General features: G+C 32.4%; 1 protein-coding gene across 2 annotated transcripts; it reads right to left on the minus strand.

Annotated features, from left to right (window-relative positions):
* Window positions 1-48,019: 48,019 nt before the first annotated feature.
* LOC129975759 (palmitoleoyl-protein carboxylesterase notum1-like) lies at window positions 48,020-172,674 on the minus strand. 2 transcript variants are annotated; one of them, XM_056088959.1, is made up of 14 exons: window positions 172,413-172,674; window positions 105,309-105,547; window positions 73,723-73,775; window positions 71,525-71,620; window positions 69,519-69,579; window positions 69,039-69,097; window positions 66,866-66,968; window positions 61,692-61,880; window positions 59,174-59,274; window positions 57,975-58,113; window positions 55,075-55,122; window positions 53,716-53,871; window positions 51,354-51,562; window positions 48,020-49,352 (listed from the first exon to the last, which is right to left on the minus strand). In XM_056088959.1, exons 2-14 carry the CDS (start codon window positions 105,527-105,529, stop codon window positions 49,084-49,086), a joined length of 1,704 nt encoding a protein of 567 aa, XP_055944934.1. In that variant the 5' UTR covers window positions 105,530-105,547; window positions 172,413-172,674; the 3' UTR covers window positions 48,020-49,083. The 2 variants fall into 2 exon arrangements, with proteins under 2 accessions (XP_055944934.1, XP_055944933.1); XM_056088958.1 differs by having other exon boundaries at window positions 48,020-49,388; window positions 172,413-172,673.
* Window positions 172,675-235,183: the final 62,509 nt, after the last annotated feature.

Raw genomic sequence — 235,183 nt, forward strand, 5'->3', positions numbered from 1 at the left:
TCTGTATGGAATAGCGCATCATCAAATACGAATATCGGTCACTCCCGTAAGTGGAGCGGTGACTTCGCACTTTCCAGTGAAGCCTCGCACTTTCCGGTGAAATCACCGCTTCGATAAATTTCAGTGATATGCAATTCAATGATACGATACGATAATTCCAATAACCGGTCCGTTCACTTTTCAATCCAATCAGAGATTTCTTTCGAGAGCTTCCATTGGACAAATCGTATCGATTCTTACTTTCCAGTAAAGTCACCGCTCCGGCAAATTTAAGTGATATCGTATCGATTGTTACTTTCTATCGTGTTCCAAAACCTGTAATCGAAATATCATCAGTAAGATCATATCAAGTATTTGAATCACACCCCTCTTTGAAAAGTATTGATCACTTGTATTTGTGACTTTTTGATATTGGTTATGTAATAACCGCTCTGAAAATATTCGTCATCCCTATCCTTGATACGATCTTACTGGTGATATTTCGATTACAGGTTTTGGATCACGATAGAAAGTAACAATCGATACGATCTGTCCAATGGAAGCTCTCGAACAAAAAAGAAAAGGAGAAATCTGTGAATGGTTGAAAAGTGAACGGACCGGCAATTGGAATTATCATATCATTGAATTGTATATCACTGAAATTTATCGGAACGGTGACTTCACTGGAAAGTGTGAATGCGCCGCTCCTCTTCATGAGAGTAACCTTGACTTCCGATATTCGCATTTGATGATGCACTATTCCATAAAAGTCCTTTTTTATTGCTTGTGACTTGACTTCGCATATATTTCGTTTACTGCTGGCGCCATCTATTGGTAGAATATAGAATTAAAGTAAACAATTTAAAGAAATGACATATATATTTAATTCAAATTTTTCTGAAAATGATTTACTCCAATAAAGAAATTAAATACATAGTTTTGAAAAAAAATCAAATTTAAGAAGGAAGCTGAAATAGATAAATTAATTCAATCACACGTTACTTAAATTAGTAAATTATGTATTAATTACAATTAATAAAGTTTTAATTTAATATTAAGTAATAATTTTCAATTAATAATGTGATTGAAATAACAGATATTTGGAACAAATATTTAAAAATAACAATAGCAAAATTATCTGTTATTCAAAAAATCGTGGATTATGCATCTCTATGATACGATCTTACTGGTGATATTCCGATTACAGATATTGGATCACGATAGAAAGTAACAATCTATACTGGTAAATATCGATTCGAGAGCTTCCATTGGACAGATCGAAAGTAATATGATCTGTCCAATGGAAGCTCTCGAACCAGAGTTCTATCACGCATAGGGAAAATCCCTTACCCACTGAAGTGATCGGACCGATTATTTTTGGAATTATCGTATCATTGAATTGCATATTACTGAAATTTATCGGAGCGGTAACTTCACTGGAAAATGCGAAGTCGCCTCTCTACTTCAAGGTAGTGACCTTGACTTTCCGATATTCGCATTTGACAATGCACTATTTCGAAAAGATCATAAGGTTGCATATATTCTGTTTACTACAGGCGCCATCTATTCATAGAATAAAGAACTAAAGTAAACATTTTTAAAAAGTAACATATATATGTAGTTCAAATTTTTTAGAAAATGGTTTGCTCCAAAAAAAAAAATTAAATACATAGTTTTAAAAAAAATCCAATTTAAGAAGTAAGTTGAAATAGATAAATTAATTCAATCAAGCGTTACGTAAATTAGTAAATTAAATATTAATTACAATTCATAAATTTTAGATTTAATACTAATTAATAATTTTTAATTAATAATATGATTGAAATAACGGATATTTGGAAGAAATATTTAAAAATAATAATAGCAAAATTATTTATTATTCAAAAACTCGTGGATTATGCATCAACTCAGAAACCCAAATAGTCAGACTTCCTCTGAATTACTTTTGTTCAGAATTTGATAGAAGTTCACAAATTTGGTGCGACGCCATATACTACATTTTATCTGTCTAGTTTAAAAAACTTTTCAGTTATCGTGCGCACAGACAATTAGGCATTATTTCAAAAATGTGTCTTTCAGACTCCGGGAGATTTGTGAAACACTCGAGTTCGATATTTTTGACAATTCCAATATTTTCTATCTGAATATTCCGTATGCGAGAAAGTGAAAAGTCAATAAAACTGATATTTTTGGACACAATGAGGTCTGTAATTTGTTACTTCAATTCTTTTTGTATGTATCTTGCCCTGTAGTAAACCATAAAAAATAGTATTTTTAGAATAAAGTACAGGGTGGTTATAGTTAAAGTTTCGCTTTGAAATGGTCAAAAAAGGAAAACTATTGCACCAAATGTTATCAAACTTGGTAATAGTTTGAAGGAAATCATGGAAAATTCTTTTCCACCTAAAAAAAAGTTCAAAAACTCACCACCAGGGGGAAGTGGCGCTGTATGTCATATTATTAAGCAAAATAGGACATGAAGACATCGTTTTAAAATGTGTTTAATCGTTTCTGAAACGTTAAAAAGCTTGCTCCATGTGTCATCCACTATTTTCTGAAAGCAAGTTAAATCGCCTTACAGCATCCTCAACAGTAGCTCTTAGCATATCAGGAGGAATGTCGATGTATCACACCTTTCTGTTCTGCCAAATTGTTTAAATTATCACCATAAACAGTGCTTTTGAGATAACACACATTGAATATGCTTTGTAACATGTTTCAGAAACGATTAAACACATTTTAAACCCACAGAGAAGGAGAAGAAAGAGGTTTCACTTGAGCTTTTGGTTAACGATCGCAGCGCCATCTCAACCAGCAATTCTAAAAGAGCTACAAAAGAGAACACAATGACGTCACGTGGGTGACATATTGGTCGTGTTGGTTATTCTGGGTTATTCTATAGTTCTTTTTCTCGTCCCTCTGACCCTGAGTTCTCATTGCTCCTGAGATTATCTTTTATTTTTGCCTAAATATAATTTTGTATATGTACTCTTTTCTCTGTGTGTGTTTTATATTTTTCAGGATTGCTATGGATCTGAACGCCGATGATGCCTATCCGAAAATTAGAACCTTCTTTATGTGAAACTTCTGGACAAGTTTTATTCGGAATTCCTCCAGATGAGGACAGTCATGATTTCTTAGGCAATTTGTATAGTTGCATGATATGTATATGCGAGGTAACTTTCGTTTGACATAACTTTCGTTTGACATAACTTTCGTTTTTGCTTTTTCACAGCCAATACATACTGTTCATATGTATTAATATCTTACCTCATATAACTGTACTTTAAAATTTGGTGAAATGTGATTTGTGTTGATTATAAATTTTTTATGTTATATTTTCGAAATACAAATATGGCTATCAGCCCTAAAATGGAACATACTATCAGAAAAATTAAACTACATCTTAAGGAATGCCAACTGTGTAACAAACATTTCTCTGATTCCTCTTTGCTCCATGTTAAAAATTATTAGTATATAAAGTAAAAGTTTTAGATAACCACTTTTTTTTTTTTTTTTTTTTTTGCATTTGAAAGAATAGGATTTTTTTACACCTGGGTTAAACTGGCCAGTAAATGATGTACTTCAATATTTTGTAAAACTACATGAATTTTTTATGACTAATTTCCACTTATTTTATGAAAAAGAATGTATAAACAAAAAATTTGCTGGTCTCTTATGCAAACTAAACATGGACTTTTTTGATAATCATGAAGTTCAATTTTTTTTTATTATTATTATTTCTTCTTTTGCTAGGATGATTATAAAATATAAAGTAAAAATGATGAACTGTGATTTGAAACCCAATTTTAATTATGAAAAAAAGGTGAAATATTTGTGACATTTTTTGGAATGTTCCTTATTTGTAATATTTTATTATGTATGTTCAATAAATTTGTTTTATAACATTTTAAGTCTGTCATTTATTATAACAGTTTGGTGCAAAGCTAAATAACATTTTTTCTCTATGGTTACAAAAACTGATAATTAATTTTACAAATAAATTTTCTTTACCCTAATTACATTCCATAAATTTTTATATCTTTAAAAAATGCATGAGAAATTAGGAAAAATGAATTTATTACTTCAACATATTCTCAACAGATAGCAAGAAGTTAAATTAATCTCCCGGGGTTAATTTGTTAAAAATTATATTTTAACAAAAAAAAGTTGAGAAAAGAATAAAAAGGAATTAATTTGAAAAATACTTTACACTTCTTAAATTTTTTTATCCTCGTATTTTAAAATATTCATACACTACGAAAGGGATAATTATTTTCTGTTCATCTTTAAAAGAATAAATATGATTTTATTTAAAAAAAAACTTAATACTTTCAAAATGAAATTTCTACATGTTGTAAATTATAAATTCTCTACAAAAAGTTAATCTCAAATAGTGTGGAAAACGTGCTGGATTAGAATTTTTTCAGAATAGTCCTGGAGTGGATTATTCACACAGATGAATGAGAAGCAAAACAAGCTTAAAACTTCTAACGGTACCTTGCTGTTAACGTGACACACACCATTGGTCGGCGAGCATACATATCTACAGAGTGAAGGCGGTTTCGGACAGTTTGTGCCGAAACTGAGGTGCCAGTTGCGGAGCGAAGGTGTTGTTGAAGAAGAGTGGCATTCATATTTCGGTATCTCCGAACCGTTAGCATTAAATAACGGTCTTCTTTGGGCATTGTTGAACGTTTACACTCTTTTCCTTATCTTCGGTCTGCTTTTTCAGTCTCCAAAAAGCGGTAGAAGATCCTGGAAATCACACTTTGTGAAACTCCAGTGGCTTTTACTACTTTGGCTTGTGCTTGCCCCCCCCCCCTCCAACCGGCCAACAAATCTCTAAGCTTCTGATTCGGTTTAATGACTTCGTTGAGGCATCGCACTTATCGAAACAACGCGCTTACTGATTGTCGATCATACTTTTCCGCTTTGTCTTACATTAAGTTGAAAGCCAAATCAAATTCGCTGCCTCTAAAGCGTCGTCTTCAACGTCAATCTCGAAATTTGCATAGTGCAAACTTTGAAAATAAAAAAAAAATGTGCATTTGTGACTATCTTCTTCCATTTTATTCGAAAAAAATTTACTTATACCGTTATTTTATACAAGGCTTACAATATCCTTTTATTGTTTTGAGTAGTGTATTACCGAGGCCGTGCGCGAAAAAGACAAGAGCGCTACCTAGAGGAGGCCATTAACATGAGAAATTTAGCTGCTGTGACGTCACAGCGTAAAGCCTTCGTTTGAGTGCTTGCGATTGGAATGCGCGCGTGATTTAAAGAAATACATATCGAAATTCCGGTGTATTCTTGGATTAACTCATTCTAAAGTAAGTTTTTTAAATTTATGTTAGTTCCATACAAAAATATAATCTAGTTATATTTTAGAGTTAACTTTGATTGCAATATTTTTAGATATAAAGTTGTACTTGTATTTACTCACGTGGTGACAAGTCTAATTTGATGCTTTAATTGCTGATTATATTACCTCTACATTATCGTTTATTTAATTATGTAATTTAAGCATTTCTTAGGTTCTTCTAAAGCTTAGAAATTTCAATAGCTTCTTTTAAATGTAAGTATTTCATAATGGTTAGAAATCCGAGATCGGCTAAGCCTAAAGTACGGAAAAAATCAACTCGCTTGTGCGGGCCGAGCAAAACGAAATTGTTCGGCTGAAAATTAACGGACTTTTTCTCTTTATGTAAAGTATACATAATTTTTTAAATTCAATTGTGGACAAAAGAAAATAATAGGTTTTTGGAGGAAATCGCTAGAAAATTATTCAGAAACGCAGTTATTTTTTATATACAGAATGACGAATTTTAATTTGAAATAGTTTAATGAAATATTTCCTATATTATTTTTATTAAAGGTAATAATTTAAATTTGTCGAGATCCTTGAACTTAATGCTAATTTAGCTTTTTTAATTTTAGTTAGCTTTAATCTTACATTTTTTGTAGAATCTGTGCCCCATTATTAAGAATGACCAGCTTAGAGCTAAAAATTTGAAAAGAAAACTGTCAACTTTTTCTTAGTAGGATAAACTTTAGGATATTAATCTTTTAGCAAACGAAGGAAATAGACCTACTGGGGAACCCACCTTCGCTTAATATTTCTGAAAAGGGGTAGTGCATCTAGAAACAGTACCCCCAGGGTGATGTGGAAAGCTGTTTCTAACAATTTAATTAGAAATTTATGTAAATAAAATTAAATAATTTATCGTTTTTGTATATTTTTTCTCAAAACACTGGATTATCCAACATCAGAATTTCCTGCTTTGAATTAATCTTTTTAAAATTGATTTTTTAATGAAATATCAGTTTTTTGCATATGCTATTTTATGAATATGAAAAAAAAAAATGTTTTTTGGTTTCTGGTACTTTTTCTCTAAACAATGGGTGATCTTCTATCAAAATTCATTTCTTGCAATTGAAATTTGTGTCAAAGCCTCTTTAAAAGTTTTTTATTTTACTTGTACTATTTTTTTTCAAATATTTATTTTAATTAATCGTCGATGTTAAAAATTCATTCAGTAATAAGTAAATGCCAAAAACTTTGTACTTCTGTTGTGTTTCTGTAAATGCGATTTGATTTGAAAGGAAACTTATGGATTTAAAGATACAAATCCCCTATTTATTTCAAAGGTCTTCTTAATCCGCAAGAAAATAAATGTTTAATTAAAGAGGTTTTATGAATTCTTAGTTTTTATTGGCTATTCATTCCGAGGTTAGTTTGAATCCGTAAAAAAAGATAGAAAAATTTCTATCAAAAGACGAAATAGTTAGTTTCTGCATAGGAATAGCGTTTCCTACATCGCCAACAGAGCTAAGCAGAGGCTTTCGACTGTGACGTCACGAATTCAACCTTTCGGCCTCCTGCATAGCTACTTCTGTTTATCTTTTTCGCGCACGGCCTCGGTATTACCAAGTTTGATAACATTTGGACATGTAGTTTTCATTTTATGACCATTTCATTTGGTCATGCAGTTTTCATTTTCTTTCCATTTTTACCATGTATTTTGGCCGTCTCTTTGGCAGTCGATTGATTCCAAAATGTGACACAAAACCAAAGTTGTAGTCACAAGATAATATACCCAATTTCATGGATTTAAGTCATTGAACTTTGCGAGTTATGTTCTTTACATGTACGCGAAAATACAGAAAAACGGGGAGTCAACTGTCTGACAGCTTTGGTTCAAAATATAATAAGTGTCTGCATTTTTGATTCTAAATCTGTATATGAAATTTTATTTGCATAGTTCTTTGCGTTTTGTAGATATTAAGTTCACTTGGTTCTCTAACAGCCAGACAGACAGACTTTCCATTTAATGGATGTCGTTCAAAATTTGATAGAAATCTTCAAATTTAGTCATCATTCCATATATCGAATTTCAGCCGTCTAGCTCAAAGCGCTTTTAAATCATCGTGTTCGTGGAAAGACAGATATTGTGCAAAAAAAAAAAAAAAAAATGTGTTTTTCGCATGGAAATTTAAAAAAAATTCCGATTTCGAATTTTTTTCGACAATTACAAAACTTTATTTTGTGAGAAAGTAAAAAGGTACAAAACTCTCATGTACGGAACACTAAAATTAAAAATATGCGCACTTTTGGCCCGTCCAAGGTTTATAATTTTATTCGAGAGATGGACACGGACATCACCTTTGTTATCGAGCATAGACGACAGTATGAGAGAAACCACTCTTCCATATCAGCCTCGAGTTATTAAATTTGAAACTGCAACCAGGGACTTTTTTTAAATTTAGTTTGATTTGTTTTATATTTGTAAGGTTGGAATTTAAAAATAGATTTTTTTTTCCTGATGTGCAAAAATTCTAAAATTTTGTAAAATAAAAAAAAAAATTCAATGAAATATTCCTTAACACTATGTTTGCGGACATTTCTTATATACCTATCTCTACAACACGCGTCAATTAGATGTGTGAATGACTACATATAATGACTTAAAGAAAAAAAATCACTTAGAAGGCAATATAATTTTACCTTATTTAAGTAAAAAATTAAAAAAAAAAAAATATGAGATATCTATTTATGGAAATTTTTATTTAAAAATTTTAGTATGCATTATCCATTCATTTCGTGCATCTTCTACAAAAATACTCAATTGTGTTTGTACACTTTCCGGAAACAATCTTTTCACATATTTTATAAGTGTTATTGCTTCTGTTTCTTTTACAAAAGCCAATTTGATAACCCTTGCTTTCTTGCGAAATACTAGGAAGATTATAATCTATACTTTTATATATATTTTTTTTTATTTCCGTCTGCAAGTTTATTGGACAACTGAAATAGAAAATACTTTAGAATAGTTTTGATGTAGTACATTCTTGTATGAGATCTATGCGTTTATTGCCACTAAATCTCAAAAGTCGAAATCCAGCTTGTGAGGCCATCGAAAAGATGCTACCTTGATGGTATTTTTGCGCGCTATTTGGTATACTATCTCGACTCCCAACTTTGTCCCAACTGTCTTTTAACACTAGGTTTACGATCGCGTCAAATTGACACACATTCGTAAATATAGGTATATCCATAAAGAATTATAATATTTCAACACGTTTGAAGAAAATAGACACCAACATATATTTACCTCGTTCAACAGATAAAAGTCAGTGCAAGAGATAAAATAGAAATGCGAACATTGTAATTTTTCTTATAATATTTGAAATTTGTCAAAATGACGCTCTTCCGTAAACCTAGTGTTCAACAACACTTAAGTTTGCATAAAGTACAATTTTTATTTTCTCGTTACTATGCAATAACTATTTCACTTTATAAGATTGTTTAATTGGGATGACAAAAATACTTATTGCAATGCGGAAGAAATTTATTAATAATGTTCATGATTGATTAATGTTTCTTGCTTCCAGCGAAAATAAAATCAAGCTTAAACGTGTTTAGAGCCATTTCCTTTATCGTTAGTACTTTCTAAAACACAATTTCTTATTGGTATTTGTTTAAAATTTTTATTTAACTTTTTTCGTATTTGTAACGATGCAATCGAATATCAATTCATTTTTCTAATACTATAGAGTTCTAAAATTTGGCCTCTTTGCATATTCCTCTTAACAATATATTTTTAGACCTTGATTGTTAATTCAATTAATTTAAATTTAAAAAGTTTAATACTGTTAAAAGATAATTACAAAGCGCATAGTATATTCTTACTTGCTCATATACGAACAATTGTCAAAAAAAAAAAAAAAGTCAAATTTCGAAAAATTGCACGTTTTTATCTGAATATTCCACTAAGTTCGAAAAATAGATTTTTCGAAGACATCTTTCTAATAAAAAAGAACCTAAACAAGTTGAGTAAGATGGACGAAATTTGGTATATTGTCTTTATACTAAATTTATAAATTTCTATAAAATTTTAAGTACATTCAGAAGAACTCTGTCCGTCCGGGTGTTCGAATATAAATTAACCGTTAATATATATATATATATTCTAAAGATTGACCAATTCAATGATATCCAAAAATTACGCCGTTTTCAAAGTCAGACACAGCTGAATTTCGTGGCTAATGTCACTGCTGGATCCTGCACGATATTTAAGAACAGAAGATGTGACGTCGTCATGATCTCATCAACATTTACATGGGAGTCCAAATACTTTTTGGTAGATAGTGTATAATCTCAAGTTCTGTTGTTTAAAATTGCCTTCTGGATTGTGATTTGTGTTATTAGGTATTTAGTATTTGTTTATTATTAAATTTAGTATTTAACTCATCTTTTTGTTGATTTCAAAATTCTTTTTTAAATTCAAAAAAAGTTACAAACATAATAATAGAATATTGTTCTATCCTGGAGTTCTTTACCAGGGCTTCAAATACTTTTTACAAATGTAGCTTCATTTGAGTTCATATTATTGACGTTCTCATGTGTATTCATAATCAAGGAAATTAAAAAAAAATAATAATAATAGATCTTCAATAAAAGAATTTAAAAAGAAATATAGTTTATAGTGCTTATTTGTAAAACTGGAATGAAATTCTGAGAATTAAATGGAGTTATTTATCGTAACTTAATAAATAAAAAAAAAAATCCTTATTGCAAAGGTTGACGAAATTTTAATAGCATAAAAAGTTTTCAAACAATCATGATTAGAACCTGGGCCTATAGTTTAAGGAATTATGCTCTAGTCAATTGATTTGAAGTGAAGTAGATTATAGTTTGCAAAGATTTTTGGTATAGTGATATCTCACTTCGTCTGAGAAGGGAGTTCCCGACTGCCTTAGGATTGAGACAGACTTTTTTTAATCTGAAAAAGGTAATTTTCTCGTGCTTCTATCGCAAGTTGTTTATTATATTAGGTAAATATAAATATCATTACAATGCGGATGTTTTCTGGTACTTTGCTTTAGGTTATAAACTGATAATTATAGACTATCGCCGTTCTGAATTTTTTGCAACCTAATTTTTCTGAGAAGTCAATTTTTTCATAACCCTGTAAGTATTTTGCTACAAATGAAAGTGAATAATGTTTGACGCTAGTTTCTAATGTTTCTGTAGTTAGTTATCTATGGAATATTCATTCTCAGCCAGCGTATAAAATGTATCCTCGTTTGTAACGTCTTGTTACGCAATTTTATTGAATGCCAAGTTGGTAATTGGGAACCATTGTTCGGAAAATTAATTTAGTCTCATTTTCGACACTTTTTGGACGTCTTTTTAGCATTTACTCTTCTTACTTAAGCGAAATATGTGGATTAAGCTCCAATTATTGGCTTATAACAATTGCTTTATTGTTGAAGAATTTTTAACTGAAGTTCGAAAAAGAAATTTATCAATTAAAAGTTTCAACGGCATATCCCAACAAACAATTTGCTTGTCCATTTGGGTCCCAACCTTTAAGTTCAAAATCTTTATGGCTAGATCAGTATGTGCAATATTTAATTCGCAAATGCAAAACAGTAACTTTCTAACTGCATTTTATCCCTACACTATGAATTCTGAAACTATAGAATTACGAGAATTTGAAAAATCGAATACATATTCCGACCAATTTTTTAATGAAACTTCTAATCTCTCAAAGTATATTTCAATTCAAACTGTTTATTTGTTACTTTTTATCTCGGCTGGTTTTCTCTTGAACTGTGAAATCTATACTTAAAAAGGAAGTCTATATATTTGTGCCGCAAGTTTACTGGACAGCCATTAAAACTATCAAATTCGGCACAGGTATACTTTATAAGATGAAAATGTTTATTTCTAAGCGATTTTATGAAACTTTAATTGCATACTAAATGAAACCTGAATTTTCTTGGGTCATTATTTCCTAGAACATCGAAGCAAAAATTTAGTTTCTGCGTCTTTTTAAAATTTAAAAAATTGTCTAAGGAAATCTTATTACCATGCAATTTATCTGAATTTTGACAATTTTTAGCTATTAGTTTTTCGTACATTCCATTATTGTAATGATATTCAAACCATTTGTATTGTTTCATCAAATAGCAATCGCATAACTTTTTCCCATTTCTGGAAGTTTCAGGAAAAAACGCTTCTGCTAATCCTGGAACCAACTGTAATTACATTACCTTAAAAAATAACTTGAAATTAGATGTAGAATACTCGGAAATTCAATTTTGTGAAACTTAATAAGCATTTAAACGATGTCACGGAATTATGCTACATTAAGAACATGTTTCAGTTCAGGAGAGAATCGTGAGCGTTAAGTTGTGTTTACGAGATTCAGCATAAAACGAAAGCAATATTCCCAGCAAATCAATGAGTGGTTAGTCTGCAATACTCTCCAACCTGAAAGCGCCTGTATTCGTCATTGAGAATTGCAAGTTGCGATCCTTTGGGCATCTGAAGCTGGAATGTTGCAGATATTGTTTTAACTTTAAAAATTCGCCTAAAACTATAATGTGAGCTTAGTAGCTTCTCTAATGCGTTGAATGCAAGGATTTTATATGCAAGCGTAGTGTTAATCTTTGAAGATAAACGGACCAAAACTAGGCACTCTGATGTCGAAAATGCAACGTATGGTTACAAGGGTAAAATACCGCTAATTTTGTTGATTGCTCAATTATTTATGTAGAAATTTTTTGTGGAGTTCACATTTCAAAATTATACACGTTGCAATTATCCATTGCATTTTTTTCCTGAAAAATTTCAGTCTTAAATGAAATTTCATCTAGGGGCAGTTGAATGATTCGATTATGTCGCATCTAATTAGTTATGCTTTGCGTTTTGAAGGGTTTTAATTTATCATGCCATTTCTCCTAACTTATTATAATCGCTAAAATTCGAACTCGAGTTTTTGATGAAGTGTCATGTTTCAGTTCTCCAAGAGTTCGGAAACTGTCTTTAGAGATGTCTGTATATGGCTATAATCGAAACTCGTTGAGCTACAACAATGAAACGCCCCACAAAATTTTAAGATCTCGATTAAATTTTGGACCAAAACCATTCACAGAACATCTGTCCGAGTACAACACAATAGCTATGAAGTATAAAAAGGTAGACGCTTGATATTTGGTACAATTTTAACATTTAAATTATCTGTGCCAAATCTTGAAACTAATCAGTCAATGGGTTGACTGTCGGCAAGTACATCTGCCTCTATGCATGTGATAAAAAGTCAACATTTTAGTAAGACGAAATCTCGCATGTGATTTTCGTACAAAATTTGAGTTTCTAACAATTTTAATTTCGATCGACAAAAAATGCTTACCTTCTCGGTTTACTATAATATTGAAGTACAAAACGGTCATATGCGGACCTGAAATAAAAGAATTCGTGTTGGGCAAGGCCTTAACAATGGTTCACAATTTCAATGCTAGGGCAGGAGGATAACATCTGTATTGGGGAATTCCTTGAAGACACTTCGGCATGTTTTGTCAAGCATTTGTTTCACATCAAAAAAACAAACCGATTATCCAGCATCAGCTCAACACCAGTATACTGTCTATTAATTCTTAAGTTTCGCAAACGATGATGAGTAACTCGTGCATCGAATTACTGAATCTTTAATCTGCTATTAAGTAAAAATATAAATTTAAAAGGCAAATCACTACAACGCTTTACTACCCAAATGCCCTTTTCATAGAAATTAAAATAATGCCCCAAATAAGTTGCGTCATCTGATTAGCAAAATAAATCACCGTCCATGGCTTTATAAACTGAGACCACTTTAAGGATCATGTCATCTTAATATATATAAATTACGTGTCACGTTGTTTGTCCGCGATGGACTCCTAAACTACTTAACCGATTTTAATCAAATTTGCACACCGTGTGCAGTTTGATCTAACTTAAAAGATAGGATAGCCCTTTTTTTGAATTTTTAATTAGAATTTTAATTATTAATTAAAAACTAACTTTCCCGCCAAAAAAATCGTTTCATTTTCCCCACCGCCAATCTTATCTTAATATATATAAATTACGTGTCACGTTGTTTGTCCGCGATGGACTCCTAAACTACTTAACCGATTTTAATCAAATTTGCACACCGTGTGCAGTTTGATCTAACTTAAAAGATAGGATAGCCCTTTTTTGAATTTTTAATTAGAATTTTAATTATTAATTAAAAACTAACTTTCCCGCCAAAAAAATCGTTTCATTTTCCCCACCGCCAAATGAGTACGGCTTCAGTTTTTTTCTCCTAACAATCATGAGGCTAGGCTTAAGATTTTTCGGCTGATTATTTAAAACGATTCTATTTATTTTTTTAATGTTTGATGCATTTAAAATTAAACATTGTTAATGAATCGATCTTTCAGATTCATTCTTAAGTACTTTTGAATTAAAATAAAACAGAATAAAGGAAATTAAAAATTTCTAATCTGCATAGCGTTACCCCAACTGGCGTAGAAAAACTCACGCATTTGCGTTACGTTTCGAATCCGAATGTTCGAATTATTTATGATCCTATCCGAAAACGTTTCTCAGGAATATTATATCATTTTCCACAATTATTTTTTAATGCATACAATAAATTTGATACGTTGCAACGGATAAAGTATCACGATCTTATGTTTGAATTTAGTATTACTGTGCACGGTGGGAATTCTCAGAAATAAGATATTTTATTTGAAAATGATTAATTACAAACGTTTTAACGGATCACTGATTAATATAACATACTAAAATTCTGCTTCTTTTTTTTTTAATTATAAAGAAGTTTGGAAAAATACTTGGAGGTGCACACGGATAATTATTACTTTTCGTTTTGAATGAATTCCGATTCTTTATTTGACTGTTTACTAAGAAAAATGTTTACGGCAATAACATTTGTTACCTTCATTGAATTTTCAATTAAATGATTTTATTTCTTTTGTTAAGCATATCGTAAAAAAGGTAAGTGAACGAGCCAATAATAAGTTCCTCTAATCGGATAATAAAAAAATATTAACTCATTTGTATGCTAAATGAAATTTAATCTTTTTTATATAAATTATTGAAGATATGATAATAAAAAATGGTTACAATAATCGTTTCAGTTTTTCATTTCTTTACTAATAAACTGCATGTACGTATCAAGTTATGTCAGCTATCATCAACTCAGTTATCAATCACTTCAGCTACAATGCTTATCATTATTTAATAAATGTTTCTGAAACTGATTTCATTTTGTAAATGAATTCTGAATTATTGCAACAGACAAATGTATCAATGACGGAATAAATCTCATGGCAACTTCATGTGTGGAATATAGAACTTTTTTTTTTTTTTAAATCTTTCCTTTAAGCTGAGGAAGCCAGAATCGGTATCACTCAAGTTAGAGGATTTATTATACATCATAAAGGGTTTATACTAAGAAGGAAGGTTTTAAGAAGGAAAAAATTATTTGTTCATTATTTGACAGTCACAATTATCTGTTAGCTCCAAGCGATTCTAACAGATGGCGGTATCTGTTGACTGGATTGAGTAAATATTCTAACAGATGGCGCTGTGTTAAAAGTACCAACGTTTCACATAAGCTACAATTTAATGGCATAACCACCACGCGTTGCTGAGGCTAAAGTATAAGTTAAATTTATTTCGTAGTAAACGCAATACAATGAAATTCAATTGTTCTTACTTTTTCAATTTTTGGTATTAGCATAGCCGACCACGTGTTATTTACACTGAAGTATAAATTGAATTCATATTATAGTAAAAGTAATACAGTGCAATTCTTCTTGCTTTTTAATTATTAGTGCTTCATTGTTCAACAATCTTTAATAAAAATGCAGGGCAGATTTCGAGAGGTTTTGGCATGTTTAACCGTTCACTTTTTGGTGAATTTCATACTTAATACTATTGCAGAAATATAAACGTGGATAAGTAGTATAAGTTTAGTATGCTGAGAAATAGAAGATACATTATTCTATAAATATTTCAGGGGAACTCTGAATACAGCTAACATAGCCGAGTTGAACGCATAAGTGATACATGTAGATACTAACGCATTAGCAGAAGGCATCTAGCTCTGTAAAGAACACAACAATGTTCAGAGTAAAACTGAAGAGCGCGCTCTGCGTTTAACTTTAAAATTAGCTTTTAAAGTTTTGTATAAATTTTCTTACAAAGCTTGCAATTACCAAGGGAACACTTTTTGGATCCCCGTTCTTGAAAAGTTTAAATCTCTAAGTTGACCTATCCCCGTTTTTTCATTCGTATAAAGCATTTCGCTAGAGTTCCGCTATTCAAAATGATCCATTTTAAAATTGACCATCGGTTAAATTTAAAAATAGCTTCTTGGTTATATACAAGTTAGAACAGTTTCAGTTTATTAAAACGCGAGTCGATTCTTTCAATAGATTTCTATAACAAAAAATTCAAGGGTAGTCTGAAATAAATACTGTTCCGTTGGTAAAAGAATCGAATTACTCCCAATATACTTCAGGATCTTCGAAAATTATACCGAAATACATTACTTTACATCAGTTAAGTAAAATCTTCATTAAATTAAAAATATTAGTCCAGCCCTTTAAATTTCTTTAGATTTAAGAACCATAAGAACGAAGGATCTTAATCTAATGAGGAATTTTTAATAAGAATGCAATATGTAGAAATAACTTGGTTTCATGTTTCTTCCCCTTTCAATCGTCAAATTCTAGTGCTAAAAAATCGAAAACGTAATGGTTTGTAAGGGATAAGAGGGTCGGGAAAGGGAAGGCTTAAGAGGACTTGTCGTCATCTGGCATGGATGAAAGGTTAATAGGTCCGTCTTTCAATATCCCTTACGACATGAAAACGAGACGAATTTTACCGATCCCAGCAAGGTCTAACATAAATTCAATGTTTAATTTCAGTCCTGTGCGATTCCTCTACGTGCATTTTTATGTTTAGGAATTGCTGAAGGTTGCAAAGAATGAAAGATTACATTAATTTGTACTTCTGTGACATTCTCAGGATAATCTGATGTCGTAAAAGTCATATTTTTGAAAAATTAGGATATGGTAAAACAATTACGGTTCCTCCGAAACTGAAGTACCTTTACACAAGCCAGGCTGTCATGCATTGGTGCTCCACCAGTCTGCTCACTTCATGCTTTATAACTGCGAATTACCCGAGTGGCTGTCATCGTCACCAATAATCAACATGCTCGATGATTCTCTGTAGTGCTTCTTGTAGCATACAGTGCACCCACGAATTTGGACAAGGCTCTCTGCATTGGAAAACGTACTTTATGAAAGTACTCCAGAAGTGACCGAGCAAGGAATCTCTTCTAAATTCTAATGTCATTTTTTCAAATGTGATTGTAGGAAGATCATGAACAGTTTGGCAACTTTTGTAATAACAATTTCTCAAATATGGGCTAGAAATTGCATTTTTCATGACAACCTGAAATAAAACTGAATTGTTTACTTCTGTTAATTTTATTCGTTGTCAATGCAATCATAAACTCATTAGCATAACATTTCCTATTGCAACGTTACCATGTAGACTATCTTATACGAATTCTATATTTCACATCAAGGCAAGAGATAGCTAACAAAGGAAATAGCGACGCTTCTTTGCTTAACGCAATTCTCCCTTCTCTACAAAATGCTTAATTGTATTTATTCAACACAATTCATCCGGGAATTATCCACAATATCAAAGGTCTCTTGGGGAGGAGATTCCTTCTATTAAACTAATTTAAGCGTATTACTTTGTGGCGTTAACGATTCCTAATTTGAGAACTCGTTTGAATCCTTCTCTGTGAATAACCTCTTTATTGAAAGTAAAATTCTAAATCTTTCCCCCCCGAGTGTGTCTGTGTTTTCTCCAACCGAGTGTGTCTGTGTTTTCTCCAACCGAGTGTGTCTGTGTTTTCTCCAACCGAGTGTGTCTGTGTTTTCTCCCCCCCGAGTGTGTCTGCGTTTTCTCCCCCCCCCGAGTGTGTCTGTGTTTTCTCCCCCCCCCCGAGTGTGTCTGTGTTTTCTCCCCCCCCCCGAGTGTGTCTGTGTTTTCTCCCCCCCGAGTGTGTCTGTGTTTTCTCCCCCCCGAGTGTGTCTGTGTTTTCTCCCCCCCGAGTGTCTGTGTTTTCTCCCCCCCGAGTGTCTGTGTTTTCTCCCCCCCGAGTGTGTCTGTGTTTTCTCCCCCCCGAGTGTGTCTGTGTTTTCTCCCCCCCCCCGAGTGTGTCTGTGTTTTCTCCCCCCCCCGAGTGTGTCTGTGTTTTCTCCCCCCCCCGAGTGTGTCTGTGTTTTCTCCCCCCCCCCGAGTGTGTCTGTGTTTTCTCCCCCCCCCGAGTGTGTCTGTGTTTTCTCCCCCCCCCGAGTGTGTCTGTGTTTTCTCCCCCCCCCCCGAGTGTGTCTGTGTTGCCCAACCATAAGAGCCTTCTACAGTAAGACCCGTTATTGAAGAGAGCATAAGTTCGAGGTCGGTTCATGGGTTCGTTTAAGGGATTTATGAACGAATGGAGAATTGAGCATCTTGCAGAGAAAGGAAAGTTACATTAAGCAGAAAAGTATCGTCTTCATTTTATGTTGCCATCTCTTCCATGTCTCTATGGAATGCAGAGTTTTTAAAGGTTATCTACATAGTATCGTTGTTTGGAAAAGCTATATTAATGAATTTAGTGTTGTTCAAATCGATTAACAGAAATTCTGATCTTGAGGCATTTTGGTGAACACGTTGAGGAATTGCCTGAAATGTAATCGTCATCTGGCCATGATGCCAGACACGTCCTTCTTAAGCTGACCTTTATTCGTAAATGTTCATAAGTAGGAAACGTTACTCATCTGTAATCCATACTATCCATCTGTAATCCATTTTTTGGACCTACCAAACTCAAAATTAAGTTCAAGCAAAAACAATTATTCTAAAATCTCTAAATTTTGTGCAGTCTAGTTAAAAATCGTAAACAATTCTGAAAATTAAATGTATAATAGAAAATGCAATTTGAAAATGGGAACGTAGATTATAGGTAAGATGGTAAATAAAAAAACTTTCAGATATATTTATTCTTTTAGTTCAAACTAGACGCCAAACGGTTAATATAACCACCTTCCACCTAATGTATTAATCCAAAATTCCCCATTAGAAATAAAATATGCGACTGCATGATAGGTTAATTTTTCGTTGCGATATCTAAAACATTGATTTTTGTGGTTTGTTCCATTAATTCGAAATCATTGTTTTCCTAATGGCTTCTTATTCTAACACCTTAATTTTAAGCCTAAGTCTTCAAAAGCAAATTTTGAGTTTTCGTCGAGGGAAAATTCTCGTATATAGTAGTTCGAAAATGCAACGAACATTTCAAGTAAAATTTTCTGTTGTGCTAAAAGTAAAAACTAATTTGTGTATCAGTTTTTATTTAATCCGATAAAGTAAATTCTCCTATTTACTGCAAAACTTAAAAATAAACAATCCGTGCTAGTTAGATGCATGCATTCTTCAGAGAAAAAATTGGACACTCCCTTTAGCTTATAGGAAACTGCATATAAAAAAATATGAACTATAGTATTTCAACATTGACTGAAATGAGAGCAAAAAGCATTAATCGACCCATTTCTCGATTCAGAATCTTGGATAACGAGTTTTCTGAAAACGGGTTGTCGGCTGTATGCTTAACACAATGCCTCCATATTCATTTCTAACTTTGTCATAGATATGACTGTCCACACATTTAATAACAAAATGCAATTTTGAACTCAAACACAGCTGCAGTTGATTTTCAGTTGGCTGCAATATACAAAAGGGCTCTCAAAATGGACAAATGCATGAAAATGACTCCCAATTCCAATCGTGGTTCGTAATTTGATTCTTGGTCTATGAAATGGTTCTCCTGTACTTGTCAGACTTCCATCATTAGGTTCCAAAGATTCTTTTTGTGCAGCTATAGTTCTGTACTTTAATAGTGTCTTCCTTGGTTGTTTGTTTAAAGGCTTGTCAGTTATTTTGTTCACTCTTTATTCGATATATGCTTTTGTCCGTATAACCTTCATGCTGGAATGCTTCAGAAGCATTGCTGTTATACATTTTCTATTAAACTGTTTTTGTGCGTTGTTTTATTCCTAAAAGTTACCAATTATACGTCGAAATCCCAATTTGATATGGGAAATATCTACTCTTGGATGAAATACATAACACAAACTACAAGTTGGGTCCTGGAGTCATCTTGTGTATACATGTCAATGTAAAACAGCAAAATGCCAGTCTCCAAGTGAGGTTTGTTCTTGGCCGAGCTATCTTAAGGAGTTTTCTGTCCAATTTGAGACTTTTTATTATATAGACTTAATGTCTACAGTCTTAATCTGCAGAGGCTGGTCATTCTATTTCTCATTTCTTGAGATTAGTCAACCTATAAATGAAATGGTGCTATCTATAATCTAATCGTGGATATTGTCCTACAAGCGCTTGAATTGCTGAATTTTCTGCCTATCTCTCTGCTAGGTTCAATATTATACGTGTAAGCCAAGGGGAAACCATCCGGTTTTATTTCGCCTGCCTTATGGAGATGACCCACTTGATAATCTTGTAAAAATGACTGATTGGTTGGTGGTTGTAGATAATGTCTCAATTGAATCTTTTCCATGTATATGGACACTCGGGTGATTGATTGCTTACATCCTGCTACTTGTAAATACATTGTTTTCTGACTGATAAAATCGAGTTTACTAAAGGATTTTAGGTAGAAACTGTTTACTCATTTTCAGTAATATAGTTGGATTGGACGACTATTGGATTTTCCTTTTCAAGATGGGTTTGGTCTTGCCGAGTCGTTTACATAAGTTTGTATTGTGATCTTGACTCCAATAACCATGACTTAATCATTGTATTATGCTGCTTTGAGATAATGGTTGACTCATTCCTTGTGTTGAAAATATGGCATATGAAGTTGGTTATTTATGGATGGAAACGGAAAGAAATGTTAAGGGATTCTTCGTTTAATTCATTTTTGTAATTGTCTGGATAAAGCTTCTCAGATTGAGTATGGAATCCGTAAGTAACCAGTAATTTAAAATGTCTTCATCCAATTAACTAGGCAGTGCCGAAGGTTAAAATAAAAGGTTAGCGTTGAAAGTATTCCAGTTAGCTTGCATCTCTGAATTTTTGTTTTTCACTATCTAAGGCAGCTACTTTCCAATTGTCTGTACAATCGCAATTTTTTTAATGTTGGATACCATATTGTCATTCGTTGTGGGAAAGTGGGAGGGAATTGCATCTTTTAAAAAATACATATTATTTCAGTACTTGCTCTTGAGTTTCTAGTTTAATATTTCAACTTGAATAGTATACTATATTTAAATATCAAATGAAAATTCTAGAAGCCAATGGCTTGTTTGACTTCAGCAATAACAGCCATGGTTATGGGCATATATTGATCAATTCTTTGAACATATTCTGTCCTAAATATTTAGGAATTCAATTTGACTGAGCGAAAAGAAGGACTGCGTAAACTTTTAATGCCTTCTGGTAAGCTACTTAATTTTCACTGATCTTCAGAAATTTATCTCGAGACTGATAAATCCCAGGAGACGAAAAAATGCTTTACTTCCTGTTAAAAAAATTTTTTCTAATGAAATACTTAACCTATTCAGCCAAGGTGCCTTTCTGGGTTTTTAATAATATTTAGAATTTAATTAAAAACTTCAAATGCCATTTTGATCCAAAAACTGCCTGAAATCCAAGTCGCACGTGTTCTATGGAAGTGTTCGTCTCCAGAATTAAATTGTATCATTGGATAGACTCGAACACTGTCGCTTAGGAATCTGATTTATTCCATTTCGTAATGAAGATAAATACTGTATATTTGAGGTTTGGCAAATCCTTATAAATTATACTTCTAAATACTTAAAGAACCCGATCTTTGATTCTTCTGACTTTCATAAGAAGGTGAAGAAACTGGCTTTCTCGGTCTCCATTTGCTCTCGTCCATAAGTACTTTTGTCTTAATATCTAGTTGGAGCTTATCTGGTCTTCTATATTCGTAAAAAGCTTTTTCACTTTCTCTTTGCATTCATGCATGGAAAGCATAGTATATCGTGGTTACTTTAAAATCTTCTAAGAATAACTGGTTATTGCAATAGTCTAGTTATCTACTACTTTAGTCTAATTCGCCATAGGTAGAATTGTGATCGTTTAAATTTCAATCTATTTTGTTTAGATTACTTCAAATTTCAAATTTATTAGCTTTTCACATAGTCAAAGTATAATATTGTAATTGAATTGTGTATGCATATATATCTAAAGAAAAAAAACAATGTATTCAATTAGGAAATGCCCTAATCAGCTTTAAAAGTAAAAAAAAAATATCTGAAAACTCTCCCTTAGCTTTTGTATTATTCATGTCATATGTTTCATGTATATGTAAACTGTATCCATTTTTAGTGTGTGTAAACTGTATCCATTTTTAGTGTGTGTAAACTGTATCCATTTTTAGTGTGTGTAAACTGTATCCATTTTTAGTGCGTGTAAACTGTGTCCATTTTTAGTGCGTGTAAACTGTGTCCATTTTTAGTGCGTGTAAACTGTGTCCATTTTTAGTGCGTGTAAACTGTGTCCATTTTTAGTGCGTGTAAACTGTGTCCATTTTTAGTGCGTGTAAACTGTGTCCATTTTTAGTGCGTGTAAAGTGTGTCCATTTTTAGTGCGTGTAAAGTGTGTCCATTTTTAGTGCGTGTAAAGTGTGTCCATTTTTAGTGCGTGTAAAGTGTGTCCATTTTTAGTGCGTGTAAAGTGTGTCCAGTTTCTAGTGCGTGTAAAGTGTGTCCAGTTTCTAGTGCGTGTAAAGTGTGTCCAGTTTCTAGTGCGTGTAAAGTGTGTCCAGTTTCTAGTGCGTGTAAAGTGTGTCCAGTTTCTAGTGCGTGTAAAGTGTGTCCAGTTTCTAGTGCGTGTAAAGTGTGTCCAGTTTCTAGTGCGTGTAAAGTGTGTCCAGTTTCTAGTGCGTGTAAAGTGTTATAAATGGCGCCATTTAAAACGAGATATCTATAAATGTAAGTGTGTAATCTCAGTTTTATGTATTACAATTGGTTGTATGCAATTTCTAATAATCCTTTATACTTGTATAATCCGTAATTTTTCTAAAATTCTAATTTATAGAAGACTGACTGTAAATAACTTCGACTGTGTGTAATAAAGTTGTTTTGTTCAAATTTGTCATTTGTTAATTTATATCAATCGTAAGATCTCTATTCTTTGCCGGCTATGTAAAATCATTACGGAAACAAAGTTCGAACTAAAGATTTTAGCGTGTTGACTATGTATTTTAATTGCATCCAAATCTGAAATTAGCTTGTGAACCAAATTTCGCGTGTAAATTTATTTTATTTTAAAAATATTTAGAAGTTTTGAAGATCTATCTTAAACTAAATGTTTTTGTACACAAGTATTTTGAAAGAATGCAATACCCTCTACTAATCTAACAAAATACTGAAAAGTATCTTATTCTAGATAATAAAACTCTGTAAATCTCGGAAATCCCCAATTAATCGAGTGTTAAATTTAATGTGTGTACAGTTCTCAAATTATCAAGAGATTATAATTGCAAAAAAATCCTTGTAAATTTGTTGCTATCGCATCTACTGGAAATTGATATCGATGGAAATTACTCAAGGCAAGTTTATGGAGTTTCGGTTTTTATGATCTCCGTATTTAATGTAGGCATTAGCTTCTTAAAAAATGTCCAATTCATTATAAGCAATTAACTTGTGTTTAGGAAACATGTTTTAATTGCGTTTCCCATCGTCTTAACTATAACAAACCATTTCTAAATCAATGGTCGAAAAACACGGTACGTAAGAAAATGCAAGCGAAGCTGGAGAAGTAAAACGTTCTATATTAATCAGTTAAGTTGATGTTTAAAAATACAAATGTCTTAAAATAAAAAAAATAATACAGACGATTCTTCAATTTTGTTGCTGCCAATCCGCTACAAGTTTATTTAGATAGAAAAGATCATTCACAGAGTTAAATAGAATTTCGGAATTTTTTGATTCCGAAAATCCGGCTTTTTGATCATTCGATCCAGTGTTTTTTATATGCATAAAATTTCATTCCAAAATTCGTATTGCGAGGTAATTAATTTTGGATCCTTTTGGGTAGTTTTAAGCAATCCATTATGGGCCACATATTAAATAAATCTGAGTGCTAAAAGCAAAATAAATGCATTAATTTTAATTTCACTTGGATTCCAAAGAATTGACTAAACTTGAATCTGACGGATCGTTAGATTAAAACTCGTTTCCAGATTCCAATTAATATATTTTTAAAAATTTCAGGATTTCATTACCTCAATTTATCAGAATCCTCCAGTGGTTTATCCCTCTCTAGCTATTTTTATATCATGAAATTTTTGTTATTGAAATTCGCTTCTAATACTTCTATGTGAAATTTTACTTTATGAAGGAACTAATTAGTTGAATGACATTTTAAGCCAATGACTTTATTAACGTTTAAATAAAGGTGGATTTAAACTCAGCCAATCATAAATTTCAGTAAGTCGCACATCAGCAGAAATTAGATTGCTATTGTCTGTTCTTTCAGCTTGTACACAAAATCTTATTCTGGACAAATACGTACTTGCAACTGTACAGTAGGGTGGAACGAAAAAACGAACTTTTGATTTTTAATTTGGAATAGCGCGGAAAAATTGCCTTTTTATGTAGATAAAATAAACTATAAATATGAGCAATATTGGAGTACGTCTTGAGGTATCGCAAGAGCGTTAAAATGTCATAAAATTGAAATTTTTGCTATATTTTAGTTTTTTATGAAATATTCAGCTTTTGATTTTTATTTTGTAATAGCGTGGAAAAGATGTCTTTTGGTATAGATAAGATAAATAAAAATTATTAGAAAACATCTTGTGGTATCACAAGGACGTTGAATTTTCATAACAGACTTTTTGCATCTTTTTAAAGATTTTTTGCAAGTCTCGATTAGGAAATAGCTTTAAATAGGCGTTTTAATATAAATAGAAAAATATAAATTTTACTCTCGCATTGGTATGGCATCCAGGAAGGCAAGTCATCACTAAAGTAGATGTTATTGAGGGGAGACTGAGTTATGTCTGCGTTTGGTGATGAGATCAGAGCTGGTGCCGAGTTCAGTTGAGTTGAGGGATGACGAATATTTTACGAGCGGTTATTATGTAACCAATATCGAAAAGTCAAATACTAGTCATCAATACTTTTAAAAGAGGGGTGTGATTCAAATCCGTGATACGATCTTACTGGCGATATTCCGATTACAGGTTTTGGATCACGATAGAAAGTAACATTGATACGATCTGTCCAATGGAAGCTCTCAAACAAGAGTTCAATCATGCATAGGGAAATTCCGTTACCCACTGAAGTGAACGGACCGATTATTTTCGGAATTATCGTCTCTTTGAATTGCATATCACTGAAATTTATCGAAGAGGTGACTTCACTGGAAAGTGTGAGGCTTCACTGCAAAGTGCGAAGTCACGGCTCCACTTCATGGGAGTGACCTTGACTTTCCGACAGAGGCGGCGGCAGAGATTTGCCGACGGGGAGGCAGGACAAATCCGACAGGGGGGCAAACAAAATATCTCTAATCTGGCTTCAAAATAACTCACAATAATTAATTTTGCATTTGATTAAAGAAAATAAAGAATTAACTTTTTTTTATCCAGATATTGACCCATTCTTTCATTGTTAAAAATTTGCAAAGATATTTGTAAAAAAAATGTTATCGGTTTCTTTTACTGACTGTCACAATATCGCTAATATTTGAGCATATTTTTTGAGACTCCTGAGATTTAATTGCACTGAGATCTAATTTTAGAAAAAAATAAGGCTTTATTTTATTCTAGGTTGTAGTATATAGATAGGAACACAGATTGAGCCAAAATAGCATTCTACGTTCCTGCAAGCAAATGCATAAGGACATTCTAACAAATGCATAAGAAAATGCATTTGTTCATTCTAAATGAACAAATGTATGTTCTTATCTTGGAATCTATATGAAATGTATGTTGAAAGAAAAAAAGTTTTGTAAAAGAAACTTTTTCAGAAATCCAAAATAATAATTAAGAAATATTCGATGTTTTCACCAAAACATTGATTTTTCAGCGCAGTTCCCTACTTAAAATATTTGTTAAATACGGATTGCGACAACGAGCAGAGGCGTTTCGAATCTGAGAAGAATCGGTGTGCGTACTCAACAAAAATTGACTCTAGTTCGGACACGAACAATATAGAATGCTCAAAAGATGCAATGTTGTTGTTTCTTAAGAAGGATGGAGAAAATATTTTCTAAATTTATGTATAAACTTACTATTTTATATAAGATATGAAAAACATTCTTATGAAAATTTTGACTGTTTAATCCCCCATGTATTTTTTTTAAATATATATTTAGGCTTAAAAAACCAACGCATTTCTATTTAAAAACAATTAGATTTTGAATATGAACTTCTCTATCTTCATTTTTAGGCACGCGTTCTTGTGATTAAGTACTTTTTTAATTCGAAGTTATTGCAAACTAACATTCCACCCAAAAACGCGAGTTTTATCCCCTCAGTTGCATGCATAGTTTTTCTTAACCCCTTTGTATACAATGGCGAATCTGACTCGCTTATGGAATTATTGAATTTTAAATATGAAATTAGGTGAAAGCATTAAGTAATTTAAAATGCTAAAATCACTTGAAAATGATTACCTCAAATGCCCTTATGTTTTTCTAAGGATTAAAATAACAATAATTGTCCCAAATAAGATCTGTTGTCTAATTAAGAAATTAAGTAAATCCGTATGTCAAGGGGTTATTGCGTTATTTATTATTATTCTAAGAATAACTATTTTAATCCTCTTTATCAAGGCATCTTTATTCAAAGTCTATTAAAAATTTAGAAGCATCTGAAATTATATAATTTTTACCACAAATAGTAATTGAAAGAAAAAATATATATAAACGATACATTCCCCGATTACATAGTCATAATATTGAATGGCGAGTTTGAAGCTCGGTATTAATTTATTTAACAAATTGAATGCATATTTAGGTAAACTCTTTCAGTGTAGCTAAAAGGCCAAAAATATTTTTTTTTGTCGCCAACTGTAGTCGGGAATATTTCATTAGTGCATTAATTGTAGCCTGATAAATGAGATTGCGAAAGGAAACGGATATTTTACTGTTAAATAAATTTAATTTACAATTATACAATTTACTTGCTTTATTTAGTGATTTATAATGAATTCACATATGACTTCAGGAAAATAATTTTTTTAGCGTGCATTTTCACAAGAATGTCAAAAGAAAAGAGCGTTTTATTAAATTTAGTTTAACCTTTAAGCAGATTTTAGTCGGACCATTCTCATAGTGAAATGAATAAAATAAATTTACCAGTTCGTTACTGCGGAAGTAACAATTTTATAAATAAGATGACGATTCATTTTAGAACTTGAATTTGAAGGATGAATTATAGAAAACAATTCTATCGTCTTATTCATGAATAATATAAAAGCATCCATTTCTCTAATAGTTCCACTAAAGATAATCAGTGATGAAAAAAAATTTTTCCCATAATCTATGATAAAATCTTACCCGAAGGACAAATATGAGTCAGAAAAAAATGTGACGTTTTCATTTGCCATCTTATTAATTATTCTACTAAATTTAGTATAAATTAAATACTGACTGAACATTATGATATTTAAATAAAATGACTGAGAATTTGGACTCGTTGACATCCATTCGCATTGAATTTTTAGTCGACCGATCAAACTGTTTTGATAAAATGTGGCATATGTCTTATTCACATGTCGTCTTGTCGGTTATATTGCCAAAAGTAGTACAAATTATAAGCTTAATGAACGACATTTGAATCAGATGTCTGAAAATCTGTGAATTTAACATCTTCGACATCCATTGCATTCAATTCTTAATTCGGTCTCTCAAAAATTATCCGCAAAATACTGTAAATTATTGGCCTACCACCCTATTGATTATTTTGCCGAATAGAGTCAAAATACTTTAACCGTTACTTAGGATACTTCGACTGTTTACAGTATATTAACTAAAGTGAATTTTAAATAATCAGATTCGATAATGTGCAACTCCCTACAACCATCCTGAAATGATGAACACTTTTGCCGACGAAACTCTCAATCTCTCGCAAGAGGCTGCCGACAGGGGGACAATTGCCCCTCTGCTACAGCCGCCTCTGCTTTCCGATGTTCGCATTTCACGATGCACTATTCCATAAAGATCATTTTTAATTCCTACTGTGATTGCATATATTCTGTTTACTACTGGCGCCATCTATTGGTAGAATAGAGAACTAAAGTAAACATTTTAAAGAAATGACATATATATTTAATTCAAATTTTTCAGAAAATGGTTTACTCCAATAAAGAAATTAAATAGTTTTGAAAATAGCAAATTTAAGAAGTAAGCTGAAATAGATGAAATAATTCAATCACACGTTACTTAAATTAGTAAATTAAGTATTAATTACAATTTATAAATTTTATTTTTTACACTAATTAATAATTTTTAATTAATAATATGATTGAAATAACAGATATTTAGAAGAAATATTTAAAAATAATAATAGCAAAATTATTTGTTATTCAAAATATCGTTTATTATGCATCTCTACTTGCTGTACTTTAGTACATTCATGTGGTTCAAATTGACTATCGAGTCAGCTTCATCAGTGATGCATATATTTGCAGTTTTTTAATATTGAGTACAAAACAATTTCCCAAAATACTTGTCATTTTTGTTCTGGAAGTTGTTTTTCATTTATAAATTATCAGGTGATAAAGATTTTGATAAAGAAAATTTAATTTATATTCTTTCAATCTATAATTGCTGATATCTAATAACGAACGATTAAAAAGTGTGTGAATGTACAGTGGCTCAAAAATTGAGAGTACACCTTACTTTTATTTGATAAATCCCACTTTCAATACAATTAACACATTACCCTGAAGTGCAAACATGTTTTTATTTTTACACATAACAAATGGTTTAATTTAGAGTAAAAATAAAGAAAAATCAACGGGAAAGTTTCAGAAGCATTTTAAATAAACATACGCAGAATTTTGCCTCAAAAAATTGAGAATACACCAATGAAATTCTTGTAATATCTCGCATAGAAAGAACGTGTCAGTATTTAGTTGCATGACTTTTGGCTTTTATAATGGCCTCTAAATGTCGTGGTACCGATTTGACTAATTTTTGGTGGTATCTGAAGATATTTTATCCCATTCTTCTTGCACCACTTGTTTTAAATGGGTTTTGTTTCTAATTTTGTGTTTTTGGACCACTACTTCGAGTGTGGCCCACAGATATTCAATGGTAACTGTGGTTTACAATGAAAAAGACGCCATATTTTGACGTTACGTGCATTATATTTGGAGTCTTTGTTCTACTGGAAAATGAAATTTTCATCTAAATCCAAATTTTTAGCACTTTTCTTTAGATTGCTGCGAAGTATATCCAAGTAAACCATATAGTTCATAATGCCATATATAAAAATTAAATTTCCTACCATTCAACCTCAAATCATGAAGGAGTCACCATCATGTTTAACTGTACGACGTAAATTATTTGAATCCAAAGCAGTATAAGGCTTTCTCCATACAGTACGATTGCTGTCACTGCCAAAAATGTTGAGTTTTCTTTTATTACTAAATATAGCTTTCTTCCAAAGGTTATTGGTCTTTAACAAATGAGTTTTTGCAAATTCAGATGCTTTTTCTGAATTTGAAAGCTGATGAACGGTTTCTCTCTAACAATGCTGCTTTTATATCCAGCTTGTCTAATGGCGTTTCGCATAGTTTCAGCACTTGCACTTCTGCCTATGATTTGAAAAGTTTCTGAAACAAATTGGATGAACCATATGGTCACAATAATCTGAAGGAAAGTGTTAAAAATTTGTGTTTAGATGGAAATTCCATTTTTCAGCAGAACAACGATCCCAAACAGAATGCACGTAACGTCAAAGTATGGTGCCTTTTTCATTGTAAACAGCAGTTAAACACACACTCACAGTACCCCTACTTCAATGCCATTAAATATTCTTGGGCCATACTCGAAAAAGTGGTTCAAAAACATAAAATTAGAAACAAGACCCATTTAAAACAAGTGTTGCAAGAAGAATGGTGTAAAATATATCAGATACCATCAAAAATGGGTCGAATCGGTACCACGACGTTTAGAGACAATTATAAGAGCCAAAGGACATGCAACTTAATAGTAACACTTTGTTTCTATACATGATATTGCAAAAATTTCATTGGTTATTCTCAATTTTTTGAGGCAAAATTCTGCGTATGTTTATTTAAAATCCTTCTGAAACTTTTCAATTTAGAAGTTTTTCGTTGATTTTTCTTTATTTTTACTCTAAATTAAACCATTTGTCTTGTGTAAAAATAAAAACATGTTTGCACTTTTCGTTAATGTGTTATTTATATAGAAAGACAGATTTATTAAGTAAAAGTAAGATGTACTCTCAATTTTTTGAGCCACTGTATATGTATGTTGGCGCTTTACAAGGGAGATAGTTGGTCGTATAGCTATTAAATTGTCGTAATTGTACTTTCGAAGGTGTACTTCAAGCGTTTTTTTTATTTAAGTTATTTAAATATTAAGCGACAGTTTTGAAAGTTCTTTTTGCTAGAATTGCACAAAGCTAACTTTTCGGACAATTTAAAAACTTTAAAATTTTTCTTTTTACATGATATAAATTTAGTTTTCGTGAAACTGAAATTGTGATAATAACTTTACTTTTTAGAAGCGAAACTGCGACTTTACTAAAATGTATCAATATAAAACTTCACATTTTGCCTACTTTTTAATTATTTAAATTTATAAAAAATTCCAATGGGAGCATTCTAACTTTACATAATATGTTTCATAGGTTCAAATGTCTGCCATGTAGAACACTAAAATACAAACATATTTACGTACGTTGTCCTTTATTCTGCATACAAATACATGATAAGAAGCAAGATATTAAGACAACACTTGTGTTTCGTGTCAGAAGGCGTGACATAAAAAAATGAAATCCTGCTGTACCAAGTTCATTATTCCACATGTCTCAATTGTAACTCATTCATTTAGTACAAAGTTTTTGTTTAAATTCATTTATTTAAGGTAAATGATATTTGTTTTTATAGAAATCTACACTTTTTATTCAATTTTGTTGAAATTTATCACATATGTTCCTCAAAACAAAAGGAAAACCATCATTCACTTCCAAAAGATAAGATTTTTTTTAATTAACTGAGAATTTATTTAAGATTTTGACATTTTTCTGTGATACTTTCCAGAAATATTTTTGCACCATTTTAAATTTCAAATTTTAAATGATATGATTGAAGTTAATCTCTTCACGTTATTAAAAATAATAATTTTTTTTCATTGTTGTAGTAAAAATCAAACTATTTGCTATATTTATCATGTCGCTCAATCACATTACCTTTCTTCATTGTTCTAACTACAAATTAACATCCATTGCGCTAGCTTCTAATTAACAAAGTTTAAATGTTTTATTTGCTACAGACAAAAACATTAATCCAAATTGCAGGGTGTTTATAATTAAAGTTCCACTTTGAAATGGTCATAAAGATAACTACAGGACATAATGTTATCAATCTTGGTAATAGTTGAAAAAAAAAAAAATCACAAAAATTTCTTTTCTGGCGGAAAAAAAAAAAAAGTTAAAAAACTCAACATCAGAGGGTGTTTTATACAACATCGTTAAGCAAAGTAGGGCATGAAGACATTGGTTTAAAATGTGTTTAATCATTTCTAAAACGTGTTGCAAAGCATGTTCAATGTGGCGTCCACCATTTTGTGAAAGCAAATTAAATTGCATTCTCAACAGTTGCTCTTAGCATATTAAGAGGAATGTTACGCACATATCGGTGTATCGCATCTTTCAGTTCCACCAAATTGTTTTGATTATTACCATAAACAGTGCTTTTTGAGATAATATACATTTAATAGGCTTTTTAACACGTTTCAGAAACGATTAAACGCGTTTTAAACAGATATCTTCATGTCCTACTTTATACAACAATAATGCATATAGGGCCCTTTCCCCCTGGTGGTAAGGTTTTGAACTTTTTTTTTTTTTTTTTCAGAAAAGAAATTCCCATCACCTCCTTTAAATTATTCCCAAGTTTGATAACATTTTGTCCAGTAGTTTTCTCTTTATGATCATTTCGAAGTGGAACTTTAATTATAACCACCTGTATATCTTCATTTACACACCGTTAGATGCAACATAGTGTTTAGAGTATGTTTTTCAAATCACACTGATTGCAAGAATTGATTTACATTTCATTTGATAGATTTTATTCCGTGAAATATTTTCTCTCGCCAACAAACTCAACTTCTGTAATGAGACAATGGATATTTGACTTTTGTTTCGCGTTCTAATTAATCAGTTTCATATTAATTTTACAATTATAACAGTTCTGTTTCCTCTTCCTCACTAAGAATATTTTTTTAAAAAAATTTCTATGTATTATTTAAAAATTTTGCTGGCTTACTATTTTAACAGACATTTTCAGCATTGGTCAGTTTTTGGAAATTTAATTTCTATTTCAGATTATTTCGACTAGCTTTTCAAAACATTGTACATACTTTCATCCAAAATGTAATATGATCTATTGCAATGTTCTAACCTATTAAATTTTACTTTCTCGTATAGAAAGTATGGAGAAAGTCTTATAATTCTGAAGAAATTCGAACTCGAGATTTTGACGCGTCTCCACATTTTAGACCTCCCTGAGTTCGAAAAACACATTTTTGGAAAATGTCTGTCTGTGACAAAGATAGCTCAAAAACGCTTTGAGCTGAAAGAAGAAATTTCAGAAGGCTGAAATTTGGTTATATTTACCAAATTTGTAGATTTCCATCCATTTTTGAATGAAGTCCATTCAAAGGAAGTCTGTCTGTTTAGCCGTTCGAATATAAGTGAAATCGATAATTATAAAACGTAAAGAATTGGTAAACGGCTTAGCATTTAAAATATAGATACTTTTCAAATTTTAAACCAAATTTCTCAAAAGGTGGTCTATTTGTCGACCTGTACTTTCGCATGCATGAATGCGTAACAACTCAAAAAAGCGATAACTGAAAATCGGTGTGCTATCTTGCGGTTACTATTGTAGGTCCGTGTGAAATTTCGGTGTCAATCCGCGGGCAAAAAGAAACCCAAAATACATATTCTAACAATAGATTCAGGAAAAATACTAGATTCACGCCAAAAATCTATATCGTGCACCAATGCCATGCAAGTTATTTTCTGCCTTACCCAAGGGGCATGCAGAGGAAGGTGAATAAGACTTTTAATTGAGAGTATGAGAGAAAGTTTCTGGGAGCCCACTTCTGTTGGTTTGTAACTTATTTTAGTCACACAATTAACAAATGCAGTGTAAAACACTCTGTATTAAATGGATTCATTTGCAAGTCTGCAAAGAAAAAGAGGTAAGCCAATTTTTATAAATTAAAATTTTAATTTAATTTATATTTTTTAGTTCTGTCTGAAACTAAAGGCTGATTTGATTTGATAGAATATGTTGGCGTAAAACCATTTTTCATTATGCTGCGACAAACATGTGAAGTGAGCAAACTTTATGTCCATAAGAAACGCATGATCCTAAAAGATGGATTACTAATCCCGTTCGATGTTATAAATAGTCAACTAGTTCAATCTACATGTACAGGCTTTAAAGTTTATGAAAAGAATAATATTCATATACAAGAAGGGGGAAAAAAAATTCTTAATCATTTTTAAATATGTGAAAAGATGAGGATAAAGAACTTACTGGAAGATGTCTTTTAAAATACTACAAGAATGAAAGCGATGGATACGATGAGAATTCACCCTCTGTTCCCGGATGTCTTCTCACTGGCATCATTTTGACGTTTTTTTATTATTTTTTTTATTTTCGATTGTTAAAATTACTTACAAAGTAATGCGTAGATTAAAAATGCGTAGATTAATTTTTCGGGCAAATTCGACTTAAAACATTTATATTCATTTATTTTTCGGAGCAACAAAAAGTCTATGTATTAGGTAAATAATTATGCATCGAATTACTTTCCCGAGTGCTAGGAGTAAAATATAGGCTGTAACGTTTCCCCATTTCTCTCACATGGTAATTGGAACTCTGGACAGATGTAACGTCATACATAACTAAGTACCTACGGACCGCCAGATGTGGATCCTTTTCACTACTAGAGTCATTGTATCTGGTCATTTATTGTATTCAGATAAAGGGTCACAGTTGTATGTCTTGTCATTTCAAATGTATCCAACATGTTTTCAATGGAGAAGAATGTTAAAACATCCAGATATTAAACTTTTTTTTCCTTCTGAAGAGACCAAATCTTCAAGAAACGACCAATCACCAGCAAACATTACCATTAAATACTGCAGTCACGTGGACTTCAGCTGGTGTTAGTCCACGAACCTGCGAATGTATTATATTTATCATGTGGCCCGGAGGGGTCAGCTACAAAGATGGATCATTATAACATTCCCACGATCGACTGGAGACCACTGAGGAAGCATTGCTGAGGAGCTATTGAGTGATATGTAACTCGATTTCACCAATCAGAAACTCAGAGACGGAGATCTGACGGAAATAAAATGCGGTATTTTTTGTTTGTTTGGAAAGTAGAGCAGTGAGAAGCGTCGAATTGGAATTCGGGGAGACGTCGGTGTTCGAAGAAGGTGTTTCTAATTTTGTGAGAAGCTCCGTGTAATTCGGGTTTTTGTGTTAGGGTCCACCCGATAAAGATCGCTGGGTTTCTGGAGCGGCCCCTAGAGTAGCCGTTTTGAGCTAACAGCCTGTTTGCGGTTTTTTTGTTTTTTTGTGTGACTTATTCGCAGTTTTGATCGAGGAACTATTTGGTGATTGAACTATTATTTGATATTTGTAAATAATATTAACCTAGATGAGAACAAGTTTTTTTCTTTTCTTTTTTTTGCACATATATAAGACTGTGAATAAAGGAATAGTTTCGTTACGCTAATCTCTTATTTTATTCTCTGGATGTTACAAGGCATTATATTAAAACGTGTCATACTGACATTGTACATTGGCATTCTGCATTTCGAGGATCGGATATATATTTTACAAAAATAAATAAAATTTGTGAATTTATCCCCCCCCCCCCTATTTTTTACGATTTACATGTAATAATAATCTGGAACACATACATATACAGCAAAAAAAATCAAATCCTGAAATCTAAATTCATGAAATATGAAAATTACAATCTATTAAAAATATTTTTGTGTGTGTTTCTTCTTAATATTATTTTGATATAACTAAAAAAAATTAGCTACGAAATCACATATTCCATTAAATCTTACATATTTATACGTTTTGGGCATTAAGTAATCATCTCCCCATATGTAGTTGATGGGAAAATAACGAACGTTCAGCAACAAGTTTCAATGACTGCATAAATTAACTAATAAAGGCACGAAAATCATATAAAAATAAGAATTAATGAAATAAGAATAAGAATTAAGAATGCTGCATCATATGTTGAGTAATTACTTTCATTTAATTTTTATACTTATATGCATAAACAATATTAGTTACTTGTATTACTAGTATTATTAGTAATATTTATTATTATTATTAATAATTAGTATTAGTAGTATTACTAGTAATATTTAGAGAAAACAATTATATTAATAAAAATTAGATCGTGTTGATATTCACTCGTATCTTCCATAAAGCTAATGAAAGGTCCAAGGTTTGAGCCAAATAAGCGAAAACTATACTATTATGAGTGCAAAACATTGCCAAAAAGATGCCAAGGTTTAAACCAATCAGAGCACGTCGGTATCCTTTGCCATAGACTTAGTCTGTACAATTTGCGAACTCGCATTTCAAATCTCTCAAACGCACGTAAATCAACAAACCAGAGTTGAGTTTTCACACAACTTCTAAATTCAATAACAAATTATTTTAAGTTGCGTGTGAGTTTATTTTTGTTTCTTCGTTGCACCACAACACAAAATAGAATTGATCTTGGGAGAAGAGGGGAGTTTCTAGTTTAATATCAGTAACTTTTCAATTTTATCAACCGCTAATTCATAGAAAATGTTAAAAGCACATGCTTTAAGTTATTTATTTTTCTTCTAAAATGCAGAGCAATCTTATACACATTTCGTAGGAAACGGTTCAATCTCAGGTATAAAGTTTAAATTAACCAGTGGGAGTGGTTTTCCCAAAATTTTCTCGCATAAAGATGCTATCCCCCCTCCCACAAAAATTCGGGGAACTTGTGTAAGACAGAGAAAGTCTTCCATAAAATGGGTGTACATTATTTATGAAATATTAACTTTTGGCATGAATTTGATATTTTTACTCAATATATACTTGATTCTTGGGGAATTTTTTGCCATTAGTTTTGGACGTGAGTTTATAATATCCGGAAAGCGAGTTTTTGTTTTAGACGAGTTTTTTCCACTCGATTGAAACCAAAATATGATACTAAACTACGATTGTGGTCATGAAATCACATATCAACTTGGATATATTTAAACCATTGCGTACTTGCTTTTTTGGGTTTACATGCTTGTGAAAGTATAGTTCAACAGACAGTCACTTGTAACGTTTCCTGGTTTCCCTCATATGGTAATTGGAATTCCAGCTAGATGTAACGTCACCCTTTTCCCCACACATAGTTAAGTGTCTACGGACTGCCAGATGGGAATCCTCTTCTCTAGTAGAGTCATTGTGTCAGGTCATATGTTGTATCCAAATAAAGGACCACAGATGTGTTTTGTTGTTTCAAAGAGATCCATCATATCTCAAAGGGATGAGAACGTCAAAACATCCAGATGCTTAACTTTTTTCCCATTATGAAGGGACTCCTCAAATCTGCGAGAAACAATCAATCACTAACAACCGTTGTCATTAAGTGTCGAAGTCAGGTGGAGTTTAGCTGGTGTTACCTGTGAATCAGTTATAATTAACACGTGTTCAGGAAGGGTGAGCTACAATGATGGATCATGAAATGACATTCTTTGTTGTCTACTGGAGATCATTGAGGAAGCTTGTTGAGCAGCTATTGAGTGATAAGGAACTGAAGTTCAACTATGAGAAAGTCAGAGGCGGAAAATAAAATGCGTTTTTTTTTTCTTTGGAGAGAAGTTCGGAGAGCAGTGAGAGGCGTGGAAGGAGAAGTTCTGAGAGACGTCAGTGTTCGAAGGTGTTCCTGATTTTGTGAGAATCTCCGTGTGATTCGATAAAGATCGGTTGATTTCTGGAGCGGCCCCTGGAGTAGCCGTTTTGGGCTGTCTCCGAATTGATCGAGGAACTATTTCAAGATTAAACTTTCAATTGTTGTGTGAATTTTGTAAATCATATTAACCTAGATAAGAACAAGTTGTTTTTGTGTACATATATAAGGCTGTAAATAAAAGAATTGTTTTGTTAAGCTACTCTCTTATTTGATTGGTCAGGATCAAGATATTACACAACCCCTTCTTTGGATCTGACTCGAAATTTGATAGGCATCTGCAATGTAGATGTTAAATTTGTGTATCGGATTTTATCAATCTCGCTCACTTTGTTTTACAGTTATCGTGCCAACTTATATTTAAACAGCCGGACAGACAGACATCCTCTGAATAAATTTTATACAAAATTTGATAGGTATCTGCAATGTAGATGTTAAATTTGTGTATCGGATTTTATCAACCTCGCTCACTTTGTTTTACAGTTATCGTGCCAACTTATATTTAAACAGCCGGACAGACAGACATCCTCTGAATAAATTTTATTCAAAATTTGATAGAAATCTGCAAATTTGATGTAAATGCCATATACTAAATTGCATTGCATCCGAGTCGTATAAGCGTTTTTAAGTTTTCTTGGTCACGAATACACCTAGTAGATAAATATAATGCCAAAAATGCGTTTTCCCAACTCAGGTAGGTCTGAAACGTGAGTATTAGTCAAAATCTCGAGTTCTAATTTTTAAGCGTTTACCATACTTTCTCTGTACTTCATACACGGGAAAACTAAGAAGTGTTCGGTAATTCTCTATTGTATCAGACTGAATTCTGGATACGGTGCATTTAGAACAGATGATTCACACTATCTGCATTAAGAATGGGGGAATGTGCGTGCTTGCAATTACCAGGAAGATTTTGAATGAATTACTTAGTGATTCCATCTGACTCGGGACTCTTATTGTTAGACTTATGAATGGCATTTTGAAGTTTTTCAAAAATAAAAGGTAGATCATATTTGTTGAATTTGTCACAGGAGGAATGATCTCGTTGATATTTTTTGTAAATTGATTACGTATGCTGGAGATAGCTGAAGATCGTTTGATGATGGCACAATCAACAGGGAAATGGTTTCTATTAAAGATATCTAAAAGATTTTAGAAATTCTTCCTGGACAATTCTTTTATACCTTCATTCACAAGTTATGCTCCAATGATGTGAATATATTTTCAAAAAGAGATTTAGCAATCCGCTGTATAGGCTTTTTTTAAATATTGAATTCAAAAAGGATCTGAAAAACGGCTAAGTGTTGAAATTTTCTGTTTTGATTAAAGGAAATTACAACGGTCGTTCCACCAAAAAGAACTTGATTGAAGTTAATTTGGTACTTTTCCATTTCTGAGGGTCGTAAAAAAATCACCAAACTGTTGGCGATTATTTTTAAGAATTTTTTTTTTTTTTTTTTTTTTTTGTTGGCTATTTGGCGAAAATAATTAACTGTCGCCAACGGCCCTCGGTTACGGAAAAGTGTCGTTAGTTTTTTTTTAATTTGAGGTATATGAACAAAGAGCTGAACTCCAAGAGAATTGCAAAAGGAAAGACCCATAGATGAAAGTTGGTGTTGTTGAAGCATACTTTGAATTTCCATCCAATTATTTTTTTTCTTGAAATTATATGCATTGTTTCTTGAATTCAAAAAAAATTTTAATCGAAGGACGATCGCTGTCAAAAGGAACGGAGGGAACAGAAAAAGCGATGAACGGATTAATATCTGAGTTGGTTACAGATTTCGTAAGAATGATGAGGTGGCTGCGATGTCATTTTCTAAATCCCCGGAAAGAAAGTCATTAGTGCCGGCGTTGAATTTTTGGTTGAAACAGAAGGTAGACAGCATGGAATATGTGATGTTGAAGTTCTATCTATAATTTGTTTGATTTGGCTGTCGAACCAAATGGTCGAGAAAAAAGTTGATGAGAGTTTTTAAATAATCTATCGCATTGCTTTTGTTCCCAGGTTTTTAATTATTGTCTTTTACATTCGGTTTTTATCATCGCTTGTTTTCTTTTGTTAAACTAGTTAGTATGAATTGGAATTGTTGTATAACAGTTTTGACTGAAGACCGAAACGCTTGTTTTTGCTCGTTGATAGCCCATATAATAAAGTTTTGAACCTCTTTGATGCGTTGCACATGCCAGAGAATTCATTTATTTTTCAGAATGATAAGTTTCGCTTGATGGTGTGCAGTACGTTATTCGGCTCATAATCTTCCAGTTTCTATAAAAGTTAAATTATTAATACATTTGCTTTATCTTCTTTCGATTTATGGACATTCAGAGCCACTTGCTTCATAATTGCATCGTTACAAGTGTCGGTCGAATCGTTTTCACTGCATTTGGCGCAAATAATACTGGAATTTTCCCATTGTTAGGTGGGAAGATAGAAAGAAAAATTATTTTGGCATTGGGTTGTTGATGAAAAGGGTTATTATTTTTTTTTAATCGAATGAACTATATTTTAACACTATGCCGCCCGAATGTCTTATCGGGACTCTTTTGTTTACGCCGGCGGGACTAGTTTCAGATCATTAACGTGGTGTCGCCGAACAGCCAAGGAACAACAAGTTCGAGTTAGTTGATATTTGAGAATTTAATGAGTGACACTATGGTTACATTAATAATAATGTCCAAATGGAAGATGACAAATTTACAGAATGAGACTACGATAATCAGGTTCAGAGTTAGCATAAAAGTTCATCTTTTAAACAACACTTCGTAATATTTTGTCTTCACTTCGTCGCTTTTTGGTGTCAACTGACAGCAACTCTCGTTTCCTCCGACAGAAGCGCTGCTCAATGGCGCGTTCAGTTTTGTTATATTAGCGTCCCATTTTAAAGCACCACTATGGTTAATTTGGGACGGATCACGTAATTTCGAACCGCGATCAGAAGACGAAGACAACGACTGAGCTGACAGCCCCCTCTCCAAACTTCCACACTACACCAGCGGGAGAACGTTTGCTCCCAACGGATTTAAAGTGCACCAGATACGCTTACACGATGGCTCTTTGGAGGAATCGGATCTCGAACCTGAAATCTTCTGGTTCCGAAACCGAGACCTTACCACCAGGCCACTATGGCCCGCACAATAGTGGGAAGCGAGGTCAGAGAAGCTGCTCAATGGCGGGAAGTGAGGTACCTGGTACCACACTAATGAAATCGGGAATTCTTGTGTCATTTTCTGAATGCTACTTACAGAAAATCGTATTTCTAGAATATTAAGTTCTTCTAAGTAAGTTTTTAAGTACGGTGTAAAAAGCGAACTTAAATGTTCCCAGTGTTTAATTGCCAACAAATAGGCATCCCAAGGACGTACGGTGTTAAAGAAGCCCATTTCATTTGCGGTTTTGGAAAATCAATACAAGTTTTCCCTCAGATTGATTGCATATGATCGAAGCTTTTAATACTTTAATCTTCGATGCAATGTTTTCGCGGAAACGATTTAGATAAGAACTAGCCAGATTGCCTGCAACTTCCTAGAAAAAGACAATGATATTTCGACCTCCGTGTTAACGATGTCGATTTAGGTAAAAGATTCAATGACGGATCGGTGTGAAATTTTAGAATGAAAATCAGTACCCGTGTTTGATAGACGAGCATCCATCGGTAATTGGAAGAAAAATATTGCAAACTCGAAGTAAGCATTATTACGTTTTCCAATCCGAGTTCATATTTCGAAGAAAGATTTGGAAAAATAAAAAAAGGTTTCTCTACATTTTGAAAAAAGATAAAAATAATATTATTTTTTTTCAAAAAAAAAAAAAAAAAACCCTTGAAAAACCTGCTTCTTTTGGTTCTACAGTAACAATGTTCAAATTATAATATATATACATTTTTTTAAAAGGTTGCGATTTGGAAACTCACCAGAATTCGATTTGCTGACTTGCTCGACTTTTCCATAAACTCGATTTTATTCCCATACGCCAAAATGTATATATGTATAATATGGCAAAAGACTGTTGCCATCGCTAAAACATAAACTAAATGAAATATAAAATCAAGCCCAAAATCAAGCATTGTTATATAGAAGCCTACAGTGAGTCGCTGTAAGCTCATCGGTATCATTACCATTTATGTTCTGTGATGGCTGTCTCTTATTTCCTTCAACTGTAGTATGAATTTTCAAATCAGTTTCTAACATCGTTGTTTGAAAAGAAGGGACGAATTTTGGATTGTGTTGTATTGTAAAATTGGAATTATTCGAAGCAGAAGATAATACGGAATTCAGCAACTCAGTTTCATGTAAGTCGAAGTATCATAACTCGCAGCATCACAGACAAAGAATAATATTTACTTTTATTAGGTTTAACATTGACTGCCACGTAACTCATCTGTGATTCACATCTAATGTACCGAACCATCTTTCTAATTAGACAATCCCTCTTAACTATTTCTTAAAGCGGCGTTCACACGAGGCCAACTATTAGCGCCTAATAGTTGGCCTCGTGTGAAAGCTGTTTTGAGAGATAGTAAAGAAGGGATTGTTTATTAGATAGATGATCCGATTATCAAACGAGTGCCGTGGCAGTAAACGTGTTAAAGGGAAACTGAACTCGGTTTGCTTATCCGAGAGGATAAACCAAAATCGTGCAATAATATCTAAACGCACTCACAAACCACAGACCAAACTTTTGTGAAGCAGATTATTAGGTTAAATTTATTGTTGAATTCAAAGCTGTTTTAAATAATAACCAGAAAAAAGAAAAGAAAAGAAAAAGTGAAAAATAAAGAGAATTCGAACTGAAAAACACCATAATATGACAATGTTTTAGACTTGATTCGTCTGGCTCGATTGCGTTAGCCGTTATGTTCTGCCCTTAATGCGTTTTTCTTTGGATTATTGATATTTACTCAAGGAATTCGTCCAAATTACAGCAGAAAAGAATAACAGTGCTAAAAAAATGAACGAATTTTAAAAAGTATCAGTAATTATGTCACTTTAATAGTAGGAAAGAAACGTAAGTGAAAGATTTAATGAAACAATAGAATGAGTTTAAAATTTATTATAACAATAAAAGCATTGCTTTAAATAGTCCTTAAAATTAATGTTGAAATCTTAATTAAAAATGAAATAAACTATATATCATTGTAAACTACTTTCTTAAAATTCCTGATAACACAAAAACAAATTTGAGGTTAAATATTTTTCTACGCCAAACAGTCGTAATTTTGCTTTATTTATAAATAATTACAATTTAAAAAATTACTCCGAATTTCATATTTTCCCCCTACACATTTAAAATTTGTCGCTCTTGGTCAAAGGTCTATTGCATTGAATGTAAGCATAATGGATCTAATCTAAAAATATAATTACGTTAGAAGAAAATGTTGAGGTATTTTCGAATCAAATTTTCATGATAGAGTCGAAAAATTATTTGAATTACCAACGTTCTGCCAAAAGATATTTTTACGGATTAGAAGTAAAATATTGAAAGGAAAATCGAACCTTTTGCGGATATATCATGGTATAATAATATTTTTGGTATGATTTTTGTCTTTTAAATTTTTTTTTAATTCATGCTTAATCACAGCAACTGAAACGAATCAACAACAAAAAAGAAAATGTATCTAATACCGGCGCAACGTGCTGCTATAATTAAAGCAATGGGAAATATTTTTATAAAATATACCTAAATATATTTTTTAAAATTTATTAAAATTAGAGAAAGAATTGTGCAAAAAAAATTTATATTACTTTTTGTATTTAAAAATGATGTAAAAACGGTTTTAGTTTTTGCACTATGCTCTGAAATTTTTCAGGGAAAAAATTAACATTCAAATAACTTTTTAATTAGTTAAAAATAATGCATGAAAGATCCACCCCCATTATTCCCGGCGTATCAACAGGTAGCCTTAGTATATAATAACTGCATGCCTCATGCTCCATTTTCCCTATCCGTTTCAATGAAAAAAGAGTTAAAGAATATAAATCCGACGAAGGGTCAAGTATCGTTTGTTGGACGAGAAAGAAGCAATCTTAATTTAAATAAAATTCATCGTGGCTATGTACGCCTAGACATTCTATATCTCCTTCTAAACAACTGGGCCGTGTTCAAAAAATTTTTGAAAATTATTATAAAAGACATGAGAAAAAAATATTGTTAGCTTTTCAAAACACAAAAATTAACTAAACACGCAGTTAGAAATTGACAAAATTTTTGTCTTTTATTAATTCTTTGAACTACTCTAGAATTATTTTTTAAATTTCTCTTTTGTTTTAAAGTATTTTTTGACAATGCTTATATTGACCATTTAGAGGAATGATTTAAATATGATTAAAACGAAGCTTAAACACTGAAACGAAGACAATCTTTTTTTATATTACCGCATTTGTGAAGAAAAAAATGCAGTACTAATTACTAAATATTAATAACTTTAAAAAATAGTCTATTCCAAATGATAATCTAATTAAAATCAGACGATAAAAGGATTTTGCACAATACTTTATGCAATAGTAGTTTATAAATCAAAAATCTTATACATGAAGGGACTTTAATCCCGAGTATTTAAAATGGTTTCTTGAATCAATAACCGTAGATCACCATCTTCAGTTGTCCTTTTGTAATAGCAAAAAAGGTGTTTCAGCAAATCATCATTTGAAACTACAATCAGGCAAAAGAGTTTTTAGCAGCATTCACACCTTCTATTTTTATTCTGTAGAGCGACATCTGCGTACTGCTGAAGTTAACCATACATGAGAGATAACTTGATTCTCAGCTGAGAATTTCGAACTGATCAGTTATTAAATCTGTCTCTGATGAATGTCATTTTGCAGCCATCAGGTGGAATTGAAATTGGCACATGTATGTAGCTTGTAGATGCAAAAGTAAATGTAATTGTGTCTATTACTGATAGATAAATTATGTAAAATAATCATTTTACATATTTATTGTCTAATTTTAAACAATAAATTTGCTTACGAAAATTTGGGTACTTTTATTATTAAAATTTTCAGATGCTACATTTGCTTTGCAATGTTGCTGTATATCTAAACAATATTTTTTATAATGAACAAATTGCATAAACAACGATTAGAATATAATTTCCTGAGGAAAATTTTTTTTCAGTGATCCAGACATTTTCTAGAGCAAACAATATTTTTAACAGAGATCTAGCTTTTTTTTAGAATTGTAAGAATTTGTTACTTATGAAACGGAGATACTTGGCATAACTGGGACTAAGTCAGCTATTTTTTTAAATAATATTTATTATAATTTAAGTCAAGACGAGTTTTTTAAATGAATTTTTTACAACACCATTTGATTGTAACGTGCGCCTAATAATAATTTTTTAAAAACTAATTTACAAAGGTGTTGTGGAAAAGAAGGGTCGACATTCTTTGAGGAAAGTGAGTTGTAACTCATTTTGAAACATTTGCTCATCATATTGTTAAAATATTGCCATAAAGTGTAGATGAAATAAAAACCACAGACTATTCTTGATAAATCAGTTTTTTTTATCATACTTATGTACAGTAACAAACAGAACTATAGATTATATAAGAACAAATCTAAAATAGTTATGTACAAAACATGAAAAATGACAAATATTTACACAAACACACAAAATCACAACATAAAAAGTGTTTGAACATTGCATTTTTTATTCTTTGGATTTATTTTGAAAGAGAAAAAGTGCCAAACTGTCAGAAGGTAAGATTTCAGTAAGCCCTTTTAAAAAATCACAAATGTACAATATTTCTAGGGTAATCTACTCATAAATTAATTTAATTTTATGAATAAATAACCGTAAAATAACCACACATTTCATGTGAACTTTACCAGACTGAAATAAATGAAAGCTCAATGGAACAAAAGAATCAAAATTCTCACATTACGTTTAATGCATGTGGATTGATTTCATTTCATTGTCTGAAAACAAGATCAATAATAATACTAAACAAATATAATTAAAATATAAATGAAACCTTTATCAACGATGTTATTTAAGTATTCTTAATGTAAATGTTGCTAAACTTTTTAATAAAAAATTCTTAAAAAAAGGATTCACATCCCCCCCACACAATTTTTATTTAGTTATGAAATTGTGAAAAATAAAAACAGATATAATTACTTCATAAGATAAAGCTTTAAAATTATTTTTTCGGTATAACATTACAGTGCCAAATGTTTTTAATCTATTTTTGTTATTGTTTTTCAAATCCGATTAATTATTATTTTTAAATACTACACTAGCTTAAAAATTGGTAAAAATGTATAACTCAAATAAAAAAAAGCATCATATTCAGTCATCTTTATTTAAAAGCATAATAAGTTGTAAATGAGATTCCTCTCGACAGATAAGACATAAATCCATAGAATAAGTAAATGCACTTATGAAAATAAGACACGTAAAAAATATTTTGTGCAATAGCGATTCAGAGGTAGAAGTTGGAGTTTCTTAAAAAAAATCATTCATTTAAAAACATTCATATCTTTTATGATGTAACAAAGGCTTACTCAAAGTACAACAAAAGCTCCCTGGCTATAAAAATGAAACATTAAAATGATAATTGGGGATCAAGAGTTGTAAGGACCTAAACTTTGGTAAAAAAAAAAAAATGTATGTTTTGAAGCAACATAATTATGAGATGTTTCATTCGAGTGAAGAAATCAAACTTGCGATCACGTATTATAAAACATTTGTGAATGGATAACTGTAACAAATATGTTAATAAATATGTTTGTACATTTAAAGATTTGTTCATTTAATCTTCTATTTGGAAATGATTCTAAAAAATCTTAAACTTGATCTCTAAGCTATTTCAGACAAAATAATAATCATTTCAAAACAGAGTGAATCTTTTTTTTAAATGCATCAACCGATTCAATGCTAATCCATGAGAGAAGTATGAAAATTCTTAAAATGAAAATGATGAATCTATAAAGTTTTTAGAAATAATTATGAAACTGAAAAAAAGCTGAAACTCAAATCTTAGGCAACCACAAAGTAATCATGAAATTTTATTTGTGAATTCTTGAAAAATTCATCTAAGCGTGCAGTTGCATTTTTGATTTGAAAAAGTACTGCTAATACAAATATAAAGTGCTGATAGTTCATTCTACGCATTCTACAGCGTCGCTATGTAAACACTATCGAAAGTTTACAGTGCGAGGGATAAAAATAAGAGACTCTATGGATGGTTGAGAAATGACGCAGTTCAAAAATTTTAGAGCCTTTCTATTTTTTCGCCCTTTTATAAGCACACTATTGGGACATGATAAGTTTCCTCTCATTCGATGGCCACAGGAGTCAAATTGTCTCTTATTCCAGATGCCATATTGTAGGAAAAGAAATAACAGGCAATAATGAATGAAATAATAGTAAATTAAAGTACATAATTATTATTCGTTTTTAATTTGTAACTGATTTAATTTGTAAATAATTTATAATTTGTAGTTAAAATATATATATTCTCTTTTCTATTTATATATATATCTAATATAACTGATACATTTTAATTGTAAAAGCATATATTTTTAAAAAAACGTTCTTTCTTCTGATTCTGATTTCAAACTTTGTAGAGGCATGATTGACTTTAATTGACAATATGTACAAAAATAATAGATGTTGAAAAGTTATCGCAGTTTCCTCATATAGTCTGATAAATTAGCGTAAGTTAATTCATAAACTAATAAGGGACCGGGGTTAAAGGGTGCTGCTGTCGCCAACCTTCGGGGGCGCCAAGGAGTGGGAGCATTAGTGCGTTTATACAGTTTTCAAAATCGAAAACGATAAGAAAAAAAAATATTAGTGACGTCATCCCTGACGCCAATTATCTTATCCCAGCCAAAGATGACGGTAAAGGGCTGCTACTTTCTTTCCAGTGTCCCAATAATGCTCCATTCTTTTAAAATCAATCTTTTTCGGTGATTCTGAGTTTTAAACTGTGTACAAACAAAATCTCACCATTTTCTGTGACAAGTCAACATGGATGAAATTCCAAACATTTCGTTCAAAATATGTTGTATTAAACGAACCAACATCTCTTAGAAACTGACTCATTTTTGCCTCTAAGATTTCCTTTTACAGTCACTGATTTGTCCATCTATTAGCAGAAAAAAAGTCTGTGGAAAAGAATTCTGCAATAGTGTTTTTTTATTTGCTGACAACTATTTTCCCAGAACAACAAATAAAATTTATAAACGACGTACCCGTAATAAATTTTTGTATTAATTTTGTACTACATGATTGCATCCTATCAAATGTGCTTTCTCGTGATTTTTCGGGAAAAAAATGGGCCACATTGTTAATGTTTCTTTTAAAATCACGTTTGAAAATAAATACTTAACAAAAATGAAGGAGGTATAGAGTAGTTTCAGCTTCTTCTTGATAGCAATGACTACCTAAAAGTAGTCTTAATATTGATAGAGACAGCATTTTTCTTTTGTATTTTTTTATATAATATACAAAATATCGAAATAAGATTTCAATATTACCAGCTGAATAACAAATTTCATTTTACCAGCTGAATAACACACTTCTTATATTATAGCTTTAATAATCATGTATAATAGCTTTCATTCATTTTTTAGCCCTTTTCAAACAATTGCTTTCAATTGCCATTTTTCGAATTTCCCTTTAAATTTGAAATATTTTTTTTAAATAACGGTTTTAAAAAATTATGTTCTTTAATTTTGAGCAAAAAATGGTTAAATGGATTCGCAACTGATTTTAGCGACTGATGTACCTTTAAGTATTGTAATGCTTTCATCTGGCATAATGTTTTCATAATAGGAAACAAAAATCATAGAAAAATCTATGCAGCGCCTGAAAATTTACTTCTTTTTTGTTTGATTTTGATTATTAAACTCTCGGCTTTTTGTGCAAGCCTGTTTAAACAATTGCTTTGAAATTACACTGTTAAATCTTACGGTAGTTTCTTTTTTGCTGATTTAGGCTAAAAGGCAGAAATGAACAGCAACTACTGAGCCAAAATAGACTGGAATATGCATTGTATCTTAAAAAATTATTGCTTAAGTCATCCACGGGATATAAAAACAATAAATGCCAAAAAAACAAAAACAAAACAACATGAAAAAGAAAATGAGTTCAAAAGAAACAATGCCTTTCTTTCCTTCTTTTATATTTCTTGAACAAATTTCTTGAGGGCTACAGATGGAAATGAATTAAGTTGGATTTACTTTTGAATAAAAGATGATTACAATGGAATTCACTCGATTCTTTTGCTATCACAAGACTTTTAACTGCACCCAGAAAAGGCTCCAAAGTGAAGAATTTGTAGTTTCACCATCACATACGAGGAAGAAATGCACTATTTAATTCCTAATATATATATATATATATATATATATATATATATATATATATATATATTGGAGTTGTCAAGAACAATGAAGACAATTCAAGTTTAAATTCGCGAATGCTAATTATTTTCAGCCTTTACTGAAATTTTCTGTCTTATTCAGATATAGTCAACTGTATCTTTTAAATGCGCATCGAAACAAAATAGAACTTTAGCAAAGACATGTTTGCACTTTTATTCGTAACAATTTTTATAAAGTTGTTCAGTTCTTCGTTGCATCCTATTCAGGATTTTACTCTTTTACTTCTTGCTGATGTTTCTCACGAGAAATATTGCAATAATAATTCTGTCTAAATGGGTCGATGTTTTAATTGCTTTGAATACCGATACTGTTTACATGAGAAATAACAAAAAAATGAAGGAATCAATGAACTTGAAATCTCATAAGAACCTGAGAAAACTCACCAAAATTCACAATATCCAGGAAATAATCCAAATCATTCGTTTTCGATTGTAAATGTCAGTCTTAATTCCTTTTGCTGTCATAGAAACCTTGAGATGTGCAAAGTGTTTCTCATTTATTTGAGGTCCTTATTCAGACTATGAACGAAAAAATAAGAGAGACATTCAGTTTTTATACAAGCAGCTGTAGCAGCATGTCGTACATCAGTAGAATCATTCAATGGCAAGTATAAAACTTGGCAGGTGGAAGTGCTGTGTTGATCAGTTTCAGAATTCAAGTTTCTACGATATGTGTTGAAGTTGCCAAGCACAATGAAAGGAGATTAATGATCGAATTCTAACTATGCTAAGTAATTTAAGTCTTTTGTCTGGTATTTAATTCAAGCTTCAAAGACGACGATATTCTTTAAGCGTTTTAAGATAGCACTATATTATATAGAAGGCAAACGACACTTCATGATGGATTGATGAATGGGTGACGCAAAGTGCAAGGAAGATCGAGAGACTTGTGGATGAAAATCATGCAGAGTCGAAATAGCAACTAGGGTATGTAGAACTCCTTTCAATGGGGCGGATCGGGAAGCAGTTGTGGAAGTGTTATAAATAGCTGCCTTTGAATATCCCATCTGACAAGGAGACGGTAAGTCATACTGGCGCTCAGGAACACGAGAGGGTGGAAATTCTTACTTGTTGGTTTGTTGAGTGAGCAACTGCAGCAGCGTGTCGTGGTCCATGTCGTTCAGAGTGACCAGGTCTATGCCCAGCGCGTTGGCGACGCTGCTCATGTCTAACCCGAAGGACTTGAGCAGCTCGATGAAATCCAGCTCCTCGCCGGTGAAGGGATCGTGGAGTCTGGGACAGGCTCGGTTGCACTGTGGCCAGCTGCATTCGTCCACCAGCCAGTGGTAGCAGAGGTCTTCGTGTAGCGTCCACCGGTGACGGACTCGGAGGTCTTCCGGAAAGAGAGATCGTTTGTCACGGCTCCTCACTGATAAGGGGATAGAGGTGTTTTGCAGATAAAGAGGGGAATTGAAAGAGAGCAAGAGATACAAAAAGGAGGCGAAGGGAAAAAAGTAAGAAAAGACATAGCTCAGACGCGGCAATCATGGCTTCAAGTACGACAACTAAATGAATATTAAACGAAAAATTGGGGGTTGCTGATGGATTAAATAGTCATAAAAATGTTTATATGATCGCTACATATATAACGTATTGTTATTCATTTACTTTTGAAAGAAAATGAAATGCAAATGTAATATAATGTATATTGATATCGAATGTCAACATTTACTTCAAAGCCATCATTGCCGTGTCTGAATAAAGCAAACAAACAAACAACTCAAAAGATCCAAGGAAGACATTTGCGTATGCAGAAAAGAGGAATAAGATTGCACAGTAGGAAATTGCATCAAAAACATTTTTAATGGCCGTTTCTGTTAATAATGAACGTACACACACTAAAATAAAATGCATTTTATTTGGTGTTTAAAAAATGCAATCGATGAAAATATTCATAGTTATAAAAATAGTCCAAAACCGAGGGAAGTTTTTTCGAATTAAAATTTTTCTATAAAAATGTATGGACATTTCTTTTAATAAAATCTGCTAAGTTCGAAGAATCTTTGGTATTTGAGAGAATTTTTATGTGGAAAACAGTATGGGACCGTACAATATTTAAAAGATCAACAAATAGATCCTCCTTTGAAAGAAACGAATGTGTATGCTTGCTTCTATTATCTTCAATGACAGTGAAACATGAATTTTTAATCTATGTGTTAGATGTCGGTTTCGTTTCAACATTTTTTAGCGATAAATTCGTGGGAATGACTCTTTATCCACACTTTTTTCATTATTTTTAGCGACATCTGGTATACGTTCATTAAAAACAGAAAGCTGTTTAAAGAAAAAAGTATTCATAAATTCCAAATACAAATAAAAATCAATAAGTCAAGATTTTCTTATAATTTTTTATGAGATCACTTCATTTGAGAAAAGATCATTTATTGCATTTTTCCTTTTTTTTTTTTTTTTTCCTCGTTTCAGAATTTTGAAAACAGATAAACAGAACTTCTACATTTATAAATCAATAAATTTCTTTCTTAATTGCAATCAGTAATAAAAATATAAATGTGCCAACCAGGGAGATACAAAGCGTATTTACTTTTACAATTGACCCATTGTTTGCTATTTGATATTAGTTTGTGAAATTCACAAATTTCATTCTCTTTTGAAATATTGCATGTATTTTCCGATATTATAATATAATTTTGCGTTTTTACTATTGTTGAGTTTGCTAACATTTCATTTGGCATTTATCCTAATACTTAGAGAGAGAGAGAAAGAAAGCAGCGAAACCAGAAGTTTATGTTTATCATACACCGGCTCCAATATAAATTATGTGAAAAGTAATTATCCAGTAGATGTAGGAAGTAATATTAAGAACTGTAAATTTGTTTCAAGGCTAATAATTAATTAAAATGTTTGATTGTAAGAGATGGCGAAGCCAGTCATGTCAAATCAGATCTAGCTGAATTTTAACATCCAATGAGAGAAATTCGCACACGTATGATGTCAGGGAGCCTAGAAGGAAACTAAAAGTGAAACGCTCGATTTTTCCGCCGAGAATGGACATGCGAGGTCTGACGCTGTATTTACTTGTTCCGTTTTAAAAGGAAAAATGAAACCAAACCCTCCTTTGGCCTTGACCATGTTTGGCATTCCCATCTCAAAGGAGAACCGTGCACTTTATTTAAACTGTCTTCTCCCCTTTCTGTAAATAGTCCAAAATTGTAAATATTAACATGTGTAGTTCCATTTAATATTAATAAACCGTCCTTCATAGATGCTCTCCCAAAATATCCAACAAGAATTTTATGGGTCTTTTAATCCCTTGAGATGAATGATTTATTTGGACAGAGTTTCGAAATTTTTAATAAATGATGAATCCACTTACATTCTTTACGGCTGTTTTTCTTCCTTTTTTTGTTCTTATTCTGCCGTCTTCTCTTCCTCTCTTTCCTCCTCTGCTTCCTCCTCTCTTCTTTGTCCAGAATGGACTCGCTGGAATCCATCTCATCACGATTTTCGGCTGAACTGTTGTCTGACTTCCTGCGACCGATCCGAAGACTTGCAGTGGGCATGTCTCCGGACATGTTGCTGGGGCTGAAACAAAGCCAAGAGTATTAATAAAGTATGACACAACAATCCCTCGAAGTAAACGAAGTTCGGATATCCGGAATTTCGGATGATCGACTAAAACTTATAAATTAGGTAAATAAATAAATCAGACAGAGGACTAGGAGTAGAAGGGGGTTGTAGATGTACTGAACGCCTCTAATGCACGCTTGTGCGACATTGTGCACTCGTCCCATAATATTAACTTGCTCTGCTGCAAAAGGACTCCCCGGCCGCTGTTTTTGGTGATGTTGCATGTTGGAGTATCTTTGCTTGCAAGATGAAGCGGTAGTTTGAAAACGGAATGTGCCGTCCGGCCACCGTTGAGCAAAGTTGCAGCAATGCCCGAGGGAGCTAAAGCCAGAGCTATATTGCGGTCCTTGCGGAATTGGGCTAGCAGAAGATTCAAATCAAGTCCGTATTTTTTAAAAATCAAGTATGTTTTATTTGTCTATTGTGATAGCTACAACAGTATAATACATATGATTTTTAAACTTTTAATTAAAATGAAAATACAATTGTCAACTAACTGTGCATGCGTGAATTTTCAACGCCAATTTTAGAGTAACGCAAATGCGTGAATTTTCTACGTCAGTTGGAGTAACGTAATGCAGATTAGAAATTTTTAATTTTTTTATTCTGTTTTATTTTAATTTAAAAGTACTTCAGAATGAATCCGAAAGATCAAGTAATTAAAAATGTTTAATCAAAAACTAAGAAAATAAACAGAATCGTTTGAAATAATCGGTCGAAAAAATGTTAAGCGTAACCTCGTTAACGTGGAAAAAAAAAATAAAAGACTGGATCCTTATTTATTTGGCGGTGAGGAAATGAAAAGATTTTTGGTGGGAATGTTAGTTTTTAATTAATAAAAAAATGAACCGAAATAAATAATAGTCTATGTCCTATTCCGGACTATAATCTATTCCTGTGCTAAATTTCATCCAATTCCGTTCAGCTGTTCTGACGTGATTGACTAACAAAGAAATGTATCGCCTATGCATACCACAGCTCTTGTTATTTGCACATGCGCAGTTTTAGGTTTTCGCGCATGCACGGAAAAATTAAAATCGCAATTATAAAACTCCTTTTTTAATTCCTACTATTAGCTCTCTCTCTCTCTCTCTATATATATATATATATATCTTGTTCAAATTTTCAATCGTTTATAAAATACTTTTTATTCATCCACTCAAGTTTAACACATTTTTTTAAACTTGTAGTAGATGTCACTTGATGTTAATACAGTTTTTTTTTCAAATATTAATTCATTCATTAAATTTGTCCAATCATTTCTATTTGGTCGCCAAATCCGTCGCCAATCTCTATTTTGCCACTTAATATTGTGATTCTGTCATATATATATATATATACATATTTATATTAATTGAAATTATTTAATAAAAAGTAACTAAAGTAAAAAAATTTTTTGTTGATCTAAGTAGGAATTGACTGAAATTTTTTTTTATATATTACTTGTTTTATTTTGATATGACTTTGATATATATCTCTAATATCCGTTAACTATTTCTCGAGATTTTGTGGTTGAATTTCCTTCTTTTGGACATAATGAGATTTGAATCGTTGTTTCAAATCAGACGTAAACAAAGAAATGTATCGCCTATGCCTACCACAGCTCTTACTATTTGCATAAATGCAGTTTGAGATTTTAAAGCATGCGCGGAATAATTAAAATCACCATTATAAAACTCTTTTTTTTTATTTTGATATGACTTTAATGTACTAAAACCTTCCCCAATAAATGCTCTACAAAATGGTATAAATATCTCCAATATCCGTTAGTTATTTCTCGGTTTTTGTGGGTCAAACATACCGACGCTTTCAGGAGATGCTATGCATAGATGTGAATGCAGTACTTCCTCTCCATGTCTTCCGCGGATAGTTTCTGTTTGAAAGTACATACACCCAAAAACCATTTTTTTCGGGCATATGATCTGCGTATCATTAGGTTAATATTGATAGAAGTGAATAACACCATAACTGCTATGAATGAGATTTAAAATTTCGAAAGTCTGCTTTATCCGTGAATACAAGACACAGAATCCGATATGGTAGCACGGATTGTTTGATAGATGCATCGTTCTTTTTTTCTCAAATAGCTTGTTCCCAATGGAATTTACCTCGTTACGTCCTGAGGCAGAGCTTCCGTATTCATTGGGTCGTATAAATGATGATGGGGGTGGTGATGATGATGATTGTGCTCGTGTGCTTGCAGTTCCCAGCAACGCAGAGCTTGTGGCAACGATACTTTGTTTATCTTCACATGCCGCCAGTCCCTGGAAATAGAGAGAAAATATTGATAAGCAAACGACTTTTTCTCCGCCAAAGCCATCTGCGGGACATACGATTCGTAAACAAATGAAATGATACAAGGGAGCGATTGATCGAAAGGATCAAGAGCTCGGATGAGATGCGTACATGCAAACTGGCGAAGTCTTTCTAAAGAAAACAATTATTTGATACAAGTTTATCTTAAAGTTATTTTTAAACCTGTTGTGTCGATGAAATAACATTTTTCTAGAGGTAACGAAATATTTTTAATGCTCACATTAAGAATGATCATTTGATTTTAGTTCATTTTTTATTCAGAAAAAAAGATTTCACACAAGTATGTTCCGCTCTATTCAGTGCACCTTATCCCCTCCCCCAGAAAAACTTTCATCAAGAAAATATAGTTTCTCATTTCAACAATTATTTACTCAATGGATACATGTTAATGATTCATTATTTTATGACAAGCTTACATATTTTTGTTTTGGTAAAAATATCTTTTTAGAGAACCTGTTTTATGTATTTTATTTTTTAAAAAGCACATGGAAACAGAGTAAAGTATTAAATTTCCTTGAAAAATGAATTGTTATGATTAGTCAGTGATTTCCCTGTTTACAAAGAAAAGTATTTAATTACTTTGATTGATATAAGAAAATAATTAGCATCAAACAAATATAATAATATAATTATTATTTTACATTAAATAATATTTTATAACTACCAAGTGGAATCGAACATAACTAAGTAGGTGAATAATTAATATTTCCTTATATTATACGTTTGAAATAAATTATTAATTAATATAATAAAGACTTTCACAATTCAATTTAGACACACTTTGTGGTGTTAATATTTTTTTAAATAAATACTTCTTTCAGCACATTGGTTTGTTGGAAATTTACAACTGATTATATGTGTTAAGGAAGAAATGGAGAGCTTTCATAAGCAACAGCAAAATAATAACAATAATAATTGGCAGCAAACGATGGAGAACAACTGGATGCTTCTTTTCTAAGAAGCAAAAACCATTAAAGATTCTTAGTGCAGGTGACAACGAAAACTTTAAATCCTATTTTTTTCATTTGCTTGGAAATTACTAAAATGTCTTTATTGTTCCATTTATTTATAAATTTATTTTCAAAGCATATTTTAACTCAGAGTATACTGCATTAATATATTATATATAAGAGGAATAAAAAAAAGCTTACTTTTTCGATAGCACCATGTGAGAGATGCACGATGGTGCAAATACGGCGCTAAAAGAAAAATTATAAAAATCAGTATTGCAATATAATTATTTTTTTAATTATATTTAGCGAAAAAAAAAATGAAAATGACTCTACAAGCCTGCAAGCAAAACGTAGCCGGAAAATCAAAGGCACGCTATCAAAATATATTATTATTTAGATAACTAAATATGTCTCAAATGACCAAAGAGTAGTAAAACATTTTAAAAAGAAACAATTTATTGTTTTACTCACATTCTAAAAGAATATGCAGAAAAAAATATCGTTTATTGCATTTGAAATTCATAATGATTGATAACTATGATATTTTGGAAATTTTTTTAAAAAAATACTATCAACCAAAAAGAAAATTTCCCCCCTAAAGTTGTTTCCTTAAATATTCATTAAATAATAAAAAAAAATGATTTTTTAAAAAAAGTTTCATTTTTTTTTTAACTTTTAGTCACGTGAATAGGAAACTAATATTTATGGGCTCTAAAATTTTTTTCGGTCTGCTTAAAAGTTTTAAAATATAAAGTATCATTTCAAAACTTTTTATATTATTTTTTTTTTCTTTTTTACTTTCTCATATAAGAAATAGAAGAGAAAGAACGGAAATTATTAAAAACTTCGAACTCGAGCACTTGACGAATCTCCGATCAGAAGTGCCTGAGTTCAAAAAAAATAAATAAAAAATAAAAAAAGGCATTTTATTTGTATGTGACAAAGATAACTCAAAATGTTTTCAGCAAGACGGATGAACTTTGGTACACGGTGTTTACATAAAATCTGTAGATTTTTTTAAAATCAAATTTTGAGCAAGCACCGTTCAGGGGGAGTCTGTCCACCCGGCTGTTTGAATATAAGTGAATATAATATCAACGAAACAGAGATAGCCAGAAGGATAAGACAGAAATGCAGATTTAACCTCTACAGCATACACAGATTTAACATCAATAGAATAGATATTTATCAAATTTTGTGCCAAACCCAACAAGGAGTTGGACATCTGTACTCTCAGAAGCATGTTAACGCAATGAATTACATATATGAAATATGGTATGTGATTTTTTGAATGCAATAGTCATTCTATGTCACATTTTGGTATCCGTTGGTTGGCGAAAAATGTATCTAAAAACACAAAGCAATATGCGAGAGAATTTTGGAAAAACTATTCTTGCTGGGTTTTTTTTGGGGGGGGGCAAAGCAATTTAAAATATAGTTTAAACGAAGTAATGTTTAATATCTTATTGTCAAGTCCTGTTTAAGCCGCGTCATTTTAAATTAGAAACTAGCTAACCATTTATAATGCACTTTCAAATATAAAGTGGAAGAAAGGATGTCACTCAGAAGGCGAATGACGAAAACAAGTGTTTTGCTTATTTAATTAAAAATAAGTAATTTATCATTAATAATAATATCCAAATAACTAGCGAGAAGGGTCACCCCACAACGTTTTCGCGTGCTCCCTAATAATGGTGTTATCCCAGAAAACGAAAGATTAACTTTTGGCGTAGATTTAGCCATTTTATTGAATCTATCCAGTGATCCTTGGCTAGTGTTTTGAGATGAATCCCTGGCATGCTGTTAATCGAATTTGTGTCTTAGACATGTCTTTCCCATCCGATTGAAATCAAAATTTGATACAGAAGTACAATTGCAAACACAAAATCCCATACCAAATTTGACATATTTTAGGCATTGCGTTAGCATACTTCTGAAAGATCAACAGATATTCAATTCTTTTTTGAATTTGGCTCAAAATTTGATAAGTGTCTACTCTATTGATGTTAAGTCTGCATTTCTGTCTTATCCTTCTGGCTATCTCCATTTTGTTGCTATCCTATTCACTTATATTCAAACAGCTGGGTGGACAGACTTACCCTGAACGGTGTTTGCTCAAAATTTGATTTAAAAAAATCGACACATTTGGTATAAGGACCGTATGCCAAATTTCATCTGTCTATCTCAAAATGTTTTTCACTTATCTTAGTCACAGAAAGGCAGACATAACGATAAAAATGTGTTTTTTGAACTCGCGGATGTCTGAAATGTTGAGATTCGACAAAATCTCGAATTCGTACTTTTTGACGATTACAATACTTTCTCTCTATTTCGTATAGAAAAAGTATTGTAAACTGATTCTGATAACGAAATTTTCATTCACCATAAGGCGCTAAACTACATGCGAATTAAATAAATAAATAAAAAAGACAAACTTACTTTGAATCTCATTGTCAAGTCACAGTGATGAATTTAGATACTTTTTCTTATTACTGATATTAAAGAGAGAGAGAGAGAAAAGAATGAAATGAAATTGAAACCTCGAAACTCTAGCATAGAAATCAGATTTTCTTTCGTCTTATTTTGCCTATCTTTACACTATTTTTAATCAAATAACAAAGATAAAAAAAAGGACTCAATAGCTTTACAAAGAATGTGTGTATAAATGCAATAACTAAAAGAAGGTAAAATAGAGTTGCAAAATATACTGAAAAATAGTATTTTTTTTTTAATTCGCAGAAAAAAAAGCGTGGAAATAAAATGCATTAAAAAATTTTCTTTTTAATTTTGAAGTATTATAAAAATGGTTTGTGCACTATAGTTTTAAAGTTATGAAGAAGAAATGCTTAGATTGCAATAATTCTTAATGAGTTAAAAAGCGAATTAAATTTTAAAGACATTATTTTATAGAATACCTATTTAAGAAAACAAAATTTCAATTTTGATAGGTAGGGGTCCTATGATCTTTTTTTGTAGAACGTTTTGATCGATTTCCTATGTACTTCTCTTTATACATGTCGCATCCCTTAGCTAAATGATAATAGCCACTTTATAAGCGTTATCGATATCTTGTTAAAATGAGATGTTTTATTACTTACGTCACGTTTTCTAGAGATGTTCGCAAATCATTCCCCATTTTATGAATGTAATCCCACTGAGGCTTCGACACTGGAGCTCCAACATTATCCGCTGTCATCTGCGCTTCGTCGAAAAGCCACTGAAACACGAATACAGGACCTAAAAGATAATTGAATGTTGGATTACAGAAGGAGGCGGGAAGAAGTCATTGAAAATGACGGAGTTCCAAATGTATTCATTTAATTTAAATGGAATAATATGTTATTTAGGTTTTTTTTTCTGTTTAAATTTACTTCGCCTGTTTTTTAAATGCAGCCTGCTATAGGGAAATGCGAAAAATGTGACTTTGCGCGATCCTGTAGGATCAAATTCCTGTGAAATTTCTTTTCCTTCTTCTTCAATGTTTCGCAACTTTCAAAGAGAAGACAGATGACCACTTCTTCAGGAAGATGTTCGGTGCAATATTGATTTTGTTTGCAACAGCAGAAATGCAGGAGAAGATATCCTTGATAGAATTCACTTATTACTGGTAGCCACTAACCACTTTATGTTTCACAAAATAAAGAGGTCTTAATCCGGAATGTGTGGAAGATAAGTTACAGTTCTAAAATGTGCAAAATCCTGTAGGGTATGAATTCTGCATTAAAAAAATGCGTCGAATTCCAGTATGTACAAGCGAACATTCAGCAACATATGACTGCAACACCCTACGTTCTGAAAATACGCGATACATATCGTCTGTTGGGGGTCAAACAAAAATTTCTGCATTGTTACGTTTTATTAACCTAATCAATTATCTAGAGAACTTTCTGTACATTTCCAAATTAGTATAACCAAAATCGTTTCAGTGTATTGGGCTGCGTTTCCAGCATTTTGAAAAAAATTAGGAATTTTCTGATAGCGAAATCGTTTTTCGTAAAAATGTGTCACTGGTAACTGAACAAGAAATTCTCAAATTAAGTTCTCTGGAATATTGAGTCAATAAATTATTTCCTTCCAGTAAAAATTCACCTCACATTTTCTACGAAGTGCATATTGTTACTGCGTATTTTGCATAGCCATTATTTGAGGGAAACAGATATTTTGATAATATTTTACAATAACTACCAGATGTAATAAAGAAAATGAAGAGAATAGATATTTTTTGTATAAAATAATGAGATTATACCATCAACAAGTTAGCTAAAAATTTTAGGGTGGCCCAAATATGTAAACTTACTCTGCAATGTGGAGTATATCCGATAACCGAAATAGCACCGCCAAACATCACTTGAAGCATATTGCATTTGGCACCTCTTTGGAACTTGTCCGTTCCACAATCTGAAAGTACATAACACTAAAATTAAGAAGAATATATAACACAAACCAAAAAGAACATAATACTTCGTGTATTCTTCAGGATGTAAGATGAACAAAAAATGACCCGTCTGCCCGTAAGGACGTCAGGCCTCGAGGAAATCTGGGAGTGGTATTCACATACAGACTCTTTGACTCATTTCTAATAAATTTTACTAACTATTCGCTCTAAACTCCACTGGAGGTGAAATGATCGCAAGCATGTTTGACGTGAAAATTTACAGAATAGAGTGCTAGTGCAGGTGTCATTGCCATCATCCAATAATATCTCAAGCCAGTGAAGCTAATTTGAAAACTCTTGTGACGTAGTTTCATAACGAAGTATCAGACTGGTATTTTGCTTAAATCTCTCTCAAACTTTGCCAAGAAAACATCGTCCGATCAATCATTAGTTTTTTTTTAGTTTAGTTACATTAACGTGCCTTTTTAAAGCAACACTAGGGCTATTTTGGGAGGGACCCCGGAATTTTGAACCACGGTCAGATGACGAGGATGGTGCCTGAGTTGGCACCCCCTTCTCCATCTTCTCCATCACACTAGCAGGAGGGAGTTTAGCCCCAATGAATTTGGAGTGCACCAAGCTCGCTTAAGCTTTGGAGGGACTCAAGCTCGAGTCTCGAGCTTGACTCCCTCCAAATCCGAAGCAGATAGTTTACTATCAGGCTCCAAAAATGAGTCTTAATTAATCATTAGGATGGTATGATGACGGAGTATATTATTTTATGTCCTTTACAATATAACGTTAACAAAAATTAGTTTTCGAATGTCACACTTCTTTGTAACATTGATTTTTTTAACACTAAAACTCCTGATATTACGGCTAAACTAGACATCAAAGAAAGAAGAAAAATGCATTGAAACACTTTTACAATTCTATTCTTAATTCTGGGAAAATGAACAGTTACCTGTGAGATGAATAAAACGTTAATTGTTAGTTAAAATTATGAGTTTTACTTCTTTTTTTTTACGAGAATGTATTAACTTTACGAGAATGTATCTTTGTTAAGTTTAAAGATGGCATTAAAAAATTTAATTATTAGGCCATTGAATTCATCCTTTATTTTTTCTTCATTAACGAAAAATTGGGTTTACACGCGATTCTCGTTGATCTAAAGAATGGTTGAAAAACATATTAAAGGAAAAAAAGATTTTTTTTCATCGCCTTTAAATCTGTTTTCGTAGCGCATGCGCTAATTCCAACTTTTTACATTTTGTTAACTACGAAATCAGTCATTAAAATGTCTTATAGGCAAGCATTTGTAGCTTATGTTCCTTTTCATAGGCCTCTGTAGCCTATTTTTTTAGATATTAATTTCTAGATTGTAAAAATGTGATACTTCTGATTCAATGAAATGTTAAATTATATAAATCAATGCAATTATGGAATTTTTATATAACTTGCGTGGCACAGAAATCTCTCTTACCTAAGAGATCTCTCTTATTACCTAGTATCGAATAGCAACGTGCAATTATAAACCAATCATCGTACTAATTTCAGATTGCTTCTTTGAACATTTTTCCAGCTGCATTGAATTCAACATTTCGCTTTATTAAGGATTAAAGTTGCTTTATTAAGGATTAAAGTTAAAAAGTCCATTCAATCAGAAGAATGAAAATGTAAAAGAAATCAAGCAATAGGTTTCAAACAGACAATTTAACCGAGCATAAAAATAGGTGTAACTGGTGACCGATAAGTAATTACTATGACTTACCTACGGAAATTGATTTTCGTATCTTCCAAAAAATTATCTCACAAAATTAGATTTTACATTGTCTTAAGACTCAAAAATATGCTTTTTTTAATATATTAGTTTCATTTTCGCGCAAGCTTTCTCTTAATTTTGATAATTTTTTTTTTTTATCGAATTCGATGCATTATCCTTGCGACGTTTTTAAATTCGAATACCCCCATCAAAACATTCAATCGCAGGCTTTTTCCAAACGTCAACTCTGTATTAAGATTTTAATTTCCGCTTTTATTTCGTAATATATACACTTTTTTATTTGCAATAAATTGATTCAATTGGTATTTTTCAATCATACCAAATAACAAGGCGAATTTTTTAAAAAAAACCTTGCATTCCAAATAAATTATTTAACAGCGTAAAAACAAAACAGTTAAAAATGAATAATATGGGGTAACAAACTGGTCGCCAAAGACGGCTAATATAATAAAACATGTTACTAACATCTGTATTACGACGCTTTTTACAGATTGCAAATGAAGAATGTATAATTTAATTGCTGGTACTAAAATTTTCGGAATGGCTGCAAACCAAAGAATATATTCTATAATCAAGTTCGAAAATGTTGATGATTCGAGTCTCAGATATATTATACATTTCAATCCACCGAAAAACTATTCAAAGAGATTTGCTTACTTGACGCCTCTCTTGATGGCCTCTACCGGAGCGCACGTCTGGGGATCCAGGCAATCTAGGGGTTGGTAGGGTTCGTTATCCAGAAACCATCCGGAATCTGCCAATCCACGGACTTCAATTTTGGATTTTAGACCATGGAGAAAATCGGATACGCGATCCAGATTCAACAGGACTCCTGTTCCACCAGCACTAAAGGATAAAAAAATGAAATGATTTGGCAATATATTTTTTATTTTATTTTAGAAAAGGCTTATGAGGTAGAAATGCACCATTTTGTCCATAATTAGGATGTTGTTAAAATGGTACTTGTTAAGAAAGCCTGCTGATGAAATCAGCTATTTTAAGCCAATTTCAGCGTCTCTTGTCTCAGTAACGCCATCTAGGGCCAAGAATACGTCTTAGCTACTCGTACATCCCAGCCCTTTTCGCGGGGCAGACTTCATTCATTCATTTCATTCACAGATCGTAATTTAGACCAGAATCGGAGAACGATCGCCTCTGATACAGTACCCCCCCCCCCCAGTGGTATTGTCTCGACTTGGAGGACTTTGTAACTACGACAGATTTATACGTGTACCAGTCACCATGTACACGGTGTTTTCGGCTGCGGGGTTCGAATTCTCATCTCAAGAGAAGCGAATCCAACACTCGGCAACACAGGCTATCCCGTCCCTATAATTTTGATGCGGAATATAAATAAATGAAGCTCCCGTTACTCTTTACTTGGTTGAAGATTCCAGTTTTAACAACGCTTTGTGAGTAAGGTATTCTCCACAAAGAAAAATTCGATCGCATGTAAAAAGCATTATTTAAAATTAATATTTTTTGTCAACTTTATAATATGATATCGCAGGAAATATACTTAATCTCCATTGTACTGGATTAGAATATTGGATTAGAGTTCTGGATTAGAAGTTTTTGAATATTTATTGGGAATTTATTTATATAAAGTTCTGTGAAGTAGTGTAATTGAGAAGAGTGACTACACTGTGCAGCAGTGATATCTTAGTAAGATGAAATTCAGTTCAGTGGTAAAGCTTAACCCATCACAAAGAGAAAAGCACTTTCCTGACTTTTTTGGTAACGTTTGTTTGTCGGGATTAGTTCTCCTTCCTAACCCCAGATGACAGAGCATTCCCGTTGTCTTGAAAGTTATGCAGAAAAGATTTTTTGTTTGCTTGGTAGTCAAGAAAAGTAGATGTTCACGTGAGTATGAGCGATTAGTAGTTCAAATTTAATTAACGACCACGTAGAAACTTAGCGAGTTTCTCGTGAAATTAGTAGTTTATGAAGAAAATAATGTTATTGTCTTTTAAGAAATATTTGTAACCGTGATATGGAATTGTTTATCCGAAATTGCATAAAAATTAGGAGTGGCTCGATGTCAATAAATGGATAACTAGTCAAGAAAACTGCTTCAGGATTTTTCTTTTCGTAGAATCTTCTGTTTTTTGGAAACAGGAGCACAGGGTATGTGCTCACGAACAGTGCATAAATACTTCGTTAGGGAAATGTCCCATATATTCGACATTGTTATCTTCACACTCGGACGAATCGTCAAATAATGTACTCAAAATATGGAATACATAGTAACAATTTTATTGTTTTGAAAGTTGCAGGATTAGCCCACTAAAACAGGTTTCCACATTTTTTTTCCAGGATATTTTGTCTGATATTTTTCGGGAAATGGAAATTTCTATTTTTCGCCTTGGAATAGAACCTAAAGGGAAACATTTTAATCAAACAGTTATAGGCATTAATAAAACCGATAAAATGAACCTTCAAAAATTAATTTAAATTAAGTAGGTAGCCATAAATACAAGTGTAAATTTAGGAAAAGATTTTTAATTTATTTACCTTTGAGTGAAATTTGTTTGAATTATACTAAGCTACATGCAACATTGAGGCAAATTCTTTATAAAAATTTCAGACTACTCTATATTTACATTATTTTTTTTAAATTCCATTTTGTCGAAAAAACATGTGTTGGGAAAAATGCCTCGATTTCAAATGACATAATAAGGATTGATTTTCAGAAGAAATTGGTAAAAATCAGTTTTGAAGTTAATAGTTTGTCTTAATTATTTTGCTTGAAAGCAGTTTTTGGTGAATCCAATCTGACAACCTCATGTTCGCGAACACAATTTTTTAATATTTTTTGAGATCCAATCACCCCAAAGTAAGATTTCTAAAAAAAATTTCAGGGAGCAAATATAGTGATCTGTTTTGAATGGCCAGCCCAACAACTTTAAGCAATAAAGTTGCTATTATGCATTTTTTTCCAAGTCAAATTCGACTTGGCAATTAATTCCAGCTGTGTTCAGAAAACGTGGAACTATAACTTTCATAAGTTCGATTGTTCTTTCACTACGCCCATTAAATGCAAGATAGGCAGTTAAGATATACATTGATTAAATTAATCTGCAAAATTAATTTATCTGATTAATCTGCGAAAATAATTCATCTGGTTAAATCTATGAGATATAACGAAAGTGAGTACTTAAATTTTCATATCGAGATAAATATATTAATATTTTCAATTACCTCTAACAATCTTCACTGCTATATAATTGAAAACATATTTTCAATATAATAAAAACTATATTTTCATGTGTTTGGTTTATTATATTACAGAAAGGAATTCGTAATCTAGGAACATGGTAACGTTTCTAGATTTCCTTTCATGTCAAATAAAACATGTTTTTAAAACATACATAATATTGTTACAAATTTGCAATGCTGTTTCCCTGCTTAGTTAGTTTCCTGACTAGGAAGAGAGTTTTACAGATGGATGCATTTCTAAAGGATGCTGAATGGATGCCAGTCGATGATCCCTGACAAACTTGGTGCTAAAAGAATGAAGGACCCCAAATATTTCAAAATCTCAGCTATATCTCCATTGGGAGTCGAGTTCCAACATTTGTTCCAGAACATTCGATGCTTTATCAAAAGCAGAGGTGCACAGACCAGATCCAGTAGTAATGAATATACGAATTGAGAACTGTAAGTAGTTGAGCGAAGTCCCTCTTAGGGCTATTCATCTTCTACGAATTCTCTCTGCGGACTTTGCGATGTTACAGTTTTTATTACCGATTTGCTACTTGTATGTTGTTGTTTATTGCAAGTCTTGTGTATAGTCAGGCAATGTTTTAATTATGTGTATTCATATAGAATAAAATGTCTTTATATGTTATTAAGCTTGCTGGGCTTTCTGCAGTACAATCCAATGGAACAGATTTTGGAATTTTCAGTTATATATAATATTACTGGAAACAGTTTGAAATATAGGAAGGACGCAACATTCCGTCCTGACAAAAACAATTATTTTTCAATTTCAAATTAATAATGTTTTTAACAACATACTTTTTTACGTATGAAAGTTATTTATTAATTAAGATTTGAAACCTGTCACTGTCAAGGTATGTAAAAATAGAAAAAAGACATTGCTTACGAGGAAGATATGATACCAGAGGAAAATTCCGAAAATGATGATTTTCCCCTCTTTTCAGCATGAAGTGAAGATCGCGAGGCGAGAGAAAATCGTATTTCGAATCACCACATTGCGACACATATGCATATTTGTATTGATAATGTAGGAATGTTAGAATGAAGATTCCTCATTCGTATGTCTGCAGGATTGCTGGAGTTGAAGGTCGTAACTTTCAATTCAATCAAGAAGGCTTGAGGAATAGTCATACGGCGAGATCAAAATTTACTTTGAATAGTTTTCGATTTCCAAGAATCAAATAAAAACTATAACCCTATCGTTGAAATAGATGGTGGGAAAGAAGTGCTTATTTTTACAGGTAGTGTAAATGCCAAAGAAATATGAATTGATTAGTGGGAAATCTATTTTGTTCTAGAAGTAGGGACTCAACTTTCTATTGCAAAATGATTGCAAACATTGGAATAGTTTGCATAATGATTGCAAACTATTCCAAATGTACCCAAAAAAATAAAGGACCGATTGCGATAGAATTTTATCGTTTGCGGCCTTACGCTTGGAATATCAGGAAATTTTATCACACCAAATTGCAAATTTAGTTAATACTACCACCGACAGATGGCACTCCAAAATGGAGAAAATAAAAGTTGATATGAAAATGTTGCAAGGACTGTTGCAAAAAATCAAGCAACGATTTTTTTATGTAATCCCTATTTTCAACAACATATGGCATAGTCTCAGACAAAAATTCCAGATCAAGATGACTTCGTTTTAACTACACCTGTTGCAGATTGTCTGTAGTGCCATATGACATTTGCAATGTTAACTAAATTTGAAATTTAGGGGGGGGGGGGAATTCCCTGATTTCCAAAGCGGATGACTCTTTTTATTGTTTTTCAAAATCCATCAGTCATGTTTGGGACACCCAAGGAAGTGAACTCTTAACCTTTATTAATTTTTATGAAATTTTCCAAATCTTAAACAATTTCTTCCCGTGAATAGTAATATTTTGTTATTCCTGATTTTATAGAATTACCTTTTTCAAATTTTCAATGTTTCTCGTCGAAACTTTAAACATAATGATTGCAAACTATTCCAAATATAAGGTAATAAATAGCTATTCTAATAAATAGCTTAATAAATGGTTATAAGCTTTCCTGAAAATGATGAGAGAAGAGTCATTAAGAACGGTATTAAATGCATCTGAATCAGGATGCAGCAGTTTATTATCATTTCAAATATATTCACTCCAAATCAATTCATTACTGTGATCAACAGCCGGAAAAAGGTTCCGAATTACTCTCATACTCTAGAAGTAATTGGGAGTGAACGAGGGTAATCGGAAATATTCCTGTAAATGAGACTGATTAATTAATATATTAATTTGAAAAATCATTAATGAATGACACTGCAGAACAAAACAGAAAGTCCTATATCTCGTGCTATCGTTTTAAATAAAAACATCTGCAAAATGTTCTCATTCATTTATTTTAATACTTTTGATTTATTCAAAGATTCCATTGTTACAGCAAATTTTTAAAATCAACAAGGAATAATTTTTGTAATCAATGCTTTTTATACTAAAATTCTTTAACATACAATTCCTACGTAGTAATTGAAAATTGTTATGCAATTTTATTTGGAGAATTATTACAAAAAAAATAAAACGAACAATGCATTTTTAATTCTCATTTTATTAATTTTACAGACAGAAATATTAAAAAATTACCTGCTCCCTGCCAATAGAAGCATATCGGCTGAGAAGAGATCTTTGGTTAAGAGATCCTTGATCACTTCAATAATAATGAGTGATCCCAAGAAAGAAAATTCTCCTGCAGAAGAGAAATGAATAATTATTTCGGTATTCATTTTTATTTTAAAAATAAAAAATTGTATTAAAAGATCCATTTTAAAACGAAAGAGTATTTGTTAAAAGAAATAAATAATATTTTTGATTCATGAAAAAGATTTATACAGGATGATCAAAAAATAACAGGTGTTCGGAGTCGTATAGCGTGTTATGTACTGGACAAAATATAACAAAATTTTGCTACCATACACATTAAAGTATGCGGTTTCAATTTATCAAGAAAAAAAATAGTACCAAAAAACAACGATAGGGGAAATCCTGGCGCTATAAACACATAATGTGAGGAAAAAAATACATAACTATCAATGGAAACAGAAATAACCAATGAACCAAATACCAATGAAAAACGTTTATTATAGCCACTTCAAATTTGACTCAAGGTGGCCACAAGCCTGACGTTCCAGTCATTAATGGCATGCCGTACACGAGGTTTTCGACGGTGGCTCGCAGCATATCGGCATTTATTCGTCTGACATGTCATGTTACTTGTTCTTTTAAAGTAGGAATGTCAGGAACATGTCCTTAACACACAACGCTTTTCAAGCTTTCAAGTAGCCCCACAACCAGAAATCGTCCTCAGCCTCGTTGCACACCAAGAATTCTTGTTGTTTCAAGTCTTTCTACCATTCTTCGTAAATTATTCGGTCATTGTGAACCATTTAATGCATGCAAGATGCTTTAAATTTGCCTCAGCTATGTTCGAGGTCCCATTTTGATACAACAAGAAGATGCCCGAGGATCTTGTATTTTGAACGCGATCAAATGATAAGAACATCTAAGCAGCGTTGTTTTTTTTAGTTCCCATATAATGCTGCCATGGCGATGTTTTGTCTAGGAAGAAAAATGCATCTACCTACATACACTGCAATCTTCGATGAAATTGATCTGGCCACAGTACGCAGACCTGACAATCTACACTCAGTCATCAACCTATTGTGGCATCCATGATTACTTAGAGCATTGCAGTCATTCAGGGAAGCAATGTGCAATATTCAAGACTCGACAGCATTTTAAATTCAAAAAGAATCTCGCAGTCCCATTTTAATTCTAAAAATATTTTGCGATTCTAAAATAGATATAAAAATGAAGTAATAATTTATCATAATAAACAGAAATTCAACTGAAAATAATTCTTTAGCAAATTATAATATTGTCAATCGGGATAAAAAAATTTTTTTTTTTTTAAGAATTTTGAAGAACTGAAAAGAGGACCGCCCTCATATTTAACATTAATCAATGAGACTCATTTTGGAGCGCGATTCATATTTTAACTCCTTCGCGTACAATGACGAGTTCTGACTCGCGCATTTCGATTTTTAATTTCAAATCAGAAATGAAGTGAAAATCTTAAGTAATTTAAAATGCAAAGATTTCTTAAAAACGCCTTAATATTTCAAATTCTTTTATATTTTTATTACAATTAAAATAATAATAAATATCTCAAATAGGATATGTCATCTAATTAGAAAGTTAAGTAAATTCGTAGGTCAATGGATTAAAAAACTTTGCATTAGTCAGCGAAGTTGCGAAGCTCCGTCCTTCTTTTTACTTCTCCCAATTTATCATTTTCATTTTTTCTTTCTGGCACTGAATATACTGCATGAACAAAAAAATAAATTCAATTCGATTCATATCAATGCGATGGTTTAGTTTAGTTTAGTTATATTTGACTTATTATATTAATATAATTAGTTTAATTATATTAAAGCAACACTAGGGCTATTTTGAGACGGATCTCGTCATTTTGAACCACGATCAGATGACGAGGATGACACCTAAGCTGGCACTACCCCCTCTCCATACTTCCACGCCACATCAGCGATAGAAGACGGATTTAACGTGCACCGTCAGTGGGATGGAGTTTTATATATGAGAAGCGTCAGGTGTTACTGCCTTAGGAAGTTGATTTGTAGTGAAAATTCGTAGTAGAAATACATTACCATAATTGCAAGTTATTAGCCTTTCATCTCAAGTTCACAAAATTATATAACTGGCTAAATAATAGTAAGCGAGAATGGAGATTTTTTCAAACCTTTTCGTGTGGAATGTGATGCTCCACTCCATGTATCACTTGAACAGTAAGGAAGAAATCTAAAAATTAAAAAATATACGTATATATATTTAGAACTGTTACTAAATATCGTTTTAGAAATAATTTGAGAAATTTTTATTTTTCTTTATATAAAAAACATTCATAGAATTTAAAAGAGTAAAAGAAAGTAAGTTTCCCCGGGATAGTAGAAACCCTATTCTTTTTTTTTTTTTTTTTTTTTTTTTTTCCTACATTTACCATATTTCAAATTTTCGATTAATTTCTTTAGCAATAACGAAGGGAAGGAAAAATTTTAATTTTATTTTCATCCTTTCCTTTGCTTGAATTACTTTTTAAAATAATTTTTTGGTGTATTAAAAATATCAGCAGATAGATATAATTTGGTGGTGCGATATATTAACGGAAACGTGAACAAATTTCAAATCTGATGTTAATGAATGCATTTAAATTTCTACTTACACTTGATTTGCATCCCACCAATACGGATTTTCTTCTGGATCTGGAGAGAGAATCCCACCGACTGCAGAAATAACAGAAAAGTATAAAATTTCTAAGAATTCGAAACAAATCACATCTCTCTCAATATTTAGATCGACGTAACAACAGTAAGCTAAGAGAGAGTTATAGAAGTAGTCAATAGAATTTTATTTCAGTTTAGTTTATATATTGTCGACAATATCATTTCTATTATTATTTCTATTATATAAAGAATAAGTATTAAGGCTCATCGTAGAATATTAGTTCAAACTATAGATAACGATTGTTTCGATATAAATCCTATCTCTATTTTTACTACAAATTATAAAGATGAATTTGTATGTATGTGTGTTAACGCTCTGCAGACCAGACCATTTAACATAGAATTGCTACATTTGGCACACACACACACACACACACACATATATATATATATATATATATATATATATATATATATATATATATATATATATATATATATATATATATACTTTAGAGAGTGGGAGTATATAGTTCTTTTTTTTTCTATGTTTTTCCGCGATAATTTCTGAAAAAATTATTACTCAAAAAAATGAATTTTACATAGCTACAAAATTGTAAAATATCGTCTTTTTAAGGAGCAAATTTAACAGTCGTGAACATTTTTTTCTCAATTTTGGTTGTTTTTAAAAATATTTTTTGCCTGGTATTTAATAATTGAGTACATTGCTGCCCTCAAATTTAGACTATTTTTATATTTTTAGAAACTATTTAATCTCTTGATTTCTTCCCTTGTACATATCTAAATAAAGAATTATGCTTTATATCTATATAGCTCACAAAACGAATAAGAAAGTGAAATTAGAATAAAGCAAAATTTAGATGGCGCGGGCATTTATATATGTAATAGATTAATGATATCCTGGGATGGGCAAAGAACAGAGATATCATAAGAACAGAGCATTATTTGGCAAAGAACAGAGATAAGACAATTAAAATAACACAGTTTTAATATCAATAAAATGAATAGCATCATGTACATGAAAGTTATAACTAAACTTTTAAAATGCAATTTTAAATCTATTTAAATACAACTAAATATAATCCCTTTTCCTCGACGAATCTGGTGGTCGGCAAAAACGACTCGCAATAATTGAATCCGTCATTGTATGTCATTACTCTGAGCGAGAGATTCAATGAAAAACATTTTTAGAAAAAGATCAATCCATATAAATGTTAAAAATCCACAAGGTTTTTTTTCTGTTAAAATGGATCATTATATTATTGGTCATTGTTATTATTAATACTTGATTCTACATAATATATATTTCAACGAAGTTTTCTTTTCTATCTTTTTAAGCTATATCTACAAAGTGATTTATGCCTTTCATTATTTGTTTCCCCAAATAACATTTTTTCTAATATAATTCCTAATTATTTTCACATTTTTTATGATAAATGAGCCTATATTACTTTATTCTAACATGTTCTCTTATTTCTTGTTCTAAACCCCCACTTTTTTATTTAATTATTTCTAACATGCTTTCTAAAAAAACTGTTGACTTTCATTCTTTCATTACAAGTGAAGGGATAAAAATCCCGAAATCCTACTGCATAGATTCCAGAGATTCCCTTTCCTAAATCGATAGGCGTCAAAGAAATCCCTATTAGAATCTCTTAGTGAAAATTTTCTCAACTTTCCCTCTTGTGTTCTCATGCGAACAGACGTGTTCCGCCTTTGTCTCTGAGTATTATTAATCATGCCCATGGAAAAATAAATTCAAGTTTATTTCAAATTTGCCATCTTTTCGGCCACTCATCTGCAAAACTTTTCATTCATTTTAAATTAAGCTCTTAAACTAACTTATTAAATTAATTGAAATAATTTTTAAAAAATGAAAATTTTTGTGCCACAAAAAAATAAGTAGAAATGCAAGAAAAGAGTTAAAAGGGCGATGGCAAAGAATAGAAAGGAAAATAAACTGTCGACAGCCTTACGGTCTTACCACTCCTGGTTTCTGGCCACATCGTGGACGACATCAAATTCCTCGAACGACTCCATCGATGATTGCAGCTTTTCTCATCGAAGCAGTACCAACCACCTGCAAAATAAGTTAAAAGCTTCAAAAAGCAACATTCGCTCACCTGGCTGTCGGAAAATGCCATTGGCTTTGCGATCGATATTTTTGAAATTTATATCATGCAAATAAGAATCAAAGATATATGCAACATCATAACAGCGTTTTCCATTTAAGAATCAGAAATCCTAAATGGACGGTTTATAATCAACGAAGGAAATATTCCTTATTTAATTATTATAATATACGATCACATTAGAAGGTGTTTTACAATTTTTATATCGTATTTCCTGCGGCGATTGCATATGATGTATTTTCAGATGGCACAGCCTTCTTCGCCGGAAATGTCCAGCTTCGACCAGATTAGGGTTTCATTTGAAATATTTTTGAAAATAATAGTATACGAAAGAACTACAAATAGAGGACAAAATGATGTATTTCAGGAAATTACATTTCTAATTGATGAAAGGATATTTATACACCTTTGCCAGCATTTTTTTTTTTTAGCTGATATCGCGAAATTTTTTTGAAAAATACTAAAAGATTTTTAATATTATAACGGAACTTGTTCTAACTTTCCGTGGGCTGAATGGCTCAGTAGTAGAATGCCGTGAACTGAAAGCGACAATTTGCGAGTTTTATCTGACTGCAAGGCAAGTGGCTTGCAATTTGTTTTTGATTTAATTTGTGTTATTTCTCTTTTGTTCTTATAATTTCTGTATCTTCCTAAATCTGGATGATTCGAGTCATTTCGTCTTGTGGATAAAAGCAGATGTAAGGTTTCGTTCCTAGAATAAAGTCTCGAGTTGAGACGAGCGAGTGACTTTGGTTAACGCACGGTTCATCTACGCGGCAATATTGCAACGTCGTGATCAATTGGGCGCGATTTGTGACTGAGCAAATCTCAATAAACTTAGAAATGTTTTTATCTTTTTGAATATTTATTTATAGTTAATCACATTTAAATAAAAAAAAACTGCAAGAATAATTTAAATCTTGAATATTAACTCATTTACAAAATATACTGTTAAAGAGACATCTTCAAAGGAAATTACAAAATTGAAGATAAAAAAAATTTGTCCGTCACAAGACTTGAAAACTTTGCCAAAATGTCTTTTATCTACACATATCGACGATTATTTTCAAAAGTTTGTTGATCACTGAAACTGATCATCTTTCTTTGATGAGAATACTTCAATTTTCATACATTTCAAAGAGAGAAACTATCAAAGATCTTTATTTGGTTTTCCTTCTCTGCCGAGAATCAATGATACAATATAAAGAAATCTATTCTTTTCATGCAGGAACGACAACTGAGTGTTTTAAAATACATCCGTTTTTTCTAGTGTAATTTCTTTTAAACATTTATCATCCGATAGACAAAATAGTCGTCCTCTCTCTCTTTTAAATTATCGAATTCTGCCCTGATGTCAAAATTTGTGAAAAAAAAATAAAAATTGCTACAACAATGAGAATGAATCTGCTTTGCGACAACGAGCGGCGAGGAGATATCTTCTGACTATACTAATTCCTCTGAGGGAAATGAAAACGTGGCCTTTCCGCCATTAAGCAACTGCGTTATGTGTTTTTTCAAAACAAATTTTTTTCGTTCCATTTTTGGAGCGATGATCTCATCACAATATACACCTTTTTTTTTTTTTTTTTTGACTGAAAATACTTCTAATTTAAACTTTACGAAAGTCAAATCGATCCTCAAAAGGAAGGCTCATACAACAATTTTTCTAAAAGTGTTCTTGTTGTCTCTAGTCAATGCACATTCATTGTCAGCATCTAAAGAAACTCAAATATTTATTTGTGAAATTCTAGTGAATTAGAATACTGCAGACAAATACCCAAATCAAAATGTCTGATTCCAGACTTAATTCTTAATAACGAAATATAAATGCATCATTTCTTCATGGATTTATTCGACGTTAAAGCAAAAATCATTTCTACTTTCTTGACATGTTTACTATGATACTTTCAAGAAGTGTAAAAGATAATTTTAAAAAATCAAATAATAAAGGCAAGCATCTCATTTTAATTCAATTTTGTTAATTGTGAAATTATAATTTTAATCAAACAGTTTAAAAAAACAATGAATATAATAAATAGTTGAACTTTACCTTCCAAATAAATAATCCACCTTTTGCTACTTCTGGATTCTCGAATGTAATATCTAGGAAGGAGAAAAGAAAAGGAAATATTATTAATTTTAAGAAAATGAATTGTAACATAAGTAAAAAAGAAAGTAAAAATAGTCTAAATTCAGAATGAATAAATTACCTAAAGACTTAACCGCTAACTTAGCAATGAGACATTTTTTTAAATTTCTTTTTTGGGACTTGCTCATTAAAAACCGATCTAATTGTGACGATGTTCAGCCGATTTCTGCATCTTTTATCTCACCCACTTTGTCAATGGTTCTTTCCTATGCAAACTGAAGTAAGGTTCTAGAGTTTTTGAGTTCCCATAAAACTTATAACACTTGGATAGAAATCCATTTATTATCTCTAGAAATGCTTGTAAAAGGATTAATAAAGGGGGAAATGCTGCAATAAATTGGTTCATCCAATTAGTGTTATATGTGTATCTGTACAAGGCACAAAGAAAATATATAAAGCTAAATATATCAAATCTGGTATGTGATTTTGTGATTGAACTTGCAGTTCCAATCTGTTGGGAAAGACAAATTCGATTTTCGGATATTATTAGGGATTAAGCGACAAAGAAAACCCCTCGTCAGGGTTAGATTTACTAAAAGCGCTTAATTCACGCCAAAGATTAGTAACTATTGCACACGAATGCCATGTAAGGCGTTCTCTTCTTTATTGAAGGTCCACAATTTTTTGTCGGGATTGGGGGAAAACACTTTAATTAGAGAGTAGGCGAGAATATTTTGTGCAGACCCTCCCCCTAGTTATCATTGGAGTTACAACAATATAAAATTTGCCGAAGGTGATATTTTATAACAGCACCTTTCATTATATACATGCATTAGAACATAAGCATTAGAAATGATATATTTGCTCTCTTTTTTCAAATTTCAAATCGCAATTGAACGATAAGTAATATTTGTGAGAGGTAAATTCGAGACAGTTGTCGCGACGGTGAATGCCCTGTGGTACCTTTTGCAGCAACACTGGCTGAAATGCACATTAGAGCTCATCTAATCTGCATCTGAAAACAATCAGAAGGTCTGAAAGTTAGTTAATGAATAAATCGCCGCATAATCTACAGTTTGGCAAACACAGTGTAAAGTTTGAAACAGTCACCTAATGGCAGCTCCGTCAAAAGTCGAGTTGGAGGAAGAAATTAAAAATCGATTTTTTTCGAGTCCGTTTTGAATTTGTGCATAAAAAAGGGGGGAGAATATATGTAGGAAATAAAGAAAAAAGAGAAAAAATTAACGGACAGATAATTACCGTTACTTATATATCGATTACTCTTTGAAACAGGTAATTCAATAGTTCTCCGTTAAAGCGACTTATACTTTAGAGTTTTAAAACCTTCTTTACAGACTTTCAGCTTTAGAGGTGGAAATGAATCGAAATAAAGGAACAAAACTTTATAAGAATTCAGTCAGTAACATCTCTTACGTGTTTTGAAACAACGGAAACATTGGCGCTCCATATTAAACTAAAGTTATGAAACGTGCCCTTGGTTTTATAATTAGCAGCTTCTGGGAACATGATAGATGTAAAGAAAAAAAATATTCGAAAACGACCCTACATTAAAATGTAAAGAGGATATGTTAGCAGTAAAAAAGATTAAAAAAGAAAGAAAACGTTCAACGAAAATAACTTGCGTAGAATTTTGAAATGTAAATATAATGGCATAATTATAACATTTTTCTTTGCATAATTTACAGAAAAAATACTAGTAAAAGAATATCATTTCTTTAGTAAAATCGGAAGTGAAAATTTTGCAGTAAAATTCATGTTTAAGCAAAGTAATTTTTTTTTTTTTAATCATCCCGTTAACCGTGGTAAAAATAAAAACATTCATGTAATAATGAAAATAGGTTCGAATCTCGCTACAAGAACAAAATATCTATCTGCAAATCATTCAGAAGATTTTGAAAATATATATTAAAATTAAATATTAACTGCACAGAGATAAGCCTAGTTTCATTGGTAAACTATTTTTTTTTCAAATCTTACAGTAATCTAAGAATAGTTCTTGTGCGATAACGTGATTCTCAATTATTGAGGGAGCATCTTCTAATCTTGATTTATTTTTAAATTTATTAAAAATCTGATCAAAATTTGCAAATCCTCTCAGATCTGTTATCAAATAACTACATGCGAAAAATTTGGTAGTTTAGATCTAATAGTATGCCTCGTCGAGCGTGTGTGCAATATGTAGCTAAATATATAGAAAGTATGTCATCCAGAAAAATGAGTGTGTTTGAAACGATAGGTAGACATGGAAACACTTTTATACCTCTTCCGCCGTTTCGCCAGTCGAATTTCTTTTTCCAAATAGGAGCAATCAGTTCTTCAATAAAGAACACATATAAATTTCAATTCTCAGGTATTCACATTATGAAGACTCTGTTTTTTAAAAAATGTGCATCTGAAAACTATTTCTGACTTCAGATTAGATTTTTTTATAGTCATTAATTAAAATAAATATGAGCATCCCTCTGGCGATCTGCAGAACGATCATGAAATCTTGGACATTTAAATTTGATTCAGGTATATTTTAGAAGGTGGGAATGTGAACCCTTGAAGCTTTTTTTCTTTCTTCGAATTTTGGTTATTTAAAAACTAAGTCAAATTTCAGCATTTCCCACTTTTTTTTTTTGGTAATAATTTTTGAAAGAATTACCACACAAAAATGAATTTTGTCTAATTTTTTATAACTTTTCAATTATCGTGATCTGTATCAAAGATTTTTATGGGAATATGATTAAGTACTCTGATAAAAAGAAGGAGAGAAATAAGCTATTGAAAACAAGGGAAGATATGAGGGTGAGTCATTCCATAATTCACTGACAGAAAAATTTTTTGATCAAACATTTTAAGTTTTTATTGCCTTTTTATTTTTTTCAAACAGTGTCATGCTTTTTAAACATATTTTAAGATGCAGAAATAATTCTGCATATCGAACTAATCTTCCTACAAACTTAAAAAAACTACAAAAAGAATGGAATAAACAATTAAATATCAAATTTTAAAAAAAGCTAAATATTTTTTTATTATTTCAGATAATACCCCTTTAATATTTTAAAGCTGGTTTTACTTGAAATTAAAATACTTTTACAATTATGTCAGTGATGTTATAAGCAGTTTAAATCTATATTTGCGAAGTGCCAATAGATAGCTGCATTCATTCTCAATTCTGACGACATCATTCAATTTATCTGTTGACGGATTTTTGAAGTTTAAATTGTCATCCTTGTGCAGATGGTCTTTTTTTTTTATTCTTTATTCCTTTTATATATTCATTTTTGTTTTTGGAATAATCATTTCACTTAAAAGCTCATCTAAATATTACGCTTTCTAAAATATTTGAGTTGGTTTGGATAATCTTTTCTTTGAACGTCCATATTTTATCTTTCGTCTTTCTTAAAAGTAATAATTGATTATATACTGAAATTTCGATTGAAAAAATTTTGAATGGAGCAAAAATTTCAATATAAAGTTCAACAATAATAACTATTTTAAACATATATCAAATTCTATGCGGAGCAGCTCATTTCCGGCTTCTTATAATAAATGGCTGAAGGTCAATTCTCTACAGGAGAGACCTCTGGATACGGAGCTACGAATGTTTAGTATAAGCACATTTTGGATCGTGGGAATGTAGACCGTGGAGGCACTCTTCGAAATTCTGATTCAGTAAAAATGTACCGACATTTTTGACGTTGTTCTGCTATAGCTTTCAAAAATATTGAAGTAAAAGATTATTTTTGCAGTATTTTAAAATTCAAGGCACTTTTTTTCCCCCCATTTTAATGCATCGATTTGTTCATTTCCATTTAAGAAATCCCAATTAAAAATTGAATAAAAAATTAAATTAAAAATTGTTCATTTGTTCATTTTTGTGAATGGATGTTTTTAATTTCTCGCATACGAAGATAAATAAATTATTGTAATCTTCGAAAAATTCGAAGTCTTGATTTTGACACATCTTCGCGTTTCGTTCCTCCTGAGTTCCAAAAACACATTTTTAGCACTATGTCTGTCTGTCCATCTGTGACAAACATAACTCAAAAGCACTTTGAGTTAGACGGGTGACATTTGGTATCTCATCTATACACCAAATTCTTCTCAAATTTAGAGAAAAATCTATCCAGAGGAAATCTGTCTCTATCGAATAACAATTAATACGATAACCACGAAAGGAAGCGAGCTAGAATGAACAAAATTCAGTACCCTTATTTAACACCTGTAATGCAGACACCTGTCAGATTTTGAGCCAAATCCGACAAGGGGTTGACCGGTCTGTACTTTCAGAAGCACGTAAACATGATGACTCAAAAATGCAACGACTTAAGTGTAATATTTGATTTTGTACATGTTTTCTGTGATTGCAGTTGCATTTCTGTGTCAAATTTTGGTTTCAATCGGTTACGGAAAAACGCGTCTAAAAAGCAAATGCACCTTTATTAGAGAGCACGCGAGAAATTTTTGGAGTGGCCATTCCCCCAGGTTTTCCTTTTATGGCGGTTATAGTTTAACATCAAAAATAAGCAGCGATGACAATTCTTTACAGTTCTATTTTTTACAGTTCATTTTCTAATTCTCTTTCCTGTCGTGCACAAAAAATATATGACCCCCCTTTCACTTTCAAGTTTTGTTTTCTTATTGTAATGTGCATTTACTTTAAGTCCCTAAACAAAAATTCTGTAAACTAATATATAAAAATGAATTTTTGTTTATACGTATTTTATGCGTGGCCGTATCATTCATCCGATTGCTATAAAACTTTGTGTCAGTGAATTGCTTTGAACCTAGAAAATCCACGTTTTTCACATGGCCAGTTGAATGTTGGATGCTCACGAGTCGAGTAGCCAAGAAATTTATTTGTTTTTGCTGAAGACGGAAAAACCAAAAATACTGTCTACCCTAAAATATACTTGGGTACTTTTCCGTTAGTCGAGCGCAAATGTCACCCATTGTGAACCATACGCGAATTTGGCGTAAGAATTTTGGCGGAATTCTACATTATTTGGCGATTTTTCGCTTGCGCCCGGCTAACGGAAAAATACCTATACTTGAATAATAATGTCAAAAATAGAGAAAAATGCTGTTAAATTATATTATATTATATATTATTATAATATTATTTATACTTCTATAATAAATATTATTTATACTTCTTCTTTATATATCATTCTTTCTATCATTCCTAATCAAGCAAGATAGCTATTTCAAATTTCAAACGCTATTTCCAAAATTATTTCTTCTGAGGCAGCAAGGCGCCGGGTAGCAGCTAGTGTATGATAAAAATTATGACATTTATCCGGGATTATATTTAAAAAGCAAATCATTCTGAATGATTTCACTTGATATCCGTACATATTTTATGAGCATATTTCAATTCAGTAAACAAACTTTTGAGAAAAATGAAGCTAATTTTTAAAACTCAACATTAGGTGAAATGATAAATAAAGAGAATTGAAGCATAATGAATAGAACTGATGTAAGACTTTCTAAAACAGTTGGCAAAACAGAATTTCAAGATACTTTGCATGAAGAACCACCCACTCTGACGAGATTTCACTGCAACTTTTCCAAACACAGTCCCTTTGATTAATCCCTACTAAGAATAAAATCGATTGTGCGTTTGTTTGTGTATGTATTTGGCACTCGATAGGACAGACCACTAGAGCTACAAAAATTGTTTGAATTAAAAATTTTATTAACTAAAAAAAATTAAACAAAATTTTAAAGTTTTTCGCCCACAGCTCCCAGAATTATTATCTCACAAGTGTAATCTTTAACTCATTATTTAAATTTTAAAAAATTAAGGAAACATTTTAGCTGTCGTCTAGTTTACACCCGTTATTTTAATAAATTTTCAAAAATATTTTAATACATAATTTACAACAATATTTTTCAATGATGCAAATAAATTCAAACTATTTTCATTATTTATATAAGTATTTACTTTTTTGTTTCTCTTCCATTGTTGAAAGTTAAGATAATACTTTATTATATTTCGTTTTCTTCTTTTTTATTATATCAATTTTCCTTTGAAATCTCTAAACAAAATTCCCTCAGATAGTAAATATATTGGGAAATATAACTAGTAAGCTAAAATATAATGGTTGCTAATTTTCATTTCTTTCTATTGTATATTTTAATTCAGATGAAATTCTGCCATTACTGTTTTCCAGCTTCATTAGAAATATTTGGACAGTTAATGACGAGGCAATTATAAAGCGGCTAAAAAAATACGTATCAATCATAATCTGAAACTGAGAAACACTTTGAAGAAAAGATTATGAATTTCAAGCTACGCATAAAAGATTTAATTGAATTTTAATAAAATTAGTATTCCTAGCTAGTGTCTGAAGGTGGCACTTAAACAATAAAATAAAAGGTAATTCAAATATTGAAAAGGTAGAAATTTCTAAGTAGCAATTTTATCCGCGAGAAACGGAATCTATTTCTAAATATATTGAGGATTTAGAATGATTCTGGGAAATGAAATATTTTTTTCATTCTAAAATTATATTAATTTAATATCAGTTACGGGTGTTTGATATTATATATCAATTTTAGTCTTTTACAAACATTAAGAATGCATTCGTTGCTCTTAAATTGATGACGTTGATTTTAACATGCGATCCATTTGAACTGCATCTGATTAAAAGAGATTTAACCCGAAAAATGCAAAAGCGTGAGCTTAAAGATAATTTGTAGTAAGTTATTTGCGACAAATAAAAAAAAGTTGTTCCTTGGCAGCAGCTAATAACAATAATAAATAATACCCGATACATCTCATTCCGTGCGTTTCATTGCAAATCGTCTTTCATTAACAAATGACAAAGAAAGAGAAATCTCGTACGCAATGCCCCTCAAACGCTCCCTCTCACAAAGAGATAATGATTATGTCTCTTGGTGTCATTATCGAATCTCGCTCGGTGTATCATCACCATCATCGCTTCATTTGTACCCCTCTTTTGTGGTCGGCGGCGTCCGGAGAGGTCCTTAACACCCTGCCTCAAGAGAGCCGCCGCAAAGAGGCAAACGAGTCCGGCCCTTTAGCCACAAGTCCCAGTCCTCTATGCCGGCCTTTGTTCCGAAGGACCTCGCACAAAAACACTTCGAGTTAGTATCAATGTTATCACTGCCTTGCAAAAACCGCTCGGACTTAAAATTACCACCAGTCAATAAAGGAGGAGGGGGGAACGAGCAGAGAATAAACCAGTGTATAAAATAATTATCTTCTTATAGTGCTCGCCACCTCTCCTCTGCCACATTTTACTTCTTTCCTTCTTTTTTTCTTTTCTTTTTCTTTTTTACTTAGTTTCACTCCGGCCATTTTTCTATTTCGAAGACTCGGCAATGCCGAAAAGAAGCATCAAAGGCTGCCGCCTAGTGGTGTCCATCAAAACCTGTTTTCATTTATTTATTTATATTTTTTCTCGAGAATGATTATTTTTTTTCTTCCTTCCACCACCACCGGTTCTTGTTGCGGAGAGAGGGGAGGGCGCTATTATGCGGAAGGGCGGCAATGTGTCGGATATCAGTTCCTCCCGGCACACTCCGCGCTGTTGCGATCACTGCTTTGATCTCGGCCGACGCGAGCAGCAATCTTGAGATCAACGGGGAGTGCTGCATTCATTGAGCAACGGCTAAATATAGGTCAGATTCCAACTTTTTTTCGCAGATTCAGCCGGCGAAGCGAATTTCTCTTTCGCAGCGGAGCGGTGAATTATCGAGAAATGATCGAAAGTGTTACTTGAATCTCCCCCCCCCCTCCCCACCCGTGAAGCATCGTTTTATCGCTTGGCATTTCCACATGTCAATTCATTTTTTTAAATATCATTTAGAGGTTGGATTCTATCCATTTTATAATACTTTTATACAATTTTGCTTGGATACTTGGATATCGCACGATGCAAAAGTTGTTCAAAAGCGAAACCACTAAACCTGGTTTCCTTTTCCCCAAGTAATCAAATTTTGAACATAGTTATTTTTTCGGTAGTCGGTACTCTCTATAAAGGATTTTTTTTTTTTTTTTTTTTTTCTTCTTCAAAATATGAATTAGATATTTACTCAAAAGTAACTCGATATTTGAATGTTTTTCACAAGAATTTTTGTACATGTTATCGTACTGACACTCATTTGGACATTATTTTAAAATTCAAAAAATTGTTGAAATCATATCAATGAGTTGGTATCATTGAAAATTAAATCAAGCCATTTTGAGTCATACCCATTTTATTGCCATGTATTATTTTTCTCTACGTTCAATCATTTTTAAAAATATTCTAAATCATATTCTGCAATAATTACCTTGCATTAATGATATTAAATATTTTTTCGAATACCCGTCGTCACTGCTGTAGAATTTAGAATTAATTATTAGACGTAATATAAATATAAGAGAATCAAGCCTACATCATGATGGTGTTGCGATGCTTCGAACTACTCATTCGAATCGCGTTTAAATCTTTTTTCAATTCTGACTCCGAAACTTTTAAAAGCGATAGAAGTATTTAAAATGCATGGATGAGAAAATTTAAAATTTAAAGATTTGATTAGTCCAAGATGATGATTCATTTTCTTGCAGTCGCGTAGAAAAAAATTTCGCAAGGCAGCATTTTTTCAATATTCTTTAAAATTTCAATCTACATCATTCAAAAATATGATGAGATTAACTATTTCTTTAAAATTTCTTAAATGACTATTTAAAAAGAATTCCATTTTAGTTATCAAAGTCAATACTCCGATCGCTTTTTAATTCTCCAACTTTAGAATCGTGAAAATGTTTCGCACTCGAAAAGGGATCGTGAGTGAAAAAAGTTTAAGATGTCCAATAATAGAAAAAAGTTGTGGGCATGAAACATTTTATTGTGCTTTTTACGATCTCTTTTTTATCAATAATAACCAAAAATATTTCATTTTAAGAAATCTTCTTAAAAAAAAACATAATATTATTTCTTATTTGAAACATAATTTCTCTTTATTACTATTTAGTTTTCTATTTATAGTCCAAATTTGGAATAATGCGAAAATTCAGATGAGAATAGTTCAAGCGACCTTTTTTCATTTGGAAAAACGTCGCCAAGAAAGATGTGTAAGACAAAACCTGATTACTTTCAACATTTAGGGTGCAGATACACGAAGTAGGGGGACGAAGGGAAACAAGAAGAAATAGCATCTACTTATACTATAGAAAAATGTCAAAAACCTCGCAAAACGCATTATGAAAACATAAAATAGTGCATAAAAAAAAAAAGGATACAAAGGATACCCTCAATTTTCAGTCTTTACGCTGTTGTAAAGTTCACTTTTTATTAGATTATGTTATAAAAATGGCATAAATTTTGTTTAAGCTAAAATAATCTTGAAAAATAGCCAGTTTTTAATTTTTATAATAATAGATATTTATTTTAATTTTCTATTATTTTCATAGAAATTACAATTTATTATTTTAATACATAAATACAGATAATGCGAATTTTATATAGAATTGCGATCTATTATTTAAATAGATTTGCAAAATAGATATTCACACTATAATAATAATGTGAAAGAAGAAATATTTATGCTCCAATAATTATATGCTCCAATCAGTGATTCAATTCATTTGTGAAGTGCAAAATACTTTATTTTAAAAATTTGTTATTAACTTTGTCACCCTACTTTTTCCGTAATTACAAAAATCAAAAATAAAAAGTTGTTTTTATTTTTTGACCACTTTGTGACTAACAGTTAAACTGAAAATTTCTTATTTAAGGCAATAATTATAAAGCAAACTGAAGTAGATTAATAAAATAGCATTAGGAGGTAACAACAATAATTTCTTAGAAATCAATACGAGCTCGTTTTAGTAAAGAAATGTGTGAAATTTTACCAAGAATTGAAAACGGAACTGGAAATGGAGCCATCGTACAAATTACATAAAAGGAATCTGTGTTCGATATTTCGTCATTATGATGGTAAAACATGTGACTGAAATCACTCGCGCCGCAATCGAAAAGTAAATGAAAAAAAAAAAAAAACATTCACTGAATTTTCAATCAGTGTATTATTTTCTATGTTTTGTTTTAAATTTCCATTCGCATCGCCATAACGCACGTTACTATTTAGATTTCCTTTAGAAATAATATTTGTTTTTTATGATGCGACTTTGGAAAGACGTCTGCTTTAGTTCAACGAGAGGAATTTCCCATTTAATTCTATCTTAGCAATTAGACCAGAATGAATTAGATCAAAATTCATCTTAATAGAAATTTCAAAATTCTACTGTGCAGCCATGACGTGCTTTCCCAAGATTTTTCCGTATATTTAGACAATATAACCCTGAATCCTTGATAGGAATATGCATATCTCGAACATTTCACGAAACATCGAGAGGGGGGATTTTCTGTGCCCTTAGAAAGATGTCAAAGGTCATTCCATCGGCCCATGGCCAGAAATCCCATGTTATATAACAGTAGAGACCATTTGTTCGGCTTTTTTTACCTTCTACTTTTGTGCCGCGCTGTGCCTTGTAAATAATCGTGTTTCTTTCCAGGGAGAGAAGAGAAAGAATAAAACAAAATTAAAACTCAAAGTCTCTTCACTGCGTCCAACTTGCATTCTACTTAAACCAAAATATGTTACATAATATTTAGTCGACAGGATTCGAAATCATTATATATTATTTAGTCGACAGGATTCGAAATCATTACATATTATTTAGTCGACAGGATTCGAAATCATTACATATTATTTAGTCGACAGGATTCGAAATCATTACATATTATTTAGTCGACAGGATTCGAAATCATTACATATTATTTAGTCGACAGGATTCAAAATCATTACATATTATTTAGTCGACAGGATTCGAAATCATTACATATTATTTAGTCGACAGGATTCGAAATCATTACATATTATTTAGTCGACAGGATTCGAAATCCATTGGGGTTTCCCCGCACAAGACTTTAACATGCTTGCTGAAGCAAAGTATGTTCATAGAAGGTAAAAGGATCGAAATAGAATCTTGCAGCATTTAAGTTTTATGAGAATAATTAAATTCATTTTGAGATATAAGTAATATTTCTGAGGATTATTAAACAAAAATTTCCTTATAATAATTGAATAAAAATTTCCTTTCCTTTTCGATAATATTTCAAAGTATTACAGTGAGGAAGCGAAACTGCATTCTAAAAGAAGAGTAAGGTGAATTTATACTTCCAATTATATTACAGAAAAGACCATCTCTTTTTTAAAATGTATGAACTTAAAAAAATCATCATTTCTTTCTTCTGAAATCTATAATGGTACAAAATTTTGGAAAATTTAATTATAAGCATATATTGAAAAAGAGTCCACTATAAATGAAAAAATAAGTGATACCTTCATACCTTGATCATCAGCAATGGAAAAAAAAAAAATCTAATATGTAATATTTGTTGCAACAATGAAAATTATTTTGGTTCCGGACATTATGTTTTAAAATAATGGGAAAAATTAATAAAAGTCTATTCGGCATTTAAACTGGTATCATAGAAAAGAAACCCCTTTTAATTTTAAAACATAAATCAATAGTGCAAAAATCATTTTTGTGATGTAATATTTTTTAGTTGAAAAACATCATAATTTTGTTTAATTTTTAGCTAATTGAAATTCTAATGAAGTGGAATAATTTCTCAGGCAGATAAGTCAATTTGCAGCAGGGGGAGTCTTCAACAGGGGGCAACTGACAATTCTACAAACTTTTTGATGTTTATTTCAATAAATAATGTGATAAACCTACAGATCACTCGTAGCTTTTTGTCATTCATATTCATTATAAAATCATAGCTGGATATTTATTCTTATTGCCAGTCGTCTTTGACGACCAATTTATATGTCAAGATTGCCAACTGAATCGCTTATGCATAATTCATAATTTGACCCATTTCCATTTCGAACGGTAGAGGAGCTGAATTGTAAAATCTTTGATCCAATTCCACCTTTTTTGCTTAATTAATGCTACAAAAGTTCTGTAAAATTGCTGAAATCGGCAGGTTCCCACACTCCGAGTGAAGGGATAAAAATGTGTTAATCTAAACACATCCTTTTAAAAGATCCCTATAATTCCCTTACCTAAACTGACACGTGTGAAAAAATCTCTATCAAAATCTCACAGTATATAATCATGGGGATAACTATTTCGTTCGCTCTTTACTCTTTCTCTCTTATATCATTGTAGACTGACGCAGCTCGTCGCTACTGGCTTGTGCATAAATTATTCCTCCCGGGATGGAATAAAGGAAAATTTTAAAAATTCAAAATCTTCTCCCACTTCGGGCATGTCTCTGCTTTAAGATGGTTGTTAAAATTAATAAAAAATGAATAGAATATTTCCGCTTTCATTTTTTATTCCAAAATATATATTTATGTGAGAATAAAATTAAATGAAATTTAATATATATTACTCCAAAATATATATTAGTTCAATAGTTTGGGGAAGCAAGGATATTTTTATTGACTTTTTCTTAAAATAATGTGTGTGTTTTTCCAAGTTCAATGTCTTTGAAATGCTCCAGGCAACTTAATTTTCGAGGAAATGATTTTAAAATTTATAATAAGGATTTATGTTATGTTTTTTTATTATTATTATTATTTCTCCATTTTATGTTTCGACATTTTTTAGATTGTTAGGAATTAGGAGAAGATTTCATCTGCAATTATGAAAATTAAAAAAAGAATAATAAAATAAACAGAAAGAATCTTTCAAATGAAATACAAATCTATAGAAAAAAAAATCTTTCAAATGAAATTTCAAAATAATACCATGTTTTATTACAAATGCATGTTTAAGTGATTTTAATAAAAAAAATTAAGAGAAAGAAATTCAAAGTTTGCATTATTTTTTTAAATGAAAGTATAGAACTTTTTAAAATAAAGTATTTAGTTTAAAAGAGCATTTTTTAGAAAGTAGTTGATATATTTGTATTTTAATGCATATGTATAGATAACTTCGTATCTCTAAGTCAATAATTTTCAAAAAAGTTTAATACTGCCCCCCCCACCGCTTTATGTATATTTATTTTCAAAAGTAAATGTTCTTTTTTTTTCCTAACACAGATAACATTTTTCTCGAAAATAATTATGAAGCACAATTTCTTATGGGAAAAAAAAAAAAAAAAAAAGCAAATATAGAAATGTTATCTGTTTTCTTAAATTTTTTCTTTTGGCCGGATTACTGAATTAGAAGTGAATTTAGCGAAATCAAAATAATTGAAAACCAGCAATAGTAGAAACATTTTGATTTTTTTAAAAATTCAATGTTCCAAGAAAATATTTCAAATTTGATCAAAAATAATTATTATTATATATAAAAAAATAAATTTAAATTAAGAATGTAGTTCATGAGAAAAAAAAAAATTAAGACTTTTGTCGCCTAAAATATAAAGTCTTCATGAAGTCCACGCGTATTTAAAAGAATTCGCAACGGTGGAAGTTAGAATTCTTAAAAAGAAACTGAAAGATTGATGTGTACATATTATTTTTGTATTTAGAAGTTTATACATTATATGTGTATAGTTTAATAATCATGGTCTCTTTGACATTATATTTTTTGGACTTCAGATTTTGATAAACATTTAAATCACATCATTTTATCAGCCATGCATTTATTCCTTTGCTTTTTTAAGTGCAAACGGAAGTTAACTCGCGTCGCGTGGCATGAATGCCCTCTATCAGGCCAACGTCGCTTTCTTCTTCTACATGCAAATAATCTCAACATCAAAACAGCGCATCGCATTTTATGTTCAGCATATGTTGGCTGGATCAAAGCATCGCGATAAAGAGAATGAATGAATTAGAACTACAATTATTCAACTTACTGGATATATTTCGCGATATACTTAAGATCTTAGACGGTTTTGTTTGCAGATTGCACAAAGAATTTACGATTAAAAAAAAGAAAGAAAAATTTATTACAATTTTGCAGAAGAATATGACAGGGAGAAAAGAAAGCAGAATCTTCCTTTTTTAACCGTTGGTAAAGGAATGAACAAACGAATTTAACTATTTGTGTAAACGATGAAAACGGTTTGAATTTTAGTGAAAACATGAAAATTTTTGTTACCAATTTTAAAAAAGTAAAATAAAAAATTAATTTGTTAAAATGAAGAAAAATATTGGACGCCATCTGCATTGATATTAAAGGAAAGAAATCCTTCTTTAACAAGCTCAGACCGCATCGATCCTCTGTCAAGTTGCGTCTCCTCTTCAGAATTTAAAAAATTGAATATATTATTAAATTATATAAACTATTCACAATAATATGAATTTCAATATCCTATACATTTAAAGTTTCTATTAGAAGCCCTTTGAAATTTCAAAAATATATGTAGAATATAAAGATGATAATCAGTCACGAAAATACTGTTTGCCATTCTAATTAAAAGTATCTAAAACTTCCCTGCGTACACCATTGTATATTTTCAGAAATCGAAGATATAGTAACAGAATTCTGGGATCTTATGGTTGAAAGACACCCAAAGAGTCATTGTCTCTGGCTAAAGACAGACCTTGACAAACTGAAACAAATGTTTTCATAAAGTTTCACAAATTCTCAATTACAAAGTTCATTTAAATAAGATAGGTCATTTTAGGGTTAATACACGTATCAGAATAGATTATTAAAAGGGTGGAATCAGAAAATTGTAACACATTCATTAAATTTTGTAAAACTGAGAAATAATACATTATTTGAAACTACAAAACTTATTCAAAAGGAATATCTTCGACGTCATATAAAGTTGCATTCTTCTAACAATGCTTGTCTTCTGCAGTGCGATCACATCAAGCATAAATTATCAGCATTTCAAAATGTTGAGCATTGTTGATATGCATCATTTTTTTGGGGAGGAAAAGCTTAATATAATATACATTGCAAATAAAAAAAAATTTCTTGTTCGGAATGACACTAATTATCTACTCATTTTGTAAAACTTTATTTCTCAAAAATTTCTCTCCTCTTACTTAGAAAGTCGAAGTTGCAATTATCAGATCAATAAAGAATACTAGGTGTGATTAGCAAATTTCTTTCAAGTTACGATGATTAAATTATGTAATAATAGGCATAAATGTGTCCAGTACACTTTCTTTGCATTGAATAAATTCGCTTATCTGAAATACATGTCTGAATGTAAATTTAGAGATAAATATATTCCTTCAAATTTTCAAGATAGATATGGGATTTTTTTTAGCATAGATGAATATAAGAAAAATGTAATACTTATTTATACTTTTACATCATCAATAGCATATAAAAACTTAGTTTCTGAAACTTTATTTCCAATCTTCTCAAAAGTCAAAGTATTCTTGTATAATTACCTCACTTTATTTAAATAAAAATTAAACTAATAAGACTTTGTGTACCTTATTTAACTAAATTTAAATAAATTTGTTACAGGAAGTATACATCTAAGTTCAACATTTAGGGAAGCAAAGGCTTGTTTCAATTATTTGGAACACCTTATATGAAATAAACTTGTGAGCAATGGTTTTTCCGCAGAAATTTATTATAAGTTTATAGTTAAATTTCTGTTTAATTTTTTATTAACTAAAATTTTGAAAAATAGTTCTGAAAGGTGCATTTTTACACTTCAAAGTAGGGTGGGATAGTTCTGTTTCAACGGATTTTAGTATTTAAATGCCATCCATCTTTGAGATCACTCATGCTATCTATCTATTAACGCTTTTACTGGTGATGGAAATAACTTCGTCAAGTGTCCAATCTCTTTCCCTCCCTCTAAGCAGAGTGGAAGAAAGAAAAAAAAACACATCTGCTTAAAAAAAAAAAAAAAAAAAAAAGGAAAATCGTGGATTACGGATCAAATTCCATCAAAGATCTGCAATGTCACTGATACCTTGTGGTTTCTTCGTGGGTCAAATATTATTTGACTCGTGTATGTGGAAGTTTGAGTTGCGATTTCGAATAAAGAGTTTCAGGTGTTACGATTTTATGATTGATTCCTTGAATACTATTTATTCAATGGTTCTCACGAGACGATTTCATTTTTTTTATTTTTCGATCAGGATTCCTGTAAAAATATTGAAATAACATATTGAAAGCGGAGGGGAATAAGAATAGGATATTTTCCCTTCATGAGGAGCATGACTCCATGATAATCTTCTTTTTTCTATTTTGCACTTTAACTAGTATTTTTGTATTTATTGATTAATGCACACGGTGAATCACCTACTGGTAACGAATGTACTTCACCTTGTTGGAATAAGCTTTCACATTCGTTACCACTTCACTTCACGGTTTCCTGGTGCTCACTTCACTTGTCCATTTTGTCCGTGCAGATGACGTTAGCGGACATACTGAAATCGGTTTCCTGATATATTCCCACGAAATTTGAACGATACGTTTTGAATCACCCTGTATGTAAAGGGAGAGAAAATAATCTGAGTTGATTTTGATGTAAGTTGTAAGACGGGTGAAAGTCTCCGATTCATTCGAGAATAAGCGATGTAGCTAAAAGAGGGTGGAAATTTTATATTCTTTGACATCCTCACGATTGAAGACAGGAACATGATGCAAAATACATTAACTTTACTTCAATATACCGAACTCACTTTTTTAGGTAGAAAGTTTTCGATCGGTGCATTTGCTTAGAAGATTGTGTTTGTAGAAAGAAAGATGTTAGAAGAAAGTGATGTTTGATTCAGGCTAATGTTTCATCAATGTAACGAGACCTCTTCGTGAGGCTGTCATAAATTATTATTTTATCCATATATATTTTTAAAAGAAACTCATAGAAGACAGACCTCTTGCGCCAATAAACCGCACAAACCAACCAACCAACCAACCATAGAAGACAGAAATCTATACTTATACCTTTGCTTACCAAAATTCAGACTTTTCATGAACATTTTTATCAATGAATGATAGATTCATTTCTTTTTTCTGAAATAAAAACTATGTAATGGATTTTAATCTCTAACGACACCAATAATAAAGGAAATTTGCATATGTTTGTGTATTAGCCCTCTAGGTTGAAAACCGTTGGACCTAGAGTATATAAATTTACAGGGAGAGAATGTAACATTTTTTTTTTTTTCATTTTCAAAGAATTTTATTAATTAAAAATGAAATAAGATTGTAAAATTTTTCCGCAGTGGCCCAGTTTTTCGCAGGTATTATTGTCCCAAATTAAATTTTACACTATTTAAAAATCCAAAAAATGTGTCTTTTTTTTTTTTAAACAAGTATATCCATTTAAATATTTTGAAGCCTTGCAAATAGAAGAGAAATTATCGGGACACCCTGCGCCACTTTAAGGGCGCAGTGCTGTCATGGACTCGACTCCATGAAAGGCGTACATTAAATTAGAGCAGGCATACAGTTACCAAAACAGCGGCTTAAATGTCGACAACACTTTGATGTTCAAAATTATTTTTCCAGAAAGTCGGGAAAGTGATGCATAAAATATTTAATTGAAACTCATTCTAACCAACGTTCTTGGGAGAACATGTGGCCACCCAAAGCGACTCATTTTAAATGAGTCTGTTAGATATTCGATGTCATTTATTGAACTGTCATCGATTGATTGAAAAAACCTATCATACATCAAAATAGCGGGATCAGTCTCGCCAAAATTTTCTCGCATACTCTCTACTAAAGGTGCTCTGCCAGAGAAAGCCTTAAATTGGCATTGGCATACAATAGTTCGAAATATTAACCTTTAGAGGTAATTTGACATTTATACAGAATCTGTCGGGTCATCCTTGGCGAGTTTTTTTCATTTTTATTCATTTATTTGGCATTCGATTGATAATACCTGAAAATCAAATTTGTGTTTTAGAGCGTTTCGCACAACCGATTGAAATCAAAATTTGACACAAAACTACACTTAAAGTCACAAAATCACATACCAAATTTGATATATTTAAGGCATTGCATTTTTAAGATATTGCAGTTACATATTTCTGAAAGTACCGATCTATAGACGTTCAGTTCCTGTTTGGATTGGGCTCAAAATGTGCAGATGTCGACACTATAGATGTTAAATCAGTGCACCGAAATTTATTTACCTAGCTACATTCGTTTTATAGTCATCGTGTTATATTCGAACAACCGAACAGACATGCTTCGTCAGAATGGAATTTGCTCAAAATACAATAGAAATCTACATATTTGATGTAAAGATCATAAATCAAATTTCATCCGTTTCATTCAAAGCGTTTTCGAGTTGGTTTTATCATAGACAGACAGACAAAATGCTAAAAATGTGTTTTCTGAACTCAGGAAGCCCTACATCGTGGCGTTTCATTCGATCCTTAATATTCGGTAAATCTCGAGTACGAACTTTTTGACGATTATAATATTTTTTTCTCTGCTTTACTTACAAGGAAAAAAAAAAAAAACGACCAAAATCCAAAATGAAAAAACATTAAAATTTTGATATATGATTAATAATTTTTACATAAGGGAAATCATATATTTCAGTATCAGAGATGCAGGACAATCCATATTCAAGAAAGAAAACTGCACGTCAACGGCAGCGTCATGATGTTTCGGAGTTTCGCGGTGTGACAAAGTGGTCACGAGCCCCTCCACATCATAGTTTGGAATATCAATTATAATTTTGAAGGTTAGGAAAAGATTAAAATGAATTGAAACGAGTTTAGACGAGTGCATAATGCTTTAAAGTCATAAAATTTGGTAGAATGGGCAGATTAAAACTTTTATGATATAATTAATATATAAAATAATATTTTGATTATTTATGGGGAAAATAGAACTTTAATGGAATTACGTTGCACATGTCTTTCAGTATAGAGACTGATTTAACAGAAATCTCATGCATGTAGCTCATCGTAGCTATCTAAGGCCGAAATAGGAATAATTTTGAGAGATTTTAATCCACCAGACTGGTAACAAAGTTAGTGAATTCTAAGTCTTTTACGGGCCTAGAAATTTATGTAGAAGTTGTCGATTGCAGCCTTAGGCCTTTTCCTAGAGCTGGGGACAGCCAGATCTTATGCTGATATTTGAAGTAACTCGTTACGAATCAGGAGTAATTTTTTTGAAGAGCTTAATTGATGTCCTTTTGATAAATTCCGAAATTGGATTCAATTTGGAGGTCATCATGAAGTATTTTAAAAATCGTGGATTATGCATCTGTAGCCCAGACCAGAACTCGATTCTCATGAATGTTCATTCAGTTCTTTACCACTACGCCGTTCGGACACGACAACTGCACGCACACTTTGGAGTCGATCCCCAGGCTGTGCGCACGGCCACGGGCTTATTACAAAGGCCCTAATGCAAGCCGCTTAGCGGACGCGAATCTCTAGGGGCTAATCGGGCCCCGCGATCTCTCGTCACTCGTCGGCACTGGGGATAAATAAATAAGGCGCCCTTTTCGGCGAGACGATTAATTTGTAACGACGCGCTTCCGATCTTCCTCTGCCTGCGTGCAATTACTCGGGACGCACTTCTGCAGGGAGCAGAATCATGCATCAAGGAACCGAGAGTCTCGAGCCGATTCCCATCGCCTGTTTTTTTCATTACTTCGGAATGAGGCTAGTTTTCTGTTGAGTTTACTGCGTGTTAGCGGACTTCTGCCAGAAACAACATCGGCAAATCAGAAGCTACATGTCACGAATCAAAGGGGACCGTAAGAACCGTGACAATCTATGTAATCTTTCATTTCTCTTTTGTAAAAGAAAAGAAAGCTATTCTTATTCGAATAATTGAATAAACATGCAAAATAAACACATTTCATGAAATGTTTCCATCTTTTCTGTTCAATAACACTCGGTTGATCAGTTTTCCTTTCTTCTATTTTTAAGAATGGAAAGTTAAAAAAAAAATCTCATTAAAAAAAAAAAGTAACTTGCGTTTAGATGAATTTTTATGTTTTAGATTTTCTTGAGTCCGAATAAACTGTTTTTGGACCTATGTCTTCCTTTGAAGTTGGCAACTTAAAAACGTAATTTGATAATAAATTTCATTCGATCCAGCCATCTAATTCTGGTTTTAATGTTGACTCTTTCCGCCGTAGATTGAGTGTCAAGTGATTAAGACTTCGCATTGGGCATGCTTATTTTACTCATAAGCTTTTACTTCATTCGGATACAGCTCCAATCTTTTCAAGATGTGGTACCATAATTTCTATTGTGAATGTCCCAAGTACCGTTTTCTAAGAATAAAATATTTTGGAAGAGATTATCCAAATTTGAAAGATAGAATTGGCGAACCTTTTCCTGTTAACGTGATTTCATTTTTACTTGACATCAATTTCATGCATAATATAAATATTATAAAAATTTTAGAATATTATAGAAAATAAAATTTCTATTTTCACTGTGTTCTTTTAACTTAGCATCTCCTGACTGTTTTTAATGAATAATTTTTTTTATATATGTATTTTAAGTTAACACGTGTTTGGCACAGCTTGGCCAGTGCCAGAAAAAAATCAATCAATCAATCAATAAGAACATAACTAGCTAGAAAGATGAAACTTGATACGTTGCTTTAACACTATGCCTCAGCACGTCTAATTGGGATTCTTTTGTTTGGCTTGTTTTCTAGCTAGGCTCTAGGACTTGTTTTCACTCGTAAATAGTTTTCGCGGAACACTAATGTTATGTCGCCTGCCGGCATGGTTTTGACACAAAAATTAGAGATTTTAGTCCTATTTTGGACAAAATCCGCCAATATGGAATTTGTCTGTGCATGTGAGCACAAAAATCCAAAAGCATTAAGAGCTGAATGATTTCAATATGGTTCAAGATCGTAAACTTGCAGAAAACTTTGGAGCAGGATCGTCATAAGATTAATTGTCGGTCTGTTTAGGCGTGGATATACACTTGGTATAGTGTTAGAGCTCAGAAGTGCAACTAAGAGAATAAACACGATTTGACACGTGTCTGTTACCTAAATTGACAATATGAAAACAATTTTAGAACCAATCGGTTAAAGGGAAGACGATCCAATGATTACTCGGTCTTCTTTATAGTATCATGAGCAGAAACCGAATCACACCTTGTATAACTGCAGTTAATTATTCTAATTTAATTCTTTGTATTTCGGATTTCTTCCTTTCTTTATTTCATATCAACAAACTGGTTATATTGACAGTAGATTCAAGAAATCTAAATATTGATTTAACATAACAACAGTATTTTTTCTTACCAGTTTGACTCCGAAAGCAGTACAGCATATATATAATACAATAAGAATGCATACTGTGGCCTTTCTAATATATAAGACAATGGGAAGAAAACTGCTTGAATTTCAGAGCAGCGTGTAACCCAGTATTGAAAATTAAGTAAATAAATAGATTAAATAAAAATAAATTAAATAAATATAGCCAAAATTCAGGAAAGATTTAATTAGTTTTTTGAGTTTTAAGAAAGCATAAAAATCCTTTTTGATTAGTTTAGTTATATTAACGTCCCGTTTTAAAGCAACACGAGGGCTACTTTGGGATGGACCTCGTCATTTTGAGCCGTGGTCAGATGACGAGGGCGACAACTGTGCTGCCATAAAAATAATAATAAAACTTTCTAAAAATTATCTGAAGAAGAAAATAACAATATTGTGCGAATCGAAATTTTACTTTAAGGAACAATTAATAAAATTCTCCATCACTGGAAGAGGTCCTCTTGAAATAAAGGTTGAAAAAAGACTATATATATATATATATATATATATATATATATATATATATATATATATATATATATATATATATATATATATATATATATATATATATATATATATATATATATATATATATATATATATATATATATATATATATATATAATTACTTGAATCAGAAATGTGAACAAAAACTTTTGATGAATAAATCTCAAGTAAAAAAAATAAGAAGAAACAGCATTAAAGTATCAAATGCACATAACTAAAGCAGAAGGTGTTTCAATATAGTAAACGCAATAACCAAAATCCATTCGAAATGGAGTGAAGGCTAATGAAGAAATTCCGATCTACAATGCGAAATGGTTTTGAAGTGCTGTTCTGGTTCCAAGAAGTGTCTAAATTTTTCTGAATAATGTTATTCGCGAAAGCAATCTAAACTTTCCGAATCTTGGTTCTGGGGGATACTGCTAACCTTGAGTGCAAAACAAAAGTGCGCAGGAGAATCTTTGGAGTTGGCAAGCAGCGCGAACCCTATTGTTGATCTTGAACGCGGATGCCAGGCGGTTCGTTTGCTGGGCAAGGAAGGAAAACGGCGTTGGGTTAATGAGGGAACGATGGACAGCACTGAGCAGGTATCGTCCTACGTTCAGGTTGCTCAATTAGAGTCGGAAGACGAAGACAAAAGAGCCCGCGACAGAGACGAGACAGAAGGGGTGAGCTTTCAGTGTGGTACAAAGAGCTCTTGAGCTTTCATAACGTTCCTTTTCTTTTTACTTTCTTCTGATAGTCCCGAGAAAGTAAAACAATCTAAGTCGGAAACATGGAATCTCTACTTTTAAAGTAAGTTCTTTGGATTCAGGGATTGATAAAGTATTTGAGAGAAAAAAGAATTAAGGCCTTCAAAATGAAATTTTTTTTTAACTTTTTAATTTAAAATTCGAAATAAACCTGTATGGTTCCTCAAAAATTAAGATAACATAAAGTTTTAGATGAAAATAATAATCAATAAAACATATTTATAGCTAAGAAGAATAAAATAATTGCAATTAAAAACATTACAGTCGATAATAATTTTTCAAAAGCGCAGTACTGTCAAGGACGCATATGAATACGTGATATTTTGAAGAATTTCATCTCCAGAGATTCCCATCAATTTTAATAATACTATTATGTAACTAAAAACATGAAGCTGGAGAACACATTACGCATGTAGTAATTTATAATCATTACAAGAAACGGAATTTGTACATCATTAGCACCATTATATATTGTATATATAAACACTTATATATTAATATAGTTTGGCGTGCTTAACCGATTAGATGCCACGATCTCCATTTGGGGATTCTGGAATTTTACATTCACCACTCGCCTCCAAAAAAACATAATGACTCGCCGCCAAATTCGGGCAAACTTCAAAAAATTATAATAAAAAAGGTAATGCTCTAAAAAATGCAGTTTGTGGGAATATGTTCCGAGTACCTTTGGATTTTCATTAAAAAATTTATTCAAAAAGTGATCGATAGAAGCCGCTCCAGGTCAAACGGAGGCGATTTATGCAAATCAGGAAAACAGAGCACAGTAACTTAACACAGCGCATTTTATTTTAAAGTAAAGGATCTTTAACATGACCGCCACCACAAAGTTTCAAGCAAGTGAGGCCCGTAACTACGGCTATTACAGAAGAATGTATTACGCCGGCATCGATGACACCGACTCGTTGAATGGAATTTGTCAGTTCCACCAAAGTTGTTGGAGAGATTCTGGTAGACACGAGACATTATGTATCTCCACAACCAGAAGTCCACTGGAGTATTGTCTAGCGATCGGAAGGGCACTTAATCTCACATCCTCGACTTATCACTCTCCTTGGTGAATGTGTCCAGGAGAAACGTCTTGACGGAAAGAGCAACATGTGATGGGGCACCATCCTCCATGAAGGTGACGGCAGGTAACACATGCCATTGATGCAAAGCAGGCACAATGTATCTCGCAAAAGCGTAAGATAACCGTTCGTATGTTATGCTTTTGCAAAAGCGCAAGCATTCACGGAATAGGTTTTCCAACCGGATACAAGATAACGCTCTTCAAAAAAGAAATTCACAGAATGAAAGATACAATGAAGCCACAGAAAACAGTAACACCCGGATAATGTAATACTTTGCTGTTGATCTCGCTCAGATACTTCTGTTTTGGGTACGGATGTCACCAAGCAATGAAAAGTGGCCACATGATATTCAACAACCACTGCGGGTTGCGTTCCATTTGTGCAAGCTCCCATAATGTGAAGGCTTGCTTTCTATCGGAATCTGCTGGCAATAATCGGTGAAATGTTTGTATTTTGTACGGATTTCGTTTCAAGATTCCATGCAGAATGCGTTAGATCGATGTTTATGGAATCCCCGTTATTCTCTCAGCTTCACGTTCACTGTTGCTCCATGTTGATGTCTAGGCTGACAAATTCCCCATGACACTTTATATACCAGGGTTTCGGTTCGTATTGATGGATGGTCTGCCACTTCGTGGACGATCCTCCAAACCTCCCGTTTCCTCAAAATGGTGTACTAAATTCAGTATCCCATTCAATGACATAGGATTCTTATTCGCCTTCATTCCTTTCACAGTGAGGAACTTTCGCTTTACTTCAGTCGTGGATTCACCGTTTTTATAGAAAAGTTTAACCATTAATACTAAATTCAGTATCCCATTCAATGACATAGGATTCTTATTCGCCTTCATTCCTTTCACAGTGAGGAACTTTCGCTTTACTTCAGTCGTGGATTCACCGTTTTTATAGAAAAGTTTAACCATTAATACTCGATCTGGTTACGATAATATTCTGCTGATATCGAATGAGGGATACATTTCCAGCCTTGCGTCTTATAGCTATCATGATTTGTGTAAATCGTCACGATTTCAGGAGTGTGTGAACGCCATCTATCTCTTATTTTTTTTTATTATTTTTTAATGCAAGAAAAAAATGCAAAGACCTTTTGATCATATTCCCGCAAACTGCAATTTTTTGAAGCATTACTTTTTTATTATGATTTTTTTAAAGTTTGTACAAATTCATGGCGCATCCTGCATTTTGTGCTTCGTTTCTTGCTAGCGAACAAATTTGAATTTCATCTGCAAATAGAGCGAAACGGAATTGCCATATTTGAAGCATTATATTTTGGGTTTGGTTTTTATATTATAATAAGATAATATACATAAATAGGCAATTTAAAGGTTATAATAACAACCTGTTTCTTATTTAGTCTTTTTTTTTTATTGAAATGATTTTATTGATCATTTTATAACGATATCCTTTTCCCAAAAATATCAAACAGTACATTTTCAAAGCAATACATAATTTGAATATAATTATATTTTTATTCAACTTTTTGTGCATATATATATAATTTATCCAACCAAAAATTTCAAAAAAAATTTGTGGCAGTTGATGTGTTAATTAAATCCTTTAAAATTAAAAATTGATTTAAGCGAAAATTCTATGAATAATCTCGATAATTGCTCAACAAAGTACACCGACGGTAAAATAGTTCAATAATCAAATCTATTGAAAACAGAAATAAATTGATGAATAAGTTAATAAAGCAGCGCTCAACTTTTGTATTTGGGGCCCAATTTAATATCGATTGAACAATTTACATCTAGCACCTTTAATACTTAGTTAAGATATTTGTCCATTTCCAAAGATGTCATTTGTATTGATAGAATATACCTATTCCTATTTCAGTTTCGATGATTAAAAGTTTTTAAATTGTATGTTTAACGCTTTCACATCGTATACTCTACATGTTCAGTATAATTGAACAACAAAAAATATGTGTATCTAAATTTTAATTCCTACTGTAAATAATTTTTAGGTGAATTAAGTCAACTTTACAATATGAATGAGAGCTTTTCGAAATAAATATTTGTGCAAATAACTGGAATGCTCTTATTTGAATGCAGCCAAACAGAAGCTCGATTGTTTCAGGCAGTCTGGCATCGTCTCAGATCTTGCCAGCTGATCTCGAACAGTTGCCCGCTCAGCGAAATGCCGCTTTCTTTCCTCAGGAACGGAAAGAAGTAAAACTCAGAAAACACGGAACAAAAGCAGAAAATAAAACACGTTCAGCTCAGGATTTGATGAGGACAAATGCGACCTGACGATAAAAGTGAGTTGTCAACCGCCTTGAAGAACGGGAACAAATTGTTCTGAAATTCAAATAGTTTTCCTTTGTTCAAGAAGTTATTTAAATCAGTTCTTCAGCAGCTGTTCAGGCTTTTAACAGCACAAGATTTGTATGATAATCGCGTTGTTATTCTACTAGACATTTTTTTTTTTCAACATCGAAGCTAAAATAAATGGCGCTTCCTATTTCGAAGCTTGAGGAATAATTTAGCGGTAAAATAAGTTGTGACATAATTCAGTTTAGTTAGATTTTGACACCATCATTGGAAGATATAAGAAGACTTTTTAAAGTTTAGTTTAGCTATATTAAGGCCGGTAATCTTGCCTAGTGGTAGCGTGCCTTCCCTGGGTTCTGGGCGTTCCGGGTTCGAGTCCTGGTTCCGGCATGGTTGCTCTCCTCCCTCCACTCTATCTGCGTAGTGTGTGAAAGAGCCCCCCGCCCCTGCAAAAAGGGATTGTGCAAGCCAGTGTGTGAGTGTCATTTTCATATGAGCTGGAAGTCTGACTTCTGCCCTCGGGTGCTCAGGGGCTTTACCCTCAGAAGTTACTGCACACGCGGCTTAAATCATTGACAGTTCGTCAGCGGGCTTGTAAAGTTCTATAATTAACAACAACAATTATATTAATGTTACGTTTCAAAGCAGCCTTAGAGCTATTTTGAGAAGGACCTCGTCATTCTGAACTGCCATCAGATGACGAGGACGACACTTGAGCTGCCCCTCCCCCAAAACTTCTACGCTCTACCAGCGGGGGTGGGCTTTTTTTTTTATAGACGGAATGCCATATTTTAATTAGCGTCAGATGCCTAAGACGATACACTGAATCTGCTTCACTTTTTCAGTTTCCCACACCATACCAACAAAATATTATTTGAACCAATGCATTTAATATGCATTTAGATTTTACTATATGACTGAGATTTAGTTAAATTCGATTTTGCGATTTGGAGTCGTACATTCTTCCAAATTTTCTAGTTCTTTTTATCGAGTTTCTGTTGCCGTTACCTTACTTCATTTTCAATTTTCTGTAAAATCGAATCAAATATATGAGTGAAGTCTATGAAAGGGATGATTTTTCATACAATAAAATCTAAAAAATGTTAAGTAAAGAAAAATGTAAAAACACACTTATATAAGTCAGTAGTGTAAAATAAAATATCCTCCATTTTTTTTTTTTTTTTATAGAATTGCAAATGAATACAGATTAGACTTTTCGGATAAAAACCTTTTAGAAAGTCTGCCTGTGGCAGTGTTTTTTATAACATGACTTTCAGCGTACAACCCATAGATATGTTTCGTTCCATTGCACCGGCGATATTGGAGGCCATTTCGAATGAGTTTGTAAGCGGTTCATCCAATTGAAAAGGGAAGAAATGGTGGGTAGCGTTAATATTTTTATTTTTCCTACAATGCCTAAATGTCTGAAAATGAATCTAGACGAATCATTAAACGCCTTATCATAGCAAATAATTTTTATACTCAATCATTTTTGCATCTGTTAACCCTTTGAATTTAAAAATCGCTCACCCTACTAGTAGAAAAATATCTCACAATATATACATTTAAGATGTTTTTTATTTCTCCATAGAACGGGTAAATTGGGGGTACAGTATCAACTTCGAAATCAGATGATTCCGGGGGGGGGGGAAGGAATCTATTCGGGCATTGAGATTGCCTAAGAGAATCCCCTCCGCCCATATTTTTTTAATATCAGTAAATCCTTTAAATTTTAATCGATCCACCCCTCATCACTACGCAAAACATTGGTCATAGAACGTTAAAGTTAACTAAATTCAATAGAATGCAAACAGTTCATTTAAATTGTTTCCAAAAAAATAACAATTAGCAAAGACAACTAAACTTCCCCTCCGTTTAAGTGAATTGGAGAAGGAAAATAAATTGCGCCTTATTTTTTTCACTCATTCTTGTGAATAGATGGCATCGATACCTTCCTTATGCCCAAACAATGCACTTTCATGGAACAGACACTTTGAAAGCATTTGCATTCATTCTCTATTAAGAAAATAAAACACGAAATTCATTTCTGATATTTTTATGAACAAAGAAAAAAAAATTCATTTCATCTAAATTTTAACAATTTTGAAAAGCACAGCAGCGTTTAGGAAATTATGTGCCCCATCACGTCCATCGTTCTTCCTGTAGTTGTATATTGTTAATGATCTTTCGCACAACATCAATAAATGCTAGTTTACTTTTGTAATAGGCCCCAGCAAGATGACTGCCTTTTATTTCTATTTTGGCTGTACTCATTAACGGACGTGTTATATTATATTTTACATTTATTTATTCATAGAATAAGAAATAAATTCGACTCATTATTGCATTCGATTTATAGCAGTAAAAAAATCGAGGAAAAAACCCAATTTATTATTGTTTTCTTTGAAGAATTATATTTTTCATCATGATAATACTTTCAAAAGGTATACTGTCTGTATATTGCGTATGCAAACATCTGCACACATAATACTACGCTATGGAGGTCAGACCATTGGATCTAGAGTATAAAATTGGACGTGTCGCTACTTCCTGAGTAATAAGTGCTAATTATTATTAATCCAATTTAATGGATCGAAAATGCAACTATTTTTTTAAATTTTATGACATATTTGAAATTTTTTAAAAATATGATTTGAAGAAAAGCATTTTCTGTTGCAATAAATTTCAAATCAACAGTATCTTTTCTTCAATTTTTTCAGTTATGATTTTGTTACAATTATAATGTTAATAACTTGCTATTTCAAAACTCTATAATAAAAAATTGCTTTTGTTGGAAATTAATTTTTTTGTAGAGAATTTTTATTTTTACTCTCATTATATGATAACAATTTGATGCTGACGTTCATTCTGTAGGTGAAATATTGTAAGAGCCGTTACGTGCAGAGTGCAAAAGCTGAAGCAATCAATCCAGATAGGCAGGTGAATCAGGCCAGAGAATTTTTTAAGATTTTCCGAATAGAATTTCGAATTTTTTCTGCCTTTGTTTTTTATGAAAAAGTTCATATTATTTTACAATTTAATTCATCAAAAAAATAATCCAATAGAATATATGAAATAAATAAATAGTCTGTTTTGGAATTATTAATCTGCATTTTGAGTTTATGCTTTGATTATAGGTGATGTAATAAAATTTATAAAAACGAAAGAAAAAAAAAGCCCTGATGAGATTAACTATTATACTATTGCATCCCAAAAGACCCTAAACTTATTTTATTTCGGAAGAATATTGCAAATAAAATCTGCTCACTAATTATTCCCTTCGAAGCAATGACACTGAGCATTTTTGCGGCCGTTTACACAAAGATGTAATTACAAGTTCCAAGCCTCCTTTTGCCACTACATCTTTGTTGATTCGCATGTTTCAACAATTAAAATCACTGCCTTTAAGCAAATTCTTCATCCGAAGCGGAAAAATATAGCATGGAGGGAGATCAGGGCTGCTTTTCAAAGCTGCGGAACGTATTATTGTAATAAGTAATAACACAACAGAAGAAACCTATTTGTCAGTATATGATCGTGATGTAACACCTACGACTTGGTCTTCTCAACGATAGGAAGTTTTGAACGTCCATAATTAGAAGCAAGGCGTATTCGTTGTACAGCCCATCAAAAAAGTATCCAGGAAATCCTCTTTATTCCGAAAATAATTACCCCAAAATAAAACTGTAAATACCTGTTGTTCTAGAAATATTTTTCCTATGAGTGTATTAAGATATATGTATATATTAAGATATATGATTAAGATATATAATTAAGTATTATATTAAGATATATGATTATATTAAGATATGAGTGTATTAAGATTATATATTATTAAGATATTATTATAAGTCCATATTAAGATTTATTAAACACAATTTATTTGAAATACATATCAGTTCTCCTGATTTATACAGTTCCTATTCATATAACATTTTGTAATTTTAAGGAAACAGTTGAAGAGTTATAGGCAAATGAAATTCGAATTCTAAATTAAAAAATGAGATTTCTATTTTTAAATATATATTCCAAGAATAAATTTGAATTCTTTAACAATAATTCTTAATTGGCATTAAAATACTCACTAAGCAAAGTTTTGAAAATATTAAAGTATATTTTATATTTTAAACTCTCAAATTCTTGAATAGAAATTCATAAAAATTTTGAAACTAAGCAAAGGAGCAAGACCTAAAATATCCCTATTCTAATTTTTATCCAATTCCGTCAAATAGCTTTTAAGATATCTAGCAATAACCAAAAGCTTTCTGAACAACATGATTTTTGCAATTTTTGGGGAGCTCTTTTTGGGAACAAAACTCGTTAAATATAACAGTTTCTACTGCGATTAGATTGCAAATAAAGTTTCGTTCGGGATATATTGGAAATGATTTCGGTCGAAGAAATGATTTATGAATCAATGAAAAATTCAAAGAAGCAAAATTTTGCTACGTTTTCATAAACTGAGCTCCCCCCCAGAATCTTTTTTCTCATAAATTTTTTAAAAATTTATATCATGAGGATTTATTATTTAAAAAAAACAGATAAAAGACAAAAAAAAATTAGGAAAATTTTTTTAAATAATGTAAAAATAAATATTTAGATAGTCCCTTATACGAATGTAAATTGCATATTTTTAAAGAGGACATTCTTCTAAATCAAATGACATTTTTACTTTGAATTTAACTTGTATAGATGACGAGCAATAACAAATACACGAATTTTTTTTTAAGTTTCTCGTACACGAAAACAAAAGTATTAAAAAAGTCAAAAAATTCGAAATCAAAATTTTGATGGATCTCCATATTTTAGATCTACATGAATGCGAAAAACACATTTTTGGAAAATGTTTATATGAGACAAAGGTAACTCAAAAATACCTCGAGTTAGATGGATGAAAACTAGTGTATGGTTTTTGCACCGAATTTGGGAATTTCTATCAAATTTTGAGCAAAATCTATTCAGAGAAGATCTGTCTGTCGGGTTGTTCGAAATAAATGAAGCCTCGATAACTGCAAAACGAAGAGAGGTAGAGAGATAAAATTCGGGTGACATAATTAACATTTATATTACAGACATCCTTCAAATTTCGCGCCAAATCCGAAGAGGGTTTGATCATCTGTCGGTCTGTAGCGGCGTTTTCATGCTTCTGAAAGAAGCATGTAAACGCGATAAGTCTAAAACGCAGTACTTAAATACATCAAATTTGGTATGTGATTTAATGATTTCAATTGTATTTCTGAACCAAATTTTAATTTTAATTCAAAAAAAAATACGCGTTTAAAACATAAAATCCCCTTTATTAGAGTTAGTTTAGTTTAATTATACTAACGTCCTGCTTTACAGCAATACTAGGGCTATTTTGGGATGGACCTTGTCATTTTGGACAGCGGTCAGATTTTCAGGTCGGAGGACTACACCTGAACTGGCACCCCCTCTCCAAACTTCTGCACCGTACCCATGTGTGGACATTTGGCCCCGACAGATGTAACGTGCACTAGACCCGCTTATACGACCGTTCTTTGGTGGAATCGGGTGTCCAATCTGAAGGCTGTCTAGTTCCGAAGCCGAGACCTTACCACAAGGGCACCTGTATTATAGATTATGCGAGAAAGTTTTAGGACATTCTTCACTCGGCCCACGAGAAATTCATTTTCATGAATAAATCTTTCATAAGGTTGTCACTTTCTATTTGTAAAAGTAAATGCCCTCCTTATCTAAAAGTGTCACTCACCCTGCTGGCGATCCGTCATTGCAAGTGACCGTTTTGTTAGAGAGCAGGACTTTCCTCATGGCGGGCGCTTTGGAGGACCGACACTCGTGTAGTTCTCTCAGCAGCTGTCGGATCAATTCCAGACCGGGGCTACTCAAGTGGGAGAGACCTCGCAGATCGGGGAGGCGGGTGGTCGGTGTGCAGAGGACCGGATTCAGCAGAAGGAGGAAGATCCAGAGCATAACTGCTCAACTCGGTTTCTGAAAAGGAAATGAGTTATGCCATTTCAAAATTCAGATTAAACTTCAATACTACAAATGATTGAATTAAAAGATAATTTATGACGGCTGGCTTGGTGGAATTATGACATAGGCTTGGCTCGGTGTTCGTGCACATTTTTTATTCAATCTTTTATGCACGTAAATTTCATTGATTTCCTACAGCGACATTTCCTTCCATTTAAAATGTTGGCCTATTTTCAAATAGTATTGTTTTAGTAGCCAAAAATCATTTCAATGGCATTCCACATTATGATTGACACCTTCCGATTTTCTGTCTTATCACCGTACATTTGAACTTGAATTTGAAACGAGACATTTTCATCATATCACGGATTATTTTTTTAGTAATGAATGAAATAAAACCTCAATATACTAAAATAAAGAAGAAATATTTCAAGCTAAGAGAGTGACAACAGGATTTCAGACAAGGAATTATATTGCAGGAAGGAGTCATAATGTTTCAAAAGGATCGAGCAATAAAATAATTTTCGATATCAATCATTTCGATTCAATAATTCGATATAAAATAATGAATAATAATTCGATATAAAATGATTTCGATTTTTATCTGTCATTATGACAAACTGAAAAAATATTCACAAAATATTTTCAAAGCTTATTTTCAAATGAAAACGAAACCAATAAATGAAATAAAAATAGTCCACATTTTTATATCTTTGTTATTATGAATGGAAATATGTGTAGCAGCCATCAAAACGATTTGAGTTTCAACAATACAATGAAAGGAAATGCTTAAAATAATATCGTAAAATTGATTATAAAAATATTTATTATAATAAAAATGATATCATTTAAAAATAATATTTTAATATAATCTTTGAAAATGAGAGAAAACATTATACAGCAGCCAAATGAATGAATTGAATATGAGATAGTGCAAAAATCTTTTCCTCCTTTTTTGTGTTTTAACATCCTCGGAAGTGATCCTGGAGAAATATCGAAATTTCAATTTTAATAACATTAAAATGATTTAAAAGCACTTCACATTTTTAATGAATTAAAATTTTGAAAAATTCTCTAAGATGCCGATTTTCATAACCACAAAGATGTTTGTGCCAAGTTTGGCAGCCATTGACACATGTAGGGAGCCAAGCATAGAAGCAGAGACTCAATCCACTCTATTTTTAGAAGCGCTTTCATTTTATTACATGTTTAGATGAGCAATGCTTCTAAAAGTATAGAATGGCAGATCGAGCAGCAACAATCAGATGAGAAAAGTCACTCAGAAGAAAGTACTGTTTTGTTTGTTGAATGACTTTATTTTAAAAAGTTATTAAACATAATAACTTTTATTTTACTTTAAATTAGAATATCCACAATGGGATTATATGGAAATTAGAATGAGTGTTAAAAACATATATATGGTTAAATCTAAATAATAAAATTTATATTTATATAATTATATAAACTTGTTACTAAAATTCAATTTTTATATAGTTAATCAAGGAAAGGGATCTTGCAAAACAAGATAATATTCGCATATTTAATTATTTAGCATGTCCATTTAAGTAAACGTATATATGTATATGACATAAAAAAGCAAGTGGCAAAACCAAACAAAAACCAAACATATAAAAGTACGCCAGTAAAAAAGAGAGGCTATTTTTAAACAACATTAAAAACTGCTATCTCTGCCATTTGCTGCATTATTATTCTAATGGATTTAACCATAGAAATAGTTCTTTTAGTACGAAAGATGTCATTCTAAAAATACCTTTCATTCTACAGTTGTTACAAAAATAAAATCGTTCGCAATCTCTAAGCGTAATAATTTCAAAAATCTTACCTGAAACTGAAAAAAAAAATGAGGATAACTTTTTCGGATTATTGCGCTTACTTCAGAAAACTTCTAAACTGAAAGAATGACCCACTCACTGTAACGAGGATGAAGAGAAATGGATGGAACGGAGGAAACGAGAGCTATGAAATGAATGAAGGTGGCCTTTACTACAATGCCCAAGAATAGTACTATCTACGTCTGACCATTCATAAAACGCATGAACGTAGCCGAAATCTTATTGGCTGAAAAGGGAAATCTGACTTGAGCTTTATTTATTTTTTATTTTTTTATCACTCTTTTTCCCCTGCTGGTTTTCATTTCCTTTCTTTGATTCTTTACAAAGTGCAGTGCTTGAGCCCATTGTGAAGATGCGCATCTCCGGAATGTCCAGCAAAAACGGAACTGGTGTCTTTTTAACAACCTCCAAGATGGACGATGTGGGAGGGGACACATAAATTCCGATCGGAGAGGGGGTTAAAGAATAAAAGCTCGGCACCCCAGTGGGCTCCTCTGACATGACACCCAAGTTGAATGCTTTGTAGGCATTGAGCTTGCGACACAGACGGAAATGCCTCAATGTGTCCGAAATCTTTTTTGCCCATAGTTAAGTACAATTATTCTAAGAATAACATAGCAGCTTACAAAAAAAAAAAAAAAATGAGAAGAGTGAATACAGTCGAGCCTCTATTTATCATCAAAAAGAGAATTTGTGGAATAGAAATCTGCAAATTACATTATAAAATGGGGGAGGGGTGGAATTTACTCGGCCATTTTATTAACTTCAGCTCGTGTAGTAAACTTTAAGTAATAATTTTAATTCTGCTATGCACAGATTTATATATTATATTTTTTCATAAAACTTGCCATACTTTTTTTTAACTATATTAAAATACCACTATTTATAAAAGTTGTCTTCGCATTATAATTATTCTGGCATTGCATCAAATGCTGTTAGCATTTTTTTTTTTTTTTTCCCTAAAACATTATTATTTTCCAGGTTTTAAATATTCCCGCTCTTCGCAGGGTTTGTTGAAATTTTCTATAAGTCATAAAACATTTAGAAAAATAAAATTTTAAAAAATGAGGGAAAACTCAATGGCATAAAACATAATCTTTTATAATACAGGAGGTGAAAGTTCAGCCAAAACTTTCGTAAGATAGAAAACTAAATGAAATGAAAGTTCGTTGGATGGGAACTCGCCTGCATTTTGTAGTTATAATGAAAAGATAATGGTTTTTGTTCAAAATAAAAGCTATTGGAGATAAAAGGATACAATGATCGAATGATATGAAATATAAAAATTTTATCTCAAATGAAAATGAAAATGTCTTAATAATTTTCAAAGGATTTTAAAATTCTAACTTAAAAATGAATCGCTGAATTTCTGTATTGTTCTATCACAAGGCATTTTAAACTTTAGCTTCTGATTACACATAAGGCAAAGAAATATATCAAAATATCAAATTTCTGGTTCCATTTTTAAAAATTTAAAATTTATTTTATTTGAATGCTAAACTCATTTGCCCACCCATTAAAATACTTACATGATGCTTCATATATTTAAAAAAAATTTTCATGACGAAATTTTGATCAGCAGATCTTTTTTCCTCTATTTTCATATCCATATCACCAAATTTCTCCGCAAACGAATCCTTACTATTCAATATTTACGCTTCCCAAATTGAATATTTTTTAATAGCAATGCTACAATATTAATGAGAATGGTTGGAACAAGAAGAACAATCTAATAAGGGATTTAAAACTCGTCTTGATTGCCTTTACAAAAAGACTCGAAAAACTGCCTTCACAAAATTGCCTTGTGCTTATTTGTAAGTGAATTCTTTAGTAGTTCCTGAGTAAAAAGATTGTTAGCGCGGAATAATCCTTCGCTGGCTATCATTGCGAAATGCTTAGCAAGTTGAAATTGCGCCTCCCATGTTTGATAAAGTTGAAAAATGTTAATTTAATTAAAATTGAAATTTATGCCAAAAATGAATGGGCTTTCCCTACAACTGCTTTGGGAAAAAACTAAAATATCGGGAAAACTGTTAAGTACTCACCCCGTTACATATAAGGGCCATTTTGGAGAGTTATCGCTTAAAAAGAATTGAAATTGGCGGACTAAAAACTTCCGTGAAGTGGAATAGTTTCATTTCATTTTTCTTAATCAAGAATTCGAAAAGAAATGAAATTTAAATTTTCATCATTGCAACATTATAATGAATCTCAAAATTTATTCGTAGAAACCGATTTTATGAATGCTTATAAAATGCATGCATTTCATATTGGCTCTAGAAAAAATGTCAGTCTATAGAACTTATCAAATGAAATAAAAATCGCTTCATTCAATGAGCTTCAACTGAGAAACAAATTTTAATTTATTTATAATTAATAAATTTGTGTAACGTCGATTTGTGAGTGAATGAAAATCTATTTTCGAATTTATGAAGTTCATGCATCAAAAAAAGCAAATTTTGTTACTTTTTTTCTTTCTAATTTTTGGAACAAATAAAAGTGTTATTAGGAAACATTTATTATATGGGACAGCGGAAACGAATTTTTGCTTTAGAAAATGAGAAGAAAGAAATTTTTTTTAAAAAAAAAGCGAAGATAAAAAAATAAAAATAAATTGACTGCAAATAATATGAGTTAAAACAAGGAAGCAAAATATGACCTCTCATGCGAAGTAATTCAAGTAAAGATCTTCGTGACTATCTAATTATGAAACGCACTTCGATATGCAATAAATTCTGAGAATGAAACCTTGTAAATATATCTCTACCTGTGAAATTAGGATGGTTTCCACTCAATTGAAAAGTATTTTTGCAAGTCTTTAAAATAATGTTTTTAAAAAATTGTTAAAGTGAATGAAAAAATAATATTAAAAATGAAATCATTAAAAAGATTTTTTTTTTAATTTTAAAAAAGAATAAACAATTACTGTAGAAATAAAATTTTTAAAAATATTTTCATCCTGTAGAATTAATCTGTGTGGGTAAATTTAATATACTGGGAAATACTGTGGAGAAATTCCAATTTCTTGTTTAATTAAAAGAACTTTTGGACTTTAAAAATTGATAGCAATTTTCCTTTTATTTTGAACAGTACAAGTGCAAAACTAGTAAAAAAAAAAAAAAAAAAAAAAAAAAACTGTAGATATTATACAGAAAACGCACATAGAGAAATAATCTGGTTTTTGCACAAATATCCCACTTAAATGAACACAAGCGGGTTTTCCCCTAAAATATTATAGCTAGTGATATAATTCCATTTGAAAAGCTTATCAAATAAAGTGGAAAATTAAGCAAAGTTTCATGTTCCTATCTCCAAAATTTACAGAGATATATTTATCGCTAAATTAAGAGGGGATTGGAGGAAATTTACATAGAGACATTTATTTTAGAAATGCAAATTTATTTAGTAAGAAAAAATGTCACATGCAACTAACTGTCCAGAAGTATATTATCCAATCATTATGCTTGAAAGAAATTTACTAACTGTGCATAATGTTGTTCACTTTGATTGGTTGCCAGTTGCATCTTCGATTTAATATCAGGGAAAAAAGAAATTTGGCGGGAGGGTAAGAGAAATGAACAATCAAAATACTTCAGAGAAATAGCACAACACCAAAAACAAATTAATAATAATAATAAATTTCTTTGCTTGCCATTAGGTGTGCATGATATTTTGCTTTCTTAAGGAATCATGAAACACTGCATATATTCGTCATTTAACTAAGAAGAATACAATCATTTTTTTCGAAACGTATTCGCTGAGTTGAGTAATAAGCCGAGGATGTAAGATTAAGTAATCCTTACTATCACCAGACATTACTCCAGTGGACTTTTGGTTTTGAGGATACATAAAGTCTGAAAAGAAAGGCAGATTAAAGACGCCGAGAAACTGCTTAAGAATCAAATTTCACTACATGTTGATACTACAAAGAATATTGGAGAAAAACAGCAAGAAGCTGCCGAAGAACGAGAAAGCAAGCGTGAGGCGAATACCGACAGAGAAGCTGAACGAAAGCAGCGAAATATTGAAGAGCAACATGGCCAGGACGAAAGAGAAAACAAGTTGAGAGAAACTATTATCCTTGAGACCGATCGAAAGCACCAAAAAAAGTGAAGAGCAACAAGGCCAGGCCGAAAGAGAAAACAAATTGAGAGAAACTATTGTTCTTGAGGCGATCGAAAGCGCCAAAAAAAGTGAAGAGCAACATGGCCAGACCCAAAGAGAAAACAAATTGAGAGAACTATTGTCCTTGAGGTCGATCGAAAGCACCAAAAAAGTGAAGAGCAACATGGCTTGGCTGAAAGAAGAAAACAGGCCGAAAGAAAATACTGTTCTTTGAATATTACACAAAGCAGTGTGTGTGTGTTTAACTATAATTCCATTATAGTAATGAATTGTAAGCATTGTGAGTATAAAATGAATGTAGAATATTTTCTAAATTTATGATCCGTATTATGACTCCCCGAAACTTTCTAGTATACTCGCTGATAAAGATGTTTTCCCAGAGACAGCCTTGCATGGACGAAAGTTGCTAAATATTAATCTTTGGCATGTGCATTTTTACTCAGTCTATCGTGTGATCCTTGGCGAGGTTTTTGACGATTCATCCCTGGCATGCGGTTAAAGTATCCGAAAATCGAATTTCTGCTTCAGATGCGTTCTTTCCCAATCGATTGAAATCAAAATTTAATCAGAACTACAACTGAAGTCCTCGTTCGATACATTTAAGTCATTGCGTTTACATGCTTTTGGAAGCACAGATCGACTGTCGTTCAACACCTTGTCGGATTTATTTCAAAACTTGCAAACGTCTACTTTCCAGACGTTATACCTGTGAACCGAATTTTAACCACTTGGCTCTCTCCGTTTTTCAGTCATCGCGTGAACTTACATTCGAACAGACGGTGAGACAGATTTCCTCTAAATAGATTTTGCTCAAAATTTGATAGAAACCTAAAAATTTGGTGTGAAGACCCTATTTCAGCCATTTAACTCAAAGCGTTTTTTCACTGACAGACATTTTCCAAAAATGTGTTTTTCGAACTCAGAGAGCTCTAAAATGCGGAAATTCATCAAAATTTCGAATTTCGATATTTTGATGATTACAAAACTTTCTCTATACTTTGCATGCGAGAAAGTAAAACATGCCACGACTTCTGCTTCTCCGAAAACTCTATTCAAAGATTCTTCCGTATTTTCATCGAAGAAGAAAGGAAGCAAAGTTGATTTATATTTGTTCGGATAAATGAAAGACAATATTACTTGAAAATAAATAAAAAGTCATAAGATTATAATATAAACGAACCTACTTATTTCCTAACCTTTAAAAGGGATCATAACAATAACATTCGAATTTTAACCTTTTTAATGATAACTATCAAATTGGTTCTTCATTAACATTGGACATAATTTGTATTTCTTATATTAATTGATTTGATTGGATGAATTATTATTTCCACTTCATTAAAGAATGAAGCTAAATCAGTTTTAATGCTTACTATGTACATTTCACAACAATTTGAAATGCTATTTGCAATGAGTGTAGAAAAAGGAAATTAGAATTATTTTCCCGCCTTGAATGATTATTTAAAAATATGTACTTATGTCAGTGTTGTAAATAGTTCGAGAGATATTTATAAAGTCTTTAAATTTCGAGAATTTCTTTTTGAAGAAAAGAAGTTGATATAAACTATTATTATTATTATTTTGCACCGATTATGTTTAAAATATGCAGGAAGGTATTTTTTTTAAAACTTAATGTATTAATAATATATCTTAATATTATTCTTTAAACTTAAATACTTTTTTTTTTCTTTTTTGCATAACACATATGATGACCTCGCTCAAAAGATGCGGCTGCTCATTAGAGAAATAAAGTTTTCCCATGTTGAATTACCGAGATAGAAGAAAAAAACTGTAATAAAATTTAACTCAAAATTTGCGTAAAAATATCTTGGTTTAGTTTAGTTATATTAACATTCCTTTTTAAAGCAACACTAAGGGTATTTGGGACAAACCTCGTCATTTTGAACCGTTGTCAGATGGCGAGGACGACACCGGAGTTGACATATCTGTCTCCAAGCTTTCACACCACACCAGCGGGAGGACGTTTGGCCCCGGATATAGCGTGTACCAGAACAACTTACACGATGGTTTTTCGGTGGAATCCGGTCTCGAACCTGAAACCCGCTGGTTCCGAAACCGAGACCTTATCACCAGGTCACCACAACAATCAAATGTATCTTGGAAACGTACCAATGAATGAAAAAAGATTACGGCCAGTTTCGTTCTATCAGATTAAATGTTTTCCTAAAGCCTAACGTTTTACTGATGGAAGAGATCCGCTATGATATGATAAGGATACCGGAACATCTCTTTCATCCAGGACATCCGAGACTATCGAAGAGGAGTGTTATTTTGCCATAAAAATTGCTACTTGTCTCTGAGGATAAATGAAGAAAAATGCAAACATTAACAAATAAATGACTGAAAGCTTTCCTGCAAAAGGATTTGAGCAAAATGAAAGTTGCAGAGACGTTATTTCAAGCGCTGAAAATATTTCCACATTTCTTGAATCGATATTACAAATAATAAAACATGGTACTTTCAGAGCAATGTTCATTACATTTTTCAATAATAAGGGCATTTTACACGTATAATTTGTTCAAACTATATATATATATATATAAAATATTGGCGAGCATTATTGAAATTTTTTAAAGCGTTTATTGGACAGAATCAGCCGTATTGGTGCATATTATGGGATTGAAACTAATTAACATTTGTTGCATAATAATGCACTCAGCCATACTTCAGTTATTATTCGTAAATTTCTGGCAAACGTAGTATTTACCTGATTTAGCACCTTATGACTTAAAAGAAACGAAATGAAAAGGTTGTCTTTTTGATAATGTTTCGAATAGGTCAACTGTTCTTTCGAATGCTTTGGAGATTTATTCCAAAATGTAAACTGGCAAAATATTCATATCATTATAAAATCGGTGCAACCAGCGTTGAAACCGAAGAAACCAATATTTATCAAAGAAAAAAGAAAAATAAATCAAAATACTTAGCTTCATTTTTTATTTTGTTTTATTTTACAAACTTAAAAATTCATCGAAACGCAGCATATTCATTTTTATTCATTCATTACCTTGAATGAAATGAATTTTTTTTAGACATGTTGGTTGAGAAATGGAGCATCAATATTCTCCGAATTCAGTAGATAATCTGCCTAATGATATTTTTTTAAGTAGAATTTTTAAAAAAATCAGTATATTTCAGGTTTATTATTTTTTTCAAATAAATTTTCGGGTATTTGACAGTTTATAAAAAGGTGCTATTATTCAAATACTTTTTTAATAAGCATCCATGAGCCTATTTTACATTTTGCGTAGTTGACATTTGCATTATACATTTTTCAATCTTATAAAAAGGATTTATCTAGCATCATCCATTGCAAAGCATTTTCAAAGTGCTAAATAATGAATTGGGTCTTTCAGAGGCTCCCTTATTTTTTCTAAAAATGTGTATGCATGTCTAAAATTATATTCAAAATTTATAAGATATCTATCAAAATTTCATTTAATATAATCATAGATCTCTACATGTATTAATAAAAATAATTCAAAAATCAATTTTAATCATTGCGACTTTATATCCATTCAATCCAATGACTTAAAAGAGTTTTAATGAATGACTCTTATAGAATAAGCAATATTTACATTTTTAAAAAATAAATGTTTCGGTTCCAATTTCGCACAGCATGAATAATTACTAAAGGCATATCTCAATCATCCCAGGAAAACAAATTATTATTCATTTATGATATTCTGTGATCATTGAGTCCATATATTTTTCACGGTATCTCCTGTTAATGGCTGCAATTTCTAAAACTCTTTTTGAAATTTAAAATTTGCTTTATATTTGCATTGGGGAAATTTTTATTATTTTTTACATTTGATTTCCCAAGGCAATAATAGATCATCTAACCCTTTGAACTAGGAAAAAGAATTTTAATATATATATATATATATATATATATATATATATATATATATATATATATATATATATATATATATATATATATATATATATATATATATATATATATATATATATAATTATTTTAAGGTGCATTTTCCAAACAAAGCATTCTGTATATTTTTACCACTGTTATTTTTAACAATCAAAATAATAATAAAAAAAAAGAATAAAACATGAAGATGATAGATACATCGTCTTGAATGATGCCCGAGAGGAGACATACGAGTGCAAAGAATTTATAAAATAAAGAGAAAGCGATGATATTTCCTTTTATGTCCTATTTGAATAACAAGTCAAACATTTGTAGTTCACTCAATTTTATCAGCATCAAAACTTTCGGGCATCCGATAGGGAAGGAGAAACCCGCCAATTCTGGACGTAAAGCAGGGGAATGTTTTCCCCTCTATTTTCTCTCATACAACACAATACGTTGGGAACTGGAAGATTTCAGGTTCGAGATCCGATTCCACCGAAGAACCGTCGTGTAAGTGGGTCTGTTGCACGTTAAATCCATCGAGGTCAAACGTCCTCCCGCTGGTGTGGTGTGGAAATTTAGAGAGGGGGCGCCAGCTCAGGTGTCGTCTTCGTCATCCAACTGCCATTCAAAATGATGAGGTCCGTCTCAAAATAGCCCTAGTATTGTTTAAAATGGGGGCGTTCATATAAATAAACTTAAACACAATACGATGCATTTTGTTCTTCAGAGTTACCGTGAAGGAAACCGAATAAGCTATTTAGGTGTCTTTCCTTCCGCAGATCCTATTTCAGCTGCTCCATTTCCACGTTCGTATCTTCGAAATTAAACAATCTCTAATCCCTTGACGGATTGGACTCAAGATTTGATATGCACCTGCAACTTTGAGGGAAAACACATATGCCTCGTTTCATGTATCTAGGTTTTTAAAAAAAAACTATTACGTTCAAATCTTCTTAAATAAACGAAAAGATAGACTTGTAATGGATAGATTTCGCCCAAAATTTATTAGAAATCTAAGAAGTAGGTGAAAAGTCCCTATACCAGCTTTCATATTAAAGCTGACTGCATTTTCAAGCTATCTAACGTTTCACAGATGGATAAACATAATTTCAAAATTTTGATTTTGAATCAATGGTTTTCGATCTCAGGAAGGTCTGAAACATGGAGTTTGAATGATCTTGTATGGGGAATAGACAAGATAAATAAATGTATGAAGGTATGAGATTGTAAATATGTCAACATTGTAACATGATCAACATTATACTTTAGAAATATTGTCATTTCTTTTCTGTCAGTTGTCAGGTGTACAAAATGAGGATGCAGTTTCGTGCATTCTTCTATAAGAGAAATATATTAACTAATGGCAATTTACTTCCATTTTGTTCTTGAATATAAATGAAAGATGGTTGGTGATTGCTACATCGTCGCAAAGGGACGCGGGATTCTTGAAAATGTAAATTGCAATGAAATGGGTGGATGCAAAAGAACATTTGAAAACAGCGTTTCCTAATAATTAGCTGGGAAAGGGGCAAAGGGAGGTACTCAAAACTTAAGGCATTCCTGAAATAATATAACGACTGGACAGCCGATCCCACTGTAGGTGCGAACAAGCTCTTTCCCTCACATGAGGAGACAAAAGCCAGTTCTTTATCACTCTTTCGTCTAGACGGACATGGTCCACTCCCCTTTCCACTAAACGGCACGTCAAGTTACTGCAGGTTAACAAGTTAGTTGGGGACCTGTCAGGGACTGGACAATAAATGAGGTCCGGCTTTTGTGGCAAGAAGTGTATGGGTGGTCAATACATCTTGGGGGAGGGTGGGTAAGGTAATGTGACGATTTTACAATAGCCATGGAAGTTAATGGACGATTTCAATTGACTTCTTCCACAGAATTCAAACATAATTACCAAGCTCAATAGCCAGCGGCATTCTTTTGCTTTTTGTGGGCTCTTCTGCTCGCTTTGGGGTTTCAGGCAAAGATGCATCCACCGCGATGATTAATTCCCGCATCCCTGGAATTCCGCCAGCCAAATGGATCAAGACCCTTGGTTTCAGATGGTATCGCAGATCTTATCGGGCAAAAGGAATAAATGTTTGCCGATGCTATTGTAAATAAAGCAACAAAGGATGGCTCAGGCATACAAAGAAAAGCTTCAACGGAATATATATATGCTTTCTGCAATAAAATTGTAAGTAGCAATAAATTTTTACAATTCTATTGCTGAAATGGGTACCATCACGGTACAACTGCGACGTTGTACCGTGATGTTACATTTATAATACCGTTTATACCGTAAAGTTACATTTATAACTTGTGTAGTGTAAATTTGTGGTACAAAGTAATGATGATTATACTGTTACAAAATGATGATTATGTTTGTTTTATTGTTTCCGGAGACAGATTTAACAAAATATTTTAAATACTCCGGTGCATTTTAAATTAAAGTCAGGCGGGAAGTTCCGGCTATTTTTATAACCATGCAAAGAAGGAATAATTTTTAATGATTCACTATGCGCGTGATTGGGTGTTATAAAAATGATATTTTGAAACTCGGAATGGGAAGATGGGATATCACAAATTTTAAAATGTTCTTAACATTTAAAAATGAATATGCGGGTTTGTATATGTATTAGCATTACATAACGCAGTTTTTTGGTAATAACTTCTGAAAAATTTATGTTACAAATATTGAATTTGAATATAAACAATGAGAGATATAGCAAAAAAAGCTGTTATTCCATAAGAGCGAAAACGTTACAGTTAATGGATTCAAAATACTTGAGGGCTTGAATCAAGATGCTATTTTCAATATATTTCATTATATTTCAATTTCAAAAATACAAGTTTAGCTATCAATCAAATAATTTTCCATATATTTTTTTTCTTTTTTAATTTTATGCATGATCTGCAACAGTACTTTCAGTGATTGTAAGAAATTCAATGCGGTTTCATTTTTTCGCCAGATCTTTTTTTTAAGTTGTTGTTGTAACACGGCAGCTCTCGATTGTCCAGAGAAAAAATGTCACATAATAGCACAGAAAAAATTGTTCCAATAATATATATATAAAAAAATTCAAATAGAAGAATGATTTGGATTGGAGAATTACTGTGAACGCTAATGAAACTGCGACTGTTTTACTCGAATGTAGTCACATTAACACTGCACGTCTATTATTTTGTCCGAAAATATCATTCAGTAGTTGACTGTGGTTAAGTATTTTGTTATAAAATAGACAACAACTCATATTTCTGGCATTTTTTGGAAAAAAATGTGCACTTACTTTTGATTGGGAACTATTCTAAGTCGTACTCTTGAACAAATCAAACAATCAAGCCAATTACTGTGTACTTATCGCACATCTGGAGATGAATAGTTAATCGGCACCCTAATTCGGTACAAATAATGTACGCTCATTTTAAGGGATTGCTTTATTTTAAAAAATGTATTATTGCAATAATAACAACAACAAAAAATATGGTTGCAAATAGTTTATTCAAAATATTATGCCTCTCTTAACTACTACGTTTGCCCATCTTTTTGATAATAGGTGGATTCAACGTTGAAAGCATGGCATATCTTTAGAAGCTATTCAAGAACCAGCTTTTTTTTTTTTTTTGGTGCCCTCATAAAAATGGAAGAATTGCTCAGTCAAGCCATGAATCATCGATTGAAAGGAAGGTCATTTGAAAAAGCAAAATTTGAAGAATAAGATAAATGTGCCCCCCCGTTAAGAACTTTTGAAATTTTCTTGACCGCTTTGTAAAATTATTAGGTTTGCTTTGTGGGAAATTGAATGAATCGCATCATTTCCCCATTCTTGATTCAATATTCGGATTCATTGCTCAGCAGCTCATAATGCACTACATCCAATCGATCCTACCAAAAACAGGAGGGAATTTTGTCCCATGAATACTCTACTGTGCCGTCGATGCTAATAGCTTGCTAAACCAGGATTTTTTGCTCTTCGAATTATCACAGCGTACCTATTTTTCTTCATCTGTCATGGTCTAATGCAAACACACACGCGCGCGCGCGCGCACTCACACCAAGTTTTTTTTGTTTTGCGTTTTGGAAGCAACAATTCACAAGTCTTTTTACAATACTTTCTCGTATACAAAGTAAAGAGAAATCATCGAAATCCATCTCAGGATTTTGATGAATTGCCTTCTTTAGTTCGAAAACCATATTTCCAGAAAACGTATGTTTGTCTGTCTGCAACAAAGGTAACACAAGACGCTTTCAGTTAGACAGATGAAATTTGATATATGGTCTTTACACTCAATTTATAGATTTCTATCAAATTTTGAGCAAAATCTATTCAGAAGAAGTCTGGCTTGAGCTCTTGAACTCGGTCAGTCTGCATTTTCAGAAGCACGTGAACGCGACAACTTAAAAACGCAGTGACATAAAGCATATCAAATGAGGCGTGCGCAATTGTAGTTCACTGTCAAATTCTGGTTTCAGTCGTTTTGGAAAAAATGAACCTAAAATGCAAACTCGCCTTTATTAGAGAATATACGAAAAAGTTTTGAGAAGAGCTGCTGTTTGTGTCTTTCTACCGCCCTCTCCTTCTCAGTAAATCCTTCTAATGGCATTTAAACGTCTGAAATTCTTGTACTGATTAACATTTAGGTTTATAGGTTCGAGGGTTAGCATTAAGTAAAAGTTTCACTTTTTCATTTTTACGTTTTTTTTCTGTGTATTTTTATTTTCCACATTAAAATTATAAAACCACTTTTCTTTTTTTTTTAAGATCGAAAATAATATTCTTCTGTCGAAATCGATACAGCATAATCATTATCAGCTTTTCACAGCTCGTTCGTTCATTTTAGCTGCACTTTTCTTCAAATAGAAGTAAAAATCAAAGTTTTTTCCAAATTGCATTTTATTAGCGCAAACTCAAAGCTCAACTTTATATTCAAAGGTCAAAAAATATCATTATACTTGGTCAAAAAAACGCATATTGAAAACTAAAGGTCGATAATGATTAGATATTTTACTTAACTGAAATATGAACCGATGCGTTATAGCATTAGCTACGTCATATCTTGAAAGCCTAGTAAAATAATGTCCATTCCTAAAAAAAACAAAAGCATTATACGATATACATATATCAGGAGCTCGGTTCTCCGCTCTGATCTCAGAGTTGAGAAAACCAGACAATGAAACTGGCCGAAACCTTCTTGCGGGTCTTTGAGATCATGTCAATCCATTCATTTGTTCTCAGCGATGTATTGATAGACAGTTAGCAAATCTGTCAATTATCACGAATACCTTATTCACGTGTTTAAAAAATACATAGAAGTAAATCTAGCAATGGTAAAATATCGTCCAATATCCGTCGTATATCGTCCAATGAATTGAAGGAAACAATTTATATTTATGAATTATTTGTTAGAATTCTATCAATACTCTATTGATAAGATAATATTAACACTTTGATGTTTATTTAATATTATTCTGTTTCCTGTCTCCCATAAGAGTTTTACAAAAAAAATAGGAGTAATATAAGCTACTCCTTTAACATTCTCATAAAACAAGATTAAATACATTTCAGATGACATGGTACTTATGCCATTTGAAAAAGAAAATAATCATAAAATCGTTTTGTATTTAAGTAAATATGTTCCAGTTTTAGCAATGAAGCGATTATATATGTATTCAAGACTTTGAAAGCGCAACTTAAAAATTGTAAATAATAATACTGCTTGTGGCTATGACTCAACTGCTATGCGGTAAACGAGGTGAAAAAAAAAAAGTCTTTCATTTTTCCAATCGCGTTCCTAACGACTGCTGCCATCCTTCGCTTAACTAGAGTCTCAACATTTCTCTTCAGAGCAGAAATAATAATGATGAGAACAAAACAAGAAAAAAAGTTTCTCCTCAAATGAAAAGCCGCAGATTCGAGATAAAGCTGATGATCGTAGCATGTGTCACGTGGAATCGCAGGTAGTTTGGCTTGATGGATGAGGGCCACCCACGCCCCCTTCCACCCCCTTCAAACGAGACCGAAACTCTAACCCCCACCCCCAGAAGGTTCTCGGTCCCTTCCCCCCCTTTAATTAGGAACCGCAGCCGACAACAGCTGCCGAACTGACATCGATTTTCTTTTAGCATTATTATTATTATTACCGTCAATTATTAATCCCTAAGAGGGATTTTTACATCAGGGAGAAATTGGCATTGTCCTCATGAGGGGCCGTTCGCCAATTATAAATGGCATGACTGCGCTCCGGCTCCTTTTCTTCCGCTCCACTGACTGGGGAGTGGATGCATGTGGATAGCTTACAGATCTTTTAAATTAAAATGCTAATTACTTTTATAGGCATGGAATAAATATTGATTCGTACAATGCTCCAGTGAATGTTAAAATTTTATTTTTTAAATAATCATTGCAGCTTTCTTGTGAATAAATCATTTATTATTCTGCCTCTGCTTTTTTCATTTCGCTTTTTTTTTTCCTCACAAATGATCCACATTTATAAATATTCAATGACACACAAGAATCAAAATGGTAATTACCATAAAAACATTGGAAGTGAAAAGAAATTGTGCACGATTAATAAAAAGCGATTATTGACAACAGATATGTTTCTTTAATAGATGTTTGGAAAAAAATTTCAAACTCTGCATGAGGGTTCGATAGATGAACATCGGCTCTCTATTATATTCAAGTCAAAATCGTTTCTTTAAGTACGAACAGAAATGTGTCAATGTCTTGAAATCTGATAGTTAAAAAATTAATTTATTAATAATATTACCAATAATAGTTATTATTTAATATCATTAAAGTAGGAGTTACAATTATTTGGTTTCTTATAAATTACTTAATGCTGTCATAGTTCACTAGTATATAAACTGTGCTCGAAAGTTTGTAGGGTCATTTTCTCGAAATGGGCCGGTTATTGAGTTTTCACACATGAATGCATGAACACAATGAATGCATGTTACTACTACAGAAAATGTCTTCCAGAACTGAAATACCAATCGTGCCTTTCCTTATACAATTCAAAAAAAAAAAAAAATATTTATTAGTTTTTCAAAGTATGAGTCAATTCAAAATATTTCGGAAGTCATCTCCAGAGAGATGTGTGGATGTGAGAAATAATTGTCATTCGGATTTGAAAAGGTTCCATTCCTTTCTTACCCATTTAGAAAATATACATTACAAGCAAAATGTCCCTTAAAAAAAGTTGCGGATACAAATGAATTGACAGATGATTGAAAACCAGCGGGAGTGGCCTTCCGCGCACACTTTTGAATGAAAGTTTTATTCCCCTCTCCCTGCTTAAAATGGCGGACCTTGGGTAAGTCCCCAAATGCCGAGCATAATATTTCCGAACGATATTTACGAAATACAGATCTTTCGCGTGAATCTAACATTCTTACTGAATGTGTGTTTTGTCGATCAAATGAAACTAAACTTTGATAAGAAACTACAGAAAGTAATAACAAGACAGCATTGTGTAATAACAAGATACACAATACAGCATACTAAATTCCTTGATTTAAATCGCTCCGTTACCGTGTAGTTATATACCTACGAAATGACCGAATGATAGATTGTCAGCTTTTTGGCATATGAGGTTCAAAATTTGATATGAATTTATATTTTAAATGCGAAACCTATGTACCTAACAATATTATCTATATAGCTCTTTGGAGTTTGGAATGATCGATTTCACTTGCAATCAAATAGCCAGAAAGACACATTTCCTTGAATGGATTTTTTTCGAAATCTGTTAGAAATGCACACATTGGGTGTGAAGACCGTATATCAAATTTCATCCGTTTAGCTCGAGCGTTTTAGAGTTATCTTTGTCATAGACGTAATGCCAAAAATATGTTTTTCAAAATCAGGGAGATCTGAAAAGTGCAAATTCCTCAAAATCTCGTGTTCGAATTTTTTGATGATTACAATCATTCCTCTGCATTTCATAAAAAGCAAAAAAGAAAGTACATAAGTTTCATAGAAAGTAAAAACGCATGCATTTCTCGCAGTTTTAGTGTTTTCTTGTTCTTTTATTGCTTTGTCTAATATTTTGGAAAGTAAGCTTCAAACTAAATTTGGAGAGGGTTCATTTCTGATGCACCTTAGCTTTGATTTTACATATCCATTTAGTCCAAGCTACAGTAATCCATTTGACATGCTTGATTTCGAAAATGAATGTTGCTCCGTATTTTTCCAACGCATTGCATCACGATATTTTAAAAACTAAGACGGAAAAGAATCGCAAACACAAAAAAAATACATTTCATTTGATTTTTATTGAATTTTCATGGAACATTTTAAAACCTTTAATAAAATGCATTTTTGCTTCTGATAATTTTAAAGGCAAAGAAAATTTTTGCTTAGGAATTTTTAGACATTTTTTTTCCAGATCATATTAATATATTATGCGAAATATATTTTATTGGAACTTCAATCTGCCTCATAATTTATCATCATAACAAAAGGGATTCATTTTCCTTGAAAATGATGGCTCACTAATATTCAAATATTTTAAAGAAATGTTTGCTCATTTGAATAGATTTTATATCAAACAATGTGGCAAGTAAAAAATAAGTTTTGCAATTTAATTTTAGTAACTTTATGTACTCTAACGCACTGAATAATCCATTTTAGTTTTTGAATTTGCCAAATTACTTGAATAGGTCCATCACTCATCATGCAACTATTTCTAAATTTTGCCCTTTTTTTAAAAAAAAATATTTGCTTCTGTCTAATTTTCTTTGGATTACATTTCATTTTTCTTAAATTCAAACCGTTTTCATTGTTCCATCAAATATTTAACTGCAGAAGTTTCGTCCATTGTTGAAAGCTAATGATGAAACATTCTGTTTAATACCCGAGTAGTTTACAAAATGAAAAGAAAGGGATCCGGTGACACAGCGAAAGTTAGAAAAGAGGAGAACCGGATAAATGCATTTTTAATAACTATTTGATATTATGGACCTGGTTTCCACTAGAAAAGTTCACCCAAAAAATAAGTAGAATATATATATAAGACAATTAAAATAATATTTTTTTTTAACGTCTTAAGACTAGACGGAATCACGAGTATGAAATGACGGTCACGCGATTGAAAACTAATATCCCGACGAACTATCTAAAACGACTGGTGTGAAAATAATGTTAAATGTGTTGTTTTCACAGCAGAATTCAATTCCACAGCATTTTTTAAGTATTATCTAATTTGGTGATTAAAAGAATTGAAATACTCATTACTCAGAAAAGACATTGAAACCATTTCTTTAGAAGGTACCTGCAATTAAAATTGTTAAGTTTTCCTAACATCTGATGCTTGAAAATTGTTTATATAAAGACTAAACGGAAAAAAAAAAAGAAAAAGAAAAAGTTCTTAAATGTTGAAGATAGCAAAGGATGAGGGTCAACCCCCCCCCCCCCGCATCATCTAATGCTCCTTTCATTACTCCTGACTTTGCCTACCAGAACAAAATTTCCACTTTAAATGTGTGTATGTGCGCATTTTTTATTTTTTTAAACTCATTTAAAGTTGTTTTAGACCAACGCCAGTCATTTCCTTTTATATGCTGGCGAGCAATACTTTTTTTATTGTTAAAATCAAAAATAGGACACATTTATTTATGAAATTTAATATTTTAAGATTACAATTCGTTTTATAATTGATTAATCAAACGCGCTGCAGTTGATATCTCTCTCTCAGAAAAAGGTTTGGTGACCACAGGAGATTTCTGCATCTGGTAAGCAAAAAAAACATTCTAAAAGTTGGTCCACAAACACCACATATTTGGATTAAAAGATCCAAACGTTTTGAAATTTACAGGATTTTTTTTTTTTTCGAATTTTTCCAGAATGGGGAGATGAACTACCCTGTATTCTTACATTCATCATTTTCAATCAAAATTTGGCAAAAGTTCCCCCATATGATCAATCCATAAAAAATAAAAATAAAATAATAATAAATAAATATTCATAAACATACATGGGCCAGAAATTGTCGCTATTACTTATTACTGAATGGCAACAGTGAAATATTAGCAAATCACCATGCGGACATCTCAGACTGCTTCACTGGATGTTTTTACAGCTGCACTTCATTTAATACTGATTCTTGAAGCTGTAAATTATTATTAGAAATGCTCTGGAGAGGGACGCCATTCCATTAGAGGAAAGAGAATGTAAAAGAAATAAAGAAATAGGCGTTAGATAGAGAATTTAACAAGCGCACAGATGGATAATCGCAAAACCTTTATTATCCCATATTAATTGTCTAAGAAGTGTATAATTTGGACGTATAAGCTGGTTGCCAAAGGTAACAAGTTTAATGTAAATGATTTAAATTTTCGTGGGAAAAATTAATATTTACCTATGCATGTACTAAATATATATATTTCTTTTCCATAATTTTAAAACCACATATAGAGAGCAAACTTATATAAAAGTTTCAGTACATTATTTGTATTGCAGCGAGTTTATTGTCTCAGCTTACTGCAAGAGAAGCGAATACTGTAAGATTTTCTGCAAACGATATTTTTTAAGCATGAATCATCGATTTGGAAGTTTGAATTGCATTAAGTATGGAAATACTCTAATATACTTATTCTGCTTACTTATAAATTACACACATAGTTTGAATTACAGTAAAAAATGAATATATATATATATATATATATATATATATATATATATATATATATATATATAGAAAGTTACGTATTGTGTCATAGAAAGTAACAAATTGTCGAATGGCAACAGTCAAATGTAAACAAATTATTACGAATGTTTGTAATTAGTTCATCGAACATTTTTGCTACTCTCACTTAACGTCTCGCTGATTCATGAAGTTGAAAAATATTGTTAGAAATGCTCTGGATAAGATTCGCTCAAAATTCTATTCACTCGGTAGAATGAAGGTATGAAAGATACCATTCATCTTAACCAATGCCAGATGTGTAATCGCTGTAACTTACCTATGGAAATGGATGACAATATCTTCAAAAATAATTATCTCACAAAAAATTATTTTTGTATCATCTTAAAACTCAAAAATGTATCTTACTTTTAATAATTTTTGTAAAGATAGCACCTATTTTGTAACCATTTTTAATGTTATGAAATCAAACTCATTAATTTAAACATTCAGTCGCGTTCTTTTGCCAGTGTTAACATTACGATTAATAAAATGCTTTGTTTGATTCATTCCGAAGTAGGATTTTCATTTCCACTTTTACTTTGTAACACACACAATTTTTAATCTGCACACAATGCCATTTGTTTTGACTTATTCCATTCAATTCGTATGAATTCTACATTAATATTTAAAAGTCCCAGAAAGTCAATAATCTGGGTGGAAAAGCTAATCACGAAAAAATTTAGAAAGATACCTTTACTTTATTCGCAAGGGCATTTTAGATCCTGCATGTGTGCCATTTACTAACATGAAATGGACCCTTCTTACTGAGTGACGTTCTCTATTCTAAGAAGTCTATCCATTAGTATTTGGGACGCTTCTGTAGGAATTTGCACGTCATTCTTGCAAAAGAGAATTGGAAAGCACCGTCACAGATGCGGGATGTTACTTACAAGCCCGAATTATTCTCGGGTGTTTTCAATCTATTCTTGTCCAGCTCCCTGACAATTGAAAATTGAATAGAATTTTAATGTCGGAATCAAATGTAAAGATTAAATTATTATACAAACATTAAAATTTATTATACAATGCATTACTCAAGACGACAGCTCTAATGTTCGTACTAACAATGGGAATAATAAATGTTGATACTATATATATATATATATAGGATACATAATTTACCGCAGTTTAAATTATGCACTTCATTTGTAATTATGGACGAATATTTAGCTTATTTTAAATTGTTATACAATTAAATGTAACTAAATTCATTCTTGGTTTCTAAAATCCTCGCTTTTGCAAATGCGTCAGGAGAGATGAAAGGAGGGAGTGGTTGCTTTTAACAATAGGGTGATCGCATATTATTCGCGGATTTAAAAAGTGTCATAATCGCCCATCTTTCTGCGCACCATCCCTTAGCAAAGTGTAAGCATCGAAAAGTGTTAGTCTCGGGATCCTGAAACGATCCATATTTGAAAATTCGTGTTCAAAAAATAGCCTTTGTTAAAATTCTTTCAGCATCTGTTGAGCAACCCTTCCCCCCCCCCCCATACTATCTGCAATACCAAAATTTGAACAGTAACTCACCAAAAGGGACTGTTCCAACCCACCCGAAGGCATACGGAAAGAAAAGAAAATGACTGATCTAAACGTCGCAACAGCATAAGTAGTAAATACAGTGAAGTCCAGCACGTCCCGTTATCGATAGGAAGTAGTCGACCCCATACAATTTTTGTATCCACTAGGTGGTGTGAATCAATCATCATACTGGAAGTTTCACATCCCCATGTGTGAGGTGATCTTCGGTGGGATGAATTTTAACACTATTCAAACCCCCCTATACTTTGAACTATTTATTTCAAATTTTAATATAATGCTATACTAATGTATTGTCTCGTATTTTGTATATTAATCTAATTGATACTCTGCTTGTTACAAATAAAAAACGGGTGGAAAAGTTTGGAATTAAAGAACTTCTTTATATATTTTCAAGTACGTGTGCAATTATTATAAAAATTCATGTAAACATTGCAAAGAGCCATGCCATGGATGAATTTTTCAAATTTTAAGCAGCTTTCTCTAAAATGGAATTAGTTCGAAACTTATCCTTCTTCATTTATGGTCGGTCCCCTAAACAATCTTTGTGATCGAATCTTCAGTGAAAAAGTGTGAGTTCACCTATATTTGTTACATGTTCGAAATTCAAGGCCATTTTATCCATCCTTTCTGGAAAAAAATTCGAAAAAAGAATGGAACTTTTGTTTATAATGAGTGCTTCGTATGGTCTCTTTTACCAAGTGCACTGTTATGCTGTGCAGAAAATGATGAAATAATAAATGGCGATATTACGTTGATGAGCAGCGTCACATCTAAATAATAACAATCGGCATAGATTCCCTTAAAATTCAGGACCATGCATCATTATTCAAAGTACAAAAGATCTTACAACAAAAATTTCATTGAAGCGAAGTTCACTGATTGCATCATCTATGTTCGACGACCATAGCGACCCATTACAAAAAATGGGATAGCAGCTAAGCTAAACACATTCAATGAAGCGACATTCATTTACAATATCGACTATTGCACTGGCGATTTGGCATTCGTTGGCGATATAAAAAAGTACTGACTGGCAGGCTTCAGCCAAATAAAATTTTTGACATTCGGTACTTTACATTTCATGTGCCAAGATACATATCAGAATTCAGAAATACGGTAAATGTATGAAATTACTTACAAAACATCGTGCCAAGTGTTCAAGCATCTAGGACAGAGTGAAAAATAGACGCAAAATCAACTTTTAGTTAGAGTTTGATAGTTCTGAAACGGAGCTAGCCTGAATGATTTTAACAAAATGTTGGCCATGAAAAGTAACTTGCTTTTATTGAAACTTAACAACAAATAAGCGATTGCTATTTTCTCAAATTCCTACAATTTTATAAACATCGATATTTCATGAAACATTTCAAGTACACGTTTTTGCATGTTTAAAGTATTAGGTGCTTATACGTATTTTAATCAATTTTTTTCACTTTAAAAAGACATTTATTGAGAAAAATTGGCACAATATGTGTCAATCAAAATATTTTCCATCATTTTCGACAGCTTGTTCCCATTTTCGTCCAATAAGTCTTGCAACTGATTGTCTTCGAATTTTTTGGTCCTGCAGGCCGTTCTTTGTCATTGCATTGAAATCAACACTCTTAAATCGATGAAATCAAAACCGGCAAATCGGGATATGTCGGAGCAGCATCACCACAAGTTTCTAAAAGTGTCTGATGGGCTTCGGCAGCAGATTAATTCAAATCAAACAAACAATAAAAGCAATGAATGTCGAAAATATTGATCCCATGATTGGGGTCTTTATACACTGAATAACTCAATAATACTCAATGGAAGACTTTTAACAATAAAGTAATTGTAAATTGGTAAAACCCAAAACCATTGTCATTTATATAAATACTTCATGTGTACCAATAAATGTCTCTGATTAAAATATATGCAAGCACCTAATACATTCATTCATTCATTTAAAGGAATTCTGGGATATCATTCCACATCTGCCGTTCTATGCAGTTTTTCTTTTATATTTTACATTATGCGGCTTCAACCCTTAAGTCAGTCTCACGGCTCTTGCACCATAAACGATCAAACTGTTATCAAAATTCTATACAAAATTCGATTCACTAAAATAGTCTGTGGTTTGTTAGCACTTGAAAATTTTTAATATTTGCCTTGTTTGTTCGTTTTTTAATCATATGTAGTTTTATTCGAAAACATATTTTGTTATTTATCGAAAAATCATGTTTTACAATTTTTTTCTTTTTTTTAAACTAAAATAGTTATTAAAGCGTCAGTAAAATAATTTTTTTACTTATTAATTTGAAAAGATATTATGTGTAACTATCTCAACGGCTCTGTCTGTCCGGCTGTTCGAATGCAAGTGAACACGATAACTACAAAACGAAGAGAGCTAGATGGGTAAAATTCTCTACACAGATTTCACATCTGTTAAAATCAGCATATCAAACTTTCAGCCAAATCAAACGAAGGGTTGACTGCTTGTCGATCTGTGCTTTGAGAAATGTGTAAAAGCGATAACACGCAATGATTTAGATATATCAAATTCAGTATGTTCAGTATGTTTTGTGACTGTAATTGTAATTTAATTGTCAAATTTTAATTACAATCGATTGGGCAAAACATATCTAAAATACAAATTCATTCTTATAAGAAAGTATGCAACAAAGTTTTGTGCAGACTACTCCCGTAGGTTCTTTCACTGACGATTATTACATAATGCTCATTAGCCCTGGACATTGTGTAGCAAACAAACGAGTCACTGTTACAAACTTCGTCATGACAGGCTGGGACGAGTTCAATGAAGAGAGTTTTTCCTCTTTACAGCATTCAATAGGATCGTAAATCAAATTATCTTGCGATATGTCACCCATCCGCGGATGTCCCCGCACAGCCATAAATCTAGCAGCCTCGACGTCATTAACTCTTCACTAATGGACTCTTCTCGCCCACTGGGTTTCACCCCTAACCTGCAGGGCAAGAAGGGCAGTGCTCGAAGGATGGGCTGCCTCTTTTCTGGGAAGGAATGGGCAACAGCACTGCTCTGCCTCACCCCAAAAGATACCTGATATCAATCACTGCCACACCGACTTGGAACCGAACTTCTCTTAATCGAGTAAGTGATTTAGATCCTATCGGGGAGACGATTCCGGAATGGGGGCGAAAATACATCGTTTTCAGTAAATGTTTGAAGAAGGGAATTCCTGAGATGACTAGCTGCGGCTGAAGATGATTGGGAGGGGGGGGGATCGAAAGCTCTGTGCCATAAGGAATGTAAATAATGAGGAAAAAGTAAAAGAAATGCACCCTCGATCAAAGCGGGAATGCATTCACATCTCCTGTTGTACCATCGGATGAAGTGAACGTTCAGTATCTTAAGCTGTGCATATCGCTATCTTTTTAAAACTTTTAGTTAAACATTCATATATAAATAGCATGTAACTACATTTAAAGATTTGTTTCCTTTGGGAGTGATTTCTCCCAATGCTCTCTTTCTTTCTCGCATGCTCTCTTATAAAAGTGAATCTGTGTTTTAGACGCGTTTTTTCCAAACCGATTGAAACCAGAATTTGACAAAGAATGACGACTACAGTCACAAAATCACATGTCAAATCTAAAATATTTAAATCAATCCTTTTTTGAATGATCGCGTTTACATGCTTCTGAAAGCGCAGGCCGACAGACGTTCCACCCTTCGTTGGATATACAAGATAAATGTAAATTCTGCTCACCGAATTTTGTGCATCTAACTCTCTCCGTTTTGTAATTACAAAAATACTTTTCATGACATTTAAAACTTAAAATAAAAAAAAAACTTAATGATATTATTTATATACATTTATTATTATGAATAATCTACAATAATTTTTGTTTTGTTTTATTGCAATAAAATGATAACATTTTTCCTAGATTCATCAAATATTGAATCACGTGTTTTCCTTCCTTTGGTAAAGTTCCGAGAAAGAAACATTCTGCTTTTCATATTCTATTTTAATATTCTTTGTCAATGCTTTCTTATTTTATTTCATTCATTTTATTGTGGAATCTAAACAATGAAAACTATGGCATTAATTATGTTAGGAAATAAATATACATTGCTGAATGATTGCATTTGGTATTCTTAAAAAAATATCAACATGTTACAATCTAGCTAACAAATTATCGGAGGTGCCCACAGGATGCACGTAAATGGTGCAGTACCGTTTCAATGCTAGAATCAACAGTAAAAAAAGGAATAAGAAAGTGAAAAATGACGGAAATGATGCAAGACAATTTACAACTAGCTGTGGGATGATGGAGAAAATTATGATTCAGGCATTTAATAAAAATGCTCATACGCAGAAAGAGAAGAACAGGTGCAAGACTACTAAAACAAAGTATTCATGAGAATTTTATTTCAAATCAAATACAACCAGCATTCCAAACAAATCCAAAGACGGCTGGTGATGAGTCAAGTGATGCGTTAAGCTACCTATATTAGTTTTACAGAAAACGAATGAATTCCAGCCTCTACATTTTCTAACGTACAAAAAAATAAGCTTATTTTTCCTGCTTATTTTAAGCATTAAAGCATCTTAAAATAGATGTTTTTTCTTTTGTTTTATCTATGAAAACGAAATATAGCTCTAGAATAATCTGCACTGCATCCCGTTTAAAAAAAATTGGATATTTTGCTACCATTCATTTCGAGTGTAATCATAAAGAATTTCATTAAACAATAATAGGTTTCTTTTGAAATTCAATTTTATAAAAATTGCCAACTAAAATTAATTTCAAAAATTAAGTTTTTATGCCTATGAATGCTTTGTTTTGTTTTTATTGTTGAAAACATTTTCATGCCAATTTCTCTTTTTCAACGTTTTTTCTGATCATTTTGTTTATCCTCTGTATTTATTTATTTATTATAATTACATATTTTATCAGGCATTACTTAAAAGATGACATATTTCACTCAAATAAAAACCACAAATCAAGAAAAATGCAATTTTGTCAATGTTTTAAATGATCCATTTCTATTGTGAAAAGTTGTTAAAGAAATGATTTTCTCAATGAGAATTTTCCCTCCTATTCTATTTGCTCGCACCGAAAAGGTCACAAGTTAATATTCAGATAGTTAGGATTTTAATAAATTTTTATATAAGGCATAGTAATGATAAAAAAAAATGAACACTGTGCAAGCTGAATGGTTCTTCTTATTTTTAGATTTAAAAGTGTTATAACATTTTTAGAATTCGATAAAATGACTGATTCAAAAGCTGAATAAGAAACAAGAAAGCTTACTTGATAAACAGATTCGAAAGAAGAAAAAAAATGCGTGATAAATTGAAATATTATAACCAGTAACTGAATGCGAATCTGCATCTGAAAAAATAGTTAGGAAAGTTTAGAACATTGAAGAATGTAGGTTTCATGATGAAGATTTTGTGAAGTTCGTTAAAATAGAAATGACAAATACGTAAAATAATTATTTCAACCTGCTATTCAAAATAGATGGATTTTATTATTATTATTTTCCTCGCGAGGGCTAAATCGTTTCATTTGTTGAAGATGATTTTTAATACTTTTATTGTATTTTGACTTTTTTTTCTCCTTGTGATTCTTAATGAAAAAATTTTTATTCTAATGTTAATGCTTGAACTTTAGTGCAAATTTATAAATAAAAATTCTCAATTCCTTATAAATTAAAAACCTCTGTTTAATTTTTAAATACAATATATAAATAATATTCAAATTTATCTTTGACCAGATTTCAATTCTGAATTTGTCTAATGGATGAAATAACACATTTTTACGGAGAGGCGCGCTCATTCGATTTGTTTCAATGCATCCCAACTCTGGATACATAACGGAAACAAGTCCGGAGATCAAGTGCCTCCGATTGAGGGAAAAGCGCACGTACGAAATGAATAATTTTCTTCCTTCAACCGCCCTTCCCACCTTTCGCCAACTGGAAACCTCATTAAGAAAAATTTACGAACGGCCGCAATGCCCGCTCGAAACCCATTCCACTTGTAGCAGGGATCTTACTCTAAATACGTGAGGTAAGCGCAGTTCGCTGCAGCACTTCAGATAATCTCGGAATATGAAATTTTAATTCTCTCAGTTTCTTCCCGTGAGAGTCACTTCTCAGATGGTTCTTGTCACTTCTCTCTGATCCTCAAATGATGATCCCAAAATATGAGAAAATGAAGCTTTCATTTATTATAATGAAAAGAGTACACGTTCGAAAATAACCGTTCACAAAACCTTTCATATCGTAATATTTTCTTGATTTGCTGGCTTAAAATTATTCAAGACTTTGTAAGCAGAAGATATCTAATGGTCACAGTGTTTTCTCAGGAACAAACCACAGTTTTAGATCTCTGACTTTTTATAAAAGTTTCGTAGTTTGATATATTTAATAATATCGACTAGTTAAAAATTATTATAAGTTTATGTTTCTTAATTTGATGAAATATTTCCTTTATCTCAAAATTTTTTACTGAGTTCGAAAGATACTAAAGGATTCATTTGCTCCCACATTCAAAAGCATTATATTTTGACAGCGACTCCAAACCCTCTACTTATGATTTTTGGTGCGAGTAATAACTTAAGTTTGGTGAGAGCTCATTGATCACGTATAGCTGACTAGCTAACGCAGACAATGAGAAGTGCTATAAATGTAACCCTAACAACAATCCCAAGTAGTGGGAAACAGTATTATAAGAGTCTTAAACTCTCTAACAGTGTAACAAGTGCTGCAAGCAATGCTTTGTTCAATGACAGTGCTGTAAACTTAATTCATCTTGATACTTTAAGAGGAGGGGCATGGAATAGCTCTCTAAAATGGGCTTGGAACGTCGAGGGAAATTGAATATTGCAAGATTTTATGACTAAAAGCAGTTGAGATATTACATATCTGAGGAAAGTTGCTTTTTCTGAAATGTGCTATGAGAAAGGGTCAAATTTTAGCATCGCTAGAAATTTTGAGGAATATAAATAGAGATCCTGCCTCATTTTGAAACCAAGAAAGCTCTCAAGAATGACTCAACATCGCATTCCGAAAGAGATCCATGTCCACCACCTCATTCATTTCTCACTCTTTTTAAATCTTTGTCCAGCGTTCAAACATAATTATCGTGGGATCATTTGAGTTCCTGAACCCCAACTTTCTCCCTTCTTTTCATGTTACAAATGGACCTCTTGGCACAGGCTTTTCAGTTTTCCACCTGAAATTAATATTTGTCTCCTTCATACTCAACATGTTTTAAGTTATGAAGTGCAATAGAGAAGTTATAGAGTGCAAAATCGGAAACTAAATTATTGTGTTTTATGACATATTGTTTGCCGACGGATTCTAAAATACTCCGAGCTTTAGAGCATGCATTGGGATAGGTTTCATTCGGCAAAATAGGGATGAGAGGAAAGATGAAAGGAGGAGATGTTTACATTTAAGAATAAAGTAAATTCCGGAAATGCGCACATCCTTCCATGTGTCATCCCTTAGTGAGATAAAATCGTCGAAAAGCGGTCTTCTCAGAATACTGAAAATCAAAGATCAGAATAGGATTCTTATACACAGAATGGACCATTTCCCGTAAACTCCGTCTAAAAATGGGCCACTTACAATACAATAATCGATTTTGAAAAAATAATATTTTAAAATACTACTTTCCATAAATCGAATATATTAATTGATATAATTAACATCCATTTAGATTTATGGGTTAAAAATGGATCATTTGTTTGATGAATTCTTAACCCAAATAAAAAATTTTACTGTTCGTTTCAGTATTCTGAGATGACCCCTTTTCGACGATTCTATCTCACTAAGGGGTGACAAGTGGAAGGATGTGCGCATTTCCTGAATTTACTTTATTCTTAAATGTAAACATCTTCTCCTTCCGTTTTCCTTCTCACTCTTGTTTTGCCGAATGAAACCCACCTTAACACATGCTCTAAAGCGCGGAGAGTTTTAGAATCCGTTGCAGACAATAATCATTCTGGAGATCTTATTTAGAGCTAAAATGTGCAAAAATTCATTTCACTTGCATGATTTAAATGTGATTATTCTTAGCTTTCTATCGTCCATTCCAATGGTCATTGACTTCAAATAAGTAATATTTTAATTTTGCAACACGTTTTTGACAATCAAATGACGATTTGATACATTGTCTTGTATGGAATGGAAGCACAGCTCTAAAAATAACAATGGACTCATTTTAATAATTTAAAAATATGTTCAAATAATGGTAATCATGGCTTAAAAATTATAATACAGAATGATACTATTTCAAATGATACTTTTGCACATCATTTCTTTTTATAAATATTTTCTTCCTTTTTTAAAAATACGTGTTAAAGTTCCAAATACAACATTTTGTTGGACTACCACATTTAACATGTCATTGCTTTTTAGATAGTAAAGATTGGATGAGAATTAAATTCAAACTTTTAATTATATTTTTAATAAATCTAAAAAAAAAATCGAAATGAAATGCTTTTCTCAATCATTTGGGAGCCTATTATGGCAACAATATCGTATTATTTAAAATTCAAAAAATTAACTTTTGAGTTTTATTAACGAACGAATCATTTTTAATGAATCATTTTTTCTTTAATTCTAATAATTAAATAGCAAAAATATTAGCATACTCGATTAAAAGTTGAAATTTCTTAAGCTTTTATTTTTATATGAAACTCTTAAATAGGCATAACATTAAAACAGTCATATGGATAATCATATGGATTCATATGGATAACAGTCATATGGATAATGGATAACAGTCATATGGATAATATGGATAATACCATATCACATGAAATAGTATTATCCATATATATAAAACGCCAACGTACGTGACACAGAATTCACGCATATCACTTATTGTTGAATGGTAATAGTCAAATGTAAACAACTACCGTACGACTGCCTCACTGAACGCGTTTACAATTGCACTGCATTCAACGCCTCGCTTAGCTAATGGATGGAGCCGCAAAATATTATTGGAAATGTTCTGGAGATAGTTTGTCGTGTCACCGAAAAGTACATTTAGTCAGAGGAAAGAAAAAGAAATCAAGAAATAGGCTCCAAATAAAGTTTAATCAATCGCAAAAATAGACTTCATTGACACCAGATAAATAATTTTATCTTAAGATAAAAAATTTACCATTTTAAGGATATCCATTTCATCTCCGTACAATTGATTCCTTTAATTAAGCAATATTTTTATTTCAGGTTTATATAAAGTTATTCTCAGGTTCACATTTAAATGTTGTCCTTCAATCTCATCCATCAAAACATTCAAACCCTTGGTTTCTCCGATCATTAACACCGTAGTTGGATTTTCACATTATGTGCACTTTTTAATTTACAGCACAGTTGATTCAAATGAATTCATTTTTTTAAGTCGTATCAAATTACAAGGTAGAATGTGTGTTTTTTTAACTCCTTACATATTAATCATTTAAGAACTTAAAAAGTAAAAACTCTGCTGGAGTAAACGGGTCTCCAAAGGCGACAAGAAATAAGAAATGCAGTTAGCCGTAAAAAACCAATTTTAGTTAATCTGTTCCTCAACCAATTACTATTCGCTCAATTTAAGGGCAGAGAGGGAGAGAGAAAAAGGCACCTACCTATCCCGACCTCCAAACGAGAAGGCTTCATTCTTCCCCAATAAACTACCTAAACGGATTAGGCACGTGCGGCTTTCTCCGAGCTATCGGAAAGAGCGGGAAAAATCAAAGGGTAAAGAAGGGGGACTTCAAAGGAGGGGGCTGGAACTGCCGACATGAAACCGGCGGTTCCTTTGATTGGCATGGGAGAGCAAAAGAATACCAGGTGCTGCTGCTCTGAAGGTGCTGCAGTGTCGGGCGGGGATGAAGGCAAAGGGGTTTTAAATAATAGCAATGCCAAAAGTTCTCGAGTTCGCAGATATTGTTGTTGCACGGCACGCACACGCCGAAACTTCCAAGTACTTCGGGAGGGGGGGAGGCAGAATTAAAAGGACTGCGGATGCTTTCTGTAAAGGCACAAAAGCAATTTTTGCTCAAAAGAGGAAAAGGGGGCATTCATTGGCGTGAAAGGCCTCCAGGGTAATATTTCGTTTGAACTTTTACAGTGATTGTTACAACATTTGCGATAGTTCGCATAATTTTTAAAGGCACAACTTAACCGAGGAAGAAATCGCGTGCGTCGCAGATTTGGACCGCCAGCACGCCCTTCTCTTCTTTTTGATGGCGGGTTAACTTTTGACAGCAGTTTTCCGTCGCTGGTTAATTGTGATTATTTTTCACTTAAATGAGTGAACTATCCGTAAAAGGAATAGAATAGTTTGTCTGTTTTATACTTACAAAAAATCTAGATTCAAACTGTGAATGAAGAAAAGAAAATCTCGTGAACGCAGAAAAGTACGCTTAGAACACTTTTGTTTTTCATTTATTAATTATTTATATAGTTGAATATTCAAATTGCTTAGTTACCTTAAACATAATTATTAAAAAATAATTATGATGATAGTTTGCATCACTCAGATTCCTTCCTTTCTCGGAACTGTAATCCGAATGTGTGACAAATGTTCGAAAACTACTTACCCTATAAAATAGAAATAAACACACCTCAACGTAAATAATCTTTTGAAGTTTACCTTATTAAAATACTCGGCTTTAAATTTAAATAGTTTTTGAAATTACAAGAAACGTAACGGTTACATCAAATTAAAATTTTATTCGAAAGGAGAAAGAATCAATTAAAGAGTAAGTATTCCAAGAAAGACACTTTGCAAAATCGCGTAAACGTAATATAAATAAAATCTCTTTGCTAATTCAGCATAGAACTACTAAGATAATTAAATCCCTTGGCTGCATGTCAGATATTTGATTTCACGCCTTGCATTTGCGGAATTTGAGCAGTTAGGCACTGGATTACAACCCAATTTCAGTTTCAGCAAGTTTGCGCGAGACATTCTATATACCAGATACTGTCAATACGAGGAAAACTTCCCGGGGACGGAATTCTCCAGACTTTTTTACGTGAGGGATCATTTAAATTTCCCCGCACATTCTTCATCAGGCCATACCTCGCCCTATTTACCGTTTGTCTATCCTGTTTACCTTTCTGGAAAATTTTTACGAAACACAACTTCAAGAATCCTGTTAGTAATAAGTCACACAGCGAAAAATGTCATTGCTCCTAGATATTAATGTTTTTACGAAAATTTGAAATATGCCAGAGATTTATCGGGTATTCTGAATTTTGCGCTTTCCCTATCATTTGAATAAGTCAATTAATTTTTGGTAACAGTACAGCCTTTAACTGTTTGAATTGATGTCTCTTAATCGACTCACTTTTCAGAATCTAGTCAATTCACTTCTTAAAAAAGACAATATTTAGTTTCAGGAATATTCTAAATTCTCATTTTTAATTTTTTTTCTGCATAAGGATTTTTCTTAAGTCCCTTACGAACCAACAAAATTATAAAGTACTTCTCAGAAATGGTATACGAATTTCTTTCGTTACTTGCAATCGAGATACAAATACAAAATGCATGCAAATTTATATTGAAAAGCTAAAGCATTTGTTGGTTTATTGACAATTTTAAATGGTTAATTTAATCATTTTTAATTTTTTACAACGAAATGAGTTCGTTTAGAATCTTTTTAAAACTTAAAATAATACAATCTTTCTTGCAAATCGGCTACGAATCCAGATGGCCCAAAATTATTTCCAATCGAACTCTCCTCCCAGCTCCGAAAGCTAGCCAGGTTGATAGCTAATTATTCACGAATTCCATTTCATAATTATAATGCTTTGTAGAGACGATCAAATCTTGTAGTAACGTAAAAAAAAAGTCCAAAGTTTTCAAATGCAAAGGAAAAGGGTGAATCTTCCCATAATTTACCTTATCAGTTCTTATTCCGCTCATGGATTCTCTGAAGAAACCTTATTTTTTTCCAAGACAGCATTGCAAACTTTTCAGAGTTCTTTCTCAGGCAAAGAATGAACCATATTCCAGCTTCCGATGAGAATTCAGGCAATTCATCCTTTCAATACTTGATTATTTCATGCTTCAAAGCAATGTTCTTTAAATAAAAACTGTTTCTTTAAGTGCTCTAATAATTCTCCAGGAATATTTAAAAGAGATTTTAGACTGACGACGAAAGCACGACATTTTGGTATCATCAGATCTGGTGACTAAAAATAATAACCTGAATCACAATTTTGTAAAAATGAAATTGCATTTCTACAGACTTAACTGAAAGACATTGGCACAAACTTACTGCCTGAAAAATTGGCAGCTAAATTAATGATAATGAGTGTCTGTTCAAGAAATTAATGAAAACTTTGCGAAATTAATTACAGTAAACTTCCTTACAAACTAACTAATTATGAATGAATAGACAGTGACTAAATGATGCACTGACGATCTAGCCAGCTAATGAATTAATTGATAAAGAATTTTCCTTAAAGTTGTAAAATGGATACCGGCACATGGTTAAGAATAACTTTCATAAACTGATTTATAATTCTGCGTGCTAGAAAATTCATCGCTTTCAAGTTGTTGCAAATTAAGAGCAAACCAGGTTTTTATATCCTTCCAAAGTCAGTTCAGAAATGTTTTTAAGAAATAAAGAACACCTTCAAACGCCTCTGTGTCTCTTATTGGCTTTTAGAGGAGATGTTTCAGAAAATAAACAGAAAATGTCAAAAAAGTCTTCGAGAAACCTGGAAACTTAAATTTAATTAGATGTCTAACTAACTGAAGCAGTTCCCAGGTTACTATTTGAGTGAGGTATCGAATCGTTGACATGTATACGTTCAATACATTTCCAACTACAAAGCGGAATTCTGAGACTGAAAGAAATGCTAATGTAGGTAGACAAGGATTAAAAGTTAAGTACATTATGTGTGCGATAGTTTTTGGGCGGAGAAAACGAATTGTAATTAAAGACTTTTCCGTGATTTTTCTTTTGATACCTGCAAATAATACCATTACTTTTAATATGTTAAAAGGTTTATAACGGAGCTCTGTATTTCAGTAATTGCTATGATAGGGCACTCAAAGTTAGATTATGTTGAATTTCGTTCAGACTTGTATCTTATGTTTCGCATTGCAACTTCGAACTTACTGGCGTACTTACTGCATCGTTCATATCTGTATTTTATCTCGTAATACAAATATATAGGGTGTCTCAGATCAAGTTTACACACTTCTAGAAGGAATATAGTATGCCTAGACAACTCAAAATCATAGAGAAATGTTAAGTCGGAAATGGCATCTGCATTCGCATGCAGCTCAGAAAGACGCAACGTAAATACGCGTGAATCCACGTAACTGAATTATTATTCAATGTGCATCAACAAAATAATGGGTTGGTTGGTTGATGGTTGATGGAGTTTATTGGCGCAAGAACCATTTTTGATTAAACTGCGCCAAACATACGGTGAGATTAATCCTCTTTTAAAAGGTTTAAAAATTTCTAAATTGCATCATTTTCCTGAGCTTGTCTACCTGTAAAATCTACAAAACGTAAGAGCATGGTAAAACAGAATCTAAGAGTTATTTAAGATTCAAATTGAAAAGTAAAAGCCAATCATTTTTAAAAAGGTAAAAAGGTGGGGATGGGGTACTTTATGAAGAATATCTTTTAATTTAATTTGATGAGAGTGAAAGCAGCGAATTCGTTCATTGTTAAATTGTGGACATTCTATTAAAATGTGAAGAACCGTCATAGGACACTGACATGCTGTACATCGGAGTGCGGGTTCCCCCAACAGCAAATGTTTATGTGTGAGCCGTGTATGGCCAATTCTTAATCTGGTAAGAATGGTATCAATTTTTCTACTAGGCAAACAAGGCCAACAATCGATTAGATGCTTTATTGTTTTAAGTTTATTTGCCTCTGTAAGATCCCACTGGATTTGCCATTTGAAATGCAAACTGGATTTAACGTGGTTTTTTATATCTTTTAATGGAATAGGAGATTTTAATATACTGGTAGCAGATTTCGCTAGATTGTCTGCTAATTCATTTCCCCGTATACCAACGTGAGAAGGAACCCAGCAGAAAAGAACTTTGAACCCCTTGCAAGTGAGATTATCATGTAGTTCAAGTATGTTAAAAGTCAATGGATGAGAGAAACGGTGGAGTGATGTCAACGATTCTAAGACACTTTTTGAGTCTGAATAAATGATATAGTTATCAGGTGGACTATTTGAAATGTGAGATAATGCATGAAGGATGGCGGTAATTTCTGCAGTAAAAATAGAACATGAAGGGTGAAGTTGAAATGAGATGGTATCATTGATAAAAACACAAGCAAATGAAGTACATGAAGAACTTTTCGAACCGTCTGTAAATATTGGAATGAAATTTTTATAAGATTCACGATGATGAGCAAAAAGTTGGAGGTAAATCTCAGGGGCCGTATTTGTTTTATCAAAAGGTGTAAATGGATTTAAGTATTTTAGTCCATGTGATTTCCACGGAGTGAGGTAATATTTTACGTTTGATACAACGTGGATATTGTCTATGTTTAAACTGTTTAGAATGTTTGTTGCTCTGTTAAAGAATGAAGGAATGACGGATGGTCTGGCATTTTGTAAGCGAAGTATGAATTGATTTTGCTTGTAATTAAAAAACGGATGTGATGGAAGGGATAAAAGTTTAAAATAGTAATGGAGAGTTAGCATTTTCCTTCTCTGATCGAGAGAGGGCTCACAACATTCGACATACAGGCTTTCGACAGGAGAAGTACGAAAGGCGCCACTGCAAAGTCTGAGAGCTGAGTTATGAATAGGGTCTAATTTTTTTAACACACTCTGTCTTGCAGAACCGTATATTACACTTCCGTAATCCATCCTGGAGAGCACAGCTGCTCTGTAAACTCGAAGCAAGGACAAAATAATGGGGTAACATCAACAATATACTAGTCAAAGGGGATGTTGCCATCCATGAGAGCCACCTTCAGCAGACGAAAGCCGGACATTCTCGAAGATTTCGGATGTGTCACTATTGCGCAAAACATCTACAAGCTCTTCGGGGTTTCAACGAAGGCGTATAATACCAGTGACTTGATATGCTCTCAAAAGAAATAACTAAGCCATGATAGATCCTGAGATCTCAGAGATTTGGACCGTCCTTTCACGATTCAGAATGGCTCTCTAAAGAAGCCCGTATCAGAGTCCCGTAAGTCAGATACATATCTGTGTTCGCACAAATAGCCTTTCTGCTACCACCGCATCAATGTTCGAAATGAAGAGTCTCTGCATGATCATTATCATTAAACTTCCCCGATAAACAATATCCTACAACGCAAACAGATGAACGGATTGCAGCGAAATTTGAAATATATGCTATACTCAAGATGTGTTCACGGAAGTTCGAAAAAAAAAAAAATTTAGTTCCAAAATGTCCACCAGAGGGTACCTTTTTCGGAAAAATATTACATTTAACACAATAAACGCCCAAAACGAAATACAAAAACAATATTAACAATCCAGAGCAAGAATTATGAGTAATAAAAAGTAAAACTGGGCAAAGCTATCAGTTCTAGGAAAAAAATGTCGAGATTTATATGCTTGTGAAGAAGTGGAAACTTTATGCAAAACAGATTAGGATAATAAGAAACGTTTGTAGTCGTCATGTTTTATGCCGATGTTTCCGGCTGTAATGACGACGGTATATTGTTGCGACATTGAATGACTTAAAGAACTCCATAACGCTTCATGTGCGAAGCATTATAACTGATCAGTTACGATCTGCTGTTGAACACACTGTCCACCGACTTGTAATTTTACAAGTGAATGAGGATGGTCACATGGAGCACCTTTCCCTACATCATCCTGGACACGATTAACAACTGCTCCTCTTGTGTAATTTCGTCCTAGTCTGTTCTTATTTCTTAAAACGGAACTGTTTTTCTCGAACAGCGTACTGTTATTTTTTCCTAACCTTTACTTCATATGGTTCGATGAAAGGTGATCGGAAACTAGTCAATAAATGTTAATAATGTTTCTGCATTCCGTTTTGGTCGTTTATTGTGTTAAAATATATGTTTTCTGGAAAATGCGCCCTCTGGTGGACATTTTGGAACTTCTTTTTTTTTTTTTTTTAAATTCCGTGAGCACATCTCGTCTATAGTCTATATACCAAATTCTGTTGCAATCCGTTCACCCGTTTGCGTTATATGATGCTGTTTATAGGGGGAGTTTAATTATAACCACCCTGTATATTCCCGTATGCATGCAATACCATCTGCAGCATCTGGTAAACATTTCTGAATCGTTTAAATGGAGCATCTTCTTACATTTTTGGAACCTTGATCTGAGGCACCCTGTACATGAAATTTAGTTTAGTTTAATTTCGTTATATTAACGCCCGGTTTTAAAGCAACACTAGGGCTATTTTGGGAGGGACCTCGTCATTCTGAACCGCGATCAAATGACAAGGACGACACCTGAGCTGGCATGCCCACCCCCTTCAAACTTCCACATCACGCCAGCGGGAGGACGTTTGGCCTCGGCGGATTTAAGGTGTACCAGACCTAATACTTTATATGAAATACATTCCATAACAATTGGTTCAGAATACTAGCCGTCTTTGACGACCAGCTTACCCGCCCTGCTTATTGACTTTTTAGGAAATTTAACACTGAATATGGAATGGAATGCATTTTTTAAAAAAACTTGCAACACGTTATTTGATAGGATTGGAAGACATGAATCTAAAAGAATTAGTCTACTACAAATTAATGCACTTCAAATTATAAAAATGTATATGCTATGAAATAAAAATGGAAGTGAAGATCCTGCTTCGGAAATAATGTCCAAAGAACGCCATTTTTTTAATATGAATTTTAACGCTGTCAAAATCTTACGATGGAGTGTTTTTGATGGATGAGTGTGAACTTCATCTTAACATTGTTTCAGACTGAAACCGAAACATTTTTTTTTAATATTGAAAATAGAGGAAAAAATGAGTAAAAATGAAATTGAGAGTTTCAAAAAGGTTTTTATTTCATTTTAAAACAATGCAAAAGTCATTTTAGTTTTGGAAGATATGTGCATCAGTTTCTGTAGGCAAGTCATAGCGATTATTAATGGGGCGGGGATTAAGCCGATTTTTGCGCTCGTTTTGATGCTAGTTTCGAACATTTTTTGCTTACTCTATCCTCGAACTGAATGGGGTGAGAGAATCCGGAGAACACACGCCCTAGAATCTCTAATAATATTCTGCATTTCCATTCATTAGTTAAGTGAAGATATGCGCAGCTGTAAAAACGTTCAATAAAGCAGCAGGCTGAAACGTTTGACAGTTGCAACTCGACAATAAGTAAGGAGAGCAATCTCTGTGCCACGAACGTTATATATGTGATGATATTTTAAAATTTAATTTCAATTCTAATTAATTTTCAAAATTTTATGCATTCCATTAATTTAGCTCATATTAACTTCATTCTAAAATTTTCTCTTATTTCCTGATCCTATTCCCCTATTTCTACTTAATTAATTCAACAGAAGCTTTGTAAAAATGCTAAAATTTGCACTTTAACACGCTCCGATTAGAGGGGTAAGCACAACACAGCAAGCCCATTTTTTTAAAAGATCACTATGTTTCTCTTAGCAAAATCGACACGAGTAAGAAATCCCTATCAGAATCATATAGTATATAAGCAATGGGAAAGTATTTTTCCCTCTCTTTTACGCTACTCTGCTCTTGTATCGCTCTGTGAACGGAGGTGCCGTGTCTGCGCCTTTTGTACATAAATCATGCCTGCCAGGATGAAATAAAACGAAGTTAAAAATTCAATGTGTCTTTTCTGTCTTCAGCTACGACTCTGCTTCAAAAAATTATGTTTATATATATATATATATATATATATATATATATATATATATATATATATATATATATATATATATATATATATATATATATATATATATATATATATATATATATATATATATATATATATATATATATATATATATATATATATATATATATATATATATATATATATATATATATATATATATATATATATATATATATATATATTGAAACAAGCCTGTAAAGTTGCTTCCCAGCACGGTTAATTGAATCACTGGAAAGACCGTTTTGCGATTAGTCCTGTGGGTGCTGATCGGGTGCCGCGTCAGTCATCTCAGAGCTTGGTAACCATTTGTCGACTTGACAACGAATGTGGTGACAAAATAGATAATGCTGGAAGTTTCTAAAATTTTAACGATCCATCCAATAGGAACTAAGCTACGCCTGATTTGCCCAGAAGGTTCTCGGCCCGCCTTCCGAGGACTATAAAAGGATGGTAATCTCAAGCTGCAGGGAATCGAACACCCAAGTATCTGGAACTGGAAAAGACCACTTTCCTAAATTTTCTCATTAGTGTCCACAGCACAGGGCAATAACAATGCCAGGTCACCATCGCACCAGGATCATGGAGATAGTGGGTGCTCCGCAAATCTACAACTTCCAGTTACAGGGAATCGTAATCGAAAACGTAGACAAGTTAAGAGTCATTGAGAGGATAACGAAGCAACGACGGAATAGTCCAGCGCTGTGTGGACTCAAGCGAGTGCTGAACTGTTGTGTACCGAGTTCTGGCCTTTATTGTAGAAGCAGTGTCGTGTTATGTGTGGAGTAGCCAATCGTGTAATAGTGAGTCGACAGTTGGATGCAGCGAGGAGACAGTGGAGAATTTCGGCCATTTGAAGAAACCGTAGAGCGAAGCTCCGAAGATCCCCTCTCCTGCTGAATTCTGTTTGGCTGCTTTGTGTTCTGTGGTCGATTACTACTTGCGGGCTACTCTTTGCTGTAGTGTGCTGCTGTGTGTTGTTCTGTGTTCGTCTCGACTGTGTATATTTTTTGTCTATGTATTCGTCGTCTGTGTCTTTGTGTTTAATAAACATTGTTGTTTTCTACTGAGGCCTGCTGATTGTCGAACCCCGTGATCCGATATATATATATATATATATATATATATATATATATATATATATATATATATATATATATATATATATATATATATATAGAAAGAGAGAGAGAGAGATTGAGAGAGAGATTTTGAAGAGTACGTATAATAGTACTTGATCCAAAAAATGTTAAATACAAAATTGTTGACTATTTATTCGATTGATAATAAAATATTTTATGAATCCTTTCACTTTGTTATTGTTTGTATTTTTGATAAGGTTATTTTATGAAACTGGGAGTTAAAACAATAGGAATATTATAACAATAGTATAGTAAATAATAGTAATATCTAACCTTTAAAATGAGTCTTTCATATGATCAGGATCGATCGGAGCTAGGTAAACATCCTACATGAAAAACCCATCGATTTATAATAATTCAAGGGTCATTAGTGATTAGTCAGAGAACAGATGACATCTTTTTATTATATTCATCCATTTTTTTATTAGTTAGTCACGGGCGCTTAAAAGAATTGATTTTTTCGGAAAATGTGAAATTTTGTTTTATTTCATATTCTTAATGTTGAACAGTTTCCTTTATAAAACTGTTTGAATGTGTTTTCAAAGTCCATGTTTTTGGAAGTTCCATTGATTTTTATGTTTGAATTTGTATATGTTTCAATGCTGTTTTACAGCTTTAAATGTCTTTTGGTAGAATTCTCTGACGAAAACTCTTATAAATTAAAATTTAATGTATATTTTTTGTTCAAATTTGGTGCAACAATTTCTCAATATACTTTGCAATTCTTGAACAAGAGAATGAGTCATTTAATCATTTAGAAATATTCCATAGTTGTTTAAAAGTTTCACATTGCGAAAAATGATTGAAAAATTCATGTTATTTATCCACTGAACTCCAATACTTAAAGAGGGATAGAAATATATATTATATTTCAGTTCAGGGACTAAGAAATATATTTCTTAATCGATCAGCAAAATTTTAAGCAGTTCATTTCATAAGCCTCAAAACTAAAAGATTTTTGCATCATACCTCTTTTTTTAGCACCTCCCCCCCCCCCCCCAAAAAAAGAAATTTTCTTCCAATTTTTTTTTTTTTAATTCTATTATTAAATTGGTACATTTTCGTTTCATAGATGATTTTTTAAAAATCTATTTTATGCAAAAGAAAATTCAAAAACAACTATTGCGGAGCGTTTTTAAAAAAAAATCATCCCAAACGTCCTCACATACCTTAAATTTCTGGTTCCCATTCTGACAGATCTCCCATTCAAGGTACTCAGATTTGTTAAGACGGTCCTAAGTTATTCTCCCATTTGAATAATATAAGATAATTAATAATTATAGGGGACCGATCATTCATCCTGCTCCTGTACGTCTACCTCGTGTCTGACAACGCTCTTGACGATATCATCAGTACATGTTCGAAAAGAGGGAGCCCAGATTTTTAATTACAATTCGCAAAGGGCTGTTTACCTTTGCCAAAGTGCGACGAAAGCTACAACAAGTAAATTTAGACAAAATAAACGCTTCTATTCTAGTCCCTCTCTTCGGAGACGGATAGTCTGATGATTACTTTGACGCGGCATTATTTGCTCTTTTGGCGGCAGTTGGGCTGTTGTTATTTACGAAGTAGCCAAATCTTGGCGATGGAAGTGAACGAACTCGAAGGAGCCAATAATTGGTTTCCGAAGGAAGATCATTGCTCTCCTCATTTCATTTCAGTTGCTCAACAAATTGTCACTTTGAGTCCAATCCAAATGTGCTTAAAGAACGTAATAGCACACTAACAGTGTCCATTCTATTCTCAATAATTTTTGACAGAGTACAATACTTTTACATACAGGCTGTTCTCAATAAAAGCATTATCAATAACAATAACATTTTCTTCCATTTGCGATAACAATCAAATTTTTACCCGCCGCCTTTGGCGATCAGTTTATTCGCCTATATTATTGAATTCTCAGGCTATTAAATTAATTTTTATGGAATGCATTTTTTTTTTTAAATTTCACCTTGTAGTTTGATGCGACTGAAAAATATGAATTCAAATGAGTCCGTTTACTGCAAATTGAACGAAGTGAAAGCGGAAGTGAAATTCCTACTACAGACTTAATAAATGGCAAAAGCACGCGACTGAATTTTTTGATGTATGAATTTGAAATCCATTTTAACAATTCAAAAGACGTAATGCATCAAATGAAATTAAAAAGGCATTATGAAAATGAAGGAAAAAATTGTACAAAAATAAAAATGACAGCCCAAATTTTTTTCAAGTTTTAGTTAACAGAGATTTTCATGGGTAAGTCATGGTGATTACCCATCTGGCGACGGTCAAACCTATTTCTGCCTTTTTTGTTTGACTCATATTTCTTGATTTCTTTTTGTATCTTCTTTCCTCTCACTGAGTGGACTTTTTGGTAACATAACCAACCCTCTCAAGAACATTTGTAATTATACTTTGCAACTCCATTTATTAGCGAAGCGAAGCGGTGAACTCCATGTTGCTGTAAAAGCGTTTCACGAAGAAATCCGAAATTCACAAATTGACACGAAGGTTTGTTAAATTTGATTTCTGCCATTCGACGATAACTAATAAAAACGATTTCTATATCACTTATGCTAGAATTTTATATTTAGATTTATTTTTCCGAACAGTAATGATAATGCTATTTCTATTAAAGTACTCTGATACATTATGGTCAAAACGATCAAATATAATGATACTCAAGTAAATAAAAAATTGCAAAAAAAAAAAAAAAAAAAAAAAAAAAACCACCTAGTTCAACTTTTTTTTTTTTTTTTTTTTTTTGCTAAACTGGGTAAAGAATTTCATTTTCTCATATGAACAACTTAGATATAGTGGACTTTTAAACATTCAGCGTCAATAAATGTGACAAGACTCAAGAAAATGATTTCTTTGAGGGGAGAGGAATATTAATTAATTATTTTTAAAACTGCTCTGAAAGACTTTGCATTAAAGACACATAGTGTTTTTCAGCTAGGAGAGAAAATCTTTTTTTGATGGGAATAGTTAATTACTGAAACCTCTGAAAAAAGAAGACAAAGAAATGGCAGAATTATTTGCAGCCTTATCGAGATAACATTGTTTGCATAACGAACTTCATTAAATGGAACTCCAAAAGATAAGTCAACCTCCCTGAAGATACATCTGCAGTGGGGGGCATCTCGGGTTTGGAGATGAGGGGATACAGATATGGTGGTTAACTCTCGTCGCCCATTGGTACAAAAGTGGTGTTGGGTTAACTACCCCCTACCGATGACAGTACATGGCCCCTACGGGAGGAGTTGTTCTCTGGCCGGTGATGGCTTTTAAAGCAGCGTTCATACGAAATCAACCATTGCGCGCAATGGAAGGCCACGTCTACTTCAGGAAGATCATGATCACAATTGGACAATGGCAAGAAGTTGTCCCAAAGAGCAATCAGTTGCCGTTGTCCCATTAGGGTTACGTGATGTTCCTGAGGCGAGTGTGATCTTCCATTGCGAGCAGTAGTTGGTCTCGTGTGAACGCTGCTTAAGACTCAACCATAGTTTCCGCCCATGATATCGTGGCCTCTGGCAATTCAGATTTTTCTGAATGCCTTTGGCCCGGTTGGGGTAGTCAGCTGTGCTATCTCGAAGTCCAAATTTCAAATTTTTATCTTCTGAACTGTGATTAAGAAAATTGCCGTCGCTCAATGGGTGAACTCCAATAAATGAAAACGATATATTAAAACCTAATAAATTTCCGTAGCTGCACAGCGAATGCGAAAACGAGAAGTCAATGAGAGAAAGGGGGAAACAAATCAAGGATGTGAAGAAAAATGGGAATTGATAGAAAAAAAACGATGTGTAAATTTGATAGAGAACTATGTGAGATAAAAAAAGGATTGTGAGTATGTGTATGTGTGTGTATGTAGGGAGGGGTCACATAGCCGAGCTGCCGAAAAATTGGTTCAGGCAAAGCTTCAAAGAAATAAAGAGCCGTGTTTATCCACTTGTTACTCAAATAAGCAAGTAAACAAACTTTTCGCCGGCATCCTAGCATAGGGGTAGTATGTCTTCCCTGTGATCTGGGCGTCCTGGGTTCGAGTCCTGGTTGTTCTTTCTCTGTTCGATGTGTGAATGTAACCTCCTGTAAAAAGGGGTTGTGCAAGCGAATGAGTGATGCGTGAGTGGCAAAGTCGTATTCTTGGCCCTAGTTGGAGCTACTAAAACAAGAGACGCACTCTATCGGCTTACATCGCTGTCTTCGTAACAACGGGCTTGTCCAAGTGGCAAGTGTGACAAGAAACAACACAAACTTTTCATAGTTGCTCCCTGCACAGCTCCGCCCGATGTCTGTCTCCTTCGTTCATTCCTTTTCTGATTCCTTTCTCCAATATTATAAGAATTGGTACTTTCTCTTTCGTTGACTGTCGCTCATAATATGAAAAAAAAATGATTTAAAACGAAAATATGAGTTATTAAATTATTTTATAACGTTACAACGCAAATGGATAAAACGCCGTCGGATCGAAGTGAAAGCTAGAAATGTATGGACTCTGCTGGATATACTGGATGTTTTTGAATTCATCGGTCAAACTTTAAGGATAAGTAAAATACAAATAAAAAAAAGCACCTTTTTTCGCATGGAAGTATGGGATCAGGCAGAGGAGGTAAGAGTAAGTAAGTATAAGCCAGGTGAAAAAATGTAGTGTCCACGATATTCCAATGGACTCTGAAGAGCACCTCATTGCAAAACTTTCAGTTGCTGCTGCAACTATTCATGAAACAGCAGGCATCTTCGAAAGAATGCACCAATCACCTGCTAGATGCTACCAGATTTATATCGGTGTTGGTCGTGGCATATTTTTCACTTAATGTTATTTTATATGGGTAAAATTCTTTCTTTTCTTCAGCATTTTTGCTTTCCCGTCAAAAATTTTCATTTCGGTCCCACATTTCTATACAAAAATTGTTTCTTTATATGTATTTTATCTACCATTAAAATTTGTTTCTTAAATTCAAGGATATCCTGTATATATAACGAAGCTAACGGAAGTAGTCTAATCAGACAGTAGAGAAAATTGTTCAGTTAAAGATTCTGTCTCTGCTAAAATCCATTGAGAGTTGTCTCCCTTTCTCTCACACTATTTATTAAAGATGAATTTGTGCTTCAGACGCTTTTTTTCCCCAACCGAATGAAACCAAAATTTGACACAGAATTACAATGACGGTCACAAAATCACATATTTGATGTATTTAAATCACTGAATTTTTGAATCATTGCGTTCACATGCTTCTGAAAGAACAGACCGAGAGATGCTCCACCCTTCGTTGAAATGAGTTCAAAATTTGATAGGTATACAGTATATATCAAATCTCTGTACGAATTTTATCTATCTAGCTATCTTTGCTTTACAGATATTGAGTTAATGGATATTCGGACACTTGGACAAAACAGACTTCCACAAAATGATTTACCTCAACATTTGTTAAAAATCCACACATTTGGTGAAAGACCGCACATCAAATGACACCCGTCTGCTCAAAGCGTTTTTGAGTGATCTTTGTCTCAGACATTTTCAAAAAAATGTGTTTTTCTAACTTAGTCAGGTCTGAAATGTGGAGGTTCGTCAAAATCTCGAATTCGTATATTTTTACGATTAATTTTTTTTTCTATATTTTGCATACAAAAATATAATAAAGAAGAATACCTGTAGGCTTTGTACTTGATTGACTTTCGTATGAACAACTACGGAATCGGACACAAATATAATTTGGAAGGTGTGAATGTGGCGCGACCACAAAGAGATTTATTTTTGAAAATTTTGATTTATTAAGAGGGAAATTTGCGATTTTAAAAATATATCGAAAATGTAAGAAGATTATTTGCACTTGAGTGTTCTCTTCAAGCAACTTCAGCATACTATTCATTTAATGTTCATTAAGTGAATCGGCATTTCTGCGTTCTATTAAATAACGAACTAAAATAAAATGAAGTATATTTTGATACTCTTCTCGGAAATCGAAGTTAAGAAAACAATGAGAGCTTCATTTTCTAAAACAAAGGCGGATTATCAATTAAATCAAATAAAAGACTTGTTCTCTTCAGTCACCTTAGTTGCAGTTCATTACGATATATAAATAAAGAGCGTTTCCTCTTTTGATCACCTCTGTACATTCGCATTTAAAATATCGATGACATTTATTTCTTCTTTAAATTTTTAAAGACTTATTGAATTCTTTAAAAAGATTTCATAAGTGATCGAATCGAGTGTCTTGGTTAGTATTATTGCAATAAAATAATTCTTCTGATTTTAAAGTAAAATTCCATTCAGTTATCGTTTAACAGGAAACCTTGAATCATTTTTTTATATTCATTTCCAACAAAGGTCCAATCGGTGCACGTCAAATGCGCCACTTCATTTTAATTTTAGAATTTATCGAGCCACCAACGAGAAAATGACATAAGATAGCATAAAATTGAATAGAAATTGAGAACAATAGAGAACGTGCTGCTTTGCAAAGGAGCCTTCACAATTCTTTATCCATTCAATCGATTCTTTAAACAGTTTAATTGGAATATTCCTTTTCTTCCTTAATCTCTATTTTAAATGAGTGGAGATTCACAACAAAAGGACAAATGTCATAATAATATCATTAGTTAAGTTTGTAAAAAAATAACTTACAAAGCAAAGCAAAGAAATTTAGTGCATCAAACTGTAAAAACTCTCATACTATAAAATATTTATTTATTTATAAGAATTCCTCTTTTGAGGTATTGTATCTAACCATTATATTAATCAAATTAATTACAGTAAATAGTTGAACCAAACTAACAAAAATTAAAATATTACAATACAAATGAGCAATTAATGTTTTTTTTTTAATTTTGTCAATAGAATTTTAATTAAAAAAATTCCTGACTCCTTTCCTTCTTAAAATCCTCAAATGATTCTCAACAGATTTAGTGCGGAGTGCTGGGAGATCTAGAACTTAAAAACGCAGCAAATATAAATGGAAGAGTTTTAGAATGTGGTCTTCATATCAAAGTTGTAGATACGTGTCACGTTTCAAGCGAAATCCGTTAAAAATTATATGCCTGCCCATTTTTTTTTTTTTTCTGACTGTATGCAAACATGATAAATCCAAAAATTCAAAGAACAAGATAAATGAAATTCTGCATTTGCTCCTTCCTCTAAAACTGAAAATCTGTAACGACTTTGGATTTAACCGACCGAAGACACTGTTACAAATGACACGTCCGATTCTTTTCACTGAATGACAGAGCGAAACACAAAACGCACTACATTGTGGAAGAATGGTTCGTTTCAGGATCCCGACAATTACTTTTCAATCAGAGGTCGTACGCAGACACATAATAGTTATTACACCTCCTGATTCCGTGAATAATCTGATCTCACACTACTCCTAAATGTAAACATCTACTCCTCTCAACATTCCCTTTTTTTTATCATCCTGATGTACACTGTAACGTTTCCTCTTTTTCTTCACTTCACAATTAGCATTCCGACCAGATATAACGTGACCCGTTTTCCCACACATAGTTAAGGGCTTACAGAATACCAATGGGATGGATCCTTTTCCCTAATAGAGTCATTGTGTCTGGTCATTTGTTGTATCGAGATGAGGGGATACAGATGTGAGTCCCATCGTTTCAAGTAGAGCCATCATGTCTTCAAGGGAGAAAACATCCAGATGCTAAACTTTTTTCTTTATGAAGAGAATCCTCATCAAGAAACGATCCGTCACCAGCAAACGTTGTCATTAGGTGTCCAATCCGGGCGCATTTCAGCCTGGGTTTGATTTTATTGACTTGACTAGGAATAATATTAACTTCTTCTCCGACTTGATTGAGTAACTATTTCGAGATTGAACCGTTATTTGATTTTGTAAATAATATTAACCTGGATGAGAAAAAGTGGGGTTTTCCTGTACATAAAAGAATAATAAATAAAAGAATTGTTTTGCTACACCACTCTCTTATTCGATCGGTCTGGATCAAGACATTATAAGACACACATGCGAGGAGGGTTTCGGAATCTGAGAATGAACAGCGCACTAGAAGGTATAGGAGAACATATTTTAATTCATTTGCATTTGAATGATATGGTAACAAATACGTCATTTCCTTTCACTCGCACAGGGTGGTTATAATTAAAGTTACCCTGTTTAGACCTATGTAGTGTCCGCTCTAATGAAAGGATGTCGATGAAACTTGATACTTAGGTTGTATAGATCAAGGGAAACAGAAATCTGCAATAAAAAATGAGTACCAAATTCAATCGCCAGGTGAGAAGGCGGCGCATAAAAAACAAAAAAACACAATTTGGAACTTAAAAACTTTATTTAATTACAATATATGCTCAATGTGCATTCCATTTTCGTCAAGCACATGTTCAAAGCCTATTACGGCGTGTTCAACAGTGGCACGAAGGGTTTTTCGATACATTTCAGCAACATGATGTGTTATACTTGCTTTCAATTCATGCAGAGTCCGTATGCTTCCTCCAAAGACACGATTTTTCAGGAATCCCCACAACCAGAAATCACAGGGATTCAAGTCCGGAAAACGCGGAGGCTAGACAATTGTAAAACTTCTTGAAATTACCCGTTGATCTTCAAAATGGGCAAGAAGCAATGCCGTCACTGGTCGAGCAATGTGAGGTGGTGCACCATCTTGCATGAAGACAGCAGTCCCTAAACATTCTCGTTCTTGTAACGCAAGAATGACTTGCTGCTGAAGAAGGTCGCGGTAACGGGCACTCGTAACGGAACACCTTTGAGGGCCACGAGGCGTGCTCTCCTCAAAAAAAAAAAAAAAAAAAAAAGGACCAAGAATGAAATCAGCAGTACAACCACACCATACAGTAATGTAATCAGGATGTAGAAACTGTTCATGCACATCATTAGGACTTGCAGTACCCCATATGCGACAGTTCTGAGTATTAACTGCTCCGCCTAGGGTAAAATGAGCCTCATCCGACCACAAAATGTCCCAAGGCAATGAATTGTCAACGGCTATTCTGGCTAAAAAATTCTAGCAAATTGATTTCGTTTCTCCGTGTCTGCAGGATTCAGCGCTTGCACATGATGGATGTGTATGGATACCACTTTACAATGGGTCGAAGAACTTTTCATACTGTAGACCAAGGGAGGGACAAATCACGTGTCACCGCTCGAGCACTTAATGAAGAATATTACGAATCAGACGCTCTTTCGACACGGTAAGAGCGACATCTTCCGCAGTTTCATTTGAAATCCGTTTCCGTTCTCTTCCTTGTACCACACCCAACTCTCCAGTCTCTTCAGATTTAATAATAATCTTTTTCAAAGCCTGCCTGGACATAGGCCCTTTACGTAAGTCTTTCAAGCGCCGATATTCTCACATTGCAGCTGACAAATTATGCTGTTCTGATAAAACAACTTTATCAGTAAAGCTCTTCCTTTCTTCTCTATCAACATGGCGAAGAATGATTTTGCAACAGTGAGTACTGGCTTTTTAAATTACACTAAATTTGCATAACGGCCTTTATCGTACATGAAAACCGCCATCTATCGGCCGAAATTTGAACTAATTTTTTTTATTGTAGATTTCTTTTCCCCATGATCCATTTAACCTAAATATCAAGTTTCTTCGATATCCTCCCACTAGAGCGGATACTACGTAGGTCTGAACAGGGTAACTTTAATTATAACCACCCTGTATATCACTTTATTGAAGCAAATGCTCAAACTTAAAAAGAGAGAGATATTCTTCTCTTATTTCCTTCTAAAAATAAATTTTTCCCATTGCTATCGTTGTAGATTGGTTTGAAATGATCTTTGGCCTATGTTTATTTAATTTTTAGCGTTATATTAACTATTCTTCATAGTTAACATTAATCATTATCCCATCCATCTTCGAGTAAACCTGCGGAAGTAGTCTACCCGAAATTTCTCATCATTCTCCACTTAAAGTCTTAAACCCCCTCCCCGTCATAAAATTATGAACCTTAGGTAAGGCCGCAAAGGCTTTACGTGGTGTTTGGGAACGATAGTTACGAAATATAAATCTTTGACGTGAACCTAGGATTCTTATTGAATCGATCGTGCATGTACATGTATTTTGAACGCTTTTTTGCAGTTCAAAGGAAACCAAAATTTGACACAGTAGTCACAAGATAACATCCGAATGTTATTGATTCGTATCATTCCATTTATGAGTTACTACGTTTACATGCGTGCGAAAGTACAGATCGACAGACAGCCAACCCTTTGACAAATTTGATCGGAAGTTTGATAAAAGTTATATTTTAAATGCTAAACCTGTGTTCCAAATTTTATCTACGTAGCTCTTTACATTTGGAGTTCATTTGTAATCGAATAGTCATATAAACAAACTGCCAGGGAATGGTTTTCGTTCAACATTTGGTTGCGAGTCCTTATACTAAATAAAGTGTTTCATAAATAGACATACATGACAAAATGTTTTGAACTTAAGGAGTTTCAAACGTCATGACGTTCATTGGTTTCAAAATGAATGAAGAAGGAGTTTCAAACTTGGCGATTCCTTAATATCTTGAATTCATTTTTTTATAATAATTATAATACAGGGTGGTCATAAAATAATTTTTCCCTGCCCGACAACTTCTGCTGCTAAAACCAATGAACGAAATGAAACCGCATTTCATATACAGACTGTGGAAGGCATGGAAAAATGAATTTCGCAAAGAAAAAAAAAGTACCAGAAGTTGCTAATAGAAGAAGTATCAGCGCTGCTGTTAAGAGCAAAAGAGGAAATTTGCATATCGGGATGGATTATGTAAAATTCCTAGTGCGTGCGTGACAGCAGCACCATGCATTTCTTGTGAAAAGAGAAGAGCAAACGACCTGTTAGCAGTTCGTTCTTGACTATTGATGTGTTTTTGACTGTTGTCCTTGATGATTGTTGATGTGTTCTTAATATGGGCCCTACTTTACCACAGCCTGCTTTTTTGGTGAAACTATTCTATAGTAGACAGAGTAATGCCGTGGCTGCTCTTAAAACAAACCTACTTATTTTATGTGCAGAACATAAGACGAGCTCTTATGAACATCGAAACTGACAGTTTACGCGCAACATTGGCGAACGTCATACACTCTATGAAATAGGTTGTACACAGGGAAGGTCAGAATACTAAAAATGTTGCACGGCGTCCAGGGGACCTTCATTTTGATGAATAAAATATTATTTTCCATGAATTTCATGAATTCATTCATAACTGTACGCCCACAGCGCCAGTATTTCACCTATCGACAACTATAACTTTTTTCTGCTGAATTCATTTTCTCAGGCCATCCACAATCTGTATAGTGTATATGAAATGCAATTTCATTTCGTTCGTTCGGTTGAGTTGCAGATGTCGCCAAACAGGGAAATTTATTTTATGGCCACCCTGTACTATACAAAAAACAAAAATGAGTTATTTTACCTTGGCAACCGGCGAAAAAAAAACTGGTATCTTTATGTGTCTTTAAGAATTCTTCCTCTTTACAATGCAAATAAAAGAAGCGAATTAAAAGCCTTTAAATCATAAATTTGATAAAAATCATTATACTTTCTTGCAATAGGCTTTATTATTAGTACACTCTGAACTCGAAAGGAATAAATCAATCGTATAGCATAAAGAAGAATCAGTTGACACTTCAATGACTAAAAAATAGAGCGAAATCTGTTCACAGCGGTCACTCTTCTTTCCAACAGAAATGGGCTGTTCAGAGGAATGAGCCGCTCGAATGGAATTTAGTTTTGGAAGATAAAATTAGGACATTATTTCCGACATAGATCATTTGAAGATTTGTCTAAAAGTAAAAGAAATACTTCATTCGAAGATTTCTAAATATTTCTTGTAAAGGAAAAATGTACGGTTTCTGTTTGCTCCGATACGTTTTTCGATAATAACAAAACGAATCATTAAGTCAACTCGATAACTACTAAACGAAAAGAGCTCGACGGATAAAATTCCGTACACAGATTTAATATCTACAGTGTAGCAAATGAACCCCTTGTTTGATCAAAATCAAACAAGGGGGTTGAACACCTGTCGATCGGTTACTTCCAGAAGCACGTAAACGTGATAACTCAAAAATAAAGTAACTTCAATATATCAAATTTGGTATGCGATTTTGCGACTACAATTGTAGTTTTGTGTTGAATTCAATGGGTGAGGGAAAAACACGTCCGAAACATAAATTCACCTTTATTAGAGAGAGAGTTTGCGAGAAAGTTTTAGGGAAACCACTGACTTTAGTTTCCCTCCGCATGAGGAAGTGGTTGGTCCGTTTCGGTTTCAATGCCGGTGTGCTTTCTGAGTGTGTCTGTCTTCCCTCCACCTCTTTCATAAAAAGTTTCAAGATTCGAATAGATATTTCAAGGTATTTATTTAATATTAAGTTTATGGGCCAAACATTTCACGCTGACCAAAAGATGACCATTGAGAAAGATGACAGCTACGCAAGAAAGGATTTCTTCCGGAAATTTATGGAATTTAAGCACAACATATTGGGAATCAAGATCTTTTTTTTTATTTTACTTAAACTAAATATCGACAGCGGATTTAAAAATAACCCTTGACGATAATTTCTGAAAAAGTATTCATGTTTTTTCAGATCAAATCGTTAAATAATAATCGTCCACAAGAAACAATCTAAAAAGCGAAGGATGTCTTTATTTCATAAGAGACAATACTAAATGACCAGATCTTAACATTTGCAAAATTTCGAGAAAACACTGACTTATATAGTATTGCTATAAGTTACATGATTTTTGATGTTAAATGGCGATTTAAAGCCGTTGCTGTATTTCTTGATCCTTTCACAAACTGTCATTCATCATCTACCATTTGTTTTTTCATTCTGCTTGAAAAGGATGAAAAATTTTTGTTTGCCAAGTTGAAAAGAAGTTATATAAATGTAATGGCATAATAATTCTTCAAAGCTAATTTATTGTTTCAGAAATGAAAATAAGAATCACCATAAACTCTAAATGCATATATAATAAATCAGTCTCTGGTAAACAACCGCAGAGACCAGCCTTCTCACGATGACACTTGAGAGTACCATATTGAGTACAAGCCGATTCTAGGATGAAATATCAAGAAGAGGATAGAGATGAGTTAACAGTCATTTCCAGCGATGAGGCTTGATAGACAAGGCTTTAGATAAGGGCTTGATGAATTTTGTATCGTTTATTTTGCATTGTTTTGTATTTTATCCATTTAATGTTTTGTATTGTGTCTTGTAATGTTTTATCCATCCCATTATAAAATAAGCGAATTATTCATAGGCGTAGTGCATATAACATCAGGACTAGTGATGAAAATGAGCCAACTGCAATCGCACATACTCTCAATGAAGGGAAATTGTGTTTTTTAACGCATTTTTACTTAACTGACTGGATCAAAATTTGACACAAAACTGCAATTAAAATTGCAAAATCACACATTCGATTTCATTATTTGTCAGGGCGTTTTTGAGTTGTCGCTTTTAAACGTTTCTGAAAGTACAGATTGACAGACGCGGGACCCCTTCTTGGTTTTGGATCGTTTAATGCTTTAGATGTTAAGAGATATAAATCTGTGGACTGAATGGATCCATTTAGCTCTTCTCACTTTATAACTATCGTATTAACTTATATTTAGGACAGTCTTCCTCCAAACAGACTTTCCTCAAAATTTGATATAAAGCTACCATTTTGATGTAAAGAGCATATACCAAATTTCATTAGTCAAACTGTAAGCGATTTTGAGTCATCTTTGTCTCAGGCAGACAGATGTTTCTTCAAAAATGTGTTTTCCGATTTTAGAAAGTTCGGAGTTTTCGACGATTACAATACTTTCCCTATACTTCGTATACCGGCAAGTAAAAATGAGACCATACAATGTAAATGTTAATTTATTTTTGGGTAAATATGGAGAAGTTGCTTGAATCTGGAACTACTCAGATTCAATAGTTCGTCACCCTCTGGTTTTAGTTCTTTCTGGCTAATAATTCCGTTAGAATTAGGTCGAGAATAAGATGAGATGTGTTACGAAAGCATCCATGAGATGCATTTTATATTTTTCTCTGCATGAATAACCTGGTCCGGGACCTGCATGTTTTTTTTATCATACTTGAAAATGTAAAATCAAGTCAATGAATCGAACCGACATTTCATTTTTCAGGCTTTTAATTTAAATCTTAGATTTTTATACATTTATAAAAAAAAAAACCAGTAAATTGTTTGATCAAATGAGCTAAATGGTAACCATGGGAAGGGACATTTGTTTAAAACTGTTCGACCTGACACTGATAAACTGAGCAGTATCGTTGTGATAAACTGCTGTCTTAATCACCACCCAGCTACACCAGCAACCAATTCTCCAGACTTGAATAGCCTCCTGAGAGAGGTCAGATCCCTTCCCTTTTTCCATGAGTACACCATTCCAAAATAAACATGTGCCCGAATTTATCATACCCTGTTTGCTGTTTTCTCTTTCACGGCGATCGGTCCCTGTCACAAGCTTCAACCCCGTTCCCATGGCCCGTGTGCGCCTTTCGCCGGGCGCATTTTGCCCTCTTTCCCCTTATTTGTGGTTATCCGGGACATTTTGATGTCTGCTGCTTTTACCGACAATCTACGGGAAGCTCCTGATCGATGGCCTCAGGCGAGAACAGTCTCACAATGAGTCAGACGGCATATTTATGACCATAACCGTAAAGGGAAAGGGTTATGAGAACGGGGCGGAGCCCGACCTCCTTGTCACTAAAAAGACACTGCGTCCCGGAGGATCGGGATTCAGGCATCTACTTTATTATACAACATACCGCTCTACGTTTCCAGATGATTCTCACCAAACGAACTCTCACACTAGATGCTAATTATCGAATGCTAAAAACTAACTCGAGCTATCACCAAACTAAATTAGCACATGTCCTCCGTTCACGGCCAACATGCAGCGCTTGGCAAACTTACCGATATTCAACACCTATTTCCCAACTACGCTGCGTAATGGTGGAAGCACACACCAAAAGGCTCACCAACAAATCACAATCCATTCATAAAGGAAAAATATGCCATTGCCATTAATTATGGAATTTTGACGGCACACAAGTGGACGGCTTGTAACCATTCAAATTTTTCTCCCGATATAGATATTGCTTACACCCCTTTAGGCATTTACATCCATCTCGTGCCTAACTGCCGACCAGAAACTATTTCACTCCTACTATTCCCATGGCTGTTACAAGTTTTACATGCAATCTGAGTAAATCACTCCAGCAGTTATCACCATCTCCACAGTAAGATTTTGAATTGACATTTCTTAGGGACAAACAAATAAATAACTCTCCTACATTATTTTATTAAATAATCTTTCCCCGTCCAGTATGGAACTCTCATCGAGCGAGTGGCTTCTGCCCAAATACAAGCTTAAAAAAGAGAAAAGATTCATGGGTGCAGCGGGATTGAGATACCCCCTATTCACCTAAAAGAGATGAGACCCTGAGGAGAAAGGGAAGGGACAAAAGGGTAATCACGTGTTTAGGTTTGAATTTTATGCTCTCGGCAGCCAAGTTTCAAATCTTTAATTTTGATTTTATTCGAGAATAAGATCAGATTTTTATTTATTACTTGCCAGAGCAAAACATTAGTAAATAAAAGCTCTGTGACATTAAGAATTAGACTCATTGTTTAAAATAATTCTGAAATTTATTTTCAGTTATCAAAATAGGACTAATTTTATTATTTCGATTTTCCTAATTTTTTTTTTTTTTCTTCTGTACTGCGAAGACGACATGAAGGACGAAACGAATCTGTTGCGGGTAATGGAATTTTTGTGCATTGGGATTCTTTCAGTTTAGTTTAGTTATATTAACGTCCCGTTTTCGAACAACACTAGGGCTATTTTGGTACGGACCTCGTCGTTTTGAACCGCGGTCAGATGACGAGAACAACACCTGAGCTGGCACACCCCTCTCCAAACTCCCGCACCACACCAGTGGGAGGACGTTTTGTCCCGACGGATTTAACATGCTTCAGATCCGCCTACACGACGGTTCTTCGGGGAAATCGGGTCTCGAACCCCAAACCCTCCAGTTCAGTAGCAGGGACTTATCACCAGGCCGCCGCGGCCTGTGTATTATCCGGAACAGAGGAACTGTCGCTGTTACTTAATATGAATACCAATTCCACAAGAAGGCAAAAATGTAATAAAGCAGTCAAAACTATAGGAAGGAAAATAAATGACAATGACTTTATTTTTAAGAAACTCCTCCATTTTTTGTTAGTAGTTCCGCCTCTGTGCAGATAAAGTGTCTCCATGAAATGCAGATAATACAAAAGTATACGTATAGAAAGGAAAAAGCTTTGAAAGACGGTCTATCCTTTGGAAGACCATGGGCACTTTTGTGAAGGGATGCCAATGAATAATCGAGGGAAAAAAAGGAATTATGTAATATTTTCGAATAGAGGAATTTATTTAGTTTTATTAGTGTAAAGCTTAGAATATTTAATTTAGAAAATAATTTAAAAATTAATTTTTTTTTGTGGTCTATAAGCCCTAGGCTTCATATATATCGAAGTAAGTTTTTGTTTTTGTGTACAAATATATGATTAAGAATTAACTTCTGCCCTGCACAGTATTGTCGGAAACGGATGGCGTCAATGAACTGGTTTACTATTAAAACTTTCTCAACCGATTGAAATATAAAATTGACTCAGAACTATACTTGTAGTCACAAAATCACATGTCGTTTTTAAAATTTATATATATTTAACCTATTGCATTTTTTAATGATCTCGTTTACATGCTTCTCAAAGTACAGAACAACAGACGGTAAATCCCTTTTCAGACTTGGTTCAAAATTTGATAGCTCTCTACTCTCTACAAATGAAATCTGTACACCAAATTTTATCCCTCTAGCTCTTTTTGTTTTGCAGTTATTGTGTCAATTTATAATCGGCACAGCCGGACAGACAGACTTCTTCTGAATAGAATTTGCTCAAAATTTGGTAAAAATCTACAAATGTACTGCGAAAAAAAAAATCAAACTAAATTTTAGTCATCTAATTGAAAAGGGTTTTCTTTATCACAGACATGTATAATGTCAAAAGCGTATTTTTCGTATGATTCACTTGGGGAAGTCTAAAAGGTTAAAAGTCGTTAAAATCAACAGATTTCGCATTTTTTTTTTTTTTTTTGGCAATTACAATACTTTTTTTTGTACTTTATACAGGAAAATTAAAAAACAATGAGGGCATTTCAATTATTACGATAATAGAACTTCAGTCTTATATTTTCCAAATATGTGTGCCCCCCCCCATACAAAACACCTTCTTTCCCCCGATAATGCCGAAACTGCTCTCCGTCGTGCGGAATTCCAGTGAACGGCGGATTCACTCCCACACGCTGTTAGCGAGCGGCTCGGTCTCCAGCCAGTTAACTAGTTGACAGGTGTGCGAAGTCGAAAGCAGAGATTCTATTACCTGGCCGGACCTTCCAAGGTCGACTTGAAAGAGGCCGCCCAAAAAGCGCCGCCGCCTAACAATCAATCAATTAGTCATCGCCTTCGATGATCAAGTCGACGGTTAGGTGTATTTGCGGTTGATGGATGGAGAAGGGGCGCTTCTGAAGAGGGAGGGGGACGCAGCCTTCGAACATCCCACTGTGACCCATTGTTTTTGCTGCCAATTCTAGATCAGCTGAAAAACGTCTGCACGTAGCTTTTAAATAGGGGAAAAATGGGAGAAGAACGATTTTGCTCTAAACGTCTTATAGTGCCGGTTACATAATTGTCGAAAGTATGAAGCGAAAAGCCTAAGGATGTTCATTAGTTTCACCTCAGTTTGAATGTAAAGTATCTTTGCACTATAAATTGCCAGTAACAAGTTAATGTTTACAGTATACGAAAAAAAAATTGTTAAAACTGCACTATAACTTACCAGTAACATATTAATATTTACTATCCCAAAAATAAAATTAATAAACAATAAAACAGTGCTATAACTTACAGTAACACTTTAAATTTTACAGTAGGTATACCAAAAATAAAACAATAAAAATTATAAACATTGCTTCATTCGCTTTAGTTATAATACAGGGTTATTTAAAACTATTGTACCCATTACACATGGCTACAGAAATCTCTTGTAAACAATAACAGATTTTGAACATAATGCAGGCGGAAGCTTACAGCTTTGTTTGTTACAAATATTCGGTGTGGCTTCAAGGGCTTACTTTTAAGAGCTATTTAGATTCATGTACTGATTCATTTTACTACTATGTGAATCCTCCCTTCTCAAGGGTTATCTTCATTTCGTTACCTGATTCACTGAAAAGGGAAGTTAAGGCACATCTAAATGAATCAAAAATCTAAGATGTCATTTCATAACTTAGGCAACCAACCGTATGTCAAATAAGCATACAGTTACCTAGAGCGCACATATGACTACGAAAATGATTAACAACGTCGGCTTGATATATATATATATATATATACCATTGAACAGATGCTGCGCTGGCGAATAAGAGAAATCATGCTGCGACAAATTATCAAATTAATCATATTGATCAATTATTACCGAATAAAACTTTAAGCTACCGTTTGTATCGAGTTCATTTTTTTTTTTTTTTTCCTATTATGAATGACAAGAAAATAATAAGTGTTTGTAAATGGTGCATAAGTTAGAATTATTCTGCATTTTGATCAATGTGAGTGTTCAAACCTAATTTTTTGAGAAACAAAACCTGAAATGCTTCGATCTTGGAGAAGGATACTATTTCATTTCAGACGCTTTTTTTTTCTTCAGACGCCTCACTTAAGAGATTGATTTAATCGCCTCCCCAACTATTTAATTTATACATATCGAATACTCATGACAATTAAATTTATTTTATTACATGAATATTCATTAAATATTAACTAATAGAGGATATATTTGTTTCTCTTCTTGTTTATTATACAATTCTGAAAACTAGCCTGAAGATTTGGCATCAGTAATAGGATTAAATTAACTGATAATTTTTTTCGCATTTCTTATAATAGTTTTTTTTTTAATTATTTCAGTAATACACTCATAAATCTACAATTTTGAGAACCGAATATTACAGGTTAAATTTTTTCTCTACAATGTAATTAATAAAACTTACGAAAGACAACTATTAAAAAATGAAAGGAGATCCTAACCTCTATTCTGAAAGTCGTACACTCATAAAATTTAATTTGATTCATTTGTCTTTGTCTTATTTTTAGAATTTTAATCTTAATTACAGGAACCTCTATTGCCATAAAAATATACTTAATATTAATGCGAAGCATTATGTATAAGCGCAGTAATTAAAACAATGAAAAGTATCAACCATTATAAAATATTCTTAAAAATAATTTTAAAAATTTATTAGAATCAGAAAAAAAAATTATGAAGAAATAAAATGGTTTTGCTAAAAAGTTAATTCTTTGAATTTCAGAGTGACTTAAAAAGAGTTTTGTGTAATAAAATACTCCAATGGTATTGACAATAAAAAGTAAAAAATTCAATTAAATTTCAATTAAAAAATTTTATAAATTAAAAAAGGATCATTTGTTTGTGAGTATTTGATACTTGTCACTACTTGTCAATTTTAGTAGCACTCTGCCTTGTAGAATCTACCATGCATCATTTTTGCATCACGCCCTGCAAAGTGCAGATAATATGAAACATTTTATTATCAACATACTAAAATTTCTTAATTATTTTTTCAAATTTTCCAGATTTCCCATATACCAAGAAATACAAGACTGTCATTCACTAGTTCATCGTTTAAAAATATTCTGAAACCAGTTTCCAAAAAAAAAAATTGTCCGTTCTGACTAAATCAATGCTTTTGGCAAAATATTCTGTTAAAATGTCGAATGATAGTTATTTGAATTCCCATAATTGTAATAAACAATAGATATAAAAATAAGATTCTATTCTTTTTAATATATTTTCTATTCAATCCTTTTAGAGATATATTTTACTAAATTATAGTCTGTGTATTTTCTGTAGGCGGTTCAAGGTCACATTTTCTACCGCGTTACTGGTACCAGACAACCAATAACGAGGAAGAAAATGTGACCTTGAACCGCCTACAGAAAATACACAGACTATAATTAGAGTTCAGTGAAGAAATATTAACTTCTATTATAACATAAATTAAACGAAGAAAGGATAATGAATTTATTGGATAAAAACAGTTTATTTATATAATATTTGTAATGAAACTTTTTTTTTAAATATGGTCCAGATGCATCTTCATTAAGAAAATAAAAAAAGGACACAAAATCAGGTGAAAAATACATAATTAAAAGTCTTTCTGCTTGTTAATTTCATATCGATGTGTATGTCGAGCGGACGTTGGGGAAAAATTCTTCTCTTCCTTCTTTTACTTATCGTTGATTTGGTGATAATTCTTAGTTAATTCCTTAATTCCTTGTTAAAATATCAAAGTATATTAAAATAAAAAGAGTAATTGTTAATTAAAAAATTAACAATTACTTTAAGAAATCTCCTTTAAGAAGAAGTTCAGAAAATATTCAGGAAAATTTTGCAAAGAAAAAAAGATTATTCTTAATTATTTTCCATGATGATTGATGTATGGCGTGCCAGATTTCAACCACTGCATCTTTCAGTTCATTTTTTGATGAATTCTCGAAGTTCTCATTTGAGCGTGTTCGATCCATTCATTCGCCATTTAAAGCTTAAACTCCTTTTTTTTTTTTTTTTTGGTAAAATAACCAAAGAGTTAGAAATAATATTGAAATTAAATAGCCTTCAGTTAGAAATTCCTAGTTAAAATAAGATTAAATAATATTGTTATTAGAAAAGTGTGGAATCGAAAATAAAAATTATGTCTATTGTAAAAGTGCGACATTTTTCTTATACTTATAAAAGCACTGCGGTTTTTCAATAAATAGGGGCCATTGGAGTTAAAAGGGACTCAACTTTTACTTGTGTCTTAAAGAGTGCGTGAGTCGAGTATATTGTTTGATTCATTGCATTACAATTTCATAGCAAAGGACCACAAAAAGCGTTTCCCTCCTAATTTTCACTTTTGTGCATAACTTTTTTTATAATGAAGAAGTTAAGAATGAAACAAGTCTAATTAAGCCCAAAATTTTATAGAAATCTACAATGTCATTGTCAGGACTACATACCAAATTTCATTTGACTACGTAGTTGCGTTTTCGAGTTATGACGTTTACGTGCCAGCAAATACGTAAACCGACAAACAGTTGGTTTCAAACAGTACTCGGATGCATAGGGACACAGTTTGATGACATGTGCTTGTACAGGTTGGTGTAAATTTCAATGATGAATCTATGTGCTTTATCCATCTAGCTATTTGTGTTTTGAGATATCATAGGCAGATAATCAAACAAATTTTCGTTCAAAATTTGCTAAATCTCAACAAATGTAAAAGCCGCATATCAAATTTCAGATTTCTAGTTCGTTATGTTTTTTAGTTATCTTTTTATAAGTAGGCATAATTTTAAACGTGCTCGTGCTCAATAAGATTTGAAACCATAGATTCAGTGTAGAATCCTCAAAATCTTAGCATCGGGTTTTTGGACTTTCTAATGCTTTTTCTTTGCATGCTTCGTATCGCAAAAAGAGAAAAGACAAATGTGCTGAAAAAGTCAGGGCGTGTTTCGCCTCACTAAATAAAAGTAAAAATGAAATTAATGTGGATTCTGTATATGCTTGGAGAAGGAAATGTTATAATATTCTAAAGTAAGGCTCTTCAACTGTGGGGTTAACGATCCTCCCGTAGGAATGTTTAGAATTGTATTGATAGTGTGAAACTATAATTTTTACAGTATTGGAATTCTTAAATTTTCATAGATTATCAAAATGAGATGAGAAGTCTTTTTCACAAAGAGAATTACAATAAAAGTCGCTAAATAATTATTTTAAAGTTATTTTTCTTTTTATTTACTGATAATAAATACACCATTCTTTTTTCAATTTCGGGATGAGGATTTTTTTTTTTTTTCCTCGTTCAAACGAAAGAAAAGAGGAATGAAGAAAGTTTAAGGTACCCCATTCTTAGGAATCGTTAATAAAGATACTTAAAAATAACTTTATGTTTGATATCATTTTCAAAATTATTTCCGAAAATGCGTTTTCTTTAACACTGTTTTACAATGAACACAAAACAACGGTGCTTTTTGTACAGATAAGAACAATTTTAAGTACTACTTCAGGGGAAGACACAACGTACCATCTGTTGCACAGAACGTGCTGCCTTTGCAGATTTACCGCCTGATCACTTCTCGATAGATATCACAGATAAACATCATTATTACGACACAACAAAGAAGTATTATACAGATGCATCGTCCGATTGGTTCAAAGCGGAAAATATGTAGAATGAATGGTAATAGTAACAATGAAGAATGCAAAACAGTTAAGTGTTTAAACTATCTCTTTTTAGTTTTGGAATTCCAAACACAGAGTATCAATTAGGAAGCCAAAAATATTTAAATATTTAAATTACTTTTAAATGCATTGGAAGTAATATGGCAACGCGTAGCTTTTTTTTATGCTCTTAATTTCAGAATGAATTCGAGCGCAATTCAGTATTGTAAAGAAGTTACTAATGGACTGTCGATTCCTTCCTTGAATTCAATTAAAAGAGCTGTCATTTTTAAAATATAGTTTAAGAGCTTATATAGTTTTAGCAGAATTGTAAGAATTTCCGCAATTGTCAATAAATGTTTGCTAGTTTTATACAGACATGTTTCGGTTATGTTCTTTACATTGTAAAATTTAATGTATATCCGGAATTTAGGTTTGGCATATGGAATATCTCTTTTAATGTATATAATGCTATAACATAAAAATACTATTTCGATAAAGTATCAAAATACAAAAAAGGTAGATCTGGTTTTGAAATTGTGACAAATTCTTATGCTCTATATTTCACTATGTCAGGAAAAAAAAAAAAATATTTCGATCTCTACCTCTATGCTACTTTACATGAGAAAAAAAGAAAGAAAAAACACAACCTGACCAATTAGCGTTTCGAATAGATTATTTTCTGGATTTTAAGGTGGATTTTCATTAATAATCAAGAAAATAGTGTTTATCTAAAAATTAAATTTTATAATACCTAAAATTTTTCTCATTTAGAGCCCCCTGAAAACAGATGCAACAATTTCAGTGCACGTTTTTGGTGTAAAGATATCCAAGGCATTTCAAAACAATGACACCGATAACAAATGCCTTCTTGCTAAGAAAGAAGCTCAGAAAATAATAAAATTAAACACATAATGTTAAAATGCTCATAAGTGTGTTTGTGTTGGAATTAATTTTTCATAATGTGCTGTCCCATATTCGTTTAGATCACCATCTCGCACCAAAGCCATCGCTGTATGCTCTGTAGCTACATGCATGATGTGAACAGTGTATCTAAACCTTCTGAAATTATTTATCGTTTTTTTACTATAATAAGAATATGTCATAGACGTATCTATCTAAATCTGTCTATCTTAATGTCTCATTTGGGAGCAACAGTGGAAGAATTGAAAATAGAATGCTTCTTTGGGAGTGAACTAAATGAAGGCAGCATTAAAACCAATGTAAGTTATGCAGAGCAACTTTTACATAAAAGAAGTTTTAGCTCCCTTTAGAAATGGATTAAAATTCTCTTTCTGATCATTTTTGACAAGGAAATGGTGGTCATTTCCAACAAGTGCAATTATCCTGTATTACTTAAGACATTTTTAACTAAGAAATTCTGCTTTATATCTTTCGCACATTCTTTGTCGATAGCATATATATTTTTCATAAAAATTTATAGCAATTCAAAAGAATTTTGTGCAATCATATTTTATCGAAAAAGAATTTTTTTTTACTACTATTCAGTTCAGTCATTTTAATTCAATGTCTAGCACTCAAAAGTTCCTTTAAAACGATGCTTAAAAAGAAAAAAAAAAAAAAAAAAACACTGATTTTTTTAAAAAAATTCACTTTGGGTTTCTCTTTCCATTCGAGGGAACCAGCGGTGTTATCCTTAAATATTCAAATCTGATAAAACAATTGTTTTTTATTTTCTTTTTAGGTACAGAATGAATTTTAACAATAATCACTCCATACCCCCAATAATCAGTTACATTCTTAAGTTTAAAAGAATGCATAAATACAAACTAAGAACATTTTTTCTATTATCATTATTATAGGAGTAAAACCTTTTTCACCTGCAGTCCATTATCGAAGGGAAGAAGGAGAAAATCGTATTCACGTTTGGGGATAAATTTTATAGCAAGACTCACTTAAAATTGCTTGTCATTGCGTTTAATGCACAAACGATTTTCTTTTGAATCCCATGAGACATCTCTCTCTCTCTCTCTCTTTTTTTTTTTTTTCCCCTTTAGGCCCTTATCTAGATTTTAGTTTTCTGAAGAAGATATACTTCAAATTTATAGTTCATTACGGTTATTAATTTTATAAATATTTTATTTAAAATTCATTTTTTACATTTAATTCACAATATTTATAAAATGATAATACATCATTTAAAGTAAATTTATATTCATAACTGTAATTTTTTTTTTTGTACTAAATGACTTCAGAATTTAAAAAAAAAAATTCTAAATATTCTAAATTGATGAGAAATTTTTTCACTCTAAAATAAAAAATTTATAAAAAACTCAAAATTTGAAATTTATTGAAATAAAGGATTCGATATAATTATTAAAAAATGAAAGAAATGAAAAAAATAAAACTTGAAACTCCGAAGTAAGGTGCTTTATATAACAAGAAAAAGCATTTAAAATGAATTTTCAATAATTATTGATTTAAATGTAATTCATTTCACAATACGTACCAGATAAAAAATTGTAAAGCACATAAATTTATTTTTCAAATTTTTGAAATTTCTCTAGCAAACGTTTGTTATTTTGACAATTTTTCTGGTTTTAGAATGTTTGCTAAATGAATGAGATGGTCTAACGATTAAAAATGAATTGATAATATCCAACGGCTTTTCTTATTTAAAGTATGTCTAGAACGTGTCTCCGAATGATGTGTGGAAATGGGGAGACTGACAATCAAAGATAATCGATAAAATGACTTTAAAAAAGGACGCAGATCATCACGAAAATTCCTTTGAAAAAGTTTTATAGACATCAATGCGTTTTTTTACGCACACAGTTATAAAGAAACGGTAGATGACTGTAATCAGCAAATTGGTTGCTTTACTTTTTCAAACACACACGCACACGCACACGGAAAAAAAAGAAGGAAGAGAAGAATCGATCATTAGATTTTTTTGCTTATGTGTGTGTGTGGGGGGGGGGGGCGTTAACGATAACTTTTTTTATTTGCGATTTTTATTGGGAGTGAAAATTCTAACAACATTTGGAATTAGCCACTGTGGATAAACGAGAGTTCATTTTATTTTATTTAAAATGAAAAGAAAAAAAACATATTCATTTCATAATTCATTAAAGTAATTTATTTTATAAATATTATATTGAAATCTAATGAATCAAATTTCATTCCCCATCACTGTAAAATGACAGTATATCATTTAAAATAGCTTCATAATTATAATTTTGATTTCTTTCAATATTTTATAGTGCTTATTTCAATATACTGTTGACCCATCCTTGAAAACCGTCTTTGCAAAGCAAGTAAATATACTCACGTAAAGAGGACAAAAACCTATTATCAAAATTGCTGCATTGACTCTAAGAATAAAATATGAAAAACAAATGAGTAAACATTGTCTCGGCTTAAAAACCAGCGATTTTAAATCGAACCCCATTTCCCAGGAATCCCTTGGCAACATTTTAGCTAACAGCGAATAAAAGCAAAAGCAAACTCACCTTTCTGCTAATGGTGGAGAAAAAACAAAAAGCGAAGCGCAAACAAAACTGCGTGGAATCTGTGCTCCGAGAGAAACCTATTTATCGGTCGGTCTCCGAGAGCAGCAGGTGCGCGTAGCGAAATTCCGACAGAAAACGAGAATCGAAGTTGTGGGGAAGAGTTTGAATGCCTTGTGGTAAGGCACAACACGGGGATTTTTACTTCTTTACCACGAGCCCCGGGTTGCCGGCCGCCGCAGGGGACAACGGCCAGGTGGCAGCATTCGCAACTTTATCGCCGCCGAGGAGAGGATTTCGGGGGGATTTTTGGCGGTAGTTTTAAAAACGCGTTTATTGGGCAGAGCTTTCAAGCAGAGGAGTGACTAGGGAAGTGCAAGTGCCCTGGGCCGCATTAGCAGAGGGCGCAAAGTTATAGGATAAATGAGTTGAAATCAATAAAAAGCACTTTACTTTTTTTCTCTCATTCAACACAAATAATATAAAACTTCTTCAAAACAAAAATTAAGCTTTTTTCCTTCTTATTACAATATTTCTATATATTTGCTTATCTCTATCGGCTCCCAAATTCAAACCACTATTTAAATTCCGTGCATAAACATTGTTTCTGACCAATACTAGCGAGTTATGAAGATGTGACTTTTTTTATTAATAAGCAAACGCAAATACATCTCCTTAATATAATTGAATCATGCTGATACTATTTGATAAACAAGACTATTGAAATAAGACAATGAATAAGATTGGAAGGTCATATCTTTATTCGCCAAACAATCTTTTCAATCAGTAAAAAAAAAACAAAAAAACAAAAAACATTAGTGTTTTGAAATGCCTATTATATTGTTTAGGATATCTATAAATTAAACTGGATGTGAAAAACCAGAAAAAAAATGTCATCCGTAATAAAAATGTCAAGTATCGAGATTATAATTATAATAAAAGTGATGGAAGAAGCATGGATAGAATATTCAATTTAATAGGAAATTTTTGCTCATTTTTGAAGAAGGAATGAAAGTATTTCCTTGCATATTCGTTTCAGAATAATCAAGAAAAAAATCCCAATATATATAATTCGTTTTTAGCCTACATTAGTGGCGGGGCACTTGAAAACGAATCTTTTAAAAGAGCCTTTCAGATCTGCTGTTCTTAAAGAAAATATACTTGAAATATACGGAAAATTGTTTTTCATTGAATTAAATTTTAAAAACTAACTCAGCAATCGATACTCCAATCATTGAATTTACAAAAACATTGATTAAAATCTTATATTAAAAAATTAACTAATCCGAAATATTTTTTTTAAAAAAAATCAAAAATATTATTTAGAAACTAAATAAAAACAAAGAGATCAAAACTACTTTTAAAAAATAAAACTTAGAATTTGGCGTTAAGCTTTAATAAATGAAGCTATTTTAAATTTAATGAAGTTTTTTTGTTCTGCGAATTAATGAGATTAACATGTCACTATTGAAGAGTTGTTTTGTTGATTATTTAATGTCAAATATTGCGCATGCATAGTTAAAAATATTTATAGCTTTAGAGATGCATTCATTTTTCAATGGAATAAAAATAATTTAATAATTTAAAAATAAGCGAGGAAATAAATCTGACTTAAATTCTAAAAAGTGAAATTACTATTGTAAACCAGATCTAGAAATTTCAAATAAAATAATAATAATAATAATAATGATAATTGCTCAACTAAATATATCATTCAAAAGATGAGTCTTTGAATTTTAATTTGATATAATTTTTTGTTTCATTTTAAGATGGAAAATTGGTAGTTGTGTTTGCACCAGATAATATATTCAAAATTTTCTCACTAAAATCATCGACATTTCGTTTCAAATTGTATTAATTAAAACTGGTTCAAGTTCCAAAGTATTTCTTTAAGGTCCATTTTCTCATGCTGTAAAGGATATTTGTTTGAAGTTTGTCAACTGTTCCCTGCTGTACAAGAGTTACGAAATATTAACCTTTGGTTTGAATTTAGCATTTTTACTGAACCGATGATGTGATTTTTGGCGATTCATTCCAGGCATACAGTAAATATTGTCTGAAAACTGAAATTTTAATTTAGACACTTTTCTTCCCTCAACCGATTGAAATCGAAATTGGACACGGAATTACAATGACAGTCACAAAATCGCATACCACATTTCAGTCATTGCGTTTTTGAGTTATCGCATTTATATGCTTCTGAAAGAACAGACCGACAGACATTCAACTCCTTATTGGATTTGGTTCACAGTTAGATATGTTAGATATTAAGTCCGAGTACCGAATTTTATCTATCAATCTCTCTTGATTTTTTAGTTATGCCTTTAACTTATATTCGAACAGCCAGACAGACTTCAATCCGGGTCAAAATAGGATAGAAATCTACACATTTAGTATAAAGACTGTATACCAAATTTCATTCATTCAAAGCATTTTTGAATTATGTTGTCACAGGCAGACATTTTTTTTAAAAATATGTTTCTCGAACTCGGGGAGATCTGAAACGTGGAGATTTATATACTAAATGTGCAGATTTCTATCAAGTTTTGAGCAGAATCCAGAGGAAGTCTGTCACAATGGAGATTCGTTACAGTTTAGATTAGAAGATAAATTTCTGAAATACCTTGAGTATTTTCCAGCCAGATTAGAAAACAATGGAACACTTGCCTCTGACATTATTTCGTTGTTCTGAATTAGTTATAGATACGAGCAAAACGAGCAGTATATGTCTGTATACTGATGATCATTAGGCGTCTGCCAAAACTCGCGTTATACCAATAAAGAGTTCATAATTAAAAAATTTTAAAAATAAGAATTTTAATAGTTGTCAAAGGACTAGCCATTCAAACAAACTTTCATTTGGATATGTGTTGGATGAAAAGGAATTTGAAAGCAGTTAAAGAAAATAAAAAGCCCAAACAAAAAAAAATTAAAGGGACGGGTACAAAAAGAAAAGTTGGCGTCCTGGCATAGGGGTAGCGCGTCTTCCCCGTGATCTGGGCGTCCCGGGTTCGAGTCCCGGTTTGGGCATGGTTGTTCTTCTGTTGTTCTATCTGTGAGATGTGTGAATGTGCCCTCCTGTAAAAAGGGGTTGTGCAAGCGAATGAATGTGCGTGAGTGGCAAAGTCTTACTCTTGGCCCTAGTTGGCGCTGCTATAAAAAATAAGAGACGTCCCCCTCAGGCTTAAATCGCTGTCTTCGTAACAGCGGGCTTGTCAGTGGCAAGTGCCATAAGAAACAAACAAACAACAAACAAAAAGAAAACGTGGGGAAATCTGAATGACTTAAACGGTAGAACTTTATATAATATTACACAATAGCAGTATCATTTAAGCATCATTAATGAATAATAAAATTGTTTAACATTCATTAAATGAGTTAAAAATAAAAATTAACAAATGAAATGAATGTTAAATAAGTAAACAATAAATATGTTTCTATGCCTGTGAACAACATTTATATTTTTCATTATTTTAAATCTTATCGGATACTTGCTCTAGGTATGTTCAGTATTTCTATAATAGAATTACAATTATCCCTGTATTATTCTAGCACTTAAAAGACGTGATTTTTAATAGTACTGAAAAATGCCCGTATTTTTTATGTTTTGACTTTCTTTTAATGTAAGTGCACGTTTCCTCCATTCAATAAAAAGTGAGATCTTGTGAAAACTCGAAAATTTATTTTGAATCCGGCTGTGAGAGCGTATATAACACGATGAAAGAAGAGCTGTTTAAAAAAAAAAATAAGATTCGGTTTTCTGATAGTTATGTATTAAACTACATGTCAGCGATTCATCTCCAAATTCAGATTCAACAAAAACGTTCGTTTTTCCCCGAAGATCGATCTTTCCTACAGTTAATATACAAGTACCGGTTTCCTGTACAATGCGCAAGTGTCATTTTTGAAAATGAAATCTTGAATATTTGTAGTTTCCTTGGCCTCTCTGTTGGAGAGTATGCGTGAAAGAGTCAGAGAGATCACTCCCGCTACTTCATATTTATTATTCTTTGCATAAGAGTAATAAGAGCAATTTCTGTCCCATATATACATTATATTATATTATATTATATATATATATATATATATATATATATATATATATATATATATATATATATATATATATGGGCAGTCCTGATCTATGTCACGCCTTCTGTATTTAAATATCTTGTAGGAAACAGCATTGGTATTAATCGTATACAACATGCCACAAAATTCAGAGATGTCTGAATCTGGAAGAAGACATAATTGTCGGATATCATAGAAATGACCGATCCTTGAAGGATGTATCTAGTAAAATATTCGAAAATCGACCATGGCTTTTGTGATTAAGAAGTGGAAAGTGAGTGGTGATTGTCGGAATGTGCTTCGACACGGCAGACCCACGAAACTAAGAAATGGGGACCTATGAGTGGAGTCCAAATAAGTTCTGAAAAACCGCACCAAACCGATATCCCACATACTCCAGTAGTTCCAACAAGCATTTGGAACTATTGTTTAGTAAATATCATCCTCAAGGAAGCACATTTGCTTGGTTTCTATAGTCGTGCTGCCTCCCAGAAGCTTTTGATTACAATATGCAACCGCATTGTTCGGTGGTGCGAGGTACGTGAAAATTCGATTGTACATGAATGGAGACAGGTTCTCTGGAGTGATGAATCAAAGTTCATTCTGTGTTTGGCCTATGTATGGAGGAAGTCTTTTTCCAGACTGCATTGTGCTTATAGAAAAATTTCGCGGACGTGAAATTATTGTCTGGAGATGTTTCTCGTGGTATGGATTGCCAACCTTTATCCTAATTCATGGTAAGCTCAACACCGACACCTACTCCACTATTCTGGACAATAATGCGCTCTTCCTACTCTGTGGCAATTTTACGGGTTGGTTTATTGCTATTTCCAGGATAACAACGCCACTTGTCAGGTTGCGAGGTCCACCATGGATTGGCGTGAAGACAATGGGGTGGATCGACTGGCGTGCCCAGAGACCAGATTTGAATAATACAGAAATCCTCTGGGACGAGTTGGATCGCCGAATGAAGGGGCGCAGCAACTATCCAGAATCGGTGAAAGAACTTGCATGTTTTCTCCAAGCAGAGTCTAAGAAAATACAACTGCCCATTATCCAACATTTGTGAAAAGCGTGCCCCGGAGAGTTACGCCTGCAGTTGCCTCAGGTGGGGTCTCTACTAACTATTGAATATGAATAAATTGTATTTATGTCTCTTATCATAAATATCGAATTAAATCTAAATAAATCTAAATTTTCTTTTATATATTTTTTCTCTCTAAATGCATGGTATGCATGTGTCAAAATAAAATGAAACATCTGCTCGAATAGCAGGGCTTCATTTCTTATCGATAGCCATTTCATTCACTGAGACACTCCATGCTATCTATTTTGCAAACCAAATGTTTCTTAACTTGAAATCAAATAATTTGATATTGTCGCTTATTCATTTCTACACATCTTAGCTCTTGTTTCGTTTAAAAGTATTAATATTTCTAAAAATACAAATCATAAAAATAGATTAATCGAATCTGAAAATGAAAACTGGATGAACATTTGTTATTTGTTATTTTTTTTTCCTAAATCAATAAAACTAGATCATCATTACCAGAATTCAAACTATGATTCTTCGTAATTATGATAAAATTTAGTTTTCATCTTAAAGCATTAGTAATATTTTCGAAAAGTATCGTTTTAGGATTATTACATGAAATAGGTTCCAAGATTTAATGGAAACTGTTATTAAAAGCCCACTTTTATTAAGGTGGTAAAAAAAGAATCTTGTTTTCGATTTAATTATTTTCTACTTATTAATCTTCAATTTACTATTCATTATTACAAGTTTCGTGAAATTTTGATTCAATATTTTTAATTTGAAATATAACTATCTACGAATGCCACCAGTACGCAATAAAATTATATTAATATATTAATTAGTAGTTAAACTTTGAAAATATTAAAATAATGCCTTACCCTTAAGAATACACAAACATTGAAAAATTTCACATCAGAAAGGGAATATCAAATAATTCAAGATAAATAATAGTGCCTAAAAAGGTAACAGCTATAAAAAAAAAAACGTAATAATACATAAATGATGTACCCAATTTGCCAATAATTTTAGAACACAGTCCTTTTCTTAAACGGATTCTTCCACATTTTAACTTTTCATCAGAAAAATTATCAGAATGATCTGTTTTTGTCCCGATTCCCGATTTGGTAGTTCATTTGGTAATGATAATGTGACCTGCTGTCGCTGCTTAATAAATTTTATGGTGTTAATTAGCAACTTAAGAAATATCCCATTTTCGCTGTCAAAATGGATTCTAAACACGTTCCTAATGATTCAATGGCTTTCAAAATGTTGCAGATGTTGCAGATTTGCAAAATGTTGCAGATTGCTCTTAAATATTTTTTAAGTATTTAATAAAAATCTCAATAATATTCATTTATGATATGCAACGAAAAAAATGTAAAGTGAAGTTCAGCCATTTTATATTTGCATTAAAAGAGTCAGATGAATAAGTGGGCGATACTTTAACCAAATTTCAAGTTTGATAGAAAAAGAATCATAATGTTTTATTAAAAATGTTTATCATTTTTATTTTGAATTTGCATAAAACTGAAAAAGCTAAAAACACTTTCAATGATACCCAATGAAACTGTGTTTCCATAAACACATATGTACTGCAGAAGAAACGCATTCTGGCAGAAACAGTAGTAGAAAGTCAAATTAAAAACGACCAGCTTATTTACAATCAAAAAACATCTACATCCTCGCACATAAAGCATGCAATGAGAAAGTATTGCAATCCTGAAACAAATTCAAACTCGAGAGTTTGACGAGTCCCGAGCATTTCGAGACACATTTTTGGAATTGTGTTTATCTATCTAGCAACATGATAACTCAAAAGCGTTTTGAGCTAGAAGCATGACATTTGGTATGATCTTTAAATGAAATGGCTCCTAGATTTTCATCAAATTTTGATCTGAGGAAGTCTGTTGTCCGGCAGCACAAGAAAATGATATCGTTTACATTTGAACGAACATACAAGTGTAAATGATAACTACAAAACTTAAAGAACTAAATAAAATTTGGCACTCAGGTTTAACATTTTAAATATAGTTAAAAAGTTTGAAATAATTTAACTAACTGAAAAAATATAAAAATGGGTATGAAAAAAGGGTGAAAAAATATTAACAGTGTGTCGGTCTGTATTTATCTATAATACATCGCTTCTCTGAGGCATGAAAACGAACCGAATGCCAGCTATTAATCACCAAAGACAGCATACTAGATTTATTAAAAAATGCTGGATTCGCCCCAAGATAGACTTTCAGTAACTATTATTCGCCAATGGTAGCAATGAATACACATGTACCGGTTTTCATTACTACACTACGAATCACGGAACTGTCATGGGCGACGAGAAAAATCTAAACTCTCAGGACATTTCCCAAGACCCACAGTTTTATGTGGAAAGGAAAGAGAATAATGATAAGGAAAATCAGGGAGCTCTCAACAACAGGTCGATTTCATCGGTTGTTGTTTCACATGAAAACCTTATTCACTAGATATGTCATCAAGGGTTGTCTGTCTGCCCCCTTTCCGAGAAGTATCTTAACAACACTCTACATTCTGTACAGGAAAATGCCAGAGCGTCTTAGCCTCAGCCACAGAACCGATTTCACCAATTTCTTTTTATATGAAAGTTCATGTCGTCTAAATAATTCTTAGGGATCGCTAGCTTCACAACACTCCTCCGTTTTCAGAGGAATGAAGAGACTCTATTTCATTTTCTATAGAGAAAAATCACAACACATTTTTCCGGCCTCAACCTTTGTATCGATTTCGTCATTTCATATGAAATCCCGTTACTCTTAGATGCTCCATCAAATTTGAGAGATATTTAAAAATAAAACTTCGATAAAGCCTTCAACAACTAGATCGATTTCTCTAAATTTATTCGTCAATATATTTAATGTAATCAAGAAAATTAAAGAATCTACTACAACCACTTTCTATTTTGTCCACTTGTATATCATATGAGAACTTATGATTTGTCTAGACTACATTAGTTTTATTAACTTTCCGGCTATAATAAAAGGTTATTTTGGTACTGATCCGGTCATTTTGAGCCGATGTCAGATTACGAGGGTGACGCGTGAATTCTCTCCCGTCCCGCCGTCCAAATTCCAGCTTCACACCAGCGGAAAACATTTGGCCTCGATGGATGTTATGTCCTATTTATAAAGAAGTTATTCGGCGAAATGGGGTCTCTAACCTGGAACCCTCCAGTCCCGAAGTCGAGGCCTTACAACCATGCACCTCAGTCTATAATCTCTAGTCATACCATCAATAATCACGTCTATCGCCACCCTTAAAGTTTTAGAAAAATTCTCCAAGCTCTATTTCACAGCTCATTCTTTAAAAGAAAAAACTGCGATGGATTCCCCACTTCTAGTAACTGTCTCAATGACATCCATTTTCCTTTCACATGGATGCATGCGACTTTAGATATGTTAGCAACAGTCGCCTACGCACCATCACTCATATACAAATTATGGAGTAAAGTATTATAATAAACATACTCGGAATTTTGTGGAGTCTCCATGTTTTAGATCTCCATGAGTTCGAAAAACACATTTTTGGAGAATATCTCTGACAATGTTAATTCAAAAAAGTTTTGAGCTAAAAAATGAAATTTGGTGTATGGTCTTTACATCGTATTTGTAGATTTCTATCACATTTTGAAGAAAATCCATTTTTAGAAAAATGGACTGTTCGACTATTCGAATGCAAGCTAACACGATAATTACTAAACGGAGAAAGCTAGAATGGACAAAATTCGATATATAGATTTAGCATCTGTAATGCAGACACCTGTCAGATTTTGAGCCAAATCCAATAAAGAGTTGACCGTCTATCGGTCTGAATTTTTAGACGCATGTAGACATGATAGCTCAAAAACACAGCCACTTAAATATGTCAGATTTGGTATGGGATTTTATGACTACCATTGTGGTTCTGTGCCAAATTTTGGTTTCATTTGGTTTGGAAAAACTTCTGTAAAACACAAGTTCGATTTTCAGATACTGTTAATCGCCTATCAGATATTAATCATAAGAAAAAACTCTCCAAGAATCGCACGACGGATTCAACAAAAGTGCTCAATTCAAGCCAAATGTTAATATTTCGTAATTATTGTGCGTAGGCAAGGTGTTCTCTGTCCAATCCCTTTTTTTTCCGGAGATGAGGGATAACACCTTTATAAGAGAGCATACGAGAAAGTTCTGGGGTGACAATTCCCGCTGATTACTCCAACTCTTTAGTTTAGATTCATTATATAAGATCTTATCCCACTTGAAATATTTCCCCGTTTTATACTTAAATAATTATATATTTTATCGCACTAACTTCAAAGACAGGTTTTTTTAAATCATATCAATGAAATCTTTTTTCTAACTCTCATAAACTACACGTTTTTATTCCTCTTTTTTCGATACTTTTGTACTGTTAACCTTTATTATCATATTATCAGAGCCCAAAATTTAATAATTAAATTTTAAATATTTGATTAAACATTAAAAAACATTTGAATGACATAATTTCTAAAATAATAAGGATATGAATGCGAATGACAAAATCATCACTCAACACGTGCACGCACACATACACAAAATGACGCAAAATAACCAAAAATATAGTTATTTTGATGCGCGATGGCATTCTATTCTCCAAATTTTCATTCCTGCTTCATGAAACTTTTCTTGGAAAATATCTGAAAGCAGTTATTATTAATAAGGCTTTTACACATATTAATACATCAAATATTTAATCGAGGAAGTCTTAAATATTGGATATCAAAAACATTTTTAAATGGACTTCTCTTAAAATTGTTCATTTCTTAAGTTAAAATATAAGTTTTAAAAATGAAATGCATCTAGAAATTCCATAGTTCAGCCTCGACTAAACTTGTGCCATCACTTTCTAGATTGGGAATTCCTAACAGTCTTTGCATATAGGAGCCAAATAGTGAAATAGTTAATACAATAACAGCAAAAATGAGTTGTTATTGTTTATAGGTGAAGGTTCTGAACTTTCTTAAGGGGGTTGAATATAAGAAATTGAAAGCTGCATAGCATAAAATTATTTTTAGTTTGCTCTTTTTTTCAATGCATATGGAACAAATAACAGGCAGAGTCTCGGGTACAGTGAACTATAAAATGAACAAAAAAGATGAAGAGATATTTATCTTCTTGTAAAACAAAGAAAGGAAAAAATTCCAGTTATTTTTTCCAACTTTAATATAAATAATTAACTATAAAAAACTATTCCTAAATAGCTTTACAGAAACATCTGAATTTCTCAATATTCATAACTTTTGCTACTTAATAACAAAATTCCTTAAATTACGATCATAGCTAGTTGTAAATGAAAACAACGAATAGCTATGAAGATTAACATTTTAAGGGGCATTCTCCAATATTTTCGAAGAATCGAAAAACTAATTAAAAAAAAAAAAAAACTTAATGTAAATTCGAGAAATAATTCAACATGTGCAAACATACACATAAAACATAACAATAACATCGCACATATGTTGTATGAACGGACGCTAACAATTTTCCGGCTGTCACACTCTTGTGTGAGCAGCCATTAAAATGTTAACTCAAATTCATTCTTTGACTCCTCCCGCTGGTGTGGTGTGAAAGTTTGGAGAAGGGATGCCAGCTCAGGTGTCGTTCTCGTCATCTAACCGCGGTTCAAAATGACGAGGTCCGTCCCAACTCAACTCAACTCATTCGTTGATATTTGTGAACATTTTTTGCATTATTATATAATATTATATTGCATTATAAAAAAGTGTTTTAAAAATTGTACTGCTTTTACATGATGGTTGAAAGTTTCATGCTTCTATTCTTATGCTGTTTTTACTTTCTCGTACAAAAAAGATGTAGTAATCATCAAAAAATTCGAATTCGAGATTTTGACGAGTCTCCACGTTTTTAACGTTCTTGAGTTCGAAAAAAAGCGTTTTTAGAAAATGTCAGCCTGACTGTCTGTGACAAAGATAACCCCCCAAAAAATGCTTTGAGCTAGACAGATGAAATTTGATGCTCAGTTTTTATATCAAATTTGATTATTTCTATCAAATTTTGAGCAAAATCCGTTCCGAGGAAATCTGTCCTTCCAGTTGTTTGAATATGAATTAACATGATAATCACAAAATGAAGAAAGCTAAATGGATAAAACTGAATACCAAGAATTAGCATCTATATTCCATACACCTATCGAATTTTGAGAGAAATCCAACAGAGGACTGGCCGTCTATCCATCTATGCCTTCAAAAACATGTAAACAAGATAACTCAAGATCTCAATGACTTAAACATACCAAATTAAGTATGTGATTTTGTGACTTAAAGTGTAGTTTTGTGTCAAATTTTGGTTTCAATCTATTGAGCAAAACGCATCTAAAACAGAAATTCGATTTTTGGATATTATTAACCAAAGGCAAAAAAAACTCGCCAAGGATGATACGATAGATTCAATGAAAATGCTAAATTCATGTCAAAGGTTGATATTTCGGTAACTATTGTACTCGAATGCTATGCAAGACGATCTATGGAATAATGCCTTTATTAGAAAGTATGCGAGAAAGTTTCGAGGAGAATGCATTTTATTATAATTTTTTTACAAACTGCACTCCGAGTAAAACGAAACTGTTGCTCAGTCATTTTCTAAAAAATAAAAATGCCAGTTCGTAATTGAAATTACAAACGATCCAGTGTGTCAGGAAATGAGTCTCTCTACTGAGTTTGAAGGATACAATTTCAGAATGAGGTTGCTCCACATGATGCCAAAATCCAAAGCTGCAGATGCTCTCCACTGGTTTTCATTAAGAACTTCCAACAAGAAAACGAACACTAATGGATGGGCAATGATGAGTGACACTGTCAGAAACTCATTAAGTAAAAATGCCATTTGCGTATGTCATTCGAATCTTTTTAAGCAGCTCCTGTTGCAACTGAAACTCATTTCTAAGCGAGCGGTTAATTTATTCCCGTTTAGTTGGGAACTGGAGTGTAATCTGTTATTTGGAAAAAGAAAACTGATATAAATGTCTAACTCAAAAAACGAGTACAATTTCAATCCACTTTTCGCTTGCTATTATTTAAACTCGTTCTGAATTGAATCAGTAGCTGAGAATTTTTTTAAGCTCTCTAACGGAGTAAAAAAATAATTTCTCTCATTTTCTTTCAGAATGAAATGATTATAGTTACGAAACAATTTGTGTTATGGGATGAGTGAAAATCCTTAAGTAGATTTAATCAATGTGTACGTTAGTGAGCTCATTTGAGCAAAAACGAGAAAGTTTCCTGTCGGAAATATAAAATTTCATCAAGAAATGACCTACCTGAAGTTACGAAATATTGCATTATTAAAAGTTTTGCTGATGTCAGCGACACTTAGCGTGAAATAACAGGCGACAATTGATTAGTATTATTTTTTGCTACTCTGGAAATAAAACTCTGGCTATCTTTATTATACAATATTAGTGCTTTTACTGAGATTAAACGTGATTTTTGCCCTAGTTCCCCTGTTTCGGAGCTGTATGGTGGCTGCGATGAAGATGTGATAATCTCCATGTGAGAAAAAACGGAATTAAGTGGGATTTTTACATTTACTTCCAGTGTTGGAACTAAACGGGGGCTGGGATGACGATGTAGTTGTCTTCAAATGGAAACAAGCGGTGTCAGTACCGATTCCACGTTTCATACCTTGTGGAACCCATCTTAATGAAACCCCATCCAGCTGGTATGAGGCCCATATCGACTCCGTGAATTTCGAGGGCATTCAATTTTATTTTTTCGCAGCGAAGAATTTAAATTTATAAACGCACTGCTGAGCATATCATTTGGGCAATATAAAAACAATGCACAAAAATTTGAGATGAATTTTGACGGAATTGAAACAAATTTCGAAAGAATGAGGTTCAATTTTTAAAAAATATTATTTCACATACATTCACCAAAAAAGAATGTGCAAATAAAACACAGAAATAAAAAAAACACCATGTACTACATTGCTCTGGATGTAACATTTATAATTTCACAGTAGTAAAAACAAATCAAGATTACCAAAAGTTTATTTAAGAGTCATCAGCATATAGTGTTTCTACCGGAGTCTTCATACTTATTGTTCGTGTCTTCAAACAGTCCTCAAGTATACGATAACGTATATCAATAATGGAATGATTGTGTGCGTGTGTGTGTGTGTGTGTTGTGTGTGTGTGTGTGTGTGTGTGTGTGTGTGTGTGTGTGTGTGTGTGTGTGTGTGTGTGTGTGTGTGTGTGTGTGTGTGTGTGTGTGTGTGTGTGCATAATCAAATTACATTTAAGTTACATTAGGGCTTTGAGGATCACTATGTTTACTTTGTATAGAAGCTATTAGATGAAGGCAGCAATCACCTTTTTGAATTGCACCTTATTTTATTCACACAAAAGAAATTTAATTTACACCAGAACAACATACTCAATAGTTAAAAAATTGTAGACAAACAAAAATATTCTCATTTCAATTTTTTTATCTCAATTTTTACAGGAACCAAAAGGAAATTCATTTATTCCTATCTGGCTCTGATAAAGCCTTTAATTGTAATTTACTAAAAAGCAATATATTGAATCAGATACTTTAATTTGAATTCGATTTGGCCAGTAATAATTTTTTAATTTTAAAAATTAATTTGAATTCATTTTGCAACTAACTGGCACAAGAACAAAGTTTCATTCCTCGTATATAAAATAACAAAATATCTTAATATTCCGACTCTGCTGTTTAATGGTGATTATATTCGATGACGAAATGCTTAAAAAGATAGTTTCAGCATCATGAAGATTGAGTTCCGTATAGGATTAAGATAAATAGGTATTTTTCCGTTTCCGAGGGCAGTAAAAAATTCGCCAAACTGTTGGCGATATTTTATTATTATTATTATTATTTTTGCTGGCGATTTTGCGAAAATAATTTAACTGTCACCAACAGCCCTCGGAAACCAATAAATATTAATGAGGACGATTTTCTTTTTTGTTGGCGATTTGGCGAAAATAATTTAATTGTCACCAACGGCCCTTGTACCTATAAATATTAATGAGGACAAGCACTTATATGGATGTTCCCCATGCCAAAAGCTCATTGTGTTATCACGAAATAATGTTTCTTGCTATCTTTGCAACACAAATTCTGGATGATAGGACAAACTGAACTGGATAGGATATTCCGAACTGGAATGAATCTTACAATCCTCAGTGAAATATTGTGATAAATAAATTGATTATAATATGCGGGAGCGTCTCATGTGTGGACACTGAAGAACCAGAGCATCACTACTTTCCTTAGCTTATAAATTTAACGACAACTTTATTTAATTTCACTTGCAATCGATTATTCCACCAATATGAACTACCTTTGATTTACCTAAATAAATAACATTATTAAATAAAAAATTTTAAAAAATGAATGTAGTCTGATTGCTGGTTCTACACACTGTTTCTTGATACAATTCTTCAAGCTTAAAATGTCACAAATCAGGCATTTATTTCATGTAAAGATGTCGTCAATTTTTAATATGAATAAGTGTCCCCAATGATTAATTACATCATTTTTATCCTGATTTGTCGGAACTATTGACAATATGTCCTCAGGTTAACACCGAATGAACACACTTTTAACTCCGAATTCTTCTTTTTTCTTATTCATTCTTTCGTTTATTCAGTTTTTTAGAAATAGTTTTGATGGATTTTTGATTGCACAATTACAGTTTCCAGCTTGTTATTTGCATTGTTTTAGATGCATATATCCAACTGATTACATATTACTAAGTTAATTAATGAATTTAATATGCATTAAGATAATACGATATATGAAATCCTTTTAGAAATAGGAAATGAATGATCTTTGCCAAAAACTGATTTCATTTCGAAAGTTATTGAAGACACAGATATTATCTAATAAATATCCAATAAACACTACGAAATAATCAAGATCAATGCCAGTGTTTTTAACCACAAAAGCATGGAAACACTAATCAACATCTAAAAATCGGAAACTAATAATTCAAAAGTTTGAATATTCATCGTTATTATTAAAATTTGATTTTAATTATTCCAAAACGAGGAAAGAAAAGAGGAACAAACAAAAAAATGAGACTTGATGTTGATAGTCGTATGTTTGCTTTTCAGACACTTTACATTTGATATGAAGAACAATAAAAGCAATAACATTAGTCTAAGGGTCAGTAAATTACATGATATATTTAGATCAATGAAAATCTGCTTCGAAATCAAAGTGGCAGTAAAAGCTGGGTAAATCGAAGGTCATAAAACTCGCATTTGAGAATAAGAATGACTCGAAAGTAAGAATCCATTCGCAAGTGTGGTTTGAAGACTTGTATGTTAACTCGCTGTTTGGAGAATAAGACAGAATATCTGAATTCCTTAACCATCTAAAAAATTGTCACACTTCAAAGGAAAAAAATGGGACAAAAGATCGAGTTCCGAGATTTTTTTTGAGATTTGAGAATTTTTTTTTTTTTTTTACTGTTAGAAAGAAAAACTTCTCTTTATAGAGAGGGGGGGGAGGGGGGAAAAACCTCTTTAGGAACTTTATATCTCCCATTGTTTATATTTTCTTTCATTGCGCATGTGCATTTAGGAAGCTCAGATGTCATTTGTCACGGCTTTACAATAAAAGCGTTGCTTTAGAAGAAAGCTATCTCAGAAGTAAATGTGAGAAACAAGGTTTAAATTTTTGCACTGCGAAAAACTTTTTAAGAGTAAAAATTTTAAGATAAAAAATGAGAATGAAGGATAATTAATGATGAATAAAGAGACGAAACGTTTCAAGTACTCCGGCAGTCTTAGAGAGAAATTTTGATTAAAATTTTTGCAAACCTTTTTTTTTTTTTTTTTCTTCTTCTTCTTCTTCTTCTTCTCTTATTTGTATTCAAAAATGTTAATAAATCTAAAAAACGTTTTATCGCCTGAGTGCGTACTACTGACAGTTTAAGAATTCTGATTAAAATGAAGTACAGTTAACTTTAAAAAATAGTTGAATAGTTTCTAATAGATAAAAAAATGTGTCGATATGATTTCAAATTGCTAGAAGTATTTTTCTATCTTATGAGTTTTCCTCTTCCAACTTCCAACATTTCAACCTTTTTCCCAGAAGCCTGAAAGCAGACTTTCCAATATTATTTTTTGAAACGCACCACAAATTAGGATGGCCTTTACACCTATTTCAGCGGATGGAAAATAATGAATAGCCATGACAAGATCGAGGCAAAGTGTTTGAACAAAATAAGAACGATTGATTTCATTGCAAATCATTTTTAAGTACCAAAAAAGTTCCGATAAATCCCCATTTTTTAATGAAGCAATATTTTTTCCTGTAATATATAATATTTCCTACATAGTATCGGATTCCCGATTGCATAAACTATGCAAGTGCCTAGGTCGATAGGCTGATAGGGCCTCCAAGCAGGCGGATTAGAAAAATTTTCTTTTCGTAGTTGTCAAACAATAACCCTGTTAAAAATACAAATTTTATGAATGACACATTATTAGGATCACTCTATTTACACTTTACCAAATACAATGACCAGATTCATGAAGGTTTCATTCTGTTCACTGAATTACTAAAATATTTATAAAGATAAATATCAACTTGAATCCTATTGCGAAGAAAGGTGGGCCTTTGGTATTTTGGAGTCATAATAGGTAAATAAAAACAAATATATGTTCATAAATTTATTAAAATAAAAAAATGTTTACCTAAAATAGGTCATTATCGTGTTGACGTTGCGCTGAAAAGTGAAACTAAATTGACTTTATTATTAAAAGAGGGGCCTCATAATGTGAACAAAGTACGTATAATAATACAAATAGGGCCCCTAAACACATAAATCCGATGTTATTCTCACTCATTCATTGGTTTTAACTCTAGACTGAAAGGTCTAATTATTCGGTCACAGCTGTATGTATATGACGGAGGTAAAGAAAAAGAAATTGGAAACTTTTTTTATATTTTAACAATTTTATTATAATATTTACCTATTTAGGCAAAAAATTTCAAAAGTAAAATATTTTACAAGATATGGCAGAAAATCCCGAACAATCAAATTTTAATATAACTTGATTAAAAATAAATAAATGAATAAAATATAACAAATAATAATAAGAATAGACTTTTACTGATAAATAAATTGAATTGGTTTCAAAGTGGCCGGCTTTTGCAGTGATGCAGAGGTGCAAACGCTTATTGAAAGTTTCTGCAATGGGCCGCAAGTCTTCCTTTAATCTATCCCATTCCCGCAGAAGCCATTGCTTTAGAGAGTCCAAACTTTTATGTCGTTTGTGCAAGCCCTAGACTCCAAAATGGACCATACACTTTAATCATGGGATTGCGATTCAGCGAGCATTGTGCTCATTCTTTAGATGATATCACGTCCAAAAAAAAAAAATGTTCCTTCGACCACTCTTCTGTCTTTTTAGCCTAGTGAGCTGATGCGGTGTGTTATTGAAATGTCCACTTTACATTGCTGAAGTGCATTTTGGCCCGCGGAAATATAACAGCTTCTAGAATGTCCCACTGGTACACTTTTCGAATTATTTTATCTCCCTCATCCACAAAAACCAGAGATGTTTTGCAGCTTTCGCCAATTCCGCCTCAGATCACCACCGACTTCGGATTTTTGCGACGTTCAACAATTGCTGAAGTGCTTGGTGCGTCTACAGACCAGATCCTGTCATTCTGGGAGTTACGAACTTTTAGATGGTAAAGAGCTTCTCATTAATGAAAAAGAATCTCTCTTAGTGCTGACATGCGGCCCATTTCAAAAGTTTCGGTGTCTTTCGGGCCGCACGAGTTTGTTTTCGTCAGTGAGAAGCTGAAATGTCTGGTCCTTGTAAGGGTTCAGTCCAAGCTCTGATTTTGCTATTCGTTGCAATAATCGTTCCCTTATTTCCAGTTCACGAACAATCTTTCTCATGGAAACCTTCGAATTTCATTGAACTAGCTTTTTGATAACCTTACGGCTACTAAAAGTGTTCACCATACGTCTTAGTTCACTTCCTGGACTTTGACCAGCATTGCCAAGTTCTTTGAAACGATAGATTGCATCAGACACTGTTTGCCGAGGCACATTAAGCAAACGAAGGATTTCATATCGTTCGTTTTCCAACTTTAAAATAGCATATCTCTTGCTTGACATTGTAAAAAGGCTAAAAATCAGTACATAAACTAAAAGATTCATTATAAAATATATTATAATTGAATTCGAGTTTCTGTTATCAGAGAAGTGTCATGACAAAGTTCGCAAACCGTGACAAAGCATGACAATGAATATATGCACAGAGCCGTAATATTGAGATGAATTTTCTGTGACATTGAAATACAAAATAGAGCATGAAACATACCACATTTATATTTCAAATGACATTTGAAATACATAATAGCACATGATATGCTTAGCTTATCGCTTCTGACTATAGAACCTTGAATATCACAAACACTAAAAATATGGAACAACAGTCTATAAGATAACTGGAAGTTTCATTAACAATTTTTTAAAAAGTGTTGTTATCTCTTGAGTTTTTTTTTTATCTTATATCAGTAGCTTATATTAACATTTGATAGTCAATATGTCACCCTATTTGGTTTCATACGAAAATCAATCAAAAATTAAGATGGAAATTGTCAAATAAATTTGTCTGCAAAATCCAACATTTTTTTGTTAATGAGTAGAATTTATAAATTTTACGCAAGATCATATATTCGAATTTAACAAATGAAGAAACGACTCATTAGAAAACAAAATACAAATATTCTTACAATAGTAAATGAATTTACAAAAAATATTCTTCTAAATATTAAATTATATAATTAACTCAATTAACAATTAAAGAAAAATTCAGTTTAAAATTTGAGCTGCAGCATGAATTTAAATACATTAAATTCTAAAATGCAAATTTTTGTTTCAATAGACGGATGAAGAGTATGTCGTCACGAAACGCTCCATTCATTTTAATATTCTGGATAAAAGTAAATATTTTGCGCAAAGAGCGCGAAATAATCTTCCCTGCTGAAAAAGTGGGATTGCCAAGAAAGTACTTTTACAGAGAGAACTAAAAAAAAAAGCTTTTTTTTCATAAAAAGTTATTTTTTTCCCTTTGTTATTTGTAAAATTAAGCATTTACAATTAAAAACTAGCCTTTAGAAACTCATTTTAGATTTTGACTTAATAGATATTAGTTTTTGAAAGATTTAAACTTCATGTGTTTCTGAATTCTCTACAACAAATGTAAGAATACATTTTTGTATTTGCCTCTCTTTATTAATTAGATAAGGCTCATTTTAAACTTTCTGCTGTCATACATTATTCTATTTTATTCAAAGAAAAAATGATAATATCTTTATGTTTGCGCACTACATACACAAATATTATAAAATTAAAAAATACGTATAAAAAAAGAATAGAATGATATGAAAGTAATGACAGAAAAAATGATATGAAAGTCATTGGAGTGATCATTTTATGCTTATAAAATGAAACTTTTATTTTTTAACCAACATTTCATTTAAATTACTTTCAAGATAAAATACCTCGGTATAAACGTATTTTTAAATCATCTGTCCGGCATAAACTACAGTTTTTTATTGTAGTTGGTTAATGTGTCGTGTTTTAATTTAAAGCACTATTTTGTATCCGATACTACAGAAATAAAATGATTCCGTGGACAGATAGATGAATGTCATGGAAATTTAATATTATAAATAAGGAAAAGGTATAACTTAGTATTAAATGATCAGATATTTTCTTTCCAAGCATAAATATTTTAAAGATAAACAAAATAAAAAAAAAATACACACATTTATATTTTTCACCATAATGAGTCCTGACCATTGAAGAGAGAATGTCCTTATTCCTCTTCATTTATTTTTGTTCGTAGAAAGCAGCTAATAATGAAAATTAAACAGCATGAGAGCGTAATTGTTAATTATTATTGTTATTATTAATTGGCAATTATTATTGTTATTCATCTCACGAAGGTGTTACTTGCCATCACCAAGTAACGGAGGTATAAAACTCAGAGGAAACAAACAAACAAAAAAGTTGTTTTAAAGAAAGTGGACATGTTAGACTCGAATGTAAACGCGGGGAAATAATAGGATAGAATATCACTTGCATTTATCTACCCACTGTTCATCAGAATGTCATGTCAGAAGTATGGTGTTATGCTGATATTATTATTATTCATGAGCGCAAATGTTTGTTCAAATTGACTTCAAATAGATACCATTGCAAAATTGTCTACATTTTTTTTAATAATGCATTCCTTACCGTTTCTTTAGTTCTTCATCTGCTGATATATAGATGAGACACCAGGCACGTGTGTCAGAAACTCTCAGAACTCTATTTTCCCATAAGGAAAAGCGTATCTTCCTTGAAAAATGATTTGATTGCTATTCAATCTGCAATAAAAAAAATGAATAATTACAATATGACATAAAAAAAATTTAAAAAAAAATCTTTTGTCAAAAAAAAAAAGTATAATCGAAATGATCTCTCAATAATCTAGTACTTCGCTCATCTGCTATCTCCAATACTTCTGCATTTTTTGGATATAATTGTCCCCAAATCAAATAATGTCTTAAAATGGTACTTAAGAGAAGAAATAAAGCTACAATGGTTTGTCAGAAAAGGAAGTACAATGGTGTATGTCCACAAAAGGAAGAGTAACTTACGACTTCATTCTTAATACAGAAATAGAAATATCATCCACTGGTAATCCAAATGATATCGGGACGTGGGAGATTTCCTGCATATTTCCAAAGATTTGGAAGAATGCAGGAAAATAAATGCATCTGCTAAGTAGTCGGTTGTGTTTACCATTATTTAAAGGAATGCATAGAAATCTAGGAATTAAGAAAGTAGCTGAAAGTTGAAAAGGATGACTTAAGTACAATACTGATAGTACCATATAATCTTAAAATCTGAAGGACATGATGCTAAAAATGATCAGTTTTTTACCAACTGTTTGAAAATGTTTGGATTTCTGTTGTTGTGAAGCGAGAATAGTGAGAAATATTGAGAATTTTGAAATTTTCTTTAAGTGATGACCTGTTTATTGTTTAATAGATAGGATAGGTGAACGGGAAGACGAGAAGGAAGGTCAGTGATTGACCACATTATGGCTAAAGGTCAATAGCCTCAAACAGGATGTCAGTTTGGTGAATCGGTCTGTGTTATGACTGACTATGCTAAAGATAGCAGTCAGCCACAACAAATTCTGTCGATACTATTACATTCAGTGCTGGCGGGGTGGTCAGCTAAACACAAGAAGTTCGGCATCTTCAAAAGGTGAGTAAGGAGCATGGAATGAAGACGCATGTCGAATCAGTGACTTTGCTGCGAAGTGAACATTCAACTGTTGGTGAGATTTTGTACTGTTTAAAATATATTACATAATTTAGTTTAATTCATGTATTAAGTACATTGTGAAAGCAATATACTTTGCTTCCAATATTTTTTTTATGAATCTAATCTCCGTTCATTCGGCGCATTCGTTAATCCCTTACGTTCCTACCAGATTACTATTTATTACTCTAAGTACTGTGTTTATCTATCTTTTTGTATTAAAGGATTTTCACAAATGCTGAATTCAGTAAGCAACATTCGAATTTCCGTTCTTATTTGGAACGTTTTAAAAAGTAGAAGATTTCTTTCAAAATATCTGATGACATAGCTGTTATAAAGACTGTATAATGTGTGGACTAAATTGGATTATGAATGAATCTATTTTGACACAGAAAGGAACCGGCTGAAATGACCTCGAATCCATATAATATCAAATGTATCCGAGCATTTTTACACTTACACATATTTCTCCCATCCCTTCAAACAAACTGCCCTTGTGTTTCGACCCTGTATTCTTGAACTCATAATTTTCAATGAAGGTCTTTTGGGCTCCTACCAGAAATGCATGAAAAAGAAAGAGAACTGGGCTCGCTTCGTCAAAGTTTTCTTTTCCAAGAATGGTTCACAATCCTACCAAATCAGCCACTCATTTAACAAGCTTTGTAACTAGTTTGCAAATCAACAGAAGCTTTGTACAGGTAAACTAGTAGAGTAGCAGCCATCACTGCAACATAAGGTGCTCTAGTATATATTACTAATTGATGTTTTTGTAGGGTAAAAAAAATATAGGCTGTTCGAATACTTTGAATTATGCAGCGCATATCCAGTTTCATAATGTTACAATTCTAGAGTTAACGTAAAAAAATTGTATCGCTATTCTTGATTCTTAATTTACAGAAATTAAAATTACGTAAAACTAAACTCAGTGGCACGACAGCCCAAGTGGGCCAAGGCATATAGTGCCCATGTCTGCTTTCTTGACCTTACCGTTAAGGTGCAAGGCATATGTTCCGATTAGGTGGTCAGCATAACGCGGAGCCTCCAGTGTTTAGTTCCGAAGCATGCTTGGTCCTCAGTTTATCGACCCATTGAAGGTATGAAAGGCTGAATTAACCTGGCCCAGTCCGAGGATCGAAACTCGAACCTGTGTGCTGGGACGCGAAGCGCTACCACTTCGCCACTGGGCTTCATTAATGTTATGTACTCAATGTAAAAATATTCACTACAATAAAAATGAAGAATCAAGCCAGGAAATTTCTCCTTGTGTTGAATAATACAACATGACATGCGCATGGAACTGAGTTCAAAAATATCAAACTATTATTTTTACTATCAATACATCAAATATTCAGCAATTGGAGGATTGTATTATAAAATGTTCCAAGATGGAATACTGATTATATGTTCTGAGACACGACATTGCACGTATAAATGGATGCAAAAGTACTAGCGTACTTTTAAAAAAAAATTCTATTTGAGATGCTCTTGACAGGATTAAAACCTCCTGGGAAAAAATAAGTGAAGAAGTTGTCATTAAATGTTTCGTTAGTTGTGGAATCGGTAGCAGATAAATCATTGAGAGGCAATTAGATTCATTCGACTAATTGACGGCTGCAGATCAATTAGCAGAGTTCTCGAAACTTGCTGGAATAGAGTACGAATATCTCCAGCACTAAGCAGCAGTGGAGGGCTTTGGTGAAAGTTCCGAATGGGAGGAACACCTTTTGGTTAACGAGTCTATCGAGGTCAAGCGAGATTTACTTTTTATACGAGAGATGAACTAGAAAAATAGCTGCTTCTAAGAAGCGTAAAAATTTAAAACAGAGTCAAATGGCATCGTTTGTACAATAAAATGTAAAAGAAACTAAACTGCCTAAACAAAGCATTGTTTTCTCTTTAGATAAGTCCCAACTTTCATTTTAAATGTGTCAGACTTGTTTATACGATGTATTATAGCAATTATTTTCCATTGTAACGAAAACCCCTCAAAGCGACCGCCCTTAACGGCCAAATTTTCTCGGAACGGAGGAGTGGCCACTCAGAGTTTAGTTTAGTTATAGTAACGTCCCGTTTTAAGGCAACTCTAGGGCTATTTTGGGACGGACCTCTTACCTTTGAACCACGGTCAGATGACGAGGATGACACCTGAGCTGGTACCTCCCTCTCCAAGCTTCCACACCATACCAGCAGGAGGACGGTTGGCTCCGACGCATTTAACCTACACCAGATCCGCTTATACGACGGTTCTTTGGTGGAATTGGATCTTGAACCGAAAGCCCTTCGATTCCGAAGCCGAAACCTTACGACCAGGCCGCTCAAAGAGATTTCACTGTATTTATCGAAAAACGTTTTTTTTTTTTTTTTTTTTTTTTTTTTTTTACGCATTTATGTATGGAAATCAAAAGTTCATTTTAGTTTGTCATCTGCCATTTTTTAAGAACTCAAGTATATAAGGCTCTCTTTATTGTTAACCTTGCAGGAATGTCTGATATCGGAACTCTGGATAATACTGTGAATAGAGTCAATGCTTACACAAAATTTATATTTTTTCTCTCGAATTTATTTTTCCACATTTCTTTCTATAGGAAAATATTTTCCCTATAAACCAGAAACATATGCAAGTAAAACAGCGTGCCTCTGCATTTAAAAGTATAGAATCAACTAATTCTTTAATGGTGCGTGTTAAGTGCGCAGAAAGCTTTTCATTTCGGAATCCACCGCGCAACTCGCGGGAGGTTGTGAAAACAACACTCATGCACAATCTTATTTCCCAGCAATTGTGTCATCACTCGAATTGAATAATCAATTGGGAAAAAATTTGACAGTTCTCTCTGCAAAACTAGTAGATGAATAGAATTTATAATTTCAGAGAGCCTTTATAATTGATTTGAGTTTGAAGAAAAACTTTTATATTGAATTGTTTTCAATCAATTGAATCAATTCTAATTCAATTGAATCAATTGTAATATTATCGAGCTTAAATGTAGTTGATTAGCAAGCATTGCAATCGTCAAAAAATTCATCCTCAACTTTGGATGAATCGTCACATTTTAGACTTTTTTGAAGATATTCTTTTGGAATCATGCGGAGACTAACATTTAACTAGCTGTAAGAATGGGTTTTGATATGTGACCTGTTCAGAAAATTTATCAATTTGTGTAAAATTTTTGACGATACCCGTCTTCAATCTGTCTGTTCGTCTGTCCATATCTATACGAATACGGTAGCTTAACAACGAAAATAAATAGATGATTCATATTGTGAACATAGATTTATCATTTTAATTATAGATGCGTAGGAAATCACGTAGTCAATCCGTCAAAGAGCTGACCATCTGCTGGATTGCGTAACTCCGTGCATGTGAAAGCGCTAGTTTGAAAATCCAGCTACAAACCGAATTCCGTATATGATCTTGACACCAACATTGCATATAAAATTTTGGTACCGAGACAGGGAGAGAAAGACACAACCAGCGTGAATTGTCTCCCCAAAACTTTCTCGCACGCTTTTTTATCCCTCCCCCTCCCCCCAAAAAAATGTGGATCTTGGGTAAGGCAGAGATCGACTTACGTGACAAAGGGTACACTATTTCCTAAATATTAACCTTTGGCGTGAATTAAGCATTTTTACTGAATCTATAGTGTTTTGGCGATTCATTTCTGGCATGCGATTAATAGTATTCTAACTTTGTCATATGACCATATATCTTAGGCACGTTCTTACTAATTGATTGAAAACAAATCTGGCACAAAACTGCAATTGTAATCACAAATTGGATATTTTTAAGTCATTTCATTCTCGAGTGTCGCGTTTACATGCTTCTGAAACTACAGACCGATAGACACTTAAGCTTTCGTTGGATTTGGATAAAATTTGACATGAATCTGCCTGCATTATAGATATTAAACCCGTGCACCAAATTTTATTTATCTGGCTTTTTTCATGCTATCTTATATTCAAACAGCCACAGACAAATTTTCTCTGAATAGATTCGACTCAAAATTTGAAAGAAATCAACAAATGTGCTGTAAAGACCATATATTCCATTTCATCCGTCTTTGATCCTTGTTTAAAGTGTTTTTGAGTTATTTTTGCCGTAGATAGACATAATGCCAAAAATGTGTTTTTTGAAATCAGGGAAGATACGCCAAAATCTCGAGTTCGAATTTTTTGACAATTACAATACTTTTTCTATTCTTCGCAAACGAGAAGGTGAAAAAGCCTTTAATCAGTGTTCTTCACTATACTGTGAGGTATAAAATGGAACATATTTTATTAGCATTCGAAAAAGCCGAAGAAAGAACCGTTCTCTCTCTCCCGCTTTCTATAACTTAGGTACAAAGTTTTAAAGGATTAAAGATTTTACTCAATGAAAAATGCGGCAACTAATTGCTTATGGATCATGTGACTAATGTGGTGGTTTCAGTTCTAATCATTTTCCATTTTGGGAAAGATACTCTTCTGAGAAGATGAGGAAATAATTACAATAATGATTAAAGAATGTGAAAAGAAGGAAATACCTCATGCATATTGTGGCTATCCACACAGATACAGTCTTCTATCATGTATAACAAGCGGTAAATTCTTATGACTCAACAAATCATTAGAGTGTGGAATTTGTACTTTTAAGTAACGGAAGATAAAACACGTGGCTAACATAAAATGAGAGTCATTCATCCGACGTCCCATTCACATAACATACGTTTATCAAACATCTTATTACGAATTTTTCGATGCTGAGTTGTGATATTTCTCTTTTAAGATTTACAGAGTATTATATATTTAGACGGCGTTACTTCAATATGAAATGATTTTTTTAACTATTTTCTAAAATATAGGAAAAACGTGTTTTTTAATACACCCATTTTACTCACTAACTGGTTTTTCTAAATATTTTCCATAAACTGCTTTAAAAAATTCCCAATTTTCTCAAAATAAAACATCTTATCATAGAAATTGAATTATCTGTTGGAATATTTTCTACTTCTTGCTTAGAATATTTTTAAATCGAATATAAAACAAAGAGAAAAAATGCTCTTTCAATTAATCGCATGATAAAATTAGGTATATTATGTTGAAATATAAAATCACAGAAAGGCCTCTACTTGCTAAGAAGTATGAAGTGAATATAAACTTCATCATCTAGCTTTTAAAAAGGTAAGCAGTATAAACGATATTTTCAATTTTCGCTTTAAATTCAATGTTTCTATCTCTGCTATTAAATTTTGTTTCTATTTCGAATTTCCGAATTTCACACACACACATTTGCAGGGGGATTGGTAAAAAAAATCAAGTCCTTTAAATCCAAAGTGGCGTCTTGTATAGCCAGGGAAGCAACGTAAGTCTGTAGTAAAGGAACTATTGTGAATTTATTAAGAACGGTTACATCGTCTTTAGCGACGAAATAAGGAAATTACAAAAATATCATCCAATCAAAAAGTCGATTTTTAAAAATGCATCTTACACCATAATAAAAAAAGAAGAAAATTGAATGATAGTCATCTGTAAAATTGACGACAATTAAAATTAGGAATTTTCCATCACTTGAGAAAAAGGTTCTTTTAAAATTAGAAAATTATTCTTTGGTATTGTTTGTATAACCTTCCCGTATCACGCAACAGCGAAGTGAAATGTAAGCAGTAAAAAAATGTAAAAAATAATAATAATTAAATAAAACAAAACATAAACACACATTCGAGGCGATGGAATACCAGAAAACATTTTTCAATTTTGGGACGAATTCTTTTTCAAGATACGGAAAATGTATAATCTTAATAGCAAGTATATTCGCCCTTTTCACAAATAACTTCAAAAACTTCTTCCTGTGTTTTCATTATGGTATTTTTCTGTTTGTACTTTTCGGCCGATCTCTTCAATTTTTTTAATAATTTTTTTTTAACCTCCTTATTTCACCACTAGTAGCGTTGTTATCTGTCTCAACACATTCATCATAGTCACTTTGATATATATGCAGGCTACTTCCATGGTTATACGAGACGCCATTTTGAATGAAAAGGGCTGACAAGAATTTTACCGATTTTTCGAAATCATTCTTGCACAAAACTGACTTTTAAACCGTTTTGAAATGGAATGATTATTGATATCAGTTTGTTTACTGTATTACTATCCCCCCCCCCGAAAAAAAACCAGAAAATATATTTTGTATAATTTTTCACAAATTTCATTGCTTTAATGAAACACAAATTGTTTTTTTATTTTCAATTAGATATTTAATCACGTGATTTCCTTCTATCGTGGAAGTTTAAGAATGAAAGCTTTTGCTCATTTTCTACGCAATTTACATGAAGAATCAGAAAGTGAAAATGGAGTGAAGTAAAAGTCAATGTTAGATTTAAAACAGATTACCCATACACTCAAGTTTTTTTTAAAGAATTTGAAAAGGATCATTGCAAATATAAATAGATCAGAAATAACATGATTTGGATGCCTTTCACAATACGATGTTCAAACTTTATAGAGGAATGAATGATCAGAGCATGCATAAGAAAGTTGCCAGAAATTAAACATACCAATATTCTGTGCGAACCAACTGAGCACCAAAGGCCATTAGCTTTAAATAATCTATTTTCCTGTATTTATCACTTTATTGTTTCATGAAAATCATGATCATTTGGATACAATTGTAAGAAACTAATCGTAGATATTTTTCTAATTGGATAAAGTTTTTGTTATGCTAGCATTCATTTCTCAGTTTTTTCATTAATATACAGGGAATAAATACTTTTGTAAAATTTTATATTAATTATTCTCAGAGATAACTCCCTCGTTCGTTTTGTTTTAAGATGTCATGTTTTTTCAAATGAAAAACAATTTCGTTGTTTGCTGACAATCGTCCCCCACGCAGAAAAATATTCAATGTGACAGTATTCAATGATAACTGAAATAAAAATAATAATTAAATCTAATTTTTAATCATTTTAATAAATGACTTCGAATGAACATGTTTTACTTTTTTTTTCCCCTAGTTCATATTCAATAACCTGACCCAAACATTATCAAAGTTTGTAGAACAAAAGAAAATTCCTGTTCCTCAAATCCTGCATTACAGTTTTAAGAAACTCTGAGCTAGAATAATATTTTCTTATAGTTTTGTGGAATAATTTAATTATTCGAACCCTGGAATTCTTAAATGGAGCATCTTGATAGTGGCTAAAATAAAGCATTGTAAAAAAGTACTGGTACTGTCCAAACATTCACGGATTCTTCAATCTTTATAAAGAAAACTGTTGAGAAAGTTGTCTATATTTGAAATATTTCATTATAAACTTCTCAGTAACTATTTGAAGCAAAATGCTCTTTTAGCCAACGATAATTAATAATAAAATGTTTTTTATACTTCAGTTTACTGTGCCTCATTTGGATCCGACCCAACTGGATTCGAATATCCAGATACTTGGATAATTAATAGAAAAAATTATTTATTTGAAAAACATCACTGATATAATTTTATACTACTATAGAAATAATCTAATTCATATATCAAAATTCAATAAATTAATTGAATATATTAATGTATTGAGTACGACGCTCAACGCGCTCCCAGGGCCAGCATATTTTTTGAACGCGCTAAAAGCCTGCTTGGCAAGCAACAGGATGCATATATGCACATTTTTAATTTGTATTTAGTATTATATTTACATAAAGTATTCTTAAATATTACTATATATTTTATACATTTATTTATTATATAAGATTTTTTTTACATTTTAACTATTATTTCATAGACTTGAATAACGCTTTAGAGTGTGATATTTGGTGAAGCCTATTCCCTTGTGCAATGGTGTTCTGCACGAATTTTCTCGTTTTCGCGTCCCATCTGTTATGGACCATTCACGAGTTTTGCGTGTCCGTCTGTTATTGTTTCATACATAATAAAGTTATGTTAATTTCAGAAAGTACAAGTTTGACCAAAAACGTGCTTCCCAGGCGTATTTCTTAAGCGGCGGTCCAACGACCTGCCACCTCACGGATTTGGTCATAAATCTGACATCCAACCCACTGGGGGACCACACTCCCCCTTCGTCCGTGGTACGCCTGTAGTTTCCCGCAAAATGTCGGTAGATGGATAAACATCAAAGAGCCGGAAAATTTGTTTGGGCTATGGGGGGGGAAGTGAGTCAAAGAAACTGAGGGTTTTGAGCGGTCGAAAGGGGAACGCGTGCCGTCTGAGGATTTCTCTGGTCGTGGGTCCGCTGCCACAGGCGGGGGTGGCACCACGAAGGAAGGGTGACAGTTTTATGACCACATCTGTGAAGACCATCCGGCCGTTGGACCGCGGCTTTACAGATTTCTTTGCGGTCCTTAATGTGTCAAATATTTGCCTCTGGTTGGTTATGCATCTATATAGACGAAAAAACATGAAAACGAGATTGCTCGTGACCCTGCCACAATGTTCGGCCTGCTAAAAACGAGAAATCTCGTGATCTGCACGCAATATGTTAATTTAATGGCTACAAAAACTATCTTGCTTATGTATTAAAATGTTATACAGTCAGTTGTTTCCGTATCTTCACTCGTTTCTATTCGAGAAGATACCTTTCGGATATTTTTTTAGTTCTCGAAGCGATCCGAAAAATCAAAATTCGTTAAATGAAATTCAGAAAATGCGAATGAGATGAAGAGGAATTTAGAATAAAGAAATATTTAACAACAGCTGTTCTAGTGAAATTGAAATGAATGGAAAAAATATATGATAAAAAATGTCTAATAATCGCAAGGAATTCTCCTCTCAATGGCAAAGAAGCAGTCCGGATAATGTCTGAAGTTTAATTGCATTTGCAACAGCCTATTCGGAAGAAGTCAGGGGCAGGTGTAATAACATCTCATAACGACTCGTAAGAAGGTGGAATCCGGCGGTAAAGATCAGAGAGTCGGAGTTGTTGACATAATAGGAAACGCCGCGGCTACCAACGCACGCAACCAATCCATCATGGCGACACACTTCGCCTCGCTTGTCACACGACACTTCATTCTTTTTCTTTTTCTTTCATTCTTTTTTTTTTCTCCTTTCTTTCTTTCTTTTCTTTATTTTTTGTTTTTTTTTTTTGTTTCCTCTTTACCCCCCCCTTTTTTTTTTCTCTTCCTCTGTTCCTCATTCTGTCTTCTTCTTGTTTCGTTTTTATTTTACTTTTTTTAATTGTTTGGAAAAACCTTTGTTCCTAAAGACAATCTCCGGCACTCAAACGTACCGCAAAACGGTGCATTTTATTCTTTTTTCTTTTTCTTTTTGCGTACTAAAACCCGTAACCTTCTTTTCGCCGTCGTTTGAATCCTTTTCGAGAGCAGTATTGCCACTGACAAAAAGAAATATTTCTTTTATTTTTTCTTTAAGTATTTTGTATGCTATCTTTCCCTTATTTTTCGCATAATTTTCCCCTTTCTCCTCTTTTACTTCAAGATTGGTTGCTCTATCGTGTTGCAAAGACTTTGGACTAACCTCTACAGTCATCAGATCTAAACCCCATTGAAAATTTATGGGCATATGTTGAGAAAAATATACGCCAAAGAAACATTTTTATTAAGGAAGCGTAGAAACAAATAACCATAGAAAAATGTCAAAAAATCCCATCCGAACTAATAAAAACCTGGTCAAATCTATGCCTAGACGATTAAAGACAATGATAAAACCTAAAGAATCGCTGACAAAATATTAATATTGCAGCTTTTGTTGTTTTAATCGGTATCAGTGTTTTCTGTTTAATTTTTCTGACGCATGAAATGTGATGCTTTTCGATTTTAGTTGAATTATTTCTTTTTGCATTTTGATTAGATTAAACATTTACAAATTGTTGCATCCTTCATGAATATGTGAATAATTGTATGTATTTACTTTATATGTCATTAATATATTTGAAATAAAACATTTTCTATATCAATCATGGGTGTTTACTTTCTTTTGACTCGCACTGCAGGTGCTTAGCAAAGACCGAATAGTAAATGCTAAACGTAACGATCATTTGAATCTCGCCGCGTTAGAAAGTGGCTAATAGATGCCCATTTCAGAGTCAGTTTATTTTTTTCTTTCTTTATCACCTCCATTACAATAAGCGTCATTGTCTGATTTAAACCTGAAAAATGAATCTGTAATTAACTATTGAGGAAAGAATAAAAGAAATTCAACTTGTTTCGATAGGCTTCTCATCAATAATATATTCATCTGCTGTAACTGGATTATCGTTTCACATATGTGCACATGTACAAAAATAAAAAATGGCAGTAGAAAAAAAAATCTTAAAAATGGATTGATTTTTTTGTACTTAATGTTTGATATTTAATAAAATTAATGAACTTACCTTACGGATGATACTTAAAAGTTCTAGAAAGTCGTGAAAACCGACTCCTCTTTTAATTACATTTTAAGATTTCTTCCTCTCGCTTTATTATGAAATTATCTGTTTAGAAGACAACTTCTTAAAAATATAAATAACAAAAACAAACAAAAAAACCCGTGAAATTATTTCAATATGTCATTTTTATTTCCTAATTATTGCCCAGTATCCACGCATCACCTTGATGGCAAATTGCAACAGTTCGATATATATATATATGCATGGCAAAACTTTATTCACGTTCTAAAAATAATTAACATTTATTTTTTAAATTTCCGATTACGTATTATAAAACTAAGCTCCGATACTTGGATCTCATTTGTGCAAGAAGAACAAAGAAAAGCAGCAGGAATACAGAAAACAACAAAAGAGATCGTCAAGAAAAAACTCCATCATCTTAAATGCAATTTAAATTCTTTTCATGGTATTTCAATCTTTTTTTCACTCCAGATAATATTCATATCCAGATATCTGATTTGTAGGGTAAGAATAAGATTATCCCTGTCTTATCGAAAAAAACATTCAAAAAGCATCAATACTATCTTCAGCTGTCATAAAATTGATTTAATGTTTTGAAGAATTGGCTACCTATTAATTGTATTCGAAATGTAACAAATTGTAACATTTCGAGTGATTAACAATATCAAATAAAATGCTAATAAAAAAAGGATTCTCTGAACAATGTAAATATTAATGCCTGCTTATTTCACAGAAATTAAATCACGTGTTTAAAACAATTGAAAGAATTACATTATCTCTCATGAAATTTACTTAAAATTATTATCCTTGTAAATGAATATAATGCATTTCTTCCAATCGTGTTGTTCGTGACTCTAGAAAACAGAAAACACTTAAGAGAATTGGACATTAGAAAGATTTTAAAGGCGAGTAAGTCGGTCCCAATGAGGAAAATAGTCAGAAGTTTTAGTTAGTATTTATTTGGAATATTCCGAATACGAATTTATTTTTTATTCTGTTGTGTGATTCAGTTTCAAAGACATTTCATAATCGAAAGAAATACAAAGAAAGCATTATAATCGTCGAAAAATTCGAATTCGAGATTTTATAGTATATCCACGTTTTAAACTTCTTTGATTCGAGAAACACATTTTTTTGGCGTTATGTTTGCCTGTGAACACAATTACTCAAAGGCCCTTTGAGCCAGTGAGATGAACGACTTTAGACCAACTTTTTAGATTTCTATCAAATTTTGAAAGGGATCCTTTCACAGGAAGTTTGGCTTTTCGATCACAGATGAAATCGATAAGTTCAAAACTCAAGGAGTTCCACAGGTAAAAGTTGGTACACATATTTAGCACCTAAAAGCGCAATGACATAAATGCATCAAATTTAGTATTGGATTCTGGGACAACAAGTGTATTTTTGTTTCATTCCATTTGGTGAAAACGAGTCTAAAACACAAATTCAATTTTCGGATATTTTTAACCGAAAGTTAGAGATAAATCCCCAAAAAGTTCGCCAAAGATCGATCATATGCTAGATTCAATAAAAATGTTAAATTCACTCCAAAGGTTAATATTTCGTAACTATTGTACGTGTATTATCTGCTGCATCTACCTTTATTAAAGAGACTTTTGGGCTCATCACTTCCGCTGCTTTTTCGATATCTTTTCTCCCAAACTAAGAAACACAAAGAATGAAAAAATATTGAAACCAGTTTTAAAAGCATATTTTCAAAATAATAAACATTTTAAAATTTGTCCTCATCTATATACAATCATTATTGATGATATAAGATTTAGCAGGTTATTGATTTTTTATTTCTTTTACCTTACTTTTTTTCAAAAATCTATCAAGGGTTTTTTTTTTTTTTTTTTTTTTACGTAGCCATATGAGGCATGCGCAATTTTGAATATTGCGTTGATACTTTAAAGCAGCGATAAATTTTCACATGTTAACTAACAAAAAACCAATCTTCAAGAAATTTCCTTCTTTAATGCGCTTTTTTGGGCTTAAGAATGATCTTAGATGGTCATGATAAAATACAATAAGAGACCATGACGATGACTATTCTCCAAAGATTCTTAATAGCCATTCAGCGAAAACATGAGGAAGAAAAAAATAGGACTCGATTTTTGTATTTTTCCATTTTCACCATGGCGATTATTTTAAACAACTAATTGAATGTAATTGGCTCTCCGGATTTAATTTATTTTTTCTTAGTTTTATCAACACCCAGTTTTAAAGCAACACTAGGGTAATTTTGAAGGGCGTTCAGATAACGAGAGCGACATCGGAGCTAGGGCCCCCTCTCCAAACATCCACACCATCGGGAGAGCTTGTGGCCCGACGTATTTAGCGTACACCAGACCAGCGGTTTTTCTGTGGAATCGAATTTCGAACCTGAACCCTCCGCTTTTGAAGGTGAGATCTTACTATTAGGCCACTGAGGCCCTGTAGGTTTTTTGGGAAAAGATAGCAATGGTCTATAAATATGAAGGATCTAGTCCTGCTGCATATATAGGAGCGTTATCATCCTTGCTTTCCCGAAGGAAACAAACTTTGCACCATAGGATGTACTTGGTCATCTGAAATTTCTCTATACTTCTACCCAGTAATTCTTCCTTTCAAGATTATGATTCGGTCAATAGGAACCACAATAAGGTTGTGGCAAATCCAGCTCCATATTTGACAGTTAAAAGAAATCTTCACGATCACAAGCTTATGCAAGTGTCTTTCAAACGTATACCTTTCTGTGGTGGTATTGCACCCATTCTGTTGTAGGGAAAAGTGTGAAAGGTAATTCCTCTGACCATATAACCTTCTTCCACTTATCAATCGACCAGATTTTGTGGTTACGGCACAATCGTAGATAACATTTGTCGTTAAAATCTATGACAAGTGGCTTGGGAACAGCTGCTCTGCTGTAAACGTTTTATTTCTGAAGGTACCTCCTAACTGTAATTATAAATAATTACAGTTACTTATAACTGTAATTATCGCATTAACTGATTGAGCTCTTCGGTCACTTAATTTTTTTTTTAGACATTACAATCTTCTTCATTACCCGCCGGTCTCTTTCTTCAGTTTCTCCTTCTGTTCACTGTTGTGCTTTGTCGAGTTTGTCTTGCCGCGATGTGTATATTCTGCCTTGGCTTTAAGACACCTGACTTTTAGAAACGCCTAAAAGCTGCAATGTTTCATCACAGTTACTTCAGCTAGTCGGACCCTCTACCATTTGGACTCTACGAAAGTCTATTAACAGAAATTAATAACGTATTTACTAAAGCTACCTCATTCTGCCATGATATACATGGTGGCCATAAAATGACTTTCCCTGTTTGGAGGCATCTGCAAAAAAAGAATGAACGAAATGAAACCTCATTTCATAAACAGATTGTGGAAGGTATGGCAAGATGAATTCAGCAGAAGAAGAAAAAAATTAGTACCAAAAATTGCCGATAGAAGAAATATTGGCGCTGTGCAAGAATAGTTATGAAGGAATTCAGGAAGCTTTTAGACAATAATCTTTCATTCATCAGCATTAGGGTCCTCTGGAGGTCTTGCAACATTTTAAATCACGTATGAACGAGGAAATATCAAATCGAGATGGATTATGTAAAATTCCTAGTGCGTGACATTAGCGCTATGCATTTCTTGTGAAAAGAGAAGAGCAGACGACCTGTTAGGAATACATCTTGTTTATTGATGTGTTCTTGACTGTTGATGCGTGCTTAATATGGCCCTATCATTCCTCAGCGCACTTTATTAGCAAAAGTATTCTGTTGTGTGATTCAGTTTCAAAGACATTTCATAATCGAACCGCACTTTTTTGTGAATCTCACTCAAACAAGTCCTGTTACCAGCACCATTAACGGCGGAAAATATGGGCAAATACTGCAAGCTTCTGTTATTTCGCCATTGAAACAAATACAGTGCTTGGACTCGATAATTTTTATGCAAGAATGGTGCACTGCCACATATTCATCGTTCAGTACAAAGCCTTTTACCACAGCATCTCGGTACTGAGAGAGTTACCAGTCAATAATATTTTCATACGGAATGATCGCCTCATTCCCCGGAGATCACCTCATGCGACTCTTGGCTGTGAGAGTATCTGAAATCCATAGTGTTCGCTGATGGCGTTCCAAACCTGCATGTCTTGAAACAGAACATAAGACGGGCTGTTATCAGCATCGAAACTGACAATTTACACGCAGCAGTGGAGAACGTCATGCACCTTATGCAATAGGTTGTACACAGAGAAGGTCGGCATATTGAAAATGTTCAAAGATGTCCAGACCTAATGTGGATGAATAAAAGATTATTTTGTTTGAGTTTCATGAATTCATTCATAACTGTCCAATATTTCCCCTATCGACAACTTTTGTACTAATTTTTTTTTCCTGCAGAATTTATTTTCCCATGCCTTCCGCAATCTGTATATGAAATATGGCTGCATTTGGTTCATTCGTTTTAGTTGCAGATACCACCAAACAGGAAAAGTTATTTCATGGCCATCCTGTATATTTTTTATATGAAAAATGGACTTGTATCTAAAATTACATCTCAAGGCATACGAAGTGCATTCTTAAACGTCCCTTTTATTCACTGGTGTTTCCATTATTTTGATTACACTTTATGCGTGAAATGATCTCTAAATATTAATGGCATTTGAAAATCATTGAAAATGAAAATTCACTCTTCAGCGTGTTCTTTGAAACCGTATCTTCGTGAGAATATACACTTTTTTAATTCTGAATATGTTTCAATCTTATGTCTGGAAATTTTGAAAGGCTGCTGCTTTCCACCCAGAACGCTTTAAATATAAAGCTATTTTAATTAAGATTTTTTTGCCTGGTTAGATGAAAATCAATTTTGAGAGTTTCTTTAATAAGTTAGTTTATCTCGATATTAAAATAAAATTTAAAAAAAACCATTAGCTTCGAGATCCATTTTCAGCTCGGGACTTCTGGCGGACGTCTGATGTATCTATCTTATAATCTACACCTTTCTGATGTTTCAAATTTAGCTAGATTAGAATTGGCATTCTTTATATTCACAAAAATGTTTATAAATGAATATAGGCAAATTTATAACATTATGAGAACAGGCGAGTAAAGAGAAACAAGCATTTTTCTTTCTTTTTTTGATGTGATTTTTTATTTTACACTTTCTTTGAAACTGAAAGAGCATTTTGATTTAAGATATGACAGATATTAAAATTTTGATAAAATATCATTAAAATAAAGTTTATATATGTATATATATATATATAAATCTAAAAGAAAAAAGAAATTGCAACCCTTTTTTTTCCCGCCAAAACGAAAAAAGCAACTTCTAAATTCAAAAGTATATAAGAAATTTCCTATAATTAAGTCTTTTAAGCTTCCTTAAGATACTTTTTTTATATTGCATTGGATTAAAAAATTATTACTACACTTTCATCCAAAATATGTGGGATCAACCTCAAAATTGGAAAGTAAACAAGAAAGTTAATTCGCTAGCTTATTATAATCATAAACACCTACTTCCGAAGGCACACGGAAAATTCTGAATTACCAGAAGTCGCAACACTATTAGTAGGAACTGAATTTGAATCCTAAGGATCATCACCGGCTACGGCGCAACCTCTGCCCTAGAAGGAACGTCCTGTAATCGATGGGGGTAGCTGACCCCACACCATTTCTGTACCTACCAGGGCGGCGAGAACCAACACCATATTGAAAATTACCATCCCCATGTCTGAGGTGCACCCTAGTGGATGCTAACTCTTCATAAATAAAATTCTATTCAATTTCAAAAAATAAATCAGAAGCTGTTATTGAAGGGCTTTTTGTACGCACACAGCAGTTTATTTTTTATTTTTTTAAAAAAATTTAGCTAACAAATATTAATGAATCTGAAAGATAAACATATTATGAAATCTTTCTAGACCCTACCCTGATTTGTGAGTTACATTGACCAAGGCTTAAACAATGTCACGTATCGCAGGTTGAAAAAGAACCAAAGTCAGACGATTTGAATTAAAGTTCTAACGGTATAATGTGTTTATATTTACTATGAATATATTTACTATAATGTTAATCAAGGATGGGATTTTATAAACTCATTTTTTCGTTATTTAACATTTTGCATTCGGAAAAATGAAAAAATGAATGCATAATTATTCATTTATTCAAGAACTTGTTTATTGCTCCGAAAAATGAAAAAAATATATAATTATTTTAAGTTGAATTTCTCCGTAAAATTCATTTACATCGTCTTACCATACTGCAGACATTTTTAACAATCAAAATTCAAAAATAAATAAACAAGTCATTAAATGATGCACCATCTTGAATAGTGCCTAAAGAAGAGATATCCGAGTGCAAAGGGTCAACATTTCTCATGTGAGCTGCTTCATTTATAAACATGCAATTCACTGTTCCTGATGAATGCTCGTTCTGCTTTATCAGGCACATTTACGAGAAGAAAATACTTTTGACCCTTCGAATCGTCGCCTGGAAGAATTATTTGCACATTTAATTTTTGTCAATAAGAAAATGTTTATTTTTCTATATCTTATTAAGTCAAGATAATATCGAATGAGAGTTCCTATTTTGTTAAGGCACTTTTTTTTTAATCTGAAAAGAGTTATTTCCTCTATCGCCTTTTTCTATAAACATTTCCTCCTTTCACAGTTATTAACCTAATATACCGTGTAAATTTTTGAAAGACGAACAAGCTCTTCAAAACTTCTCTCTCTCTCTCTTTTTTTTTAATTCCTAAAATTTTATCTAACAATAAAGCCTTATTATTGCTTTTTAACATGTGGCTTTGGAAATAAAGTATTAAGGTCATTTTAACTTCAATATAAAAAAAAGATTAAATTCAGATATTCTGTTTTAAAATTTTTGAGCTGTAACTAGCAAAGCATTTTTTGTGCTTTATTATTATTATTTATTATTAATATTATTCAATTAAGCTTAAGTCATTTTTCTTAGTTAAAAGGCAAAATCACAATAAATAGGATTGGACTAATTTATCATAAACTTAAATGGTATTAGGACTCGATGAATATTTTGTTTCGAAGCCACCAAATTTCTATCTCGAAATCATTCATCATTTACCCGATAAATGGAAAAGACCATCGATAAAACTTCACAAATTTCTTACATTATCATGCAGCCTCCAAAAGCGAAAAGTGTCAATAATAACTGGCTCGAGAAAGTAGCTACCATGTTTCTTTAGTTTTAGTACTTTTTTTATTTATTTATTTATTTATTTTCAGTTTTAACAATGTGGTAGGATTTTGAATTCTTTGAACATTTTGATTTTGACATTCAAAACAATTTGCAAAAAGGAATGTAATCAGGATAATAATTCATTTGACAGTTTGCCTATTTATAAAAAATTTAGAAATAAATATCTTTCTTATTGATATAAAAATTAGAAGTAAACATCTTGTTTAATTATTGATAAAAAATTTAGAAATAAATATCTTACTTATCTATATAAAAATTAGAAGTAAACATTTTGCCAAGCTTTAAATAAGCAGAATTATTTATTAAAAAATTTAGAAATCAGCCAAATGCAAGTTTCCCAATTAAAAAAATTTTCATTTGAAGAGTCATTGTTTAAAAAATACAATCATTTAATCTAAAATCTCATAGGAGAAGAAAATCGAATATTTGCTGTTAAAAAAAGTTGAAGAGAAAACTCATTGCAAGAATTTTTTTAATTTTATTTTATTCAATAAGATATATTTCCCATTTTTTTTTACTGTAGATATGCAGAAAAAAAGATTTAAACTCAATTTATTCACACACATATATCTTTTGGACATATATAAAATAGATTTGGAATTCTCTTTTTTTATTCTTTATTTGTATTTTTGCCATCATCAAAAATCAGAACTATTTTCCTCAAAACCCAAAATACATAACACATCTTATTTTTGACGCTCTGATTTTTCTTAAACTATACAACTTTATTCAAGAAGTTTTGTTTTGGACTATTTCAGTCGTTCATAGCCGGTTTATGTTTACGGAAGTATCGAGGTATAATGAATCCATTCGGAAACTTGAAATGTGCCGCTAAAAAGGAATGCTCCGGGTAGGTATGAAAAATGACCATTAGTTCAAATCATTGCTCTGTTTACTCAATATATTCTTTTAAAATATTTTCGCATCAGTCATTAGATAAACAACTTCATAATGCAAATTTGCTTATTTTTTTATTTCTTAAACGGAAGTGGTATGATTTGCAAAGAATATAACACATTTTTATATTACGTCCTTCTTATCAGATTCAATACAGCTTCACTAACAACAAGCCGAAATAGTTAGAAAAAAAAACTCGATATGAAATCAAGGACAATAGTCAATGGCCACTATTCTAATTTTCTGCACCTAAATATTCAAAAAACTTTTTTTAAACCATTTGAGGTTGTGCTTTGAAATGGAGTGGAACATACATTGAGTAGCGTGTCCAGAGGTATAGCAAGGGAATGAATAGATCTGCACCAACGATAAAATATAGTTATAAATTTGCTTTACTTTTTAAAGAGGAAATAAAAGGCTTCTGCTTCTAATGTCACTTTACTACAACTCCAGCTAATCACGATTTTTAGTAACTCAGTTCTGTTTCTATGAAAATCTTAATATTTCTGCGCAAGTATTAGAGCGTTTATGTTGCATTTAAGAAAGCAATCATTCAAACTTATAATTTTGCCATTTCGTTAATATTGAATCTATTAATGAGTCAGTGTTTGTTGCGTTGCGGTCATTGAAAGTAACAAGTGTACAGTGTCGAGTCATTCAATTACAAATTCGCTATTCCCGAATTTTCTGGAAGTTGTATATGTATTAAAATCCAATGAATGCAATTCAGTTTGATTTTAAAATAATATCCAGTATTTACAATATATTTACAGATATTTTGAGAATAACTTAATATTCGTATGAGTGCGGTTTTATCATAAAAGTACAGTTATAAAGTTACAAAAAGTCATTAAAGAATAAACATAAGTTACGCCTTAAAAGAATGCGGCAATTAAAAATTGAATGAAAAAAAAAGACACTAAAATGATACTTTCGCTATTCTTCGAGGTGCGAGGTAAATTATTTAAGATGCGAGCAACCAAACATCAAATGAGTGGCGTAGATGGTGAAGTAACTTCAGAGAAATGTCTAGTAATATATCGGATTTTGGTATTTTTCAGCGATTTGGATATCCCATATCAAAAAGAGGTATTTTTAAAAGTGTTTTTCACTTGCACATCGGTAGAAATGAGTTCTGCACAGTGCTGATGACTATATCGCAGGATCCTCAACTTTTCAAGTTATTGCAAATGTTGTTTGGGCTGTCATTTTATGGTTGTAACTATTGAGTTCCCAACTTTCTTGCAATAGGTCACATGTTCTATTTAGAAATGAAAATGAAAAAACATTCGAAAATTTCCCTTTTTATACGTAAAAGAAAAGATGATGAACGCTCTATTATTATTCGTTTGGCAATCCATCAATACAGTATTTTTTTTTTTTCAAAATGTGCCATTTCTTCTTGGAAGGTTAAAAAAACCCTTTTTCTGAAGTGAGAGCAAATCAACTTCCGATACTTTTAAATATGAAGAAAATCCACTATTCTTTCAAGTGGCGGCCAACCGCTTTGAAGATCGCACTGCCGAACGAGAAAGGCTTTGAAATAAGGGCTAGAAATGTAAATTCTTCCACGTCCAGGAAATTATTATGAAGATATTGACCATGAAATCCAGTTAAAATGGCACCGATAAGAGGAATAAACAAAAACCTTCTCTTTTTTTCAGTATGATCATTCAAAAAAAAAGATTATGCATTTTATCAAAACAGCAAAATTCTTCGAAGACATTTCATCTAAAGATTTACTATCTTTTGAATATATTTCGCCATTAAATTATCTTGAGATTCTTGGTTTTATTATTAAAAAAGTGACAGATTTCGCCGCTTATACAAGAGCCATCCTTCCTGTGAAGCACTTCAAAATAATTCACTGCGCGCATTTAAAAAAGAAATGGAAAAGAAAGGAAAAAACATTGTTACTTTCTCACATACCGATATTTCCAGAGGAAGCATCATAACCATCAAAACAATTCGAATCCGGACTGACGAATCTTCAGGGTCCAGACCTTCCTGAGTCAGAAAAATAGGTTTCTTTTGCCTGTCTGTGACAGAGCCGCTTTGAGTGAGATGGCTGACATTTGGTGCATCGTCTTTTCACAAAATTCGTACATTTCTACCAAATTTTGTGCAAAATGTGTTCAAAGGAAATCTCTCCAACCGACTGCTTAAATTGAAGTTAAAAAGATAACTGCCAAACGAACAGACTACCAGGATAAAATATTTGACGCACAGATTTAACATCTATAGTGTAAAAACTTCTCAAATGTTAAGCCAAATCCAAAAAAGAGTGAGTGGATTGCTTGTTGATTTCTACTTTCAGATGCATTTAACGTGATAACAAAAACGCTTTGACTTAAATATATCAAATTTGGTAAAGGATTTTTTTTTTTTTTTTTAGCAGTAATTGTAGCTCTGTGTCAGATTCTGTTTTCAATCGGTTGGGGAGATACGTGTCTAAAACAAAAATTCACCTTTATTAGAGAATATGCGAGAAAGTTTTGATGAGATCACTCCCGCTCGTTTCATTAAACTCTTTTCTCTCCGACCAAGTGTATAGGCTGGCATAGTTTCTATGAATGGCATGAGGCAGGTACGTTGAGAAAAGGGGTTTAAAGTTCTACAGGTTATATTTTTTGATACCGACTTACTGAATTTGGCTTGAGCTGTAGAACTGCAATGATTCGAATTCCAGTTTACAAATTACAACAAAAAAATGAATGGATCTCTGTTTTTGCTTAGTAAAATCTAATCATATTATAATATAAAAACTCTTTTTACAGCATTTCAGTGTTGAAACCAGCGGGAATGATCTTCATGAAACTTTCTCGCATATAATCCCAAATAAAGGGGCTATCCACTTTCTGGCCGCACCAAAATGGATGACCTTGGGCAAGACCGTGAACGCCCCGGGTACTCTAAATTTATTTTCAAAGTCTCATACATAAGCTGTTCGTGATTAGCAGCATTGCGTAGAAAATTAAGAATATAATTTGGCTGCTTTTTATTTTTGACCCATTTAAATTCAAATGTGTCAAGAATTTCAGTTACAAGATCACATACCAAATTTCATTTATCTAAATCTTGTTTTTGAGTTATTGTGTGTGTATGCCGACAGACTATCCATCCGTTGATAGATTTGGATCCTATTTTATATCAAGATGCTCGTGGATGTGCATCACTGCAAAAATGCTGCTCTGAAGTAGAGTTGGATGCCAGGAGAAACCAGTGAAGAGGCACCTTATTTTGAACCACACACGATTTGACTTTCACCACGAATGGAAGTTTCACGAACTATGCGCATGCATTGTATGTATTTAATCTGCGTACAATTCGGTTACGAATTCCTCCGGGCTCATGGCATTCGAAATGGAACGATGGAAACAAAATATGAATCGAAATGGAATGGCTCCATGCATTTGACATCTACATCGCTGGAAATGTTGATTACATTGAGAGGAGGAGGAACCAGATGAGACTTATGAACTGCCATCTTACTTTGATGAACTACACAAGATTTAGCTTTCCCGTGACTGTAAATTTTGCGTGCCCTGTAATCACGAGCTATGCCTGTAGTCACGAGTATGCATTTCAATTGAATAAAATTCGGTAGCGAATGCTACTGGATTAGTGGCATTCTAAAAGGAACGATGGAAACGTATTTTTAGAAGAATGAGCCGAAATGGAACTGCTTCATGCATTTGACTTCTACATCGTTGGAAATGTAGAATTTCAACATGTTGTCTCCAACTATTGAAGGAATATCAAGTTTTAATTTCAATTACAGGACAATTACAGAGTATCCGGCTTAATGTGGTGAAAGGGCAGGCCGGATAACAAAAAAATCTGGATGGACCGGATTTTTATGAACTCATTTCTTTGCCCACCTATACCAGAAGCCAAAGTTTTTATTCCAAAACATTAATGTTATAATACGTATTTTCACATTTCACATTGAGCACTTATCCGCTGTCTTCGAACAGCGGGCTTGCCTATGACAATTGCTATAAGAAACAAGAAACAACATATTGAGCACTAAGCACCCCATTTATCACAAGCCACGCAGAACGTGAATGGGTTTTCTTACTTTTATTTCCCTTTCATTAGCTTGTGGAACACGCCACTTTTTAATTTTTGTCCAATTTTTTACCAGTTCTCCACTGTATTTACCCCAATGCCTAACTTCGAAGTTATATTTTTTGATGTTACACCAGAGTCTAGTCGCTCTATAGAGAGTAATTTCTCCATCATAGTTACTACAATTTTTTTTTAATTTATCACACATTTCGAAATCTTCACTGTGGTACGCTTAAAAAAACATTAAGCATACTCCAAGAACAATTCACGAATACTGTATGTACTGTGCAATTATAATCAGAGACAGCGACGACATATAAAGTCCGTTGCATACTGATGGAACAATGAACAATGAGAAGAATGCTGTTCTTTTCCTGCCACAACTTATATTTTGCATACGACACGTGGAAGGATCGAGCAGACGCCTGCATCCGAGGTCTTTGCCATGTTGTCAATGCCTTGCCTTTCTCATGATAAAAGAAAACTAGGCCGGATAGTCACGAACCGGATACTCGGGAGTGTACTTTATTGCCAATATTGCAATGAAAGGCAACTTAGTATAATTTTATGGTTGTTTCACTAAATTACCAAAAAAAAAAGCTTCTCTAGAAAATTTCTAATATAAAATTTAAACAAAACCATTGAAAGAAGTTAAAGAAGTTCATGTGTTTCATCAAGATTATATTAATTACAATTGTACTACATCTATCTTAAACTACTATATCTAAAATTTTAATTGCAGTCACGATAAAAGTTGCAATTTATATAACTAATACAACTGCAAAACAATCCATTTTTACACTCCCTCCCAGCAGGAAGTCGTTTAGATCGTCGAAGATTTAATTTATGGTAAAGATGTCAGGCCGTGTCCGTTCTAGTGAACTGCAGCTGCTTACTTTAGAGGCACTTCGCACGATAAACAAATGTATCTATACATATCTGTGTATGTGTTATTCATTTGGATTTCGATGAATTACGGACTGTAAAATCACCTAAACTGAACTCTGGGAAATGGATGGAGTCAGGATACAGATGGTATTTACATCTATCATCCTGTCATGTTTATTGCTCTAATTGTTGACATATTGTTAAGCACTTCATGTGCATGTTTCCGGTTCGTTTATGTTTGGAAGCGCATCGAATTATTTCCAGACAGTCATATTTTATGCTCGCTATGAAGAATCTCGACTTTCTCAGAGAGCTGCCATTACATAATTCCTAACTTACATAGAAATCATAGATTAATTTCTTTAAAAAATCAAATTTTATATACGGCACTGGAAAAAAAAAAATCTAGATTCATTAACAGCGTCGACAAAAGAAAAAGTCTGGCTATCATTGCTCCAGGAATACGAGCTCAAAAATAAATGAATTCGATGCCATTTTTACAAAAGAAAAAAAAAATTCTTTTCTTTTATTCTAAATCATCTTTAACTTCTATACGTATTTGAAAGTGGTATTAAGCAAAAAATTCCACTTTTTATTTTTTATACCATTCTATTATATTTTTATTTATTTTTTTAATGCGTATTTTGAAACAAAAAAACTGGAAATATTTCTCAAACGATCTAAGCAAAATCGTCTGCAAAACTACCTCCATTCGTTGAAATAAGTAGTCGTTACTCTTCCTAATCGAAAATTAAATAGAAAAGAAAACACTGCGATGGTCGAAAACTTTTTACGTAGTCACAGTCTTAAGGGAGCGAATGATATATTATCTCAAAATATCTCCAATTCAACACCTCCGGAAGGGCAACAGCAGAGGAGAAACCAGACTCTCCGGAATAATTCATCATCATTATGGTGAAGAGCTGCTTACTCCGTGAGCTGGGAGAAGGTGCTAATGGGTAACGACACTCTGACAGTTTCTTCTCTGATGATTAAAGAAGGGACCATAATGGTACACTTTCGGAAAGTGAAAGCTGATGCTCACAAAGTAGTCTGTTACCAACGGCGGAGTGTGGGGGTTTTATTCTAACAGAAGCCCAAGTAGCTCAAATTTCTTGGCTGTACTAAAAAATGGAGTAGAATCTACTAAAAGGAGAAGTAATTTTATTTCTAAGTGAAAATCAAGTATGAAATATCTTTGCTGTATATGGGTAAGGGGAGCAAGATCATTAAGTACAGTAGTAAATTACGAATAATTATCATTATAAATGTTTTTGATTACACCAGTAAATTCATGAGCATTTACAGAGTAATAATAAATTCCCTCTGCATTTCCACCATAGACAGTTAGTTTATACCAGGGTTGGGCATTAAGTCGATCGCCAAGACGTTTTGGAGTGATCTGTTTGATAAAACGCGCGCACTAAAAGAAACATATTTATGGAACACCAACAAGAAATTTCAAAAATATTCCTGACGTGTTGTTTAAAAACGGAAGTACATTAAAGAAAGAAATATTATGATGAAATAATAAAACTTGACTCCGAATTCGAGGGACGTTTTCAAGAATTTGCTAGAATAGAACTAATTGTTACATTCATTTGGAACGGAATACGGAAGAAATAACTGAAAATATAAATTATATATTCTTTTTTATCTCTTGAGGGAAACGAAGTTTTCTCTTTCAAAATGGCATAATTTTAAAAGCACGTAATTCAGAACCTAAAAATGACTTTTGGAATCTAATGAACGAAGTAAATTTCTTACTTTAAAAAAAGTGGCATTTTGATACATACTGCATCCATTGCTATCGTTGTGCATTCATAAAACAGTTCAATCAACAGCATGAAGCTTGTTGCACATCAAAATGCACTCGAGAAAATCCATTAATTGGCTATAAATAGGCGCCGCTAGAGAAACGACTCTGCCAGGCTGCAGAGTTCGGTCTCACAGCAGCTAATGAACTTTTGTCTCAAGACAGACTTTTCTAGGAGGCTCCGACATGCTAGTCTCCATGCCGAAAGATCAGCATTTTTCCTTTCCCTGAGTTCGCACAGAAACTTACACGTTTGTAGTGCAGTCTGGAATATCGACAGTGGAATGAATAACAGACATGTAATCTTATATTCTAGTAATCCATAAATATTCTGCAAAGTTATTCTCGACGAGAACGATCTGGAGAGAGCGTGGAACGCAATTTTATCCTTCAAACATCATCATCCCTATACAGAAGGGCCATGTTATAAACACGCACCATAACCCGCCTTGAGTCTGGCACATTTTGTTCTCTTTTCCCTCTCTTGTGGTTTTCTGGGGTTCTTTGATGTCTGTTCATTTTACCAATAATTTACGGAAAGCTCCCTCTCACCATCCATATGTGGGGGTGGTCCAACAATGAGTCAGTTGACAGATATATGACCAAATCTGTAAGGCCACAGGTGGTCAGGACAAGGCTTTACAGATGAAGATGTCCTTGAGTATACCGTTCACCTGTTTCAAGACGGTCTACGTTTTCCGTTCAAAGATGATAAATAACCTCCTTGCAACACTGACAGATGCCTTCTTTCCAAATGAAGATATCTAGCACTTGCACTTGGCCTACCCACTTCCCTTGATTCGAATCATATAGAACATATGGTGGATTAGCTCAGAAACATCTTACGGCCTTTCACCTCCATCCCAAACGGTCTGGAACTCTGAGTGCTCAATTCATCAAGAGTATGATGAAACGCTTTGCAATATGCGAGGTATCCACAAAACGTTAAAGCACTCTGCACCATTGACGTTTATATCGTATGGTTAGTTTTTTTCTTTCAAAACTTTCCTTTAGACCATGCAATCAATATTATCTTAGTTTTTATTTTCTTCATATAAATTTCCTAAAATTTCATATAAATAGCAATAATGCTTAACCTTTGGGCACAAGTGTATGTAAAATATATCAAATGGCTTTAAAAATATTTCTTTGTAGAGAGATACTTATTAACTAATTCCGAAAGAAAAGAATTGATATTTAACGCCAATAATTTTTGAATCTTAAACTATTTAACCCTAATCTTTATATATCTGCCTTTAAAATTATGAAAAAAAGTTATACTACATTTCGCACTTCGCAGCTAAATATTATTTTCTACTAAAATAATAAACCAATTCATAATTCTTCGAGTATTCGAGGCATTTACACTAAATTTAATTGTAATGGTTTGCTAGTATATTGTCATGCATCCTGTAAAATTTTATTGAAATCTCTGCTTATTATATTGGAAATAAAAAAACATGTAAAAAATATAGATTTAAAATGGCACCTATATTCTCCCGCATATAAGTGCTATTTTTACAGACATGCATGTAAATATTGCGTGCTACAGACAAAACCACCAATGAAATTATAAATAACTATTGACTTTCTGTGTAACGGAGTGAATTCGTCATCTTCTTGTTTATCCCTTTCTAGTCGATATTAAATCTCTCTTTTTTCTTTTTTTTTTAACTATTTACGTTTTTTTTTTATTTAATGAAATATGCTTAACTTAAGCACCAGTTCACAGCGCATGATTTTCTCATTGACCAGTGGAGTACATATGTTTTATTGTCTAGAAGCAAAAATATATTCTGAAACATTAAAAAAAAGGTTTCAAAATTTTAAGTGAAATGTAAACTTTTCAAAATGTGGAAATATTTAATACTTAAAGCCTCGAATTTTGCAGATTAATAATTTGTTCTATTCTTTTACAATGTAGGAAAAACAGTTTTTTTTTTTTTTTTTTTTTTTTTTTTTGCTGCAGCGTTAGTTGATAAAATTGTTGTGAAAACTTTCGGTTCAGATTCATTACAGATCTTCGTTTAAAAAAAAAAGAAAGCTATTTCAACATTTAGTTGCATTAAAACAGAAGTAAGCCAAAAAGAATCCATGAATGAAATGCAAATCACTGAGAGAAAAATCTGACTTCGTTTGACGTAGGGAAGACATTAAATGAGTTGTCCTCAGTTGTCTTAACCCTTTCAATACCAATTTCTTTCTTTTCCAAAATTAAGATAATTTAGGGCTCTAATGGTTCAAATAAAATATAAATAGCTATATTCTACTAAAATAAAAACAAAAATTAACTATTGGTGCAATTTTTGAGGTGGGTCATATGGTATTTTTAAATGGGACACGTGTCCCTTGGGGTTGAGGTGAGCATATAAAATACAAAGAAAAGTTCAGTCTCTAGTTTCTATAATATTTTAAAACAATTTTGTTGCAAAAAAACCTCATACCAATTACATATCCAACATTATTCATGACATTTCTAGGTATGATACATTGCAAAACAGTTTTTGCAGAGCGCAACTTTTCTCATGGCAAATACAGTTTACGTTCGGGTTTCGTTATTACTAAGAAGTAGTAGTTAACAATTAAACTAACATATGAATGTTAATCACAGAAAGCCATTGGGACATGCACTTCAATAAATTCCTGTCTTACTTATCCCTTGGGATAATTTAAATATGTCAGCGGAACATATATGTCTCGGTGGGAGCCAAAGGTTTAAAATCCCTGTTTGAAGCAACAATGGCGCCTGTGAACTGCCAATTTCTCACTCCAATTATTGATCATTCCCCAGCGTGAACATGTTTAACTATTGTCAGCAAATTCATCGCGCCCGAGTTCCATTACAGTTAGGTTTGTTGTAGTTGAATTGAATCTCGAATTTGGAACCCTCAATTCGTGAAACTAAGATATCATCATCAGGCCATCGTGGCCTTGCAGGACATTAAATAATTCACTTGGAATGAAAGCACTGAATAAAACGTGAATTGGAGCAAAGAGTATCCACAAGTAAAGGTTTAGTGAGTCATGACTCTGAAGAAAATTTCCAATCAAGGCAAGGTGAAATGAATGATATTTCTCAGAATGAAAAAATCTTAGTAACAAACTTTGTGTAATCCTCGACAACTCAAAATTACAATACGGATGCTTCATAAGTTATATCCCTGACTCTCTGACCTTCCCGAAGGAACACGGATAAAATAACTGAATGACCGGAACGCCGCTACAGCAATATTGGCGGGAACTGTAGTTAAGTCCTAAGGGCCATCACCGGCCACGGTACAACCCTTCCCTAAGGAAATACGTCCTTAGGGAAATACGTCCGGAAGCTTCTCATCCTCATTTCGAGGTGTTCCGGGGGGGGAATCCTTTTAAAGTAATTTTAGTAAACATTTTATTGTATTTAAAGAAATTAATGTATTCAAACAAAATTTAGTTAACAACGTTGGCAATCGATATTATTTACAAAGAGTTTCTTTATTAGAAACAAAATTTGCTTATTCCTTTGAGTTCTTCCAAGGAAAACGCATAGAAATATGCATCATGTCATTCATCAGTGATGTAAAGTTCTTAGCTTTATATGTTCTAGATGGGTTTGGCGGACAACTGGTTCGTCCAGATTATTGACTTTCTAGGCTTTAAGCGATTAATATAGAACAATTTTTTTAAAAAATTTACTTTGTTAATGGGTAGGACTGAAAAACATGAAACAAACCTGCTAATGGAATCTGTTACTAATTATTGTTGGTGCAAATCAGAAAACGTATTTTCTACGAAATAAAAGTGGAAATGGACCATTTCGGAATTAATGTCCAAAAAAAAACATTAATTCAGACATAGGCAAAGGCGCGTAATTGCATGTTTTGTTAGGAGAAAGAAATTCATTTGAATTTCATCTTAGCAGTAAAAATCATTTTACAAATTGAATACCAAATTAAATTTTTAAAATTCATTGAAAGATTTTTAAAGTGCTAATATGATGTTTATATTACTAGAAAGGCAATTGTTTTGAATTTTAAGAGAATGTAAAACCATTTTTATTCAATAATAGTTTTAGGAGATATACTCATCCATTCCCTTTTTTAAATTATAGTGATAACTCATCTCACAACAGCCTTTTTTGTAGCACGATTAAGTTTTGACCCCCATTTCTTCTACATTGAGGATTTTTTGATAAGCATTCTCCAAAGCATTTCTAATAATATTTTGCAACTAGTGAAGTTGAATAGCAGTTGAAGCAATCTGAGAATTCGTATATATATTCGAATTAGATATAGATATAGATTGTCTACTGGAGTTGCATTTCATAGCAAGGGCAGCAGTGGCCTAGCGGTAAGGTTTCGACTTCGGAACCAGGGGATTTTAAGTTCGAGACTCGATTCCACCGAAGAACTGTCGTGTAAGCAGTTCTGATGCACGTTAAATCCCTCTGGGGCAAACTCTTCCCACACGTGTGGTGCGAAAATTTGGAGAGGAGGGTGCCAGCTCAGATATTCGTCCTCGTCATCTAATCGCAGTTCAACATTGCTAGGTCGTCCCAAAATAACCCAAGTGTTGCTTTAAAACGGGACGTTAATATAACTAAACCGGTCGTAGCAAATATTCGATACCCTGTTCCGAGAGGAAGTGAGAAATATGACGACTGTGATTCAGTGGTTGGAGATTTTCTTCAACAAATTTCCCATGAACATAATTTTGGTTACTTTTTGATGGTATGATAATAAACTATTTGATTGGTTGAAAATGGAACAATTTTCAAGCAGACCCTTTATAATATCTATTGCATAGACAGCAGAACTTTAGGGAATCTTCTGCAAATTTTCGCGAATCATGGACCGCAGAAATCTCAATTGTCCTTGTTCAAAAGTATTCATATCCATAACGCTTTGCCTTTGGGAACAAAAACATTTCTTGAACAGTTTTGATTCGGTTTGAACAGAAGAGGAATTTGCTTTAGGTGATTGAGAATTTCGGTCGCGATAATAGAAAGAATATTCAGCTTAAAAGGGATGGAAACAGTAGGGGTTGAAGTTTTGATCTCTACACAACTAATTCATTTAAAATTGAAGATAGAAAGATATCTCAAATGAGACGAATTATTATCTTCCGCCTAATATGAACAACATTCGTAATGAATGTTTTTCGAAAGCTTGAAATAGTTTAGAAATTGATTTTCAACTCCATATTTCATCAGCTTTCTAGCCTAAACTATTAGTAACATCTAAAAGGGAGACTTCATCAGGTGCATTTTCTCCCATCCTAATAGCACCGTTTCTTTGAAGGGAGGGGATGAGATGGGGATTCTTATAACCACGGAAAACGAAATCTGCATTCCCTTCTAGAATTGTCTGAAGGCTTCCTTTTATTAAATTTTATATTCAAAAAGAAAATTAATTTTCATTTATATTTTTCATAGATGAAATATGGTTTTATTTCTAATTCTTTTTACTTTTTTTGTATACGTAGTATAGAGAAAGTATTGTAAACATAAAAAAAAAAAAAATCGAACTCTAGATTTTGACGAATCTCCACGATTTAGACCTCCTTGACTTCGAAAAATACTATTTTGGAAAATGTCCGTCTGACTGTCTCTGTTAAAGATGACTAAAAAATACCTTGATCTAGATGGAACAAATTTTGTATATGGTCTTAATAACAAATTTGCAGATTTCTCTCAAATTTTGAGCAAAATCCTCTCAGCGGAGGTCTTTCTGTCCGGGTGTTTGAATATAATTTAACACGATAATTGCATACCGATTTACATAAAGAAAGCTGGATAGATAAAATTCGGTTCACAGATTGAGCCACTCTAGATATTTGTCAAATTTTTAGACAAATCCAATAGGGGGTTGGCCGTCTCTCGATCTGTATTTTCAGAAACATGTAAGCGCGATAAAATCGCAATGAGTTAAATATATCCAAATTGATTTGATATTTTTGTGACTACAAATGTAGTGTTGTGTCAATTTTTTTGAATAAATCGGTTAGGAAAAATGTGTCTAAAACACAACTACGATTTTCGGATACTATTAACCGCATGCCAGAAATAAAGTGCAAAAAAAGAAAGGAAAAACTCCCCCAATCATGCCATGATAGATTTAATAAAAATGTAATTCACGCCAAAGGTGAATATTTCGCAACTATTGCGAATGCTATGCGAAGCTTTCTCTGGGATATCAGCTTTATTAGAGTGTATATGGTAAAGTTTTTGGTAGACAACTCCCACTGGTTTATTATCATTTTCCTACTCTTAATAGGCTTTTGACAGACCCTCTCCTTAGGAACGGAAGAGACACGAGTTCGAGATTCACATATGCCGCCGTGACACCATCTAGTAAAATTATTTTCTCTTCACCTCGGAAGAAAAATTCATATGTAATCCTCATTACATAGCTATAGTGTGTCTCAACACAGTCTTCGTGGCGCTTTAAAATGAGGTAATATTAAATAAGTACAATAGATCTAGTTATTCCAAGTAAAATTATTTTAGCGAAATGACAAATATTCAAAAAAGCTTGAAATTCACACAAACTATGCGTTCTAAACTTATATAAAATTGGCCGGGAAAATGGGTGAGTCTGCGATTGGACGATAAGAACAAAGGTCTTCTATTGTCCATACTATAACTGTGAAATAATCTTTCATATTCAGATTGAATTTTCGTATTTTAATGTAAATATGTTGCTTGGTAGAGTCTACAGGGTCGTTTTATAGATTTTTTTTTTTTAATTAAAAGAGATTCGAACATTTGTTCCGAAACATCTAGTATGAGATTGAGTTCAATGAATTTTGGAATACTTGAATGTTGCTAATATTTCCCAGTACGTTTGATAGCACTCAGAAATAGGTATATGAAATTATTTCTATCTTTGGAAATACTTATTCACAAGAACAATTATTTACACCTATGAAAGGAAACGAAACTCCTTTTATACCCAGCTTTACTGCCAATCACCTTAGAACAATTTTGAGTTTCATCATTGATTTCAAGATATCTATCGTAGAAAAGATGAATGCAGAAAAACAAATTTTAAAAAGATAACAATTTTCAGCAAGAAAACATTTACTTCAAAGTTCTTACTTCATGATAGCGAATCAGTATATTAAAATTCGAATAAAATACTTTAAATATTTAATTGGGCATGAATATCGATAGCAATTCATTTCCAGTCATAAAGTTTTATCCTGATAGCAAAAACTGATTGTAAAAACTCTGTTATAATTTGTCGTATAATTATTTTGATGTATTGTAAAGACTTTTATAAAGTCTTTAATAAAGCCACTTACGTTAGTAAATTCCAAGACAAGTATCCTTAGTTTCTAGAAGAAATAAAGGTGGCATTTCAATTCTGGTGAAGTAATATTTCGGCTATTACACTAGACATAGCATCTGTGATCTTAACTTTGAGATGTCATAATCTTAAAATGACCTTGCAAACACGATGTACTTTACAGAAACCCAAAAACTGAAACTGAATAGTAATAGTAGATTTCAATTTATAGAACAAAAGGGTACATTAATTTTTTTTCTCTCTTCATTGACACCATTTTGATAACGATAATGTAAAATCACTATTCCTGCATTAGTTATACTATTAGTTGAACTAAAAAAAATTAATATGACTATGTCATAGTAAAAATTACAATATTATATTCAGTACATCTTTTATAATATATATATATATATTAATGAAGGCACAACTTTATCCTATAATATAAAAATTCAAATGTTTTTTTTTTTTTTTTCCCTACACAAACTTAAGGTATCCGACTAGGTTGTAAAGATGCTTTTTCCAAACAAATATATAAAAAAAAAAAAATTATGGTCTGAAAATAAAGTTCAAATTTTATAGATTCTAAAGAAGACTTGGTTTTTAATAAATGTGAAAAATAAGTACAATAGTTTCAATAATACACAACAAATAAATATGAAATCGGAAACAGTGGTATTTTTAATTGAAAATGAGTCATTTATTTTATTTTTACCGTAAAATTCTTCAAAATAATATTTGATATGTTTATAATAATTCTCTACTAACTCAGCCGTAGTTTTTTTTTTTTTTTTTTGACATTTTTGTTAAAAAAAAAGAATGAGAACAACATTTATTTTCAGCGCATTTGTTTGAACTCATTTACAAGTACAATATTTGAATGCAATGACTATTTCACTGTGACTGATTCACGGAAAACATGATATCTCAAAATCAGTGCAATGAATCAGTTCATGAAATTCGGTACGCATGTATCCAATGGCTTGGAGAGTGTGAATAGACGGCGGAGATTAAGGTAGTTCCATTTAGACAGGCTTTACAGACACTTTAAATTCAAAACATCGACACATTTTGACAAAAAAAAAATTCATTAATGGAAACTTCAAATGCTCATAAAATTTTTAATTATTAAAATAATTAATATCTTGTAGTCCATAACATTTTATGCAGTTTGTGGTATATATAGGTGAAATAAAAATTAAATATTTCCATTATTTTTTAGCTGACCCTGTTTTTCCTAACATTGAAAATTTTGCTAAATTTTCATTAAATAAGTTGTTTTTTTTTTGTCAAAAACTAAATGAAATGAGCGTATTTTTTTTTTCTTCTAATAGTGACCTTTGAAATCTGTTTTAGCTATTTGGTACAATAAAAAAAAAATTTATGTAATTTTTTTTTAATTCGTCTCCCAACTTAGTCAAATACCTTAAACTTTTCTGAATTTATCAGATGACGATTAATTAATTGAATTTGAGGCTCTTGCCTAAGATTAATTAAATTTGGCCTTAGATTTTACCACCAAAATTGTATAAAAGTTTAAATCCAGTCGGCAGAAGAGAAATTATATTTGTATCCCCCGCCCCCCTCCCTCTAGAGGACATTCATTACGGCACTCCATCCCAACACCGTGCACGAAGCACATCGTTGGCGGAGTCCCTCTAGAGGACAGAGGGCAAAATGAGCTATCTAATGTTTGTACAAGGAAATGTCGAGAGAAGATCACCAACTGGCTCAGATCAACTATTGGAAACGGAAAAATAGAGTCGCTCGTTGCCTATTTCCTAGAAAAGAAAATGAAGTCTCCGTTACAGGATACTCCCACCCACTTACAGATTCCTAGGAAAAATGGAGGGATTGGGCCGATAAACCCCGAATTCCGGAAGCTTCGTGCAACGTCTTGAATGCGTTTCCTGTTTTCTCGAGAAGCTATACCCCCCGCCCATTTGACATTTGATCCTGAAATTCTGTTGAAAACCCTAGTGTTGATCCCTCTCGGGCACGCCCCTTATTTTAGCCCCTCAACAGCCGAACTGCTTCAGTTAGGTGCGGAAAATTTTAAGAATCAGATCTCATTCTAATCGACCTTCAAAAGGGTTTGAAGGCTATCCTTTAATTCATGATTCAAAGCTCATTTTCCTTTTCTACATCGTATCCAATAAACGTATAGGATCATAAACTAATTATTCGCAGTAATTATTTCGTAGATGACTAAAAATTTACTATTCTGGTTTTATTTTAATTTTGAACCAAAAAAAAATGTATCATTGTTATATCAATGAATAATTATTGTTAGTGCTATGAAACGCCGTCTCTCTATTATTATTTTTTTTTTCATTTGTATGTCGGTTGCGTTTACATCGCAGCTTCTATTCATTCATAGCCACTGTCATGAAGAAATGTGCATGACATGAAAGATGGAAAGCTTCGGTTATCGGTGAAGAACTCTGGAATCTTTTGAGGTCAGAGGCCCCTTTTGAGGAATATTATAATCAAAGATAAGAAGACATCATGATATGAAATAATTCAAAACTAAAGAATGAGTTGAAGACTCATTATCTCGAAAAATGATTATTCTATCTTTCTTTAAAAATGCCCACTGAAGAACTTCGATCATTTCATTTATCAAAACTCTAATGAAAAGACATTCAGTGAATGCTGTAACAATATTCACAGACTTCAGCACTTCAGACAACAGTTTTTAAAATGAAACGTGAACATAAATTGTCTAACTGCAAAGTAATGCATCATTCGTATTCATGATATGCAATAAATAAGTGTATGACCTCATTTTTATGATAAATCTTTATTTTTAAAATTTAATTATCTTTTTCATGATGTATAAGTATTATTTTTAAAAACTTCCAAAATTTTTGCTTTTAAATGAATTTGCATTACTAATATCAAATTTGCAAGAATCACGTTTCTATTGTAAATTTTTTCATTTAAAAGTCGTTTTGCGGCAGTACCTTATCGAACGTATGAACTCCATTTTATTGAATATCATCACTGCTCAATTCATTTGTATATTGTTATTTGAGTCATACTTTTCCCATATTATAAATTAAAATGCAAATTGTTGTGTGTCATGTCAGTTAAATAAATAATGGCATCAGAATGAAATAAAATCCAAAATATTTGCATTTTATTATGTTATTTATCGCATGGAAGAAAAGGAATATCGTGTCGAAGAGAATGGAAAAAGTTCTTTTTTTCTAACAGCTGAAATTATGTATACAATCATAGAATTTTTTTTTTCGGTCATTTCATGAAATTAGAATTATTTTTCGACTCAAAAAGGATCAAATTCCCTGTAATAGTGCTAATGGAGCATCGAATGACTCTAATTCAGGAAACTCAAATTTGCTAAAATGGTATTCATTGCTACATATGTATAAAGGTGAAAAGGATCGTGAAATTCCAATTTTAGTCGTCAATAAATAATACATCGACACGGCAAACAACAAGAGCAAGTCATCTAACAGGAAGTTCCACGTTTTCTAACACTATATTGTGACACAACGCCCTTTCCCCTGCCACCGAAATGAGTTCTAAAGTTTAACAGGCCTGATGAGTATGATGCGAACGTGCCCTGGCTGTATTGATGTTACGTAAATCGACGCGAAGGCCTCAGAATTCATACTGAACTAGAAAGAGTGTTCGACTCAAGACTTTCTTTTATAATAAAGCAGTACCAAGCATTTCATGCTTTGTAGTACTAAAAAGATAATCGAATGCATATTTTAATCGTCAGTAGCTTGTCCGATTGGGTCTAAAATTCGATACAGCCACCATTTTGGTGATAGACCACTATCAAATTTATTTACCTCAGACGTTGCAATTTTGGACTCATCTTTTCCACACACGCGAAGGTACAGATCGGTGATTATCAATCACTTCAAAAGATTCGATCCAAAGCCATATGCTAAATGACACCCTCCTCGATGTTAGTTTTTAAGATGGACGGATAGAAAGACAGTTTCCAATGAAAGGACATCAGGCAAAATTTGACATAAATCTGTTGTTGTAGTGTGAATATTAAAAATGAAATTTTATTCGTCTGATGCTTTCTATATCCTGAATTTTCGTCTTGAAAGACGGGCAGGATTCCAAAAATGTTTTTTTTTTTTTTTTCCGAACTCTGTGAGATCTGAAACGTCAAGTCATTAAAATATGGATTGCAATGTTTTCTCTTGTTATATTTCGCATACAAGGAAGTAAAATTTTCCTTTCAAGCAGCAAGTTTATCGTTTCTTCTTTATTTCAAGCTAAATTGAATGGGCCTTAACGCTGTGCTAGACCTGCACTTTAGTTCTTCCAAAGCTTCCTAGAAATAGCATGGAAACTGTGATTCCACAGTTGTTCGAAATTCGCATAATCCTTATGATTCTCGATCGTTTCTCTCAAGATGTCTATTTACTCAGCGCTGGGACCCCCTGCGAGGGGCAAACAAACGTACGTGCCGAGACAGGCGGGATTTGCCGACCACTTCCCCTAAACCTCTCGCTTCTGACAGGGACACGCGTCGATATCAAAGAGGTTCCGTCGTGGAATTTTAAGTGTGTTACGGGACAGCACGCCCTGCAAAAACTGCAACCCTCACTCTCCTTTTAAAAGCTGCGGCTCCTTTGATCTGCACTCCGAAAGAGCAAGTAGTAGCGTTCGAAAGAAAATACGATTCCAGCAAGATCGTTTTTCGCTGAACTGTATTTTCACAGGGCAGAATCTTCCCTCTTCTTTTAGAAGATCACGAACTTTGAAACACCAATTATGGCACCTTTCTTTTTTTCCCCTTCGGAAAATATATTTTTAACCTTCAGAACCTTTTAAATATGCACTAATAGTTGACTGAGAAATGTAAAGGGAAGGGGACGATATCGTACGAACATTAAATATCCGCAGAATAAATTACAAAACACAGAAAGATAAAAGGCAAGGGGGAAAAAATGGCAAAAATGACACACACACACACACACTTTTTTTAATCTTAGAATTCTTTACCGCAAATGTGTTAATTAAACTGACATTTCATCTGAAGTTTCCATGAACCCATACAAAGTACGTTAGTGGGTTTTTTTTTTTTTTTTTTTCCCCATTACTAAAAAGCTTGAAGATTTTTTCCATTACTAAGAGCTAAATATCATTTGTTAACGAAGAACGAAAGATAAGAAAATAAAAAGTAACAAAAAATTGACGGGGGTGGAGTGTCTAACTAAGGACTGTGTCTAAATTTTATTTCGCAATATGTCTCAAAACAGAGAGGAAGGGGGGCACATGACATACCGAGGGTCATATTGAGCATTCATATGAACATTTGAATTCTTTTAAAAACTCCTTCGAGGTCCCCTTCTCCATAAAGTCGTGCAAAATATTTTCGATTTCTCTCCAAAACAAAGGAAGATGAAGGATAAAGTTGGCAAATCTGAGGTTCATGAGCCTTTATTGAAACCAGATATTTCGAAATCGGTCCAGTGGTTTGGGCAAACGAACCCATAGAGAATGTATTATGAAATGGTGCGCTTTTTATTTCTCTCGAAACGGGCGGGCGGAGAAGTCAGGTTATCCTTTAAGACATATTTAAAAATCATGAAAAAAATATTGGCAAAATTTGTACCACTGCTTGGGTATGTGGTTCATTGGATTTCTTCATTTCTTTAAATACAGATATACATTTCATAATAAAGTAAAGCAAAAGTATTTCGCAAGAAAAATGTAAACCTTCAATAATACGTACATATTTTTTAAATGCGCTTTTATGATTTACTTTTTCTAGAGTTTTATGATGCCTTTGCTTACATAGCTGTGAAAAAAATTACAAATAAAAACTTCCTGCAAACAAGCAGCTAAGACACAAGCAATTTATATCGAACAGAACATTAATGAAACAAAATGTTAAAGTGACTAACAGTTTTGAACAATATAATAAGTGCTCTTTAAAAATTACACGAACTATATTCTTGGAATAAAATGGTAGAAGTTTTCACAAACTTTAAATACTTCACTTTAAATATCAATTCAAATATTCAGTTTTGTAGAGTACATTATAGGCAGAAATAAAATCTCATTTTTAACACATTTTTTGTTGTGCTTGAAAACCTGATGTTATTGTTTGCACAGTAATAAAAGAACTTGTATCAGTTCACCTCACAGAAAAAAGAAAATTCGTATTTATTTATTTAATCCACATTATCACAATGGGTGCGCAAATGTATGTCTCTCATGAAAACCAAAACATTTCAATTTAATCAAGAAGTCAGCTTCATTTTTATTTGGAAAAATAAAAATAAGGATCAATGTTTGGAATTTTTAAAAAGATAATGGACACATATTTAGCTTTTAAATGTTACATTTTCATGAGTTTGTTATCAATATTAAAGATTAGACCTAAATGACACTTTAAAATTAAGGAAATTTTTTTTTTTTACCATTGTTAATATCACAATAAGGTTGAGCTATATCATATCAACCTGACCTTTTTGTATCAAATACACATAATTGATATTGTAATATTAGGACGCGGTATCCATTTAGAATTTAGCGGTAAGAATTTAGTTCCCAATCAATAAAACACAAAAATTTCAATCGTTTTATCTCAGATAAACGTTATTTTTTGCAAACGTTTCTCCAGTTTTTGGTCCACACATTGGAAGATGTGTGTTCGTCTAGACGAGCTTTTCTTAGAGCTCACCATGTGCTTTTTCCACTAATGAAATAAAAATTTAACACACAACTACAATTTTAGTACCAAGATCATAGAACAAATTTCATTTATCTAAGTAGCTGCATTTTTTTAGTTTCGTTTACATGCATGAGAATATAGAGACCAATAGAACGGCCGGTCCTTTAATGGATTTAGTTCGAAATTTGACACAAATCTTTAATTTGGATGCTAAACCAGCACGCTGGATTTTATTCTAACAGGCTTTTTTTTTTTTTTTTTTTTTTTTTTTTTTCCTTTTTATAATTATCGCGCTTAACTGTTTCAAGACAAACTTTCTGAGAAGAGATTTTGTTAAAAAATTAATAGAACTCTACAAATTTGACGTAAAAATCCCAGAACAAGTTTCATCCGTCGAGCTAATAGAGCTAACATGTCTCGAATTTGAATTAATTATAGTGATAAATTTTCTTGGTTATTCTTCCCCACTGCAATTCCGAATGTTAATGTAATCAACTTTACTGTTTCTACATTGTTTTGAATAAGAACACGAATATAAACTGAATCACAATTGTAATGCGATCTAAAAAACGATGAATTAACAAATTATAATACCATCAGATTGCCATGGTAATTAATATACATTATGCAAGAAATTCGGGTGAAAAAAGTTCATTTTTTTAAAGTGGATTGATAAACTTGTATACTCTGTATATAGGAAATGCTCACGTACGTGGCACAGAAATCGCATTTTTTTTTTTTTCTTATTGTCAAATGGCAACAGTCAAATACAAACAGAACGTCATACAAACATTTGAATGTTTTTACAACGGCACTTCGCTTAAATCATGGAAGGAGTTGCAAAATGTTAGAATTTCTCAGCTGTATCATCGAAACCCCCATTCAGTTAGAGGAAAGAAAATGTAAAAGAAGTCCACGTGATAGAAAAAGACGTGAAAGTTTAATCGAGTGCGAGAATAGACTTAACAGGTCAGCCGATTGATAATAATCGGCTATGGAAACTCATGTTCATATCTTCCGAAGCTATTATCTCATAAAAATGAATGCTGCTTTATTTTAAAATTCAAAAATGACCATAAAGGAAAATCAGATACATGAGGACGAATGGCGCCAAGTTGTTATGTTTTTAAGACAATCAATTGTCAAACATGTTTCTTTCTTTCTTTTTTAATTTTTTATTGTATTTATTAGTAAGGCGAGTGTTGGCTGAAATTTTTTTCTCTTTGACGAGAAACTTGGCAATCATACTTCCATTTCCCCAAAGATTACCTTTTTAATGATACCAATTTCATTCCTGTACAATTTTTTAAATTTACTTTAGTTTCAAGCTGAAACAGTGTTATGATAATTATTATTATTGAAAAGGATAAACTGGGAATTTTAGCAGCAAAGGTGGCCATCCCCTAATGTCAGAGTTAATAAATATCAAAAAACTTCAATAAACAAAGAAAAATTTGAAGAAGGCGCTTATATATAAAAAAAGATTTTTTTAATTAGAATTTTAAGAGAACGAAACTTGTTGGTGTAACATTCCCCGTTTCCCAGTACTGATAAGACATTTACAGCCAGCTGTTACTTACTAAACGCCTCGGGATAGCCAGATGATGAATCTTTTTACCTGGGTGGTCTCGCATCTGTTCATTAGCGACTACAGTGAAAGACCACATGTGGAATTCCTCGTCCAAAAGGCATTGATAGTACCTTCAAAGAGAAAGGGGTGTCCAGACATCTGGATGCTAGATGTTTCTCATTGTGAAAGGACCTTCCCACGACCCACTGGCGCCGCTGAGAAAGCATATTGCTGAACCCCGATTGGTCGAAAGAGAGCTCAAATGACCAATGTAAATTAAGAGGCGGAGATTGTCGCCGAAATAAAGTGCGGATATTTTTTTTTTTTAGGGGTAGAGGCGAAACGAATTGCAGGCGGACTGTTGGACTACACCCACGAGTTCGGAGTCCGAGAACCAACTGAGTTTCAAGAAAGTCTTCGACTTTGACTGTTGTATCTCCTACTACAGGTGTAAATAACTATTTATTTAACCAAGATTAGAACTAGTTGTTCTTTGTATATATAGGGCTTTAAAATAAAGAATTGTCTGGAAATTCTGC

The sequence above is a fragment of the Argiope bruennichi genome, chromosome 7, assembly GCF_947563725.1.
Source record: "Argiope bruennichi chromosome 7, qqArgBrue1.1, whole genome shotgun sequence".
In the NCBI taxonomy this organism is placed as follows: domain Eukaryota; kingdom Metazoa; phylum Arthropoda; class Arachnida; order Araneae; family Araneidae; genus Argiope; species Argiope bruennichi.

Excerpts from the sequence above, each read along its gene's own strand:
- LOC129975759 (XM_056088958.1), bottom strand. The coding sequence starts at position 105,529 with ATGCTCTGGATCTTCCTCCTTCTGCTGAATCCGGTCCTCTGCACACCG. Across the intron at positions 71,621-73,722 it reads GTGGATTATTTATTTGGAAG|GTGGTTGGTACTGCTTCGAT; the intron begins GTAAAGTTCAAC and ends CTTATTTTGCAG. Across the intron at positions 53,872-55,074 it reads CACATGGTGCTATCGAAAAA|GGACTGGCGGCATGTGAAGA; the intron begins GTAAGCTTTTTT and ends CTCTATTTCCAG.